The sequence below is a fragment of the Rhamphochromis longiceps genome, linkage group LG16, assembly GCF_057381845.1.
Source record: "Rhamphochromis longiceps isolate RC_006_pf linkage group LG16, R_longiceps_female_GT1.1, whole genome shotgun sequence".
Taxonomy (NCBI): Eukaryota; Metazoa; Chordata; class Actinopteri; order Cichliformes; family Cichlidae; genus Rhamphochromis; species Rhamphochromis longiceps.
Window position 1 is genome coordinate 17,788,827 of NC_140572.1, and position 288,358 is coordinate 18,077,184.

Genomic DNA, 288,358 nt, shown 5'->3' on the forward strand with positions numbered 1-288,358 from the left:
AATTTCTTATGGAATCTCTTGTCAGTTCTCAGTAGGTTCTCGTTGGCTCTGCTTTGAGAGTCACGACCATCTCTAAGCAGCGTTTCATATGATCTTTTTCTTAGTATTTAGGTATGAACACAAAGCTGACAGCACAAAGCAAAGATGAAACCCAGCTCAAAGAGACTTCAAAACGATCGCCACAGTGATCCTACTTTGGAAACATGAAAAGGTGGAAACTGTTTGCAGTCGTGGAAAGCTGCAGCCTGACTGCTGATCACTTCTTTTGTTACCTGTTAAAGTTCAGGGTCTCACCGTTGGGATGGGGTCGGCATTCACTCAGCTTTATCATTACGCTGGTTTCTTAGCTAGCTTAGCGTTAGCGCTGTAAAAATAAAAGTAAAATTTCCAAGTAGACTACGTCACTATTTCCTCCTCCAGCACACAAACTGAAATCAGCTGATTGTAGTACAAATGAAACTGGTGAGCAGGATCGATGGGCAGGCAGATTATTACTTGGATAAGCTGGCAGACAGAAACGAACACCAAGTATTGTTTATCATCTGATTTTTGTGTTCAGTTTTATACATGACGATAAACCCTGATGTAAGTCCAATTCCACTATTTTTTAAGTAATATCTAACACTTGTGTTAAAGTGTTATCGTACATGGGTAACAACCTTAAATTTCAGTCTTACAGTAGCAGTCTTCCTACACACAAAATGCACAGGGTGAAAGAAGTTGTAATTTGCTGGCGTCAAACAGGTACGGATGAGTGAATAAAATAATAATCATTAGGGTTACTGGATACTGCAATGTGCCAGCAACACATAGACGAACACTGTCCCGCCGAGGTGATGTGTCTCAGAAGCATCAGAGGTAAACAAGCCATTAAAGTGCTGCTTAGATTTACACAGCAGTTAAAGCCCAAATGCAGGTCAAAGCTGAGTGTACTAGCACAGAGATACACAGCAGCATACCTGTTTCAACATCCCTGCTTTACACAGACATGGACATGTTTTACAGGCAAGAAAAAGGTCAGCCTCAAACTGCGAAGGCACAATATAGATTGTTGATGGTGGAGAGCGAGGAGTAGACAGCAGGTTACCTCTTCATCTCCCTAGTCCTCACCCTGTCGTGTATTACCACGTGTACGCTGGTAAAAGAGACCGGGATGCTGATTCACGCTGGCAGAAATGGACCAAGCTGAAGAGAGAGAGAGACAGAGAGAGAAGAGACCCTAAAATGGCTCTGAATGTGTGAAAAAGTACTCTGCCAATACCGGCCATAAAACTTAAGCGACAGCAGGCACAAACCCATGAATCAGAGTGTGACATGATTGTACAGTTCAGCATGGCAGGGACAGGTTCCAATCAAACCAATCGCTAACTGTCAGTGTGGCTGGTGGCTGGGTAGCATGATGTATGTCGGAGGCAACGCTTTGAGGGAATTAATGACTGTTTGCTGATACAGTAGTTTTATCTTTTTCTTAAACCTGCTGCAGCGCTATTCTGAATCTAGAGTTGGATTAGGAAAACACTGACTCAGATGGATTTTGTCAAAAAGTGCTATCCTTGGAGTATAAAGTACAGATGGCTTTGTCTTACCAGTTGGCTGTCAAAGCCCACAAATAAATGTCTACAGCGAGGGATAACAGTCATCTTGCTTTATTCTTATTTTGTGGAGCCAAGGAAAGAAGCAGAAGCAGAAGCTACTCTGTTGCAGACTGTTCACAGGCTTGAGGCACTTGCGCATGAGATCTAAGAGCTATCGATTTCAGATCACAGTATCACAGCATTTTCATTCTTTCCGTGTCACATTGTCGAGCATATCTCCTATTAAAAGCATCACCTCAGGTAGTGTGACGATATAGTGAATATAGATTAATGTTGCTGGTGATGGGGCACCCAGTGGGAGTGCGATTGTGAGGTGTTTTCAACAGCTTGCCTTCTCATCTAAATCTTCTGAAACCTCCTACAACCCCATAGGGAGAGAGGAATATACAGCTTGCCAGAAGAAGACAATGGAGAATGGCCAGAGGACTATCATCTCATCAATCTTTGGCTCACTTTACAGTTTCTAATTGAAGCAGAAACATATTCTTTTCAGTCTCTAAATCACAAAGTTATCTCCACTGGCTTTTTATTAGGTTTAATTTTCAAGGAGCTGGAAGTTTTATTCACAACACACACACACATATTTTTTCTTCCTTCACTCTAAATATAAACCAAGGTATCAACAAAGATTGTAGCCCAGTAATAGAGGTATTAACTTTTGTGGTTTTTGTGGTATTATTATACCCCTAATATTCAGTGTTCAAGCCATTCAAGTATATTGTAAGTGCTAAACCAATATGTCAATGTTTTACAAATTAATACCGCCACAAATTAATGTCTGCTTAAAAAAGGCAAAGAGGAAAATAAAAGCAATCAAGTGCAGCAAAAAAAAATCCTATGCATATCCACTCGAGTTTTACCGACAATCAGTGTGGCATAGGCACTGCTCAGACAAGTGCATAGTGCACGTATATACACTCACAGAGACACACATGCATCATGCTGTTATCTCTGGGGTAAGCTCCAGGGAAAATTAGTCTCCTAGCTGCATCTCAAAAATCCCTGTTATGCAGCTGTGGAAAAACTTATTAGGGCAACAACAGGATGAGGTTTGTTGGACTGACAAGCTTTGGTTTGTTGCCAATGGCAAATCTTTAATTCTGAGACAGACACATTTGAAAAGCTTTACTGAGACGAACAGTTGCTAGTTGTCAAATGGTAATGGTAGCAGTAAATGGTTCAGTGATACCCCTGATTCACCCGTGTCTTTACCTGGAAAACACTAGAGAACGCATAATAGGCCTAAAGTTACAAAATTACAGGTAAAAGAAGTTAAACAGCTAGTATAACAACGTGCAGTTTCATGACCCAAACACAGTGGAAAGAAGAGCTGATAGTGATAGACAAATGATGCTGCTGCAGCTATATACCTTTTTTTTTTTTTATAAAGAATTGCTAATGTTACACTTTCCCTTGAAATAAAAACATCATCAAAATGTAGGTTACTTTTATTCAGACTGGCAGCTGTATTGCTGTGTGAAATATCTTAAGAAGTATTGGATGGTTTTCTAATAAAGACATTCACGCTTCCCCGCAGACAAATCCTAATACTTTGGTAACCGCCCGAATTTATTCAACTATGAGGCTCACATTTGTAGTTTTGGATTGGTGTAATGTTAGAAATTCTAAAGTCAAGCGCAAGCACTGTAAGCTTAACAATAGCTGCTCGTATTTGCATTATTATTATAGGAGCCCTTGCTGCATTTAATCACAGAGCCAATTTACTTTTTTCTACATATAATGGGATGTCAGGATCACTTGAAAAGATTTACCAGTTTACGGTCGTTCATCATTGTGTCACTCATTCCTTTCTCTCCCTTCTTTCCTTTTTCTCCTTTCTCTGCCTCGTGTCTCACTCTTTTTTTATTTCTTGGTGGTTCGTTGAGAGATAATTGCCAAGTCTAGACATTTTTGATCACTGTGTGACGTGTAGACAAACCCCCTGCTGCTTATGTGTCAGCATATACAGTGTGGCCTTAATGTCAAGGCTACTCAATCTTCTGCTTTCACAAAAATGAATCGTCTCCTGCATGGCCTCTTGTTCTTGCTGTGGCTTGCTGAGCATAGCGCTGATGCAGTTAATGAGAAAATGCACAGCAGGAGTAAGACAGCGAGAATTACAACTTGTTGGCCTAGACTAGAAATCTATAAACAATTCCTCAAGAAGCAGCGAGACTTCCTGTTTCCCTGACACCAAAGCCAGCTTTACCCTTGAAAAGTGAACAGAGAGGAGCAGCGGAGCAGTTTATTCACAAAGTTGTTCTTTGTTTTCCCCTCTCTCCTTCCTTACCCTGGCTCTGTTGACTTAGACATTACCTTGAATTGTAAACATTGTGTGTTAATATACCGTATAATTTGACACTAAATATGCAGATCTGTACAGCACAACACCTGATTTCACATCTGAGTGTCAAAGTGCCATCTGTGGGGTCACCTGGTGGCCCTGGTCTGGTGTCATGGCGAGTGCCGGAAAGAAACACGCAAAAGGAGGGAGAGGGAACAAGAACGAAAGAAACTATAAAAGAGAAAGAAGTGGCAGGGAGGTCAAAACACTCAGCATGTTTGGGTACAAAGAAGAGACTGAACTTCTCACAATGTTTTTTATAAAAGATGAGCAGAGGGTGCATATGCAAGAGAGGCTCATGGAAGAGATGGAAAAAGGAGCATCGGCATAGATTGAAGTTGCCTGCTTATATGTGTTCTGAACTGCTTAAGGTGGAGAGCATTGGGGCAAGAAGAAGTGCTCACTATAGTCGCAGAGACCACAGCTTAATGAATTATTAATATTACTTACAGGTTTCTTGTTCAGCTGCTGGTTAATGCAAATATCTATTAGCCAATAATATGGCAAAAACACAAACTGCATTTAGGAATCCAGACATGGTCATGATGACCTGCTGAACTTCAAGCCGAGCATCAGAATAAGGAAGAAAAGTGATTTGTATGAATGTTGCATTGTTGTTGGTGCCAGACAGGCTGGTCTGAGTGTTTCAGAAACTGCTGATCTACTGAGATTTTCCCATACAGCCATCGCAAGGGTTTACAGAGAAGGGTCAGAAAAAGAGAAAACGTTCAGGGAGTTGCATTTATCTGGACAAAAATGCACTTTTTCCTTTCTATTTAACGTTCACACACTCATACTCCAATGGCCGCATTGGAGAGCAACTTAACGTTCAGTAACTAACCCAAGGATCGAGCCACCAATCTTCAATTAGTAGATGAACTGCTCTATCTCTGACCTGCTCACTCCAACAGTGAATCAAATCACACTAAATCTTGAAGCAGATGGACTACAGCAGCAGAAGAGCACACCGGCTGTTACTTCTGTCTGCTAAGAGCAGGAAACTGATGCTACAGTTTCAAAAGGCTCGCCAAAATGTGCTTTCAATTTCTTCTGCAATATTTAAATGGTCGGGTCAGACTGTCATATGGAACTGGAAATTCCAATTGTGGATGTGCAGCTAACAAATCAACTGAAACACATTGCTAGCAGTGAGTGTATATATCTACAATATGTTACTCTACAACTATTCACTTAGTGAGTATTTCTGAACACCAGTTATGTTTATAGGTTGTTAGGCTTTGTGATAGGGCTCATAATAGTCAACACTTCTTTTTAAAACTTTTTAAAATGTATTAAAGCTTCTACTACTGTGTTTCCTTTATGTTTCACTGCACTACTGTCTATAATTATGTCAGAAATCAAGACAGAGTGATAGAACAGAATGGGAAGACTGAGAGGAAGAGAGCATCTGAGCAAATGTTTATGAGAGGGCACATCTGTGTGTGTCTAATGTGTGTGTGTGTGTGTGTGCCTTGTATTTGTTTGCGTGTGGGAAATTGGATGACAGCACGTTTGTCACTGCAGTCGCACTCCACCGCTTTGGAGTGGCACTGCAGATGGATGTCTCTCAAATGCTTCAGTGAGCATGCCAATTCAACAGCTCAAACAGATGCTAAATGCAGATATAAGCTGTAACTGCTATTTGCCTAACTTTGATGATCGTGCATTCTCACAGGAAACTCTCATAAGCAAAATACAGTCTGTTCGCCTTTAACGCCATGTTACTGAAAATCATCGGATGTCAGGTTTGGGTTGTCAGTCTTGCACTGGACCAGCTACCATAATAATCTGATGGCCTTTACATTTTGTACTTGTATTCATATTTAAAAGAAGATAAATGTGCCTCTATAATGTCTACCTCTGTAATCCACGAAATAACTAATTTCCCACTTCTGATTAGCTCCGTTTGAGATGAAAGCTTACCCAGTGTTAGATGCACCACAAGTAATGAGCTAAAAAAAAAATGTAATAATGTTTAGGTACTAAACATGTTAAAATGACAGATAATTGAGATCATGATCTCAAATTCACCATGGTTGAATACCTAGATATGACACTCTCTATGTATTCAGCCCCACTGAATTTAAATGAATGCACAATTTTCAGTTCAATTTTAAGCTAACTATGCTTGTTTCCAGTGATGTGCAGCAGAATCGAATGAAATGACGAAAAGCAGAGCTTAGCTCAGCAGACCGAGGAGTCTTAAAACAGGCAAATGACAGAAAATAAAATTAATTGAAATTGATATTAATGTTACATAATAACAGTTTCCTTTCCGTAGTTCATCCATTTAGCATTTTTTCATAATCATTTCTATAAAAATGGACATTCCAGCCTCACAGCCTCACTAGAGGCCTTTGTGCCAATTCAGTTCATAAGACAATATGCATGAAAATGTTTTTATTCTCAGCTGAGGTGACAAAGCATCCTATTATCTACTTTCTTTCTTTCTTTCTTTCTTTCTTTCTTTCTTTCTTTCTTTCTTTCTTTCTTTCTTTCTTTCTTTCTTTCTTTCTTTCTATGTATGTTGAAAAAATTGGTAGCATCAGAGGTAGCATTAGATCCCCTTTAATTTTTTGTGATTTGCCAGGGACTTTTTGATCTGGAGGCACCAACACTAACACCTGAAAAAAGGCCCTTCAGTCCTTCCAAATGTATTCACTGTCAAATGTCTTCTCATGACCAGCTGTTCTACATTTGCATGCTCCAAGCAGGCACGGCTCCCTTGCTAGCTGTGGCCGCCACACTGGAACAGATGTCACACCTGGTTTGTGTGATCTCTGTTGTGCGGATGACCTCTTGGTCTCTAAGCAACACACGTGTCCCAGCACTGATGGCCCCTGCAGATGCAAAAGCGTGTGTGTGTGTGTGTGTGTGTGTGCGTGTGTGTGTGTGTGCATAAAGGCTTCACTTCCCTGTGGATTTAATTGAGATTTTCAAACCTGTATGCCTGGGAGTTTCTTTTGTTCTCACACAGCATTTGATTTGCACAATTGGGTAGAAGCAGAACTAGGCTCATGGTAACAGAAAATGATGATATACTATATATGGGTAATATCACATGGTATGACAGAGTTGATATATAACGGGTGTGACACTATGGATATAAATAAAGTATCGCCCCCATCCCCCTCCAACCCTTTGGACAATAATGGTATTCCTGCTTGTCGTCTTACTGTTACCAAGAAAGCCTCGGAAATCCTTTCTCCCAGCCATCCACCCCAAAGGCACACTCATACACACACTGATACAACACTAATCTTCATCTCACAGTCTCTAATGCAAAGGATTCCGCTGAGTAGTTGGGGGGTGGGGGTTAGAATGCAAAGTGAGGTAGATCTGAGGGGAGCAGTAGACATTCAGTGACACACAAAGGAAATAACAGAAAAGCACATTTGTATGTCAATAATCACATACTGTCACATACTGTAGGCATGAGAGAGAAAATCCAAGGTAAGAGGGAGGGGAGAACATGGAAATCAAAAGGACACACACAAAGCGCGCCACCAGAAAGGGCTTAGCACTCTCATTTCATTCGACAGTTGGAGCTGAAGAGGAAAAAAAGAGCACTTTTCAAACGTAACTGCACCTACACAATCAGGGATTACTCTGCTATCCACACACAGTGTCAGTCCATGACAAGGTTTGCCAGGCTGACCCTAAAGTGATAACATACCTGTACAGCACAGAACATATCTGGTTGGACGTAGACATTCACCCTTTTCAAGTAATGCAGATGCTCTGGCTCATGCCATAAAACAAGACACTAGGCAAATGTATAGGAAAAGCATATGTTCACAATTTACGCTTTCCTGCGTGCAACAGTGTGTGCTGAAGTCTGTGCGCACATCTGAGTGAGACTTCAGCAACGCCCCTTCAATGCGTGGACAGCACTCTGGATTTAGGAATGCGTGGGTTTGCAGGGAGCAAGGAAGGTCACTGGGAAAATGTAAATGAGTTGCATGATTCAGCCAATCCAAATGTAGGCTGAGCATTGCGTTATATAAAGGCCATGCACCAACAAAAGATGATACACCGTGCTGTGGCTCGCTCTGCTTTACAGGTGACTGAGGGGGCTTGTTTTATTGTCCCAGAGACTAACAAAATGAACAGTAATGATCCTTAAATGGGAGACACCGCAGTGGAAAATGTGGTTCTTTCAGGGACTGAACAATTTGATATATTGAGGTATTTTGGTTTCAGAGCATCTTTTTTTCAGACTAATGGGGGAAAAAAAAAAGAGTCCATAAAAAGCCCAAAAATACACACAGGGTGTTTCGAGCTAATTAATACATATTAATGAGATAACAACGTATTTGCTTGTTTAAATTAGAAATTTCAGAGAATCTGAATTACAAAATAGAATTTTATTAATTTAAATTGTTACATTTTTAAAGTGATTTTTTTTCTTATATATACTGTAAGTATTCAATTTCAATATAAAAACATTTTAAAATAGCTTTAAAGGCTGTGAACATGACTGTTTTTTGTTTCATACTCTGAGCCAGAAACTTCCAGGTCAGTAGTGTTTTACTTTACAGTAGTGCCATTTGTACCTTTAAGCACAAAGACAAAAATGCCTTGTTCTTCTTATATTTAGTTGCAAATGCTTGATATGCAGATAATATTGAATGCTGTTAAAAAGCCATGAACAATAACAATGTTACCATTATATTTTCAACAGTAACTCTCTATTGAAATGTTCTGTCTGCTTCAGTTTATGCAGCAATAATAATGAGTTAGCTGTAAATAGATTTGAAAAAATACACTGCACAGTTTATTTTCATATTTTCTTTATTACTTTTTGTTACTTTGTTACTTGATTTCTTTTATTATTACTCTTCAGAAATGTATTTAAAAATCAAATACTTTGAATCTATGTACAGACCTCCCCTCTCACTGTCATATCTCATGCATTGTTTTATATACCTCACATTTGTGACCAATTTTGAATTTTTATCTCTGTGGCAATATTTTCAAAGCTGTGTTTACTATACATCAGCTGACACTGGTACTCCAGCGACATGTTTATTAGGTTAACTGGTGACTCCAAAATTAGCCATTGTCCTTTTAGTTTATTAATCACATTTGCTTTCAAAACCAAAAGTATAAATAAAGTGTTTTTAATCTATTTAAAGACATTTAAAATTACATACTCTGCAATTCTCTGGTTTTCTTTTTGTCTGCCCATGCAACTGCACTGTGTGTCTACCTACAGGTACAATATGTACACTTTTACTGCATGGTTCTACTTTGGTGTTTACGAGTGGGGGAGCACGTTAATGAGATCTTGCCCGAGGATTTGTCTTAATGTGTGCCTATACACCCATTTATTGTAATATAAGGCATATTGAGTAGCATGAGGACAGTGTAATGAACACAGGTTAATCACATGCCCCTGATAATCACTCGGGGTAAACAAAGTTTTTTATGAACACAGATGGAATTACTGTGTGTATGTGTGTGTATCTGTGTACCTTAGAGCATGTTTCTGTAACCGGTGCCTCATTATCTCTCTGTCAAACGCAGTCTGAGGAGGCTCGCCTCTCCACAGAATCATAGAATGACAGGAAGAGATGAAAATAATATGAGGTGATTTGAAATGAATACAGACCCAAGTCTGCATTACTGTGTGTATACCTGAACATTATTGCTTTTTTACTCCTTTTATATTGAGTTATCTTTGCATCAGTATAATTAGGATACAAGGGTTTCTGCTGCAAATAAAATAGGTGGAAAGATATATATGTTATATTATGTTATATTATGTATGTTATATATTTATTATATATAATAAATATATGAGTCATGTATGAAGAGTCAGACCGAGACAGAGGGCAAATCATTCATGTATTTTTCATTCGAAAATAAACACAAGTCACATAAATTCATCATTGATTAATACTTCAAAAATATATCAAATGACAATGACCTTAAAGACTGTGACATTTATGAACCAAAAAGAAATTTAGTGATATCAAACAATCTATACATGGATAATTTAGCAGCTGATCTGATTAATGGTACATAACAAATGGATCATGTTACTCAGTTTGACAGGAAAAGCTTAGGAGAGATATAAATAGCTGAATTAAGATGTTGTTTTATATTAAATACAAGTTTCAAAATGGATTACAATGAAATGGGGAGCTTTGTGAGTTTTTATTTTATTAGTGTGCGCTCAGGTTAGTGTGTTTACAGCACTGCAAATACAAAAGGAAAGGGTAAAGTTGAATGCAGATTAATAACTGCGATTAATATATATATTCGGGTGCAAACAGGTCATCATTGTCATGGAAGCTGAGCCGATCACACTTCAATAGGTTAAAAATAAAGGATAAGCTTTTTCAGCATTTCCTGTTTTCATGGTCTGGGTTTTTTTTTGTTGTGTCGTTTTGTGTGTTTTTGAGCTTTGAAGACTATATTTGTTATACTTTTACCTATTCTATTTTCTGATTTAATGTCCTTATTGTGTATATTGCTTAGGGACAGATTTCCTTTTATTTACTATTCTGCATGGTTTTTGGTTCCAGGTATTTTAATGTTTAAGTATTTTCTTGTCCTCAAAGGTATTCTATGTTTCCAGGTCCTATTACGTTTAAGTGTGGCTACTGAGTTTCTGTTATGATGGCCATCAGACCCTTCTATTCCACACTTGTGAGTCAATTTCCCTTTATTTACCATCTGATTTAATTATTTCCTGACCCGTTTTGTTGTGCTTTGTCTCTTGTGTCATGTCTTTAGTTTCACCTTCTGTCATTTTCCTTGATTATGTTCAGCTGTGTCTTGTTACCCTCCTGTGTCCCATTCACATGATTAGCCCTCAGTATCTGTGTGTGAGTATTAACTTTGTTAACTGTCAGATTGTCTGTTTGTCATCTTTGTGCGCTCCCAGCCTGTTAAGATTCTGTTTGTCTATCTCTTTGTTTATTATAGTTACCTTATGGATTTTGTGTGTTGGACCTTTCCCTGCCTAAAGCAAAGTATCGTGACACCTGTTGCTATCTAGATGGTGCAGAGTGTGAACAAATCAGAAGGTAAACAGTAACAAAAAAACCAAAACCAAAACAACAAAAGAAGACAAAAACAACTACCTGATTTGATTAAACCTCCTACATGTTTGCTCCCACCTCATTTTTCACAGTGCACACTTTATTGGTTTCCAGTTTGCTTTTACGTTTACCAACTTTGGTTTTCCATTTTACCCAGCACTCCTTCCCAATGTAACAATCACTCTTAATGACTAGAAAGCTGCACTAATCATCTGCTTCTGTTCACTTTCACTCTATATGAACACTCTATACGCTGCTGATTTCATTTTAAACATATACATTGTTTTTGTCCATTAAGCTACAATCAATAACCCTTGATGAATATGTGAAAACCAATATTTTACTCTCTAACGTACAAAAATATTAAATCCAATTGATAGAGAAATCAATCGATCTATCTATCATGTTAAAAAATACAAAAAGTAGTGAACTTTAATGTATTTTATATTCATTGCATGTTAGGTGAAATATTTTGTATATATTTTGTAAATTTGGATAATTATGGCTTATGTTCAAGCTTTGAAAAGTTTACCATGAATGACTGGATCAGTGTGGTGTTTTATGGAGGTGATCACCTTGTGGCATTACTAAGGTGTTATTGAAGTCCAGGCTGTAAACCATTTGGTAGTAGTCTTGGAACACTGGGATGATGCAGTCCAGCTCTTTTTCTCCTTATCACAGGTAAGATAATTCTGATATTGTCTCTGAGTCTCTGACTCAATGTTAGGAATGTAATTGTTGTAGCTGCTTTCCTGAAGATGAATGTGGTGGCTCTTGATGCTCTGACACCAGCCTCAGCCCACTCCTTGTGAAGCTTTCTTCACACACCTTTCCCTTATATTCAACTTTCCATTAGTTTGCTTCGATGGAGTACTCTGTAAACAGTCAGCCTTTCCAGCAATGACTTTCTGAGGCTTGCCCTCCTTGTTGAGGGTGCTGATGATTGTCATCGGAATAACTGTCAAGTCTGTAGTCCTCTCCTTGGCTGTGCTAGTGCGTACAGAATAAAACAAAGACGTGAAGAGTATTTGTACTGTTGAATTATTATTTTTAAAAGTGCTTAAGTTCACGAAGCATTCCTGTGTTGGGCTCCTTTGGTATCAAGACAGGCCCCTCCAGGTTAATAAAGGGAATTCTTTAGCACCTGGCTGATGTAATCGCTGCTTGTCAGTGTCAGAAAGATGAATAAAGCTAAATAAAAAACATAATGGAGGTCTTTGAGGAAAAAAAAACTGTTTCAGGACGTAAGACTTGGACACAAGCACACAAGGAAATAAATGCTTCAGGACCAGTCTCTGGCTGTCCTTGCATTACCCACCCAAAGGGCAGAATTGAACTCCATAGAACATCTGTTAGACCTGAACTTGTCAGTCAAGTTTGCTGCAAAGCCTGTAGAAATTAGAGAAAACTTAAACATATAATTGCTGCCAATAGGTCTTCTTCATACTATTTCATGAAAGATCTGAAAACTTAATGACTAATTTTTAACTTCATTTTTAATAAAATTACAAAAACTATTTCAGCTGTTTCACTTCACTTGATTTAATCTCAAATTTCTTTCGAAGTGAAAGCATCCAAATTCCCTCCGAAATAGCTGTAAATATGCTTGAATAAGTGTAAATGTCCAGTTTTGTTTATTGATCTAAGCCTGAACAGCTACGCGTAGTGTCCAGTAGAGGGCTCTGTTGTTTAGTTAGCGGCAAGCTGCACTTCCAGCTCAGACCGGTTTTTGTGGCGCACATGTCCCAGTAGGCAGCTCTCAATGAAGCGTGAAGCAGCGTGATACCGGACTCTAGCAAAATTAACAATTTGCAGCCCTTGGAATGCGGAGCGAGGTACATGTTTTAAGTTGTATTTGTTTGCTTAACTGATATTTTGTTGTATTTTCTGCATTATTTGAGTTCATATTTGTAATAAGCGTCTAAGAAAATGTATTTTGTGTTTCTGTTTAGTTTTCACGGTGCATTGGTGCACCTCAGCACTGTTAGATTCTGAATGAATCTCAAAGTAAAAATTACTGCACCCGTCGAGGCTCTCTCTATTTCTTCCTTGGTCCGAGGGACTGCTACAGTGAAAACTCGATCGCTGAGTGAAGGCTACTTGCTAGCTCCCATGCCAGATGAGTGCAGCCCGTGCCACGAGGTGGGTCCGTGTGTCAGCTGTGAGATATTTCTACACCAGTCAAGATCATCTTTGCTTCGTCGCCTACCTCCCCTTTGAACTCTGATGGTTACTTTACGAAGGTGCAGGTATTATGCCCATTAAGGACTTTGCTGATAACAAAGTTAAAATGTCTGCACACTAATTCAGAGTTACTTGCCTTAAATATTTTTGTGGTTACAGCCTTAAAGGTATACTGCATTGCACTGAGTAATTACAATCTTTAAATTGTATGGGTTTATTCTTCTTGAAAGTAACGTATATCAGCGGTATTTACAGTTACATTTTGTCTAATATGTGGGTGCTAATCTGTTTATTTATGTGATGTAAACGTCTGATGTGAGCATTGTTTCCAAAAGTAACACTCACGTAAGTTTAAGTCCAGACGTTATCGCATAGAGCAACATACACATTACAGTAACAAAATGTTGAACGCTGCTGAAGAAGCCGACGACTCAGAGCAACAAGGAGTAAGATCCAGCAATCGTGAAAGGCCTTTAACTGAAAAGGGTAAAGAAATGCAGGAATATGAGGCAAAGAAAAATGAGAAGGCATTTAACAAAGCTTATGACACTTGGAAGAAGGCAGCTAAAGAAATCAGAACAAAGCTGAAAACTTTCTGCTCACCTGAAGAGCTAAACAATGCCAGTCATGACATAAGAGACAAGCACGCTGTAGTACAACAGCATTATGAACCCATTCGCCGCAGCCAATCCATGACGCCCGACATTGTTAAGCGAATGGATGCTTGTGCAGTGCTTACAACTGACATTTGTGAAGTTGTTGCTAAACGACAGGAAAATATCGATCAGCTCTTTAACGATCGCCTTGAAAAGGAAAGAGTACGAGTGATGTTAAACAAAAGGGACTATGGTTCTGTGTTTGGTGATACAAAAACTGAAACGTCGTTCCCAGAGGGTTCAGTTGCACGCTCAAAGGCAGATTCTACTGGCAGTCGTGAGGTGGAAGCAGAAGCTGAACTTGCAGCCAAAGTGGAACAAGCAAAGGCCACACAAGAAATATTGGCACAGGAAACCAAGATCAGCCAAATGGAAAATGAGTGGAAAATAAAGGAAGTGGAAACAAAGGCAAAGTTGGAGGAGGAAAAGACTAAACTTCAACAGTTAAAGGCAGACAGCGAAGTGAAAGTAGCAGCTGCACGAGTAAGAGCCCTTAGCGCTCAAAATGACATTGAAAGCCATGATCAAGTGTCCTGCTACAACTTAGAAAATTCCGCAAATCTCCCCAACATCGCACCACGGCTCTCTTTAAATCCACAAGCACCAACATTTAGACCTCACAATACTACTCCAGAACGTGAAGAACTTAGCTTAGTTCAAGCCCTCGCCAGCTCTCTTACCCTAAACAGGCTTCCTGTACCTGAGCCCACCATCTTTAGTGGCGACCCCCTAAAGTTTATGGATTGGAAGGTATCCTTTATGGCACTAATTGGTGACAAACCTTTACCTGTGTGTGAGAAAATGTTGTATCTAAAGAGCTATCTTGCAGGTGAAGCACGAAAGGCAGTAGAGGGATATTTTTTCCGCAACAGTGAGCAGGCATACGCAGGCATTTGGAGCGTTTTAGAGGAAAGGTATGGCAGCCCATTTGTTATTCAAAGAGCCTTTAGGGCTAAACTCACAAAATGGCCTAGAATAGCTGCCAATGATCCTAAAGCACTGAGGGAGTTTGCAGATTTTCTCCAAAGCTGTGCAGAGGCTATCCCTCAAGTCAAAGGCCTAGAGATCCTTAATGATTGTGAGGAAAATCACAAGCTTCTAAGAAAACTGCCTGAGTGGATAGTGCAGAGATGGAGCCGCATTGTGGTGGAGGAGCTAGACAAAAGCCAAGACTACCCCAACTTCGCTCGCTTTACAAAGTTCATACAAAATGAAGCTAAAGTAGTTTGCAATCCTGTTGCCTCACCATTCCTAATAAACGAAAGGGCATCAGAAGAGCGGCACGTTAAAAGAGCGAAGGCACTCAGTACTACCATCCAACCAAAGTCTCCACCAATCCCAGTATCTACTTCTAGACCTAAACCCCCATGTTTGTTTTGCAAAGAAGAATCGCACGGCATAGCTAAGTGTCCTGCTTTTGCAGCGAAAACTAGTGATGACAAGAAAGTTTTCATTCAAGAAAATCGTCTCTGCTTCGGGTGTTTGAGAAGGGGTCATGTAACCAAAGAATGCAGAGGACGTCACTCCTGTAGTAAGTGTGGTCGGCGTCACCCCACCTGTCTACACACAGAAAGAGTGAATGAACCTAAAGAAAGGAAAACTGAGGATTCTAAATCCCCAGATGAAGGTGCAAACAAGGAAGTGCATAATGTTATGACTCATGTACTAACAAGGAAACCATCTTCCACATCCAGCATAGTACCAGTATTTGTGTCAGTTGCATCTGAGCCTGAGAAAGAAATACTTACATATGCCCTGCTTGACACCCAGAGTGACTCATCCTTTATTTTAGAGGATTTGGCCTCAGAACTAAATGTAGACGCCCAACCAGTGCAGTTAAAGCTTAGCACCATGACTTCCGTCGACACAGTCGTTGCAAGTAAACTTGCCAACAACTTACAGGTGCGTGGGTTTGATTCTGAGACTCGTGTCCAAATAGAACAAGCCTACTCTCGTGACTTTATCCCAGTTGACAAGTCTCATATCCCTACCAAGGAAACGGCACTTCAGTGGCCACACCTTGAAGGCTTAGCTAACAAGTTACAGCCATTACAGAACTGTGAAGTAGGTCTATTGATTGGTTATGACTGCCCATCAGCACTAGCCCCCCTAGAGATCGTCACAGGCAAAATAAACGAACCTTTCGCACAAAGAACCCTACTAGGATGGAGTATTATTGGTTCTGGTAATCCTCACCTAGACAGAGAAGGTAACCAGAGTTATGTGCACAGGATCACAGTCAAAGAAATGCCCATACCATCAGCCACAGAAGTACTCAAAGTCCTAGAGACTGACTTTAATGAGAGAAACTATGAGGATAAGTATGTATCACAGGATGATGTTCGCTTCATACAAATCCTCAGTGATACAATAAAACAAAGACCAGATGGGCACTATGAGATGCCGCTTCCCTTCAAGGGCAATGATCCACCAGCGCTTCCCAACAATAAGAAGCTAGCCACAGTCCGACTGCAACACCTGAAGAAAAAGCTAAAGGCTGATAAACAGTATCATGAACATTACTGTTCCTTTATGAGAGACATTATCAGCAGTGGTGATGCAGAATTAGCACCTCCTTTGTCTGAAGGCAAGACTGCATGGTACATCCCACACCATGGGGTATATCACCCGAAAAAACCAGCCAAGCTAAGAGTTGTCTTTGACTGTTCAGCAAAATTTCTCGGTGTCTCATTAAACGACACTCTCCTCACAGGTCCAGATATGATCAACTCATTGGTGGGGGTACTCTGTCGTTTCAGAAAGGAAAATGTAGCCATAATCTGTGATATCGAGAGAATGTTCCACCAGTTCTCTGTTTGTCCAGACATGCGCAACTATCTGAGATTTCTGTGGTGGCAGGATGGACAATTAGACAAAGAACCCAGAGAATACAGAATGGCTGTACATCTATTCGGTGCCAGTTCATCCCCTGGATGTGCTAATTTCGGCCTGAAATATTTGGCACAACAGTACAGAGCAGACTATCCTAAGGCCTCAGAGTTTGTTGAACAGAACTTTTATGTAGACGATGGTCTAACTAGTGTCCCATCAGTTAAAGAGGCACAAGAACTCATCACCGAAACACAAGCACTTTGTAGACTTGGCGGTCTACATCTGCACAAGTTCAACTCAAACCAAAGTGATGCGCTTTCCCAGCTGGAACCCTCAGACAGAGCAGACACCACAGAACCGCTCAATCTCAAACCTGACACAACAGCTGAAGGCCATGTGCTCGGCATCCAGTGGTCAATCAAAAATGACACTTTCAGTTTCAAAATAAACACTAAGGACCAACCTCCTACTCGCCGGAGCATACTGTCAGTGATCTCATCCCTGTACGACCCACTAGGGTTCGTAGCTCCCTTCACCTTAAGAGGCAAAGGTATCCTACAGGAACTGTGTCGCAGAGGCATTGAATGGGATGACCCCCTTCCTGACAACTTACGTTCACGGTGGGAGGACTGGAAAGATGGGTTGGAAAGACTAAAATCGGTTGCAGTGCCTAGATGTTACCACCCACCAGAACTAACAGACATTGTAAAGGTGGAACTGCACCACTTTTGTGATGCTAGTGATTTAGGATATGGTGCATGCTCCTATATTAGGTACCTCAGCAACGAGAAGGTCCACTGTAGTCTTGTTATGGCTAAGGCAAGAGTCGCACCTACCAAGGTCACAAGTATCCCGCGATTAGAACTCTCAGCCGCAGTCACATCAGCTAGAATGAGCAGCATGCTAAAAGCAGAGCTTCAGATGTGCATTAATGAAGAGTTCTTTTGGACTGACTCCCAAGTAGTCTTAGCTTATATTAACAACGAGGCACGACGGTTCCACGTCTTCGTTGCCAACCGTGTTCAGTTAATTAGGCAAACTACAGATCCCAAACAGTGGCACTACATTGACACAGCTCAGAATCCTGCAGATTACGCCTCTAGAGGGCTCAGTGCATCAGAAATCATGTCAACATGTTGGTTGTCTGGTCCAAAGTTTCTGTGGGAACATGACATTTCATATGCACCCAGCCCCTCAGCTGTGTTGTTAGTAGGGGATCCAGAAGTCAAAGCAGTCAAAGCTCTCACAACTCAAACAAATGAACAAGACAATATCCTCAGCCGTTTGTCAAGGTTTTCAAGCTGGTCAATGCTCCTTAAAGTGGTTGCAAGGATAAAAAGATTGAGATCCAGCAAAGCCCAGTATGGAAACTTTGTAACAGTAGATGAACGGAAAACAGCTGCTGACACAGTAATAAAGCTCCTTCAGCAGCAGGCCTTTTCTCAAGAGATGGAAGTGTTGAAGGTGGGAGATAACCTTCCGAGTTCAAGTCCCCTGTTTAGAGTAGATCCAGTACTAGATCAAGGACTTCTCCGTGTTGGAGGAAGACTGAAGAAGTCAACACTCTGTCAGGGACTTAAGCACCCCATCATCCTCCCGAAAGACCATCACATTACAAAGTTGATCATTGCTCATTTTCATGCACAGATTTGTCATCAAGGTAGAAGCCAAACTCTCATGGAAATCAGATCGAACGGATTTTGGGTGATTGGTGGGAGCAAGGAAGTTGCAAAACTAATAAGTAAATGTGTTCAATGTCGAAAACTAAGACGTTCACCAGAAGAACAACGCATGTCTGAACTCCCAAAGGAACGAGTTGAAATCTCAGATCCTTTCATGTATTGTGGAATGGACTGTTTCGGACCATTTGTCACAAAACAAGGTCGCAAAGAGCATAAAAGATACGGACTCCTCTTTACATGTCTTTCCTCACGTGCAGTCCACATTGAGATGCTTGAGGATCTTTCTACTGACTCTTTCATCAACGCTCTGAGATGTTTCATCAGCTTAAGAGGAGCTGTTTGTAAGTTGTACAGTGACCAGGGTACAAACTTTATTGGAGCCAAAAATGAGCTAAGAGAGTCTCTTAAACAATGTGACATGGATGCCTTAGAAGCATTCCTTGCCAATAAACAGTGTGAGTTCGTCTTCAATGCCCCATCTGTTAGCCATGCCGGAGGTGTGTGGGAACGACAGATTCGAACCATCCGCAATGTTCTCAATGCCACCATTGCTCAATGCCAAGGCAGGCTGGATGACAGCTCTCTAAGAACTCTATTCTATGAGGCGATGTTTATAGTTAATGGTCGACCACTGAGCGTCGATGGAATCAATGATCCTAAATCTCCTGAACCTCTAACTCCAAATCACCTCATATTGATGAAATCAAAGGTTGCACTGCCTCCACCAGGAAGGTTTGTGAAAGAGGACTTATATGCAAGGAAACGCTGGCGCAGAGTCCAGTATCTCACTGAGCAGTTTTGGAGTAGATGGAAAAGAGAGTACCTTCTGAACATATCTATGAGACAGAAATGGCACGTACCACGTCGAAATCTTAAAGTCAATGACATAGTCATTATCAAAGAAGACATGCTTCCCAGAAATCAGTGGCAACTGGCTCGAGTGGTTGAAGCACCAGAAGAAGATGACGGTTTGGTCCGCAGAGTCAAGCTTCAAGTTGGCGATCGAGGCTTAATAAAGAAGCAGAGAACAGCACACAAACCTCACGTAGTTGAGCGACCTGTTCAAAAGCTTGTAGTTCTATTAGAAAATAACTAATTGATGTTTCAATCAATACTTTCACATCAGGCGTATTTTGCGAAAGTTTATTGATGATGTATTTGAAATTGTGTTCGTTCTTGTCGTAATGTCCATATGTTAAAGCTGGAAATCATGTAAAGAATGTTGTTTGTTATACATGATTTGGTGGGAGTGTAAATGTCCAGTTTTGTTTATTGATCTAAGCCTGAACAGCTACGCGTAGTGTCCAGTAGAGGGCTCTGTTGTTTAGTTAGCGGCAAGCTGCACTTCCAGCTCAGACCGGTTTTTGTGGCGCACATGTCCCAGTAGGCAGCTCTCAATGAAGCGTGAAGCAGCGTGATACCGGACTCTAGCAAAATTAACAATTTGCAGCCCTTGGAATGCGGAGCGAGGTACATGTTTTAAGTTGTATTTGTTTGCTTAACTGATATTTTGTTGTATTTTCTGCATTATTTGAGTTCATATTTGTAATAAGCGTCTAAGAAAATGTATTTTGTGTTTCTGTTTAGTTTTCACGGTGCATTGGTGCACCTCAGCACTGTTAGATTCTGAATGAATCTCAAAGTAAAAATTACTGCACCCGTCGAGGCTCTCTCTATTTCTTCCTTGGTCTGCAATATGCCTCGTAAACCTTTGAGATCTGTCTTTATTGCTTCTCTGCTAGAATAGTAGTGCTGTGCGATACTCAAACTTTGGTATTAATTTCATACCAAGTAAATACAAGGCCAGTATTGCAGATATTGATACTTTAAACATATAATTGCAGCTTATGTAGGGAAGATACTGACTGCAGGTTTCCCCAATTCCCCCAGCTGAGACTGAAGAAGTCACTTGGATGAGTGACGAAACGTTTCTGCCACTGAAAACGCTACATCCACGTGAACAGAATCAACTTTTGGGGATTTACTTGCCTGGATGACTGAGCATGCATCAAGTTGAAGATAGAAAGAAAACATGTTTATATTGAAACAGAAAGCATTTAAGCTCCAACATTCAGTCAATCAGAGCATCATTTATTGACCCAACTGTTGTGGACACACGTAATATACACAAAATCACATATTTAAGTACACGCTCTCATGACTTGCCAGTGGTTTCTTAGGAAGCAGGTCTGTAGAGTTTTCCATAAGGATGCAGTATTCCTGTGAAATACCCTATGCAGATAGTGTGTGAATAGCATTACCAGTAAACAACACATAGTCTTACAAGTTATTACATCAGCTGCTCTCACACACATTCACTTCAGCTCAAGTTATGCGATAACAAGTCAGCTGTTTCACTGAACATTCAGAACATATCTCTAAGATCTTAAAAGCATTACTACACATGCATATACACGAACAACCACAGAGTATTATGGTAGTTTTTAACCTTTAACAGAGTCTTCACATAAGAGCTTGAGTTGTCATCAATGTATATATGTCACCTTTTTTCCTATCCTTTTGATCTTTACACCTTTTCAGCATCATGAGTTTATTTTGTCCCTTGATATTCTTGCATTTTTCACATTTCTGGCAGTCTTCCTTTCCTTTTTCGTTCTTCAAAGACTTGCTACTCTTGCATCTTACTCCATTCACCTTCTTGCACACATACACATGCAGGCACGCTACAATAGGGTAACCCCGGGGGGTCAGAACAAAGCGTGCACTGTTAATCGAACCTGTGGCGAGAAGAGAGGGAGAGACATATGGGGAGGGGCCTGGGGTGGATACCCTTCAGCAGGCTAAGACACAGTGTTGATGGAGGTTCAACAAAATTTCTGTTTATCTAACAGAAATGATTTTTTACACTTACATTTTTATCAGCCTTTGCAGAGTGGGCATTTTTTATTTATTTTGAATGTGCTCAACTCAACTGAGTACATTTCTGGGATTGTGTGGATTTAAAGTATTACGGCATTTAAAGTGGGATTAAATAAAGATGTGTTTAATTTAATATTGAAGATGAACACTCCAGCTTTTTCCTATAGTCCAAGAACAAAATTGAAATTTGAAATTGAACGTAGGTATGAATATGCCCCTACAACAGACTGGGACTAGTGTCCTGCCCAGGGTGTACAATGCATTTCTGGACAGCTGGGATAGGCACAAATGGAGTAAGTAGAAGAAGACTGATGGATGGATGAATGGCTTAAGGATGAACTTCAAATTGTGATCTACAGTTTACGGTGAGATATTTTCAGTGTATTTGTGTCAAAATAAAACAGAGCTCGTGCGAAGGTTTGTTAGGCTTAAAAATTCGAGATACATGCTTGAACCTGTACAACTAATATTTTAATGGATGCAAACATTCAGTCAGGCATTTCTGCATGTCTTATTCTGGACCACAGAAAACATTAAATCCTTTAAGTGCAACTTTGTAAATCTCATGGTTCAGAATAAATATGATCACAAATAGCACAAGCTATAGTTCAGGCTTACTCTTAGCATGGCCTTAGCTGGATATGAACTTTAACAATTGTTTTGTGTCCAGTAAACACAAACAAGAACCGAGTAACTGGCCCCATTATGTGACTATAGTGGCGAGTCTTTAAATCCTGTCTTTGGAACACCTCCCTCTATGCATTCCCAAAATGATCTGTATAGTTCAGTCAGAGCACTACTATAAAGGCATCCACTTTTAGAGAATAACCTTAGAGAAGTGATTATGATTGTAGACGGTTTGCAAGGGAAAATTTGGAGTGTTGCATGGCCCAGTGAATCATACCCAGCAGAAAAGTGACTAGACAGCTGACACTGACAACACACATTACCGGCTACGTGTTGTCATTTTTCAAATATGCCTCATTTAGCTTTCAAAACACATTAATCAATAAATTACAGCTTTTAAATCTGTGTAGTGAGCGAGCATAATTTTTGGGTCGCCAAATTGGCATCTCATTCCAGGTGCTGCAAGTGTAGTTTGTTAGCTGTTATGTTTGCTATTTCCACGGACTTCACAGGGAATAGAATAAGTAGCACAGTCACACATCCTGACTGGAAGTTGAGTTTAGGTTATTAAACAGCTTTTCAGTTCATTTTCTTGTAAAGCTGGACTTGACTTCCCTTTTCTTGACTCCTGTCATGTTAATTTGATGTTCATCCATCCATCCATTCGCTTCCGCTTATCCTTTTCAGGGTCGCGGGGGGCGCTGGAGCCTATCCCAGCTGTCATAGGGCGAAAGGCGGAGTACACCCTGGACAGTTCGCCAGTCAGTCGCAGGGCTAACACATATAGACAGACAACCATTCGCACTCACATTCACTCGGACATTCACACCTAGTGGCAATTTGGATTATCCAATTAACCTATCCCCACAAGCTGCATGTCTTTGGACGGTGGGAGGAAGCCGGAGTACCCGGAGAGAACCCAGGCAAACACGGGGAGAACATGCAAACTCCACACAGAAAGACCCCGGCCTGATGGTGGAATTGAACTCAGGACCTTCTTGCTGTGCGGCAACAGTGCTAACCACCGTGCCACTGTGCTGCCCTAATTTGATGTTAAAAATGCTTAATTAACCTCCTAAGACCTGAACTCCTCCACTTCATGCATTTTTAATTTCTCTTTGATATTTGGGCATATTGGGGCCAGATGAATGTAAAAACAAAGAATTACCAGATTTTTTTAACCTTATTTTTGTTTTGAAGAAAAATAAAAGCTACATATTAGGATATTTGTTTAAGATTTCGATGGAACAGTAGCAGTATAATGTCCTCGTAAGTGGAAATCAGGCCCATGTAGAGCAAAATTGAGTATTTTGGTCTAAATAACCCAAAATGGGATGTCCACATATGTGGACGCCAGGTCCTAGGAGGTTAAATTTAACTCATTACAATATAACTTGGATCTACATTGTAATGTTTAAGTTATATTTATTTAATTTATAAAATCTTTAAAAAAAAAAGATAACAATGTTAGCCTTTTCTGCAGCTATAGGGGATTTATGGTATCACTCTTGGCTGGAAGCAGTGCTTAATCAATGGAAAAAAAACCCCAACTTTGTCCAAAAACCTTTTTCTTTGGTCATTTTAGCCTTTTTTGGCCAGGGTGAAGAGAGTATCTGTCATCAAACGAGGAGACAGCCGCATGTGACTACGACGGTGTTTGCTAGTTCACCTTACATGCATTCATTTAATAACGTGGTTAGCCTACTCAATGTAAATTACACACGAACAACATTAAGCTACTCACGCAGAGAAGAACAGCTGCTGCTGCCATCATCATCCATCATCATTTCTGCTACACTGGCAGGGCTAGGGGCCAGGACTCTCCTCTTCGGGTTTTTGGGGGATGTTGCTGACTCCAGGTCCGATAACAGGCACCAGACCCGCAGTTGATGTGCTCGGTGTGAGGTCTCGCAGCAAACTATCAAATATGGTGCATTTCTCATTTCTGTGTCGCCAGGTGTTTCATCAGATTCGAGGTGTTGCCTCCTTTGCACAGTATCACCTTAAAGTACTTGTTGCAGGCTGCTGAGTTTGCATCTTTTGCTGTGAAGTACAGCCAGACTTTTGACCGCTTCGCCTTGGGCATTTTTAATCTGTAGCGCTGCTCTAAAAGAACGTACGTACCTGGGCCCACCTACTACACTTGCAAAGGTAAAATAATTGGCTGGAATCCAAAGTGTGTGACATCTCAGGAAAAAAAAGCACCGAAATGTGCTCTGCTTTTCGGTCTGGTTACTACCGTTTATGTCAGAACCGGTGCCATCATGGCACCGGATACCGGTACCCATCCCTAGTTCTATATAAGAAAACTAATTCCTCTGTATTTTAGCTTCTTGGCATCAAGCTGTGTTTGTTTATCAGGGAGTTGACAGTCAATGGCATCATGTTGCTCGGCAATCAATAGGAAAGGTTGAAAGGTTCAGATGATCTTTTCTCAGTGGCATTAAGCCGACCTCTCATCTCAGCTGCTTTCATCTGAAAACAAACAATGGCATTATCACCAATTAGAGCTTTAATTAGTATACAGACCTTATTTGTGCAAGACAAACACAAGCAAAAGAAAGGATCACATTTATAAATTACGACAAAGAGATAATTATTCTTTAAAAAGTTCATAAGAATCCTTCACATCACGGTCATGGCAGCTATCATTGCTGCCATGCAACACAATCCCAACGAAAAAGGGATTATCGTACAATGTTGCATATCTGAAGGTAAATTCAGCAACCTCCCGTACCATGGGTGAGGCATATGTGCAATGTATATCGGTCATTTCCCTATTTAAAATCTTAACATGTAATTATGTCTATAGAAACACTTTCAGTGTATGCATTTGTTTGTGTACTGCATGTCTGTAAAAGTGAGGTTAAGAAATGGAGATTTAATACAAAACAGTGTATTTTATGTAACAGTGCAAAGTAGATCAGAGAGCAGAGCATGACCTATTTTTAGGCCTCCACTGAGACAATGTTTCTGTTCCATACGCTAGAAACCCGACACATTCTCACTCAGCTCAATGCATACTGATCTCGGGTGTCACATTTTACTGCACTGTATACCTCAATGTGTTATTTTTTGGATATGCATGGTAGTGCTGTGTGATCTATAAAGCCTCTTGATAGATTATGATATATGAAAACAAACTAAAGCACACAGGAGTACTGGGATTTTTCTTCTTTTGTTTTTTCAGTTTTTATGTTAAGTGTAAACATCTTGGTCATGTTTCGGAAAAATAAAAATCATGGTTTGGGTTAAAATATTTCAAGATATTAACTGTCATTAGCTGTATATTTGTTAACTATTATAGTTAACTGTATTTTAACTGTCAAATGTCAGGACAGAGGATCGAGTTCCAGGACAAAAGGCAGACAAAGTGAACAAAATGCTGATGCAAAAGTAAAGAAATTGAGAGAGCGTAAAAGAAAACAAAAACTGAAACCCAAAATAATGAGTAGCAGAACATTGGAGGACATTATATGCATAGCTGAGTGACTGCTCACTGAGACAGGTGAGAACAGGTGAAAACAATGTGGGAAAATTTGAAAAAGACACATTAGAAAACCAAACAGGAAATAAACAAAATATAAAGAACATGGAGAGACTAACACTAAACAAGATGACAGAGACAGGGCAACACAAGAAGACAGCAGTATCCGGGAGACAAGACAGGTATACATCAAGGACACTATAAACTCAAGAAGAAAAAAATAAAAGCAAACTAAAACTCAATATCACAAAAGTGACTGGATAAACTAACATAATGAAAAATATAAGGACTGTTTTTAATACTTAATACATATCGGCTTCTCTTCATTGGCTCACTGTTAAATCCAGAACTGAACTTAAAATCTTTCTCCTCGCATACAAGGTCTTGAATAATCGAGACCTTTCCATCTTTCTGGCGCAAGTTAATCTTGGTTTTCTCTGCCCAAAGATTTTTTTTCCTGAACTGTGAAGGATCTTTCTGGCAAAGTTTAATCTGGCCTTGCTTAAGCGTAACCAGCGGTTTGTGCCACTGGAATCCTTCACTTGTATCAGCGTCTCTTTAGGCACCGTGTTAAGCAGTTCCATTAAAACAAAAGCTAGCAGCTAATAGCAGTTTAATGCTTAGAACTTAAAATCTTTAAAAGTGCTGCACTTAAACAAAGCCACATCCAGCACAGAAAAATACTTTTGCTTTATAATACAGGCTTGCTTTAGGGCCTCATATACAGCTTTATAATCTATAATTAAAACTCAAAGACGAATATTAGTTACAGCATCACCTGCATGCCTGGGAATACTGAAACAGAAGTCCTGAAGGGTAAGGGTAATGGAGACAAAACTAGAGCATCCTCGGAAAAACCAACCATATTCTAAAAAAATGTTAGAGCATTCCTTTTGACTTCCTGCACAGGCTTCAGCCTGGAAGAAGCTAGACACATACACCACCGGTACTCTGAGCAAAACCCAAATTATTCCCCTAACTACCATCTGTCCCACGCATACGCGCATGCATGCAAACACACACACACTCATAATCTCACTTCACCTGCAGCGGGATCATTAGGACTATTTGATGAGTAAGTGGAGAGACCATGAGCAGAAAATTTTATCTCCTCAGGCAGAGAACTGCCTGGCATTTAGTCCAGTCCCAGCACTCCTATCACCACTTAGGCAGTGCGAGTGTGAGTTGGCATGAGTGTGTATAACTTTGTGTGAGAGAGCTTTCCAAACACTGTGCTCTTACTCTGGAAATGACCACACACGCGACATTATTAATCTTTGGTTGATATCTTCAGGACATGTGTTTATGCTTTTATTATATTTAATATTATATAACATTTAACTCTAGAAATCTTTTCAGAAACAGATGAGACTGATCCCTTAGAAAAAAAAAGATGTAACTTATTTCTTATGGCCAACAAACACTTTGAAAAAAGAGTAACTTAGAAATACCACTAACGAGTATTACACGTGTAGCCAAAGCCTGATTTCTCTTTGTGCCATAGCCCATACAACATTAATGAGACATTACATTGCTTTTGTTTCATTACAATGACACTGTAGATATTTTTTTAATCAACCCATGCACACTGTCATTTTTATAGACACTGTAGTGCACCAAATATGGATTAATCCATTGCTGAAAGTAGTGCTCAACAAATGTGCTTTTTACTCCTTATTGAGTAATGTTTGCTAAACAGTGCACAGCTGTTGGAGGAAATTACTCACAAAGGAAGCAATGCATTTATGAGGCATTTAAGATTTGCAGCTTTGTTAGGAGTAATGAACAGAAAAAGATCAGGAAAGAGAGCCAGGCTAATGCATTACTGGTTTTGGTCTTATTGTGGGATTCAAAATATGTGTGTATACATATTTAGCCACATCCATTTTATGAACCAGTAATGTTATAATGCTATTTAGGTTTAAGGTTCATCTTATTCATTATTTTCTATATATACTTTTTTTCACTTGCCTCTGTGACTCCATCTTTTTTTTCTCTCTTCCTGCCTCTTTCTTTTGCCGCCTCTCTACATCTCTGCCTCTCTTGTTTTCTCTCTTCTTCTCCTTGCACGGTTACATAAAATGATGCGAAGGCCCGGCAGTGTGGGCTGCCGAGTGGAGGTGGGCCTCACCACTTTGTGAACTTTCATTCACCAAGGAGCTTCTAAGTTCAGCAGCCTGACGAACCTCCTCAGAGAGTCCACCGTGTCGGTGCTCAAGACTATTTATGAACCCACTTCCATTGCAAGTCACATTAATGTCCCAGCACACTCTGTTGTTTAAATATTATGGTCCCTCTGGAACATTTCGGGGTAATGGATGCCCTGCTGTTTTGTCTTCTGCCAGCATTGCTTAGTTTCTGCTTGTCTGTGTTTGTCATTGTCTGACTTTGGTTTAACCTCTTTTTTTTTTTTTAAATCATCACTTATTCAAATGATAATTTCCCAGGGTGAACTGAGCCCAAACCGACATTTTCAAAATTATAGCAGTTTTTTGGAACAGCTAAAATGCCAAATGTATTTAACTTTAACTTGCCATGAGCCAGAACTCATGCACAAAAAGGCACAAAAAGGCAAATACTACAGACTTAATCTTCACCCACAGTTTATACTGACACTCATGTTTGTTGACATTAATGGCTTTGTACAAACAAATGGTTAATCAGAGTTCATCAGAAAACGATATATCAGTATAGCTGCTTACTGTGTTCATGTTCATGCTTGAGTCTGTGATCTAGGATTAGGTAATCTAAGGCAAAGATTGTCTTTTGCTTTAGAGAAAAAAAAAGAGCCATTGAAAATGTCACAGTGAGCTGAACGTGTGAAAACCTGAACTGAGAAAACCAAATTTCCTGGTGCATTATGACATCTATAAAGAGAGATCTGACATTGTTGCAAAAGCATTAAAAATGCACCAACCTAATTTGCCACTGGTGACAGACAGATAACCCCTCCTGCGTCAGTGGCCTGTAATTTTATCAACTAATTCAATGAAAACCTGAGCAGCTCATAAGAGGTGTCAAAAGGTTTGCACACGGGATAGGTAATAGGCTTTAAATGACATCCCGATACTTAAAAAACTGCAATAATAGTTCTGATGATGCTTGTAGTTTGCAGGCAGCAGCATTTAAAAAGTGTCAGTAAATGAAGAGCATTTTCCATCCCTCTTTCCTAATGAGCTACTGTCCTTGATGACAGGCTACCTCATTTAAAGTGTTTGAAACAAATTACCAGCAGCTGAGCATTATAGTGCTATAGTAGAGACACAGTATTTTTTTTTCCAGTGATACAGTGTAAGTCAGATGTAAGCACAGACGTAGCCTAGGTACTGCTTTACCTGGAAATTTTACGTAAAACTATAAAATGCTTAACATGTTAGTTTCATAATAACAAACGCTGCACAATGCTGCCGCATAACAAAACTGAAAAATATTTTCGAACAGGGATTTTGTGCTTTAGATCGCACTTTTAAAACAACTGCTCAAATGAATCCGATAGTGTATTTTTTAATCAATAAAACTGTTTTTTTTTTTATATCTTGCTGTTTTTGTATAAGTTCATACTCAAGTTAAAAAACAAACACTAAAGCTATTCTGTTATACCTGTATGCAAAAAATACACAGCACCCAAATATTTCATAGTTCAGTAATACTGATCAATCTAATACACTTAAACCTACTCTATCCTCCCTATTCTGGTATTTTAAAGAATAAGCAACCTAATTAATAGGGTTCTAAAACTCCCAGCAAAAAAAAAAAAATAGATAGGGAACCACCCACCCTCCACCTCATGATACTTAATCAACATAAGTGTGAAAAAAAATGCACAGAAATCAATTATTTTTTCAAGAATAATTAAATAGATCCAACATCTTTCTTCAACAGAAGTGCAGACTGCACAGATGGTATCTTCCCAAACGAAAAAGTACTATAGCTTACTAGGGTATATTAGACTTAATAGTTACTATATACAGTAATGGACTTCTATACATTTTACATCTGATTAAAACTTTGGGTGAAAGATTCAGATAATTATTTATTAAAAGCTAGACATTTTAAATGAGAATAAGAAAGAAAAGTGTGTCTTTGTGCCACCCTTTTCCCCGTTCATGCCCTATCGGCCCCCCTGGCTAAACTTTGCTAGATCCGCCCCTGCAGTTACCAGCCGTCAGCTGCATAGAAAAGGATCCTGGTGTACAAAGTTATATTAAATAAATTCTAACAACAGCATATCAAGCTGTAATAAACAAACAAGAGAGACGTCGTGACAGAAAAGCCGATCAGCTGATCATTGATTAGTTTCATGATTGAAATAGCAGCAGGAGAGGGAGGGGGAGAGAGAGGCAGTCACTCCATATATCGGTTGTTAAACTTAACGCAGGAATTCTTTACAAACATTCAGAGATGAACTTACACATTTGCTTTTTGGTAGCGAGGCTACAAATACACACAGCCGCATCACGTGAGGCATACTGCTGCTACGTGCTACGGTTATGAGCCGAGTTATGCCATGTCGCAAGTTTTGTGAGGTGCTGGATCAGATTACATTTTTTATTTCTTACCGATATCCGATCCAGTAATTTACATCAGTATCGGACTGATATCTACACATTGTTACGATTCGGTGTTGTCAGTGTTTTGTTTTAGGCGTGACTGTTATGTGTTTCCTGCTTTACTTTGAAAGTCTGTCTTATCTCAGTGTGTTCAGTTTACGCTTCCTTGTCTCGTCAGTTCTGATTTGCCCCAGCTGTGTTTCCCTCCTGTGGTCCATTCCCTGATTGCTCCCTCTATGTATTTAAGCCCTGTGCTTCAGTTTGTCATGGTCGTGATCTTCCCCCCTGGTTGTAAATAGTTTGGTGTTTTGATGTAAATAAATGTCTTATTTTGCTTTGATGTAAATAGTTGTCGATACTTTCGTTTTGGGGTTTTTTTTGTGGAGACCCGTAGTAGTTTTTTGTTTTTTTTTTTTTTTGTTTTTTTCTCCCTTATTTTTATTTTTCCTGTGGTGCACACCGGTTGCCTAGGCCGGGGTGTAACATAATGGGGGCTCGTCCGGGATCTTCGTCTACCTTCGCTGGAGGGTCCGAGGGACCGCTCCAGCCTTCGTCTGCCGTCGCTGGAGGGTCCGAGGGACCGCTCCAGCCTTCGTTTGTCTTCGCTGGAGGGTCCGAGGGACCGCTCCAGCCTTCGTCTGCCTTCGCTGGAGGGTCCGAGGGACCGCTCCAGCCTTCCGTTTCCGCTGGAGGATCCAAGGGGCCCGTCCAGCCATCAGCGTCGCCGCAGAACAGCAGCCGGTGCCGTATGCGCTGGTCATGAATCAAACATTTTCTTTGGGGTTACATGTTTTAAATGTTTGATTTTTGGGTGGGGGGAACTGTTATGATTCGGTGTTGTCAGTGTTTTGTTGTAGGCGTGACTGTTATGTGTTTCCTGCTTTACTTTGAAAGTCTGTCTTATCTCAGTGTGTTCAGTTTACGCTTCCTTGTCTCGTCAGTTCTGATTTGCCCCAGCTGTGTTTCCCTCCTGTGGTCCATTCCCTGATTGCTCCCTCTATGTATTTAAGCCCTGTGTTTCAGTTTGTCATGGTCGCGATTCCCCCCCCCTGGTTGTAAATAGTTTGGTGTTTTGATGTAAATAAATGTCTTATTTTGCTTTGATGTAAATAGTTGTCGATACATTCGTTTTGGGATTTTTTTGTGGAGACCCGTAGTAGTTTTTTTGTTTTGTTTTGGGTTTTTTTTCCCTTATTTTTATTTTCCTGTGGTGCACGCCGGTTGCCTAGGCCGGGGTGTAACATAAGCTCGTCCGTAATATCAGATCGGTCCATCTCTAATATGAAGTGCAGCTAGCAAGTGAAACTAGTGAGTGCTCCATCAATGCTCAGAAAAATTATATGGTTTATATGCTATTATCTCATCTTTCATATACTGGTTGTATTCAAAAGCATGTTTTTTTTTTTGTTTGTTTTTTTGACTCAAGTGGCTTCCACCTTTTGCAGGAAAGGACTTCTTGCATATTTTGCAAAGTACTTATTCGAAGGCTGACAAGGCCCTTGTGGTTCTCTCAGGCATGTCTTAGCTTGTCTCGCTGGGGGATGTAAGTGCATGATATTGAAATAGCAATAATCGGGATATTCTTTTTTTTTTTTTTTTTACCCACAAAGAATATACCGGTATTATATGGCACAGCCATAATTTGTACAATATTTAGATGCCCATTGAATGTTTAAGGAACAAAGCAAGGCAATAAATGCAACTAAACACAAACACTTTTTGTGAATCTTGTTGAGAACTTATATGTTACCATAAAATGGTTAAAAAAATTCATTTTGATTAATAGTGCAGAATAGAATACATGATTTAACTGTGTACTTCAGATGTTAATGGTCTTTATATGTCAGTGTGACACAAAAATGTTGAAACACTTCAGTCTTTTGAATGTGTTTGATAAAATCCCTGATGGATCTATCATCTGTTTTGCACAGGAGTTGCTGTTATTGTGTTGGCCTTAATGCTTTAGTCCAGGTTAAGAGTTTAGATTAAAAACAGACTCTCCCCAGTGCACAGTTAACGTCGGAAGCTGCCTTTTTAAAAAAGAAAAAACCACATCCTAACATGTTTACATCAAGATAGATGGCATGCACAGTGCAGTCATAAAGTAATCAGGAAAGTCATTTACATTGTTCACTTTATATATGGTTGATGAAGACGTTTTAAAACATCCCTCTGAAACCAATCAATTCTGGCCTGACTGAGTTGTTTATATGGAACATTTCTATTTTGTGTGGGCTTTTAAACTAATTATACTCAGAACATTAGGCTTCATGTAAGCAGAGCCATGAAAAAAACCCCAAAATGTTCAGCAATCATTTTAAAAAGACAATTACATTTATCTAAAAGCTGCTAAAATTAGCAATGATAAGCTGCTATGCATTAGTTATATCTGAAGTAAAGCTGTACATAAAAATGGCTGAACTTATTGCAATAAGAGCTTTGTATTTACATTTAAAAAGTTGTATTGTCTCCCTTTGAAGCCTTGTGTGATGTGATTGTATCCATGTGCTTTGAAAAACACATCACTTCAGCTGTAGCAGAGTTCAAGCAGACATGAATAACTGTTGGCTGAATAAGGGAGGCAGGTTCTGGTTTTAATTTCCGCCAGTGTTGATCTTAGAGATGCTGTCCATGCTGCATAAAGACTGAGTGTCACTTCATAACCTGGACAGACAGGATTAGTATCAGCACTTAACAAATGAAGAACATCCTTCATACTAATCTTCCAGCTGTCAGACATGAGCGAGCCAGGGGATACTCCTGCTCCCTCACTCCAGATCAGCTTACTACTAATGACACACCCACTCCTGCTTTCTAACCCACCATACAAACACAGCAAACGCAGCACGACTGACCAGATGTGAGGCGGTTATGGCCGAATTGCTGTATGGTGACCGATGAATGGCATGTGTGTCATTGCCATAAATGCAGCCATGCTGATAATGTAGGATAATCCAAAATAACTTGAAAAGGAAGAGTGAAGCAAGCTTGAACTTTAAAAGAAAGTCATTCACATGGCTGCTTTTTATAGATATTTTTCCCACAAGATTTTTGTGGGTTGTTTTTTTTTCACTTTTAATACTAATTACAAACATTTTGCTGCAGAGCAAATCAATCACGGCATATCATGAATCATCACATAAATTCATGCAAAATCATTCAGAGCAGAATGATGAAGTGGCAAACATTTAACACTCCTCTTTTTGTCACTCCAGGCTAACAGTGCTCTTCTTCCGTCCTTTTCTCACTCAGTCTTTTTTGTGACCTTCAGTAACTTGCTGTTTTGTTTGCAATTGTCCTCTGTGTGTGTTTTTTATGGTTGGCTGATGGTTTTCTTTTCGCCATGCCACAATGCAGATGCTCTCATTTCCCTTCAGTGACACAGCCTCAGTGCCCTTCAATGTTTTTGCCTGTTTATATTAAAGAGAGATGAAAGATAAGCCTATTTCCACACTAATTAGACACAGGGCTGCCTTTTATTGATGGCAGGGAAAGGGCTATTTTAGATAAATTCCATGATTTGATGTTCTTAAAAAACAATAATGTTGAAATCTAATAATGGTGTGATGAAGAAATTTCTCACGATAAGAGTTGGAGCCTGATTGCCGTTTGTCTGGTTCAAATCTTGATTGGAGTGGTCATATACACGCTGAATAACCAAATATGGCTGTTTGGATGTCTCAGCCACATTCGTAACTTTTTTAATTTCAGTGAAACGAGGCAAGAACAACTCATGAAAAGAGATTACAAAGTTGCAGAGCAGTGACAAAAAGAGATTTCAGCAATCCCGTTCTGTTCTGTTATAGAAATTGTAGAAATCACATGTTTTCAGTGCATGGATAATGCAGTTTGGTTTATCTTTTTGACCCATGAACCCAAGATAAACTAAAGCTCTACATGTATGAATAAATTGCTTGTAAATGTTTTCCACATGATCATTTGTTTCACATGAATGAACACAGTCAAGATTCTGATTTTTTTTTTTCCCAGTATTGGGGTTTAAGAGTGAGAAATAAAGATTTTAATGAGTATGTTTAAACGTCTCAGTGTAACCACCGCATTCGTTGCTTTATGCACCGCCAGTAATGTCATCACACAGCCACTTCTATTTATGCTGCCCGGCCCGGGAGCCGTCGCCAGTCCCCTTCGAGGCCTTCCCCAAACTGCAGCGCCAGTTCACACTTCCTCATCCCTCATCGCCCATCGTTACCGAGAATGTGGTCCCAGCTAGTGAAACTGTAAAAAAAAAAAAGCTGACACACGTTCAACACGACATCCAGCTGATTTTAACAGATGTGAGCAGAGTGTACTGTAAATGAGTAATCTATAACTTGCTATGACAATAAGACAAGATTATCTCTAAACTGCATTCTTGCATTATCTTAGGAAGGCTCTAAATAAGTATCAGTATTGGTGTTGATATTATTGGTTGAGTGCTACTTCCTAGATACTATGTAACACCAACTGCCTAACTCAAAGTATACCATAGAAGTTGCACCAAGTAGGACCCAGAAAGTATGACAATAGCAATGTAGTAGCCAGTATCAATACCAGTAGAAATGCATGATTTTCAATAGTCAATTTAATACAAATAATATTCATAATCCCATATTCTTAAACATACTCCTTGATTAAAAAGTCATTTGAACTCAGTGACCTGTGGTGGCAGAGTGGTGGTAGTGAAGCCTAGTAACATTACAACAAAGTATAATGTTAGTTACATTACATCAGTATAAAACATGGTTGCTCTTACAATGCGAATACCAGCTCTTAAAAAAAACCCTGTAATGTGTATTTCACAATAAAAATGCCTGACTATTCCTTATTGTGTGAGTTGTGAGTTGCGCTGCAGCTTTGCTTGTCATCATCTTCAGTGTGTTGTTTTTGCTGTGCCATGTGTAGTTTTGTGCCTGTGGGTGTCCGTCTTCTTGTTCAGCATGTAAGGATAGACTGCCTCAGTCATCCAATAGAAGCCTTGGTACCAAGGGTTAAAAGGATTTTAATAAAAAGAAAAAAATCTGTCATGTTTTCTGAATTTTGGCATTGAAAGATATCTTAAGAATTGGTTCTGGTAACATTAACATCTGGGAAATTTTTTTTTTAAATGAAAATAAAATAAAAATAAATGATTTTATTAGAATAAGAAGAACATCATTGTGAAGCCTGAGAGTCAAAGATGGATTTTAATTTAGGATTACTGGGATAAAATACCTAAAATTAAATCCCAAATTCAAAAAAAATAAGTGGTAAAGGTTTAAACTTCCCCTCTTAAGAATGTGTGTAATTATAAACTGGTGTCATACACACAACTTGGTAACCTATTGGAGTAGGTGGATTTAGTACTCATGAACTGCTTCACTTGCCTTTTTTGTTTTGTTTGTAGAAGTACAACATAAATAGAAATGATACAAGTCTAAAATTATCAGGGAGGAAAAATGTGTTTGCTCTCTGCACGATTACCTTATTACAGCTAAATAATTCACTGTCTTCATGTTCCTTCTTTCTGTGCGCAGGGGTCAGAGTGGATTAAACTGGTAATAATAGCAGTCTTATTTCAACAGGAGAGCAAGCCAAGTTAGAGCCCCTGGCCCTGAAATCTAAATTAAGAAGAAGTATGGTAGGAAATTCTACGGCTGCGTGCTTAAGTACGGAAAGATACACAGAAAGACAAGAAGTGACTCTAGTTCTCCTGCCTACATCTCTGCCAGACAAATCAAGTGTGGCTCTAGTCAGCCTCTATCTAATGCAGTAGGGCTTCTGATATGATGGAACTAAAAACAATGAATAAATCATCTCTACTGCACTTAATAACACCCCTTTTATCTTTCAGACCATTCCAACACTTGCTTTTATTGCTGTTTAATGTGAGAAAGCAGTAGGAAGTGAGACCTAGCAGATCCAAAGTTACCAGAAGAATGTATCTTTTGTCTCTCTTTATCTTATTTGGCCTCAATTGGGCTTGAAATGATAGGTAATTGAGCAAATGTGGAGTGAGACTTTGTTCTGACTGGGTCTCAGGGTTGTAGATTAACTCGAGGAAATTTCAGCACCATTTACCAGACCCTTACTCTTATGATTGCTTTCTCTGGATGAAAACTTTTGAAAGACAGATTTAGACATTATATAATTTATAAAAGCACGCTTGGAGAAGTTGTGTCTCTCAAAAGACAGGTAAAAGGCAGTTAGAGGCAAGGAGACCATGTTCAACCCAGTATGCCCTACGTAATAGTCTGTAATTGTTTTGCATGCTGAGTGCTGACGTCCTGCGGGCGTCTCTTGGAATGAGATGGGTTATATTTCCATTTTCAGTTCTATATGGATGAGTCCAGGCCTGCACTACTAATAAGCAGATCCACCACACTTTAAGAACTTGCTTAATTACTGATTCTTGGCTGACCTTGCTGTCTGCACTTCACTTTAGAGCCTCAATTGTGGCTTGTCAATTTCTATGTTAATGAATACTAGAGGCGCAGGGAGGGACAGGGAGAGGACAATTGTTTTCAGAAAAACTTGATGTTCAGCAGAGGAGTTATGTGATTAAAATATTGTTAAGTAACCTTGTATTAAGAGAGTGAAAAATAAAAGACATTAGATTACAAATGCACTTAGCTGCTGTACTTAGTGTCACATAAGAAGTGCTACTTGTCAAACACCAGCTTTGAGAACATCACAAGTAAGTGGGGGCTTAAATCTTACATCTAAATAAGTCCTAAGATTTGGTTCTCATTTATATGTGGTGGCATCCTGTCACTACCCTCTTCAAAACCCCATTTGTAGAAGGAAGTGGTGCTTGTGTACCTTTGAGTTGACTTTTTCTAGTTTTGTGATATCAGTCCACCAACCAGCTGGCAAAAAATAACTTAGGCAGTCATTTAAACTTTGACCCACAGATGAGTTCATGTGACAGAAATAGTTATTGCCCCCCCTGAGTTTGAATTCTGTAGATCACATATAAGGGTAGCATTGTGTTTGTAGTCCACCATGTGAGCTTCATAACTGAGCTAGCTTGTGTCTTATGTTTGGAAATTCTCACCACCAGGTTCCTTGACAAAGTTCTGTTCAGGCCATGTGAGAATAAAGCAGGTAATTGTGCTGTGAATTCAAGTGGGCGAGTGGGTGTCATGTGCTATGCCTCCTGCTCTGTGGTAAAAGTGAGGAGAACGACTTTGCCCAGACTTGATTTTTCTAACACTGGAGTTCAGGAAAACTGCTAATGCAAACTGTCGACTGCAGTGACAGCTACACAGAGGCGTAACAGCAGAGGTGTAAGTGAAGCAGATGCTGATGCTGTATAAAATTACATGTCAAAAATGACAAAAATTACTAATAGCTGGATAAGATGAAACAAGGACAAAACACCGCTGTGCTCCAAATCACCGATGGGTGTGGGCAGGAGTGTTGCTTCATACCTGGTACAGCGTCACGGTATAATGGCAGTGAAACATAGCACTGAAATTGTTTAGGCTTTTAGGTTTTGAAAGTTTGATATGAATTCATCTACATTTTTGTGAAAAAAAGGCATACTTACATATATTTATACACAGTGTAAGCATGTTTTTTTCCCTTTGGAAGCATCTTTGCACAAATTCACAGCGCGTGGTTATTAAATGTAAATCTCTCCACTCCTGCACATCTGAGACTTCCCACTCTCCCGCCCTCTATTCTTTTCTTTCCATCTCTTACTATCTTTCTATTTTGCTGAACCTTACCATGTATTCCTTTTTAGATGGAAAACAGTGATCCTGCTCCAGTCTTCTGATTAAAAGGAAAAACCTCGACTGGGAATCATCAGGAATGCTCCCATGACGGCTCCAGATGCAAGCTCTTGATTGGCTGCTTGATGTATAATTCAGATTAGATGGGAGATCTTAATGAGACTGACTAATGATGTTGACATGTGTCTCAGCGTGGAAGAGGGGAAAAAGTAATGCCTGCACACTCACAAATTTATTTAAACAGATAACATCAAATGTTCGTCAAAGTCAGAGTATAACGTCGCGTTTATGACATTCATGTACTGTCAAATTCTTCATGCTCTAGATACAAACGGATCTGCACCAAGTCTGCAAAACATCTTGTATTTTAAGCTTCTTAGATATTAACTTCTAATAATTATGGACTTGTGTGTTTTTTTTTTCAAGTTTTCCCATCACACATGTTTTGATGTTTGTCTACACTGCAGCTGTTTTTCTATTGCTATGATTTTTTCCTTTTTTGTTTTGCTTTTTTAATTTCATACTTTATTTGTAGTATTTGCTTTCAGATGCTTATCATCTTAGGCATGGTCAATGGTTTACTCACACCTGTTACCGCACAGACTGCTTTTTGCGTCTGGGTTTAGATTATTTTCTTTTGACAACTGCAGCCTTATTTCTCTAAATGAATTTGTGGATGTACAGCGATTTTCAAATAGCTATACACCCACGGTACCAGTGACATACATAGGACCACCCCAAACATTCCCAAATGCATATTACTAGTAGAAGTTCAGAGTACCACTCACTAAGTTCTCCTTCTCCTCCTTTTCTCAGTGTTTTCAAGGGATTCAGCTTTAAACTTTTTTAAGTTTTTGTGATAATTTAGTCAATGGTTTGTTGGCAAGTTCCAAAAGGAGAAAATGTAGTTCCAAGTTGAAATATTCAGCACTACTCAAAATGCAAAAAAACCCCAAAACAACCTAAACTATGAATAATAAACTAGCCTTTTGCAAAAAGTTATTTAACACAGCAGTGGAAAAAACTCAGAGTGATGCAATGACAAGGTCATGTCACAAAACAAGGAGTTTTCTCTGTTTTAGAGGAGAAATTGTCAGTGTGTGACTGACGTCAAAAGGAATGGCTTGAATTTTGGATCAGAAGGTGAAATGTCCTTCTTTTTTTGTATATATATTTTAAAAAACAAATGAAAGCATCAAATATGTAGGTTGATGTCCAAGACTTTCTGTGACTGAAATAAAACTCTCCACAATGCAACAATAGCTGTTAGATGATGAGTGGTTTTAGATCATGATGATCCAGCAGTGGGTGGTACATTCTTATAAAAGCCCAGACAGAGAAGTTATTCTGAATCCACCACTTGTACTCTTCAACTTTGTTTTAACCCCCTCCTCTCCTGCTCTGCATTTTAAAATGAAACCCAGAATTTTACTTCTCTGGAAGTGCATCACTTGGTGAGGTTAATTAGATGTTGATGCCTTTTCACACGCTATGATCAAACACGTATGCCGGACCATCAAATTCAAAGGCAATGGCACTGTGATTCGGAAAGATGCCACTTTAATCAAAAAGGCTGTTCACAGCATTCAGCACATGAACTGGCCAAAACGATGACATAATCAAGGACAAGAAAAGGTGTCCAAAAGTTTTAGAACTATTAGATTTCTTGTACGTGTGAGCAATTGCTTTTCCCAAGGTTGCACATGAATCTGCTGGCAGCGTCAGTATCAGTTATAAAGAGGTTAAATCACTTCTAACTGAAGGATTTGAAAAAGGAAATGGCATTTTGAAAAGTAAACCTCTGAAGGACTGGTAACAATAAACCAACTCTCATTCTGATGTGTTGGTTTTAATTCAGTTGTGTGCTCTGGCTGTCAGTGGTTTTGTGCTGGCACAGATGTGCATACCAGATGAGCAGGGGAAATGGCATCATCTCTACAATTACAGGAAGGTCACGACCTGCTGTCACAGCAACCGTTTGGCATCCGTTTAGAAACTGCTTGGCACCCGCAACCTGCAGATTTCATAAACCTGCAATTAGGCAATGGGCATGTATCAGTCAGCACACTCTGTGAAACATCTGCTTGTCTGTGGGTGTGTGTTATTGCGTTTGTCAGAGTATGTGTGTTCGTCTGTCCATTTTCAGCATGTGTGCATATCACAGAAAGAATTAGAAATGATGGACGATGGACACAAGCTAACTAGCAAATTGTAAAAATCTCTCATTGAAGCCTTAGAAGTGGAAGGTGAAGGGACATCCAGTATAGTCTCTTGGAGATAAAGAAGCGTTATTTGTCTTTTATGACAGCAAATTCCCAAACAGTTGGAAAAAGAAATGGCTTCTTCCTGATGTCTTAGTCTTTTTGCATATTTGTCACACTGACATTTCAAATCATCCAGCAGACTGTAATATTAGATAAAGATAGTATGCATAAATACAAAATGCAGTTTTTAAATGAGTGATTGCATTTATTAAAGGAAAAAGTTATGTAAAGCTACTTGGCTGTGTGTGGGAAAGCAATTGCTCCCTAGACCTAATAACTGGTTGTGCCACCTTTGGCAGCAAGAACTGCAATCAAGTGCTTTTCACATCACTGTTGAGGAATTTTGGCCCGCTGTTCTTTAAAGAATTGTTTTAATTCAGACACACTGGAGTATGTTCAAGCATGAACAGCCTGTTTGAGTTCATGCCAAAGCACCTAGATCTGATTTAAGTCCAGATTTTGACTAGTCCACTAGTTTATTTTCTTTCTGGAGTCATGCAGAGGCAGATTTTCTGGTATGTTTTTTGACATAACATAAGTGTGGTTGAGCTTCAGAATTCACGATTTTATCAATAATGACAAGTCTTCCTGAAGTATCAAAGCAGCTCCAAACCATCATTCTACCTCCACCATGTTTGGCTGTTGGTATACCCTTTTTATGAAATGCTGTGTTTGTGTGACCTTAAATGATGCATGTGAGGCCTGCAGTTCTTTAGATGTTCTGGGTTCTTTTGGGAATAACCTGGATGAAACATCAAGGTGGAATAATTTTGTAGGCTGGCCCCTCCTGGGAAGGTTCACCACTGTTTCAGGTTTTGTGGATTATGGCTCTCACTGTAGTTCACGTGCCTCAGTTAAGGTCAGCGTTCATGATCCAATAAACCCTTGAAAATTGCTTTTCAGACTGATAGATGTCAATGACTTTGTTTCTCAGCTGTTCTTGAGTTTCTTTAGATCGAAGCATGATCTGCTGCTTTCTTAATAAAAAAAAATATGTTAAAATTGTTTCATGATCTAAAACATGTAAGTGACAAATATGCAAAAAAGCTCAAAATCAGGAAGGAAGCAAATACTGTTCCACAGCACTGTAGGTGGTGAAATTAAAGTATCTTTACTCTAAACCTATGCTTTACACAAAATCCTTCTAAGAGTTGGCAGAAAATATCCAACAGCAACAAGAGCAAGCCTAACTCAGAGAGGGAAACAAGAAATGGCGGAAGGCACAGAAACAGGAGGGAGATGAGATGACGACAACTGATGGACAACACACAGACCAGACAGTGACAGATATATAAACTAATGAGACAAATATTGCTCCCAGGAGATGATGAAAAGCAAAACGGAGCTAAAGGAAGTGTGAATATTAGACTGATACTGTGACATCACTCATTTGTTGGAGGCCAAGGTTACACCATGTTTGTGTGCTATCAAATCTATGACAGCGCTATGTGTAAGTGGACAGAAAAGAATTCAATATGGGGTTCATACACGCACTGCTACAAGCAAGATTCACTGGTGGATTTAAGCACTTTGAATCAAACCCACAGCAGGGGGGAAAAGGCTTCATCTTATTACGTTAAAACTTTGAGAAATGTTCAAGTAGAAACCAATGGAGAGAAGACAATTTGTCTGTGTGTGAACTCACATTGCAGGAGTACTGCTGTGTTTTAAAAGTCCACGGCTACATCTGTTCTTGTGTTTCCTGTGGCCCACTAGGACACACATTATTTTCTTCTTATTTTCAATTTGAACCAAAGAATTAATTGTTTCTTTATCTGGCTGCATTCATATGCATCGTCTATTTCTGTCCGCTCAGGAAAGTGGGACACGATGTTAATTCAAAATATCGCCTATTTAAAAGCAAAGTTGGTGATTATTTATTTTTTTTAAATTAGTGAAAGAGTCCATATGGAGCCGTTCCCATCCAGTCAAAGTAGCCTCCGTGCAGTGCCACTGAGCAGAGGGAGACTGGACAATGCAGCAGCAAGAAAAAAAAAGAAGTGTGGGAGTAAGCTGTGATGGAGTCCTGTGATCTCTAAGCAGTTTCTATGGCATCACTTATGCACCGTTTATCTACCGAATATGGAGGAACTAGCCATGAGTGAGTGAGTGCGTGAGTGAGTGAGTGAGTGAGTGAGTGAGTGAGTGAGCATATATATTTTTTTTTTTATGGAGAATGAAGAGGAGGGTTTATGTCATATCAGTCAGCCTCTATATTTTCTGCAGGCGGAATAATGGTCAGGTACCTACTCATACTCTGAAAGGAAAACTGCGGAGGCAGATACGTCTGTGACGAGTTTCCTGAGCCCTGGGCCAGTGCAGTTATACAAGACAGTCCTCTTCCTTCCCCTCGTTTACGGACACCACAGTTCCTTTTGGGATTTCACAATGAAAGGTGGACAAGACACAAACACATGCAGTGTAATTGTTGTGTGCATAAAAATGCCCACGTGCTGCTTTAGCATTCCTTTTATTCTGTAACCTCAGCTTCAGTGTTGCTCCTATTTTCTTGAGGGCAGTATACTATGAAGATTGCTGTGTAGTCCCTACAACTGAGATGACCACTTTTTAAACAGGGTTGCTATGTTAAGTGGTTGAGAAATATAAAAGACACACAAATGAAACACAAGTTTTTGTTTAGCAAACTGGACAGTATATCTTAGCTGGCATTTTAAATCTACAGAGCACTTGTACTCTTATAAGCTGCAATCGTGGATTACATCATATGATGCAACCATAATCAATACAGCAGTGAAAAAATGCTAAATGAAATGCATAACCAAATTTCACCAAAGAGTTAAGAGAATCCTTACAGGTGGGTGGATGGAGATGCAGTTTTATGACTTCCAACAGCTGTTACGGATCTGCACAAATGAATGTTTAAAGTGAGAAACTATGGTGATGGGTCTGACATGATGGATGATCGTGCTTTTTCTAAAACAATTACATCTGCCCATAGTAGATCCCATATCCCTGCTTCCCTAGCTGACACAAGTTGGTGAATGGTATATGGGATTTTGTTTGTGGGGCTTACAGAACTGTCGAAACTTGACCAAGAAGAGATGCTGTAGAGAGTTTTTCAAGAAAAGGAGTTTTTTTTGTGAGCTGCTTAGAGGTTTATTTATTTCACATTTTCCTGTGATGGATAAATTATTAAGTTGTAGTAAGGCATGCACTGGAGCTCCACCATACACCATATATAAGACAGCTGTTTGGGCAATGTTATTACATTTAAATGTTGAATCTCTTATTAAGAAAAACAATTTAAGGTTTCAAATGTTTCAATAAAAATCAGTAAATATGCCTCCAGTAACACGGCCTTTGAGTCAGATGCCTAATATTGATATTGAAGTGGTGCATTTAAGGCACTGATTTAAAAATACAGGTCTGAATTTAGCTTATTACTCCGCCCCTTCCTTACTCCCCATGCTGCTGCAATCCTTCTCCATAGTTGTATTACTTCCCGCATTGATTACTGCAATTCCCTCTTATTTGGGCTCCCTAAAAGGTCCCTTCATGAACTCCAACTTCTTCAAAATTCCACAGCTCGGGTCATAACTCGTACTCCGTCAAGAGCTCATATTACGCCAATTCTTCAGCAGCTTCACTGGTTGACCATAGAAGTCAGGATAAACTTTAAAATCTTACTTCTTACGTACAAGTGTATGCATAAATCTGCTCCTTCCTATTTGTGTGACCTGCTCGATATCACCACAGTTTCCCGCCCTCGCCGATCCTCATCTGCTATTCATCTTACTGTTCCGTTCGCACGTCTTACCACTATGGGGAACAGAGCCTTCAGTCACTCTGCTCCTCGGCTCTGGAGCTCTCTTCCTCCAGCCATAAGAAATATAGACTCTCTTCCCACATTTAAGTCACAGCTCAAAACACATCTGTTCAAACTGGCTTATTTGCTTTAGTGCTGATTTTACCTGTTGTCAAGTTCTGCTTTGCAATTTTAACTTATTTTATGTATTTTATGACTATTGCTTTGTTTATTAATGTTGTCCTTTTGTAAGCTGACCTTGGGTTTTTGAAAGGCGCCCTCAAATAAAATGTATTATTATTACTATTACTCATGGTGATAATTGGGCTACTCAATTTAGTATGTGTTGGTTTCATCCTGGCTTTGATCTGATCTGAACTCTCTGATTAATCATTTACCATAAAAACAAATACATAGAAAAAATATACCACGAGCATTTTTATCCAGCAAAAATGTCAAACCAGCTTAAAATAGAAGGCATTCGCACAGAATGGTGCGAGGGAGACAGCGGGTAAAGTGTTAAATATTGCACACAGAGCAAACAATTCAACAACAATTCACCACTGAGTGTGCATTTGGCTGTGAGATTTCAGCTGAGCTGAGACTTTTTTTTCTTTTTCAGACCGCTATTACATGAATTAGTAGGATGTGTCTCATCACCACTGATGGCTCATGCTAACCCAAAATTGGAGATGAGTACAAGAACTGAATCATTCTCTATTGGATTTGTACACCCACACAGGTGTTTTCATGTATTCTGCTGGATTACATGCTGGTGTTAAATGTGGGCAGACGTAGTGTGTGGCATAACTACAGTCCAGGTACCGATAAGATGCTGAAAAGGTGTAATTTGTCCTGACAAAATGGATGTAACAAACTAACAGATGAGTCAGAGAGTTGCCAATCAAGCAAAGTCTATATATCCAGACCTGAGAACAAGTTTAGTCCAACAAACTTAGAGAAATCTTGTTATTTGCTGGCAGTTTCTTGGTAGCATGGTTGCCAAAGAATGAACTAACTTCTAAGTGACTTTCACAGTGAAGCTTACACGATTCTGATTAATGTGTGGTGTTTGCTTAGTGGACTAATCTTCAAGCTAAAGTTCATTACTCAATTAGAAACATTCCCTCTGTTGTTGTGTATATTGTTGTCTAGCTGTTCACCAGTGTGTCTTTGCTTAGAACTGCATGACGCAATGACAACATTATTGCCTCATGTAGATTTCACAGGTTTCTGAAAACAAGTCCATCAGAAAAAACATGAATGTAAAAGCTGAAGATGGTACTTTACTGCAAAACCAACAAACTGTATTTCTTCAGCCTCCACCTACCTTTTGGTTTTTAACAGAAACCGGGGAGATAATAAAGATATAGAAAATAGAGCTGCTCACTAACATAAAGAGGTCAATATTTTCTAATTTCAGTCAGACTTCAAACTGTTGTAAATAAGGATGTTATAAAAGAAGGCAGCGTGTAGCCTAGAAGCTCCCTGATGTCTCTGAGATTGTGATGTCGGTGTTTCAAATTCGACAGGTGTCCGGATAACTCCTTTTAATCGCAGCCGCAAAACAAAGTAATAACAAGATTAAACAGTAGGCTGTTTATAATTCATATTTCCATTTGAACGGACAACATAATACTTTGAACTCGCACTTTATTTCAAGCTCCTCTCCAGCGTGAGGCTGAAGCATGCAGTTTTAAGTCCCTTCTCTCTTCCCTGTTGATCTCTCCTTTTCCGCACCTCCCACCCCCGTATTTCCCTTTCTTAACCCTGTCCACCTTTTCCTCTCTTCCAACAAGTGAAGAGCGGATTTTTTTGCACTTCTTCTTTGGCGCTTTGAATTGAGTTATCGATGTCTGCTGGAATTTCTCTCCCGCGCCATCCCCTCGTCTATTTTGCCGTTCAGTTGCGATGATGGTGCCAGAGTGCAGGTGCAGCATGTGTTGGAGACAGCAGGGACGGTGTGTGGTGCACTAGGACCAGGGAGCGATTCCTCTCGTCGTGTGCATTGCAACTACAGAGGAGCTGTGGAGGAAACCCCCCCATCGGATCTGGCCATTATATCCATACATTTCTTTTCCACATCTCCACCGCGCCGCGGCTGAGTGGGGATCGCACCAATCAGCGAGCCTAGGATGGTCAAGCACCCAGGAGAGGATTAGCAGGCTAACCGAACACTATTTGCGTAAAAGTCAGCTGTCAGATATTTTTTTCGGAGGGGTTAGTCGTTTGACAGCTTAGCCCCAACTCGTTTTGATGTTATGTTTTATTTGCTGTAGTAAAATCGTATTTTTTTCTTCTTCTTCTACCCATCATCCGTTTTATTTCAAGCGCGCAAAGTCACATCTGCGTAGGAGAGCACTTGGCGCACTTCTCCCCCAAAGGACAGAGACAAAAATCTCCATTCTTCTGTTTGGATTTAAACCGGACGATCGGCTGAATGGGTGACCTCGCCGAAACACAGACTATCACGAGCTTGCACACACTATATGGAAACCTGTTTTCTCCATTGACCTGGAGTTGTGATGTCCAAAGCCTTCCTCACTGACTGACAAACGGCATCGTACCATTTTTGGAATCGAGTTGAAGGTAGGCCAATTTTCTTTTTTCTTTTTTTTGGCTTTTCGACATAACACGGTTTTTCTGACCATCTGATAAAGTTCGCAGACCTCATTTTAACCGACTCTTCTAATATTACAACCACAGATTGATCGCCCCTGGTCTGTGGTTCTGTCGGACAGTTGCAGTAGTTAATCTAGAAAAAATACCCGGTGGAGAAAGGCTAATATAAATCAGTTTTATAAAGCTCTGAGTCAGTCAAAAGCTTTTAAGGGGAGAAGTTCAACACATGCTGTGGAAACGATGTAATTGACTTCGAATATAGATTACAAAGGGCTTCAAACATTCAGGAAGCCAAAAGATAATTAATTAAACTAAAGACATGCGTCGCATTGTGAGAGGCAACCTCAGTGCCTGCCTTTTTTGTTTAGTTTTTTCTTTTTTTGGGAATGAGTGTTCCTGTTTTGTGTATTTGGCTCACGATATGTTTGCTCATGAGCTCAATCATGGAGATTCCGGAGAAACCCTCTGCAGTGCAGTCTCATACATCGGGCCGCCGGGCTCACTGGAGCTCACAAAGGAGAGGATTTAGATAAAGGTGTAAACGAAGCAGCAGCTTTTCCTGAAGGCAGTCTACCAGTAAGCCTTATTATATGCACAATCCTGTCTTTATATGGAGGGATATGGGCTGCTGGTTGTACCGAGGCAATGATTTAGCCACAAAAGAGAGCCTCAAAAAAACACAAAACTTATTATGCGCTCTCTCTCTCTCTCTCTCTCTCTCTCTCTCTCTCTCTCGTGTGTGTCACGTGCACACCCACACACTCTCAGTGATAGTTTGAAATGACTGTGTATGTGTGAGAGAGAGTGCGTCACTGTACTTAGGCTGTAAAGCTTAAATTGGAGACATATTTGAATGCCAAAGCTCGCGCACATGCTGTCATTATTTTACTGCCCGAGCAAAGCTTATCCGCGTCATTACGCAAATGTAACCGTATTGAAATGACAGCTTAATCGGATTGGGTTCCTTGCCATTTTGACCTACTGTACGAGTTACCCATGAGGGACGAACAGCACGGCCCATTGGGTGGAAACGTACAAATACCGACGCATGACGCAGGGACATGAGTGATAGATGATGATCCTATTTCTGGAAGTGCGCCTGGATTATAAATGTCTGAACAATTTAAGCGCTAGTGGAAACATCAAGAATCGCCAGTCTTATTTATTGTTTGCCATGCTCTGTACGTGTGTGTGTGTGTTTTAAACCTCACTACAGGCAGATATGAGGAGAGACTGTGGGTGGTCAGTGGCTCTTGGACTCATTGCAACCGTGTTCTTCAATTGAATACGCACACGCTGGTATTAAGCCCCAAAGTCTTTGTCTAGCTGTCAAACAACCAGTGCTGCCTGGTTCGTCGCCAGGCTGCAGTTTGAGGTGACACCAAGCCGGAGTCATATATCGTTAATCAGAGCAGAATTTTTTGACTTTTGAAGTTTTTCAGATAACCTTTATCTATTGATGTTGGCCGGGACGATATCATCCGTGGGACTGAGGTGAGCCTCATCTCCAATTCACGCTGTTAACGAAAAAAGTCGTGAAACTGAACCGTCTCCGCGTCACGCTGAATTTTCAGTGTAGTTTGTGTGAGCACGGGGCCTTGCTAATAAATTCGTAAAGTCACTTCTGTCTGATGTTTCACGGTGCAGCAGATAAAAATGGCAGGCCGTCGCGCTTGCCAGCAGCACCTCGTCATAGGAGAGATGACAGGAACTGTCCGTGGTGCTGAAACAGACAGCTCCTTTGTTCAACTCTGGGCAGAAATGTTCGGTTGCTGCTGTAGGCTAACTCTCCTCGGCTTGTGTCACATTTTGTGTGCTAAATACTTGGACAGCTAGTGAGTCACACACACACATGTTGCATCTATCTATCTATCTATCTATCTATCTATCTATCTATCTATCTATCTATCTATCTATCTATCTATCTATCTATCTATCTATCTATCTATCTATCTATCTATCTATCTATCTATCTATCTATCTATCTATCTATCATAGATTGGGACAGGATCACAGCCTTTGCTTTAAATGGCATCATCATGTCTGTTGAGTGGTGTTAAAATCCATTAGCTGATCACCATAAAGTGGGGCTTCTCTTGGCCATGTGAACAATTGTTTTTCTTTCTTTTTTTAAATGAAAATAACAGCTATTGACACCAGAAATAAGCCCAACACTAAAAGCAGGCACAAAGAGCAATTATGCCTCACTATGGTGCTGTAACTGTAAAATGTCAGTTTCAAAGAAATAATCTCTTCTCAGTCTTTTCATGTTTGCAACACATACACACACAAAATATGCTTTCAAATAAAACTTTTATTTTTAAGCCAGTTTTATCAGTTTTTCCAAAAATGAAGTACTTTCTTTATAAGACAGATGATTGTGTTCTTGGTAAATAAATAAATGGCCTGTATTTATATAGCGCCTTACTAGTCCCTAAGGACCCCAAAGCGCTTTACATATCCAGTCATCCACCCATTCACACACACATTCACACACTGATGATTCTTGGGGGAAAAACAGCATTTCTCCTGCTTTATTTTCTTTTTGGATTCCACAGAGCTAAGCACACAAAGTCTCTTACGACACCTTTGGTGCTAAAATGTGTTATAAACACAGTTGTGGCGCTGATATACAGCCCAAGTGGAAATCCGATTATCTCTGGTGCGGATGGGGGTGTTGTGACATCTAGTGTGCACTGAATGATTGACTGTACTGTTTATCTGTGATTACTAATAATATTCACATCAGTGTATCAAAATGTCATTATGTGATAACAATCTTGATAACCCCTACCAAGTTCAAGAAAGACATGCTGATCAGTGCCCAGTGGGACCACGGCAAGCTAATTTGTTTGCGTGTTAATGGTCATCTGGTATGGAGGGAATCGCTAGTACAGACTTCCTGAAGTGGTCTTTCGTTGGTGATGAATGGCGTGTGTGCTTTCCCCTAACACTGATTGAATTAGGCCACCCTGCAGTTCCATTGCTTTCCCTAGGAGCAAAGGCGATCCTGCAGTGAAGTTTATCAATAAGCGGGTGGATGGAGTGTAAGTGGTAGTGTTGCCGGGGGCAGACAGCCGGTCATGAGGAGGGGGAACACGCTTAGGGAGAGTCCCACTGATCACACGGCAGATTGGGAGCCCTTGGTGCTAGCGTCTGTCGGTCCCTGCCGTAGGGGAAGAATGAGCAGTGGAGCCACACAGAGCTGACCTAGAACCACACACTGGGCCAACTTCAGGTCAGCATCCTGGGTGAAGGCAGCTCAGTTTAGCTCTTTTTCTTTTTCTTTGTGGTTTTCTTTTTTTGGAAGGTTTCTTTATCACAAAATATTCGGTCAATTTACCACAGTTGTGATCAGGTGATGAACATGGTTGATTCAGAACAAAGCGTCTAGCGAGCGCAGCATTTTGATGGCTTTGTTTTGAAGGCTGGTTGCTTTGATGTGGACCCCCATGAGGCCACTGGCAGCTGAGCTCCCACTGTGGCAGATTGATATTTGTAATTTAAGGGAAGCTGTCACACAGCATCCTCCAGATGGAGAGAGCCGCAGAGGCACGCAGTCGATTAAACACGGTTTGTTTAGGAATAATCATTTTGTTGTGGGAGCTGAGGATTCATTTGAGGCATATTGGCTCTAAGGTTCAAAATGCTCAATTATATCCTTACACACACAAAATCACAGCATAATAACACATAGATGTAGCGTACAGAGTGGTGTCAGGGAAGCTTTTAGCTTTTAGCCTGTCTGTTATCTGATGAAATCGTTCAGATCGCCACATCACAGCAGAAAGGACAGGTCAGTGATTTGTGTCCCTGCTGCAGAAAAGGTTGAGTAAAGGTTGCGAGCCAATTCATTAATTCACTCACTGGAGTGTGCGCACATGCACATGCACGCATGTACTTGCATGCTGTTTTAGTCACTGGACTATTGGAATTGATATCTGGGGGAAGGGTCATGTTTTAAAGAGCCATCTTCTTCCTGTCACATTGATTGACAATAAAGGAACAATAAACATCTCAGAGAGAATACTGCTTGATTAACTAGCCTTCAAAGGAACCATACATGGACAATAAATCACGTTTTCATCTCACAAATTAGGACAATGGCATTTAGATGCCGGTTTGAAGACCTTCCAGCTTGAACTCATGACATTCCTGCTCATAGGTCTAACTGGTAATGTCAAATCCCATGAGGAGTTTAAGAGCAGTAATTTATATATTTATGTGATATTATTATAAATGATCCACTGTTATTGTGTATGAAGTGTTTGAAAAAGGAGGGAGAAAATGAGGCTGGGGTTTGAAAATGCTATAAAACATAATGTGATACAATATCACAGATATTGACAGTATTTATGACACATTAGAATATACATTTTTGCCTCTGATATATTTTCATTGTAAAATGCACTCCCAGATCAAATATCAGTAAGATGACAATAGTCAAGATGGCATTAATTCATTTATCATTCATATCGACTTGGGCGTGGTGAAGGATGACGAGGCCAAACTGATGCATCTAGACAATACAGCATGGTATTCAAGTATCTTTAGTTCTATGGCCGAACTGGGCAACTGCAGTGTTGTACTCAGTTTTTAAGAATGCCAAATGTTTTTCTATCAGTCAGTCATTTACGCCCTTTCTTGTAATTATACCATTTTTTTCCAGTTGCTTCAGTTTCTCCCACCATAACAAATGCTGAGCTGGTGCTGCCTCTTTACCCAGGACAATCTTATAAAAGCAAAAAAGGGTAAAGGTTATTTAAAAATGAATAGATTTGATCCATGTTGCATTTTCATTGCCAGTTCATGAAGATTTTCAGTAGGCATGTATCAAATTTGAGGTTAAAATTGTTAAAAATGCTTTTTATTTACTCCATTTACTTGTTTTTTTTAAGAGGACCATAGCACATTTACCCTTCCTTATTATCATTGCAGTTTAAATATATGTGGTGCTTTTAGTTGGTACTAATCCTTAATGGTAGATAAACAAGAATGACGGTGCAGCAATTGAGGTATTTTACGAGAACAAAAGAAAAAAAAAAATTTTGTTGATTTTGTTTTTTATAAATAGGAAATGAAGAAAAGTCCTTATCACATTTTTATACAGGTGAATAGTAAAAGTCCTTAGTCGACAGCAAAACAATGATTATACAATCAGATTAGGAAGTTTAGCCACTCCAGCAGTCCTGAAAGTACGGTTGTGTAGGCTGGGAAATATTGTTTGCTTTTATGCAAAAACTCATTTGAACTGTTACCTCCTAATTCTACTACCAGTATGTATTTGCAAGTGAAGATAATCAAATAAAAAACTGAAATTTCATTTAATTGTAGGGGAATTACACCCTTAATCATGGACCTCATTATAAAGTTATTGTGTGTTTTTGAAATTAGTATTCTTTTTTCTTTACTTTCTCTGAAAAAGCAAAATTTAACATTCACATCAGAGAACAGAAAGACAGTAATACAGCTCACTGCAGGATCCTTGACAGTGGATGCTTAAACATCTGTACTGATACCACCTCTCTGATAACCTCTAACATTATCGCTCTCACAGCACTTGGCACAGATCCCACTTCACTGATTCCCTCATCTTTCCTTCATACTGTAACTTTGGTCTGTCTGCCTCAAGTTTCTTTCAGGAACACATTTTTAGAAAACTTAACTTCTTACTTTCACTGTACTTTGAAAGCTGTCAATGTAAACAAAGTTAGGCCTGTCAAGGTTGCTTTCAAGAGCTTGGCTCTTAAATTCAGTCACTTGGAAGCATAAGCTGCCAGCTCTTACAGTATTTAGATTAAAGTGGTGTCGATTTTGTACCTTCAAGTCACTTTGCTCACCAGATAAAAATGCCTTTATGTTTAGACATTTATTGAGAAGACTAATGGAAAATGGCCTGTACTTCTAAATCGACCAGAGAAGGAGATGAACACGGGGTAGAAAAAATGAGGAAGGCAGGTAGTTATTTAAGGAAACGGGGAAAAAATCTGCATTATCTGGAGGCTTGATGTGCAGAGAGCAGTCACTGAGGGGTGGCGATGTGGGGGTTTGGATATATAAAAGTTAAAGAGAGGTACACAGACTTGCTTTCAATTGCTAAAGAACCATACTCTTTAAGCTCGAAGGCTGGAATGCAAGTTTGAAAGCTGATTAAATATCTACATAAATCAGCCACAAAATTAAAACCACTGGCAGGTGAAGTGATCAGTGATCGTCTCATTACAATGTAGTGCTCTGGTGTTGCCCTTAGCACATGAGTAACACAAAAAAAGAGACCAAGTAGTTCATTTAGCTTACAAACTAAAATCCCGTAGAGCACCTACAAGATACACCTGAAAAAGCCTGATCCATGCAGGCCGCTCCCCGTAATCCACAGGGTCCAAAGGGTTGATCCAGTCCTGCCAATGTTCCAGTGCCAGACCCTACAGGACACCCAGAAAGGTCCAGTCTTCATGCCCTGATGGGTCAGCTGCGTTTTTGTGGCTTGAGACAGCCCTAACTTAGCACAGGTAGATGGTTTTAATTGTGCCTGAAGGTTGGATCTTTCAGGAGGGTTTAACACCAAAAATGAATTATTTAAGACTATTTTCATAAGAAGATTTACAGGGGAGTTTATTTTAGCTCTTAACCCCCAAACATATTATGACTACATCAGTGCACATTTGTTGCCAGATAGAAGTTTAAAGAGTTTTATTATTTCATTTAAAAAGTCTTTATTGTGTTTTGGATTAGGCTTTTTTCTCTCTTTTGATGGGAGCTGGACCATAATGGAGCCAATCAGGATTTCTAACATTTTAATTAAAATGCAATAATTGGAGTGAGATTGTGTTCCAGGACGCTGTCAATCAAATCTGATCAGCTGAATGAAGGCAGATTATCAGAATGTTTAAACTATTATTTAAATGTTAGCTTTAGCTTCAGTTTTTACTTTTATAATCATATATTTGATGGAAATGTTAGGATTTAAGGAAGAAGTCTAAGGGATTTAAGAAAACTGTAAAACTAGTTGTTTCTGTAAAAAGAAGAGGAAGAATTGGGGCTATGCAAATGTTTGAAGGATTTAGACTTTGTTATAGTGGTGCAAAACCTTTTAGGGAAGATGTTATATTGCAATCATTCACCCTTTATTTTTTCTTAACACTCTCTTTGAGCAAAACCAAGGTTTGATTTTAAACCATGAGCACAATCTGGTTTCAGACTTAACCAGCTGTTTGAGTTTCCCTAAACCTAAAAACACTTCATCTCAGAAGCCAAAATAAGACTCGATAGAAGAGATTAGACAACATTCATATGGATCATTTTGCAAAACGACAAATGATCTTTTTCATCATATGATCTAAAAGGACGTGTTGCCCTCTCAGTCTCCATCAATAAAAAAAGAAACTCGGTCTGGACATTGTTAATTATTTCCCTTATGATTATGTCTGTCACGAGAACATGCTTGAATAAATCCTATTCCTGACTTTAAACGTATTAGGTTTCTCTTTTACTGTTTGCACGCTGCCTTTGGCCCTGCCATAAAATACAGAGGGTTGACCACACCGCCTGTAATGGAATCAATCTCTCAGCTGTCACTTTGCATTGGTCCTGGGCAAATCTCACCAGTGTCCCATGGGTGAACATGTAAGATATGCAATGTGAACGCTTCCAACACGTGTGCTCATACAGGGCACATAAATGAAAGGAGTGCAGGGATGTAAAACAGAGAAATGCTCACACAGAGTGGCGCGCACAAGATTAAGCCTGGCAAATTGACTTGTCTTGATGTCTGATGAAATTGTATTTAAAGGTGTAATTTAATCATTTTGCTTTTGTAGAATTTGTGTGGAAAGTGAATCACAGTTGTAGCGCTCCTTAGAGACACGGATGTTGGAAGTCTCAGAGCTGGCAGGTACTTGTAAGAAAGTGGTTCGAATGTTCAAGATCAGATTTGCTCACAACAGTGTAATTGTAAGCTGCGATCTCTCGGTGGACTGGCCCACAAAAAATAGACAGTGGGGGGGGGGGAAGAGAAGGAGTGACTTTATGTCAATTTTCTGCTGCTTGGCTTGTCATCTTGCCTCTCAAATCCACTCTGATGGCCCTAGCTCTGAGCTATAAAGATGGGAAGACAAAAACAGACAAGGTCATGCAAGAATTGGCATGGGGGAGACAGAGAAAGACGCCGAGACAGGAAAAGAGAACTCGAGGTGTTTCTACTGTTTCCTAAAGCTGAAACGCTCTGCCCCGTTGTTTTGTCAGCTGCAATGGTCTGTTATGGTGCAATGAGACCCCAGGGAGTGGGGACTGCCATAAATATTGCACTGTTCTGAGCAGCCGTCTCTGATGTGGGCTCACATTGTGCACCGGATGCTGGCCATTAGTGCTGTTGGTCAGTAATGAGTGGGCACCAGGGTCTTTAAAACAGTCTTCCAGTTGAGTTTACACAGACGCACACACGGGGCAGCAACTTAGCGCAACAAACAGCTTCCTTGTCAGATGATGAGCAAAGATTTAAACTTTGGGATGTAGAGAACTCATAATAAACAAACACAAACAAAGGAAGCTGGGTTGTTTTAGTGAAGAGCCACTAGTGTTTGTTGGAGCTGACATTGCAGTGTGTTTTGTCGAAGGTCAATGACATCTATGTGTCTGTTCATCCTGGATATGCTTGTGTGTGTGTGTCTGCACACACATAGAGACACACACACACACAGGCCGAGTCAGTCCTGTTCTTGGCTCCAGCAGTGATCTGGCACTTCTCCTAGTTCTGCAGCCCCTGCCATGCATCCCTCTCTCCCTCCCTTTCTCCTGCTGCCTCTCCTCCTCCCATCCCTCTTTTCTCCCTCCATCCACACACCAGTGCAGATCAGCCTGCCCGGGCCTTGCAGGGTGTCAAAAAAAAAAAGGAAATAAAAGAAAGAGAGCTGACTGGACTTTCACCCCAGCTCCCCCGGTATGCTTTCTCATTTCTGGCTCAGTTTTTAATGCTTTGCTATCATGTGATGGTAATATGACAGCATTATGTACCCAAAATACAATATGCCACTCAAAAGATGTTGAACACATGGACTGTGAAGAGCTGTGACTAGTTACAGGCTGGAGCTGCAATCAACAAAGTCCATTCATTATTCCTTGGACAAAACCTAGATAACCCCACAGCAGGGATAGACACATGTACCAACACACATATAAGAATACCCTGTCTTAAATTTCTGTTTCAGTTCACATAAATCATGTAATAAGATTCCATCTGAGATAAGCGGAGTGCTCCCCACAGGGCCCTTTCCCCTCTTGGAGAGAGGCACAGCACTATAGAATGGATACAGCTGTGGTCAGAGAACAATCAATGCTACTAACTCTGTGTGTGTGTGTGTGTGTGTGTGTGTGTGTGTGTGTGTGTGTGTGTGTGTGTGTGTGTGTGTGTGTGTGTGTGTGTGTGTGTGTGTGTGTGTGGTTGTAACATGGATTTTAAATACTCTTCAGGAATCACTAGAGAGAGCACATACTAGATATTAAATTTTAACGGCAACCTTGAATTTCCAGTAGCCTGAACAGATTTTTTTTTTTAAAAGCCAGATCTAAACATTTCCATGCTTTATTAGATATGTGGATCACTATATCTGAAAACACTGCACCATTTGCATAAAATAATGGTAATTAATCTCTTATTTTCTTGAAAAAAGAAAAGGATGCCGGATGTGTGCATTCAGACAAAGAACAAAAAGTATACAGGAGTGCAATGTCCACTTTGGTTTAGCTGAATATTGTCTAGCATCCAAAACATTGATTTTAGAGTCCCATTGCATCATATAGTGCACTGTGGCCAGGTGGAGACAGTCAGGTGAGTATGTTGGGATTCTATAGACGAGAGAGTGAAGGTCACTGAGATGTGCTTATGGGGCATTGCTCACATAAAACAGCTGGGGTAATACAAGGTAGAGTGATGGTGTGTACAGCAAGAGATAACAATGGGAGCGCATGTTCAATTAAACATATACCATCCATTGATCCATCCCTAGTCAGTGTGATACCTCCTTTGTGTGTGTATTTAGGTCTGGTTGGCTGCAGGTATTTTACTGCAACACCCAGACGGCTGTCATTGGTTCACTTAATGCTGCTGCACATATATCTTTCTCTGTCAAAACTGACAGTACCTCAGGCTCTTTGTAGGCTGTAAAGTCAAGGAAACAAGACAAGTTCAACTGTGACATACTGCCAGTAGTTTTGGTAACTCACACCTTGGTAAGTTCCTTTTTTTGTTTTTGTGGTGTGCAATCTGGTTCCATTTAGACTGAGGAAAGTCAGTTATTTTCATTTTGATAGCTGATATTGTAATAATTGAAAGCGTGAATTCATTCACATCAGTGGAAACATTTCTTTAAAGGTTGTGTTGAGATGAGGAAGCAGCTTATCACTTGAAACCTTCTGAATGGGTGTTCTCCAGTAGACTTTCTTTATGTACAGGCAAGGATGAGCTGACCTGCTGCTCTTTGTGGATTTACACAATACAGATAGACAGTACATTGTTTATGCTGTCTTTATATTAGGCACTATAAAGTTAGTATGAAGGTGGAATTCAGTGAATGAAGCTAAGCAACATCAGCTTAACTTCAAATTCATCCCTGCTATACTTGATGTAATCTAACTCTGACCATGAAACCACAGCCACTGTCCACCGGTCACACACAGTCCTTTACTGTGAATAACCACAGTACTGCAAACTACCCTGTTTATCCTGCACTAACCTGCAGACTTTTTCATGCAATCTTTAAATAGCACAGTTAGTCTACAACAGGTTGTTTTGCAGCAAGTTTCACAACATGAAAAAAATGTCACATGTACAGACCCAATATCTGATTTTAAAGCAAGAGGAATTACATGTAAGCTTTTCCAGTTTATCAAATACCACTGAGCAGTCCTCACCTTTAAATATGACCTCCCTTCTTGGTCTTTGTTTCTCCATTGCGGAGTGAAGTTAAGTCTCGTTTTTTTCTCGTCCTGTGAAATATAGCAGCTGGACCTTTAAGCTAGCAACACACTGCCGTCTGATGTTTTTTGAGCTGATAGAAATGTTGCAAATGACTTACTTAAAAAATGTTACTCACTTTATGTTTGCTCCTCTTCAGTAGGGCTAGCTAAATGCTGAAGTACCGTAACCGTAACTTATGGACAGCTGCAGTCGGTCCGATGTTGTGAATAAAAATAATAATAAATAAGTTGAAACATCGGCCCACTTTAAACCCTGACTTTTAGACAGAGTTTTGTCTCTTTCATCTGTTGTTATGTGTCATCCCCTGGTGATTAATACATGAACAGGACTGCCTTTCAGGTGTTACTGTTTAGGCTCAAATTGGTTTGACGTTTGAAGGCTCGCAGTGAAGTGAAATAATAACCCTTCAAATGCCCTAAACCAAAAGTAATGAGCCTGTTTTGAAAATATAAGGAATAGAAAGTACAGATATTTTTTTTAAAGTGCAGTAAAAGCAAGTAAAAGTTGTCAGAAAAAAATACTCAAGTAAAGTACAGATATCAGTAATGAAGCATCTGTACTTTGTTACTTCCCACGTCAATAAATTGCTGGAACCATTCCTCTGAGATTTTGTGTGGAAAAAAACCTCAGTTGATCAACAGTTTCTATTATAATTTTGCTTTGAGTTCCTGCAATGTGACTGATTTTGCATTAATGAGCAGTGTATCTAAAAAAGTGGCCAGTAAGCATATAAATCAAGGCAAGATGCCATTCAGAGAACTATGGAAGCCACAAAAAAAAGGATCGTAACTCGAAATTTTGAGTTATTTTCTCGAAATTTAAACTTTTTTTCTCAAAATTTCGACTTATTAACTCCAAATTTCGACTTATTAACTCCAAATTTTGAGAAAAGTAACTCGAAATTTTGAGTTAGCGCTGCCATTTCAGTAATCTACGTGAATGACGTCATTTCCTTGTTACCTGGAAGCTGAAGCCCTCAGGTACAAATGCTACAGCCAAGCTACCGGTATTACATCCAGTCATGAATGCACAGATTGCTGAGTATTTTCAAAAATGATGAAATCCATGTGTTATTAGCTGAATCACATGGCGTTACTATCAGCAAACGTACTCGCGAAAGTGCCAATTTGTTGCGATCAGGTTTTGACTGCGCGTTACTCTGCGCCATATGCTTCCGGGTAACAAGAAAGTGACCTAATTCAGGTAGATTACTGATTGGCAGAGCTAACTCAAAATTTTGAGTTATTAACTTGAAATTTTGAGAAAAGTAACTCGAAATTTCAGGTTTTGTTTCTCGAAATTTCAAGAAAATAACTCAAAATTTTGAGTTATGGATACTTGTTTTCGATACTTTTTTGTGGCGGAAAAGGGCTTCCATAGAGAACGAACTGGAAACGTTTCAAAATACTTTGACAGATTTAAAACAAAATAAGGTTTCTAGACTAGATATGCACATTTTACTTCAGTTATACTTCAGTTAAAATACTGAACCGTGCACTGGACTATACGGAGATGAAGTGTATGTTTATGCAGCTGTGAAGACCTTGCATACGTACACATAAAAGATGTTCTTCTAATAAAAAGTGTTTGATATTACTTTTAAATAGCAGGATAAACACACGAGCATGCTGGAAAACAACCACGGCTAGATGTTTCTTGAAATGTTTTTCGCAACAGCATGCTTGTTATAATTTATGATGCTCTGATCCAAATACAATTGATTATGCAACTTACAGTTGGATTTTTCATTGGAGGTATCTTTCTTGTCTGTTGTAATTCTTCTCAACCCCCGCTTCCTTATTTCTTCCACTTTCCTCTCCATTTCTTTTAGTTCTCTCTATTCCCAGCCTGTCCTTAGTCAAGCAGAGAATCGATTTTTAAACAGGCAGGACTCTGGGGACCGAGCAGAGAACCATTATTGGCCTCGTTTAGGCTCCATTGCTACTACGATGGCTTCTCCAGACAATAGGACAGACTGTCATGGATACCAAATCGTAAATGCACATTCCAGGTGAAAACCGCTCAGGCCAGCATTTCCTTTCCTCAAGGAGCTTTGTTTTAAAGGGAAAAAAATAGACATATACAGTCTTTTTAAACGACTGCAATGCCTCTCTACACCCCATGTCACAATCAAAAGCAAGATAGGATGGGAATATAGCAAATGTATAGTCTTTTTTCCCGCGCTGCAAGCTACCTTTTTACCTTTCCAGCGCTGCCTTAGTTTTTGTGGAATTGCAACATATGGTGATGTGTTTCTACTGCAGTGGCTGCTGATTCCTCATCGGGCACGCTGCACGTACAGCAGCTGCATGTCTGTCAGGCAGCTGAAGCGTGCAGATCCAATCAAAGTCCTCATTTTCTGTCTCGGTTTGAAAGTTTCCCTGAAAGCTTCTGTGGCAAACCTTTTTCATGACAGACGTTTTATCTTGTCACAGTCAAGAGAGCACAGGTGGAATTAACAATCCCTCACTTCCATTAATTGTCCCCATAGTTCATGACAGTGAACCAGCATGCACAAAAGCAGCACCTCGCTTATTTGGAACTGAACCATCATTACTATACATGCCTGGATTGTGTAATAGAGTCCCAACTTGCATGTTTTCCTTCACACTTTTGTTTTTCACACTGAGAAACAGAGAAAAAAACCTGAATTTGAGAAAATTTTCTATGACTGTCTCTCTCTCATAATTCTCAAAGTCTTTTACCTAGAGGAGAAAGTGTTTTGTTTGAGTTGTCGCACTTTTAGGCAAGTGTGTTGACACTTTAAGATATACTTGGATGTCCTCTAACTTCAGATGTCAATATCAGACTGCAGTTTGGCAGATGAAGGATATTATGCTCCATGCCTAAAAAAATCAGAATCAATTTAAGCAAATCAATAACCATTTGGGGATATTTTTATTCACTTAAGTTGATGAGAGGATACAATTTAGCAGGTACTTGACTAGAATCTATTGCTGTTGCCTGGCTACATGACTCAGGTATCATGAGAAATTGATGTGTAAATTAAAATGTGTATATAATAACTGTATATTTTTGTGTTGATTATACAATAATAATAATAATAATAATAATATGAAGAACTTTATTAATTCCTTACATGCGGACTAGAGGGATCTTATTCCAGTTAAAAGTCCCTTTTAAGCCGGCCAGTTACCAGGTTAGTGTCCTATTGTGTTTTAGATCTTTTGCAACCTGGGAACATATCAGCTAATCTGCTGACTATGCCTCTGGGGTAGCCGGGCCAAGACCTTCTCCTCTGTGCCCCAGTCACTTTTTTTTTTATCAACGGAAAAAAATTCTTAAAAGCTAATTAAAATGAAAAAAAAGAAGAAAGAAAAACCTTAATTCTCTTTTGAGTACAGTTAATAGTTGCACTTTGGCAAATTCATTCTGCCCTTGGCTCTTCGCTAACCACATGCAGCTAACCATGCAGCAACTGGTTTGTAAAACTTGGACTATAAGAAGACTGTAAATAGAAACCAAACATGATATATCAAATATCTTGTCCCCTGGCTACAAATTCTCCATTGTTGTATACAGATATGCATTTATATAGATTAAACATGACATGCCTCATTGGCATTAAGTCACCATTTGTTGCTTTTTTTTAATTTGTAAAATAGATTTAACAGTGTACTGTTTTGAAAGAGTTACTGATAATTGCTTTACATTTCAGCATGCATATTTACTATTATAAACTAAAAAAAACCCATGTTTGCAATGAGGAAAGAATATGTTAAATATAACATAACGCCTACAGAGTTCACTGAACTGCGCTGAATCTTCACTGATGCCAGAACAAACTGTGCACATTTGAGCTTGTTCTTGCAATGTAGCAATTAGAGCAATAGCAAATCAGAATAATATAATAGCCACCCATCCATCCACAACCTGGACAGATTGCCAGTCTATGGTGCAGAGTAAAAAGTGCTTTAGATGAAACTTGTCAAATATCACATCAAAATATAAGGCACAACATTCATCCATATTTAAAATGTTCTATGTTTGTGTGCACACCCCAGTTTGTTTACCATTCTGTGGAAGTGGTGTGCTTGCATTTGCCAGTGTTTTTAGTCTACCTGCGTGTCAGTTGTGGTCCAGCAGCCCCAGTGGGGTGTGTACACTAAATGGGTGAGGAGAGCGTTGGCCCCTGCTCTCCATCAAAGGCAGCATTGACTAGAAGCATAAGGGCGTCTCTGTGGCCAGTCATCCTTGGACAGCTGACAATGGCCTGGGCATGGGAGACCTGGCTGAAAGCAATCAACAACTGCAGGAAAATGCTTCTCTGCTGGTGGAATGTGTGTGAAGTCAGACCTCAACAACCCACGGCCTTTACTCTTGACCGATCATGAGCAAACGGCTTTAGTTTGCCTTGAAGCTCTTCTAATTAATTATATACACAGCACTGCATTTTATGTGCTTGAATGTGCTTTTTACGTGCATGTGCAGTCTCCGTGTGTTTATGTTCGAAGTTCAGAGAACAGCAGGGGTGTGGATTGGCTCAGGATCGTGTGGTAATTAATCTCACTCAGTGAAGAGGTGCGTGTTGGGACTGAGGCAGGGCATAGCTCACAGCACCTTGCTCGTTAGCTCTAACCACCTATGGCCAGCCTCTGGAGATTAACGAGGGCTGGTCATGGTCAAAAGCGGTCAAATGTGTTTCAACGAAAGCTCACCCAGTGTACCACCGAGCTTATTTTTTATTCCGTGGCAGTGATTCACATTACAACTGCACAATGCCGCTCATGGGGCCTGACTCACACTGTGACACATCTGGCAAACAGCAGAGCAAACACACATGTGCGCGCAGATGCCACATTGAGCAACATGAGGAACAGGTAAACATACAGTAAGCATAGTTACAGTATGCTGTGCCATTTACTAGCTATCCCAGCATGAATCTCTTTGACACAGTGACACATAGAAACACCTATGACTCATTCAGTTGTGCTTGTCTTGTTCATCTTCATCTGGCTGCTCTGCTTGCTGGTGTCGCATTTGATGTTAGCGTAGCTAAATCTACAGATGAAGAGAAATAACGATGAAAGTTAGAGAGCTGCATTTGCACACAAATTCACGTTCATTTTTTAAATAATTTAGACTTTCTCTTTAATTTAATTGAATTCAGTGTTGAACCTGCTTCCTGTTATCAGTAATGTCAGTCAGTTTATTTATCTCTAAGAGGGTAGCTTCAAAGGTAATTTTACAGTCACTGGCTGGTGATGCTCATAAATAATGCAGAGTTTTATAGAATAGATGGTGGTATACAAATACCACATATATATATATATGTATGCACACATTTCCATACACAACATCAGGGTTATGATCTGTATACAGATAAGAAATCTCATTTAATATTACGCAGTTATTACTCATGTAATATTGATCAAAAAGCACTTGGCCTGTTTGTGTGTGTGTGTGTGTGTGTGTGTGTGTGTGTGTGTGTGTGTGTGTGTGTGTGTGTGTGTGTGTGTGTGTGTGTGTGTGAAGGATTAAACCCTTGTATTTGCAGCAGTGGGATACACTCATCATCTATTCCTGAGAATAAATTGTCCTACCTGGACTTAGCAGAGACCGCTAATGAGAGACCCCTGTGCTCTTTCTTGAAGAACTCGTCGTAATCAACGTCATACCTTGTTGGATAAATAGTCAGGGTTAAATTTGCCTCTTTAAATGTTCACTTTTACATATGTTATCTGTTTCACATTTTCACTTGGACCGTCTATTTTGTTATATTAGAAACAGTAGACGCCATAATGTAGAAGTTAGAGCTAAAGGGAAGCAGCGGGGATAACTCCATAACTCCACGGACGCAACAAGATTTGGTCAGAGTCACGTCTTATGATGTACTTTACCTAAGACCACAGCGTGCTCTGCCTTCAAATTAGATTAAATCTCTAAATCACATGATCAATCACCCATGGCTTTCTATGCCAAGATGGCGGCGTTTTCCTTCTCTCTCTTAAGATGGCATAACTTCATCCTATATCAGCAAGGTGTTTTTGGCCTGTAATTACGTGAATTTGTGTGCACTGCCTTGAGAGATAAGAAAAAATTGGAAATGAGAATAACATACTCAGGTCTGATGGAAGCACACACGCACACACACATAGACAACATGAACAGAACAATGGGGGTGTGTTAGCAACCAATAGCCTGAGGTGATAATTGAATTTGGGAGGAGATATTGCTATCCCGTAAGATACAGTCCCGTAACAATGGCAACAGACACTAAATTCCTCTGCTACTTTGTCAGGGGTGAGTCAGAAGGTGGTGGGCCATGCACCTCATTTTCTGGTAAAAAACAGCAGGCAAACGGCATGTGTGCTACTGTGGGTGATGATGTGTGCATGCTTCATGCATCGCTGAAGCGTGGATCTCACGCCATGCCTCTGTGTGTGCCTCCTCAAACACACCTGCTCCTGACGCCTCAGAGAAAAAGCTTGGCTCTTAACTATACAAGCAACAGAGCAGTGTCATATTAGAATAAACGGATAGTACATATTGTGATTCACTTACATGCTGTACTTTTATATATTTTTAATTTTTAAAACCATGAAACGTTTTTTATTGGGCACTTTGAAATTACCTTTCGAGCTTTTTTCTTGTCCTGGATGTTATATAGCTTAATACATTCAGAAGAAGTCGGTCAGGCTAAGAAATGTTTACATTGTATGTTTAAGTCAAACTCAAACTTTCTTTGTTTTGGGACACTAACCATAAAAGTGTTATGGTGTACGTTTCCACTGAGCATCATAAAATGATGAATGAAGCGTCGAGGATTGCAAAAACATTTAATAGAGTCTACACTAAGGTAGTCAAAGAGCTGCTTTACTGAGTTTACATGCGGATGTCTAATGTGTGTAGTTTCACTCAGTCCTCAGTCTGTCCTAAAAAGCACGCTGAGAATCTGTCCTGTGGACCGTTCTTGTTTTTAAGTTCCTTTTTTAGCTCTTTTGTGTTGGGTTAAACAGAGGTGACAGGAAATGAGGTGGGTTTTGGGTGTTTGTATGGTTTGTTAGGGGCTGCATGTGAAATGCACAATCCTTCTCTGTGTGTGAGGATAGCAGGCTGGTGATGTCATGGCTGGCAAGGCCCAAACTGAGATTGTGAAGGCGTAACGCGACCGGGATTCAGAGCAGGGTCACTAACATTGTTCTGTTGAATTAGGCTGTAACGGAGGGGCACCTCCCCATACTGCACAAACCCGCCTGCCAATCGTTTTGTTTAGTGAATCAACTTTTTACAACTAATTACGGTTTTGTTTTCTTTTTTGTGCCCGATGCCAACGATTGAGAGCTTAAAGCAAAAATATTAACAGGAATTATGGGTGGTTCTTTGTGTCTGGGGGTGGGCGTCCGGGTACACACCGGCTCACTCCTTGGCGGCTGCTTATCAGGGCCTGGAGCCTGGGGCTCGCTCGGGCCACTTCGGAGGTGGGGTGCCCCCGGCCTCTCAGCCTGGGGCTCGGTCACTCAGGCACAGCTGGCTGCCGGCGGAGCTCACGGGCGCGTCACTGCAACTCCCCCTGGCTTCTGCTCCGCGGCTGCTGAGTGAGCCCTCATCTGGGACTCTCCTCAGCTCTTACTGGAACAGTGGCGCAGCTGCCCCTCTGTTGGTCTTCCTTGGTCTCTTGTGTTCTGGGGGCCTCTGGATGTCTGGAGTTTTGATCTCCTCCATACCTGCTTCATACCCTGGGGGACGGGGCTGTGGCTCCCCACACTCCCTAGCAGATCGTTACATGGAGAAACCTTTGGAATGCAAGCATGCTGATCCACACAGGTATACACACAGGTGTACACACGGGTATTCACAGACGCGGACTACAGCTTTCTTGGCTGCTGCCTCAAAGCACATTGTGCACTGTCTATCTTGCGTGCTGCACAATATCGTTTATTACTTAGTATCTACTGATATTTACTGCTAGCTAGTTTATTGTGATGGTGCCGTTTTTTTTATTATGTTGCTCTTTGTTGTTTGCTTTCTCTTCTGTTTTTTTTCTCCATACAGGTGACCCAGGTGTTTTTTTTTTTTTTTTTGTTTTTTTTTTTCTTCCCCCCTTCTCACCGTCTCTTCTCCCCTTTGGTTTTCTTTCTCTCCCTCTCTTTCTTTCATTCTTTCTCCCTGTCCTATCCCCCAGTCATGTCTGTCCCGTTTGTAGGAACTGAAAATAAAATAAATTCATAATTATAATAAAGGTCAATCAAATGGACCAATATGGCAAGGCCATGATGATCCACTTGGTAAAATAAATCCGCTTGGCATCTTTCTTGGCCTTAAGACAACAATTCTGATGGCTAAAGATCCAAACGGGACACAAAAAAAAAAGAAAAAAAAAAGGAATTATGGGACGATAGAGACCAGAGTTAAACTGATCATTTTATGGTTACATGGTGCTCATTTTAGCCTCCATGACAGTTGATATAGCAGAATGCTTTAACACTGAATACCAAGCTGATCACATGACTGCAGACCGCAGAAATACAGTGAGGACACAAAACGAAAGAGAGACAGCAAGCTAACTATAGAGTAGAAAAAAGAAAGGTACAGTATGTAAATAAACTACCACGCCGTGACAGTATTGAAATCTTTCTCTGTGCATGTGGTCCCTTGACTTTTCAGTTTTTTACCTTTTTTGTTTATTTTTTAGCTTCGTCTCCCTTGCTGTTTTAAACTTAAACAGTACCGCTGCATTAGTTGTGGAATAAGTTTATCTTTAAAGAGGTATAAAGTCATTAAGACTACTATAGTCTGGGGATATATTTCGGATAGGTGATTACATAACCATAAACCATCATGGAGTTAGAGCTGAGGCTAAAAACACACATTCACAACTCTCCAGCTTATTGCTATTAAAGAAACAAAAAAAGGAGGAGCAAATCAGCTGTGGTGTTTCACAGGAATTTTATTGGCATAATGGTGTTTATTGACTGAGAGTTGTTTCCTAGCAGAATGTGATTGAGGAGCAGAGAAAGAGCTCTTTTTTAAAGTAGGAGCTGTGAGTGTCGTGTAAACACACGCTGAGAGAGGCCCCTTTCATTAGCTATGCTAATCTGCAGGGCACGTGACTAGCTGTGGATTCCAAGGTCCCTCCTGGCTCTGTCTCTCTTATTTTTTGTCTTCAAAGAGCCTATCTTTTCATTTCAGGTTCATTGGGTCAGTTCTGTGTGTGTTGTTTTCTTCATTTCTATGCAGTTTGATTGAAAGAAACATTATCGAGCTATTGCTCAATCTTCCCATCCTGTCCTAAAGAATTTTGGTTATCTGGTACTAAAGACATACTCCTACACAAGTAGATATAAGAGTTTCTTTGCACCACGGAGTTAACTCTCGCCCCTCCTTTGTTATCCGTGCTTCAAAAGAAACAACACGAGGGATTTCTGTCTACCTTTGGATAAAACATAGGAAAAAGGAACTAGCAAGGAATAAAAAAAATAAAAAATCTTAGACGTGAAAGAAATTGAGCATTTTGGGAATTAGATTTCACATTCTTGCCATGAGTCAGACATAGTAATAGGGAAGCAGAAGCCAGCAGCTGGCTAACTTAGCACTAGACTTAAAATAAGGCATAAGCTCCTTTATATTTCAGTAACATTTCATTAACGGTTCATCAATATGTTTTATCTTATGTCATGCCATTAAAAAGCCTAAAACGAATGGAAATAGGAGACACTTTAGAAGCTTTTGTTTCTGGTCTAAAACAATGTTGATCTTAAGGAAATTATAATTTCATTATAATTTAAACAAGGCTTTCTTGTCCAAAATGTCATCCTCCTAACAGCTATCAGGTCAGCAGCAGCTTGCTGGGGGTTTGAGTCAAATTATGTTTTAGCCAGAAGCTAAACAAACACATTTCGAGACCATGCAAATGCACTCTATTTTGCACCTTGCATGTTTACCACAGTTCTGTAAGCATTCATATTTAGGCATGCAAAAAGGGGGTCTTAAGATTATCCTAATCCTAAACATGTCAGTGGCAAATTGGGTGATGCTAACAGGTCAAATGGTAACTAATTTACTTCCCAATTGTGATTCTTGTTTGATGTCTCGAAAAATTTATTACATAGATGAATATTGGCATGAGTATAACCTTTAAGCTAATAAACAGTTTCTTTTTAAATTTATACAACAGCTGTAGCACTATTTCAGGACCTGGCTATTAAGGGGTAATTACTACATGTTAGATTATGTCATTTACTCAGAGAAGATGAGAGGTAGAGAGCGAGTCACCTCCATTAATTAATATAATAAGCGTCGATATAAGGGGTATAGGTGGGATATTTCCTACATCACTTTGAGTCAGAAGGTAATCATTTTAAATTGCCTTAAGCTCCCACCTCCTCCCAACCCTCTCGGTTTTTAATGAAAATGGCGATTAAACTGGTCGTTCTTACATATGTAATTATTTCTTTATTGATTTGTCAGCATCTTATGGAATGGTGTTTCATAAAATATATCCCTTTAATGATAACTCGTCTGAATTTCAACCACGAAAGAAAATCAAGAATGACCCCCCCCCAGGGGAATGTGGAAATTGGTACGTTGATTTAAGTGTGTGAGTATGTTTAAGTTGGTGTGCAAATATTTGCACAAAAGTGTGTGTGTGTGCACGCTCTCTTTAGTTTTTGCAGAACATCCCTCTGCACTGACACTTACTCTTGTCTAGTAGTACAAAGAGGTACTTGATCTCATGTAATGGCAGTGACTGATGGCTCTTTCTCTCTCTCCTGCCATCCCTATTCTCCCTCCTTCGCTCTTTTTAGGCTGTGAGGACGGGGGGAAGATGAGACCTCCCAGCCCTCTGATGATCCTGCTGTACATCACCCTGTCCAAGAGTGTAAAGGTGGTCTCTAAGAGAGGCTCAGGTATTTTACTCCTATTTCTTATGTGCATGCACAGCCTCTGTGTCGCTGTTTTCATGCATGTGTGTGAGTAGACTCCAATGTTTACAACTGCTAATATTAATGGTTGGCGCCACTGGCTGATTTAATTTGAAGACTTATAGTCAATTTTTATGATTAAATTGTTTTGTGTAGTTGTTTGTTAAGTTCTGTCGGTGCTAAATATCAATATTCGAGAATTTATGTTGCAGTTATTATGACTATTAGACTGTGTTCAGCCTGTGAAAATGTATTGTTTCTTGATAATAATTGAAAATAATCCACCACTTAATTCTGCAGTTGTCAAAAACTGGTAATAGATAGGTAATTGCTAAGAATCTAACAATGGAAAGCAGTTCCTGCTTTTATTTTTTTGTATTTGTCTCTAAGGTGAGGAGTAGGGCTGCCACAAACGATTATTTTGATAGTCGACTAGTCACCGATTATTTTTGCGATTAGTCGACTAATCAGATCATCATCCATTGGACGTAAAACTACAGCTTATTGCACCAGCAGCATCTGCTCTTATATAACTATCATTAGCTTACAGCTTTAAGTGTTTAAGGTCTGTGCTAACTAAAAATAAAGACAAGATGATAGTTTATTACATTTTAATGAAATTTGCAGTTTGTGTTGGTGAAGTTTAATAAACTCCTTGCTACACCGGAGTATATTCTCAAACATCTCACACTTCTGATAATCAGCTGTCTGCTTGATGTTTATTCAGCTGTGTAAAAACTATAACTTTAATCTCAGCCAAACCGATTTACTCAAGAACAAATAAAATACTAAAAAAGGCCAAACAATAACATTTTTAAGTTATCTAAGTGACTTATATATGTTTAACCTGAGTAGCGAAAGACGGCAGTGGGTTTGAAAACGATTTGCTGGGAGTCCGGTGTTCTCACCGGGTCTAGTAAGCCTTGCCCCCGGCTCGCTATCGAGCTAGTGGGTAACAGACGTCTCCGAAAACGTCGGAGCGCTTTTGAAAATATGTGGTGTCTTGATAAACTGAGCAGATATTTGAGGTTTCCACAGCTACATTCTCGCCTGAAAATATGTTAAACGTTTATTTTGTGACCCAGAAAGAATAATAAGAGTAACATTAAAACTAACTAGCTGCCGCCATTGTTGGAAACTGAGCTGGGCTGCGCTATGGATTCTGGGCAGTGTTGCCAACTCCTCAGTAAGGAAAATCGCTATTGGTTGTCCTAAAAGTCGCTAGAAGTCGCTAAATGACGTCATCGCCTAATTTGCATAATTGGTCATGCTAATCTAATTGTAACCTATGTTGTTGGAGAGAGAAATAACATCGTGGAAGAGACATAAAGTGAGTAAAAAACATCCTAAATGCATTTAGAGTTTATTTAGAACTACAAATTAAATTTCTTTTAGCAATTATTGTTTTTTTTTAATGTCACAATTCCAACCCTGCTCCTTTACCCGGGCTTGGACCGGCAAAAGTGACCCGAAATAGGCACTCTGGTGGAGTTACTTTGTGTGTGTGTTTATAAGTAGTTTTAAACCTTGTGATCCACAAAACAACATAAGAGTAAAAGAGTAAAAGAAGAACTGACTGCGTTACAGCACCCGCTGCTTGTTAAGAGTAAAAGTGACACGCGCTTTCACGTCTTTTTTGAAAACTCGCTAAATATAGCGACAAAGTCGCTAAGTTGGCAACACTGATTCTGGGACAGAGCTTCTTCTTCTTCGTGGTTTAACGGCAGCTGGCATCCTTGTACATGCAGTGCTGCCATCTTCTGTTTCAGTCCGTTATTACACTCTTAAATCCTACTACTTATCCCTGCGTCTTTTGTGATCTTACAAAGCTTCAAACGATTTTGATAGGAGTATGTGACTTGACGGGGCAGCATGGGCTACAGTAACAATCTAATAACTTGCATATATTTTATGCATAATTAGGCCGTTCTCAGAATTGAATCATTTCACTCAATAAAAATGTGTTAATTGAAAAACCACTCCACATAAGTACACTTGTTATAGTGTCAGCACAGGTATGCACAGTCTATTCAAAATAATGATTTTACCATTTTGATAGTGAGAATATTTTAACTTGACTGCTGTTGTGTCCTGGTGGATTGTTCACATTTTTTAAATTCTACAAGAAAAGTTAATCAAAATACATTTATGAAGGTCATGTAAGAAAATTGTGTCTGCTCGTTGGTTAAACGTGCCATTGTGTTAACTTGTATGAATTATGCATCTCATTGATTAATTGTCTATGGATCTCTGTTCCTTCAGACTGAGCATCTGGGTTCTCCCAAACTGGATTTGAATGTCATCAACCCTTTAAATGGCTCAATACCACATTAATATGGATAGCATAGGTGCTGTCCTTTACCTGCTCATTGACCAGAAGCTCTGTATTACACATTGTGATAATTTAGGTGTAAAACTGGTGTCGTAAAGCCAGTGTATCAACTATACCTACTTAACTAATCAACTATAGGGCACTGTGTCTCGTATATCATCTCATTTATGTGCTGCCACCATCAACATTATACAAGATTTCCACTATTAAATACCCCTGTCGCAACCTACCAGTAGAAAAGTACCTATTAGCAATATCTATGGGAGTGATAACAACTGATCATGACCGTTTAAATAGATGACACTAAACTACTACACTCCCACAATTAACAGGAGAGCATTACTTCAATGCAGACCCACACAATGGCTGTTGAACATCTCTGATGGAAATAGGCAGGGAAAATAAGATCAGCTTTCTAAACACCCCTTGAAAATATACGATGCATATTTTATGAGTATGCAGAATAAAAATGATAAAAATGGTACATTCTTTTACGGCAGTGTTGCATTAAAGGCATTGGTAAATGCGGCCATTAAACTACACTAAACTTTAGATCAATAACATGTAAAAGTGGTGCTTGGCCTCGTACAAGTGGTGACCTTCCTTACATGCAAATGAGTATGAAAATGATAATAAAATAGTCTATTCAAAATACAGCCAGTGTCTCAGACATTCAAAGTATACCTTGTAGGTCAAGGTGAGAGCACTTATGCATTGCTAGTGATATGTTCCACCATTCATCTTTGACTGGATAAACCACGCCCACAAAGCCATTGTTTAAATGTTGTTTAAAAAATGAATGTTAGACAGTAGGGTAAATGAATTTCAGTCGTTAATTTGATCCTTAAATCAGTTTTGTAAGTGCACAACAAATATTTTTTCTGTGTTATTATTATCAATCATTTTTCTGTCTTGTACATAATTACAAATAAGATTTGTAATTATGTTCTCTGTTCTGCTTAGAGTACAGTCAGTCAGTGAGTGACTAAGTTGAAATTGGTTGACTCCATGTTTTTGCTTGTGTGTCCGTTTTGTATGACCCTATCCACATACACTAGTACCTGTGTGTTTGTATGATTTGGTCTGTGGAGGATTTTGGCATAGATCAGAGTCAGGATAACACATCCGGTCAATCACGTATTCCTCTGGGTCCTTCGGTCAATTATTGATGGCGGTAAACTCAATATTACCTCTCAAGTGTGGGCTCAAAGACATCTGACTGACACAATGAAGGTAAGCTAGCCTTTTTGAAAGACTGCGCTCGCCTCTCTGCCAGCAGCTCAAAGGGAAGCCTGAAAGATTATAAAAAGATTATCAATTAGGTCATGGGGAAAATCAAGCTCACAAAACAGACACTGTCATTTTAGCTCCATTTTTTCTCTGTCTCACACAAACTAATGGAACATCCAGCAGTACTGAATTTGGACGGTAAATCCATCAATAAATAATGCCTTCTTTATTTGTGTTCAAAAAGAATAATGAAAAAGAGTAAATAACTCATTGCTGCAAGTTTGTAAGGATAATATTAGTGTAGTTGCTTGCATGAAATTAACATTCCATTCATTATTTACCCTGAGCAAAATTTTCTTGTTTATGCATCTGTTTCTCTAAATGGAAAATGGTGCTGAAAAATTAATCTTTTTACTTACCTATTTATTTATTGTTTTATTTTGAATAATTGATTTTGCCCGAAGACAATTAACTCAAAAATGGTTTAATTGAAAAATATATTTTCCTGCACCTTCAGCTTTGATCACTGGCTGCTGACAAGCTGAAGGGAATTGAGGTTAAAGATGAAATGTAGCGGTACAGAAGATTAATTTGCAGATAAAGCCACACGATAGGTGATTGTTTTCTGACTCAGAGGTTTGGGATATTTATCTTCTTGGCTGGAGATGAAGAGATTGAGCACACACTTCCATGGCTGCTCTCAAATTAACAAATCACCATCCCTGAACTGGGTTTTCCAAACCAGTCCAAAACAGAAATTTTGGAAGATAAAGTTTGAGACAAAGAAAGAAAAGCTTGGGCTACTCTTCTAATGAATTGTTTGTGGGGCATTCTCTTTCCGATGGGAAAACTCTATTGTTTTCATTGGGTTACAGAAAGAAGAATTTGACTCCACAACCTTGAATAGTTTCGGGTAAGAATCAGTTCTGAGGGCTTGATTAGCCCTCAAGAGATACTGTATGAAGCAACAATACAATTGATTTTTCCCCCCCAATGTCTGGGTGTCATTCCCAGCGTTCCCCAAAATCCTATAATTATTCAATGTGAAGCCTGCATTTCCCAGAATAATGAGTTTCCCAAAGGTCTGAAAGCTGTATTTGTCTCTTTTTCCCTCGCTCTTTATGGCACACTTGGTACTACTCATGCTTTTAATGACCCTTCAAGCTCAGAAGAATTATATATCAATTGGGGTAGACTATTGTTTTTGGTTTGTGTGGTGTGCACACCACACAAACCAAACTCCCCAACCAAAAACAATAGTCTACCCCAAAACAATAGTTAACATGTGGAAGCAAGTATGAGCTGTTTATACATAGATCTTATTTTTTTTTGACCCACACATGCTGTGCTCCTGCAAATGAGGGTTTGTTACTCCAGGCATTGTGCTCACCTAGGTGTTATTTTGCACTGGAATGACCAAAGTAATGCTGACTCTGCCTGAGAGTCAATACTGGTGACAGAAACAAGCTGTCCATCAAGCTCCAGTTGTCTCTGTCTTGGTCTGACCTAAACAGGCCCGCCTCAGTTTCCTGGCCACAGATCGGCCCATAAAGATCCAGACTTTAATCAGAGAAGACAGGGACTGTTTAACTGGGGTCTTAGTCTTCTTACAAACCCAATTATCAGTTTGCAGCTCGGTGAAAAAGACAATGAACGCTGCAGAATATGGATAACAAATTTATAGACAAAACAACAAACCTCTTAGTCTGCACACTGCAACACAATACATTGTTAAACTGTGTAAAAGTAAAGTAAGAGAATGGGGATAGTCAACATTACCCATGGTCTCTGAGTATTGCTGAAAGGATAGACGGATTAAGTCATTGGAAAAATAGAATTGTTACCTTGGTGATCAGTTTTCTATTAAAGCTGTCAACTGTATTCAACTATATATTTTTCCTTTAATCAGACTTCTCAAGCATGTAAAGTGGCTCTTTTTTAAAAGTTGTTGTCATGCAAAATAGTTCTTAATTTAACATTTTGGACCATGGAAGCGTCCCATAGGAATATGTAATTTATTCCTTGATTTATTACAAACACTGTACAGGCAAAATGGATCCAAAAATGTATCCATACGGTTGACATCAAGTAGACATCTTATATACATCTATTTTATAGGAAAATACCAAGTTACTGGTTTATTGGCCATATTGTAGGTATTTTTAGAGAAAGAAGATACTCTCTGTATTTGGTGAAAATGATCTAACCCACTGTTTTCTACTAGGAAACAATAAAGTGGGATGTTTAATTCCTTTTGATCTACAGTGTCACTTCAGATATTTCTAGTGGACTTCATGTTGTTATGTTGTTGGGCGGTTTTTACCATTTACACATCCTCGCTGGTGAAACAATATACTTTGTGTAGTGAGATGATCACTATCTAGCATTATCTATCCAGGGAGCATCCAAAGTAGTGTGCACTGTGTGAATTTTGGGCACGTCTGGACTGAAAACAAAATGCTAATTTAGACATTTCTCTGTTGATTCTCTCAAAGACCTTGTGGCACTGCACTGTCCACTGGACTGAATCAGAGTTGCAGCAGCGAAAAGTCAAGAAAATGACAACTGAGGAAACTGAGAGGCTGAGGATGAATGGGCAGCAGTTGAAGTTGGCCAAATAAACCAAATGAACCTCTTCAGCTTTGGGCCCTGGACACATAATGTTTCCTAAGTGTTTTCAAACATGCTTGCTCTCTTCCAAAGTAATATCCTTCCAAATATTCACTTTTCAGGATGACAATATAGTTATGAGGTATAGGTATGACATTATCAAGGATGACGTGACATTTCAAACAATGGGGACTCAGGAATTGGTTCAGTTGGTTCTGAAGAGTGGCTGCCTGAAAGTGTACATGCGCTTTGTGGGATAAAGAAGGACAGACAGGTCTTCCTGATTTGCAAATTATGTATATTAGCAATGCTAAATGCAAGAAAGGTTGCGCTTTGAATACGACCAACATCCAGTTCAAAATTAATGTTGAATTCATAATATTTTCACAAGCATTGCAGTCCATGTGGCTTTTCAGTGACTTTGTCCAATAATTTTAATACTACACATGAAAGCCAACATTCGAGGTCTTTGGTTATTGTCTATCAATATTTCTTAGTCAAAAACAGGCTGCTGTTGCTTTTTGGGATGGTTATATAAAATAACTTTGCAGTCATGACATATAGTTTAATACGCTTTGGTATGTTTGCTCTGGGTTGATTCAAAACAGGTAAATGAGAGGAAATTAATTGAGTCATAATTATAATTTTGACTTTAATCATAGATTTACTAAGAGAACTAGATGCCTTGTTAGATGTGAAATTCCAATTAACATGGTCTTCATTCCTGTATTTAATGCTAATTTTGCATTGGTCTGTATTGGCTCCAGGTCAGCATGGCCATCTACTTCACTGTGCCCAGTTTTACAAAATTATAACACAAAAGAAATTAATATTTTCTGACTCGATATGTCTGACAAGATTAGAAAATGTCAGAGTAAGATGCCTGAGCATATCGACATTTTTGGGATTTTGCCCTCCTGTGAACAGTCAATCTAATCAGCAATAACATAGCAAGCAGGAATGAGCCAGCAGACGTCTCAGAATCCACTCAACTCACTCTGGGTGCACTGTCCTGTGTTATTCTCTTCTTATTGTGGGCTAATTGTTTTTTGTGGCTTGCTTTGCATATTGCTCATTGATGTGACTGATCTACAGTGGAGGAAATAATTATTTGATCCTCTGCTGAATTTGAAGGTTTGTTCACTTATAAAGAAATGAACAGTCTGTAATTTTCATGGTAGTTTCATTGTTAATGCAGAGACATTACAGAAATATTATATAAATTGATTTGCATGTTATTGGATGAAATAGTAGTAATAATCATAATAAAGTGTGAATAAATATTTGATCGCCTTCAACCAAGCCACAGACTGGCTGTGTGCCACAATGATCATGAGAAAAGTGGTCGGTCAGCCCAAAACTACATGGAAGAAGCTTAGAAGGCAGTCGGGACCACAGTCCATAAGGGACCATAAGGACACCATTCCAAATATTCACTTTTCAAGGTGACAATATGTATGGCATTATCAAGGATGATGTGATATTTCAAACAATTAGGACTCAGGAATTGGTTCAGTTGGTTCTGAAGAGTGGTTCATGCATTTATTGCTTCTAGGCCTGACTATTGTGATTTGTTATTACCAGGATGTCCTAAAAACTCCCTGAAAACTCTTCAGTTGATCCAAAATGCTGCAACAAGAGTACTGACAGGGACTAGAAAAATGAGAGGATTTTTCCCCCATATTGGCTTCTCTTTATTGGCTCCCTGATAAATCTAGAATCAAATTTAGAACCCTTCACCTCACATACTAGCTCTTTAATAATCTTCTCTTAAAGACCTCATAGTACTGTATCATCCCAATACAGCACTTTGGTCTCAGATTGCTGGTTTACTTTAAAATATTCTAGGAACCAAAAGTAGAATGGGAGGCAGAGCCTTCAGCTTTCAGGCCCTTCTTATGTGGAACCAGCTTCCAGTTTGGATTTGGGAAACAGACACCCTCTCTACTTTTAAGATTAAGCTTAAAACTTTCCCTTTTGCTAAAAAATACTGTATTGGATCAGGTGACTCTGAATCCTCCCTTAGTTGTCCTGCAATATGTGTAGGCTGATGGGGGCTTTGCATGATGAGTGTTTCTTCTTCACAAACCTTTTTTCATTCACTATGTGTTTTACACATGTGAGGTTTCTTCCTATTAAAAGGGAGTTTTTCCTTCCCACTGTCGCCAAACTGCTTGCTCATAGGGGGTCATATGATTGTTGGGGTATTCTCTGTTTTCTTGTAGGTCTTTACCTTACAATATAAAACACCTTAGGGCAACTGTTGTTGTGATTTGGTGCTATGTGAATAAAATTCAATTAAATAAAATTGATTTATTCCCCACTGTGTTGCTAGTCGGTTTTTGATGAGACAACCAAAGTACCTTTAAAACTCAACAATTGAGATAGTTTCGATTTTGTAATCTGTAAATCTTTTCTTCCCAATGAGGCTAAAAAGGAAAATAATCCTGGCCTAAATAATTATTTCAGTCTGTCCCTGTTACTCACCCATATAAGAACACAAGGTAGTTGATTAGCTAAATTTCACCATATTCTTTTCATCACATTTTAAAACTTAAAACTGCCCAAATTGCTAAAGAAACACAAAAAAATATTGTGCTGAGAACTGTGCACTACATATGCATCAATCAGTGTCACCCAATCAAAGGAGGAACGTAATGTATCATCCTACAGGGCACAGTTTGTGTTATCTTTTGCCCCTGAGTCAGCCATAAACAGACAAAAGCTCTAATTAGGAATTGCTCACAGCTGCATCTCTGCATCATCACACCCTATGCTGCCTCTGCTGTCCCATACAGAGACACAAAATAATATGCTGTTTGAACACACTGTCCATTTATACACTCCAAATGTCATGAGAGAGACAGACAATACACATCTCTAAACACATCCAAGGCCTGCTGACCGGTCTGTTAGCCGGAATAATGGCTTTTAAATACAGCGGGCAGGGATGAATGAACATGCTGCAGTGAAAAACAACACTCTGCACTCGACTAAATACAGGAATGGTATCATCTCAGTTTCTTCCACTTAACTCGGCAAAAGCACCATCTTCCATTATATATGTGTGTGTGTGTTAGTGTGACTTAGTGCAGTATGTTAATGGGTACTTACTTCAAAGTATGCATGTGAATGGAAAGTCCTTTAATCAAAGTGTATGACTTGACATGTCCAAATCATGCATGATAGAGGTCACAATCACACAGATAGCATGCAAATTGTCTAAATATTATAAGATGCATATACACAAGTATGTAAATAGAAAGAGTTCTTTCAATATTTCCTTTCGATTTAAATACATTGATTACAGTGTGTTCACATTAAAAGCTGTTCAAACGCATTCAAAACGTTTTGCTACCAAACATTGGAAATATTGTTTGCTATCAGCACATTAAGAAAAGCTCTTATCATCCTGATTGTGTAGTATTGGTACTTTTTGTTTCAATCATGAAAGCATGTAATCCAAGTAAACAAAATACTTTTCAGTTTTAAGCGAGACAGAGAGGAGCTGCGAATGAAGCAAAACAAAGCCAAAAATAGATACTAAAAGACAGTATGAGCTTTTTAAAGGTTGATTATAGAGTGAAAATGGTATTTAATCTCTCTTGCATGCTCTCTTGCTATTGAAAAGCACATAATGATGATTGTTTTTATCATTAAATCAAACACTAAAGAAATGTAAAGAAATCTAAAATTGCTCTAAACAGTAAGGGAGAAAATGGTGGATTGTGACTTCACAGAATGAACATTATTGCATACCTGATGTCTTTGTCAGTACAAATAAGACTTTCATGGACCAGCCGAGAGTGCTGCGACTTGTGACTACAGCAGAAACCACTGCAATCGGCTCGCTGTCAACATACTCTGATATGTCGGGGTATTGCTATGGAGCAATCCCAGCAGGAGACATCAGGGATGTGCGTATGTGCATGTAGCACTGTGTGACTCTATCCACGTGACTTGTGATATCCCAACCTTGGCTTCTCGCTGTGTCTCGAAGCAGGGATGAAAAAAAAAAAAAAACAACAACACAAAAATGATACAGCCAATATTCTAGATGAGTCTGTAAAGTCCTGCTCCAAATCCCTGATAAGAGAACGTCATGGATAACTGTAAATCTGACATGGCCCCAAGGCAGTGTGAGGGATGAAGTCCGTGGAGTTGATGCCTGAATAAACCACTCGATAAGTGTGAGGGCAGGAATACACAATCCAGCCAGTCTGTCAGTCAGTTAATTTATTTGTCAAGGTGCTCTCCTTTCATTTCACAAATCATACTGCCGCAATTTCTTTGACACTTGAAAACTGAAATGTGCCTGTCTATACATTTCCTCTGTCAAGAAGATGAGCTAAATGACGTACACAAATAAGATGTAGTGAAACCTTGTCTCTACTTGTCATGCCTGTCTCATACCCCAGAGGCTTCCTGGATGCTTGTATTGAACATTCATTCCTCTCATTTCTAGGGCTGGAAGATCAGCTGTCCACTTTGACATCTGTACACAGTAATATATGTCTGCAGCCGAGTTTAGCAACTGAGCAGTCTAAACCTTTAATTTAAAGTGATGTTACCAACTCAAAACTAGTTTCAGGCTCCCTTTCTTTGCATCAGCGTGCTCAGCCAGTTGCACTTGATGCTCATTAACAATGCTGTGCTCGTTCTCGGTGCATTTCCCTGGTGTGAGCCACTAAGCAGGAATGTCGAACTAAGGATGTATTGATGATAAACAGAAAATACAGCCGACTGCATTAACCCACAAGACATTAATATAAAAGCAAGCCGACAAACTGGAAGATGTGTGAGCATTTGTAAATATATGGTTTTTGCTTCTTTGTCATACTCAAACATTCTCATTTCGTGAATATACATAATGCACATAATGTAGAAGAGAAAAACACATAATGTATACCGTGGAAATTTTTTTTTATTGTTTCCTGTTGGCTCACAACATGCAGATGCACTACGGAGGCTGTCTTGGCCTGGTCAATACCTCTCTAAATGATGAGGAATGGCCTGCGCTGCAGTAACACTGTGCTAGGAGATTGATCACATGCAGACTACTGAAGATTAAATGGCTTTCTTGTGGAAAGCCAGACTGCCCCTGGATGGTGCATTGTGCAGATAGGAAGCCTGTTTTCTTTGCTTAGTTTAGAAAAGCTGCATAGCCTTAGGATAGGACAACATGCTGGCACCCGAGCCATAATGCCATATTTTTATGGGGAGGAAAAAGATTGAATTTGACTACACAATTATTTTTACTTACTACACTAAAACAGAAAGAGCGGTTGATTGTATCATCAGTGAAATTGGAAATGCGTTTTAGGTTTTGCCTTTGATGTAAGCCATCAGTGCTCGGCTGTGTGGAGACAAGAGGCTTTCAGAAAACTAAGGACGACTTCTGAATGATTTTAGTCACACACAGTCGTGCACGGAAAAAGTGATTTCCTTGTCACCCATCACTTTCCGGTCTGACATTTGGTCGCAAGTGGACATCCATAGACAGCTGACTTGTTTATTTCCCATTGGTTCACATGTCAGTCAGTAGTATTCTTTGCTCCTGTTAGTGTGTGTCATGTGGCCCGTCGTAACCACAAGTTGACAAATTTCATTGTCACTCCATGAATTTTGGTTGCCCTTTTCTCTTCTTGTGTCTAAGTGTTTTGTCAAGAGCTAGGTATTTGGTTTCACTTCACTTAAGTACCTTTCATTCAGTAGGTCTTCAACCTGTAAGTAAGAAGAAAGTAGATTTATTTAGAAAGAGTGTTTCAAGATTCAAATCACAAGTCGCTTCACATCAGATAATACCAGCACAAAATAAACTTTAAAAAGTAACACTGAAGTTAAAAAAGGATTAAAGCCTGATTATGATGATGTAATTGTAAAAAGTACAATGGTGTCACCAGTTAATTCACTCAAACCTCACTATGTATTATCGTAGTTCTTTTTTTCTTGTATAATTGAAACAAATAAAGTTTGTTTTTGTAGGAAGTAGGAACAGAAACAGATTTTCTAAATAAATGTCATTTTTTTAGTATGATTTTTGTTTTATCTCCTTTTGTGTAAAAATCTTTTAAAAAACACAATTACTACATGAGAATATGTGTCAGAAATCTCTTGTAGAAAAGGGAAAACATATATGCTAAACACAAATGGTGCCAATAAATAAGAATGGCTGTATTAAACATAATGGGGTCATAAATAACTCCACTCAGTCGTTTTATTTGCTAAAACAGCTTTTGCTTTAGGGGTAAATTTCCTCTATATTCTATTCATTAAAAATGGGAAATTATTCCCTTTATTTGATGTCTGCTCAAGCACATTTCATGTATGTGTATGTGGGCGTGTTTGTGTGATGCCACATGTGATTTGTGTGTCTATTTTGGTGGCACTGCAATGCGTTTTGAAGGCAGTTTACTCCAATGTGAACACGTGATTAGAGATGCACAGAGTAATACGTGCACGCTGGCCTCCACTGACACTGAAGCAATTATGCTGGAGACTTTTTCATGTTAGTGACACAAGTAAATAATATAATATTCAACATATGCAGTGCTGTTACTGTGTGCGTATGTGTAAATGAGTGTGTTTAGATCTACTACAGTAATAATCTGCCAGGTAATCAAGGGTTGGCAAAGGATAAGTACCACTACACACTTTGATTGGCATCAGAGCAGTTAAGTTCGAATTAGATAGCTGTGATATAGCAGCACTTTGCTCTCTTTAAGTTGTGATATGTAATTTCTCAGTACCTTGAGTGGCTGTTGTACATGAGCAAATTAAAGGTTTTCATGGTGGGTTTGAAATTCCCTAAATTAGTTATGAGTGTATTAGTGCTTCTACAACATTGGACACAGCTATTAAGTTAGTAATTCACATTGTTTATTGAAGTACAAATGCCACAATTTAGAAAATCACAAATGTATATTTGCAAAAATTTGCCTAGTGAAGCATAATCTGTAGCAATTTATCCTATTGAAACTTCTCATTGCACAAATTACTAAGATAAAAACAGGGAATTGTGTTTTTAAACACCATATACTGTTGTATACCTGGTAGTTGCAAATTAATTCAAGAAAAAGCGCGCACCCCTATTTGCTACAGCTAACATTTTCGGTAACTGTCGCTCATTCATTAATATCACCTGGGGTCATTCATCTGTTCAGGACAGCTTCAATTCTCGTGTCCTTCCAAAACATTTTTAATGAAGCTGAGGATGTTCACTGGGCCATTCCACAGCATTAGCTTTATTTTCTGTCTAATCACTTATGTGTTGGTTCTTGTCTTGCTGCATGACCCACTTTTTTCTTTAGATTTAGTTCTCAAACAAATACCCCAACGTTTTGATTTATAAATCCCTGGTATAATGCAAAATTCATTACTCCATCAATAATGACAAACCACCCTGGCCCAGATGGAGCAAAACAGGGCCAAACTGTAACACTTCCACCATCGTGTTTCACAACTGGGATACGTTTATTCTGGTGGATTGCAATATTTTACTTCCTCCAAATGTAATGCTTCTACTTTAACTAAAAAAAAGAAAAAGATTTTGGTCTCTGCCCACAAAACATCTTTTCAACAGCCTGCTGATTTGTACATATAACCTCAGTAAACTGCAGAAAGGCAGCTACGTTCTTTTTGGATAGCAACCTGCCATGTCCAAAATTGCAGTTGACCTAATAGTCAAATTATGAGCATTAACATTAGCCAGTGTGAGGGAGACCCTGTTATTATCCACTTTCCTGTTGGAGTGAGCTTTGCTGGTTGTGCACTCAAGGTGGATAAAAAGGGCAACTGAGTTTCCTCCATTTGTTCACAATTTTTTTGCTTGCACAAAAACTTTATTTTTTTCAGAAGATCCTCATAATAGCACGGTTCACAATTGTGAAAATCACACTTTTTCTTGCAGCTGTTTCATTAAACTCTTGTTGTTACTGTCAGCAGGCGAGGATATAAGCTTTCTTAAGGTGCTTTGTGCTATACTGCTTTCACCTGCTCACTTATTTCCCAAGTGGTCACCACAGCGGATGGATCTGCATGTCTGATGCCCCTCCTGATGCAACCCTCCCATTTATCCAGGCTTGGGATCAACACTAGCAGTGCACTGGCTTGTGACTCCCTGCGGCTGGGTTTGTGTCTCTCCCATGTTAAAAACGATTACATTTCTTTCAAAATATGAAGTACCAACTACTAAATGCAGTTAACTGCGTTCACCAGTGGGCAAAACAGTTGTTGACATAATTGAAAATATTATTTGGCACATGCCACTGAGGTGTGTTTGATTATTATTTGACAGTGATTACATCAGATGCTTTGGAAAGCCCAGAGCTTACATTGCAGGCGGTAAAAGCTACAAAGACCACCGTTCTAGAAAACCCTTGAGGCCATTTAAATTACAATTACCCGCACTTCTATGTCCTTCCGCAAAGAAATTATACACACTCAGACTCTGTTATTAGACCTTTAGAAGAACAGAACTACAGCTGTCACACATAGAACTAAACATTTACATTCCCAGTGTTGGTATGCATCTTTCTACCATCCCTCATTAAGCAAAAACCTACAAAAAATTGATCTCCATGCTGGGAATGTGGGGGAGGAATCTGAGTATGTCTCCATATGCTAATGAAAGGAGCCTGCTTCAACAAACTGCTTTGTGCATATTCATCTGAGAATCTGAGAGTTTGTGTGTGCAAGTATGTTTTTTTTTTTTCAAAAGTAGGGTGATTTCTAAGCACAGTTATTTTTACATATCATTAGTAGCCCAGTGCAGCCCCATCACCCTGACAACTACATCCCTTCCTTTCCCTATCACCATAACAACTAATCTACCGTAAATAGTGCTGTCTCAATGTCGGCCTGTCTCTTTCTTTCTCTTTTTCTTTCCATCATTCTTTATTTCTTTCAGTGTTTTCCGCATTTCTCTCTTTTACTCAACTCCTCTTGTTGCCACGTCACCTCCCTCGATCTTTGCCGCTTTTTTTTTCTTCTCTTACTGTCTAGTTGTTGTGTTGGGAGTTCATTTTTCTGTGCCACTGCAGATGTGGGTGGTTCTGGTGACTGCACAATAACCTTTCTACTGCTTCACATTGTCAAGTGCCTGAGTTCACTTGGCGATCAATAAAAAAAGGCAGGCAGAACAAGTTATCCAACAAAACCCCCAATCCTTTATTGATTTTATACTTTTAACAGCATCCTTTTTTTGCACATATGTATACATATAAGCTATACTTGGACTGTTTGACATTTAACTGATTTGATGGAGGTATGTCTTTAGAAGCTCAGGCCTGCTCCACACCTTTTTTGTTTGACCTAAATGTGTTATTGACGGTGAGCCTGGCCTGACAACTTGATTGGCCTTCTACACTCCGGGATTAACTTGCCAGCCTGGCAGGCTTTTACAATCAAAGATCAAGCCAATGGTCTGTTTGGCTGAGTAGCTCTGGGATTGACTTAACAGCCTGATGTGCTAATGCAGAGTTATCCCAAGGTTGAGCGGGATAGCAAGGACGCACATGCTGTTTTGTGGTCTAAGTAGATCTACAATCTATAAAGAGGTGCAGGACATTTAGAAAGGTGACAGCCAAAAGGTACTTATGAAACAAAAGCAAAAGCCCTCTTTCAGTTGAGTCATCTCATATTTTGCATTCTTTTCTATGCCTCTATTGTTAAAAATGTTCCTCACTCTCTCATGTAATCACTCTTTGAAATAGCTAATTATTCTGGTTTATTCAGTCCCTCCTCTTTGTTTCCCTAACTTAATCTTTTCATCAGCAGCACGTGAGGTCAACTTTGTGCACCTCTGCCCAGCTTCTGGTGTTTTTCCTCTGTTCACATACAGCGCTCCTCTGCTTTGCTCTTTCTTTTCTCTCAATATATCTAAAGCTCAAGGGAAGCCCTCTTGTGTCCCTTCTTACATAACTGCCTCCCCCTCACTTGCGCATGTGTAAAAAGCAATGTGAGCGCTAAGGCAGAGGGAATATTGATATCATCAATTCTCACAAACTATTAGGTTTATCCCTCTTATAGATAGCTGTATCAGAGGGAGACAACACGAAAGCTTGATTAACGTCTCCTCAGATTACAGGCTGGGATTTTTCTCTAGAGGTCGACGGGCAACCGAAGGGAAAGCCTAAAGAAGCAGACATGAGAAAAAGGTTGAATGGTGTGTGGCGTATACCAGTAGAAAGGTTGAAAGGATACACTTTGAAAGGCTTTATGTGGTGGCAACTCTTACCACGTATCTTGAATTCCTATAGTGTCCCTTTTCTAGCTGGTTCCCATACACACGCCTCAGTGATTTGCTGCATGTGATGTTGTAGCCAGTGACGACAGGACTCTTTTGAAGCTAAAACTGTCTGCACTTTCTCTCTCAACGTCTCTTTCTTTTCTTCCTTCTTACTCTTGTGCTTTCTCTCTCTCTCTCTGCCTTCATTAAGAGGTTGTCTTAAGCTACCCAGCTTAACGCTATTTACATTTTCATTATTCTACCGTTACCAGGAAGAAATGGCATGAAATCCAGCAGTGTTCAGGACATTAGACAAGCTTCATTCTCACAGCAAATGGATTTACATGAATAAGGAGGCTGATACATGGAGGCAGAGAGTAAGATGAGACAACAGTAGATGAGGAAAAAAAGTGCAAAAGGAAGGAGGACCTCTAAAATGTATCGAGAGGACAAGATGGATGCAGAGGCAGGGAGGGGTGGGAAAGACAGATGTACATTGTAAATGAGATGAGATTGTGGTGGTTTGTCGGCTGCATAAAGTGGGCTCTGAGGGACTGGCAGAGGTCCTCTGATCCACTGCATGTGATCAATACACCTCTGGCTTACCTCATTACTGCAACAGATCTCATTGTATTTACCATACAATGGACTGGTGGCATAAAATTCAAACGTTAAAATGTGTTTCTTCATTTTTCTTCCCATTTTTTCCTTTCTCCTACAGCACTTTCTTTTCCCGTTTAAATCTCCGGTGATGCTCGTTTATAGCTTGGTGTCGTGTGGGTGAGCAGTTTTTTCAACTTCTGCACCCTTTGAACACATTTGTCTAGGTTTAGTGTATAAATGATCAACAAATTGTTTCAAATGACAAAGCTCAAGATGGCATCTTGAAGCAGTTACCATAAAAATTTTACCACATTTGAAAAGGTTAAAACACAGTTGAAATAATGTGATTTTAATAAGGAAAATTAGCAAGGCTTTTCCAGTCTTCATTTTAATAAATTGGCTAATGATAGATTTGAAAACTGTGGGGCATGAAATTTATTCTGCTTCTGAGGAGGGCCACAAAAAGTTTAAGAGCCCCGAGTTAGATAATGATGAAGGATTATGTGTGTTCACTTTCAAGTGCATTGTTTTGTTTTTCTTTTTTCTAAATATATACTTGTGTCAGTCAAGCAAATGTTGTTGTGTTTTGTGCGTTTGTCTCCAAGCCCCAGTAGTTCCTTTAGAATGCTAATGATAGATTAGCCTCGGGGGCTTCCTCAATCCTCATCTATTATCCTTTGCCAATCTCAGCCAATCACCCTTTTCTCTCTTTTAAACCACTGAGCGCACATTTTCAACCACTGCGACCTTGAGACCCTCTCTTCAAGCTAGAAATAAAGACTCAACAATAACAGGAAAGAACTCTATTTCCCCCCTTTTCTTCCTCAGTTCCTTTTTATTGAAATTTTCTCAGGAATAAATTTTCTATTTAAAATCTTTCGTTCTCACTTGTTAATGTTGTGTGTTGGGTGATCTGATCACCGGTGTGCTTAGGGCCCTCTCAGCGGTTCAGAGTGATCCTTGGATGAAAATGTTAACAAGGAAGAAAGTCTCAGTAAACACAACAGAAATAGCTTATTTCCTTAAAGGTACAATCACATTTTTTTTATTTAATAGAAAAAAAGCATGTTGTACTCATAAATATACATTTATTACTGTGTTAGTACATCTTTCAACAAACTGATGTATTCTCATAAACTTAAACTTGAAAAATATATAGGAACAGGTGCCAGTTTATGGAATCCACCATGTTGCCCTGCCATCTTAAATACAGTGGCCAAGATGTACATCTCTATTGAACCTAGTTTAGTTTTGTATATGTGATTAGAAACCAGCCACATATGTAGTACACCAGAAATGAAGGAGAAGTTTTAATTTGTATCTTCACCTTTAGGCTCAAGATATAAAGCATCATACCAATGTTTCATCATCTGTTTTATCATCTCATCCTTATCACCAAAGAAGCAAAATTGGAAAAGACAACGTGTCCGTCATCCACTTCTCTCTCACCTCAAGCCTCATCTCCTAAGCTGAAGCCAGGGCTCTAACACACATAAGCATAACTACCTGTTATGCTTATGTGCGTTATGTAACAACAACCTGTTGTCAGCAGATTAGTCATGGGACTCCAAAAAGCACACAACAAGTTGGCTAAACAGCAATACCAGCTGGTTATAAGCTAACATTATACCAGCTAATCTTAGGCTTCAGTATCATGAAAATCACACTTTTCCTCTGATAAACAGTGGGATTACATTCTCGTATCATATTGGTGTCAAGCAATGTCTGATTCTCTTCAAAGAAAGTTTCACTAACGTCAGCTAACAGCCGCTAACATTAGCAAGAACAGCAGCTCTTATAGATACTGCGGCAGTATCGCTGTCATTGGACAGAGCTGAGCTTCACTGAGTTGTTAATTCGTATCGGACTCCTTTCACAAAATTTTACAGCCTCCTCCAGAATAAACAGTTGTGGACATATGACATTTGGGATAAACAGTAGACTGATAGCCTACACCAGGGGTGGGGGAACTCCAGGCTTTGAGGGCCGGTGTCCTGCAGGTTTTAGATATAAACCTGGGTCAATACACCTGAATCAAATGATTAGTTCATTACCAGGCCTCTGGAGAACTTTAAGACATGCTGAGGAGGTTAATTTAGCCATTTAAATCAGCTGTGTTGGATCGAGGATACATCTAAAACCTGCAGTTCCCCACCCCTGGCCTACACTAACAACAGATGAATGGTGGCCAGAGTTGTTTGTCCTACAGCAGCCTCTATAGCTAGTGGTATGCACTTGAATTTGCTGGGGGTAAGAAAACTTATTCAATTTACTGCAGTCTGCAAACATCTGACATCTAGCTGTGATATTTCGCACACTCTAACTTTACAGAATGTTCATCTTTGTGCTACATACTGCTGTCTCCTTGTAATGTACACATATATACTGCTGTATAGTGTTGTAAATAAGAACTGTTATATTATGATGATAAATGTAAATGATTCAGTTGCTGCTTTTCTGTTCCTCTTTTAAAATGGGGACATTGTAGAGTCATATGGAAGCTTCACAGCACATATAGACTGTAGCCCTGAACTCTGGGCTACAGTCAAGTGAAGGGATGTGGTGGGTTTTCGCTAGAAAAAAGTGTTACTGCAAATCCATACAAAGTTGTTCTGAGTGGTAACCTTTATCGTATGAAAAAATATTTCTATGCCGACTGGAGAGGTCTCCCTCCAGGATGACAGTGCCCCAATCTAAAGGGCACGATGGGTCATTGAACGGCTTGATGAGTATGAAAAGAATTTGATGACATGCTATGGCCTTTGCTGTCACCACATCTCAAGCCATTTGAACACCTATGGGTGACTTTGGATCAGCATGTTGGGCTCATCTCTCCAACATCATCATCAAAGTCAAATGAGGGAGTAACTTTTGGTAGAATTACTTTTAACTCCTCTGATTGATTTCTAGGAATTTGTAGAATCAAAGCCAAAGCGCACCGAAGACGTGATGGCCCACTGCTTTACTGTTTCTTCAGCTGTATATTTTTCATTAATGTAAAAATAAATAAATAAATAAATAAACAAGAAACTATTATTCATTAGTTTGTGTAAGTTGGGACAACTGGTACCAGATATATGTCCGCCATAACTCAAAGGCATTCACTATAATACACACATATCCTAATCAAATTAAATGTAAACAGCATGAACACACAGAAAGCAGGGGATCATTGTATACAGAAGAGCTTAGTACACATGTTCTGAATCCTCTCTCCACTCTTTGCAGTGTTTGAGGGTCAAAGGTCTCCCTCTTTAAACACTGGAAGAGATGAGATGAAGCTGAGAAGAGCTGCTATCCATTCTCGCAGGCCCATCTTGAAATTAGAGATTGCAAGGCCCTGTATCCTGTTTTATTGCTAATCATTTCTAACAATTCTGTTTCAGTTTTACAATTTAATTTGTCCGTCCCTGTTTTAGATTTGCCTTTGCCCAAAAACACACCAATCAAATTAACAGAGCAGTTCAGCCTATATTGTAGCTCAATGTGATTCAGAGTTGATTTTGATGCAATATACTCATCTATTAACAGGACATTTGCCCTGAGGGAATAGGTGGGAAAGTGATTTGTGAAAATATTGGAAACGAGAGGGTGAAGGACAATACCTCTGCACAGGTACACGTCACCCTTTTCAAAAGAGCTCTCATGTCCCCGATCATTCCACTTGGTGTCCCACTCCAACCCCTGCTCCTGTGGGCTTCATTCACCAATAATTGAACCCAGAGGTTTCAGCCAAATTAGCAGAATTATTTTGAAGTAGCTGCATGCCTGCTTTTGACTAATGGGATGGTGCTTTTGGGCAGATGTTTTATTGAAAAGGAGGAGGTTTTAATTCACTTTAAATTTTTAAAGTAGTGTTATACTTAGATTATAGGCAAACCGATTTCCCCCCTCTAATGGATGGGAGAGCTGTTGGAACAACTTCACAACAAACAGCAAACGCTCTGGAGCTTAAGTACATTCCCTACTTCCCATAGAATGGCAAATTTCTTTTTTCTGAAAGACTGTAAGCGACAGTAATGACCATAATTGCCTGCCAAGGCTTATTCACATCCACAGCTCAATACATTTGTTGTATCAGCATCTCACTGGTGAATCCCGACTTTCAGTCACATTCACACTCTTCTTTGTTAAAATAACCGAATGTTGGTAGAGGGCATGACCACAGTTTTTCCAATATTGTATCCTAAGAGGACTTTCCAAAAGGCAGTGCTGTTTGTAGCCTGGGAGCTTGGACTCTGTTACTACTGGAAAGATACACATCCGCCTCTTGTCCAGCACACATCTTTGATTGTAGTCTCGAGGTCTCCTTTCCTTTCTTTTGAGGGTCATTTTAACATGCAGTCACCGCACTACCAGCCGGACCGCTGTGTCTGAGATCCCCAGCATATCACTGGCATGACTGAGCAAGGCACAGCTGTTGCAGAGCAGGGCAGAGCACAGTCGGGCACCGGTCCAGACTCGCCAGCAGCTGGATTAGCAGTGCAGCTATTAGCATCTGAACTCCTGTAATGTGACAATATGACATGGATTATTCCATCTGAGGGCGAGTGGCAGGAGCGGACAGCAAGAGAGGAGAAAGCTGTGAGGTGGGGTAAAATGCAAAACTAGGAGTCAGGAAGGTGGGGAGGTGTGAGTAAAGGATTATTGGATGCTGAATAGAGAGAAAAAGAGCTAAAAGAGTGAACAGCCTGAAGGTGCAGAATGGACAGAAAATGGGAGATTGGGTAGGAGACGAAACATGATTATGCAAAGAGCAGAATCCTGAATTAATGAAAGTAAACAATTGCATTTGTGCAGACGTAAGAAGAAAAGGTATTGTTGGGTTATAAACTTGTGCAGATTTTAATTTTAAATTCCTCCTAGACCATTGATCTATTGTGTACATTTTTCTTTCAAAGGCAAACACAAGAACGAAGGGGACTGACTATATTTTTTATTGGTCCCATCATCAATTCTAAGGACGTACAGTATAAATATTAATAAATGTGCACCGGTGGACACATTGATTCATCTGCTAAATCTTTTGTTAACTGTTTGATGAATAAAACATTCAATCACTGAAAATACCAGTTATAAAATGGTTTGTTGAGAATATATAGCCAAACACAATTAGTTTAGTATAAGAGAAGTGGAACATCTTTATTGAAGTTACTCGTTTTAATATGAGTACATTTCTTTCAACCAACCAACAATCAATCACCTTCATGCTCATTTAGTAAAATTGTGATACAGAAATCATCATTTTATTTCATTCATGTGATCCTCTGCCTTATGTTTACACATTTCTGCAAATGTTTGGTTGCACATTTCTGTGAAGCCTGTAGTGTATTTGAAATATCCTTTATTAATGAACAGGCCTAAAAGGTATCTGTTTGTGTATGTCTTCAGTCATTTGCCACAGGAGGTGGCTAAAAGTGTCTGTTTCTCTGTAATGAAGGTCTTTTTCCTCTCTGAAGAATTCTTCTGCTGGTATTTTCATTTACAGCTACACCGAGGCTCAACTCATCTCAGTGACCGCAACATATCAAAAGGATGCCACACTCAAGACGTTTATTTAAACAGAAAATATGAAAAAACAAAGAAACCCATAGAAAGTATAAATCATGGATGTTGCTTCAAGGTCAGGAACATAAAGCTAATACTCAATTGCCACCAGGAGACAGCAGCTGTGGTTGCAAAAGGGCTTCTGATCCGAGTCTGTGAAAAAGCAACTCTCTGACTTGACCTCTGTAAAAACTTTCCTGCTGAGTTCATGGTCTTAGTCAGTCCTTTTGGGTCATACTGAATAAAAAAAAGTCTATTTACCAAATCTTGGTCATACTATGTTGCAAACTGAAAGATTGAAAGTGAAACCACTTGTTTCGAAGCTTTAGCCCAGGACTACATCCATCTTTTATATTGTTTTTTTTTTTTTTTAAAAAGACACAGGACTACTTGGAGGTCAGTCCTAAAAGGAAAGGAGATAAATCCCTACAAAGAATCAGGGACCTTAGAACCTTATGCTGGAGAGCTGGGTAGTCTGGGAGAGAAAGAGAAACTCTTTTCCCAGCCTCCTTTAAATCAGGGCAGGGCAGGGCGATCATCAGTTACTCCACCTGGTGCACCTGAGAGAGAGAGAGAGGGTGAGGAGATGAGTGAGGGAGGGAAAAAAGAAGCAAACACAAGGGGAGGGAGCAGAACACTAACTCCCTATAGTCTGAATAAAGAACACCTACTAAGTATTTAGGCCTTGACATCTTTCCAAGTGAATATTGTGTGCTGCGGTGGTTTATGATCCTATTACGTATGCGACTGTTGCAGTGTAAGGAGAATCATTGGGTTGCTAGACAATAAGCACAACCTCTGTTTTTTTTTCCACCATAAGTTGATAAAAGTATTTGCCTTTCACATTATGATTTCTGTTTGTTTTTTGTATTGTGGTGCAGTCAGTTTTTATTCTTTTGGTCTTTGATCTTCCCTTGCTTTTCTTTTTTTTTAATGATTTTATTTTTCATGCACATGCATCAAGTTCACCAAGCAATGCCATACCTGCCATAACTCGGTGGCTATATGTGATCCTGGGAACAAGAATAGTTCAGCTGTTGGTTGGTTGTTTCGTGAGTTGGTTTAGTTAAAGTTCAAGAATCTTGCAAAACTGTCAAAAGAAAATCTATAGTGTAATTCATACTGCAACTTGTGATCTCTGAGACAGCTATATTGTATACTATATACTGTGTGTTTTTCATTTGAAGAAGTTTCTTAAGTTAGTGAGCGTCTAAAGAAGGGATTTTACTGTAGTAGACATTACTAAGCTCAACACTTCTTTTACTGCTGTCGAGCTGTTGAAGGTTTTTAACGATCCAACAAGTGATCATTAGAATACTAACTGCTTCTTCACATTTCATTTGTCTGTTTTTTAGTATATATAATGTTGCTACAGTGTTATTTTGATTTAGGTATGTGCCACTGTATATAATTTTAATATCTTATATCTTTTTAGTACTATTTTTGGTCACTGTTTTAAAAACTGAACAGAAGCAGCAGATGAAAATGAGCATATCTTACTAATTCATGTATGATTAAATAAAATCTACTAGTTTGTATCATGCAATGTCATAGAAAACGAAATACAAGTTTTAAGTTTCAGTATGATGTTTAAAAGAAATTATTTAATCTGCTGCTAATCATCAGCTAAATGCTGAAAAGCAAAACATCACCATGTCAGCTATTTGAGATTCGGAACAAAACAGTGTGCTGTCTGTTAAATTTAAACTGTTGCCACTTAATTTTATGAGTCATGTAATTATACATATTCTAAGCTTATAAAGGCTGACTGTTTCCTGTGACAGGCATAGATATATAAAGCAGATTGTATCATTGTATAAGAAACAAGTCGCGTTCAACAGAGGGAGAAACTGGTTAAGAGAGGCAGCTATGCTGTGGTTCATCCTGAGCCTCTGCTGCTTCTTCAACATTATCATTCTTAAAGGGAACTGATCACCACTGACCCCTCCACGAGAACCCAATTGTAGTTGCTGTGGTAACGAAATCTAATGCTGGTCTCTTTGTTTTTAGTTAAGTGGTTCATATGGACACTGGACTTCAAGTGGGCCACAAAGAGGATGTACTTTAACTAGTGTGCATCCAAAAACAGGGACAGGATTCAAGTCTGAGTTTCTAATAAATCTGAATTAGAGACAAAAGACAATTCTAGAGTGATACTGTTAATGTGGTGTCTGTTGGATGATAAAAGAAGCACATAAATTGCCATTGAGATGGAACATAGAGTTTTCATGCTCATATTTTCAGCTTTCAATTATGTCAACTGCATGGCTGCAACTACAATTCTTGGCATATTTCGCAAAGAGGACTCTTATCACTTCATGCTTGATCACTGTCTGGTGCAGCTAGTGGCATTATCCATGGACTGCCACAGATATCTATGTCAGTCCAAGTCCAAGGCCAAGATAACTACCTGCCCAATCATTCATCTGTCTTCTCTCTGACTTGCCCCTAAAGCAAACCCAGTAGGAGCACACCGCCTGCTTCCCTGATTCCCTCCAGGCTGAAGAGCTTGTCACAAGCAGGGCTGCATTTAGATACAATGCTCCATTACATCAATAATAGATAGGAGGATGAAGGAGGCAAGCCAAATAGGATGGGACAGCTCACTCAACAGGAGATGACGAGTTGCAATGATGGGGAAAAAGTGTGTGTTTGCATTTGCACATGTACAGTATGTTGGTGTGTGCATAGGACTGGACATGCTACACGAACAAGAGGTGCATGTGAGAGATGAGATGACAAGAGAGAGAGAAGGTCTGTGGGATACTGGGCGGTATCGACTTAGTGGATTTCTGCAACGATGGCACCATTTAGGATCAGACTGACCCAGTTTCCACAGAGCCCATACATTTTAGATAATCCCTAAGGAAACTGGGTTTGCACAGTCTGCCTCCCCTGCATGATTTCACATTGTAGCATACAGCAGGTAGAGTCAGGGACACAAAATGAAGCACTTAAACGTACATGCTGAATCATGCACGGTTGTGTTAAAGAGAGGATATTCATTTCCCTACCTCAGTTAAACCACCTTCCTTTGCTCAGTCCTCCTCCTCCATGTGCTCTTCCCCCTCTCCCTCCTTTTCCCCTTCTGCACCAGTTGAAGTGGTTATGTGGCTTTATGCGGCAGCCATTTAAATCATTACCTTCCCCACATTGATCCAGCCAGAAGGTAATTGGCTCAATCAAGAGAATTAAAAGCCCGGGTAAGATTGAATAATTCAGCACACAGATCAAAAGAGGAGGGGAAGAAGAGAAAAAAGAGGATGGGGGGAGGGAAATAAGAAGAATGCCGATATTAACGCAGTGAATGAGAAAGTGAGCACTGCAAGTAAAGGGGAGGGCAAAAAGAATTAAAATAAGAATATTAGCATGTGAATGAGGTAGAAGTATATGCAGAGTGAAAGACAAAATAGTGCAGCATTATGATGCAGAAACTGACAGACAGAGAGCACTACGACTGCACGATGAGAAAAAACAAATAAGGTAAATACTTAAGTGAAGCTGAACAGGAAGACCGGGTTCCCACAGATAACGCTCATAAAAAAAAACATCCAGTGTTTAAAACTATCCGTCCCTGTGTGTGGTGCTAATGCCATTTTTAGTCTTCCTCTCAGCATCCTTACAACCCATTGTTAGTAATGATTAATCCATTATTAGAGAATCAACAATAGTGATAGGAGCATAACAGTTATATACAGGAATTGGATATTTAAAAAAACATTACATTTTATTATGTATAGTTACGGAAATTCCCTATGAATTAGTTCCATTATTTGTGCTTCTTTAAAAAACATACTGTTAAGTAACCAGAGTAATCAGTGATGTCAATGTTACGGATGTGGTTTGTCGATGCATTTTGGAGGCAAGGTATTAGGTTAGGAGAAATTTATGAGACAAAGGTTCACGTGTATTAGTGTTTGTAAGTGTAGTGGGGTGCTGATGTTGGAAAATCAAGTGATGCTGAAAACAGTCCTTCCCTCAAAGCTGAAATATTCGCTGTTTGTCATTTTTAATAACGTGGGCAGTAAGGAAGGTCAAAACCAGCTGTTCAAATGCTCATGAATGTCAGAGCTGTTTTTTTAAAATTAGAGATAGAAGGTTAGGAGGACAATTACAGCCATCTCCTGCCTTGAAGCATTAACCGTCCCGTAGCTTTTTTAGGTCAGTATCTTATCTATCTAAGCTTAGCTGAGCTGTTCAATAACTCTTTGTCTTTGATTTCAGGTCATTTCAGTCCACCCAGTACAGGACTGCTTTTGCTGTGATCCGAGAAACAGATGCAGAAATTGGAATCAATTTTAACTGGGCAGATGCTCTCATTTAATGCAGTTCCTCCAACCATATCTGCAATGGCCTCGCAGGAGTCTTCCAGTCGACTTAACTGCAGTCCCAGTCGTGTATGCCAGCCTGTTAGTTTTCAGCCTCCTTCTCACCAGTAGTAGAGTCACATGAGCCCTGTTCCCCCCTGCTGCGTTCCCCTGGCTGCTGTGCACAGTGCTACAGAAAAACTAGAGGAAATGTCTGCGCTTTAAAAAAGCAACATCCAGCCGGGCTGAGAGAAGGAACACAACAGATAGATGAATATATGCCACACATAAACAGCAGCTAATCCACACATGGCTGTGCGAGTCTTGACGAGTGCCTAAGTGTGTGGGTATAAGCAGCTGATTTTAGTGTTAAATGTGGCATACAGAGGCCCTTTTTTCTTTATAGATGGGTTTTGGTGCTTGTAACCTCGTGAGCTAATGCATCATCTTAATCAGAATGCTTTTAATCGAATGTGTTTGTCTAGTGTTTAGAGATGAGAGCGCTCCCTGTGCTGGTAAGCAAACGCACAAACACACACGTACCGCAGTCTTGCGTCATTTCTATATAAAAAAAAAAACATTGTAATATCAAGGGACTATAAAAGGGGAAAGGTTTGGATATTTAAGAAGACAACCAACCAAGTTCAGAGAATTTTATCGCTACTTGTGCTAAATATTTCACACAGCATTCAGCATGCTCCTGCTCTTCTGTTTCTGAATGCACCAGGGGAATGTAGGAATAAGAAATATACGCACAGACTGACACAGATGCTCTGTATTCAAATGACAGCTTATTTTTAAAACCGTTTTTATTCTTCAACCCAGCGCTAACCTAATATCGGTATGAAGTTGTGTGCGGACGTAAGCGTGACTTGTCGCCGGTAATGAACCATGAATTATAGACATGGTTCATATATCACCCTCACGTTCACACTGTAACATGCACAAATTTGCATGTGAGATTAGTGAAAGCTGCTTGACCTCTAACCAAGGGCGTGATGGGTGGTAGACGGATATGATATGGGAGATGTAGCTCTAAAATACGAGTCAGTTTCCTGCGGGGCTTATCAGAGCTGCTTGACTGGCGTGTGAGCAGCGAGTGGCCGTCAGTTGTCAGGATTTAAACTTGGGGAGGAAATGAGATGCTGGGGTGTACTTTGAATATCCTTTAATGGTAGAAAAGAAATGAGAGAGAGAAGGGAAAGAAAACCCACACACTAAACACTTTATATCACTATGGAAAGGAATGCATGCTTCAGCGGTACGGTTAGTATTCACAAATTATCTAAATAGAAGCGGCATGCTAATCTGTCGTTCTTCTCAGCTGGAGCAGTATTAGAGCTATGTCTAGTGTGTTTTGAATAGATCCAGTACTTTACTTGCTGTGGTGGCTGCATCAGACTGTCTGGATGACAGACACATCTTCCTCCCTTCATTAATCTCCATTTAGTTCTGCACTGGAGGGAGTGAGGGAAGGAGCGGGGGGGGGAGAGGAAGAGGGAGGGAGCGAAGCCAGCAAGGGAGCATCGGACAAGGGGGAAAGAGGAGCAAGATTAAAGATATGACCGGCCATGAAATCGAAAAGGAGATGGCGGATGGGGGAGATGGAGAAAAGATGAAGAAAAAGAAGATGACGGGAATCTGAAATTTATATAGCGAGTTAAGGTGTAGTTGCTGAGAAGACGGGTGAGAAAAGTGAGCAAAGTGAGAGGGCACGGTGGAAGCATAGATGACCCGAGGAATATAGGTATAAATTGGAGAAAAATCAAGGCAAGAGAGAATGGCAGGAGGAGGGGAAAGGGAGCCTGCTGTTTGATCTTTAACAGGATTATTTTTTTCCCTGCTGTCCTTTTATTTATTTGATTTTCCCTCATATTTATTCATAAGTAAATTCTGGCTGTGTGCCAGCAGAAAACCACATCAGGCTTTCTGAGCTTCACCCTGTGAATGTGCATCACCAATACACACAGCCGCACTGGTTAATCCTAAAGAGATTCCTGTGAACCTCTGCAGCCCTGCAGTAGGCAGGGATGCAGGAGACTGCATTTTTTAAGTATTTTGAGTTCTTTTGTTTTAACAGCCAAGTTTTAGAACTACATGACCATCTGCTTGTTTGCTCTCTCTGTATAGAGAGGGATGCTGGTCCCGCATCCTCGTTGTATACTATCCATCAGCACAGACTAAAAGGATAGGAAACAAAGCAAAGGCTGGCCTGGACCCTCATGATTATGTTGATTCCCTTATTGGGATTTGTCTGGTAGTTGACCTAGTGGGCTTCTGTTTGAGTGCTAAACCCTCATCTGAGTGGTAGGTGCTGGATCCTGCACTGATATTGATTTGGTCTTCCTGTCAGATTATCGATGCTGATCTTCAATAAAGCCATCATTTGAGTACAACACTTAACTCTGTGGCCTGTAGCCCAATCGGTATTTAGATATATCTATATATTTTTTTTAATATTTTTGTGGCTTCTCAAGCTAAATGGTAGAGATTTCTGGGCTATAGAGATCTCTTACTAATGCACAAATACTGTAACCTCATTTTGTATGATGTTCAGAGCATATTGACGTTCATTATTGAATTTTTGTGCATGTTTGTGTGTTTTTATGTTCATACGCCTTACTCTTAAAAGCCCTTCATGTGGGATTTATTGGTCAATGGGCAGAAACAGAAAGGGTACACACAGTCCTCCGTGACATGACGGCATGCATCACAGATTTTGCCATAGATTTATGATATTCCCTCATCCTTTAATATTTTATAGAGTCCCACGTAGTTAGAATACATATTGTATCTTCTGTAGTTTCTAGTGTACATACGTTAAACACAGATGTGTGAGAGCTTCACAAAGTCCATAAACTAGATCATAAAAAGTGTGCATGTGTGTCAGTGGTCCCCCAGCAGACAGTACGGAAGATAGCCATTAGACCAGCGCTGCAGATTGTCTTGTAGGGTGCTCAAGGCCACAAAATGCAATTAGATTCCAGTGTAAAATATTTATTTCCACAACACCTACTGTGCACTAGAGGAGCCTTTACTCACAGCATGCTTAAATATGAAAATAGTCTATAAAGTACATGCCTGAGAGAACAGCAGATACTATTTCTCAGTGTGGGCTCCTGTGCTGTGGGCACAGATGAGTGCATGCAAATAATACTGAGGGCAGGGCAACATATGACTGCTTGGTTTGTTACTTTCTTATATACTTGAAGTTAACACAGTATAATACGTTAATCCAGCTGTGGCGGAATGACACAGGTCTACATATTGCTGTATGCATTTCTTTATTATGCAGTTGATTTCACTTTAGTGAAAGCAATGTTTGAGGTATTGTCTAACAGACTGACAGGTATAATGTGAGGTTAGGAAACTATGTGTTTACCTGTCTAACAGACCTCACGCAGTTGTTGTGTTTACTGCATTATATCAATGACTGAACTTTAACAGATTTTAAATGCACTTCTGAGAAAGTTCCATATGTGATAGCATTTTCATATTTACTGTAGCATAACAAACTTTAATAGTATAAGAACGGCTGCACAATTATATCCGCAATGCTAACATGCTATTTTGTTCAATAGTGAGATTGAGATTATTTGTAACATTATTCACTGATTTTACTAAAACATTTTTTATTGCATTGTTTAAATAAGAGTGAAATATTTGCTGCTTTCAATTTGTCACATCTGTGCAAATCTTTGCATTGAAAAATTATTCACTTAAAGCACATCTCTTAATGACAGTCCTGTTGACTTAATAAAATGAAGTCAAAGGGAAACTGCTCCCGCATTTCATTATTTTTGTAGGCCTTCATGCTTTAATTGCACTGCAGTTTATGGTGTGTTTTCATGTGGTTTAATGAGTTGTGTTGCTTTGCAGTTCAGAGGCACAGCACTTTTTACATATGAGTTGTCCTTGGCTAACATAACATGCGCTAAATCCAAAGTATTTCCAAGCAACTACCTGCTTTTAAGGACATTTTCTTTGCTTTTTGCTGTTCCAGACATTTGGATGTTATTGTAATTGTATCTTTTAACATAGTGTTACCCAATAAACCCTTCAAACTTCAAGCTACATGATGCAGGGAACAGCTGTGATTGGCACATGCAGGCACATGTTTAAATATCAATTTAACCTCCTAGGACCTGGCGTCCACATATGTGGACATCACATTTTGGGTTATTTAGACCAAAATACAAAATTTTGCTCCACAAGGGCCTGATATCCACTTACGAGGACATTAAACTGCTGCTGTATATCCTCATATGTGGATCTCATTTTTCTTAGAAACAAAAATCAGGTAAAAAAAAAATCTGGTAATTCTTTGTCTTTACATTCATCATGTCCCAATCAGCCTAAATAGCGAAGAGAAATTAAAATTGCATGCCATGACAGATTTCGGGTCTTGGGAGGTTAAGGGAGCGCCTGATTTGCTTTTAATTTGTGTTCCAATTGGTGGAGCTTGCATTTTAAACATTTCACGATCATGCTCCTTTAATTGTGGGAAGCCAGAATCATGATTGAGATTAAAACTCTAATAATCCTACAGCCCTAAGTGCAATCGGAAATGTCTGGAAACATCATGAAATGTGTAAGACCAAGACCAGAAGTCTCTGCAGCGAGTGATTGAAACTGACAGAACATATTCAGTGAGGTGTCTGATCAAAGCCCAAAGGATACCAAAAGTCAACCCTACTCATAGCCTGTTCACCCCGCTGCCATTTGGCAAGTGGTACTGGAATCCCCACTGCTTTACCACAATCTGAAAGAGTTCTTTCAATTTATCATAGATGCACATTGTTGCACAATAACTGTTTGCCTCTACCTGCTGCAACATCAAAATTGTAGTAATAACAATTTATTACTATATCAATATAATAGTTATAGTTATTTATAGCTGAGCATATATAAATGGTTTTATTAATGCTTCTTCCACTACTGATTGCATTATTTTTTATCTTATGGTGTCTATGTACATTCCTGTTTTCTATTTTGTAGAGCAATGGATTTCCTGTTAGAGTTGGCAACCCAAACCCGAATTTAAAATGACAAAATTCACTAGTGTCACGAGTCACTTCAGCATCACAAGGTTCCAACGTGATTTAAGGTGGTATACCTGAGGAATTTAGTAGTTAAACTTGGAATAATCATTGCATGTCCAAACCTCTAAGAATTAATTAAAAGGGTTTTTGTACCTCTTAAAGCGACATCTTCTTTGAACAAGGACCACACTCAGCTGCCTCTTCTAGCCTCTCCAGCTTAGTCTGAAATGCTTAATAGTCTTGACTAGGGTTATTTTGTGCGCGACCAAGTGAAGTTTGCAAAATGGTGCAAGATTTGAAAATATGTAAAGTGCAAGGACAGGTGAACCCTGACTGTGGGTAGGTTTCAAGAGCAAGAGTCAGCAAGCTGTGAGCTAGTTTTTGCACTCTCGCTGTGTCTTCCCAACCATGTGTCCGTGGGTCTGTGTGGGTGATTGAGTGGGCGGAGGACAAATGTTAGAGGAGTAAGCAGCTTGGGCAGTAGTTCGTATAAGGAACCAGTGTCTCGGCAACAAAGTTTTTTAAATCGTTCTCGGAAAATCTTGAGGGGGGATATGATTGTTTTCATTGACATTCCATCCTTAAAAGTACTGGGTTTGAGTGCCAGCAGATACTTTTTATGCATATATTGTTCTGCCAGTGAAAAATAAGCATGCATGTGCACACACGTTTATATGCATGTGTATATGTATAATATTTGTGTGTGTGTTTGTTTTTCTCCTCCACTAAGAGGATTACTGTAGATTTACAAGGCCTGGTAACAATGAGTAGACCCACCCCAGGGACCCATACTCAATCACTATCACAATGAAATGCTGCTAATTCCTATTTAAAGCTTGCGCAGAGCCACTGCCCTCCCTACTCTCCAGGCCGAGGGAGAGCAGGCAGCTCAGAGACAGAGCGAGGACGAATCCACGTTTTGTTAGTCAGTATCATTTCTGTTAATTTGTGTCAGTGATTTCATCTGTGAAGTCCTCATAAATCACTCTACAATTTTTTCTGGATATTAAGTTCATGAGACTAATATGTGAGTGTCACTAGGGAGCGATGCATGTTAGCATCTATGTCATTTGTCGTGGAAGTGAACACCCAAAAGCCCAATCCTCACAAGCACCACTCCTTATTGGCAAGCCACTGAATAATTCAGAAGTTTGAAACGTGAATGGGATTGCTTTCACTTCTGGCTAGCAGGTTAATGTTGGGAGTCTGCTGTTGCATTAAATGGATGCAGTAATTCGTAATGCCAGGGCAGTCAAGGCAAGAAGCAAAGAAAGGGGCATGATTTTGTTGTATTGGATTGCATTCCATTCATGAGCATTTATTCTTATTGTATATGCATTTACCGCATGGTGTTTCTCATAGACTTTCCTATCTAATTCCCATCCATTTGGAGGAAAAAACCCACTTAATTGGACACAGAATCAGGGACACAAATCTCCAGCTGCATAAATATTTTAGAGGAACGCATCAAGCAGTCGCTCCTATCTCTGTCGCTAGTCTCTGTCTTTGTCATTCCCTTTGTGCTGTGCATGCATACAGGTGCACCTGAAAGCACTCTCTGGATGTATATGCTTGCACGGGTTTTGTAAAAGTTATAGTTCTTTTCTTTTTTTCTTGTGGTCATTAAAAGGAACACATCTTTGGCTTTAGCTCACTTAAGAAATCCATTTTACTTACACACTAGACAAACTCTTGCGTGCAAAAAAAACGGGCAAGCAAACACACACGCACGTATACGGTGTCTTTAAACTGGGACGCTAAGATAATTGGGGTAATGATTTTTGCATTATTAATGAACCAAGCTTCATACTCATCTTAATTGAAAATGTTCTTTTATCTTCAGCATATGATGACTTTTTGCTGGCTTTGTATTGTGACTTGGAATTTTTGTTGTGTGCTCTTTTCAGCAAACATATTAATTGAAATGACTAACTACAACTCAGGAAAGGTGGGGGTTAACCAGGGAACTAGTAGTAATTGTGAAAAACTGAGAGAATATCATATGCCGGTATATTTCCAATGTTAAGCAGAGCCAAAACATTGATCAAAGGGGCTTGGTGATGGGTAAATCCAAGAGGTGTAATTTCAATATAGTTGGGGGAGAAAAACATGGTAGGAGGACAGGCTGCAGTGAGGCATCATATCTTAGCATGAGGAGTAGATCGAAAGTTGGGGGCAGAGAGGACAGAAGATTAAACAGGGGTAAATATTTAAGGGCATGTGCAGACAGAGCGCTGATCACACTTCAGCAGGAGTGATGATATCAATAACAGGTTTCTATTGACTTGTTCTACTTTGTGCCATCAGTCAACAACCAGCATCAGATGCTATTGGCTGATGGTGTATAGACCTTGCTCTTGTAGCATAACAGCACTAAATGGCAAGCTTCTTTCTTTTGGTGGTGAAATACACACGTTTACGTTAAAATAATTTCAGCTCTTGTGTTTGTATAAGTTTGTCAGAGGAACAGTGCCTGGATCTAGGCTTAAGGCAGTGTGTCATTAACTCCCGTGGCCCCGAGTGCCAGCTCTCACTGGAGATGTCTCTTTACGACTGGACAGACTTACAGATGGATGGATGGATGGATGGATCATTGCTTCCTTTCCTCTCCCACCTGCTCTGTCATTGTCAGTTCTTCTGCTGTCACCTTGATTTAACATCACATTTATTACTCCTCCATAATTATCATACTATTTAATGTTTTGATTTGTTATTTATGCCATGTTGTAGCCACAAGTGGCCCAAAATTTAATAAGCACACCTGAGTAATGCAACTTGACAACCGAGTAAGACTGGTACAGTGGCCACGAAGGCTGTACTCTGTGATCTGCTTTAGATTACCTCGTGCACATGACTGGAGTACAAATCTACACTGAAGAGCTTATCTTCAAGTATAGGCACAGTTAACATCTCTCAGTTAGTAGTGGGGATGTCTGTGGATTTTGTTGGCCTCCACCCCAGCTCCCTCCTTCCGGTAATAGAGGTCTCAGAAAATGCTGCTTCACAAAGCCTGAGGATACAAAGTCCAATGGTCCACAAAATGTCTAGAGACATGTCTAACCCAGATTCACAAAGTTTTTGGAAAGGGGAGGAAGGGGCTCTACAGTTCTGTTTGCAGATTTATTATCTAACCTAGACATCACTATACAATTGATGGGAGTTTAAGATCTAGAGCTGCAGTATATGTGCAGTCATTTCCCTAAAGGTAGCAGTAAGCTCAGAACATTTGTATCTTTGAAAGCCTGTCCTGTTGATAGAGACGTCAGATGATGCATTGCTCATATGGGGTGTTGGAATAACAACGTATTTTCTTGTTTTATTTCTAGGACTTGCTGTATGAGGCTTTTCACCTTGTTTTCTTTAATACTGAATTCCCATTGTGCAGCCCTTGTCAAAGCTAGCTTTGCTGTGGGCCTGAGGGTGTGGAAAGCCATGTGCTTTTCCCAGCGCACATATCCACCAGCTGCTTCTTTTTTACGAGACAGCCAAGAAACTTCTCCGTCAGGGCTTTCTGTCTAGTTTTTGCATTGTATAAATATAAACAGGCCTTAGGGAATGATGTGAAGTTTACACAGATCTGAAGCCGAGTAGCTGATGTAAATGACTGAAAATAACAATAATGCTCACCATTTTAGCTAAGGTTTTTGTATTAACTGATTACCAAGAGCACAGTTGTTTGTCTGTGAGTGGAATTTATTGCCTTGTTTTTCCTCCCTCCGTTCTTCCACCTCCTCTTTATTTTTGTGTCTCGGGCCGCAAGAGGGAAGAGGGAGAGGAGCATGGGTGATAATGACTTGTCAAATTAGAAGTGATGGAACCTGCAGCGAGTGTAAACACAATTCGGAATGTTCAGATGACATTTTCCAAGCTGTATTTCTACTGGGGAAGATTAGCAGAGTGACAGCTCAGCCTGAATCACATGGATCACAGCTGCACAATGGAGAGCGCCGGCACACACATACACACACACAGAGACAGAGAGCGAAGAAATAACTGGCATTTTAATACAACACTGCAGACTGACACCTGCATAGACAAACACAAAGACTGCCCCACAGAAGGAAAAAAGGCAAGTCTGCGCACAAGCTTTGCATTTGAGGATTGTGTTATTTGAAGTGCTTTTCTTCCTTGGCCTTTTTTCCTAGTTATGGTCCAAGGGACCTGGCTCAGTCAGTCAGGCTGTGTATGGATTCATGTCCATGTGGGCTGCCCACACCCTGTCAGCATGATGGATGGTGTTCACACACAGCCTTGACTTTATATCTTATAGGGACTTTATTTGCATGTGCTCTCATTGCCAGTAAAACTGCACATGATGTAGGAGAGCCACTGACTTTTTAGTTGTTAAGATATTAGGGCCTCCTGTTTCTTAGTGTTCTATTTTACGCATGGCCGTCCTCCCCCAGCAGAAACCGTGAACGGTGCTGCTCATTTCCCAAGTTCGCCTATGAAATAAAGAGCCATTTACGAGGAACAATGTCCCGGCCACCACATCTCCCTCTATCCTGCCCCCACTATTGGAGAGATACTATTGAGAGTCCCGGCCACATCAATTTGGGCCTCAAATGACTTTCTCCAGCTGGCCAAATCCTGACAAGCTTTCTGTTCTCCTTAAAAAGAGCCCCTTTATCATCAAGAGAAAGGAAGAAAGGATGAGAGAGGAAAGGCGAGAGCGGGAGAGAGCGAGAGAGAGAGAGAGGGAAGTCAAAAAGCTAATGTCTCAGTGACACCCTTTTGCACACAACAGGGGAAATTTCTGTTCTATAAAGGGTTCTGGTTAATTTGAAGTCAATTGGAGAGTTATTAAAAGGATCTGAGTGAGCTGTGCTGAACTTGGTCAAGGGCAACAAACCCACCCTGGTTTCTGTATGAACAATAGAAACAGGACTCACCTTCAGGCAAACTTGAAAGTTTCTGTGATTCACCCATAAAACACTTTTGATACATTAATGAATACTGTGGGTGTGTTTACTTTCAGATTCTAGCCTACTGTCATTATTTAATCAACAGATGTATTTGCGTGCCGTTTCTTTCGGAGCAGATCCTGTGGGGTAAATCTCATTTTTGAGGATCTTATTTTTTGTTTATCTCTCAAAAATCCATCTTGCCTTTGAAACATCTCTGGCAATATAAATGCAAATGCAAACATCTACTGTTATAAATTAGATTTACTTAATTTCACTATCTTCCCTGTATTCTTCCTGTGGTCCTCAGGTGAAGCTTCAGTAGTTTAATGCTGCACTGCTGTGTATTACATCATATTTTACAGAGCAAGCACTGCAAATATTATCACATGGAGAAAAAAACTACTGAAATAAGCTGCAGAAAAATGGTACAGCCAGTGTATTTCACATACAGTATTATATTTTTCTTAGGCTTATGTGAAGACACATGTGAAGTATAGGTGTGGTCACTTTTTAGCAGTCCATTAATGTGTGTAATTGTCTCAGTTTACTGGGGATGATCTGTTATGCTTGTGATAACGTGAATTCAATTTTCCACAGAACAGTAACCGTATAAAATAACACAGAAAAAATGTAATTCAATAACAAATAATGGATAATAGCTTTCAGATATTACAGCAGAGATTAAGGAAGGTCATTATCTCAGAGTCACATATAAGGTTACATAAGGTTGGTTTGCAATAATGGTGGCCATTTACAGTCTGAAGGTGGTTTTGAAAAGAGACTCCAATGTTCAGACTCCAATGTTTGTTAGAATAAAAGGCCCATTTTCTAAATCTAATGAGCTAAATAAGTTATAACATATAAATTTAAACTTTAAACACTGAAAACCATGAAATAAGAAAAAAATGTAAATGTGAACCATCCAAGGCAGTATTTGTAACATAATCAGGAATTGTAGTGAAATTTATTTGAAGAAACTGGACAGTTGTGATAGTGGTGATCGTTTTTTGTTTTTTTTTCTTAACTTTTTCAGTATCATTATCAGTTAAGTGCTGCACAGTTCAGTGGCCGCAAACATGTGAATCATGCAGTTCTCTTTGCGATTGGTTACAGAGTCGTCCACGAAAAGTGGAACCTAACGGTGCAGCCAGTTAGGAAGATGATAGCACGTTTTCTCTGGTACCCAGTAGCAACTTTATACAAGTTAAATGATGGAGTGTGGAAAAATCATAGAGTTGATGAAACATAAAGGAGATTAATGATAGAAGAAAACCTGGATGTGACATACGCTGAGAGTGATTAAAGGGGTTTAAAAACAACAACCAGTTGGTATAGATTGACTAACAGTGAAAACATTTTCTTCATCGTTTTATGGAATTTTAGTTCTAATTATTTATGGTCTATAATTCTGTGAAAAGCAAACAAGGTAAATTGTGTCTGAAACGGAATAGCTTACTTCCTGTTGTTTCTAGAAAACTGGCATGCATCTGTCGCTTTTACCCAACTCAGAGTATTTTCTGATGTCCTCCTCCTACCAGCTTCAGCAAAAACATTGAGACTTTAAAAGATCCTAATCTGAAGTAAATTACTTATTTAATACTTCATTCTAACTTTCTGCTCAAACATACAAATTTGGGCTAATATAACAGAGGCAATGGGGACCGTGAGTTTGGATCAGCTGGAAGTTTTGTGCAAACACAACCCATCACTTGTTGTTTATCCCTCTTCTTGTATCTTCTTCTACATAATCAGTCTTTCGATATAATAATATACTGCATATGTGCACAGTTTCACACAGTTAGAAGAATCTAAACAAAAGGAGGCATGAAAGCAATCAATGTTGCATATTTCTACAGCAGGTCAGCAGTTTGGGTATTCCTTTCCTTCGTGTGTAGTCGCATGATGATTTTCTTCACTCCCAATAGTTAAATGTAGTGATGTATTTATTTTGACATACAACTAGTGTATGTGTACATTACCCATAAAACTCCTGCTAATGATTAGCTACAGTCAGGGAGTAGATTACTCACATTTTGAAAGACTTTTGGAAGTCTGTAAATGAGTGTATAACAGGTTGACAATGCCTTATATGCAATTTAGAAGATTATTTATTTAAAATTAAATCTTTGTTGTTGCAACTGTTTTTTTGTTTTTTTGTTTTTTTTTATTCAGTTGCGACAGAAAGAGCACAGAGGCAGATTTATTCAAAGAAGAGTGATGTTCATCTAACTTTTTTCAGAGCAAATGCAGTTCGCCATCTTAGGAGAGAAATTATCAGTATTTCTTCACATTTGCATATAAATGAACAATGGTAAACTGTTAGTGAAAGAGAACGATTTAGAGACAGAGAAGTACAGAGTGGCACAGCACAAGGGGGAGAGATAAGCAAAAAAAAAAAAAAGCAGACATCACGTTATTTGTCCATGCTGGAGGTTTTTCTGGAGTTCTAGCAGGAGAGGGATAAGGAATTGGATGGATTTTCCTACAAATAATAGGAACCGTGTGTGTTTAGTGGTTGCACAACTGGATGTTTAAAAATGTTGACACTGGGGGTCTATAGGTACTGGCCTCAATTGCATAATTGCAAAGGTTTCAGTATAAATTATCTTTTTGTAATTGCAGGTTGCAAAATTAGCTCACGTTGGAATAGTTTCCGACAGACAAATTTATAAAACTTAGAATTTTGTATTATTCACAGAAATAGGAGAGGTGTGCACTGCAATATGTACTGCAAATGCCAACTGAGGCTGTGTGAGGTGCTGTTAGAAAGTAGCTTGTTTCACTGCAACAGTGAAGGATCAAAACAAAACCAAGCTGCATTATTTTCAGATGTTCTTGTTCTGTAAATACCAAATAATTAAGACAGATGGCAGAAGCTAATTTTGCTCATTGCTGAGTTTCTGAGTTGAATCAGCTGGCAGTTAACATATGCAGACCTGATTGATGTGGGTCCCCTACCTATAAGAGTTCTTAGAGTACATTTTTATTTCAAAGAATCAGAGCAAACATCACACATAACAACATTAAAAAAGACTGTGTTATTTTAAGCAGAGCACTGACTGCATTAGTGTACTGGCACCAGCTCCTGCATTCATACTTTACAAACACACTTACTCACAGCTCTCAGCTATTATCTGACTTATTACTTCCAATCATATTCATGCAGGTGTACATGAGGACATTAATAACTGCAAATATCTTGCTATTACTTGCTATTACTTAGGTTATACATTTATGTCACAGTATGTCCCTCATTATGGGCTTTTTATTTATGTGGAGATCCAATGTTAACCTACCTCTGATTCAAGGCTGGCAAGCCTGGAAGAAGCATTCAGATTCAGGGCACATTCAGGGACACGCAGAGGAACAGTTGGCTAAAAAGACAAAGTCAGTGATTTACAGAGACAGCTGGGATTCTATCACTACAGGTTAAGACTCGGGTAGTGGTTGACTATATTGTTCCTTGATTAAATAATCTGGAGCCTAGATGGGGAGATAGAGAATTAAGGCCCAGTAATGAGCCTAAAGGACACATTGTGATTGGTACCTAAGCCCATTTTAAAGACTAATGTGTGAATGGTTTCTCTATATTTACTGCTCTGTATATTTATTCATTCCATTAGCTGAATATAAAGGACTTATAGTACTAATGTGTGCAACACAGTAGATTTAAGTCATTTGAAGAAAGCTTATGGATGGTTTATAGAATAGTGGGTGTTTTATTATAGATTATGCACCATTACACCCCCCACCCCCCTCCACACACACAAACAGACACACACACAAACTTTTGTAGGGCCTGAAAGCCATCGAGAGATACTGTAGTTCATAATTATCCTTAGATATAGGCGAATTTAGGAGACTTTGTTGGTCATCTGTTTCCCTTTTCAGTCACCGGTTAAACAACAAAGCAATTATTTATTGTTATAAAGAAAAAAAAGTCCAAAATCACCAGTGGAGGAGGAAACACGAGCGGGCCAAGCTACAAGTCATAGGGGCATAGGGAGATAGGAAATAGAGTCATCCATGTGGCGTGGGTGTAAACTGAGAAAATGAGAAAGAGAAGAAAGAGACAGAAAGTTATTAAGTATCCTTATCCACATATGATCACTGAATGTCTTCCTGGCCTGCAAGAACCCTGCCGCCCACCTAACGTTTGATAATTACACTTCATTAAGAGAGCAGGTAGTGATGAGAGAAGCGAGTCTGATAACTGAGAGCAATGTGAGAGCGAGTGAGAGACATGGAAGCCCACTGGAGGCATATGATGTTGTGAAAGGATCACAGGAATTTGATTATGGGAGAAACAAAGCAGGAGTTGACTCGGGTTGGACGTAGCTCAATCTGTGATTTTATGTTAGGAGGTTGGGTTTGGTTTCCAAGTGTGCGTTTGCTTGTTTGTGTGGCTCCACGAGTGTGTATGCATGAGTGCCAGTAAATTTATTCTAGCTCAGGGGTCTGTATTTATTGCCTTGCTTTAGTGTCACATGAAGACGGACAGGTCTGGACCTCAACACAGAATGTAATAAGGTTTCTTTGAGACGCGCACACATACACGACACACATCCCACAGCTTGACATCCCTCCCCCTTGCTATTTTCTTGCACCAGCCATACCTATACCCTCTATATCATGTGCTGTAGTAGTGCTAGGGGAACAGCAGCACACTAGCACTAGCCAGTAAGGGAGTACTGCAGCTCATGGTACTGCAGTAAAGGAGGTGCAGAAGCCACCTTTCTTCAGACTGACAGTCATGTGGGAATGTGTCCATATGGAAAGACCCTTTACAGTATGGGCTTGTTTAAGAGTGGCCGAACAGAATCAGTACAAATGCGCGACGTCCCAGAGGAGCAGTGAAGAAAAGAGAGAGCTTCTGTATGTGCGTGTAGATATGTGTAGTGCTGTCAGTGTGAGAGAGTGAGAGGTGGGGACTGCAGTATTCCTCCAGCGGGAAGCATTGATTTTCCGGCCCAGCGTGGGGATGTGGGAAATGTCAGCCTCTAATTGAGTTGATAAAACCATTTTGAGTCTCAGACGTAAATATGGTTTCCCCCACAAAAGGCCACCGCATTAGACAACTCCCATTGGGATGTCTGTAAGGAATGAAAGGTCTCCTTGTGTGTGTGTGTGTTTGTGTGTGTGCGTGCGTGCGTGCGTGTGTGTGTGTGTTTACATATACATACTTTTATGCATGTGGAGTTTGTTTCTCAGACAGCTCAGGTCTGCACGGTGAAAGTAAAAGACAGGCATGGAGCTTCTGAAAAAAGTGTTTTCTTTCATTGCTTCATTCAGGCAAGCTTGTTAGAGTAAACAGTTTTTGTTGTGGCACAGGGGGCAGAAATGGATATTGTGAGCACAATGAAGAGGTCATATCCATTAGAGGTGTAGAAGGTGCATAAAAAAAGGATAAATGAAGCCTCTGTTGTCCCTGTTGATTAGTAGATTGATATTCAGAGAAGGGAGAAGATTTACTTTCTACTTCTGTGGAATGATATTTATGTCATAACAAATGTAGAGGAAATTCACCCTATTGTTTAGTTTTTCTCTGAGGTTTGTATTGCTTTTTTTTTTATTATTATAATGTCTTGTGGCTTTTTAGAATGATTAAAGTATCTAATAGTGTATCGAAATCTTCAACAAAAACATTTTGTGTAACCTTAACTGTGCTCATCATTAAGATGTTTGACAGTTAAAGTAATCAAGTCTGAAGTTCTGAGGTGTGTAGGTAAACACATGTGAAAGTACAGTTATGCCTGTTTGCATGCATTAGGGCATGTGGGCAGAGTGATAATTAGACAGGGCTTCACATTTTATTCCATGCACACACCTTCTAATTCTCTCACATTCAAATGTACGTAAGTGCACACACATTTGTAGCTAAGCACGCTGCTAATTACTGACATAATTAGGCAGACAACCATTCGTATAGGGAATGCACACTCATAAAAACACACACACACCTACACACACACACACGAGCGCGCCCACAGAAAGACACACATTACTTCCCTGGTAATTAAGAGTATTAATTACAAGCATAGCTGTCCCTGTGAGGCTCCGTATCACTCACAGACTGGCACGCAGCAGGGTTCTTATTACTTTATCTCACCACACCATCACTACTTCTCTCTGTCTCTTTCTCTCAGTCTCTGGTTACACATGCACACACATGCTTTCAAATATACACCTGCTGGATAAACAAATGTTACCTAATTAGTCAGAGACAGATAGCTGGCCATAGGTTAAAATCCAGTAGCTTGGGAACTAGGAGAGATGTGCTTGCCAGAAGTAGAACAGACCAGCGTGCCTGGTAGGCCCTGCCAGTTTCTTTGATTTTGTTGTGAGTTGAGTTGCCCTATATGTTTCATAGATAAGGCTTTAAGGTCCAGTTCTCATCTGTGCTGCACATGTTAGGTTTAATTTTAAAACTGTTTTCTTCTGAACTGCACTATATACAAAACCTTAGTCAGATAGCAGAGCTGTAGAACTGTAGGACAAGGCACAAAACCTGTTGAAGGGCTTATTCCCAACAACAAGCTAGCCTTGCACTGTGTTGCACTGGGGCTGTGGTGCACCCACAGCACTTGAAGGTGCATGACATCATTTATGAAGATATTTTATGGTTAATTCCAAATGTCACAGTGGTTATATAAGACAGTCAAAGCTTCCTTTGCAGAGGGCATCATAGCACATATGCCCTGGATGAGAAATGTCAACATATCAGGTAAGGAGGGAAGAGTTGTCTAGCACTGACGTAAGCACTGACGTAACAAATTTAATTGCAATCTTCAAAAAATACACACACTATGGAGCTAAAAGTCCTCTGCTATATGACTATCTATTCAGCATACACAATGAAATAACGGTATACTTGCATACTGTATACATAGCTTATTGTCTTATTACTAATAGAGCTATTTGAGGGAGTGTTTCAAAATACACACAGGACATTGTTGTTTATGACCCAGCAATCTTCCCTCCTGTCCTAAAGCAATGTGAGAATGCAAAATACCGATGTGTTGCTTTGTTGTTACATAATATATCTTTGAATATACTGCATACTGGAATTGCAGTACTAATGCTTATGCATGATTTATGATTTTATGACTCATTTTATAAATTCACTTTGGTAACGATGCATGTCTTGTTCCTTCTCTTTCTGCTTCTTTGTAGTGGATGGCTGTACAGACTGGTCAGTGGACTATCTGAAGTACCGGGTCCTTCAGGGTGAGCCGGTACGGATAAAATGTGCACTGTTCTATGGTTACATCCGAGCCAACTACAGCCAGGCACAGAGTGTGGGCCTTAGCCTCATGTGGTACCGCAGCTCTGGCCTTGGCCACAGTGACTTTGAGGAGCCCATCTCTTTTGATGGCGTGCGCATGAGCAAGGAGGAGGACGCAATTTGGTTCAGACCTGCTGACCTTCAAGATGTGGGCCTTTACTCTTGTGTCTTACGGTAAGTTTGAGTGATGTCTGTTCATATGGAACATGGAAATATGGAAGAACCTGTTCCTACAGTAAGGCAGATGAACTAAGCCTCTTACTTATAGCGAACTACCTTTGAAAGACATTATCTAGAAGCTACCAAGGTCACATACAGTAAGAGTGAGAAGCTGACAAGCTTCCTTTAATTATGTTTTTAAAAGTAGGGTAGGTCATTCTGTCAGTTAAAACTACAACTTCTAAATGTGATTAAGAAAAAGAAATGGGGTTCTTATTCTTTTTAGCAGGAAGTATCTACCAGAATGGACTTCTATCTCTATGACAGTGTCAAACAGGAAACATCTATCAAAATGAACTACTGTCTCTTTAAACGGGTTAAAAGTGCAGATTATCATTCATGTGGTTAGATTAATTGGCAACTTAACATTTCCATGAATCTCTACCATGGAGGTGAGATTGCATTATGCTTAGAATCATACGAACTATACTGATAGAAGTTGTTGTACTGTGATACCTATATGTGTTGTCAAGCGAAATAATAAGCATGTTATAGCCATTTCACGTCCCAGACATACTGTGCATGATGGTGCTCCTGGAGAGCGCACAGGACAAGCAGCACCGGGAAAATGCAGTGCTCTATAAATCTTAGTATCCAACAATAATAATATTATACTTAATAATCTAAATACAATATAGCTACTGCAGAAGAGGAGAGGACTTCAAGGGTTACATACCTAGATGCAAATCTGATATGCACATGCAGTGATAAAAGTAGTCAAAGCTAGAGAGTCTGTTTCTGTACTGTACCTGCCACGACCGTATGACTCGACAAGTCAGAAATGATGTACAGTACTGTGCAAAATTTAGCAACTCCTCGTTTTTTTAAAAAATATTTTGTTTCCGAAGAGCCAGACTTGTTTGTTTTTCAAGCGGTTTTGAGCAGGCCTTTTGAAAGTCTTTAAAAGTTTTTCTTTGGACATTTGCTGGAGTTTGACCCATTTTCAGTCCTTGTACCTCACCAATTTCAGAAGAATTTTTGTTTGTCTGTTTGCTTGGTGAATTGCTCAACAAGGAGTGTGTCAACCTCTAAATCACTGGAGCATAAAAAAGCACCTACAAAACATATTTCTAGAGACATACTTAGAAGTTGATTATTACTGACAGGGTTTATTTAGAATTTAAAAAACTCAAAACTCTGTGACTGCTAAATTCAAATGTACCTGAAATGATTTAGTTTATATACTAAGCTACGGTAATATTATCCAAATAGAACAGAAACGGTTTGTTCAGAAATATTAATATTTCAAATTAAATCAGCACATATTCAATTTCCCACTTGAGAATAAGTGGCAGGGCATATACTCAAAGGCGACATAATCTCACATTTTTCATATAAAGTGAAATTAAACTCTCTTTTCATGAGCAAATGTGTCTTAAATCCTAAAACATCTCAAAGATTACATGACATGACTCTTATAGAGCTGTCTTTGTATGAGTGTTGAGAGACAAGAAGTGCAGTGAACTATAAATCAGTGTGAAAACGCTCATCTTGAAAGGTTACATTTAGATAAGGTAGAGTGAATCTCTTTTAAAATCAAGTTCTGTAACCGTTAAATGTAAGTAAAAGTAAGTTTGTCATTGACCACATTATCAACTTTATCAACTTGAGACAGAAGCACAATGGAGTTGCATTTGTGTGTTTAGTAGAGGAGTTATACATACTTTGTTTTCAGTTAAGATTAAAATACCAAATTCTCCATTTGGTTTTGCATAGAAACATTTACAGACACAGAGATGCAGCCAAATATAGGCAAAAAATAAATTATTAAATAAATCCCACAGTCAGACTTCAGTGGGTTGTTACATAGAGACTTTTCATAATACAAGATGCATAATCATGTGGCAGTAACTTATTAACCTTTACAGTAGAGAACATCCCTCAATAAACGCCTCATTGCAGTTCTTCATTTCAGAGAGATTTTAATAAACCCCGTTAAAGGCCTCATAAAGACCCAAAGAGGCAGGATACATGGAGTGTGACCAGGGGGAGTGTTTTTGTGTGCAATGATACCCTGAGCTATACCTGCATTTCATTATTGCATGCTGTAGTTACAGTTTTGCACAGACACTTTCAAGTGCTGTTTTACTCTTAGTTAATATCGTCTTTTATTATTAACAATTTAGTACATGCTCTTGTTTATAGTTGCAATCAGAACTTTACATCTTATATATCTTTAATTATTTTAAAAAACAAGAATTTGATGCACAAGTTTGAATTTATTTTGTGTTTTCTCCAATCTACACGGGTTCAAAAGCATATATACAAGCTTAAGTAAATTTTTACAACCCCACTAATATTTGGTTACATGTACCTTAGAAAGTTGCACCTCAACTAGATGCTTGGTAGCCATTAACAAAATTCTAGCATGACTCCTGCTGGATATTTCCCCACTCTTCTTGGCCAACGTGATTTAAATTTGTTGGTTTCCTGGCTTTGACCCAGCATAGACCATGTTTTCAATATGGTTGAGTGGTTTGGGGAGACCATTCCTAAAGTTTAATGTTTGTCTGCTTTGACCAAAACCAATGTGTGTTTGAGCTGTTGAAGCATTGAGTTGTGCTGAAAGCCTGATTGTTTAGCTCTTGATGTGAGATGAAGTTGAAGAATTTGGAGGTAGTCCTCCTTCTTAATTATTCTGCTTTGTGCAATATTCCAGCACCACTGACAACGAAATAGCCCCAGGGTACGATGCTACCACCGCCATGCTAAACAGCTGGCAAAGTGTTATTATGTTTGAAAGCTCCATCTTTACTCCTCCAAATATACGTCTTGTTATTGTGGTCAAATAGCTCAGTCTTTATCTTGTCTAACCAAGAAACTTTTCCCCAGAATGTAATTTTTTGTCCATGTAGGTAACTGCAAATTTCAATTAAGTTTGAAGGTGTTGATTTTGGCAGCAAAGGCTACTTTCTTGCTTGGAACCTTCTTAGTTAACGGCGATTTAAAACTCACTTCACTGTGGACAGTCACGCTGGTGTTCCACTGGTTACCAGTTCCTGGCAAACTTGAGCACAGATGCTTACTGAGCATTCAAAATTATTTTCTTTGCCAATTTTTCCAGACTTTGTCAAAGTGGTGATTTATCTTGTAGAACTCGTACTTATGTACAGTTGTTTGAACTGATCATTTTGGAATCGTTAGTCATTCAGAAATGCCTCCAAGAGACTTTCCCAACTTGTGCTAATCTACATTTCTCTTTCTTAGATCTTCACTGATTCTTTCCCAACTTTCCCATTGTTCGGAGTATTATTCAATTCAGTGAGTGCTGTCAAACAACAAAGAGAAACTACCAGTTGTAGTCAATCGAGCTCACTAATGAGAAGTTAATGGGCCTTGGCCATGTGAAAACATTGTAAAACCTTCAGCACCACTTATTAAAAGATTAAAGTGAGTGTATCTATACATCTGAGCCGTGCTTTTTAAAGTGATTTAAGATTGATGCTGTATAATCATTGCACCTTCGATAAAGAACAGGTCAGAACAATCATATCCATGATGACTGTTGATAAACTTCTGGCCACAACTGTATACACTGTGTTGGAAATTCTGTGAATGCTATAATTCTGCAGAATAGTGCAATCGTAACAAAGTGCCCCCAGCTGTGTTTTCCTCTCTGCTTGTGTTGAGCTGACAGGATTTCGAACTTCTCAGATATCCTAATCAGAACACTGCAAGAGATTTGCCTCAGAGCTGAAATCAATTGTCTTTTTGTTAGAGTGTAAGCTTTTGAGTCACACACTGTAGCACATATGACCCAAACATTCTCCCCTAAAACTCCCTGCAGGCAAAGAGGAGTCTTTTCTTCACCCCCTTTAGATTACAAATAGGAGTTTCAGTATACCTTAATTTACCTGGAGACATCTCAAACAACCCTATAATAATAATAATAATAATAATAATTGGGATGAATAAAAAAATGACATAACCATGCTACTATATATTAAAAACAACATCTCTAACATTTTCAAAAATTGAATATATAAGGTTAGATTTATAGTTTGGCTTTCTATATATAATATGTAAAGTTAATAATCTGGCTAATAAACCATAATGATTTACTTGGTTTGTTGACTCTTATAATTAATGTATTCAATTAAAATCACAATATGTGCCACTGGTACAGTATTGTAGACAGAGCTTCACTTCTGTGTGTTTTATTTTCTCTTAGATTATTTGCTTTTCTCAAAATCTGTATTTAGCTATTAATTAATAGCAAATAATTAATTTTTAGTGTTTGCACAAAGTGCTTGCTCAAAGAGAATTTTTATTTTTTTCTACAACATGGAAAGTTTTCAACTTACACTGTGTCAGTGCTATATCAGTAACGTCCTTGATAGAAAATAGTTGTTAATGGAGACGTTAGTATCTACTGAACAGTTTGCACTTGTTATGTTATACAGGTACTTATATTCATGTACACTTGGGTTAACTATGATTTTTTTTTTAAATGTTATCAAAAATAGACAATTAGAGGGTGTTAAGGTGCCTGGGTCGTCGACCCAGTGTTTTGTGTTTTTTGGTTCCTTGATTCTGTTTATTTCATTATATTCTAGCTTTGCCTTATGGGTTATAGGATTATTCTTAGTTTAGGTTCTCTGTGTGGGTTTTGTTAGTTTTAGTGTTCTGGTTTTCTGTCTGTGATCCATAGTTGCTGTCTCCCCTGTCTGCTGTATCCCCGTGTCAAGTATGCGTCTCTGTGTAATGTTTCCTGTTTTACTTTGAAAGTCCACGTCTTATGTTAATGTATCTGGTTTTGCTTCCCCTGTCTCGTTAGGCCTGATTTGCCCCAGCTGTGTTTCCCTCCTGTTTCCCATTCCCTGATTGCTCCCTCTGTGTATTTAAGCTCTGTGTTTCTCTGTGTGTCATGATCTACCAGAGGTGGGACCAAGTCATTGTTTTGCAAGTCTCAAGTAAGTCTCAAGTCTCTATCCTCAAGTCTCAAGTCAAGTCTCAAGTAATGTCAGGCAAGTCAGAGTCGAGTCTCAAGTCACTGGTGTAAAAGTCCGAGTCAAGTCACAAGTCTGAAACTTTGAATTTCAAGTCCTTTCGAGTCTTTAAAAAAAAAACGAAAAAATAATGTTGCAGTTATGCTAAATGTAAATATTAGACCATGTAATTTTAAAATCTGTGTTTTTCTCAACACATGACAAAATAGTGAACTTAGAAAATATACACAAATTGTGAAATTGCACCTCTTTAAAATGCAGCTCAATTAAACCTAGCTCCAAGAATAATTTTCACCGACAGTTCTGAGATACGCTGCATGTTATTCTTGGATGCGGTTGTAGGACCGGCTTTAAAATCGCATGACAAAAATATCATACACATTAAAAAGAACTGCATCACCAACGTAGCCTGGACAACATTTGCTAGTTAGATGAAGTCAGCTATCTCATTGTAGCATATTTATATGCATATTTATAATCATACGGTTCTTGGAGTGAGTGCATACACTCGTGAAGTTTAGTAACTTCAGGTCACTGCAACAAGTCCAGGTACAGTTTACCGACGGATGGGTGCAGGACCTTGAAATGCACCGTGTAGAACGAAAGACCATCGTACGTATCATAAGTTTACCAGTCTCACAAATCGTCTTCATAAATACACATTCGTTAACCGTTTATTAATAGGACCTTTGAGCTCAAGGGTAATTAATTAGTAGTGGAAATCATTTCTGGTAGCATCACAGAAATGTAGCAGTGACAATAATACTGTATGCTGTAATCGTACTGGGCAATTAGTGATACAAAAAACCTGTTTTATCCTGTGAATAAAAGTATATGTTTTTGTTAATGTACCATAATAACAGAAGCGAAACGCAATATTGTGTCAGGACAATTCACTATTTATGCACAATAAATAAAGGAGCATAGCGCAACCATTTCTGTTCAGCGCCAGACTTGCTTGTAACCTATATCACTAATTATGTTATGAAAATGACATATTAACTACTAAAAAACACTGACCTTCGTGTAAATGCTTGGAGCAGACTAACCTGTGAGCTGGAGTGTTCTGGGACGTTATATTTGATCTTTGAATGGCTGCAATCCAGGCCATCCGTCGCGTCTTTGTTACTTCAGAAACATGGCTTGAACAATTTCTCTTCAACGACGTAATCCGATAACAACCGATCTCTTTACCCGTCGGCTTCCCGTGGCTGTCATGCGACCGGCTATTGCAGTTAATAATACAACGGCTTCTTGACATTTTTGTGTTTCTTTTTATCGCTGTGTGACTGATTTCAATTGAAAGCCTGCGTGCGCTACTACCGCTTGCCACGAGTTCCCAGAATCCTTTGCGGTTCTACCCGTGAATGACGTTACATTTTCAATCTCTATATAATATGCGTGTTAAATTTTATATTTGGGGTAAAATATCAAGTCTTTTCAAGTAAACCGGTTCAAGTCCAATTCAAGTCCCAAGTCATTGGTGTAAAAGTCCAAGTCAAGTCACAAGTCTTAGAACATTTTTTCAAGTCAAGTCTAAAGTCATAAAATTAATGACTCGAGTCTGACTCGAGTCCAAGTCATGTGACTCGAGTCCACACCTCTGTGATCTACTATCATATATGCTGTGTGTTCTGTCTGCCTGTGTGTTCTGTCTGCCTGTGTAAGTTATTTGGAGTCTTAGTTTTGTTCTGTTTGAGTTCACGTTTGTCTCCGGAGTTTGCACTTTGGGTCCTCCATTTTACCACTCCTGCCTGCACTCAGCCTACAAATGACAGAGCGTATATATTGTAATATACATATTTTGATCCATCATCCACTACTAACTGGAAAACTTCTGACTGAAAACTTCAATCACCGGCTTCATTTTTCAGCATGACAGTGTTCCCATCCTGTACACTGCCACACAATGACAAAGACATATCTTAACATAGCATCATGTTAAAAGAGAATGGAGCAAAGGCAACCAACATCCCAAGAACAGTTTTAAACGTCCTTCAAGAATCCTGGAAAACTATCCTGAAGAGTACTTAAAGAAATGTACAGAAAATCATAAGAATTTACAAAAAGTCATCCCTAAGAGAGTTCAGGCCGTGTTGAAGTATAAGATGGCCATATCAAATACTGACTTTGTAGTTTTGTAGTAGTTTACTTTAAGAAGTTTGTAGTGCAGTAAAAACATTTGCAAAGTAGAGACAAGTGTAATATGAGTTTAATTATTTTTAAGAACTTTTTATTTATGTGGTTTTAGTAGATGTGTAGAATTACACATCTGCTATAGAACTAAATATTTAGTAATACACATTTAGTATATGTTGCTTTCCAAACCCCCCCCCCCCCCCCCCCCCCCACATGTATACAAATTGTAACGTGTTTAACCAGTTATAACCTTTTACTGTAATGTAGATAATAAAATAAATTACAGTAGAATCTCCATCTGTATATCATTCCCTTTATGTTAAGGGTTTTGTCATTTTTCAACCAATAAATCATTACACGGGCCTTGAACTTGTTGGATATAAGCCAACACAATTCCTACACAATTTTATTAGAATTCATTCAAATCTTTTCGAGCTATTGTGTTTGCAGACAGAATGATGACATGCATGCGAATGCTACCAAAAACATAACCTCCTTGGCAGACGTAATGAGGGGTCTCTTAAGACTATTTGCATGGTATAACACATGCCCATGCTACAGGATTGATTAGTCTGAGAGTTAGTCCATTGTTAGGTATTTGCAGCATTTATACAAATTTATGTTATTTAGTATTAATTAATATGATACATGCTTTTATAAGGTGCATAAACGGTATAACTGGGTCATTTTAACCCATTTTGTTAGGTGGTTGCCAGGCAAAATAATGACACTATACCTCCTGTTGTGAGATATAGATGAGAACCTTTAGGGACCTTAGCTGTACCTGTATGCCAAATTTAAATATTAAGGATACATATATACCTATTTATACCAAAATGACTGTGGTCAGATTGGGTTGTTATAAGCAGTGGGGACAAGTTTTATAACATGAAAGAGTTAACTGGAATCAGCAATTTAGAAGCACCGATGATTATATATCCTATAATGACCACTCTCTTGTCAAAGCTGTTAGTCAGTACTTTTAAGTCCTTGTCATTGTAAAGTTCAAAGTCAGTGTTGTAATTTAACGGGCTAAAGCTGACACAACAAAAATGTGTCACTGTCCTAACATCCCCTGCCTGTACAGTATACATAATACATTATCCTATAGCTATGTGTATGTTGTGTAATGTCTATAATTGAAGGTAAATCGGTTCTAAGTCCAGCTTTTCGCTAAAGCCCTCCAGGTGTTTTTCTCAGAAAGAGATACTGAGGCACACCACACTATTTCTCTGTGGATAGATTGTGTGTACATTTATTGTGTGCATGTGTGTGTGTGTGTGTGTGTGTGTGTCTGCGTGTGTGAATGATTATTTGTCCTTCTCTGTCTGCAAATTTAAGTCCAATTGCCAGTTTTCATGTCAAGGTGACTTAATTTACATACCAATCTCCATGCTCTCCCTTTGACTCTCTCTCTTTTATTCCTTTGCTCTTTCCCCGCCTCTCTTTCCTCTGCATATCATCTCTCAGGTCTGTAACACTGAGTCAGAGTCACTGAGCCAACAGACTTTTTTTTCCACTCTTTCACTGCCACAGTCTATACTTTTGGTGGATAAATTATTTTATAATACTTCCAGTAATAATACCTGTATTCTAGAGTATGCGAAAAATGGTGCATTTACTTCCCATGATTACGCTGTCCAACATGTTAGATAATAATATGTGGAGAATTACAGCTACCACGAGCTGCAGACAAATATCTAAAGCTGCTATACTTAAATAGAATGTGACAGACGTGAACGACACCATAGGAGTGTGCATCGACCTCCGGCTGTCCATCAATCAAGCGTAAGCACCAACACCTTCCCACAATGCCACGGGGTGCCTGCTGTGAATATTTAACATGCAGAGTTGTCTTCTGCAGACTTCTTGGGCACTTCAGTGGTTGATACAGGTTCTGGCTTGACTTTATATATGTATAAATTTCCTTACATGCAAATGTGATGTACATGCCCGTGTTTGTGCCATTGAGTGTATGTTTGCATAGTTGTATTTGTACAGTAGACAAATACAGCGTATTGTTCACGTGTACTCTGTAAGCCTCGAGCAACACATCTTCCCACTCTGTTCCCTCCAGATAGGAGGTATTGAGTCAATAATGTTAGTTTTCTGCACCAAGAGGGCATAGCTCTGTGGGGCTATCTTGCATCTTGCTTTAGCTTCCTACAGCGTCTTCTAGATGCCCTTTTGGTCATTTTTATGTAGGAGAAATATTCTTTTTTTTTTTTCTCTGATTCCAAGTAGCTACAGTGTATTCTCATTTTGTCCCTCTTAGTACTATCTGTTGCTAGCCTTCCATAGTAGCACATAGCCACACGTCTTTTAAGCATACATAGATGCGTGGGTGCACACGTGCATGTCTGTGTCTGTTTTATGGCCCCAGGAGGTCAGAGGTGTTTATATGAGAGAGGGGACTCCCTTATTGCTTCCATAACCTGAATAGATCATATGAAACTCCGTCATTTACAGTGAATGGGAGCATCTGGCCAGCCATAAATGTAATGTAATGAAATGAAAGCCCATATGGCCTGTACAACCAGCCTTCCAACAAGGTGACTGACCAAGTGAGAGCTATCCCAGACAGACACACATTAAAAAGAATGTGGTCTTTTGGGGTGAGGCCATTTGTAATGGTTTGGATCAGGCTAGTCTCACAGACACGTGGATCCATGCCTTCGTTACCCCTAGACTCAATTACCGCAATGGTTCCTAACAAACTCTGGATGTGTTTACCGGTTTACTCACTCACTCGAACACTTTTTCTTGACCACAAGCACCTCTCCTGGCTTGCTGTTCCACATTAACTGAAGCTGCAGCCCTTTTGGTACATGCACGTAGCCTTTAACTTTCCATTAGCTAGAGAACCTAAATGTCTAAATCAGTCGGATTGGACATTTAGGAGTCTTTTACCAGCTTCCTAGTACAAAGTACTTGCGCCCTTATGAGAGTAGCTCAGGTAATTGTGTGGTGAATTCACACAGAGCAAGTGGACATCATGTGCCTCCTTCACACTCTGTCCAGATAAGAAGGTCACCTAAATCAAGTGGAGTAATGATAGTTTGTCTGACCCAGGCTACTTCCTGTTGTGTTCTACAGGTGAGAAAAGCACCTGCAGAAATATCCCAGTTTGATTTTCCCAACATTGTTTGCAACTTATGTGGAAAAGTGTCTTTCATTTTTTCAGGCACAGACCCATCCACAGCCGTCACCATACTCCCTCCTCCTTCCCCAGATACATTGAGGAGTGCATCACTGTCTTAAACTGTATTTAATTGATAGACAGTGTTTTGGAAATTGCATTTTATCAAATGATTTCCCCCCTTTTCTCTTTCTCTTTATTCCTCTGTTTATAAAGTACTCACAATGTAGTACTCAGACTACAAGCAAACTGCACCAAGCTACAAAGCTTCAGGGACAGGATTAAGGGATACGATTATCAGTCTTATCCCTTTCAAAGACTCTGCATATTCACAAACAGATATCTTTTTAGAGATGATTTCATGTAAGTATCTCTACAAAGTGCTTTCAAACTAGAAACATATTTTTTTTTACAACTTTTTACAACCTCACAGCCCTGCTAAAGTCTGAAAGAAACTGGAGCACTGAAGCTAAATGCCAGAAAATTCCTGCGATTGAGGTCCAAAATCTTGTGGAGAGACCTCCAAAAATAGTAGAAACTATTACAGCGGCAAGGGTGTCCACAGATTTTCGGCCATGTATCATAGGCTTACCAGGGAACACTTTGTTACAGTCAGTTCTTAGCTATGTGTCAGTGGTGATAGGGACTGTAATGAATGTGGCTTTGATGATCGTTTTTATAACATTAATTTAAAGACAGAGTCATCTTTCTTTCTCGAATATCAAAGCTCGGGTCGTAGCTCAGGTGGTTGCTGAGAAAAAGGGGGAGGGTTGAGTCCTCGAGAGGCCATGAATCTTTCACTGTCCTGTTGTGAGACCATTTTTGCATTTCTCGTTTTTTCAGATTAACAATTTCAGCTTCCCCCCCCCCCCCCCCCCCATCCATCCATCCATCCATTTTCATCCGCTTTGTCCGGGGCCGGGTCGCGGGGGCAGCAGCCTTCCCCCCCCCCCCCCCAAAAAAAAAAAAAATTTCAGAATGTAGTCATGAATGTTTTCCACTGATTTTCCATTATTGCTAGCACTACAAACACAAAAAGAGGGCGAGCGAGGCAGAGGGGGGTAAAAAGGAAAAGAATAATAACTGATAAGCTATCAAAGGAAAAAAAAACATGGTTCGTTTTTGGTTTGTGAAAAAGAAAAATCATATAAAAAGTTTCCTTTTTCTTTCTTATTCTTTGCAGATGTTTTTATTGAGCTGACAATAAAAGAAGACTAAATAAGAGCGTTATTCTAATCAAACTCATTCGTTAACTCCTTGCACTGTTCTTCTGTGCCGACAGGAACTCTACATACTGCATGAAGGTTTCCATGTCTCTGACTGTGGCGGAAAATGACACAAACCTGTGCTACAACTCTAAAATGAGACGAATGGAGAAGGCTGAGCTCAGCAAGAGTAAAGACATCCTCTGTCCTGACATAGATGACTATGTTGAACCTGGCAAAGAACCAGACATCACCTGGTCCAAGGTGAGCTTGCTGTTCGACTGAGCGTGCTCGTTAATATGTGATTATGTTTCTTCTGCCATATGATCTTTGCATCATTATTTTATCCTTGCCTGGAGGCTCAGTGATATTTTTGTTTCCTGAATCCTCTTATTTGTCAGAAAGAAGGGGGCGTCTGTCTTTCTGATTATACAACCGAGAAATATTCTTCAGTGCTTCATTGGTTTGTTTTCATCTAATTTCTTGCCTGTTTGTGTTTAAAGCCTTATTGGAATTGTGTTTCCAGATTACTTAGGCAGATTATATATAAAGGCAATGATGACAATGAAATCCTTAAGCCACATTCGCAGTGTGCCACACCATTTTGAGAGTCATCGAAAGAGAGTGAGGAGGGAGCAGAGGGCAGCCACAGAGATGGCTTTTATAATGAACACAAAACCTCTATGAGAAGAAAATTGTGCAATGTCATTCTGTGCCCTGTGGAAAGAGTGGATACCCTCCAAATGCTCCTGGTCCCTGATCTTTATTCAGCATGCACCTCCGCCCCCATCACCTGGGTTCTTGCCTTTCCTAGGTCAGGCATGGCCTGCGGACAACAGAGTGCATCCCGGAGAAAGGCTCATGCCAGACTAATCACAGGCAGATCAGCGGTAGATTAGCTGGCCGGGCTTGACCTCTAGGTTTTTCCAGAATTCAATTACGATCTTGGTAATGACTGGGAGTGCTGGAACCCGGAGTTATTTGGACCACTGCGGAGCCTCCGTGATTGAATTTGAAGGTTGCCGAGAGCAATGGTAGAATAGAATCCACCGAGCCACCGCTGTCCCTGGCTGAGCACCAAGGAGCTGAAGAAAGTATCATGTCACGAAGTCACTCACTTTGCCTGCTCACGTATACTCGCATTGATTGATTGATTGATTGATTGGTAATTTATTTCAACATGTGAACAATATACAAGTACATTTAGAAAAGAAATGAGAGAAAAAAAAATATACTATACAAATTACATACAAAAAAACATTCTGATTAATTTACATGTTGAAAGGGAGTGGGAAGAAGTATACACTTATTTAATCCCACCCCTGTCCCATAAATTATCAGTGAATATTTAGTCAGCTTCCTTACTGATATAATTTGTAATAAAAATAGTGAACAGATTTCTGATATACTATATACTATAATATCACATCATGAATTTTTTGTTTGTTTGTTTTTAAATAGAGACATTCACTTAATTTAAATATTTTCCTTTTCTTTATAGATCGAGAAGATCATATTTTTATAACTCTTTTTGAACAGTTTTATGTTTGGACATTGCTTTAATTCCATATTCAGTTTGTTCCATAGTTTCACTCCTTGAACAGAAACACAAAAGCCTTTTCTTGTAGTACATACCTTCATTGTTTTGAAGTTACAAAAACCCCTTAAATTATAACTTCCTTCTTTCAAAAAAAACATACTCTGAATATTACCTGGCAGTTCTTTATTTTTTGCTTTGAATAGAATTTGTGCTGTTTGGAATTTCACTATATCGTCAATTTTCAATATTTCAGACTGCAAAAATAGTGAGTTTGTTTGTTCCCTATAACCTGCATTGTGGATGATTCGAATTGCTTTCTTTTGAAGAGTAAAAAGTGAATGTAATGTGGTTTTATAGTTATTGCCCCAGACCTCTGCACAATAGCTTAAGTATGGTGAAACCAGTGAACAGTAGAGAATATGAAGTGATGTTCTGTCGAATACCTGTTTTGCCTTGTTTAGTACTGCAATGCTTCGTGATACTTTGGAATGAATATATCTTACGTGAGCTCTCCAGTTAAGTTTTTCATCTATTATTACCCCCAGAAATTTATTTTCACTGACTCTTTCAATATCAACACCATTTATTTGAATCTTTGCATTTGTATTTAAACTACTATTTCCAAATAACATAAGTTTAGATTTATTCAAATTTAATGATAATTTGTTTTTATCAAGCCAGAACTTCACTTTACTTATTTCATTAGTCATATCCTCCAATAAATTCTGCAGATCATCACCAGAGCAAAAAATGTTTGTATCGTCAGCAAAGAGAACCATTTTTAATACTTTGGACACTTTACAGATGTCGTTAATGTACAAGTTGAAGAATTTTGGACCCAAAACTGACCCTTGGGGTACACCACAAGCAATGTCCATATATAAGGAGCAACCACCATTTATTTTCACAAACTGCTTTCTGTCACTTAAATAACTCCGGACCCAATCTAAAACTACCCCTCTGACACCATAACGTTCCAGTTTTCTTATTAATATATCATGATCTATAGTGTCAAATGCCTTTGTCAAGTCTATGAATAACCCAGCCACATATTGCTTTTTGTCTATGGAATTTGTGATGTATTCTATTGAATCTAATAGTGCCGATGATGTTGATCTGCTTGATCTGAATCCGTACTGACTCTCAGTGAGTAGTTTATGTTTATCTACGGATGTAGCACAAACACACTTATTTTGTCTGCAGAGAGTAGTGTAAATAAAATTCTCTGTCTCTCTGTGGCCTTTGTAGAATATTGAATGGAGAATATTCCGTTCAGTGCAATAAATCTTGATCAGATAAGTAGGACAATAGCTTAGTTTTATCATTTTAGCTTATAAAATTATTATATCAGAGTGACGAGCTATGTGTTTTTACCACTTTATTCACTTTTTTTTACACTCAGCATTGTTAAAGTGTTTGAAATCTCATGGATGTATATTTGTAAAAAAGATTCTGCAGGTCTTAAATTTCTCAAGGCCTTGCTTTCCCAGAATATTCCATCTCTGGCCGCACAAAGTCCACAGCGTCTTTACACTTGTCACTTATATGACATCTGACACCTCCCGTGATATATCAGTAAATAGATATTTACAGTTCTGATCTGACTGTTCTTTGGTACACAGGAGTGCCGTCCAAAGCAGTGGCGTGCAAGCATCATCCAGAAGAGAGACATTCTGTCTATCCAAGAGGTAACAGAAGATGACATTGGGAATTACACCTGCGAAGTCCAGTTTGGTGGTTTTGTGGTCAGAAGGACGACTGAACTCACAGTAACTGGTAAGTTCTCAGGAAAACTGAAGATGTGTTTTCTGCGTGTAGAGGCGCCATTTATACAAATTCTCCACATAGTAGCACATGTTTTAAGAATGAGCAGAGTAGTAATTATAGTAGACAGTTGAATAAAAGGAGAGGATTGTAACAAAGATACACACGTAGCCACGCACACACACTCATACAAACACAGACACAAATACCACAGGGTATGGCAATGATGTCCTGCTGTTGTGTTAATTGTTGGAGGGAGGTGAATGCTGTGGCCTGGCATCTATCCCTCCTTCTAACTCAGCACTTTCCAGTCAGCTAAGCAGTGTTGAAATATTTAAGGCTATAGGCTAAACTCGTTCACACAGAGAGCTAAAGAGCCAGGACCAAGGTCAGTAGATTTACAGTGCACTTACTCTTTGTTTCTATACATCTCTCACTCCTTTTTTTTTTTTCTCTTTACCTTGCACAGCTGCAAGGTGAGCGTGTGACAAATAAACGCATTCATCTGTTGAAACCTGGGAATTGGATGCTCTGGCTTGTGTGTTCTGCCAGGTTAACTGCTCTGATGAGGATTGAGGGTGAATCTAGTTTTTCCTTTGCCCTTTTATACTCAATGTTGCCGCCTAAAGAATACTGATCTGTCTGATACTGACTGCTACAGTATATTGTATACTAACACTGCTATATTGAGTGGATTCTTTGTTTTCAGTTGTGATGTAGCAATTACAAGAAATTATTCAGCGCATCTTTTTGATGATGTTTAGGATAGTGGTATGATAAATGCAAATATTTAATATGATTTCATTATTAAATGTGTCCGCATAGATTGTTCATGGGCATGTTTGGTGTTTTCCCCACACTGAATATTTGTGAACACTTGATTGATATCCTTAGTGGCACTTTTTTGAGTAATTGGCCATTGTTGTTATGTAATATGAAGGCGTTTATGCATTTGAAGTGCACAGACTGCTGTCTGGCAGAGAGAGAGAAAGCTACATGTCTTAACCTGAGCAGAGTGTGCTGTTGGATAAGATTAAAAGTGATCCTGGAGGTGTGGTTTTGAGATTGGCTGTGGTTGTGACTGATGGGCTATCAGTTTATCCACGGCAGGGTTCAACAGGCAGACACATTAGAATTTGGCATTATTGCCATTACTATCGCTGGGAGAGCCTTCCCAGCTTGGTTGACTCATTACTCTAGTACGTGAGTACCCCTCAGTTGTGGGTCATGCAGTTTGTTAACCAGTTTGGGTTTTTGTTCCATAGCTCCAAAGTCACATCACCAGTGTTGAAAGTAACCTTTTTCCCTCCCTAGATATTGTGGTATCTACAGTTGATATGAGCAAAATTTGCAGGTTTGCTAAGCATTTAGATAATAAATTGAATACATTTAAATAATTTTGGAGCAATCCAAAAGAAAGTTCAAGGTATTCTGGCATGCTGAGAACTATTTATTTATTTAATCAACTTTTTGGAGAAAATGTAATAGCAAACTCTGAGGACTTTACCTTGCCAGTGTGCCCTAAAAGAAACTTTGTTGTTTCTGCATTTTTTAGTGAAAGGTGAATTAAATCCCTTCATCTTTTGGTACCACAACAATTCACCTTGGCTAAATTTACTTTTTAAATTGTTTTTGATAGATTTTGTTTTAAGTTGTTTTGAATTCATAGTGCACACCATAGCATACCTGTTCAACTGCTCGTTTAAAAGAAATCTCTAATTATCCAATCACATGGCAGCAACTCAGTGCACTAAAAATGACTGGACACCACAACCTACTTGAGTGTTGTTGCTGATCACATCCATCCCTTTATAACCACAGCCACCCATCATCTGAAAGGTGCTTCTAGTCGGGTACTGCACCATGTCCAAGAGTTCAGATTCACGCCACAGATGTGGTCAAATCTGCAGCAACTGTTTGAAGCTGCTATGTTAATATGGACCTAAATATCTGAGAAAAGTTTCCAACACCTTGTTTAGTCTATGCCACAAAGGACTAATGCATTTCCAAATACAAAAGGGGGTCAACACCAGTACTAGAAAGGTGTACCTAATAAACTGTCCTGTGAGTATATGGTCTAATAATACTGTTGGTGTGTTTAATTGAATGCTATAAAATGTGTAGGCTTCATGAGTGAATCCCATGCTGGCTGCAGAACATAAAGTGCCATCATTTGTCATGAAAACAGAGTTAGAAAGTTTACACTTGGGACACGATGCTTTTCAGCATTAATGCAGCAGAAAACTATCAACCATGACAACAGTTTAGCGAGATTCTTTTGACAGGGAAATGCAGTAATGTAAATGCCTGCGTTCTCTTCTGTATTTTCTACTCTGCTTTTTCTGTTGTAAAAGAAAAAAATATGGGGATCAGTGTTGGTCAAGTTACTTGAAAAAAGTAATCAGTAACTAATTACTGATTACTCCCCCCAAAAAGTAATCCCGTTACTTTACTGATTACTTATTTTCAAAAGTAATTAATTACTTAGTTACTTAGTTACTTTTTAAAAACACGATTTACAACCTGAAGAGGTGATAAAGTGATAGATCTTTCAGCCCAATTCTACTTTTTCTACATAATCCATCATACAAAATGTAATCAAATGGAAAAGTCTCTTTTTTTTTAACTTGTTTTAACTTTATGCATCAAGCAAAACATTTAATTATATGCAACATTCTCTGACTTGAATAAATTAGTTTAACATTTAAACCTATTTTCTACACATTCCAGCACATAAAATAAAATATTTTTTGTGTTTTCACTCACTCTTTCAAACAGATGCAAGTAAAACACAGCAGAAAATAAATAAAGTCAAAGACTCAGCGGTCCTTTTGCTCTATTTTCACCTGTAAAGCAGGAGCAGGGTAGGCGGAGGGTTACCCTGGTGTAGGTGTGCTGCGGTCAGTTGAAGAATCCGCGCGAGTGTCTCTGTGAGTTTCCCATCACGTCGTAGCTACTCGGTGTTTGCTCGGAAGTTTAGGGGTTTTTTTCGCTGTAAAAAGAAGTTTTCTTCCCACGCACGATGGACGCTAATGTTTTTGTCACTTTTTATGGAATCAAACTCAAAGTAAGGTCAGTACTTCCACACTTTAAACGCTGCACGCTCATACTCTCTCCCGCACTCGATATATTATCCATTGTTTATCTGCACACAGCTGCTGTCACCAACGTCGCACTTGCTTACGTCACTGTCATGAGACATTCTCGCAAAAAAAATCACGGTTTTAGTAACGCAGTAACGCAGCGTTCCTACGGGAAAGTAACGGTAATCTAATTACCGATTTTGCAATAGTAATCCCTTACTTTACTCGTTACTTGAAAAAAGTAATCAGATTACAGTAACGCGTTACAAGTAACGCGTTACTGCCCATCTCTGATGAGGATACTCTAAATACTATAGTACCACTTGATTTAGCCTTAGTGGGATACCTCCTCTTTTAAAGCTGTAGTCTCCTGTTAGAATCAGATTAGCTCCCTCTCACCATGGGCTCATTTCCTATAATAAACCTACACCATCATCCCCTCAAGTGGGTGTGCGATTATCCACATTTTATCACATCCTGTTAAAACCGACATTGCCTGGACAGCAAACATAAAAGGCCAAACTACATCCAAGGGCTAATGTTGTAGTTTATTTGATAGGCCAAGAGGACGAAGGAGGTCATTAAGTTTAACTGATCTTAAATATAGCGCAATAGATACTGGCCTTTGCTGAGACCCTGCCTAACTGCAGAGTGTGTGTGTGTGTGTGTGTGTGTGTGTGTGTGTGTGTGTGTGTGTGTGTGTGTGTGTTCTGACCCTACTCCACTATGTAATGACTTCCATTAGAAGCAGTAGAGGAGCTGCTATGTGGAATAAAGTAAGTCTTGTAATAGAGGTTAACTATGAGCATAAACACAGGCCCTCACAGATCAGGCTGATCCAGGAGCCCCTTAATCAAGCTCTGATGCTCTTCGGGTTAATCGGAATGTAAAACAAACAACAGCCCCTCGCCTCATTTTATGTTTATGTCACGGTGCATTGAAATTTTCTTATCTGATTCTGAGCGTGCAGACGCAGGGAGGTACAGCCCGTGCAGCAACCGAGTGCACTGAGAACAAATGCACCATTATCAACAGATGGAAAGATTTTCCTTTTCCCCGCCCCCCATGGGCCTTCACCTCCACCTCCCATCTTTAAAAGAGAGTGCCTTTTTGTGTACTGTTATAATTGATTCATAGCAGCAGCAGGTTGGCCATTCCGCGGTTCCTCTGGGGAATGCTGAGTGTGGTCAGATTTGTCTACAACTGTGTTTACCCCTTCCCACTTTCACAGACACACGGAGCAGTCTTCGAGCCGAAACTGCAACCCACCTATGATATGAACCGATACGAGCGCGGGCCGCTTTATCTGTGCGTGCCTGCGAGTTTGTCTTTTTAACGTTAAACATACATACTTGTGGGAATTTTGTGTGATGTTTCATTCTACGTCTGAATCGTTTCTGTTAAATTTTTATGGCTCTCTTAGGCCTCATTCCAGTACTGTGATGGTAATGCTACAACAGTAAAACACCAGATAAAGCTCGGTTCAGCTGATGTATGCAGCCTGCTCTGTGTTCTGCAGGAAGGAAAATATTATACAGGGAGAGCGGAAAAGGATAAAGAGAACAAGGGAGCGAAAGTGACTGATAACAGCAAAAAGAGGGAGAGGGAGAAGCGATAGAACAGAGTGAAAAAGATAGAGGTTGGTGCTCGTGTATCTTATCTGTATTCCTAGCCAGTGTTTCCCAGCAGAAACAGTGTGTCCAGGACTATAAACAGACTATTATCCTAGTGTTTATCACAGTGCACATTACCGTTTGCCTCTGTCGGACTTACTGTAATGGAGTCGTTTGGCTTGATGGATGCCTCGGGCGTGGGTTTCTATCTATTGCTCCCATTATACCACTGTCTGCATCCCTTCACTGTAGAAATGTGTGCCTGCACATTCAGCATAGCCTGCAAGCATGGTGACTGAGGTTATGGCCAATGTAAATGTACCATTTGGCACAGTGAATTGGAGGTGCACAGGGCAAGAGGAAATCGAGGGGAGGAGAGGAATCGTCTACCTTACATTACCGCTTGTAGAATGTCCACAGCGCAAAAGGGGCGATGCTTGGAAAACTCAATTTATGTACAGTGAATGAATATGTTTATTTGTGAGGATAAAATATGTGACTGTTTGTGTCCTCGCTGTATAGGCATGCATTGTCTGATTTTTATACACTCAGCAGGCAGTGTTACACCTAAGATTCCTCCATCAGAGTTTACAGAAACCGAGTGTATTTGTGTGTGTAATGAGGAGCTGATGTGGGGAGAGGTGAGCTGGGACATTGTCTCATTGCAGTAAAAGGTTTCTTACCGTTCTTCCTCCACAGGGTCACCTTCAGAAGTGCGTGCACTTCACAACCTTATAAAATGTAACCGGCGACATGCACATGTGTGAGCATGACTGTGTGATGTAGTTATATATTTATTTATCAAGGCGATGACTTGACTTTTACTTTGTCGGCTGGATGTAGCCTCCGTGGATGCAGCAAGGGGAAAAAAAGCAGAGGCAGAAGCAGTCAGCAGAGACGTGAAAGAGGAGTGTGGTATCCACACCCCCTCCGTCTGTTTTCTGTCCTCATCTATCAGGCCGAAGGAGGATAGATGGATGGAGAGGCAGCGATTAGCTATGATATTATCCCATAGAGTGGGAATATGAGGAATGAGAGGTGAGAGATAAGAAGTGTGGGGTGAGAAAAAGAGATGGGTTTAGCCTCAGCTGAAACCTTCTCCATCTCCGAGACTATGTGCTTGCGTGAATACGTTGTAACTCGGATGCCTGTCGTGTGCTGGCCTGCCATGATCGACTCTCAGCCTCGGTTACTGTACATGTCCTTGGAGACGAGATGATAAAATCACACCTGAGATAAGTGTTACGCCAGCAGTTGACTTTTCCCAACTTCACTTACACACCAGTGCACTTGTGTACACACACACTTACATCAATCACACCCATGAGAGGATGGCACACCCAATATAAAATTGCTTTATATTATCTGTCACAACCTGCTGATACTGATAAATCCGCATGCTTTTCAGAGCCTATAAATTTACAAAGCAGCTCAGTTACTGGTGAAACAATAGCACTGTATAGGATGGAAGAAAATGGCTCATTAGTTTAGGGTCAACTATCACTCTCATCATTAACTAATCTGTGCCCCTTGCCATATCTACCTCACCCCTCACCTCCCCGCCCTCTCCTGCTCCTGTCTCTCCAACTCACTTCATCACTATTCACCAGCTGTCCTCTTAGAGTCTGAGCAGGCCAGAGTTCACATTGTTTTAATTCAATTAAAATCGACATCAGTCTGCATGTGACGAATGAAATTTACATACTACACAATTAATCTTGCCTGACCTACCACACACTACCCACATACACACCCTCTGTCTGTGGTTATTATCATTATCTAGGCCTATAGCGTAAGTACAAGAGCATGAGTGAAATTAAAATTATTATTCTGTCTTTTGAAGCCTTTTGAAGTCTGGGTCAATAATTAAACAGTGTTATGTAGTGGCTGACGAAGTACGTCTAAAAAGACCTGTTACTGTTATATTTTTGAGTCCAGTGAAATGGTCTCCTTTCACTGAACGTGTCCTCTATGATAGGGATAAGTCATAACGTTCATAACACTGATATCACTTATCATAGCAATATGAATGACACTGAACTTATATAGCGTGGCCTTCCAATAACATGAGTACTTCAGACTATGATAGATAGATAGATAGATAGTAGGGGTGCAACGATACACAAAATTCACGGTTCGGTTCGATATTTTGGTGTCAGGTTCAAAAAACTGTTCATGCCTTTTTAATTTGTCATTTATTAAAATTATAAATATATATTTTAACTCAAAAGTACAGTTTTTAAATTTAATGTTGCTGAAACAACAAAGTAATGAAAAAAATAAATATATCTGATCGAGAAATCACTCATCTTTGGAAAAGAGAGTTTATTACAGAGAAATGTCTCTTTCCAAACTAAAAGCTATACTATACGCTTCTTCTGGGCTATATTCTCAGCAGCATATTAAACATATCAGGTCCCCATAAGGAGAATCATGTGCTAACAGCTGTCTAAATGACTCGGGTAAAGGTTGTAGCATGCGTGCTTGTTGTTTTTGTCTGCTTCCACTTGTCTTTGCACTAGGATGATGTCGGAGTAAATATGCAGGCATATTCATTTTGTTCCCACTAGTGCTGTCAGCGGTAATCTCGTTGAAATGACGTTAAAGCCACAACACGGCAAATCTCCGTTAACGAGCTACCGCAGATCGCCCCGTGCGTGGGGCTGGACGGCCAACACGTTAACGATCTAACTGTGCTAACACACTAGTTCCCACCAATGTAATTGAGCATTGTGTGGCACATCCAACATACTGTTTTACTTTTGTCCATGACGCGCTTACCTTCAGGGTCATACGTCACATGAAAACCAAAATACTTCCAAACGCCAGATCTGAATGAGGGTGGGGGAGGTTTAATTTGCCATGTTGCAAGGAGAACTTAACTTCTGTCTCGCTAGCTTGCCCTGCGCTCAGTGAATCTGCGTTCGACTACTCCGCCTAGGCTGCACTGTCGAGCGCAGATCGACTGAGCGCTCAACACAGACAGCATCGTCAGAAGGAAAGTTGATAAAATAAATTAAACATTTTGTATTGTTCGATACATATGCGTACCGAACCGAAAGCACTGTATCGAACGGTTCAATATCGATACGAGTATTGTTGCACCCCTAATAGATAGATAGATAGATCAAATACAACCCCAACTAGAGCAAATTCCCATCATATCAGATAAAGTCCAAACTATGATCATTTCTATCTGAGTTGTTGACTACAACAACAAAATTCTTCAATGGTCAGCTGACTTTGAGGTTGAGCTTCTTGTCTATAAGGCTTGAACTGATCACAAACTATGTGTTTGTACAACTTGTCTGCAGTTTATCAATTTGTCAGATGTCTGAGGTGAAGGACTTGCTGTCACCTTTAAGAAGTCATCAAACAACACAGAACATTAAATGTCTTTTGTGTAGCAGTTTGCCCTACAAATTAATGACAAGTCTAATGATAATGATCATCATTATTGAGTATAATGGCTTCTACTCTTACAGGGTCAAGCGATGGCCTGGCTATCCCACAGATAGTTACAGGTAGTCACATATATAAGTGGCAACAATCTTGTCATCAAACTCTTGTTAGGAGTTGGATGAGAAGTACTTATAAAGTGTATTTGGCCTTTTTGTGCTTTTTATCAGAACATTTCACGATTTATTTTTGCAATTTGTACACTTGGGTTTTAAGGGGTATTTATTATTTTCTTCTTTTTTTTGGGTTGTATGGAAGCCCCAAACGCAATTTCATTGTTCTTGACAATGACAATAAATAAATAAATACTAATACTAAAATACTAAATTTGGGTAGCCTGTTGGGTAGTTCACTTAACCCCTGGAGGGTCTTAGAAAAATGCATACACTATCGGTCTTAGAGCCACAAATCGAACCAAGACTCTCCAGGGGTTAAACCACAAAATCTTTTTGGTGAAAGGCAGAGCGCAAACATTTCAATCTCATCCAGAACCACCTATTGTTCATCAAGGATGAGAAAGAAGGACTTTTGGTTCTTAAAATGCATGAAACTCTTCAGGAATCTCCAGAAATGTTACCGCAGCTGGCTCTATTTTGAAGTTTACTTCTCAAGAATGAAATTGCCGTCCTTACAAGGCTGTTGCTAAGCCCGGCATTGTACGTGAACTGCTGGGGAATAGAAAAACATAGCTCTGCTGTCACGTACTCTCCTCCGGATGCAAATCACATGTTTGTTTGTTTAATCCTCGCTTTCTCGAGAAGACAGATCTAGGCTTTCTCTCGCTCTCTGACACTTTCTCTCTCTCTTTTTGTACCTTACAATGTGCATGTTCGTGCAGTCACTCCAAAGCTATGATTTTTCTTCCATTTGTGTCCTACCCTGCTATGAAAGACAATGTCCTTTTGAACTGAACACTGAGATAGCGTGCTCCTTTCTCAATTTTGAAGTCTACATGTGAGTTATTGTACAATTTCATACCTTGCAGCAAGGTTGGAGCTCCTGTAGTTTCATTTTTAAACCCAGCAGTAGCTGTAGCAGTGCAAATGGCCTCAGTGTGAGGTTTAATTTGAACAACTAGCAGGGAAGTTTTGTCAGTTAGCATCTTGCTTATAGTATAATGTTGTACTTAGATTAGTATCGTTTTTTGTTTTTTGGTTGTTTTTTTTTTTTAATTCTAATGACATTTCATTGCTATGTAGGCTACAGTATTTTGATTTGATGATGTTGTGACTTTTGACGTTGCAAACCTTTTAGTTTGCAGACATGTTCCTTTCCTTTCCTTTCCTTGTGAGAAAAAAGGAAAGTGCTCACAGTTCTTTTATATTCAAGAAGAGCCGCAGCACAGTTCTTATGACAGAGTATGTAATGGCTGAAGGTCAGAGGACTCTGAATAACCCTCTCATTATACGCTGTCCTCAAGAAAAGAAACTCAAGAAAGGCTTTGGTCCAATTAAATGATAGGGAGTATGACCATTAACAACCACAGGGAACGTTGACAATACAAAACAGAGAAATCACCAGACACTTGATCTAAACTTTGCAGTGACTGTGGACACCTTCGTGGAGACGCCCTGATGTGAGTAATAAAGGTGTTTTTGAGCATCTGTTGGCATATTTTAAAACACTTAATGTGATTAATATGCACATCTACTCAACTGCATTCAGATGCAGGACAAAGAGCAGTTAAAAAGTGAATGGAGAGACTGTCTGTGATTTTACAAGCCTGCAGGTAAATCTAATAATGCAACATTTCAGGGTGCCAAAAGACCTTGTAGGTTGCTCCAAGAAAAATCTGGAAGGTTAAAATTTTCTGTTATTCAGAGAGTTTGGCAGTATAACAATGTCATTTTGAGTGAAATGATAGAAACTGTTTTTCTTGTCAATACGGTACAAACCAAACTAAAAAATAGCAACAATACAAGGGTAAATAATAGCTTTTGTAACTACCATCACATTTTTCCCCCTCCCTGGAGTTAATGATCTTCATAAGATTTTTGTCACCCTTGACCTATACACCTTTGACACATACATAGTGCCCAATCAAAGCATCTCTGTCTCCATAGACACACACACAAAGAGCTATGTATCAGATGTGGAATTGCTAATCATTGTGTCTCTGCGGGTGTCTTGGGGTGTCTGGCGCTGGGATGTTGGCATCGAGTCCTTTGGGCCTCTGTGTATCAGGCTCGTTCCAGAGCATCTTTCAGATGATCGATCAGATTGGGATCAGTGGGGTTTGGACTCCACATCAAAGCCTTGCAAGGGTGGTAGGATGCATTTTCCCACTTGGCGTGAGCACTGCTGTTAAAGATTGTCTTTCCCATCGAGGGTGTTTGGTCTACACTAATGTTTAGGTGGGCAGTAGCTGTCAAAGTACCATCCATATGAATGCCATGACCCAAGGTTTCCCAGCTGAACATTGCATTGTAATGAAGAGATCAATTTTATTCACTCCATCTTGACAGGTGAAGGTATACGGATGCCCACTAATGAGGTCATAAGATTTTTAAGGATTGACGCTTCAAAGAATGTTATGTATGTCAAAATATGGGTGTGTGGGTTTTTCAGCACCTTCCAGTAAGTCCGTGACTAAACGCCTTAACTGTCATTACCGTTTTATGGTGCCACCACTTTCCCTGATACACAATGAAAATAATGTCTTTACAGCAGCATTGATGTTTTTCCTGCTCTCTCGCTCTCTCTCTCTCTCCTCCTCTTCTGGCATCGCTACACAGTTTGAGAGGCTGTCCAAGATGCCAGTGTCAGCATCTACAGTGTGTGTATGTGTGCATACTTTGCACACCAGTACAGCGTGTTTGTGCACATCACTGCATCCATGTAACTGCTGCACATCCCTATGTGTGAACTGCATATTCCCACTCATGAATACATGCCCGGCTGCAGTAACTGCAAATGAATGCGTTTCTGTTCCACCTGTTCCTTGCATAAACCAATTGCCACTTGGACACACAGTCCAAATCTCCTTGCTTGTATCAGCTAAAGAAGAGCTGATTTCTCTGAATCAGGTACCAATGAGACTGATTAGATGATGGTAGCGGGTGCCAGCAGCACCCAAATGGCAGTTTTCTTTGAAGGATGTTGCCAGGCTCCAGGTAGCCAGCAGATATGTGGGCTGTAGGTGCAGGTGAGATTATGCTGATTAACGCTTTTGATTGACCTTAGTGAGATTATAATCTGGCACTTCTGTCTAGCTCGTCAGATGCTCAACATCAATAGGAAGTGCCCTCCCTGACTCATCTGTTGTCTTTATGACCATCTCTGTTCCTCACTGTGTCAGGAACAGATATTTTTTTTGTACTTTAATCAAATGCGTGGAACAATGAAGTAAAATGTGCACTGCAGAAGGAGACTGAGTCAGCTTTTATTACTGACTTGCCAGTTTGCTGCAGAATGATGTGGGTGTGAGGAGTATCATAGCATTTTTTCTTGTCCTGTATATGGTCCTGCTCTCTGGTCTCCTTTATTCCTCTCTCCCTGAGTTGTGCATTTTCTCTCTCCTGCCGTTGTTGTTGCTCAGAAAGGTAGGATGCGAGTAGTTTTGTGGGCTTTTCCCCCACATTCTAAATTTTTTTTATATTCTCTCCCACAAATCCTTTAGCGTTCTCTCCCTCAGCTAGTAATTTTAAATTCTGACTAGAAAAACTGCTTAACAGATAATAAAGAAAGTAAGTAAGTGCAGTTTCTCTAAAAACTCGACAGTGCACAATACTGTTTATGAATTATCTCTATACTTCCCTGTCCCGGTGTGGTGCATTATGAAGGCTGGGTCCATTCCTACAGTCGTTGTTTAGCAGTGCATTGAAGCAGGCTTTATGCTGATTAACTGCATCACATCTGATGGATTCCAAGCGACCTCTCCACCCCTCAATATAGCTCTGGGAGCCTTTCAGGGGGAAAAGGCTTCCCTTATTAATTAGACAAGAATAGGAAATCTATTAGTGAATGCAGACAAGGCTGAGTGCTGAATGAGGGGCTGCTGAGTTCTGTTAGTGCTAAACTAACTACAGTCATCTCCCCTGCCATTATTGCATTGAAAAGGAAATGGGTGATGTGCTCTTTTTCTTTCTCAAAGATATCTGTTCCATATTTGGTGAAAATAAATCCACATTATCAGTTGGTTGTATTGTTGCAGATAAATAACTCGCAGCAAATTAACTAAGCTAATTGCAGCCATACCTTTTTTGGCAAGTTACCTTTTCTGACTTGTCATTTTAAAAGACTTGCACTTACTGGCCACTTCATTAGGTCCTCCCATTTAACTAGTGGTTTATGCAAACATCAGCCAGTCACATTGCTGCATCAAAATGCATTTAGATATGCAGACATCATCAAGGTAACCTGTTGAAGTGATTGTTGGAGCCAGATGGGCTTGTTTGAGCATTCCAGAAACTGCTTGTGCACTGGGATATCCCTATATGCCATGTCAAGGGTTTAAGAGGAATGCTTCAGAAGACCACATCGGGTGTCACTCCTGTCAGCTAAAAACAGGGAACTGAGGCTAAAATTCACACTGGCTCACCAAAATTGGACAATAGAAGATTGGCAAAAATGTTGCCTGGTTTGAGCCATGATTTTTGCTGCAACATTTAGATGTTAGGATCAGGATGTGGTGTAAACGGCACAAACACATGGATCCATCCTGCCTTGCATTAATACTTTAGGCTGGTTGTGGTGGTGTTATTCTCTTTGGGTCCTCTAGTACCAACTGAGGATCACTAAAACATGAAGAGCCAATATTGTTGCTAATCTTGTCCATCTCTTTATGACCTTAGCCATCAGGAGATGGGTACACTGCCTCCAGCAGGATAATGTGTCACAGAGCTCAAAGCATCTTAAGTTGGTTTCTTGAACATAATAATGAATTCACTGTACCCAAATGGCCACAAAAGCCTGCAGATCAGTATAGCCAACAAATCTGCAAAAACTGCTTGATGCTATGATGTCAGTATGTCCCAAAATCTCTGAGCAATATTTCCAGCACTGTCATGTAGACCCAAGCCATTTCTGGGGGCAACAGTGATCCACCCCAGTACTATTAAGGTGTAACTTGTCAAGGTGTAACTAAACTAATGGAAAACCCTGAAAACCATGGTGAAACGTGCAGAGTCGAACCAAGTATGTACTTATGGAAAAGGGGCTTTATGGGCAGTGAGTATACTCATGTTACTAATAGCAAAGTTGCGGTAAGCCATAACACTGAGTTAAGATGCATAGCATCATTAGTGGAGTTTAGTAATAGTGTATCTGGGCGAGTTCCATATGTGACTGCATCAATAGACTGTACAAAAAAACCGAAAAAGCCCACTAGAGGATAAATCCTTGTTCTTACTGCAAGAAAATCATTAATAAGAAACTGGGAATAGTTATAAAAAGTACAGTACATCTCTAGTTGACCTCAATTGATTTACCACAACATAGCTTAGTTTGAGTCAATTACACTAACAGTCCTCAAAATAGATTAAAAATTCAATACCATATTAAACATGTATTTTTCTTTTCCTAAATTAGTTTCCTGTAAATATAACAGTTAATGTTGTTCAAAGAATGTTTACAATAAACTAAATTGACTAGATCTAAAATTACCTCTCTTTAAGATTTAGTTCTGTAGAGATTTAGACAGTAGAGTGTAAGGCAGACTATTTTATAAGCACTGAGAAATGTATAGATGTTTTTGGTCTTTCCCCAGAGCTGGTTAAAATATGAGAGCATTATCCTTTGATCAAAGCAGCAGGCTCACAGTCAAGTGCATACCTTCACATTCTCATGTAATAAGCAAGCACTACACACATATTCCTAAATCATAACAGCCTCCATCGGCGCCCCTGCAGAATATTCAGTGGTATATGTTGCATGAAGCTCTCCAACTTTGATGAATAAAAGACCAGAGAGATCTTCTTCCTAATCATGTTATATTTACTGTATGCTGAAGAGCAAACAGAACAGAGGGAGAAAAGCGCAACCCCGGGCCCGACCACTCAAAAAAATAGCCCAGAATCAGTGTTTATTACTTTCATAGTGAAAGAAAAGAAAAAGTGTTTAAAGGTCCACATTTTCACAGGGAAATGTTTGTTGAATGATTTATTCAAACACTCGCTTGTAGAGAGAAGAATATTTGTTTAACAAGCAGCTGCAGTTCGTGTGAGGATGGCCTTTTTGAAGAGCACACTTTTCACTAGTGGATTGATTGAATGCTTCCTTATGTGGGATGTATGAGTGCGTGTATTTGTTTTCTTTTTTCCAGCATTGTGATTTACTGAGTTCACGAAGCAGATGCAGAACCGGCATCATATCGCGTCTCCCTAAATGCTTTGCTTTGCAGTTCTACACACTCTTCCACACGCCTTCGTCTCGTGGCATCTGGGGCGTCTCACTGGGATAACATGTTACATAATTAGCACCAAATTAACACTCAATTAGAGAACCCATGTTGAGAGGGTGGGGACAGACTATCTTCAGAGAGTTTCAAAATCACATCAGAGCCACCACCACCTGGCCTACTGAGAACGCACTATATGCCACATGAATATAAAACTACAATATCCTAAATATATCTTAACTATTTAAACAGCTATGCTGCAATATTCAGCGACATCAGGTGGTTAGAACGGCGGGGGTGGTGTAGTTTGCACACTTGAGCAAGTCTCTAGCTTGGGGACACTGGGATTAATATTCTGTTGTTGAATCTTTGTGTTTTACTTTGTTTTCACTCATTAATTTCTTGTGTGCACTAACTTTTTACTGCATAAAGAGAAGAAGATCATGGTTTGGGTTAGAATACATGAACCCTGCATGCTGAAATATATAATGCTTATCTCGTGCATTTAAGTGTGGCGCAAAGTGGTCCTTTACAAGCTGTGTGTGACAAAATGAGAATGACAGACCCGCTCTCAGTACTACTAAGCAAACCCTGTGCATATCAGAGTGGCTAACAGCTTTGACAAAACCGTAGTGTTTGATGGCCTGGAATGAAAATGGGCCGGTTTGAATAGGATATATTTTATGCTGTTTCAGCAAAAATCTTTGATTCATAAACTGAGCCACTTCAAACCAGGTACGTTATGATACTTTTGCTCCCCGGTGACAATCCTCCCACTGTCTGGAAGGCCATTCTAGCATATATTGTAGGGAAATTCACTGACATGTTAGCGCCCTAAGCTAAAGCAGCTCACCTCTGGCTCTTCCAGGCTATAAAAACTGCCATATGTGATCAGCCAGTGTCTTCCTTTCATCCACCTGTCATCACTTGTTTGTGTTTGCAACTTCAGCGCCTTCACATTGTTGCACACATCCACATTCAGTGCTTGCATCATGATATAAGATAAGATAAGATAACCTTTATTAGTCCCACACGTGGGAAATTTGTTTTGTCACAGCAGGAAGTGGACAGTGCAAAAGTTATGACGCAAAAATTAGAATACAATAAGAATAAATACAGTACACAGCTGTACAGAATAGAATAAAATAATATACTATATACAGTAGAATAAAATAGAATAAAAATATACAATAAGATAAAAATAGAATACGAATGCTATATACAACTGAGTAAAAATACAACGATGCCAGAAAAGATTATTGCACTTAGTGTTATTGCACATGTGTGGATGTGTGTGTTTGTTCAGTTAAAGTCTTTGTTGTGGAGTCTGACAGCAGTGGGGAGGAAAGACCTGCGAAATCTCTCCGTCCCACTGAAGGAGCTGCTCAGTGCTGTCACAGTCTGCTGCATGGGGTGGGAGACGTTGTCCAACAGGGATGACAGCTTAGCCGCCATTCTCCTGTCACTCACCACCTCCACTGGGTCCAGAGGGCATCCTAGAATATTGCTTCAGCACTATATTGTTTTATAATAGGTAGCCTCAAGAACATTCACAAACTTCACAAAGAGGGCCTGCCTGGGTTTTGAACCCAGGACCAGCTTGTTGTGAGGCAACACACCGCAGGCCCTGAGCCACAGTACTTGTACGTGAATGTTGATGCAGATTTTTTTCTTTACACAGCCCACACGAGTCCAACAACCTGCCCCTCTATGTTCTGTATAGTAGTAAACTTTGCTCATTCACTCTTCTACCTCCCTCTTCATCTTCTCCTCTGTAGTAAACTCACACAGCTCTCACCAGCCCTCAATTTTTACAAACATGAATAGAGTCTCAGGCACCCACACACACACATTCACGCCTCTGTTGGGGTGGGGTTCTTTATTTCATTAACAGCCGCTTGCACGCCAAAATTCATTATGCCAACCTTCTGTTCTCGTGCACCCAAGCATGCCAGCTAACGTGCGGAACAAATTTTTCTCTCCCCACCTCACCCTTCCTCCCTCACTCTTGCTAATAAGTATGTTTAGGATGTGATTCACCTGCATCAAAGGCTCCCTGTGAAGAGGCCCACTTTGTATCACTGGTCCATGATTAGTCATTACTGTCAAATCCTCAGTGTTCCCCTCTGTTGCTATGCTTTGAAGGTGGGCATATTCAAAATGCAAATAATGCAGCTATCGATATCTCATGTCGCCTCATTTTTAGGGAATGTGATGTCGACTGTGCTTCTCTAGGAGATGTCACTGTATGGAGTGGCTGCCAGATTATTCCCTTTTATCAAAGCTGAATAATTTGTTGTCTTTGACACAAGAGTTTTGTGAATTATATATACAAAAAAGGAGGGTAATTTGGCTTTTAATATTTTTCGATGAGGTAAGATGAAAAACCCTAAAAATGTGGTCTTAAAATCTGTATTTATGTACTATAATAATGCCTAAATAAACACTGATAAAAGTTCTGAAAGCCTCAGTATTAAAGACAATATTCAGTAAGTGTTCAGCTCAAAATCCCCACATGTGCTTCTGAATGACTGGTTGTGTTTCCCTCTTCCCTTCCCTCTTTGTATATATGTATATATAGTTGGTATAAAGTGTTGCATTCACCAATAGATTTTTCCTTTTTTGTATTTGAATGTCAGAGAATCATTTATCCTCTATAGTGACTGCCCGCCAACAAGCTGCCAACCGTCCTCCTTTTTAGACATTCGCCAACAGTGTTGCCTTTGTAAGTGATAAGGTGGCACCTTGGTTCCAGCTATGTTGTAACAAGTTATTCTGAGTGGACAAAAAAGGTCCTTTAATCTCGAAGTAAGGCCGTACGAGGCCATAGAATTAAACAGCTAAATGCAATTGCCACTCGTGTTTTAAGTCTTCAGAGCTTTTTCTTGCTAATAAATGCATTTGTTGAAGGACTGTAGAGATGAGTAGATCTTCAAACATGCTTGCAGTCTCCTTTGCTCACATGTCAAGCCCACGACTCCCATTTGCACACATATTTGTCTTTCTCTTGTTCTACTTTCTGCTTAACAGTATGCCTTGTTAAGCTTCTGTTAACGTTACCCTCTGGCTTTGCACAAATATATTGTCCCAGATTTTTAGCACTGTGGTGTTGGTAATGGTGTGTGCATGAGTTTTTGTTGGATTGTAATTGATGGTTGATTTGTGGTCAGAGAGCATCAGACATCCTGCAGGGAACATGTCAGGTCTTTAAAAGCAGAGAAAAAGACTCCAGTTTGCAACCGTTTAACCTCCACCAACTCCAGGGAGGTCAAAGCACTCAATCAGCACTTCTACCTTTATTAGCTTTGAATTCAGTGTAAAAATGCTGACAGGAGGGTGACTCTTGATGTAGTGCATGTATGCACTTGGTTGTTTGTATGCGTTTGGGAATGCATGTAGTGTTTGACATTTGCATTAGCAATTACTTACCTTTAGACTTACCTTTTATGAACAGCAACAACAGCAGCCTTAGCATGATAATCGCACACTGTGGAATTCAGTTGGGTTCCATGAAACAGTGTGGAAAGGAACATCAGTCATGCATGCAACAAAATAAAAAAATGCCTTATGCAAACCAGCATTATGATGTAGCCTAAGAGGCGAGCTGTAACACAACCTACTGTACTAACTTCCTTCAGTGGGGCAAAACCTTAAATGGGTATTTTAATGCTTTTTTTCTGACTCCATATATTTATTTGTGTACCCTGTACTAGCTTTGCATAATTCGAAGTCTAAAATAATCCCTATATATTTATACTGGGCCTTAGTGCAGGCCCATCATTTGTCTGAAACCAAGTGTTTTAGCTCCTCTAACTTTAAGTCTATTTTTTGGGAGGACCAGATTATGACAAAATAAAGAAAAGCATTTAGATCCATCATTTGGCTCATAACGACTTGTTGGAGATGTTTAATATGACAGTCCACCTTTGTGATATTTTATATATGACAGAAAATAAGGAAAGCCATAAAAGGTCAGGAAACTAACAGCATTATTTACAGTGTGTTTGCTGGTGTCTGTTATGGAGTTGTGTTCTCACTGGTTGTAAAATATAACTGAAGTCTTCTGATGACACACATCATGCTTTCTTTCAGCTGCTACATGCTGTTTTATCCAGCCAATTTTAGAAAACATACCAATAAACCTCACGATGAATGATGCATCCTTTTTATTTCTTGGAATAAAAATGTTGTTTTTGTGGAAAAAAATCACAACAGAATGTTACATAGTTTGGCTTTAATTGCAAAAGATCAAGAGCACAGCTTGCGAGATTTCATTAGAGATACAAAGGCTGGGAGTAGGGCTCAATATCACAAATTTTGATCCTAGCCTTCTAATTGGAATTTTCAGTGATGTTCACAGAACAGCCTCAGTCATTTTAGCTTCGTTTGTGTTCGGTTACTGAAGACTGCAAAGAGGACTAAATTAAAGACACCTTTTCCGAGTCTCATTAGGGTTACCACACCACTTTTTTAAACAGCTCTGCAGTAAAGTTCTGTAATTTTTCAGCTGTAGCTTAAATGTTTTGTTTTGGAATAACATATAGACTTGTTGCCTGACAAGTGACCTAATTCAACCCGGATTCAGATGGTGAAACATTATGTAGAGCACTGAGTGCAGAAGACTGCTCAGACGTTTTTATGAATGGAAGTTCAAGAACAGTGACCCTGTGCCATAATTCATCCAAATAGCACGCCAACATGACAGCGTGCAACAGATGTTCCTTCCCTGTCATTGTACCAATAATATTCTAAGGGCGAAACTATAAAGACAGTCATCAACTGCCGCAAAGCCACATGGCTTATTAAAACACATTAAATGATATTATTAAAAATATTGATACAATATTTCTTTAAAGTAACGTAACAGTGTACTTCATAAATACTGTACTTTTATGAGAAATAGTTTCCCTTATAAAAGATACTACATATCAACAAACATTAGATTAGGTTTTATAACTTTGTTTATTGCAAAGTATACTCTTTTCACATGGAAAAGAATGATATGCAATAACAAAATTAAGTATTTTATGTATAGGAGACAAAATCCTTTGGTACAGTTGCCTCTCCGATTCGTGGTCTCACAACCGCGGTGCCATAATGACAAATTAGGAGTCAGGGCCACAAAGGAAGTACAGAACGAAGTGATGGATTCTGTCCAGATGGTCACCAGTGCCGGCAGGACAGCAGGAGCTCTGTTAACACATTTCAACACTACTACAAACAGGCGCACAGCTAAAACTGTAACACTACCAACAATAAAGCTATAGATCCATTCTGGTGTTTACGCAGCCATATGCATCTCCTAATAATGCCATTAATGACAGAACTCCATTAACAAATTTTAGAGTCTGCATGCCTTTTGGCAGATTTTCTGATGGTAAATTAAAACTGTGGGCAGATGTTGATGCAGTCACAGCTGTTAAGTTTATCATTAACATTTGCTCCTTTAACAACTGCTCAAAACACTAAAAACACGTAAAGCGATGCCTGTAAAGAAATGCTGCATTCGATTATTGTCTAAACAGCCACTGCTGGCCATGCTTCCAATGTCAAGGAGCAGATGAATGCCGTGATGTAGGCCTTTCTGTTCACTCTAGGATCAGCAGAGTCTAATGGCTTCCCATCAATTCCTCCTGTCTAGGGAAGTGTGTGTCATGACTCCTGTAACTACTTCTGACAAGAGTGATGAAGCACTTGTTAAAGTTGTAAGATTGTGCTGGAGTTGAAAACCTATAGATATAAATCTATGTAGAGGGAGATGGTTAGAGACATTGAGTGAGTGGCAGACAGACGAGCGAATGAGTGAAAAGGAAAGGTATAAAAATCACCTGTGGATGTAGACATGACAAACAATAGAGTGGGTGGTGGGGGGCTAATGATCCCATATGTCTTAGAAGGCTAGGCGAGGAGACCTTTATTGGGCTTTTGGAATAAGAGGAAGCAAGCAAATACATGATTTGCACTGTATTATATGGGTGTTTTTATTTGTGTCAGCTGGTGAAACATAGCTCAGAAACAGTTTAGACCATCAGATGTGTCATGGTAATGATTGGCGCTCTCCAGTCGGAGTGTTTGTGTAACAGTATGTGTGTTTACTGTATAAATGCCAAGCCACTGTGAGTTTTCAGCTTTTGTCTGTGTGTCCATGTTAATATATGTTCAGCCGTATTGAAAGTGCATCTATGTGCACATCTTGTGCTTGTGAACACAGATGAAACTGATGAAGCTCTAATTAGAATCTGGCACAGCCACTCCACAGTGACTCAAACATCATGGAGAGGGAGTTTGTTCGGCATTAGACGAGCCCACACTCACACACTCACAGTGCCTTGTCTTTTGTAACCGAGGAGGGGTTTACGGTGGGAGGTGCTTGTGTTGTATTGTGTGAACTGTAACTGTCATGGGAATAAATAGCTACAAGGGGAGCTGCTCTTTGAAGGACTTGGACTAGAGACAGGTGAGGAGTATTAAGCTCCACCACCTGGTTCTGACCAAGCCTTTCCTCGTTAGCGAGTAAAAGACCGGTTGAAGATGTTCTGTCTTGTTTTCGTTCTTCATGAGGAATGAGTCTCTAAACTAGCGGGGCCTGTGGAAACACAGACTCAACACTTTCAATTGTGTGTCCTGCTAGTAAACACGTAGGTAAGTGTAGAAGACCTCTTTGCAGAAGCAAACAAAACTATATAGCCTCCACGTTACTTACATTAAGCACAGATGTCAGATGACATTAACATCAATGCTAAATTGGAAATACAAAGACTAAAAATGACCAGAAGTGCATGCATTTTTGCACATGCACAGAACATACTGTAGGTATGAAGTGCAGATCAGGCAGTGACATATGAGCACATTGGCAGTCTTGAATGTCCTATAAACAAACTTGCAGCACATGCATCATAGAAGTCAGTCAGTCACTCTAGCATATACCAAAGGTGCTATGTTGCAGTGGCACCTGGAGACTGTGGAGGTCATTTACGAACTCATTGTCATATTCAAGACGGCAGTTCGAATTAATTTGAGCTTTGTGAAATGGTGCATTATTGTGCTGGAAATAGCAAACAGAAGATGGGTACACTGTGGTCAATAAACGGATGGTCTAGATCAAAAACAATACTCAGGTAGGCTGTGGAGTCTAAATGATTCTTAATTGGTATAAATGAGCCCAAACTTTGCCAGGAAAACAACACCACTAGTCTATCAGCCCGCGCTGTTGATACCAGGCAGGATGGGTGTTTTCATGTTGTTTATGTCAAATTAAGACCCTACCATCCGAATGTCACCGCAGAAAATGGAACTCGTCAGACCGGGCAGCATTTTTTCCAGTCAGCAGGTCATCTTGACCATATCTACATGCCTAAATGCATTGAGCAGTGTTGGGAAGGTTACTTTTAAAATGTATTCCACTACAGATTACAGAATACATGCCCCAAAATGTATTTTGTAAAGTATTCCGTTATGTTACTCAATGAGAGTAACGTATTCTGAATACTTTGGATTACTTAATATATTATCATGCTTTTTACAACTACATGAATGTGATTTATTACTATTATTGAAGGTCCACGGCTCCGAACCGTAGTAAAGGGACCTCTGGTCAATACGTCGGGTTCCGTGTTGGGCTCGTAGCCGAAAAATAGCTTTACTTTGTTGTCTGGGTCAAGTTTGCTAGCGAGAGACAGAGAGAGGCGTTGAAAGGCTGCTCCAACGGAACTTATTGTTTCGGAGGAAAACACGAACACAGTGTACAGTCGAGTCTTAATAGCTCACTTACAACTGGGCTCTCAGGCACTCTTCTTGGCTGCAGTGGTTATTATTATATTTACATGCTTCCAGCTCCCGTTTCAGCTCGATGACAACTCGTAGTTTTCCACTCGACTTTTCTCCCTCCTCGTGCTCACAGACACATAACGGGTATGGCAGTCCATTCTCCCTGCAGCACGGACTACACTGCCCATTCTTTAGGGCTATGCCTGTAGCATTCTGCCTATTAGCTTAGCACAACAACAACAACAACAAAAAGGTGCTCTCTCACCCAGGAAACACAGCGTCACCCTGCAACCACGCTGCCGCCTGCAACAACAGAACATAGCTGTCAAACAAAACCCAAACAGTCCTGACCCGTGACAATATGAAACAGGAAAATACCGCCGTGTAATCCATTTATTTCAACAAAGTAACTGTATTCTGAATACCACCTTTTTAAACGGTAACTGTAACGGAATACAGTTACTCATATTTTGTATTTTAAATACGTAACGGCGGTACATGTATTCCGTTACACCCCCAACACTGGCATTGAGTTACTGCCATGTGATTAGCTGACAAACACTAGATAGTTGAGGAAGTACTGTATATGTAGTTGCTTTTGGAGGGGACTTATTGCAACAACCCATGCTATCATTCCTCTTAGGAGGACTGTTCCTTTAAATCAGTTTTACTTCAGCAAACATCTCTTGGCATGTAGGTGTTACATTTTGAAACCTCTCTGCAGTATAATAGAAAAAAGGAAGAAGACAGATGTGTGGTAAGAATCATCAGTTCTATCAACAAAGTATTCAGTATTCCATGGGAATAGTACCTTGGCATATTTTGGGATGTTGCTCTGCTGCTGTTCTGTGTGTCAAGCAATTTTTCAGAGACATAGTCCTTTTAAGTTGTGTGGTGTGCAGAGTCAAAAGAATCTGAGAGCCTGGCAAGTTGTCTCTCTCTCCCCTTCCAGCTGCTCAGCTTCTCTCCCCTTTGTCCGCATGTACTCATCAGCTAGTCTAACATCATCACCTGTTTCCACCTAAGCAGAATCCATTTTGCATGCCTGCCCTATCAAGAAAGAACAGGATGCTGATAAATAGTTGAGCACTCGGAGAGAGATGTAAAAATCACTTAGTCCTCTGAGACAATTGGTTCTGCTGACAAACACTTCTGTCAGGATGAATAACAATGTGGACTTTCATCAAAGGGACACTATCAAATAAACATATGGACAGGTTGGAATTAAATATTCATGTTTTTGATTTGAGTTTTTGCCTTCTACTCATCTCCACTTTTCTTATCACTTGAACAGTGTGTGAACAGCAAACATGCGACTTTAATATGCCAAGTCTATAGCGAACTACATCATCGGGTTGCTGCGTACACACTATTTTAAATTATATCTTGACAGTAACCCATGAATTTACGGCAGCTTTGACAATAGGAAATCAACTGGCATTAGTTAAGAAAAACGTTGCTTTTGGTTGGAAAGTAAATTGAAACTTGGTTCTAAAAAAATACGACCAGCTCACAAAAACCCGTGGAGACAAACCAGTCATGGCAATAGACAAGAGATTTGGAGTCAGATTTACAATGTGCAAATTTATAATCAAAGTCAGTTTGACTGAGACCAGTGCAAATCAGCAGGTGAAAAACAGGCAGAGTACTCTTGCTAACTAAAATAATACAATGTAAGCACAGGTTTCACACGTCTGTGAAACCTTTCTGTCTGGAAACAGTGTGGCAGTGTGAGGCAGCTGGAGAAGAATCAATATTTTTTGATATAAAGGCAAACTCTTCTGTTACAAATTGGACTGTGTGTGGTCTTGTAGGTGGAGACAGCCATGCTCTGGACAGTGAAGGTGGATCACAGCATCATTACAAACTGTTCCAACAGAGAAACCTGATTCTGTGTGTCAAATGACCAGAACAATGTGGACATTTTGTCAAAATACCAGTGTTTCTGAGGAGCAGCAATATGTCAAGGTAAACTCTAAACAGAAGAGTTATGGAACACACCCTTTTTGCCGTTCACCCACACTAATTAGGCATTCGTTCCAATAAACTCCAAATAAATTAACATTCATTCTTTCAAATATGCTTCTCTGAAACTTTTGCACTCTGAAGGGAAATTACAATAAGGCCAGCTGCTGAAATGTCCTGGCCTTTCATTTTTAAAACGGACACTGTGAAGAGAATAGTTTTTTGTTGATATAATAGGCTTTTGTCTTGGCACAGACTGCTAGTAAATTTGGCCTGGCTGTAGACATGTTCTTCTTTTGAATATAATGAAACCAGATGGCCAGATGACCAGCCTGCTGGTGTCCCAGTCAGAAATAGCAGCTATCTAGCGTTACAGCTAAGCTGATGAAGAGGCCCTTAATGTTTATATCTCATCATGTTGTCACCTGCATGGGCCGTTCATCACTAGCAGACAAAAGTTCCATTCCTGTGAGTAAGAGTGATAGATTTGATGAGTGTAGTTTCAAATAAAATAGTACCTACAAGAAACTGCCAACTAAAAGGCTTTTTTGTTAGTTTTGTTTCTTTTTTCGTTATGGGTATCATTTATTTGTATTACTTTAGTGCATTGAGCACTACAAGTTTCCATTATACTCAAAAGATGGCAACATCTCAGCAAATGTCTTTAAAACTGGGCAACTAGCACTAAAAAATTTAGATGGCTGAGTCCTCTTTTTCTTTCATCTGCTCTTTTTAGAGGTTTTCACCACAGTGGACTGTCTGCCTCCATCTGACCCTATTCCTAACATCCTTCTCTGTCACACCAACCCTTTGCATGTCCTTTACTACACCTCTCTAATCTTGTCTGTGGCCTTCTGCTTTTCCTCCTGCCTGGCAGCTCTGTGTTCAGCACCCTTTGTCCAGTACATCCACTTTAACTCTTCATCACATGTCCAAACCATCTCAGCCTTGCTTCTCTAACTGGCTCCAAAGTTCTCGACCTGAGCGTCAGTCTGACATTCCTGTTTCTAATTGTTTCTATTCTGGCCACTCCCAATGAAAATTTTAACATCTTCAGCTCTGCCTCCTGTCTTTTTATTTTTGCCACAAATTTAGATGACTAAATAATACTGCAAGAAGCTTCTTTCAGCACAGCTGATAGCTCTACATATTTGATTTGGCAGATTTTTACACCAGATGTCCTTCCTGACGCAACCCCAAAGGTGTTTGACTTTCCTCCTGGTCTCAAACAGGGCACCTTTCATATGTTAGGGAAATGTGTAAAGCACTATACTATGGAGCCAGCATAACTGATGTAACAGGCAAGAATAAAGTTCAACAAATAAAAACATGAGGGTCGTGTCCATTTAAGCAAAGTTTATTGAAAATACAGGACTGCTGAATGGTTCCAAGTAACCTCTTCACCTTAAATTAACTGACCACAAAACCACATGAATATTGTTATTACACAACATTTTCAGTGACTTATTTCACCCGTACCAACTGTAAAAATGTGTACTTTCTCAATTGAACAGTTTTTAGTTAAATATAAGATTTAAATGATTTGCAAAAATGAATTAAATTATGTCTATATTTATATGTAATGCGACCTCGCAATTTTTTTTGAAGCAGGGTGCTATGCAGTAACTGTGCACATTTGTGGCTGTGTTAAAATACACAGATTAGGGGCAACAGTAGATTGTGGGAGCTGCCGAGTATGCCGTGGAGATGGGTCAAAGGGAGTTGATGAAGCAGATGGCAGCGAGGTGACCCTGCAGGCTGCCTGTCTGTTCCTCTGTTACTTCATGTAAATCTCAGGTCTGTATGTGTCATCGCAGGTAGCCTGATGGCACCACCAATGTGTTTACACACCTGGACAGACCTGAGGTTGGTGTACTGCGTGGCAAAAACGCATCCTTCCATTGGGATTTTGCTCTGTGCATGCTGCTTGTAATGTGCCAGGACTGTGTTAATCCTGTCCCTCAGGTGTATATCCACCTGCACTGGCCCTCCCCTGCAGTTGACTGGGTTAGCCTTGTCCTTCTGCTCTAACAGAATAACAGAATGGATACCAGACCACTAGGGTTTCCCTCTGAATCACCCACAGAGATCGCCACTGATTAGAAGCTAATCCTCTGTCACTGCCTACCAGGAGAAGCTGCCGGATATTTTGATGGTCAGTATCTGTCTTGGCTGACAATGTTTCATCTCTCTCTCTTTGTGTTGTCACATGTCTCCCTTGTTGAATCCCTCCTCTGCCTATCTGCATAAGCTCCACACAGGTGTATTTTGTACATTTTGCTCTGTCATTTAATAAAAATGGCTCCTTTATCACAGGTCACCCACTGGGTTTTGTTATCTGAGGCTAGCAGGAAGGTGTATGTAGCATTTGAGGTACATAGGCAGTTGTGTGTGCATGTGCGTGTGTTTCTGTGTGTTAATTAGTGCGTGCTTAGGTTGCATACTGGCAGACGTACGCGCTGACTTGCAATATTGAATACATAAACACTGTCTGTGAGCCGCGCCCTAATAGAAGAACAGTACAGTGTACTCTTACCCATTGGGAAACGTTAAAGTTCACACTGATATCATCCAAGATACACTGCACAGGCACACAGGTCCTATACATGCTGCCGGGGAAAGGCAGAGGTACAGGCACAAGCTGAGTTGAGTGCAGAGGAGCTAAGAAAAGAACTGACAAGGCTTTCTGAAAGGGTAAAAAGAGTGGGGGTGGGGGCCAATTGTGGGACAGTGACAAATGGATGAAAAGATGACAGTGGGGGAAGAAAGGGCCACGCTCCTTAGTGAGGTGGAATAAAGGAAAATAACGGCGTGCTACAGCGACAGAGGTTAAGAGCGCAGAAGATCAGACAGAGATGAAAAGAGCAGGAATGTGAGCTGAGAGGGGGGCACAAAGCAGACTATGCTAAGCGACACCCACATAGATTTCTGGTGTGTTGATACTTCATCAGCAGTACTGCATGACTGAAACCAGCATCTTGGCAGTCTCTTCATCAAGTGTGTCTTCTTTCTACCCTCTTTATTTTCGCCATCTCCTACTTTTACCTCTTCCGCTCAATTCTCCTCGATCTTGGTGTTTTCATTATTTGTTTTTCTTTATCTTTGTCCCTTTCTACTTCATACCCGATCAAGGTTTCAACAACAGTTCAGCAGAAACGTATTAAGTAAGCACAGGCATGCACACGCACTTTTTATGTGCCCTCCATTTTACTCATACTCATTTAAACTTTTCACATCACAGAAGCACTTGCATAACTCTATACTAACTTTTTCTTGCCAGTAGTAGCTGCCTGTCCTCTTTACGAGTAAGTTCAAATAAACATGAGTGCGTTGAAGGGCACACTTGCATGGGTTTTACAGAAGGATGGATAAAGTTTGCACACAAACAAAATTCCCTCCTCCTGTATTCGATATAGTCATTTTATTAGGCTTTACCTAGTTGCCTTTGTTGTATAACTCAATGTTTCATTTAAAGATTATCAAAATGGATTGAGCTCTGCCTTGTTAGTCTTTGCTTCAAGTCCAAGTTAGTTTGACACAGAGCATCTGTGTAGCGCTGAAACAGTCATATCTCAAACTGTAACACAGCAGAGTTCGGCACACCATATGTGTCACACATCCCTAAGGAACGCGAGGAAAGTGGATTGGGCAGGCTGCACACGTGTGTGTGTGTGTGTGGTGGTATTTTATTTTTGTGCTCATGCAAGTGAGAGGTGGGAAAGAGTGACTACATTTGTTGCACTAGTTTTGCCCATACACTACCTGCTTTATCAGTGTAATTACTTCTGCTTAATTTAATTAGATCTACAAACGAAGTAAGTGTTGTCAGTTCAACAGTGAAGCAAGTCCCGTGTAAAATATTTATTTCTGTGTGGTTCAAGAATTTGCAGATGAATTATGTTTTTCTGTATCTGAGAACTTAATTTATAAACACAAGAATTTTATAGAGTGTTCTCATTTTTTTTCCTGCTCTGTCACACACAAGGGAGACGATTAAACATTGTGGTTACCTCTGACTCTCTTCTCCCCTCACCTTAGCATCTTCACTTTCTGTTCGTTCTGCAAACAATACACCAATAAAAATCCTCCTTGTTCATTTCAAGTACTCTTCATATTCCCTGAATGCTTAACTGTATCTCTTAGTGTGAAACACATTATTCAATCAGCCTCCATAAATCCTGTGCTGGGAGAATGAAAAGACAGTCTTAATTAGGGTGCTTTTTAAATAGTAAATAAAGTTTGAGGCAAAACAATATGATATTGTGTGGAGGTGGTGCTTTAGTTAAGGGATGTTAAGTAAAAAAAACCTGAAGTGTGTGAGTAGCTCCTCCTGCACGTGAGCATACATGTGTAACCCACTATGCATAAACACCTGCTGAGAGAGCAGACAGGAGGTGAAACTAGGAATCAGCAATGCATTTTTTTAAACAATGCTGTACCTAATAGGTAATAAATCGCTGAATGTAGTTTCTAATGGCTCGTATATTCTTCAAACAAGCAGGGAACTGACAGGCGGGCACTTTTAATTTCCTCTTTCTTCTTATTTAACAAAGATATGGGTTATTGAGGCCTCGCAGCTGGAGCCCTGCTTCGAACAGCTTGGTCACTGCCATGTTGCATCATCACATTGTCTCGCTTAGAGAGCTGCTTAGTCAGAAAAACTCGACTGGGGTCAGCGGGGGAGCTGGCCCCAGGGAGGGGTTACCTGCCCCTCCCTTCCTTCCCTCCCCATCTCCAGCTGCCTCCCTCTTCCCGCTCCTCCACAACCACCCACACATGCAGGGCCTTGGAGTGGGGGTATGTCACCAGGGTGCAGAGGAGGCTACCCCCCCCCCCCCCCCCCCCCCCCCGTCCCCTTCTGGCTGCCTCTGCCTCAATTTTATCCCACAACTTAGACATTCACATTATTCACACTCTCATTACACATACATATAGGATCTTGGGGGTGGGCACAATCACGGAGTCCAATTTACCATCAGGGTGTATACCTCACCCCTGACGTCGTTGCCCACCTCTCAATTTTAAATACACTTAGTCATTGAGGGCTAGCAGGAGGGACTATGCGCTTACCTGCTGCTCCTTGGCAGGTAGCTCCATGCCCTCCTGGGTTTTAATTGCACCTTAGAACACACATGCATCAACACTACAATGAGCGGGTGGAGGGAGGTTTGGAGTCTTCTCCCACCCCCATTCTCTGCGGCCTGCTGGAGCGGGAGGGCTAGTAGGAGGAGTTGGCCGTCCGACTGCGGTCTGGGGTGTGGGGCCTCCCTGCTGCTGCGGAGTCGGGGTGGTCTGCCTCTCCCCACCGCAGGGAAAAGGGTAACACCACCTGGGTCTGGGTGCAATTCCCCCCTCCAGGGGCAAGGGTACCTAGACCCGGTTTGTAGAGTACGCTTGGGGAGTGTGATTGTGTGTACAGCGTCTCTTTATGTCTGTCTCCACGTTGGTTGAGTGTGGAGTGAGTGCATATGAGAGCATGAGGGTGGGAATGGATGTTTGTGTCTGTGTGTGCCTGTATGTCTGTGTCTATATGTCAGGTTGGGTATCAGACGCCACCTCTCTGGGGACATCTCAGGCCCTCCAAGGTTTGGAGGCCTATCTCCACCCACCACCACTTCCCCTGCCGGTGGCGGACTCCCTCAGGTGTCGGTGTGTTGGTGGTTCTTTGTGTCTGGGGGTGGGCGTCCGGGTACACACCGGCTCACTCCTTGGCGGCCGCTTGTCGGGGCCTGGGGCCTGGGGCTCGCTCGGGCCCCTTTGGAGGTGGGGTGCCCCCGGCCTCTCGGCCTGGGGCTCGGTCACTCAGGCACAGCTGGGGGCCGGCGGAGCTCACGGGCGCGTCACTGCAACTCCCCCTGGCTTCTGCTCCGCGGCTGCTGGGCGAGCCCTCATCTGGGACTCTCCTCAGCTCTTACTGGAACAGTGGCGCGGCTGCCCCTCTGTTGGTCTTCCATGGTCTCTTGTGTTCTGGGGGCCTCTGGATGTCTGGAGTTTTGATCTCCTCCATACCCGCTTCACACCCTGGAGGACGGGGCTGTGGCCCCCCCACACTCCCTAGCAGATCATTACATGGAGAAACCTTTGGAATGCAAGCATGCTGATCCACACAGGTATGCACACATGGGTATTCACAGACGCGGACTAAAGCTTTCTTGGCTGCTGCCTCAAAGCACACTGTGCGCTGTCTATCTTGCGTGCTGCACAATATCGTTTATTATTTAGTAAATATTGATATCTATGACTAGCTAGTTTATTGTGATGGTGCTTTGTTTTCTCTATTATTCAGAATCAGAATCAGAATACTTTATTGATCCCTGGGGGAAATTATTTTTTGTTACAGTGCTCCATTTTAAACCAACATTAAGACAAGACAGACAATACGCTAACTAAGAATAGTACAATATATACATATATATACATACATACATACGTCACTTATAAATAAATATTTGGAAAAGAAACATGTGTAGCTGTAGCAGCAAACAGTGTGTTAAGTGGATGCGTTGTACAGGGAGATGGCCACAGGCAGGAATGATTTCCTGTGTCGTTCAGTGGTGCTTTTCGGTAATCTCAGTCTCTCACTGAACGTGCTCCTGTGACTGACCAACATGTCATGGAGTGGGTGGGAGGTGTTATCCAACATTGTCTTTATCTTGGACAGCATCCGCCTCTCCGACACCACCTTGAGGGAGTCCAGCTCCATCCCCACAACATTGCTGGCCTTACGGATCAGTTTATTAAGTCTGTTGGCATCTGCGACCCTCAGCCTGCTCCCCCAGCATGCAACAGCATAGAGGATCGCACTGGCCACAACAGACTCATAGAAAATCCTCAGCATTTTCTGGCAGATGTTGAAGGACCTCAGTCGCCTCAAAAAATAGAGACGACTCTGGCCCTTCCTGTAAAGTGCTGTGGTGTTTTTAGCCCAGTCCAGTTTATTGTCAATGTGTACTCCAAGGTATTTATAGTCCTCCACAATGTCAACACTGACCCCCTGGATTGAAACAGGGGTCAAGTGTTTCCTGGTCTTCCTGAAGTCCATGATCAGTTCCTTGGTCTTTGCCACGTTGAGCTGCAGATGATTCTGCTCACACCACGTGACAAAGGAGTCGACCACAGCCCGGTACTCTGTCTCATCATCCCTGCTGATGCATCCAACCACCGCAGAGTCATCAGAAAACTTCTGAAGATGGCAGGTCTCTGTGCAGTGGCTGAAGTCTGTGGTGTAGAGGGTGAAGAGGAAGGGGGAGAGGACAGTCCCCTGTGGTGCCCCTGTGTTGCTGATCACCTTGTCAGACACACACTGTGGGAGACGTACATATTGTGGTCTTCCTGTCAGGTAATCAACAATCCAGGACACCAGAGAAGCATCCACCTGCATCGCTGCTAACTTATCACCCAGGAGGGTCGGCCTGATGGTGTTGAAAGCACTGGAAAAGTCAAAAAACATGACCCTCACAGTGCTCGCCGGCTGGTCCAGATGGGTGTAGACACGATTGAGCAGGTAGATGATGGCGTCCTCTGTTCCGAGACGAGGCTGATAAGCGAACTGAAGGGGATCCAGATGTGGTCTTACTATGGGTCGCAGCTGGTCCAGGATGAGCCTTTCCAGGGTCTTCATGATGTGGGAGGTCAGTGCCACGGGCCTGTAATCCTGGGGGCCACTGGGACGAGGCGTCTTTGGTACAGGGACGAGGCATGATGTCTTCCACATCACCGGGACCCTCTGCAGACTCAGACTCAGCATAAACAGTTTATGAAAGACTCCACACAGCTGGGGGGCACAGGCCTTGAGGACAAGGGGACTCACTCCGTCTGGTCCAGCAGACTTGCCTGAGTGAAGTCTCCTCATTTGCATCTCAACCTGGTATTATTATGTTACTCTTTGTTGTTTGCTGTCTCCTCTGTTTGTTTTTTTTGTTTGTTTGTTTTTTTTCTCCATACAGGTGACCCAGGAGTTCTTTTTTTTTTTTTTCTCTCTCTTCCCCCCCCTTCTCACCGTCTCTTCTCCCCTTTGGTTTTCTTTCTTTCTCTCCCCCTCTTTCTCTCATTCATTCCCCCTGTCCTATTTATTTAAAAAAAAAAAAAAAAAAAAAAAAATGACAAAGGATGAACTGAAGCTCTGCCATCACGTAATGTCGCATACTGCTGTTTCTGATGTCATTTAAAAAAAAAAAAAAAAGAAAAACTCGACTTCCTATTTGGCCACAAGAGGCCAATTGTTTTCACTTTTTGCGATGATAGCCATTTGACTGTGCCAGTGACAATGATGTAGGAACCTGTCTGGCCTTATTTGCTGGACAGAATGCGCACTCCTGTTGCTTTGATGTTGAAGTATTTCAGCTTTGCCAGAGGCAGGGCTTTTAGAGAGCATAACACTGGTGCACAGCGGGGGAGCATGAAGTGGTTTTGGATGCTTTTATTAGCTTCCTCTGGATGACACAGACAAGCTCCCCATACAGCTTCTCTCATGTGGGAAATGGTCAGATCGGGAAGTGAATTCTGTATACTCTGAGGTGACTTTATAAGAGAATCATACACACTGGTTATTGCACAATTAGGAATGAAATGAAACTGGCTCTAAGGTGACCACGCTGCAGAGGAAGGTCAATGGTAATATATAGTGATCTCCTGCAGTACCATATAGGAGTCTGCCAGCTGTAGCGGAGAACTGAGACTTCTCTAGTGAAGCTTAGCAGTGTTGGGAGACTCACAGGGACTTCGTATTTTTCAAGTCTCTTTCCTTCTTTTTTTTTTTTTTTTGCTTTTCTTTTTCAGCGTGACTGCCTTTGTTGGTTAAAACAAAAACCTTTGGGAGCTAATTTTGTTAAACCAAGGGTTCGCAACGTAACGTGCACGAGAGCGCGTCCATGCACGGACACGCTCTAACAAAGTCTTTTCGTGTTCGTGAATGTCCCTGTAAAGCATATGGCAGTCATTTGTACATTGATTTCTTCTCATTTTCACCTTTGCTACTATTGTGCCAACAGCACATTTTTTCTTACAAATGGGACAGAACAGAAAAAGCCCAGTGATCCAAGAATCTCAGCTCCATCTGTAATTCGTTAATTTGCTGTTTGCCTACAGTCAGTCACCCAGAATAATCCATCTGGAAAGTCCAGTGAGCTTTTCTACCACCATGACCAAATGGGATTGTGGATGACTGATCACAAAGCTTACATCCACAAAGTCCTGTGCTACATTAATATATTTCATGTAGGCCACCACACACTGACACACAAAGGTTGATTCAGTCCTCTTCAGTAGAGCTTAATACTTGTTTGCAGGTATGCAGTCTGACTATCTAGTGTTAAAGGAACTAAAACACAAATCCAGCAATGTTTTTAATTACTTTGCATATTAAACACTACATTATACATTTTCACACAGTTAGTCATTTTTGTAATTCGCACGTTACAAGTTGTAAAGTATACACAAACTAAATGGACCACAATGCTAGTGTCGTGTTGTTGAAAAGTTTTATTACAGATGCTTTGTGTCTCCTCCGAAAATTAATTCCGCCTGATTTGCTACTGAGAACAGACAACCTTTCTGCCCTGGGACATCAATGTTTTATAGTGACTCATCGATTTCAGAGAGTAAAACTTGCACAGGCATACCGGGCAAGCCATTCAGGTCCCCTAAAGACACAAATTCACCCTGGAGACACTTGCTCTGCTCATACACAAACAGGCCATTTAACGTTTTATGTAAACTTAAAAGAAGTTCCTCTCAGAGTGTGATTCTGTGGGGCAGCTGTGGCTCTAAAGGTGAAGAGAGATGAGCAGTAGCTTTAGGATTGATAGTGTGGTCTCAAATTTCTCCTTCTTACACGTTTAAGGGTCTTTTAGTGAAAAGAAAAACATTTGTTCTCATTCGTTGGACGTGGCCATCCTGCTTTTTTGTGAAAGTTGACCTGAAAATTTTTCTTCTTAACAAAATTACGTTTCATTAAGTGTTCCTCATTCAAATGCAGTATGTCTGTCCACTATACAAGGATAAAAAAACATTTTACATGACATAACTTGTCACATTATATCACATGTATTACTGAAGGAATAGTATGGCTTATTAGATTTAAGTGTGTAGCATATAATTCATTTGCATGTGTGATACTTCATTGTTTTGTGAATGTGCCAAATCAAAAGAATCCTGCAAGCGCCACATGGTGATTTTGGGCTTCTACACTTAACAATCTGCAACCACCACAAAGCATTATAGTACAAATCTGACCAAAAGTTTGCCCATTTGTTCTTGGACCAGGAGTTATTTTTCATTTGGATTATTTTTCAAGTGGATTTTGAAGTAGCAGATGTGCATACTTAGGTTGAAATCCAAGCTTATTGTAACCTTGAAATTAACCAAAAAAAAATCATTTTTTTATATAACAAATACATAAATCATCTGAATCTTCCGTCATGATGCCCACACAATCTGTCATTGCATTAACAACCCATCACTTAATGTATTTGCATGTTTAATTACCTTTTATAGCTTTGATTGCTTGATTTCATACGTTTCCTTTTTATTGGCAAACAGAGACTCTTTCCTTTGTTTGCTCCCTCTCTTCCATATTTCCATAAATGGTGTCCCCCCCTCCCAACCCATGAATTGATGTATTTCCCATGAAGGAATGGTAATTAAGATAATGAGATTTTCAGAACCAAGTGTAGCATGCCAAAATGAAGCAGGAGGGGGGGCACGTTTCATATCTTCTTTTTATTTTAGCTTTCTAAATTTTCCCTCTTTTGTCTTACCAGCATTACCTCTCTGTCTATAGTCCTTACCACATCTGCTTTCCCTTTTGTCTCCCATACACAGCTCGTCCTCATTTGTTTGCCCAGTGTATAATTAGCTATAGGATCACCCATTGTGTAATTATGTATAGCAGTTTGATATGTAATTAAAACTGTATCAGTATCCAGTGTAATTTGTGCTGTGTGATTACCTATTAACAGTGCAAACAGTCGTGCCTAAAAGCCCGTGACCGCCCCTCTCACAGATGTCAATGTGCTTTTCTGTCAGTATTTATGTATCAGCAGGTGTTATAGGCGAGCCAAAAATAAATACGAAATCAGAACAAAATAGAGCTGATGTTTACATTTTGGTCTGTGTATCATCACATGAGTAGTTCTTTCAGTAACTGCCGAACATGTTAACACAAAGCTTTACTTCAGTACTTCAGTCTTGCCCAGCAATTTAGTCAAAGCAGCAACATTATGTCGCTCCCAAAAACAGAAAAGGCTTTTCAAACAGCTTGCTGGAAACCTCATCATAAGACGAAAAAAAGAAGTCAAGTGTGCACACTCTAAGGAAACATCTTAATGAATACACATCACTGCAGCTTTACAAATTCACAGCAAAATAATTGGGAATTCCAGAAAAGCTGCTGGTACTTGGAGGTATTATGTTGATTTTTTTTTCATCTGATTTAGAAAATGAGGAATTCTCTTTAGTTCATTTGATTGTACAAAATATGCTTGATTTGACTCTGCATCTGTGTGCAGAGTTGTTTAATATGTTCAAACATTGTGTTTTTATGTCCGACTTAACTGCAAAATGTAATACATGAATAAATACAATTAGATCACTACACATGGAGATTTACAATATAGACCAATCAGCCACAATATTAAAACAACATACCTATCAGTGAGGATGTCCTGTGGGACACAATCCATTTTAGCCCGGAGATGCTTAATCAAGTTGGCATCTCGAGGCTTTTGAGGTCAGGTCATCATCTTGGGCTCCTTGTCATGTTCCTTGCACAATTCCTAAGCAATTTCTTTTACTGTGGGCATGGTGTTTTGCCGTTTGAGTCCATTGCACTCAGAATATAACACTGTCCTTAAGTGTGCTTCGTCTGCGATGGCATATACTTAAGTGGTACATGTCAGAAAAATCTCCACATCAATATCAAGACCGAAGGTTTCCCAAAGAACATGGAGTTGCAATGAGGAGAACAATGTTATCAGTTTCACCTGTCAGTTTTAATGTTGTGGCCGATCATGTATATCAAACCTTTTTATTCCAGATAGCCACATTTTTATCATTAGCATCAGGAATAATATAAACCCAGTAGAGCTCTGCACTCATCTCACTACAGAAAAAGAAATGTTAGAGTCTGGGATGATATCAAACATGTCATGCTTGCTAGCAGAGAAACGTGGGTTATAAAGCGCTTGATATGCCACTGTTTTTTTCTCATGATGTAATGGCACAGCAACAACTAAATGTGTCAGAGTTGTGACTGATTACCAACCACACAGAACTTTCATTTGTCATAATTAGGATGGAAAGAATGTGTCCAAGACTTGAGAGTGTCCTTTTTCTACAAATATGGAAAAGAAATTGAAAAAACTTATAAAAGACTTGCATAAGATGTGGCCTTCTTCATATAGTAAATCATATAACGCTTATATGATTTACTCATGAAAGTGGCCACTTTCTCATTACTTTCATACCTTGTTTTAGTAAGTATCCAAAACATACAAGTTTCTTTTATATAATTTTTCAAGGGATCTTATATCTGTTTTCACTCTTGTATGCTTTTCATATAAGTTTCACACAAGACAGATACAAACTTTATAAGATTTATATATATCTTTCCATATGGGTATAAAGGGGAGCACAAACACACCTGCTAAAGAATTGTTATATGTAAGTTTAAAAGTGGCTGGTCACAGATTAGCATTTGCTGTGGCCTCAATGCAAGAATTTTTTGCACATTCCAAGTAAATTACATTTAACATAAGGTGTGACTCAATACATAATTTATGATTTGACTCACACTACATGCATTAAATAAAGCAGAATGGTGGCTTGGCATATTGTGTAAAATGGTAGAGTCCAAGTATCTCACCTCCAGGATTCACAAAAGGTGGAAACTCCAGGTTTAGGAATGTGACCATATTGAATTACAGTAAACTAGCAAGTCTTAAACACTGAAAAATATATTGTTATCTAATCCTAAATAGTAACACATACTGTGGAGATTTGTGAACTTCCTAACCTGTGTTCCTTCTCTCCCTGAGCCTGGTTCTGCTGGAGGTTTCTACCTGTTAAAAGGGAGTTTTTCCTTCCCGCTGTCACCAAAGTGCTGCTCATAGGGGTCATATGATTGTTGGGTTTTCTCTGTATGTATTATTGTAGGCTTTACCTTACCTTGAGGCACTGAGGTGATATATAAATAAAATTGAATTGACTTGAACTTTACAAAAAGGATAGTTGTAGCATAGAAGAATGCATAAGAAGGTAAATGTGTATTGTCTGGAGGAGTAAGCTTCAAAGTAACCATAACTATAATGAAAAATTCCCTTCATTGTGCAATTGCCAATGACTTTTAAAGTTGTGAATTTAAACATTTTTTTTAACCCAGTACAAAACATCAAACTGTGTTTACTGGGCATCTCTCAGCATAATGACAATGGACATTTATATTTATAGGCATTTCTTTATGAAAAAGCCGCTATAACGTGGAGCCAAGCTGTGAAGAACTCCAGTGTTGAATACAGCCTTTTCTATTTTATGTTCTTAAGAAAAATTGGTCATTCCTGCATTTTCCTTACAGATCTAGTCTTTTGAAACTAACAAGCTACACTGCTATGCCTGTGTGAAGTTGCGTATCAGAGTTTGTGATGCAGCTATTGATGCTAACTGGACTTTTTGACATTTGTGTTTACTTACTTTGCAGTGGATCTTAGGCAGGTTAGCACATAGCTGCTTTGGTAGAGGTCAAAGAGTAGCCGTTTACCTGTCAAATTAAATATTCATTTTAAGTCACACCAATGAACACATAATTCTGTGGAGGTGCTTAAGGTACCTATATAGCCCTTCTTGAGTTCCAGGGTTGTATTGAGGCACAAACATATATAGCTGAAAGATTGTAGTTTCTTCTTTTTAATAATATCTGGGCAGTTGATCAACCAACTGTCAGTTTATCCTGAACAATTTAATCATTGGATTGTGGTTTTTCTGATATCTATCAATCATGCATACAGATTAAATTGTGAAATGCTCTAGGCTACGTAGTCATTCCATTATGATTAGTTAAACCATATAAATGAAGCCCAAGGTCGATAGGCACTTAAAAACAATGTGGCCACAAAAAAGCAAAGAGTGAAGAAGAATGTGTATATAATATATATATATTATATAATGTTCTCCCCCCCCCCCCCCCCCCCCCCTTTGTTTTTGCACAAGTCAAAATGGGATGGGCGTGTATTTAATAGAAGTATATAATAAACAGATGATAAATCTTTGTAATGGCATGGCATACAACTAAATTTAAAAAAAGCTCATTCAGAAGTACCAAAAAGTGGATTCTGTTCATCTGGACGTAGCGTTTATAGTGTTTTTCCCACTGAAAACTACAGAAGTAGATCATTAAAAAGGTGTTTGTCTGTATTTCTGCTTTATCCAAAAATAAATAGTCCCTTTTTTTTCCTTTTCAGCTCCTTTGACGGACAAGCCGCCAAAGATCCTGTTCCCCTCGGAAAACAAGATTAGCAATATGGAGCTTCAGCTAGGTAAGACCTTTGTGGGATTTCTTTCCTCTGCACTCAGTGTTATCTGTGTCATTTTTAAATGAAAGCAAATGGATAACTGTACCAATCCTGCCCAGCACACCTACAGGCACTGATCGCAGATTGATGATGGTTCTTTTACTTGCTGAGAAAACAGCAAAACAGGAAAAAAAAAAACTGTAAAAGTGTTTGCCATATATGCTAATAGTCGCCACTAATGTCCCTTAGGCTGTTTTGTCAACAATGGAGAGCCCATATGCTGCCAGAGATCCATACACAGGCTTGCCGCATGGAGACGCAGCCACTTTCTGTTGCAGTTGTTTGTCTTCTTTGACGTGGGGTCACGATGGACCAAGCGTGTGCGCGTATGTGCATGAGCGAGTATGGTTTGGTTTCTTGTTTGTTTGTTTTTTTCTGCAGCAGCATATTGCTTGATTTCTGGGCACAGTCCGTTGTCCACATGGTGCTTGCCGCTCTATGAACGGCCAATGTGTCTGTCATGCTGAAGCCGGTCAGACAAGAGATTGGAAGAGTATTTGACAGAAAGACAGGGTGAGGACAAAGACAAAGAGTTGCAATGATTCATTGAGTGCTTGCCTTTTGTCTTCCATCTGATGCTACTGGAATGCAGGTAGTTAATTTAAAATGCCTCCACGGTTGGCTGATCAAGAGTGAAAAATTGCTGCTGTTGATAAACTGACAGGCACAGCCTCACATGTCAGCCTACTCACACCCATGCATGAACAGGTTGCACAATGTTGGCCCTTCAGCTATTTGTCTCATTTGTCTCTATCTTGATTCCAGTGAGATTGTGAGGAAAGACTTCACCCTCAAAAGTGACTCACTCATATTTATAGCCTCACGTCAGTTCCTTCTCGCATTTGCTGTGTGAGTACTGTACAGTAAGTGTGTGTGAGTGTGTGTGTGTGTGTGTGTGTGTGTGTGTGTGTGTGTGTGTGTGTGTGTGTGTGTGTGTGTGTGAGAGAGACTTTGAAAGAAAATTCTTTAAAAGAAGAATAGTGTAAATTATTGGATAACAGATTGAAATATCATGATTTTAAGCTCTGCTATGCCTTAAGCTAGAAAAGATCTGGTCCTTACTCCTATTTAATGATTCATCTCTTTGTTAATCCTCCCATGGCTGGTAAATACATGCACCCATGTCTGAAATGCAGTGCAACTTTAATGTCAGAGTCACACTTTTGTAATTGTTGCTTTGAAGACCAGGGTCACTGTAGTCTGCAACCACTAACAGTCAGTTACTGCCTTTTACAGCAACTTTGTTTATGGGAAGCACTTCAAGGCAACCTGTGTTGTGATTCTGCGCTATGTAAATAAAATTGAATTGAATTGAAATACTAAAAAGCCAATACGATGAAGACGGTCTGCTTTCAGTTTGCGAATGAATGGGCTCAAGTTAGTAATTGACCCCATTCAATTGTTAGTAATTACATACAATCTGCTTGCAATGATATTGCAATTAACTGTGATAAATTGTCAAATATTGCAAATCTGTTGCTATCCCTGATATTCAGGACTGTTGCCCCACAGCAAGAAGGTCCTGAGTTCTCTAATGTCTGCACGGGTTCTCTCCAGGTTCTCCTGGTCCAAACACATGCAATTATTTGGGTTAGCTTCATTGGTCATTTGAATTTGGCTCTAGCTGTAAGTGTAAACGTAAAACATCTCTGTGTAAACCCTGCAACAGTTTGGCCACCTGTCCAGAGTGTACCCTATGGCAGCTGGGATAGGCTGAAGCCCCCGGGTGACCCCTGAATTGGATAATTGGAAGAAATGGATGGACTTTTAGAGCACAGCCAGAATCTCATGAACTTGAAATAACAATTCAGAATTTCCTCCGCAAAGAGTGCAGTAATATAATTTAACTGCAAAGTAACAAAGGCACTCTGAAAGCTTGCTTTGATCTAGTTATTATAACTAGGCAAAAGCAAGGTTGCTCAACTAGTTATAAACTAACTCTAATCTATCTAGATGCACAAAATAAGGGGAAATTACTTTTAATAATATGGTAACCAAAGGTTTGGTACATCTACAAATAAATGAAAGAGTAAATAGGGAACACTGTGAGATATCTAAGCAAGACAGAGAAAAAAAACAATTAAGTCTAGTGTCTTGCGGTAAGACCTCACAGACTCCCAGAGGAGAATCTAAAACAGAGAGACATTGATGTAAATATTTTACAGTGGCTCCATTTTGTGTGCAGAATAGTTGTCTCTCCCTCTAGACGAGAGTTTCTCTTTTATTTAGTTTTATTTATTTATTCTCTTCTTCCTTAATATTTGTTGAGCCATGCCCTAAGCAGCTTTATGGGGCATTGTGGCAGATTTATGATAGCTAGAACGTGCACAGAAAGAGGCCGGTCTCTTATGGCAAGCGCGAAATAGAGAGGGAGAGGAAAAAAGACACAGGAGCCAGTGGAGGCCGGTGGATGGGCAGTAAAACCGGAGCTGTAAGCAGAGAGATAAATCTGCAACACTGCCGGGAAACACAGGCCAACTTTATCTCCTCTGCTGTTGCAACCAGTGCAGATCTTAGACATCCTACATCCCAGCTAGCTTTACGCAGCGCACACGCACACACTGGCAGGCATAAATAAAAGACATATGTTACATAAACTCTCACGGAAGACCTGCAGCAGAGATGTTCTGGAAAGTCTAAGAAGATGAATGTGAGAAACTCAGGCCTCAGAATCGTGATAGGCAAGCGGGGACTCAGAGACAAGACAGGATGGTTGAGAGGGAATACACACACGGGATTAGAAACTGTTTTCGTTCAAAGGGGGGTTTTGTCAGATCTTCTCTCTTCAGGTTCCCTCTTCCTGGATGTTTCTGCCACTACATCCCTTTCTGCTGATGGACCGAAATCCCACAGCTACAGATTCTGTCACTCAGGACTACATACATTAAGCCCCAATTCTACCACCAAATAGCTGTGTGTGTGTGTGTGTGTGTGTGTGTGTGTGTGTGTGTGTACGTGTGTACGTGTGTGTGTGTGCGTGCATGCGTGTGTGTGTGTGTGTGTTGCTCTCTTCACAAATCTCTTCTTTAGGGCATCAGGAATCCTCAGGGATATGTGACTGTGCGTCTGCTGAAAGCCGGCCTGCACTGCATCAGAAACATTACTTTTGGACATCTTGACATTTTCAGTCTGTGTATAATGTTGGATTTTTACCATTAGCCACTCAGCTATTCTTTTGCCAGATTTACTACTGTCCCCCAGTGGTGAGTTGGTGAAGTCCACTCCTATTTCTTCCAGAATTAGGAGGATGATTCATTATATTAATGGGTTTAAATCTGTGTGTAGGTGCTGGGGTTGGTGAGAGGGAAATGCACAAAATACATATACTCACAGTACAGTAATATGACACATTACACATAGCCTAGCAGAAACACACACACACAGACTCACATGCAGGATTGGTGTTGACTCCCTTGGAATGATTTGTCATGGAGTTCAGAGGGTGTGGGTTAAAGATTCAGCTCATGCTTACACAGCACTTCAGTGAGAGCATTTTTCTGTCTCCCCAGCTCTCCCTCTTCATCGCAACACATACAAACATGCACTTGCAAATATTCAAACAACCCGGCACTACTTGAGGTGGATAGGTCACACACACGCTTGCAGCGCAGACCTCTGCAACCGTGGGATAATTGTAACTGAGAGGATTTTACTATCCCCCAAAGCCAGCAGATGGGTGCACTCGTGTGGAAAGGAATTAGAATCCATTATTTCGGAGAGCAGGAACCAACAGCAGAGGATGGGCAGCAATAGGGAGAAGGCTCTTATACCTACTTCATTTAAACAGAGACGAGTCTACACACATGCACGCACATCCATGCACCTGTACGTGTGCACACATCTTCTCACACTGTACACCCTCAGGGGTGTTTAGAGCTGTAATAGACTGACACTCAAAACGCTGACGTTCCCAATTTAGCAAGTAATTCAGCAATGCAATTTTGAAAAGCTCAAAGGAAAAAGCCAGCGTGGATGTTCAGCTTCTTTCATGACCTTTTGGAAACAGCTGGTTATGTTTAGTTTGAATGCACTGACTGAAAGAGATACATCATGTTTTGTTATTGTGAGCCGAGAAAGAACTGAGGGTAAATGTTAATCTTGAAAACCCACGTTAGCTCGTGTACTGCTGTTGACGTGGCCATAAAACACATGATCAGGCATTTAGCTAGCCTGCATTTGTAATACTGAACTGTGATTATACAGGTTACCCTTCCAGATTCCACTAGTTCAACAAACAGCACCACTATTCATACATTTCATAGCTGCTTACCCAATTTAGGGTCATGGAGGGCTGGAGCGCATCCAAGCTGTCATGTGGCAAAGAGGTGGGTATGGTTTGCAGGTCCTGCATTTTAATTTATGTACCAAAAACCAAAGCACACCTGTCCACTTTAGCCCAGAGGGTGCAGTGTCTGCAAGTTTTTCCAATAATGTAAAATTTTGGTCAGGCCACAAGACAATTATCTTCAGTTCAGTCCATCTTTTAATGAGGTGAGCCCTAGCAGAAATAAAGTTGTGTTTTCTGGATCTCTCAAGCTTAAATGATTTGCTCATCATTCCATGTACACATTTTACACAGTATCCTTAATCTTTGGGAAGCAGGGTTGTAAAGCAGACAATGAAGTCATCAGAAATGTGACCAATTTCCAAAGGCAGTATATACTGCCAAAACCCCCCAAAGAAAATCACATATTGGGTCTTGATAGATTAAATATTCATGTTGAGATACACATTAGAGCAAAGGTATATAACAATGGATAGAGGGAAACAAAATTTATCAAACCTTTTAGGGCTAGATTGAACGCTAAAATGATGTTCCGAAAAAATGTTAGTTTTTTTCTTTAATGTCTTTATATATAAAACATGACATATAGCATCGTTTTCCTCCGAGTTCATGCCTTATTTCATCCATGTTCTTGCTCACCTCTCCCTTCCATCTATGTCTATTTCTACATCTTTTCATCCATTACATCTCTTCTGTTCTCACGGCGTCACCTGTTGACCGCTGCTTGCTTGGAGATTTGAGGATTGTACAGAACTCCAGATTAGTGAGGACATTCTTAAGCTTCGACACCTAGCCTTGACAACAAACATGCCGCTTTTCCTCGGAGAGGGTGAAATTGAAGTTGACATTGCTCTGGAGAGTTACTGGAGGTCAAAGGAGATTCACTTCATTAAATTACTTTCTGTCTCTGTCTGCTTCTTTTTTTGTCCGTGTCTTACAAACACACACATACACACACTTTAATTTCCGGACTTAAATGATACATCTTTGACAGTTTCCTCGCTCCCTTTTGCCTCTGTTCGTGCCACCTTTCTGATTTTCAGCTCCAGCATTCACGATCACCCAACATGTTGTTATGTGTTTCAATTGCATCGCTATAATAATGCAAAGAAGTATTGAAATCGTTTAACTAATTAAAAGTAAAAAACTGAATTAAATTCTTTAATTCTATTTTTTAAGTGTAAAATATTGTTATTAAAATACATTTACATTAAGAGTAGTCTTTATAATGAACCATTTCAGAATGATGTATGTTTTATTATAATTCCTGTACCATTTGTGGGTAGATTACTTTAACTTTTTCACCTGATGAAGTAATAATTTTTTGTATTTCCCTAGAGATCAATAAAGTTGTGTCCTAATCTCATCTTATTTAGAGAAAATAACATTACATTTGGTAAAAACTGCATTTATTGTATCTAGAGTAACTTTAGTTATCAAATAAATGTAGTGAAGAAAAAAAGGGGGTTGCAATCCTCCTGAAATGATGTGTGAGTAGACATACAGTAGCAGCAGAAAATCAAATGCTCGTGTAAATAGCATATCAAAACTCTTAAGTGCAGCTTTTGAGTAAAGAAAAGGACTATGCAGCACTTTCTAAAGATGTCCATTTGGTTATGTTAATGTTTTGTGATAAATGACGTATTTATATTACAGCACAGAGATAAAAATCACACACTGAGAACCCTTAAAGGTCACCCCGCAGATATGTCATTATATTTGGTTGTAGCCCCACAGTGACCCAGTGTTAAGTAACCCATGGTGACCGGTATGGTAAGTAGTGTGTCAGCGAAACAAAGCTGAATGTTTAAGTGTGTGAACGGTCGTCATTAATCACCAAGTCTGGGGCACAGAGCAGGGGACTGCAGTATGATAAATGAACTAACCGCTTCTCTCATGCCTAACCGTAAAGGGAGAGGGAGGGAGGAAAGCAGACAAACGCGAAACTGTACAGAGACGTAGCACAACACAACACCCTACTGTGCATCATACACAGGGGTTTGTTTGCTGCTGACTTTAAATTGCTCACCACGGCTGAAGTGAGGCCAAGAGATGCGAGAAAGGTGTGGACACTCTCTTGATTCATACTCGGCTGCTGAGGTACCAATCTCAGCAGCTAATTCAGCATGCTGAATTGGTGTGAGAAGAGGCTATCTGACCGCCTGCCTATTTAATTCAGTGTCCTCTTAATTTTGTATTCTCTTTCTATGATGGTAGAAGAGCATGAAACAGCTCTTTTAATCAATAGTTTTCTCAGGTCAGGTCCTACCTAGGCTGGCTGCACTGGAGTGTTTCATTATGTAACACCATATATACCCATCCAAAATGTGCAGACTTATCTATATTCTATGAACTCCATGTATTTTCTGAAAGCGTGACTGTATATAGGGGATAGGCATATGAAAGGTGCATGGATGTGTCTCGGCAAGTGTGATTGTCTGTGTGAAAGGGATCCTTCTGCTGTACTGATCTGTGACCTCAGCAGAGCATGGTAACCTTGTGATTCATAAATCACTTTTGTGTGAGCGAACACTGCCCCTCAGGTTCTCAGTCAGATCTCTACCTTGCTTGTCACAATCGGTTTCAAAACACCAGCATGATGATGGTTAAAACACTCACCTCAAGGCTTCAAGTCCAACTGTTATATATAGCTTACGAGACAAAATAAAAGCAAATACAAATATGACCTAGAGTCCATCTGTTATGCATTACTCAAAATATACGATATAGTAATGGTTGTGTGAACCTTAATAATAAGGCAAAATATGGCTGTGAAAAGAGTTTTGGCTCGATCGCTTAGGTGTGTTTGTCTGTGTTACCTTCTGGAGCAGAATACACAAACTAGCGTGTTATTTTCTGTTACTTTCACCATGTGCTTTCACGTCAGCTGACAGGTGACCCTCTGTTGTGGTCTTGTAAAGCGCTACTTAGAAGACGTGAGGCATTGTGACTTGACGCTTCAGTCAGCTTTACTTTCAACTCGGGGTGCCACAGATTGCCTTCACTGCCTGCTGTGAGCTCAACTTTCTGCTTACTGTCAGTGTGCGTATTCACTCAGGCAATCAGTCATGTGTTTGTGTTTGTGCATGTGTGCCTGCTAGGACTAAAGCACAGTCATTATCCAGGCAATCCCAAGCACTCGTGCTAAGTTAGTCACGGGTAAGAGTTTCTCCACATTTAAGCCCAAAGATGTCTTTAAAGAGAGACTATTTAGATAATGGTAGCTTTTACCTCATCGGGCTGCTGATGCTCAAGTTCAGTGACAGGTAATCAAAGGAAAGAAGCACCCCACTCATCCCAGCATCACTCTGTATTTGACACAACAAGGGTAGACAGGGTGAGGAGGCAGACATAATGAGACCTGTCTCCTTATTAGAGGGTCTCTTCTTTCAGAAATTGCCCTTTCATCCTCTTCCAGTCACTGCCTCCTCTATTTGGTCAAAGCACCAATGGCAAGGTCAGGGGGCACGATGTAAGAGAGGAACTTGAAATACAGACTACATCAACAAAATGTGACTAAAGAAGCATTAGCCAGAAAGAAACTGATGTAGGCTAACAGGAAAGGATGGAGCAAGGATGAAGTAGTGGAGAAAAAAAAATAATGACAAGGATGGGGAGAGATAGGCGGGGGGCAATGGGGAGGGAGCTGGCACTGGAATGACATGCATGAACAGCAAAGCGAGCAGGGGAAAAGGCGGCTTTGCCATTCACTTTGAAGCTTGCTCCACTTCTGTCTCTGTTATGTAACAGAAAAATGAAGAAAAACAAGTGCCAAAAAACTAGGCAGGGTGTTGAGAGAGGGAGGGAAAAAAAGACGAAGAAGGCAAGACAGAACTTCTAAACTTCAGCGCTCTGATGTTTCCGGCAGGCGAGTGGCTGTATTCGGACAATGGGGTTAGTCACCGTGCTGCACCAAGCCTTGGTGTTGAGTGAGGGGTAAAAGAGTTAGCAGAAAAAGAGGGAGATCAGTCGGTGGTGTGAAGAGAGACAAGAAAGGAGGCTTGAGAAGAGGCAGTCGGACAGAAAACGATAAGGAGGGAGAGGAGAGAAGGAGGAGGAGGTATAAACAGAAAGCAGAGGAGAAGGACCACACTGAGCGTTTCAACCTGAGAGATCTAGCTACAGTAACTCTCTTTCTTCTTCTTCTTCTTTGTTTCTGTGTTACATAAGCAGATCTCTTTGGAGACCATATGAGGCACTTCACGTATGTCTGTTCTCTGTTAACTAAAGAAGACCTCTGGCTGGAGGCCACAACTTCACCTGGCAATCAGGAGCAGTTTTGCACTTTAGCTAACACCTTTTTACCAGCTCCAGTTTTGCTTTTTTATGACAATCAATCTTCATGATGTCACCATCGCCCACGGCAGTGAATGTTGCTATGGAGATCAGTAGATCTGCACTGAACTACTGCCTTAGGGAGAGCGTATGCAGGCTTACATTAGTGCATGCGTTTGTGTGTGCGCGCGTCATGTGTTTGTGCGTGTGTGCATCTTTCTGTCTGTGCACACACGGTTCATCTTTAATTGCCATCTGCAATCTGTATCCTGAACACAGTCAGTAATTCAAGAGGCCCAGCATGTGGTAAATAGCTGAGACTCATTCACAAGTGTGTTAATGGACTTTCTCTGTCTCTGTCTTTCGGGTGTCCCTTTCTCTTTTTCTCTCCACAGTCACACATGCAGCTCAAAATATATTACAGAGCGTCAGAACGAATGCGTTATAAAAGTGTTTTGCATAATTTTATGAATAAACACATAGTCAGATAATTATCTTCGATTTTTTTCCATTACCATAAACACTGTCAGACTGATTGTAATTGGCTTGTTTTATTCTGTAAAATTGGCATTAACGGGTGCTAGCCGGTGCTAGTCTGAGGTGGGGGAAAATTAGGGCAGAGTACAGTCAGCTAAAATTTACTGAGGCTATTCTTGCTGCTGTTCAGGGAAGTGTCTAATATGAAATTGAAGTTTGTAAATTTTTAATAAAAAAACTGACAAATCTTTTTTTAACTGTAATTTATCCATTCATGGGATGAGACAGAGCCTCATTTCCTTTAACTATTTTAGCCTGCTCTTGCCTTCTTTTCTGCACTTTCCTCCTCCCTGATTCTCTTCTTCCTGCCTTAACTGCTCCCTTCAACCTCTGAAAAGTGTTATTAGTATTAAACAATGGAAGAATAGGCATGCTAAGTAGTAGCTTTACTTTCCCTAATAACCACCCTCTATGGTAATAATTGCCCCCTTTGAAACAAAAGGAAAAATTCTTCTTGCGTTACTAGGCAGTTAGCATGCAGCTGCAACTGTTTTATGTATTTGTGGGGGTGCCTGTTTACTGTTGCATACTGTATATAGCACATCATTAAAGATATCACACTTTTTTACTCACTCTCTTTTTTGTTGTTAGCATTGTTATCCTCTTCAGTGACAGCTAGCTTGATTTATTAGGCCAAAGAACAGACTGGAACAAAACGAAACAATCATTAGCATGTGTCTTTTGCAGTGTAACGCACTTCTGCACATGAGAAAAGTTGTCGAATTTTGTTATTGTGTTAAGCATATGAAAAAGAAAATTACAACATCGCAGGATGAATGGGACTTAATTTTTTAAACCCCCTTTTTAACAGCTGTAAAGCAGCTAGTGCTAACTTATTGAACAGAACAAGGCCAGTAACTAGCAATTGACTGAAAGCAACTCCTACAAAGATAAAGACAGGTGTCCAGGAGGAAAAACTAGGGACATTGTGTGCTCATTTCCAGGGGCAGTTTTAGGGTTTGTTGGAAACCTTGGCAAAAATTCTTCCAATTAGCATTTAGTATGTTATAAATCTGACAAAACACCAAGAACAACAGTGTACTAGTCTTAGTTGCGTAATAACAAGGCCTGACAATGAACATAATATAAGTTTCCTGATCTGCAATTTTTCATTATTTATTATAGCGTCAAGTTGTTTTATTTTGTTTTGTTTTACTTTAAACTTTTTTAATAGTCAAGACATGTGTTCTTTAATTTCTTATAGAGTTATTCTATCCCATGCTGCCAGCATTAGATCCTATTGTTTATTGTAGAAACAGCTTGTTTTAACACTATAACAGCTTGTTATAGTCCTACTAGATTTTTGTTGTCTGTCTGAACTGTGGATTCTGTTATTTATCCACCTATTTACTGTGTCATTACATAGCTTCAGCTTTTTTTTCTATATAATGTGTGGCTGGCAGTTATTGTAAAGCTAACAACTTTGCACTGCTGGTTTGCTACCTGCTAATAACCTTTTTGACCTCTTCTTACTTAATTTCTTCTCCACTCAGTGGCTTTTCTAATCGCTTGCGCTGCCCTATTAGAGATAACATGACCTTTTATGTGTTGGCAGTTTCCTGTGTGACCTTTAAGAATAAGGCAGACTGAGAACAGATGTGGATCGAGTGGAACGTAATGTGCAGCTAAAGTGGATTCCATCACTGATTCAGCCAAAATAGGCCATTACAACATTTTGTCCTCAACTGTAAAATGAGAAAATTAGTCACCTTTACGTACGTGCAAGTGTAGCCAAGCGTACAAGGACTTCTCTGGCCTCATCTCTTGTTCCCTTTAGTAGAACAGGCCCACCTGATCAGGCCATGTTTCCCAAGTAATCTGTCACTTTCACTGTTTTGCGGTGTTCCTCCTCATCACTTTCTTTACCCCTCATTGGTTTTGAACTCCTGTATCTGTTTTCTATCTCTGGTGCCATCACTCTTTAGTTTATCTTTTTCTTTTGTGAGTCCTGTTCTTAAAGGAAATTTGTGAATTGATTTTTCCCCCACACTGAAATCAATAGAATCGACTGTAATCTGAAACAAATGTTTGGAAATGCTCATTATTTGTAACTCATAGTTAGTCCTTTGTTTTTCACCCCTCTTTTTATATAATTTTCTCAAGGAGTGAGTAAATAATATTAAAAGTACTTTGGTAAGAAGCATAGGTTTTTGACTTTTGGCACACATCTTTTTGCGATTATAGTTAATATTCAGCAGCTGGTTAGAAATAGCAGCGAAAAAGCTGAATTTCAATATATATGAGCACTGCATCCACACAGTGCTATCAAATGGTGTCTTTACCTCAATCAGGCTCCCTGTTTCTTTGTGAATGTGGTTGCTCAAGCATGCACTAATGTTATTTCCAGCAGAACAACAGTATTCCCTTTTGGCTTTAACTCTGTTTGGGAAATATATAACTTTTCCATTACTTAAATTCCCCATGCTCTGCAGGTAGCTTGGCTTTTCACCTGTGTGAATGAGCAGCATGCACACGCACTGGTGAACAAACAAAACTGCCGTGCATGATTGCAGAATTGTATTGTAGATTTACATTCACCCTTTTCTATGTGTGGGAGGTCTTTTCTGAAGTTCATCCCACATATATTTTTTACCTGATAGTGAACAATTCAGGCTCTAAATGTATAGGTAAAACCATAATATATTTCCAATCCTACCAGGTAGATTTTTGGACAGTGACAGAATTTACAAAATTTGTGATTTTACCCCTGTACACCACCACCACAGTGGATCTTAAATCAAACAGTAAATGTGTGATTGAGGTACAGACTTTGAGCTTTAATTCAAGGGATTTAACAGAAGTACCGGATTAACTGTTGAAGAATTAAAGCCATTTTTCATACCCAGTCCCCCATTTTCAGAGACTGAGAAGTAATTGGAAGTTGACTGAAAAGTAGTTCCTGTTCCCTCATTAGTCCATGACAAATTAAGCTTATTGAAAGATGTGGAGCTGATTCCAACTACTAAACTTCCATTTGGAGCTCTCAATATGAGGTCCAAAGAGATGTCAGTGCAAATGATGAGTGCCATCATTAGGCAAAAAATACATCAATAAAATAGAAATAAACCAATCAAAGAGACTGCAGAAACTGTAGCAGTGACCAAATCTACAATCCAGTACATTTTTTAATGCACTCACCAGCTCAGTAACACCAAAGATACCTGAACAAGCAAAGAAGAAAGCTATATTACAGAATTCCTTCCTTGGTTAAGAAAAATCCATTCAAGTTAGGAACACTGTTGAGGAGGCTGCTGCATCACTGTCAAAGTCTAAAAGTCAAGACACAGCTTCATGGATTAAAACACAGTGTTTACAACATGGTGCAAACCACTGGTTACGCTCAAGAAGAGGAAGGCAAGATTAGACATTTCATGACAAGATGTTGTCTGTGATCTCAAATTACTTTTTACTTTTGTGTTTCTATGTCATTTGCCTTCTGGCCTGTGTGTGTCTTTCATATTCAGTGTTATTCTACAGCACTTTGGTCAGCCCTGTTGTTGTTTTTAAAAGTGCGTTATAAATAAACTAGAATGGTAGGGTCTCAGGTCCCCCTTACATCATCCTGATGCAGGTGAGGGCCAGTTCTTCTCAAATTGCATCTTGGCTTCTACTTTCTGGGCGTTTTTGCAGAAGAAGGAATCCAACTGGGACTGGCTGGACTAGCTGGCTTTGTTTTCCTCTTTAAAAAATATTCACATAAATAAGTGGTCGTGTCCCAGACTAATCAGATACAGTATTAAAAGAAAGCTTAAAATGATTCTTAAACTGGGACACAAAAGTTGTTTTACATACACTATGATAATGAATACACACAGATTTAAAAAGTAATCTTGCTGGGTGCAGCTCTACAACGTATAATTTTCCTTTTAATTGTTCCAGTTTTGCCAAAGTGATGTGTTTGTCTTTCTGGGAATGATAATGACATGACTGAAAAGTACCAAGTTGGTAATGATAGAGAAGTTCCAGTCGTGCAGTGATAATCACTTCTACAGGATTAAGTCCTGACCCACATCAGCTGAGCATATTAGCATTCTGAGAGAGCACTGCGGCAAGATTCCATACCAAGTAAATCCCTGCAGTTCATAGGATGGGAAAGAGGAAGGAAACATAGGACTGGTGGAGAGGAAAGCAGCAAAACAGACTGAATATGTGTGAAAGGCTGCTTCTTTCTTGTGTCAGGATTTCCACGTTTGCTGCATGCATGTTTTGTGGCGTGCGTTATAAGATCCTTCTCTCTGCAAGCCTGTGTTTGAAACCGCATGCTAGGAACTGATTTGCATCTTCTGCATTGAAAGAAATGTAAGTGACATTCCCTGCACCACAGCTACACTGGGCGGCTGATATTAAAGTTCCACTGAACTTTATGTAATTTTATTGATTTTCTTTCTTTTTAAAGCCACTGGCATTTCAATGCAGATGGCCCTGCACTGCCCGGAGCGCGAATCACAAAAACACAAACATAAGCAGAGGTTTTATGCTCTCCTTATTGCACACAAGAAGTGCCTCTAACCATTTCTCTTTTTTTTTTAAATCGAGTGAAGATCCTGCTTCATGGTACTTTTCACCTGTTTCTATTTTCAATGATGGTAGACTCTTTGATCTATGATATTGTCTGAAGTTTCAAACGCTAAAACACCTCCAGTTGTCATTTGCGTGATGGAGGATTTGAAAGTGCAGCGTCTTCTAATAATTACGAAGTTTAGTGAGCAGCTTTTTAGTGGGCCTCCGTCTTGAATCTTTCACTCAGATTTACATTTGCTGTGGGTGTGAGCAAGCAGCAGATGGTTTGTTGGAAATAATGACAACATTGAACGACTGGCCCACTCAAAACTATTAAGGGCAAATTGTTTTTTGTTTTTTTTTTTTGTTGTTGTTGTTTTTTCCATCGAGAGTTTAATCATTTTGACCATCGGTGCAGTCAGTTCTGATAATAAAACAAAAAACTTAATGAATTGTGAAAGCGACAGATATGGCATCAAACCTACACAGCCTTACAATTGTTTAGCCTCAGTTCTAACCTTTCCTAAAAATAGGAAACATGCCGCAGCATTTCATTGTCTTTTCTTCTTCTTTTGTTTTTTTTCCTTGTGCATGTTCTAGGCCTTCATGAATGTGCAGCACCCACAGATTTCTAACATTTTCCTAACAGGGGTAATGACATTGTTTGATGGAGTGATAAGAGCTCATGCATTGGACACAAGCCAGAAGTGGTTACAAACATTTGATCTAACTATGGTGCAAGCCATCTTTTAGGACTCACCTCCTGATTTGGACTGAATATAAAGGTTCATACATCCACATTAAGGATTACAATTAATTAAAGATGTATAGATCTTTAATCAGTGGACTTCAGCAGTCTTTATATTAACAGGAGAAGAAAAGACACATTAACCATATTTTCTGTAAAACACTGTTTCACTGAAACGACACTGCAGACTAGAGTGTCTGCTAAGAGTAGCATCCAGAAATTAACCTGTTCCCAGTGTCTTATTTATTATTCATATTATTTCATGTGAATAGCTGGGTCGACCATGCATTTTGCAGACCAGCATCATACACAAACTTTACGTCCTGTGCTTTCTTTTTAAACATCCTTTTGACTTTCGATGTCCCATTCCCAGCTCCGCCTTAATTCCTCTTACATTTTCTTTTACTTTTTTTCCCCACAGTACTACAAACAAAACTGTGTGCATTCATGAATAACGAAGGTACAACAGGTCATCCATCACGCAGATCTGCATTGCAGTGGTTGTTGCTAAACTTCTGGGGTGACTCATTTGGAATCAAAGAAACTTTGCCTTATAAATCAGCGAGTACTTACTTTATAAATGTAGGTAATTAAAGTTAAATAACTTAAAATTAAAAAAACTTCCTTTAGCAATTTGAAGCAAATCACACAGTGCAAATTCTCCAAAACTCTCATTCAGATTTCTATATTATAAATAGTGTTACACAAAAAAGTTAATTAATAATGTGCTTAATTATTCTTGCTCGGCTCTATATTATTATTTCTTAAAAATATGAAATACAAATTTCCATCTCAATAAAAAGGTTGAAGTATATGTCTACCTCTTAACAATATTTCCCTAACTGATAAAAATATATATATTATTCAGTTCTATTCTAGCTTACTTTACCACTATTAATTACTTCATATTATATAAATTATATTACATACACTTGTATTGTAAGTGTATTTACCTTATTACTAAATACTTTTCCAAGTTGTGACATTATTTGGTTTAGCAGCATTCAGAGACGACAGGTTATGACATTTGGGTTAATGTTGAAAAAAAACAACAACATGATATTGTTTGAATACTGGTAAACAGATTGTGTTTCCAATCACTCTGGACCTTTTCTGAATAAACCAAGCCATGAGTTTTTATTAACAGTAAAGCTCACGGCCTCATTTAAAATGCTCTATTCACAATTAAAAAAAACAAATATATTTGGGGAAAAGCTTAAAAAATATCCAGTAATTGAACAATGTATTGGATGTTTTAATCATATATGCTGTTTAAAATAGTTGTGTGTAAAGTTAATTTGTCAAATAAATGGTTAGCATTAGCCACCGATATCAGGACAAAGGTATCAAAAGCACCTGAGCTGCAAATTACACACACGCAGTAAGTAACAGTTGATTTGTTCGCCACATGATCCCAGAACAAAAACAACTCTGTTTGCTCGATTTGCTGTTTGGCAACAAAAATCGCCATTTTTTTTGATCTGCTGTTCATGTGTTTGTTTATGACTGGCTGCCTGTTTGGAGAAAAATGGATGCTGGTAGCAAAAACTTTGTGATATACAAACTATGTGTTGAATTTTTCTTTGGAAAAGCATTTATTTGGGTGTTGAATACAAAACAAATGACTTTTTTGTTTGACAGCATACAGTAAAAATGATGACAGCTTCCCAGCTTTAACGACTCCAATCCGTTAACTAGAGTCATTGCACATAAAAACAATTAAAAAGCTTAACTATATTATATTTAGTGTATTTCATTGGGCTGTGGCACTTCATTCTCATTATTGTTAGGTCGGCTGCTTGACCTTTGTGCTGAGCATCTTCATGACAACTAAAATCCATATGTAGTTAGCAAATATTTAGATCATATAACATGTCTGTTTTAGAGTTAAAACATCATATTCACATAGTCAGGAAACAGATGAGTATCACTATTAGATTAATAGAAAGAAAGGTACTTTTTAAATAAAGATTTTGTTGATGTGAGCATGAATTGCACTTGCTAACTGTGGTGTAATGTATTTAATGAAAATATAACCAGAACGTAGGTAATTTCTGATTAACAGCCCTACTTTAAGCCAGATTTTAGAAATATAGGACACGATGTTAATCTAATCTGTCTATTTTATGCATTGTAAATTTGTATCTTTATGAAATAAACAGTTGCTCCAAGCACATGCAGAGCATGAACACATGCAATATGCTGTTTAGTTTGCTTAACCAGTTGACCTAATTTACACACATTTATTTGCATGCGGATGAGCACTCATGCAAGCAAACAATGTTCATTTTTTGGTGATAATTGAAAGACTTTTTTCCCCCAGATTGTGGATAAGCAAAGTGCACTTTGCAGTTACTATAGAAACCAGATCCCAGTTGCATTCTTCAAAAGTATTGATCCCCAAGGACCTAAAAAGTGAAAATAGGATATCATGCAATGTGTTTAGTTGCCTTCCAAACAAAGTCCTGGCAAGGACTTGTAGTTTGGATCGTCGAGAGAATAATCTGTTAGATTTCTGACAGTTAAGAAGTGACATTGTTACAGTTAAAGGTTGTGGTCAAATTGACAGAAACTGAATAAGAATGACTGATGAGCCATCGAGATAAGGATTTATGCAGTGCAAGTCATTTAATCTCTTTTAGAGAAAAGGAGGCACTGATTGATGCTGTGCTCACCCCATCGCGTGATGGAGCATGTGTATTCTTGTAGGTAGACACACACACACACATGCAAATACACACACAAATCAAACCCATCCTGCCTCTCACAGGAACAGGAAATCATTGCAGTAATTAACGTCCTAGCACGCTCCCTCATTGCGATTCTGATTGGCTGAAAGTCATCCTAAGAAGCAGCTCGGCACAGATCCCTCAGGTATTTTGCAAGAGTGAAATTATCCCAGTGCTTGCCAAGTACCATGGGACACCATCAGCCTGTGTTAGTGTGTAAACATTTCTGTTTTCCCCAGTGCCCCTGTCCCAGTGTCTCCAGCCCACATGGCACAAGTCATTTGTCAGCCTTGATTTAGATTTCTCAACACATAGGCCTCCTGCGGCCGAAGCTCAATCTGCGCTCCTACTCAAAAGCCCAAAATTTACCGGACATGGTCTTGGCGAGGCAGGGGAGGGTTGGTGTGAAGAACTGGATGATGAGTCATAAATTGAAAAACAGAGAAAGAGTGGACAATCGAAAGAAGCGTGAGGTGGGGAAAAAACAAAGAAAGTGAGGAGGGGTAGTGAAGTCTGTGAGGTGGTTTTGACTCAAGTGGTATGTTGAGATTTCAGGGTTAGGCTACAAAATGAGAGGGTGAGAAAGAGTATGGAGTGCTAGAGGTGTGATAAGAGGCAGAGCTGTGGAAGTGACGAGAGGAGGGCACCGCTTTGTTATAGGAAGGAGTGTGTGTGTGCGTGAATGTATATTTCTGGATGTGTGTGGATGTGCTTTGACGGGTGCATAAAAAGAGGGAAGGTAGAGGAAAAATGGGATTTTGGTGATGCTGAGAAGATGAGTGAAAGCTTTAGAAGAAAACTCAGAGAAAGACTACAAAAGAATGACATACAGAAGGTTTATCTCTTCATGAAGTGGACATGTGGGATCTCTAGAAATGAAATAAAAGAAATAGTATTAACCTCTTTTTGTGTCAAGGCAACAAACCCTTTTTTTTCTATAGCAACATTACAAAGCTTTGATTTCCTAACTAGCTTCAGCTTATCTGATATAGCAGCAGATGTTCTTGGGGATCATTACATTATTCTGTTTTACTGTGTTCAGCTATAATTAAAACAAAAATTTAAAATGGAAATTTGGAGAATGCATAAATACCTCCGGGTCTTTCATCTGTTATTCTTGCTATGAATGTTGATTTCATGACATTTGTGTGAATAAAAAGTGACCAAAAATAAAGTGGGTATTTTCAGAGTGGATCAGTGAAAGTACTTTTATGTTTATGGCCTGTTTCAGGTTTTGGAAATGTGTTATATTTCTTTTTGCAGGTGTATAATCTGCATGCTTTTGTTTGAGTTCACAACGCTATACTGAAAATCATTTGCACCTGGTCATATGATTGCATCTGCAGAAAAGAGTGAACTCTCCTTACCATGGGGTCAGCACAAAGTTGCATATCTGCAACTGCTAAAAATAATTTGTCTTGGACTCTGAACAATGTTTCAGCCATTACAGTCACTTTCTTCTCTACCCTGCTTTTGTTTTAGGATGTGTGCGTCTTGAAAATATGCTATAACGGTGTACTTTCTTGGTTTACTGAATAGCCTGAGAGTCCTAATAGAGTTATTTCTAACTCAGTGACCTTTTCTGTATATGTCCTGCTACCCACTGAAAAATCCACTGCTGCATTACTGTGGACTTTGGTGAAGAGGCACTTAACATTGCATCTATTCCCCGACTTTGGTGTTCCTCTTGTCTCTTCAAAATCCCTAAAAGCAATCAGGACTCAGCACAGCAAACCTTAAATTTAAATTTAGGCCTCAATTTGTTTGATCATTTCTGTTAAAATAAAACTTTACACTGTTGCAGAATCGTTCTTTTTTCTGCAGTTTATCCATATTTAGTTTTTTCTTGTTTTAACTCATTAACACGTGCCTTTCCTGCCTCATTAATACCTCAGCAGGTTTACTACCCTTCCCACGCACACAGAGTTTTATCCCCCCGCCCCCTCCACACACACACACTTGTCTTAACTTTAAACTACTGTATGACACCTACTGTGTTACAGATTATTTCTTACAGCTCTCATTAATTCCAAACAGAGCTCTTATAGCTGGTTTGTATAAGAGTAGAATAATCATATTTTGCAATCATTTCACACGCCTTCAATGATTCTTATTGAGCTTTCTCAAAGCCCAGACAGCCTTTAACTTAAAACATATTTTAAAAAATGTGATCATATAAAAATTAAGCTTTCTTTAGTCTGTTTAAAATACATTTTTATACATTCTAAACTTTCTTGAGGCAGTGCTTTGTATTTTAGGCTGGATATATGGATGTCAGTAAGGGAATAGAGGGCTTTTCTGTTGACATAAGTTGGATGACACAAATGTTTGAATAGGATTTGATAAAGTCACTTGGGATACGGTTGGTTAACAGTGATGGTCTGTGCTGGTGTGACCTAACCTTAGATACTGAGCTCCGGTTTTAATTGAGTTAGTCAGACTCCGGTTGGTATTCCGGTCAGTGGGTCAGTGCCTGCAGCCAGGCCCCTGTTGGGCCATTCATTAAAGTGATGTTCTTCGTCAAGTGTTCAAATCTCACCATTTAATTGGCATCCAGTTCCCTGGATAGGAGCCAATTACAGATCCCTCTATATTTGACTTTGTATCTCTGTGCTTATCCATTAGCTGCAAAGTTCTTCTATCATTTTCCTCCCTGCTCCTTTCTTCCTTTTGTTTCTTTACATTATTGTCGTCCCAACACCTTCAATTTTTTTTTTTCAAAATAAACGGCAAAGTGGGAAAAAAAGCTTTCTCGAGGTTCCTAGAAGGCAGTTTATGACACCCACTGACACTGAATGAAAATTGCATTTATTTTTTGTCTCTTTTTGACTATAAAAGGAGATTTTACATGAACTCAGATTAGTAGGAAAAGTGATTCCAAAAACCCTCTGGTGTAAAATGGAAAGGGGAGATGTGGGGCCGTAAGAAATAATAAGACATGGGTAATGAAGGCACTTTGTGAGAAAGCAATTCAAAATCGAGTGTGCAGAAAGGTTAGAAGACCAAAGGTTTGAAACGTGGGTGAGTCGGCATGTTTTGTGAAATTTTATTTCTGTTCCCACGGTGGACAGTTTCATACTGGATGATCAGAACGTTCAAAAAGCTGATCTTTGAGTAAAAGTTGGGGAATGAGCACTTGTTGCCACACTGATAAAAGAACATTTATTAAGTTCGCTATCACATAATCATATAATCCCCCACAGTGCCTCTTGTGGTATAATGAGCCTCTGTGTTTCCCTTCCTCGGACAAAGCACCTATTATGTCATCAAAAAGGGACGCTTAGCAGACGAAAGGGGAGATGAAAGCGAGGGCACCAACTACCTGTTCACAAAGGCCGTAATTTTTACCGGTAATTAAAGGCTTACATTTCCCTGATGGATCGTCGGGGGCCACAGAACAAACGAGGAGAAGGAGCAACAGAGAGGGAAAGACGCAGGATTCTCCTCTGTTAAAAGCTCTCAGGCTTGTAATGGTAATTAAGGGCTTGTCTCTGGAGAGGGCACGATATTAGAGCTGCAGAGAAGCTGAGGTGGCGGAGGGGGTGGGCCCTAACTCTTTTATGTTCTCATTGCCCTTACTCATTCCTCCACTTATTCTGCCCCAAATCTTCCAATCCATCTTTTTACTGTACTTCTCACCCCTCGATATCCCCCGTCTCACACCGACTTCCGCAATGCAGAGCAAAAGTAATCAGTTCAGCCAACGTCATCGTTCCACATCAGCTCACCAGAGTGCTACGAACAAATAGCCACATCTTTACATACAGTGGAGCTTTTTTCACAGATTCCAAGATGTTCGAAACGCTGCACAAACAAGCGGAGGACTTTTCAGTTTGTCAGGAGTCAGAATTTTGTTTTGACCCTCCTCCAAGCAGAGCCAGCTTTGATTGCTGCTCACTGTCAATATATCCACCAGGATCCTGATGTCATTACAGTACGTATCTTTACTGTATTCTCTGTCCTGACGGAGCCTGCTGAGCTGCTGCTACCTCGCACGGTAGGTGTAGTCATGGTAACCTGCAGGCAGCTAAAGAATAGAAATGTTGACAGACAGATTTGGACTTTCCTGTGCTCCAACTCTCCACTCCTGAAACAGTAAACACACTTGCCTGCTTACGGTTCTCTAGAGATTTCACCTCCTGCATCAAGAGATGAGCACGAACAAGAAGCGGGATCAGGTATTTTTAGCAAAGGGGACTGGAATGAGAATTTCAAGGAGTCACCCGGGAATGCTGAATAGCTGTCATTCACCTTCTTTTCTCAATGCCGCCGTTGTCGTTACTTTCCGGCTCCCCTTACTCTTCCTCTGTCTCCCATCCTAGCCTTGAAAAAGGCACGTGTTTAAGGCATTCTACAATGTGAGTGTGGGGTGAATATGAGGCTGGATATAGTTTACAGAGTAGGCGCGCTCAGAAAATGTATGGCCTATCCATTTTTAACTACTCAAAGGGACGTTATTACATGTGCAACACGTGCACACACACACAATACACATCACAATGCACCAGCCAAAGAAGGTTTGACATGTATCATAGTTTTGTTGTTTTCCAACTTGTTCACTCTCTTATCCTCTCTCTGTGCAAAAAAGGATTACACAGTACTGTGTGCACTTTTTCATGCTTGTTTCACACCTTGTGGGGGAAGAATCATGACTGACAGGACTTGTATCAGATTCTCCTGCAGAGATATCCACAGGAAATCTTCACAAACCCTTATTTCTCTCTCTCTCTCTCTCTCTCTCTCTTTCTCCCGCTCCCTCTCTCGCTCTCTCTCCCCTTCCCTCCCTCCCCCTCATATATGCATATGCACACACTAACACTTTCTTCTTGGCCATTTTATTGAAAGCTTAAAATACCCAGACTCCGAAATTTAAGCCTGTGTCTAAAACTAGGCTGTGGGATATTGCTGTTTGCCATAAAAACCTTGTACAATAACTCAGCTTTTGGTGGTTTGTCCATTCGGATGGATTACAAGGACCTATATAACAGTGGGGAGCAGAACGATTCTATTAATATCTCAGGAGAAAAATATATTGCAACAATGATATTGTACAGCAAAAAGAAAAGAAGGGAAACACTGCATGGCTCAGAGGGCTTATCTGAAAGGTGCTTTTCAGTGCAGCAGGTGAAATCTTTAAAAAAAAAAAACGAGTTGTAGAAGCCCTCTTATTTCAGGTAAAATTATATAGTTCAAGTTTATTCTTTGAGGGAAAACAGACGAGTGTGTATGCGCTCTAAGTCTTCTTTGGGGGTCTGACAAGAATTAAATATCAGCCTGTGGTGGCAATCAATCAACACATGTGCTATGATATGTAACCCTGGAAGGTGCGCAGCTTATTAAGGCTGTATTTAGGTCGGGTGGGTTTGAATATTGCAGCAAATATTGCCAAAGTGTTGATGCGGCTTCTGCTTTTGGATGCTTGACTTTCACTGTACAAATTGATCGACATGTTGAGTTTGTAGAAAGCTGTTTTCACGTTCATCTGCTCCACATGCACATATGGGCCAGTGCTTGTGACATCACAACCGACGTGAAAGCCAGTGATGGCTACCCAAAAAAACAAATTACACAAGCACAAGTGTAAAATTGAAATCTTTCGTGCACAATACTGTGCGTAGGGCCCTTTATTTTTTTATGTGAGAGAATAAGCAGGTGTGTTTGAGAGTGCTCTTCTGTTTTTAAGTGAATAATATTTGTTGGGAACCTGTTATGGACAGCGTGCCCCTTTGGGGTTGCTTCAGGAAGGGCATCTGGTGTAAAAAGCTGCCAAATCAAATATGTGGAGCTACCCGCTGTGGACCCCTTGTGAATAACGGAGCAGCTGAGCTTTATAGCAGTTCTTGTATAACATTGTAATTAAAAGTCCTCCTTCCAGTGAACAAGATGTATGAAAGAAGATTATACATGTAGCTGATTCCCTTTTCTGAATGAGGACGCTAAGATGGCCGGAAACAAGAAGACTGACTGTCATATTAATACATTTTTATTCTGCTGTTTTTGTTTGATGTGTATGATTTTATCACAGTAACAGCAATTTTTCATTGTCAATTCCATGTTTTCTCTACACTTCAAATAGTCTATTTATTATTTTAGGGCCACCCCTTCCTAAAAATTGGCAAAGTGCATCTTCAGGGTGAGAAAAAACACTCACATGTGATGTGCAAGACTGTGCCTTACCTTGAAAACGAAGTACCGAGAAAACAATTGTGCTGAGGACTAGAGTGTGTTATGAAACATCAAACCCACTCTGAATATGACTTTTTCAAAAGGCTCTCCGGATTGTTTCTTATCCTACAAATAAAACATGATGGTGGCTGTCACACGCAGTAACAGCACACAACTCCGCTCTAAGCAGTGGCACGAGAACGACACGTGTATTCAAGGAGGATGAGTTGAGACGGAAAAGAAAGAACTGACACGATGTGTATGTGTGTGTCTGTTAGTTTCTAATCATGTTCATATATGCATAGTGTTATTGTTGGGGGGGGGGGGGTTCTGTCTGTCTGTCTGTTCATTCATCTGCCCCTCTGTCGGCGTATCTGTCAATCTCGCTGTGTGCTCTGTGCATCTGTGCTGAGTTTGGACAGCATCTGCAGAGTGTTTTCTGTGCAAGGTTTGTTTTCCTCTCCTCTGGCTTGGAAAGTATTCCTCTGTGTGAATCTGAGTGCCAGCTCTGTGAGGCCTAATTATCCCAAATACTGTGAAATCAGCTAAACATGCACCAAGAGTTGATGCAAATCAAATTTATGACCCTGTGCAGCACACATTATTTTATAGTCTTTAAAAATTTGATCAGCATTTCTGGTTTCACTCAATCATTTATTGCATTTCACAGTAAAGGCCTGCCCAGCATGAGGGTTGGCTTGTTTTTTGGCTGCTAGGTTTCATTCCACTATATTGTCTAATAAAGAGCTTCTTTTGTGATCCCTTTGAAAAGTAAAATGTGTACCTATCCTTATTTGACATGAATATATTTAGTGTGCTCTAAAAGCATTCAAAAAGCTCATTCATTCAAGTTGCTGTAGACATAAGTGTTTCCCAAATAAATGTAATGTAGTATAATGGGCATTATAAATTCTAGTGGCTGGTAAAAACTGAACAGCTTGTTACTTTACAGAGGTTTTGTCACAATGTGCCGATAAAGTAGATATTTAATCCACAGAAGACAGAAAACGAAAAATTTAAGCTGCTATTAATTCCCTCACCCCGAACCAGTCACAGTAGATGGCGGCCCCTCAATGACCCCGAAGTTTTCTTCCTGTTAAATAGGAGTTTTTCTTTCTCCCTGTTGCCAAGTGCTTGCTCGTAGGGGGTCACGTGATTGTTGGGGTTTTGATATTGTACGGTCTTTACTTTGTGATGTAAAGCACTGATGTTGTCACAAATTGGCACTATGCATCCATCCATCCACTTTCGCTTATACAGTTCAGGGTCGCAGAGGAACTGGAGCCTATGCCAGCTACCATATGAAATTAAACATTGAAATAAATTGAAAATTTATTTAATTTCCCCAGAAGAACAGTTTGTAATCTGAACCCAAACTGTTTAGTTGCAGTATATATGTATAGCATATATACTGGCCATTATTAGCTATTTGCCAATATATCAGTATCAGCATTGACAACACCCAATAAATCAACATTTATAAAGTAAAGATGAGTTGGTAGAAACACTCTTCAGCCGTGTCATGTGTTTTCATGTTGCATAGTTTGTCCACCAGAGAGCGCTCTGCAATTTCCCTGTCTGCAACACATGTTTGAAACACAACAAATACAACAACCAGCTAAACAGACCAGAGTCAGAGTGTGAAAGAGTCAAGCCACAACTAAAGATTATTTTTCCTAAATAACTAAACATACCAAATGTTAGGCAAATTTGTTTATGTTTTGTGTATTTGAAAGAAAAAAATATGAGTCGATATATCAGTATGAGTTTGACTCTGTTTGATAAATGCAGCCATTGTCTTGATAAAAGATTTGAATGAAACCCAAAGTTAAAAGAAACAACTGGTTTGTTATTTTAGTGGTAACTTCTTGCCAGTACCAATTTTACTGATGACATGACTACAAGAATTACCAACACCCAAACTAATGAAAAGTAGACATTGTGTATGCAAACTTAAAAGGTTTTGTACAACTGTTTCTCTATTTAAGCTGTTTGCTGGTGTGGCTACATTCTAGGACCTCTTAAAACATCATATTTTAAGTTTTTCAGACAGACAAATAAAAGATGCCATCTCTGAGAAAGGCATGTTCTGAAAGCTAGATTAATAAGGGCACTGGGTCCACTTTGTATAACTACATCCCATCGCCTCATGTATATACCCAGCTATAGTAATAATAGGGTCAAAATGTATTTTTATATTATACTGTTCCCTACCAAATATTTATTTGTTGCTATAGGAGGACCAAAGATGTAGTCTGTGTGGAAGACTCATAGAGACATTGGGCAGAAGTGGGAAAAAAGGGGTGGTTCTTAAGTCTAATTTCCATCAAGCGCCGTGACCAACTCTCAGCCGAGGGGAGGATGTCAATCACTCAGATTACATGGATTTGTTCCACACCCACGCATGTGTGAAGGCAGTAACAACACACAAAGACATGCACATAGAAACGCACACTCAGGCAAACACTTAATCACGCTCTTGTGCTGTACAAGACGCGCATCCACTCAGCGGGGGATATTTTTCACGCCTAATCTTGCCAAGTCTTGTAATGGCACACTTATTTATGAACTTCAATAAATTAAAAAGAGATTTGAATTTTTGAGTTTTCACCAAAAGCTAGAATGCTTATTATTCAGGAGACATGGATGGTGGTGGTTGGTGACAGGTATTAAACCAGTGATGCTGTTACATATTATATACGACCTGTTCCCTTGAAAGCTTTTCTGAAGCCAAATTTAACTTTGGAGGGTTTTCCTGAACTTATCTTTTGCCTAAAAATTCAGTAAAAATTCACTCTCAGAGTCAAAGTCAACACAGAGATCATTAATGGAAGTTTCCAAATGTTACAAACCTCTCTGAGACTAATAACAGATTATAATAATAATGATACTGCTATTGGGTTTGACAGCATGGGAGAGATTTTGAAAAGCTGTTCCTCCTTTGCAGCTAGTACAAATGATCAACCTCATTGTTCCAGTTCTGGTTAATAGTCCTCCTACCATCTGCTCCAAGTCTGGCTGGCTTAGCATCATAATAGTTATGGCAATCTTGCCTAGCTTAAACAGGACATACATACATATATATATATGCCTGGGTAATACTTATATGCATTTCTCTGCTGCCTTGCAAAGAGTCGTCCACCTTTCTCTTCACCTTGCCAATTAAAGCGCAGCTGGAGGTATGCATTGCACATGTAGCACCAGGGGAGCGCAAGTGTCATTTCAAATAACTTGGGTGTTATTTCAGCTGCACACTGAAGTGCTGAAAGAAAATAAGCCTCTAAAGGTATAAAAAAAAAAAAGCTGTTCAGTGTTCAATGCAGGCAGAGAACGTGGTGCATGTGACCCTGCAGACAGTACTGAACGCCATGTAATAATCAGTCGGGATGAAATTACATTCAAATATCCAACTTCAAACACACGTACAAATCAGATGTTTTAAATGGCGCAGACGATCTTTCGTTTATGATTTATTAACCAATCTTCTTTATTTTTAATAATAATATGAATAAAGATTTGTAAATCTTTATTCATATTAAAGGATAAACTTTCAGTCTTGACTTTTAAGCCAAAATAAACCAGAAGAACTGAATCAGCTAAAAAAAATCATATATCATCAAAAGCTCCAAAAAGCTGTGTAGTGCACCGCTGGTATTATTTGTTCAATCAGAGCCTCAGCAATGTTTTTATGTATTACTTGAATGTACAGGATGAGCTGATAATGCAAGAGAGCACACATGTGCCCTATGAGCACTTTATCAGACTAATTGGCCACCATCCTGTAACAAAATGTCCAGCTTTACACTGTATCGACTGTGACGATGATGTTGCAGGTGCAACACCACCCACCGGCATTCTGGAAGTAACAAAGGTGGCTGTGAGAGCGTTTCAGGGAGTGCTGCATTTGGACTAGAATAAGACAGCAGGAGGCCTTCAAGTGTTTCCTGTGATTCCCAGGCAGCTCAGTGGAGACTTCCTCTCCAGGCAGCGGCTGCTGGCAGCTTGACATTCCTAGTTTACAATTGATCTGAGGGATATACGAACAGCAGGGGGCAGATTTATAAACAGAGGAAAAGGTAGATACTGCATCTGGGTCACACACAGAGACACGGAGTTGCCTGTAATGTGTAATTTTGTGCCGTATGTGCATGTTAAAAAATTGGATCTGATTATATAGTAAAGTATTTTTGTACCAAGTTCTCTGTACATGTGCATGTGAGTGGTTGTGTTTGTATGTGTGTGTGTTGCACGCAGGAGGTTCCTATTTTGTAGGTAGAGCGTGTAGCCTTTGTAGAGCCCGGCTGTGCACAAATACCAAGCTGAGAGAGGCTGTTGAACTTTGGAAATGTCAGACACGGCTCCTCACAGACAGCGCTATCAGTTCATTCCTGGGTGTCCTCCCATCCTCCTTCCCTGCACGCCACAAAACTTTCCTTATGCTGAGAGAGAGAGACCCGCTGAAATCTTTTGTAGCTGTGTCTCGGTTGTTGACAGGAGGAGCACAGAGAAAACGAGCTCTTAGTTCAAACACAAACAATCTTCTAAAGAATAACCCTTGTCGGCACAGCTCTGAAGATGTGTGACCGGTGGCACAGCCGGGGCATCCCAGAAAAAGGTGGTGGGCTACACTGTGGTGTGCAGTGGGTTCAAAGATCACAGTGAGGGAACAAAGAAAAAATCCTTGTATAATATGTAATGCAAGAGAAGAGACTTGCAGTAAATCCTTAAATATTTAGTTTTGACTCTTACAAAAAAGATCTGACTTAGACGTAGTTGCTTTTGAAGTTGGTGTTAAGTAGCAGAGTTTCCCTTGGATTCCCAACACAAGTGCTGTAACATACTAATCGGGATTAACAAATGCAAACCTTGCACTGCGGCTTGTAAATCCTGCTGCGAAACAGGCAAAAAGCATCTGCGTCATCCCCCCAGCCTCTTCACGTCTTTCTCCCGGCGCTTCCCAAATCACAGATCCGACTCTCCTGAGAGGAGTCTCCACCCACTTTACAGTATGTGCTACGGGATCAAATCATATGTATATTGTTTACACGTCGCTTGTGGTTTGCCGAGATTACTGCGCTCTGGGCGTTTAGTGAATGCCACCTCGCTGGAACGAAAAATAAATGCATTCACAGTGTATGCCAGCCACGCTTTAGCTTTAGTTTAATACATGCAAAGTTCATGGACACTGAAGTTCTTGCATGATTGATGACGTGTTGCCAGCTTTAATCAGCTCACAGTTGTGCTGCTTGTAATATTTGATTCATTATGTATATATGTATATTTCTTTAATTTATTTATTTATTTATTGCTTTTTATCTCAGATTCATTTATGATTTATCTCTAGGCTTTCTCGAATTATAAAAACGCTGCCAGCAGCTTTAGTGCGGTAGATTTCAACTGAAACTTTTTTAATTGGTAGTGAAGTATCACCTTTTCTTCCATGCAAATACTTGTCCTCTGTGTTGAACCACAGAGATAATCCTTTCATTCACAGAACCAAGAATCCATCGGCTCCCCAGTGACAATTACTTCTTCCCTCCACATATCAACTCGCAGCAAACTGTAGTTGTTGACTCCTGACCTCCCTTCATACCCAGCAGCAGCTCTAAATAAAATGATGTGTCTGTCTCCGCTCACTTCCTTTTGCCTTATTTTTTCCAATGCACTGTCTCCAGGGGGATTCTGGAAAGCTCTTGAGTGCCCTCATGTGTTCATTACTTGCTTTATGATCAGTGTGCTTTGTGTGTGGCCAAATGGGCATTTAAAGCCGACGTTGAAAGGAAAGCCTGTCTCCTTAAATAGCAGACGCACATCCCCCAAACTAGTTGAGGATGGGCATATTTTCACTTTCCCTCATCAGACGGCATTTGTGTGCAGATTTGCAAAGTGTGTATTTGTGAGTCTATGAATGTGTGAAGTGTGTGTCACACCCTATGTGTGTATGACGCATAAAATAAAAAGAGTTGGTAGAATTGGAGTATCTGTGCGATATCACTGACTTTAAAGCCCTGCATAGCATTTGACACAATATTTTTTCAGGTTGTGCATGTGAGCTGTATGCCTTTAACACAACAGCAAGACCATCGAGCATGACAGCATGTCATCTCCTGTTTTGTTTTGTGGTTTTTTGCAGGAAGCGCCCTGAACCTTACCTGCCGGGCATTTTTTGGCTACAGCGGCGATGTCAGCCCCCTCATCTACTGGATGAAGGGGGAGAAGTTCATAGAGGACCTGGATGAAGAGAGAGTCCAGGAGAGCGACATCAAGTAAGGAACACAGGGCTACAAATCACCTCCCTGGACTTGGCAGTAATGAGGAATTAATAGCAGATGTAGATAAATTTACCCCATAATATTAAAGGACGATGCAAATGGTTTCGCATCTCTTAGCCCATTAACTCCAAATTGCATACACTAAACCAACCATTTTCCAGAGATGTATTCCCTGCCTTCTAAGCAGCTGCTCTTTTCAATTAATTACACTACAGCATGAACACGATGCAGAGGCTTGAAATTTGTTAGAAACTGTAATTTATTTGTTTTATTACCTCTGATATATTTTTTGTCAGTTAAAATACATTATTGTCCTGTGGACACAAACACTGCTGTACAAAAAAATGTAGATGAATGTAAAAAAAACAATGTGAGGACACCTTCAAAAGTTGGCCTATAAGTCAAGTAATTTCAGTCAAAGTGCTACAAAAAGAAAAAAGCAACCCTGATCTAATCGATATTTGGTATCTCATGCCTCTCATGCCTGGATGCAGCTTCATCTTCATCTCTCTTATTGTAATTAGGCTGTTATTTATGATCATTATGAAAACTAATAAAAATGTATGACTGAAACATTCAACATTTAAGCGTTCCTCATAATAGAAATGTGCACTCATAAACTCTTTCTGTTAGTTTAGAAAAAAAAGAAGAAGAAAAAAAAGTTTTGACTTGAAATCTGGAAAGAAATCGTGGGGTATTAAAGTGGTTGCCTGTGTCTTACTGGGAGCTGCTGTCTCTCCATGACCAGCGCTTTTCCCTCTCCTTATCTCTGACAGAGCAGGATGCAGCAGAAGCCCTGAGAATAGATTGAGATGATGCTGAACACATTTGTAAAAAGCAGTTTATATAACTTCACCTCGCTTAAGGTCTTTGTGCAACATTGCAAAGACTCCACTGACAAGCCTCGCTCTGGAGGCTGTGAGACATTTAAAACAAGCCCATCTTCGTGTCGCTCCCCTCCTAGTGGTGTAGCACATTTAAACAAGTCCATTCTCTGGTCCATGTGCATGTTTCCCATTAGAGCTGTTTGGAGAGGCTGCAGCTCCTGGGAGACAGCCCTGTCAGATGGTTAACAACTGCCATTTTTCACACTGCCACCACTATGCTATCTCCCCCGCTGCACCCACCTAGAGCAGCATGCAGATGGGCCATGGGGAGCTGAGGAGAAGTGCTAGAAGGGAAAGAGAGAAAGAGCGGGAGAAAACAGAGAGGAAGAAAACAGGAAAGACGAGTGAAACGAGTTGAGAAATATTCACAAATCAATGAAGAGTAAAGTGAAGAGGGATGTTATCATGAGTTGTTTAGCACACTGGTATGAGTATGCAGAAGAAACAGATTGCTGTTTAACCAACCCCTCTCTGCCCCTGCCTTTGTCACCAGGATTCCTCCACTCGCTGGCTGAGGGGTGATCATTTTAATAATTTAAATCATATTTCATGCAGGAGATCAATAATATATCCGATTATCCACTTTCTCCTACTGATGCTGCTCTTGAAGGATTCAGCAAACGACTTGATTTTACTTAAACGCACACAGCCAGACATGTATGAGGGTCAAAAAATGACAGGAAATTAAAAAAAAAAACAAGTATACAAGAAGCTAAACACAAACTAATCAGTGCTTCCCCTGCAGTCAAGCTCTTTCTCCCCTTTAAATGATACGCTGGGCATGTTTTCTCAGGGTTACCTCGCTTTGTCAGCCTGCCACCCACATACTTTTATTACTAATGCATCAGCAGCCAAACTTAAGTTTAGAGAAGAGCACTCATACCTTGAGAACAGACTTACTGCAGGCTTTTACAGTGGGGCAAAAAAGTATTTAGTCAGCCACCGATTGCGCAAGTTCCCCCACTTAAAATGATGACAGAGGTCAGTAATTTGCACCAGAGGTACACTTCAACTGTGAGAGACAGAATGTGAAAAAAAAAATCCATGAATTCACATGGTAGGATTTGTAAAGAATTTATTCGTAAATCAGGGTGGAAAATAAGTATTTGGTCACCTCAAACAAGGAAAATCTCTGGCTCTCACAGACCTGTAACGTCGTCTGTAAAAAGCTTTTCTGTCCCCCACTCGTTACCTGTATGAATGGCACCTGTTTGAACTCATCATCTGTATAAAAGACACCTGTCCACAGCCTCAAACAGTCAGACTCCAAACTCCGCCATGGCCAAGACCAAAGAGCTTTCGAAGGACACCAGGAAAAGTATTGTAGACCTGCACCAGACTGGGAAGAGGGAATCTACAATAGGCAAGCAGCTTGGTGTGAAAAAATCAACTGTGGGAGCAATCATCAGAAAATGGAAGACATACAAGACCACTGATAATCTCCCTCGATCTGGGGCTCCACGCAAGATCTCATCCCGTGGGGTCAAAATGATCATGAGAACGGTGAGCAAAGATCCCAGAACCACACGGGGGGACCTGGTGAATGACCTGCAGAGAGCTGGGACCAAAGTAACAAAGGTCACCATCAGTAACACACTACAACGGCAGGGAATCAAATCCCGCAGTGCCAGACGTGTTCCGCTGCTGAAGCCAGTGCATGTCCAGGCCCGTCTGAAGTTTGCCAGAGAGCACATGGATGATACAGCAGAGGATTGGGAGAATGTCATGTGGTCAGATGAAACCAAAGTAGAACTTTTTGGTATAAACTCAACTCGTCGTGTTTGGAAGAAGAAGAATACTGAGTTGCATCCCAAGAACACCATACCTACTGTGAAGCATGGGGGTGGAAACATCATGCTATGGGGCTGTTTTTCTGCCAAGGGGACAGGACGACTGATCCGTGTTAAGGACAGAATGAATGGGGCCATGTATCGTGAGATTTTGAGCCAAAACCTCCTTCCATCAGTGAGAACTTTGAAGATGAAACGAGGCTGGGTCTTCCAACATGACAATGATCCAAAACACACCGCCCGGGCAACAAAGGAGTGGCTCCGTAAGAAGCATTTGAAAGTCCTGGAGTGGCCTAGCCAGTCTCCAGACCTCAACCCCATAGAAAATCTGTGGCGGGAGTTGAAAGTCCGTGTTGCTCGGCGACAGCCCCAAAACATCACTGCTCTCGAGAAGATCTGCATGGAGGAATGGGCCAGAATACCAGCTACTGTGTGTGCAAACCTGGTAAAGACCTATAGTAAACGTTTGACCTCTGTTATTGCCAACAAAGGTTATGTTACAAAGTATTGAGTTGTATTTTTGTTATTGACCAAATACTTATTTCCCACCCTGATTCACGAATAAATTCTTTACAAATCCTACCATGTGGATTCATGGATTTTTTTTTCACATTCTGTCTCTCACAGTTGAAGTGTACCTCTGGTGCAAATTACTGACCTCTGTCATCATTTTAAGTGGGGGAACTTGCACAATCGGTGGCTGACTAAATACTTTTTTGCCCCACTGTATTTACCCAACTCTCAGCCTATTGATTTGGTGGAGTTCATTTCTGTGGCAACCCGAGCCCATAAATTCTCATTTGCGCCATTGGGACTGGGCTGTTGCTGTTATCATGGCATGGATGACTAGACATCAGCATTGTATGCAGAGATTAATAAATTAACAAAACAAATGCGTCTCAGCATAAAAAAAAATAGGTGATCAATACGTTATCGAGTGGCTTCAGTTGATGTTTTGCAGGTGTACGTGCACTTGAATATATGAAAGAATTGAATACGCTGGAAATTGATCACTAAATGAGCAAACACAGAGGTTTTATCAATGAGGAGGGGAGTGGATGTACAAGGGATAAAGAAGAAGCCATAGCTTGAGAAGAAGTTTGCAGTTTACTCCTTCTGCTGAGGCTATATCAATAAACTCGGTCACTCGTGAAAAAGCAGAGGGCATCCTGCAAATCTGACCCTGATGTACCAAAGTAGGAACAACTTCCTGTGTATCGGTATCCCAGCCGTTATGTGTCCTTCAGCTCACATTTGTGACTATGACCCTGTTTACACTTGGTTTTAAAATGTATGCTGGGTGACTGGGTCACAAGTAGAGAGCCAAGATGTGTCATCATTTCATTAGCCTCTAAGGTTTCCAGCTAACCACAAGTTCAGCCTTTGTTACTGTGCAAATTCCACTAGAAGGTGAAAGGACAGCATTATTTTGTCTGTCTGTTGCCATTCAAGCGTAAGATCAGCAAGAGCTAGCAAAGAGAACAAAATGTTTGTCCTTCAGTGTTGGCATATTTACTACTACATCCTGATACGTTGCTCATGTTAGGACACATTAGCATTTACAGTACAGTGATATGAGGCCAAGTGCATTTAAAATCACCTCAGCAAAGTGGCCTGAATGACCGGATCAAAGCAGCACCTTTCACGATGTTGTTTATTTATCATTGTCCACATTTTAAAACCAAGTGTGAACTCCATTCAAGGTTCACATAGTCATTATTCATCAGGTTCAATGGCTGTGTTGTGTCACATGGTGTAAAATGTGAAACAGAAGACACCACGCCACTCACACGCTACACTTAAAAATGAATAATACTATGCTGTGAAGCTGCTCTGTAAAACTGTAGTCCAAGAGTTAAAGCTAGAAGTACTGACTGGAGAAATATGCCCACAATTACTGTTTTCCCATGAACTCCAGACAGTGTTGGGGGTAAGCTGGGTTGAGATGCTGTCTGGAGTCTGAGTTTGCACTTTCCCACAAGGGGAACGCAGCAGGAGACGGTCGACTTCAGTCACATTCTCACTTCAGGAAATATTGGTGCTGCCCAGACGGAGCATGCACCTGACTATTATCTGAGCTATTCTCATGCACATGCTACCAAACATTAAGACTTTAATGGATACTTTATTGATCCCCATGGGGAAATTACTTGTTTTTCTCTGCATTTGACCCATTCACTCTGTGAAGCAGTGGGCAGCCCACTAAGCAGGCGCCCGGGGAGCAGTGTGTAGGGGTACCTCAGGGTAGCCGTTAAGTGGATTCGAACCGCCGACCTTCCGATCATGGGGCGACCACTTTACCTACTGAGCTATCCCTGCCCCTGACCAGGGAGTTGGCGTGTTAAGGAACATTTAATGTCCGATCCCATTTATTTCTTCACATGCACCCCTGGCAGTGACTTTAGTTATAGAGAAATGGACATGGCCAGTAAAAATACTCAGGTAGGCTGTGATGTCTAAGCAATGCTCAGCTGATATTAAGTGGCCTTAAGTGTGCAAGAAAATATGAACAAAACAGGATGGAGTTATGCTTTTATGTTGTTTACACCAAATTCTGACCTGAACATCTAAATGTCACAGCAGAAATCAAGACTATTTTCCAATTTTGGTGATCCCATGTAAAATATAGCCTCAATTTCCTTTTCTTAGCTAACAAGAGTGGAATCAGGTGTTCTCTTCTCCTGTTGTAGCCCATCTGCATCAAGGTTGGGCATGTTGTATATTCAGAGATGCTCTTCTTTGGTTGTAATGAGTCGTTACTTGAGTTACTGTTGCCTTCCTTTTCAGCTGGAACACAACACTGGTGATTTTATCTGACATCTGGCATGAAAAAGATGTTTTTGCCCAGAGAACTGCCCCCTAATGGATATTTTCTCTTTTTCAGACCAGTCTTTGTAAACCATGATTGTGTGGGAAAATCCCAGTACACCAACCACGCCAGATTCAGAGTCACTTTTCTTCACAATTATGAATTTCCTACTGAACTGATCAGATTATTTTTTCCATTAGTTGACTGGTTAATAAATATTTTTTAGAATAATGAGTAATGTTTCCACAAGTTCTCTGAACAATTATCAAAGTAGTTACCAATGTTTTTCTTAGATTTTTTTATGCAAAAGTTTTGACTTGCAAAGTAAATCGTAAAATGCATTCAGGAAACATGATTTTGGGACTTCAGCATCTTAACCGAGGACGGTTTGGCATGCAAAGTGGATGATCCACCTTAAGTGTTGAGCCACAGTCCCATAGTACACTGCTTGAGTAAGCAATACACAGTTATGGTTAGGGTCACCACTGCTTTCTGGATAGACCTGATTTATTCTCATGCCTCCTTCTCACTGCGCCTATCCTACAATAAAACAAACTCTGAATCATCAGTGCTGCCGCCGCCTCTTCACACACGGCCCATGATGCACTTTCATTTACAGATGCCAATTCTCCCAACAAGCTTTCCTATGTGCAGTTTATCAGTTTGAAGGTGAGGGAGAAGCGAGATGCTTGAGAGTCATTATCCCCCTCCCCCCCTACACATTTAAACACAAACTCACACATGCAAACACTCTCTCTCCTTTGTCCTCGTCCCACTCCTTCTCAGCACAGTAATGATAAACACACTCACATACAAACAGAAGGGATCTTTTTCTCATTTGCACTTTGTTTCCTCCAAAGAGTCATTTGTGTTGAGGGTGCTGTAAAAGTAGGCTAAGTAGTGTGTCCAAGGTATGAGGGAGCATTATCTCCCTATTCGCTCCTCCATCAGGCTCAACCAGCCCAGCGGGGGACACTCATTTACTTTATGGAATATTACTTTCTCTCCTTCTCGCCGTTACCATGGCAGCTGCTATAAAAAGATTTTCTCCTCATCGCTATTATTTGATTTCCTCCCGCACAAGCTGAGGAAGATCCCTTATTGATTTTCATTTCTCATATGTTTGAGTGCAAAGAAAGAAATTAACATACCATGAAGTACTTAATGTAACGCAAAAGGGCCTCGATCAAGATACATTTGTACCACAGGAAAACTATTTTGTATAGCTTAACCCTTGGGATTTGCAATAACACCGTATCTGGTTAACGCTGACTGATGTGCTTCGGGTCATGACTCCTGAAGACCCCATCACATGCTGAACATGAGAGTTTTTGATCTTTTTTTAATTCCATCAACTCCAAGTCACTCCCCATCCACCTATTGTGTTTGATGCTGAGAAGAATTGTTCAATACCGTTTAAATTGTTTGTCTTGCAGGGTCATCAAGGAGCATCTTGGAGAACAGGAAGTGGCCATTTCACTAACTATTGACTCTTTAGAGGAGGAAGACCTGGGAAATTATTCCTGTTACGTGGAAAATGGCAACGGCCGTCGCCAAGCTACCATCCAGCTTTTCAGGCGGGGTAAGTGCTTATTTACATTTCCTACTCCAAACTTAAAGGGACAGTTCAACCCCACCCCCCAAAATAAAAAAATAAAAATACTGATTTTTCCTCTGGCATGTAGTGTTGTTCATCCATGTACATCATTATGGTATGAGTTTCCTCATTTTCCACATATTGGCTGTAAAGATGTCTGCCTTCTCTTTAGTGTAATTGAAGTAAATAGGACTCGCCTTGTGGTCCAAAGAAAGAACACATTTCAAAGCAATATAGCTTTTCAAAAATGATGACTACAAATGTTGCTATGATCAGGTTATTGTTAAACTAGGTTTTTATTTACTTCAGAATGAAAAGAAGCATGTGTAGCTCAAAGTATCTGCTTTTATGTCTCCGGACAGGGTTCTTTGCCAATTTAGGGGGTTGCTGCAAGGAAAGGAACACACTTCAAATCCTTTATGAACAGCTATAGCTACAAGCAGACAGCAGGAGCAAGAATGCATTAAATAAAGATAATACCAGAATCAGAATTGATGAACAAATGGGTAATGATCAATGGGAGAATGTGGATTTAATTCTCCAGCTCTTGGAAAATTATGAGCCAGATGAAAGTTAATAGAATATCTGAATGATTAAACTAATTTTAATTCACACTAATTCAGATTAATTGAGACTACCAACAATATTAACTCTGAGGCAGTTGAACTTAGGCTTGATTTCCTATTGATTGTAGTTATAGGCTGGGTTCGTTCAGTTCACAAGCGGGACTTTTCAGGTCATCCAACAGCCTAATGATGGAGTAGATTCAGTAGGGTGCAGCCGTGAAATCTTGAGCATGTGATGCAAACAGACCTCAGCAGCTGATGTTGGCCCTCAGTCTTTTAGAGCTGATGTCAACTGGATTCTGAAATAGTACGTTTTATGGCTTTAACATTCATTTTAGAATAAGGAACAGCTTTCCATATGCAATTAGCAAAATAAAAATTACACCTGACTGCAAAAAAACTACTTGGTGAGCTAAATGAAACCGAATATTATAAAAGAGTTGAATATGGTGTGAGTCAGTCTTTTTATCATGCTGGTCTCATTGGGATGTCCTCTAAGGTGTGGCCAAGATTATTTGCGCCACTACGAATTCTGGGGCCACAATTGTTATTTAAATAATGAATTTTGTTCAACTTTTATTTGGACAGATCCAACCACGAAGAACAATCTTCCTTCCAACCACATAAATAAAGGCAATAGAGTTTGTTCAGAAATATGGACGTGTTCAGATGTATATGAAGAGAAAATGGGATTAAAACAGGAAGTGTATTTCAAAGGTTTATAGACTGCATCATCAGAGTATTATATGGATGACTAATCGTCATAACATCACTTCCAACATTTACAACAAGAAGTGAAAAACTGGTTTAATTATTAAATTTCATATTCCTCAATTAAATCAATTTTAAGTCAGGAGTTTCAGGCATTGTGATAATTAAAGTTTAACAAGCCTGAATGGATTATATAATATTAACGTCTAACAAGTTTCACAATGAAAAAGTAATCACTTTCAGTGAATAAGTCTATTAACACTTCATTTGAAAAGTTGTCTACTCCAGGTGTGCACTCATATTTGTGATTGAAACATGAGTGATATCTCCTGTGTGTGTGTGTGTGTGTGTGTGTGTGTGTGTGTGTGTGTGTGTGTGTGTGTGTGTGTGTGTGTGTGTGTGTGTGTGTGCTTTTAAGAGAGAAAGAAATGAGGTCCAGCAACAGAATATTAAGATATTGGTATTCGCTGTCTCTTCCTACTTAAAACGATGAGTCCTATAGAAGTTTTATTAATTCTTTTCAGATCTTGCAGTTATAGAAATGTTTCCTCTTGCTGAGCTGGGGTGTTTGCACAGTCTTCTCTAACATTACCCAAATACTAACATACCAGCCATTTAACTAACAGATTGAAATTCAATTTGTAGGTTAAATAGCTGTGTGATGGGAGAGAAGTTAGTGCATTTTATTTCTATAGCACATTTAAAACTAAAGTGCTTTACATGAAAATAAAATAGAATAGAAACAGGTTCCTATCGGCAACCAATCCAACAAAGTTCTAGAAATGAGCAGTTTTCAAGTTTAGATTGAAAAACAGTTACAGTTGATGCTTGTCGAGGGTCACTTTGGAACTAAGGTTCAACTGTGGGATAATCGGGAGTGAGAATCAGGCCATTATGATCTTGAGTACATGGACGCAATATATCTACCACATATGCAGGTGCAAGACCATTTAAAGCTTCAAACACGAACAGTGCAGCTTTGTACTAGATTATGCAATGCACAGGGAGCTTAGTGCAAGACTGCTAACACTGGACTAATTGTAAGTGGGCAAGAGATGAGTAACTCCACTATGCATTCCAGTAGTCTACTTTAGACATAACAAAGCCCTTTCTGGATCTTGTTTGGGGGTTTTGTTATGTTTTTAGTCTGGAGATTGTTCTGAGCTGGAAGAAACTGCTCTCGACCACTGCATTTATTTGTCTGTCAAATTTCAAATTTGTGTCAAACATTGTCCCAAAGTTCTTAACCTGTGTTCGTCCAGCTTGTCATTTGTATGGTAGGGAGATGGGAGGACAGTAAAAGGCATATGGTGGCATGCTGGTCTGTTAGATGGGTTTATTTCTTCCATCCATCCATTCGCTTCCGCTTATCCTTTTCAGGTTGTAGTTTTATTATAGTCAAGAATATGCAGATATTTGTACACTTAACCCAAAACTGGATATTAAAATAATCTTGATTGATTAAAATCCCTGTGGGCTGAAGGAAAATGTGTGTTAGATTTGGGGGGAAATCATCCTTTTTCTTTTTTCTTTATATTTAGTTGCTTTACATTAGAAAGCATGATATTATTTTTTCTGTTTGCCTGACAGTAAAGCCTCGTGACATATGAAATAATTGAAGCCTGGCTACATCATTTCATCAAACAGAAATATTCTAATTGATTTGCATGTTTGGTTTTTTTCATGTTTCCCATCGGCTGTGTAGCTATTTTGGTGCTCTAGTATGACTTGTCAGAAGCTCTTTTCACGCACTGGTTGTCATCCTAAAAGAGAGGTAATTTGATGGTTGTTTAAACAGCAAATTGGTCCTCAGCTTCTCCCAACAGGCCAATAAGTCCAGCATACAATTACATTTTATGCTGTTATATGTCTGTTTCCCCACTTTAATCTCTGTCTCTGCAATCATCTTTTGTAGACAGCCATTTTAGCAGTTTTCACAGACTGCAGACAACTTCATTTAGCTCTCTTTGTAAAAGCAGTTGCAAAAAAAAAGGATGCTACAAAAAGACTTCAAGGCAACACCCCCCCCCCCCCCTCCTTCTCTCTCTCTCTCTCTCTCCCTCTTGCTTCTCATCCACATCTGATGTTTATTTCATGTTCTATGCTCCAAGAATGCATCACTCACAAGCCCTGCAGCAGGTCTAATATCTCTGCAGGCTCCCTTTCCTTCCATCTCGAAAGAAAGAGAGACATGAAAACAGAGAAGGCAGAAAGGAAGTGGGGGTCAGTGAAACATAAACAACTTCAAGAGTGAAGATTATTGCTGATAATGAGTTAAAAGCATTACATTTGGTTACAGTTGGAAAAGGCTGGTAAATAGCCAATTAGAAGCCCGAGAAAACATAGCTGTTTTCCGCAACACACTGTCGACTGCTGCTGAAATGAAAAAAACATCAAATATAATGCACAAGCCAACATAAAAGATCTGTCTTTACAAGTTAAAGAGCTGTTTTGAGATTTGCCATATACACTTAATTCCCATGCCTCTAAGGTAAATACAAAGCTTAGCACAAAGACTGGAAACAGTGAGTTGAAAATTGTTGAAAATTAGCCAAATCATATCCACCCACATAGCTTCTTTTATAACTCTTACATTTTGTTTCTTGTATTTATTAGAAAACAAGACATGACTGGTAAATGAATGTTTAGATGTGCTTGAGGGCAGATTTTGTTACTCTCAGAAAGCAGCTTTTCCTGTTTTTAGCAGTTTAGCTAAGCTAAGCTAACTGGCTGCTGATCATGAGTGTTGGTCTTTTTCTTTTACTCTCACCAACACAGATTTAATTAGTTATCATTTTGTAATTTCTCATAACCTACTATGTCTTCGGTTAAACCTATTTTAGAATAATAATCATTAGATCCAGAAAGTGTAGCTATAGTTAAGTGACTTTTAATAAAAATAAGATTTTATAAATTCACAGTATTTCTGTTATTACTTTAATATGTACCTTTGCTGTGTCTGGGGTTATATATAGAGTAAATTGGCATGCAGCCTAGAGAACGTAGGGCCACTGTGCAGCATTACAGCCCATAGTGTGACAGAGAAATAAAGTGAACCTGCTCTAGCTGAGCCTACCAGGTAAATGCGGCTTTAATACACACCATAATTCATCCTTCCCCAAGCTAGGTCTCTGGGGAGATGAGAAGGAGATAATGGAGAGGAGAAATGAATGGAGAGACAGCAAGAAAAGTGGGCAAGGAGAAGTAAGAGAACTCTGAAGAGAGTGGGTTATGATGGCGAGGTGAGTGTCAGCGTGATGACTAAACTAAAGCCTCTTGTTTTGAAAAAGCCTCCATCCATGTCCAGAATTGTCCCAGTCCCGCTATGGATGACAGCCAAAGTGCAAAGCTGTGTCATTGCTGCACTGCTCCAAAGAAATGAACCCAGTTTCTCATTATCTCCTTTTTTTCCCTGTGTCTCTCTGCTATGTGCCCTCTCATTTTTCCCAAACTCATTATGAGACTCGTGTCTCTGAAGATTGATTCTGCTCCGCTCTGAGCCGAGCGCTGAAAATGCTGATGATCGTCCAGATTTCAGGCAAATGTAAACGTGTAAAAGTGCCTCATTCTGTGAGTTTACCTGAAATAATGAAACAAAGAGGCCAGTGTTTGAGGCCGGCCTGATGAATACTGTCATAAGAGTGTGGGTAAAAAGAAAGCAAACACTTTTTTTTCTAAAAGGACATAATAATCAGGACATAATAAAAATTATCTAGTCCTTAAAAATCTGGCCTTTAACGCAACACATACTCAGATTAGCAACAACACATGACATAGTACACTGTGTCATTATTTATTTAAGAAATAAATTAGCCAAGTTGCAGAATCGGTGTGTGAAAAACTGAGTACACCCTACTGCTTCCATAACAATTAAGAGGGTAAGAGGTGCTGCTAATCAAATGCAGCTAATTAACTGATAATCAGCAGGTCTGAGCACCTCTATAAAAGCATATGTTTTTGACTATTTGCAGGTATGGAGCATTTAGGTGTGTTTTAACACACTGACAAGGAGAAAATTTTCAGCAATGATCTTAGAGAAGCAATTGGGAAGAATTAGTAAGTTATTTACAAATACTTTGATTTTCATCATCCTACAGAAAGACTATTGGAAAACTGGGACGACAATTCCCATTCCTTCTTAGGAGTGAATATACCAGCAAATTTAAGTTCAGAATGTGTAATGTGCAAATAAACACCCAAAAGTGACAGTTTGGGCTCTACAGGCCAAGTTCAATACAATACAATTAGTGATAGACTGAATATCTATGGCTAGGTTAAAAAAAAATACCAGGATAATAATAATCTGGTAGCATGGTTGAGATTTGCAAATTTGCATTGGAATGAACCACTAGACTTCTAGAGCAATGTCCTTTGGAGTAGTGATGTTTGGCCATAATGCAATGTAGCTTAATTAAAAACAGAGCATATTAGCAAATACTTCATACCAACTTTCAGCCACGGTGGTGGAGGAGTGATGATTTGAGTTTCTTTTGCAGGCACAGGACCTGGACACCGTGCAGTCTTTGACTTGCCTATGAACTCCTCTGTATACAGTGGCTTGCAAAAGTATTCGGCCCCCTTGAACTTTCCCACATTTTGTCACATTACAGCAACAAACATGAATCAATTTCATTGGAATTCCACGTGAAAGACCAACACAAAGTGGTGTACACGTGAGAAGTGGAACGAAAATCATACATGATTCCAAACATTTTTACAAATAAATAACTGCAAAGTGGGGTGTGCGTAATTACTCAGCCCCCTTTGGTCTGAGTGCAGTCAGTTGCCCATAGACATTGCCTGATGAGTGCTAATGACTAAATAGAGTGCACCTGTGTGTAATCTAATGTCAGTACAAATACAGCTGCTCTGTGACGGCCTCAGAGGTTGTCTAAGCGAATGTTGGGAGCAACAACACCATGAAGTCCAAAGAACACACCAGACAGGTCAGGGATAAAGTTATTGAGAAATTTAAAGCAGGCTTAGGCTACAAAAAGATTTCCCAAGCCTTGAACATCCCACGGAGCACTGTTCAAGCGATCATTCAGAAATGGAAGGAGTATGGCACAACTGTAAACCAACCAAGACAAGGCCGTCCACCTAAACTCACAGGCCGAACAAGGAGAGCGCTGATCAGAAATGCAGTCAAGAGGTCCATGGTGACTCTGGACGAGCTGCAGAGATCTACAGCTCAAGTGGGGGAATCTGTCCACAGGACAACTATTAGTCGTGCACTGCACAAAGTTGGCCTTTATGGAAGAGTGGCAAGAAGAAAGCCATTGCTAACAGAAAACCATAAGAAGTCCCGTTTGCAGTTTGCCATGAGCCATTTGGGGGACACAGCAAACATGTGGAAGAAGGTGCTCTGGTCAGATGAGACCAGAATGGAACTTTTAGGAACACATGCAAAACACTATATGTGGCAGAAAACTAACACTGCACATCACTCTGAACACACCATCCCCACTGTCAAATATGGTGGTGGCAGCATCATGCTCTGGGGGTGCTTCTCTTCAGCAGGGACAGGGAAGCTGGTCAGAGTTGATGGGAAGATGGATGGAGCCAAATACAGGGCAATCTTGGAAGAAAACCTCTTGGAGTCTGCAAAAGACTTGAGACTGGGGCGGAGGTTCATCTTCCAATCTAATCCAATCGAGAATCTGTGGCAAGATCTGAAAACTGCTGTTCACAAACGCTGTCGATCTAATCTGACTGAGCTGGAGCTGTTTTGCAAAGAAGATTGGGCAAGGATTTCAGTCTCTAGATGTGCAAAGCTGGTAGAGACATACCCTAAAAGACTGGCAGCTGTAATTGCAGCAAAAGGTGGTTCTACAAAGTATTGACTCAGGGGGCTGAATAATTTCGCACACCCCACTTTGCAGTTATTTATTTGTAAAAAATGTTTGGAATCATGTATGATTTTTATTCCACTTCTCACGTGTACACCACTTTGTGTTCGTCTTTCACATGGAATTCCAATAAAATTGATTCATGTTTGTGGCTGTAATGTGACAAAATGTGGAAAAGTTCAAGGGGGCCGAATACTTTTGCAAGCCACTGTACCAAAGTATTCTAGAGTCGAATGTAAAGCAATGTGTCCGATAGCTAATGCTTGACCCAAACTGGGTTTTACATCAGAACAATGGCCCCAAGCACAGAAGCAAATCTACAACAGGATGGCTGAAAAAGAAAATAATCAAAGTGTTGGAATGGCTCAGTCAATGTCCAAACCTCAAACTGGCTGAATATGTTGTTGAGAAACCATTGGAGATCTGAACATCAACAAATGCCTGCAGACCTCAATAAACTAGAGCAATGTTGGAAAGAAGAAAGGGCCCAAATTCCTCTACAGTGATGTAAGAAATTGATGAAGTCATACAGAAAATGAGTACTTCAAGTTATTGCAGCTAAAGGTATTTCAACAAACTATTGAATTATGTGGTGTACTTACACACTCTTTCTGGGGTTTGTCTTAGTTTCTATTGAATAAAAAAATGACTCAGTGTAATATTTCATGTGGGTTTTTTTAGACCTTGTAGGGACTAGATAATTTTTTTATTTTGTCCCAATAAGTAAAACCTTAGAGGTGCGGGGATGTTTATCTATTTGCAGTGACTGTAAGTGGCCACACAAAACTGTAACTGGCGTTTTAACCATGACTGTCTCAGCAGTTTTGCTTATTTTCTTGTCTGTATGTGTTGTCTTCAGCAGAGCTCATGTACACTGTGGAGCTGGCAGGAGGGCTGGGAGCAATCCTGCTGCTACTCATCTTTCTCATCTCACTCTACAAATGCTACAAGATTGAGCTGATGCTTTTCTACAGGAGGCACTTTGGCAGTGAAGATGTAGACGGAGGTAAAGACAGAAGAATGCGTCTAAAAAAATGTCTTTTGGCCTTTTAACCATTATCTTATTCACACTTTTTTCACCAGGACTTTTTTTATCCAAAAACTCAATATCAAGCAAGCCGTGATGACTCCATATGTGCCTTTGCGGGCTTGTATTCATAGATCCAATGAATGTACTATTTTGTTTAAAAGTAACTACTCACTAGTAGTTACAGATGTTTACCCCAGTGCTATCTCAGTGACGGCATTTCCGCTGCTGTTGGTAAAGAGGTGCATGGTGCAGTGACTTTACCGGGAATTTATTCAATTTGTTGCCCATTTAAAAAGAGATCAATCTCAGTATGTCATGGAATGAAGCCCACCCTCTGCTGCCAGATAGTGATTCACAGCAACAAGGCAGGCTCGAAGCACCGTCTCTGAGCAACAAATAGGAGCGTAACAATCCTCAAATTGAAAAGCAACTTTCTGCTTTCTCTACAGAACATAGTTAACTTGTACTTCACTTAAGGATTTGTCTGTTTGTGTCCCAGTATGATTCCTCTGTGTTTTGCATTTTTGCTCTCTTTTCAAGAATTCTGGAAAGACAGAAGTCACCGGATTGTTTCTACAGTAGCATAAATTATCCATTACGCCCAAGACTGTAGACTCAAACTTCCACATGATTAAGTCATGCCGTCAGGGACCGCTGATACAAGCTGTTTTTGATTTTTCCAACTTTGCTAGGTGGTTAATTTGCGAGGTTGGTTGCTAATTTGAAAGCTTTGTTTGATGTTTGGATCCTATCGAGCACAGCCATGGCCCTTCCAGTAAGTTTCAAAGCTGCGCATGCTCCTCAAAAGAGTTTCTGAAGCAGTCCTTCCTCACTTTCTGACTGAACCACATTCCAGTTTCCACAGAGCATAATGACTAGGACTTAGCGAATATGGCACCAGCACTGTTCTTTTCCCTGTTATCTATTTTCTACCTTCTCAGTTCTTCCCACTGTCTTCTGGGAAATCATTTTGAGGTGGGAAGAGAGTATTGCTTCTGCATTGTTTTGGGTATTTTTGTATCTACCACAATTTATTTCTTGTATACACTACATGGCCAAATCAATTTGACACCACTAGAAAAGTGGTCTTCTCTTTTCCAAACAAGAATGATAAGCAAAAAATACATACAATAGACAATAAAAGAAATGGTTTTCTGAGTTTGGTGTGGAAGAATTTGACTGCGTACCGGAGACACTTATTGGGAACAGCATTTGCAAGAAAGGCCTTCTCCTTGATCATAAGTAGCTCACTTCATGAGCGATCTTGTGACTCACTGGAAGGAAATCCATGTCGGCAAATTATTAAATTTAACAGTTTTTTATAGAAAACAAAGTACCGAATAGAAAATGTAAACTGACACAGCAAAGCACAATCGTGTGTCCTGTAGAAAGTTACACTATAGTTTCATATTAGACTATAGACTGTATTACCCATGTTTACAGTTCTTTAACATACTTCAGTGCTTAACAAATTTATTAAAATACCATTAAGTGCAAGTTTTTTTCACACAGCTGCCCTAAGTTACCAGTATTGGTAATCATCAAAAAAGTTATGTTTCTATAATGTTAAATCCTCCAGCATGAACAAGCATTTTAATTAAAATTCTATTTTTCAGTTTTATAATTAATGTTACCTATGAATCTTCACATTCGCTGTTTTACAAAAAAAAATGTAAAAAATAATAAATCACATTATTATTATTTGATTAGTTAATGGCTCAGTTTCTGGAACAGAAAAGTTTCTAGCTTTCGCAAAGTTTTTGACAAATTTCTAAAATATTTGTGTTTTCCTGTTTTTATGGCAGGTGGTCTAATAATTGTGTTAAACACTGTATAAGAATTACACAAAAGATATAACTTCCGACTTTCGGCATTTTACTTTTGTGCCTTTTGTCTATAAATTTGCAGAAATTTCTGATGCATATTCTGTTTGGATGAAAATAACTGGTAACTATTTGAGGTGCCGTGCATAAGGGTTAAATGGCACTGTCATAACCATGGCATCACATGACACTGAATGTGAATGTTTATGGATAGAGCCAATAAGTGTAAGAAAAACCAACGTTATTTTATTATTTTGAAACTATAATAAGGAGTGTGTAATTCTGGTTTTAGAAGTAGCTTTAAAAGTTGTAAGTATTGTAGAAGTTGGCCAACGCAATTGCAAGAAATGTGTAAAGTCAGTTGTTTGGAATAAAATGCTCATCAGAGAATGAGCGTGCAGTGTTCAGTGAAAATGCCATGGCGTTTAGTCTGCATATTTCATGACTGACTCTCCACTCTTTCTTCCTGTTCCTCAGAAAATAAAGACTATGATGCATATTTGTCTTACACCAAAGTGGACCCTGACCAGTGGAGTCAGGAGACCCGGGAAGAGGAGCGCTTTGCCTTGGAGATCCTCCCTGATGTTCTGGAGAAACATTATGGCTACAAACTCTTCATCCCAGATCGAGACCTCATCCCATCAGGAAGTAAGACTGTGTTTGTATGTATGCATGCTTGCACACGTTTGAAATGTTTGTGCCATACTGTAAACAGTTGTATAGGTGTTTGTTTGTTTCTACTATAAATTCTATAATGGGGGAAATAATTATTTGATCCTCTACTGAATTTGTAAATTTGCTCACTTACAAAGAAATGTCCAGTCTCTAATTTTATGATAGTTTCATTTTAATGGAGAAAGACGTTAAAATATTGAGTGACAATGAGCGAAATAAGTATTTGATTCCAGACCAACACGCTAGAATTCTGGCTCCCACAGACTGGCTGTGTGCCCACATGGCACACAGATTACAATCAATCAATTACAGATACTTGTGATATCAAACGATTATGTGCATAAAGCACAGAATCAATTTCTTGGGAAGACCAAGAAATTAGGTAAGACCAAACAGCTGTTAAAGGATGCCAGGGAGCAGCCTACAGACCTGCACAAGGCCACAATGGACGACAAGACCATCAGCAAGAATCTTGGTGACAAGGTGACAGCTGCTGGCGTGATTCAGAAATGGAAGAAATACAAAACCTTGTGTCAACCTCAGTCTGTACAAGATCTTCCCTCATTGGGTGAGGATGATCATGAGAAAGGTGATAGATCAGGTCAAAAGTACACGGGAGGTGCAGTTGGGACCAAAGTCACCAAGAACATCATTGATGGCACACAACAAGAGTTCCCACTGTTTAACAAGGCACATCTACAGGCCCATCTTAAGTTTGCTAGTGAGCAACGAAATAATTCAGAGAAGGCATTCATGAAAGTGCTGTGGTCAAATGAAACCTAAATCAAGCTCTTTGGTATCAACTCAACCCGCCGTGTTTGGAGGAAGAGAAATACTGAGTATAACCAAAGGATCACCATCCTCCACTGAAGTGGAAATATTATACTTTTGGGCTGTTTCCCTGCTCAGTCAGAACACTGAAGGTGGGTCATGGATGGGTCTTCCAGCATGAGAATGACCCAAAACATGCCACCAAGGCAACAATGGATATAAAGAAGAAGCACATTAAGGTCACGAAGAGGCGTAGCCAATCTCCAGACCTATAAACAAACTGTGGAGGGAGCTGAAGTTTAGAGTTGCCAAGCAGCAGCCAAGAAATGTAAAGGATTTAAAGTCAAAGGAGCTTGCAAAGAAAAGCGTCTAGACTTCTTTGAGTTGCTTGAAGACGTTTCACCTCTCATCCGAGAAGCTTCTTCAGTTCTAAGGTCAAATGGTGGGGAGTCCCAGATATAAACCTAGTGGGAGTAACCCCCCACAGAGGGACAAAAGGACCCCTGATGATCCTCTAATCGCCTGAGCCAAGGTGTGAAACTGGGTGTGGGTCCCAATCAGCCAGAGTTTGAACTGAAGAAGCTTCTCGGATGAGAGGTGAAACGTCTTCAAGCAACTTAAAGAAGTCCAGATCCTTTTCTTTGCAAGCTCCTTTGGCTACGATGACCTGGATGACTGAGAACCTTCACAGACATAAAGGATTTAAAGTTTCTATAAAGAGGAGTGGGCCAATATCCATCCCACATCTCTCTGGTGCTTACCAATGAGGCTTTCTCTACAGAGTACCAAGTCATGTTTTGCTTGGGCATCAAATACTTCTTTCAATCTGTGACTTTTATATAATGTCTTTTTTCTGGAATTTGGTTGATGTTCTGTCTTTTCATTAAAACTAAATTACCATTATTGGAGATTGTTAATTTCTTTGGGAGCAGGGTACATGTATACATATACATATACATAGACTGTCACAGTCTGTTTTGTCTGTGTTGTTTGTTTTCACCATTGTTTTTCCACCGTCACTGTCTTGTGTTTCAATGTCCGGTGCTGTCAGGGCAGAATCAAGCAGAGGATGCTCACAAGTGATGAATAGATGAATATTTCAAAGTTAAAATAAGGGAAGAGGAGGGAAATGCAATATTCAATGCAATACTGTCAACAAGAACCCTTTTTTTCTTGTATCGTCTCAAACCTCTCTGGATTAAAGCACTAGATCATAGCATTTCTCACTAGCTCTTCCCTTACTGTGTACTACAGATATGGGAATACAGTATGCGGTGTGTACCGGGAGCCGATATATTGAACAAATTTATCATCCTCACTGGTTTTTATCCATGTATTAATAAATCCATGAAAATTCTGTCTGAACATATTCTCATGTGTGCTAACTCTGTTTAGCAGTCTGTCTTTGCCAGTGGTACACAGTGTGCTCTAGTTAGTAGCAATGCTGTGTGTTTCTACTGTAGGCTTCATGTGAGAAAGATAAAACGCAAACACGTCCTAGCTGGTCCAGACAGAATTAAACATCAGTGGGTAATGTGTGAAGGCTCTGAGCCCTGCTGACTGAGCCGCTTCTATCCTTTAATCAAAAGAAAATTGCCGCCAGCACCACTGCCAAGTAAAATCATTGCAGATGAATGTCCAATCAGAGAAACATGGTATGTGATTAATCGTATGTGAAATAAAAAGATGACTGAGAGGGGACGCAGCCACGCTTCTGACGGTGTTGAGCATGTTTCTGTGTCTGTAATGTGTTCTGCCTGTGACCTGAATGTTAAAATGTTTATGTTTAGGTCTCACCAATGAGCATTACCAGGATGACACGCGGCTCTTTAGAGGTACTCGCCTTCGGTCTTTTCCTCTTGCATCAGCTGCTTTCATGCTTAGAGTGGCACCATTGTGTGATCTGAAACATCAGGCCCGATTCAATAGCGAGCTCAGCCCTAATCCTATAGAGTGTGCAGCTTTATCAATCACTGGTTTGCAGTTAGAGCCATATGGATCTGCTCTATGTGCATAAAATGTTAATTTATATGCTGCACCTTTGTGCACACTTAAAGCTCCATATTAAACGGGTGTTAGTAGACCAGATACTGTCACTGTCTTGCGTTTTGTGTCTGATGCTGTCTGTGTGTTCATCCATCACTGTGTTGTGGCCCTGTTCTCATTAGGTGAAAACAATGCTCACTGCAATGTTTTGCCACACTTGTGTCACATAAATTTTTGCTCTTCTCTTTCCTTCCCGCTTCTTTCCCGCAGCCTACATAGAGGACGTGGCCCGCTGTGTAGACCAGAGCAAACGCCTCATCATAGTTATGACACCCAACTACGTAGTGCGGCGAGGCTGGAGCATCTTTGAGCTGGAGACGCGACTGCGCAACATGCTGGTGACGGGTGAGATCAAAGTCATCCTGATCGAATGTGCCGAGTTGCGCGGAATCATGAACTACCAGGAAGTGGAGGCGCTTAAACACACCATTAAGACCCTTACTGTCATCAAATGGCGTGGAACCAAGAGCAACAAGCTCAGCTCCAAGTTCTGGAAGCAGCTGCAGTATGAGATGCCCTTCAGACGCACGGAGCCCATGCTCACGCATGAGGCGGCACTAGACGTCAGCGAGCAGGGCCCATTCGGAGAGCTGCAGACTGTTTCTGCCATGTCCATGGCGGCGGCCACTTCCACGGCCATGGCCACTGCCCACCCAGAGCTGCGCTCCTCGTTCCACAGCACCTACCACACCACCATGAGGCAGAAACACTACTACCGCAGTTACGAGTACGACATGCCCCCAGGAGGGACCTTGCCACCTCTCTCATCCCTGGGAAACCAGCACACCTACTGCAACATCCCACTGACACTGCTGAACGGACAGAGGCCACCCGGGAAGAGCCGAGAGCACAGTCTGGAGGAGGGGCACGCCAACAACGCCATGCTCCCTCTGCTGCCCAGGGAAACCAGCATCTCCAGCGTCATCTGGTAATGGCAAGCAGACTCGGCGCCAGCTTTAGGAAGATCGCTCAACGTCAGACATGACGAGGTTACAGTCTGGCAGTTCTTAGGAACACAGTTCGAGGTTGTGATTACGGCAAAAAGCATTTGGATCCGTATGGCTCCGGCAGCTAGTCATGGAGGTAAAGCAGGTTCCTGGACGTGGTTTGTCTTGTTGTTCAGTCGGACTGCACCTCGTTTCCAGAGGATGTTTTCTATGTGGAACTACAGGGGATAATGCGAACACACTGTTTCATTAACTAGCGAGAAATGGACTCACAAGGACTCCATGGTGAAGAACCAACACACTATGGCAATTATTCACAGGAACGAATACACACACACACATACACACATACAAGAAATTGCATCCATACAAGCAAAAGGAAAACAGGGTCTGTACATATATTTCAATTTATTTGTAGCATCAGTGTTTTCCTGTTTTGTTCTTTTGTTTATTTTATTCAATCATGTTTGTTGCCTTCTCTAATGTAGGACTTTTGCTTTAACTTGTCATAAAGAGTTGTATATTTTTAATCTTTTTCTCTTTTTTTGTCTCTTTTTCTTTTTTTCTTTCTTATTTTGTAACACGCTCGATAGGAAAGCCAATATGACATGTGCGTGCGCTGTTGTTTGTTTGTTTAAAAATCTTTGTGTTGTTTAAAGAGAACTTTTTTTTTTTCGAACTTTGGGAAACGCCTGGACATTTCAGGAGCTTCAAGGAGCTAAAACTTGTTTTCGTTTACCTGTAAAAGGTGTATCTAGTTTAAAAGGAAACTCTCTCTTTTTAAAAAAAAAAATATAGAATATGCAAAAAGAAGGAGAAGCTGGCAAAAAATATATCGTCTCGTGGGACTGAAAAGGAGTGGTTGGGGAGCAGCGCTCGTCCTCTCCAAGCAGATAGACTGGCAGATCTCTCTCTAAAGCTTCATATTTTCTATTGAGACAAACAGCCTTGCTGTTTTAGAGTGATAGTGAAATGCCTCACCTTAAAAAGAAATCTGTAGATTATTTTAAAAAGAATTCTATTTTTATAACTGAAAAGAGTTTGCTTGAGATGTCATACTTATTTGCATTTCATCTTCCATAGAAAGAGGATTTGTGTATAAGTGTTATGCTGGTTTTGTGCCCTTCGGTGTGGCTCCTGGTTTGTTAAAGAGATTAAGGTGGCTTTTAAATCCCACATGACAAAAAAATGTCCTCTGCTCTTCTAGATTCAAAGGTAAAGCATTTTCAATGTTTTGGTTTAAAAAAAAATAACAGTATTATTCCCATCCTGATAATTCATTTGGTTCATATGGATAGTTCATGTTTAAGGAAAGAAAAGAATTCCTTTTGTGTTTTGAAAGACTTTTTACATATATTTGAAGGTGTGATTTTTGAGTATGCATAGCAAATAGATATGTATTCTATATATAATATAGATATTTATATAAATATATAAACACAATTTTCACTTGGAAAGAAATGTCTATCTTTATAGAAACACAATCATGATCAGTTGCCCTTACTTTCTCACTGCACATTAAAAACATTGATTTCCTTTCGATGTTTTCCTTTTGTGTCCAAGTTGAACCAGCAGCAATTCATAACACACCTGATTATGCTCTTAACCTTTTTTCTTTTTTTCTTTTTTTCATTACCACATGATTTTGTAATGGCTAGAGTCAGCTACATCCACCAGATGTGAAACAGGACATTTGAATCAGTGATCAGCCCTGGGAAATCTGGCACAGGGTAAATGAACAAGTGTTTTAGTACTGTTGAAATAAGTCTTTAAACAAACTGTGCCTTGAACATCCAGTTCATAGAAGTTATAAAGATCTTTCTATAAAGTCTATGATCCAGCTGCTCTTTCTGGTGGATAACACCGAAATGCTATCATACTAGCCTCATTGGAAGGTGATATCCATGTGTGTACAATCATTGCAACTACATTTGCCCTCTAAGAGAATAGACGGGCATGTTTCTTGACCCTATGGTATAGTTGTGTCCAGAAATATGCCAGATCTAATCATATTCCTCTGTCCTCTATTTCCTCATCCTGTCAAGAAACACGTTACGTAATTATACTGATAATTATTCTTTCTTGCAGCAAAATGTCAGTGCAGTGAAGAAAGGAGAAAGGCAGATAAGCAGACTGTTTAAAGGAGATGTTCTGGTATTAGATAGCATGAATGCAAATCATGGAATTTAACTAGAACTAAACAAAACTAAAAAATAGGTGTGCAAAAACATGTCAGCTCCTCAGTTCATGCAAAACAAAAACTTTTGCATATACTTATACACAAATACTTATCCGTACTAAAAAACAAAACAAAGAACCACTGAGACAATGAAAACACTGAAACTAATAAAAACTAAATTATTTTTTAAAAGAATAAAAATGAAACTGAAATGAGCAGCTCTTTTTCTTCTTCTTCTTTCAGCTGTGCCTCATAGGGTCGCCACATCGGATCATCTGCCTCCATGTTGCCCTCCCTAGCATTCGCCTCTGTCACACCAACCCTCCCGCATGTGCTCCTACACTACATCCATGAATCTCTCTCTGTGACCTTCTTCTTTTCACTCATTCCTGGCAGCTCCATCTTCAACATCCTTTGTCCAGTATAACCATTATCCCTCCTCTGTACATGTTCAGACCATCTCAGTTTTGCACCTTTGTCTCCAAAACACTCGACCTGAGCTTTCCCTCTGATGTACTCATTTCTAATCCTTTCCACTACTAAAGAAGCATCTGAGCATCTTCAACTCTTCAACCTCCAGCTCAGTCTCCTGTCTGTCAGCACCACCATCACCAAGCTATACGTCATAGCAGGCCTTGCTGCCATGTTGCAAACCTTCCCTTTTTAACCTTACTGCTATCGTTCTGTCACAAATCCCCCCTGGTGGCAAAGTAAAACAAAAACAAACAACTTCAATGACTTAGTTGGCCATTTGAGAGAAGTGTGACATACAAACATACAGGTAACGATGGAAATCAAACGGTGTCTAAAACAAGCACCATGAAATTCTCTGGTTTAAAGCTACCTGAATAAGTTTGCTGCATGCTCTCCCCCTTGCTCTCTCCTTATGTTCACTGCCTTTCAGATAGAGCCAGATATGCCAAGTGAAGATAAACCTTTAACAAAAAAAAGGTGCTGATATAAGAAACAGCTTGGCTTAAGGTCAAGCAGTTTCAGTTGACGCCTGACATTTGCCTGCACATTGGTGGGTGAGTGCTGACAAACAGTGCCATCTCCTGGGGATACACACTACCTACAACGGGTGTCTGAACACTGGTAAACACAGAGACAGAAAGCAGATTTACTGATGTCTGCCAACCCCAGGAGAAAACACAGAAACTGGGGCAGAGGAAGAAAAAAAAAGCAGGAAAAGACTGAGTAGAAGGCAGAATGATGAAGAAATGAAGCTAAAGACAGTGTTTATAAAATTCAGCCTGTGGACATTTTTGCTGGAGACAAGGGCGGTGGTGGTGGTGCTGGGGAGTGCTGCTTTCAGACTATGCAAACACCAAGAGAAACTGTAACACCGTACCAATTTAAAAAGAAAGAAAGACAGAAAGAAAAGGGTCTCAAATGGTGGAATCTGCTTTGGTTGTGTTCTTTTTGTAATAAGTGATGCTAACTCAGGCAAACACCCACAACATATTGTCAGCCACAAGAAAAGCAGCCTCCTGCCAAACCAGTGTGGTTTTATTAGCAGACACAGGATTAATAGAGTCTTTATTACCCAGAGCAATTACAGGCTTAATTGGAGAGAAAATAGGCCCCGATGAGAAAGAAAAAGGCAGAGGAGATAGACGGGACGGCTTCAAAGTCCACATGAGCACATGTGCAAGGCCGTGTGTGTGTGTGTGTGTGTGTGTGTGTGTGTGTGTGTGTGTGTGTGTAAATACACCTTCATGTGCATGGTTTTGTTTTGTTTTTTCTTGTTATTTTACTCTTTGCAATGCCTTATCTGTCCACCAGGAGGTATGTGAGCTATTTCATCAGTATCTCAAGTTTTCTGTGCCAGCCTTTATTATTGGCATCACCTCCTCCCTTTAGTGCTTTGCTGTTCTGCTTGCATGAAATTAATAGCAACAAATTAAGCACAGAGACACTGCTTTTTCTGCTTTAGGGCACCATTGAAAGGTCTACTGATCTCGAAAACATCTTTTCAGAGAGTTTTTGATGTGAAACCAGAGATGGAAAACAATTTGACTGAAAAGTCAATTTGATCAACTTTGATCAACAAACAGTGATTCGCTGTTTGCTTCCTTGTTCGAAAGAACAGTAAATATGTTGATTTAAACGCATGCGGTTATTATAAGATGGCGAGGATGGTGACTGGAGAGCTCCCGATACAGCATTATAGTCTAGAAGTTTCAGAAATGTGACTCATAACTTTTTGTTCTTTCCAAGAGCCGTAATTTAACAATGTTGCCTCTCGCCGAAAGCCCCCTGCTTTGTGGCTTTTTAATAAGGTAGCTCGTCCTGCACTTTCTCCTCTCTCTGCTCTCACCTCGGAGACAGCCACACACACACAGTCACCTCCCATGTTGTTGCGCCCCATTTTTTAAGGTGTACCCAGAAACAGGAGGTCCTTTCATACTTCGGTGACCGAGATGAGAAATCTTCTCCAATTTTACACCCAACAAAGAAGCTTTACGTCTGCTTTCATCTTTCTTTCCTTTCTCGTTTGGGAATCACGGTGGAAAGCAGCTAAGCACTTTTACACACGTACCTAAGTGCTTTATTTGAGTAGTTCAATTTTCTGCCAATTAATATCGTTGTGTTTTACTAATGAGTGTTCTAACCAATTCAAATTAAATAAATCTGACCACATTGTGATATATTATTGTAGGCTAATATCCCCGCAGTATGAAACGTAAAATCTGCTCCATGTCGATTGTGACACAAATGTAATCGTTTTTAATCCAATAATTATCCGATCATATGCCATTTTACTTCTGATGTGTGTATAGTGCAGGACCATTACTTGAAGTATTACTTTAATGTGTGCTACTTGTTCCTTAATTAAAGTGTGTGAGAACTTCTACCACAATTGTTTGGGTATAATATAAAATGCTAACAATCTGGCCGGGTTATTTTATTGGTGCTGCCACAAAGCGAGACCAAGTGCAGGCTCAGGCCATCTGACCTCTGAACAGTGATGAAGTATTATAGCTGCTAGATGAGATGTTCAGGGACTGAGCTTCGTAACATCGTGTGGCTATGGTGTAACAGCAGCAAGTCCTTGTGCCATTGTCTGAGATGAACATTCACTCAGTAGTGTCTCATTACAGAGGTCTGGTTTAAACCATAGGTGTATTTTATGCGGCGTCTCTAGGAGCTTTTGTTCTGTTGGTTACAGGGAGATTATTTTTTTTTCTCCAGCGAGCAAGTTGATACCTTACTGCACTGTGCCCACACTGTGATGGCCAGACTACGAGGAACAGGAACATTACCTAAGGTCCTTTTCCTCAACCACTTTTGCCCTTTTCTGTGTGCATGACAGGGGAAGTTGATCCATGTGACTTGCACAATCGCTACACGTTGTATACTGTTGCACTCTGGTGGCCTAACAGGGCATTTCACCTGAATTCAGAAGTCCTGCATCTGTGTTTATACTCCACAACTTACCTCCTTCACTGGACAGTGAATAGCTGCTACACCAAGCCCTGACCTTTTGAAGATAATCTGTAGTTGATGTGACTGAACTGTAGTTGACATCAATCAGTGTGACTCATATTTTTTCGAGGCGACGTGATCTCTTAAGTACTTTCTGCGTGTGTACTGAGACACATTATCTTCCTTCGTAAGAGTTTGTCCAGGGCTGATTTCACAGAGGAAAATGTGTCAGCAATGACGGAGCAATTATCACTCACATACATAGTTTGTTTTTAGGGGGGTTTTTTTTATTATCATTATTATTATAGAAAAATATTTTATATAAAAACAAATAAGTTATGAATTACATGAGCTGCTTTATATTTTCCTCTATTATGACATATTCCCTCAGCACATTCTCTCTTTCTTTCTCTGTGCCGCTCATTCTCACATGCACACTCACACTTGCTTGTGTTGGTCATTTCACAGTCACTGAAGATTTCCCAAATACATTTGTCTTTAATTAATTGAGTCCCACACGTCGTCCTCACCTGCCAACCAATTAAATCTTTGAGCAGTTCAGTCCATCTGACAGCTGAACCTGCTGAATTCATCTCAGTCCACTATGGACCCGTGACCTACTTCCCGTAGAACATCTCCATGAGGACCTCTTCGATGTTGACAGTCCCTATGACGGGTCTGAAGAAGAGCTGAGCGACCACTGGCGGGCTGATGGCCCTCAGCATGGACAGAGCTATGAGCAGCTTGGCGAACCGCGTCGTATCCTCGCGATGGATCAGCCTGACGTGCTCGTTTAGAGCCTGGTGCGCCTCTCGACGCAGCGACTGGATGTAGTGCAGACAGCGCAAACCCTCCAGATCTAGAGGTGGGGAAGGATGGGGGGAAGTGAAAAGTTGATAAAAATGTTACAACGCAGACAAGTAGTTAGGTAAAGTGTAAATATCAGAGCAGTCATGCTGAAATAAAACAAACTTTTACCCATCAATTAATAAATCAAACGGTTCCACTCGTGAGCGTGGCACCTGTGCTTAAAAACTGATGCTCTGCTATCAAAAGCCCTGACCCACCTGGGTTGAAGAGCACGGCTCCCTTCAGGTACGCATATTCCTTCGTGCTTATATCTACACTCCAGCACTTCTTTAGGAAGGCTTTGATCGCTTCGATGTCCACAACAGAGACGCCGGGTGCCCCCCTGTTCTGGCCGCCCACAGCCTCGCTCTGCCTGTCCGGACAGCCCGTGAGGATGCGCTGCAGCATGCTCGGCTCCACGGTCTCCGTGGTCTCAAAGTCCACCCGGTCTTGTGCGAGTCCCAGCACGAGCAGAGGCGCCCAGCCGCTCCGGATCAGCACGAGCTGGTCGTCCTCGGGCAGCTCGCGAAAACAGGGGACGTTTTTCACGAAGCGCAGCGTCTTCACCAGGACCGCGGACGCCACTTTGCAGGTCACCTGCGGGGAGCGGAGGACGCCCCGGCGCCGAGACGAGCCGCAAGAGCAAGCCTGCTGTCGGACCTCCTGCAAAGAGGCAGAAGCGGAAGAGGGGGGCTTCTGGAACAAGTGCTGCAGCGTGTGCTGTTGGGGATGCTGCTGTTGCTCCTCGGCGGTCACCAGGCGGTCATCACTCTTTAGAATGCTGTAGAGAATGCTGCTGCTGCTGCTGTTTTTTCGGCCGCTGGCACCCCGACAGCGGCAGCCCTCCAGCGTGGCCATGACCGCCGGCAGGAGCTCAGCGCGTCCCGCTGCTTCTTTGAAGCGCTTGAGGTCAGTGACAGAGGTAGCCCTGTTTTCTTAGCCCCTGATAGCCCCGAGTGAAGGGCAGAGCGTTTATATTAGCTCCCGTCTGTCCCCGCGCTTTGAGAGATTGTTCAGACCCCCTGAACACACACACACCCCTCCCTTCTCAAACACCGCCCCTCTCTCCACCCCTCTCCTATTTCCCACACTTACCTTTTCACAGCCCTCACATATTCAAGACACACCGGTGTAAATGATTTTTTATTATTATTTCTTATTTATTTTTATTGATTTATTTGCAGGTAAACACGTCGGACAGTAGCAGCTTTCATCTCTGTTGCTCACCTGTGAAAGGTTAACCATGGCTCAGATAAAACAGGAAATGTAACATTTCCGTCTGCTCGCTCGGTTTATCAAACTGTTCAGAAATCATGTTTGTTCGTTTTAAAAACCCGACAGCCGTGCTTAATCAAAGAGACTTCTTTATAAATTGTGTGAAAGAAACAAAAAAGCAGAGGAAGAGAGCAAGAGAGAAAGAAAAGTGGAGAAGGCGCCAGAGACCACACAGCAAAAATGCCAGTGTTGATTTTTCAGTGTTAGTAGATTTCAACAGAGTTCCGAGTTAGTTCAACACTTAATCGAGTTAAAATAACACATCGGGAGTTGATTCTTGAAAAGTGTAAGTGTGGATTTTAGTCATTACTGCATTTTAACACTGTGGGTGTTAAATTAGACCACGCCTTCATTTCCTGTGGAGCTTCGCATTTCAGAATCTTCGGTCGCCATTTTTTCTTGCTGCTGCGGTAAGTTTTATTCGGTCAAATATTAAGTTTTAGATTGATGTTAGAACAAGTAACATGATAACTAGTAAAAACAATAGTATTTGTATCAAAATACATTATCTTTAAGTGTCATATTTGAATTTTAACTGTTTTTTGTTAAGCTGGGCTACTGCTAGCTAAAACTGCAAAGTACCAGTTACTTTCCTAGCATTCATTTAGCATAATCTGGCTGTTGGCAGACTATAACGAATATTACTTGTTAATATATGTCACAGTTTTTACTAAACGCCTTTTATTTATTTTCAAATTAAACTTGCTAAATCCTTAGTTCAGGGGTCTCAAACCCGCGGCCCCGTGTGGGACTCCCCCCTCCCTCCCTCCCTCCCGGTTTGAGTGCGAGGGAGGGAGAGAGAAAGTATGAGTTGCTACCCGCGAGAAACGGAAGATGAAAGCATGTAGATATAATAACCACTGCAGCCAAAAAGACTGGCTGACGAGCCCAGTTGTAAGTAAGCTGTTTATACTCGAGTGTACACTGTGTTCGCTGACAGTAAAGCTAGTTAGCGGCCACGAGCCCGACGCGGGACCCGACGTATTAGCCAGGTTTTTTTTTTTTTTTTTTTAACCACGGTTCAGAGCCGCGGAGCTAGGCTTCGGTTAGTTTGGAGTGAGAAAAATGCGTTCAAGTTTGCGGTTTTGCCTTCTTATACAATATTTGGAATTTTAAAAACTAACGAGGAACTGCATTTTGGGAAATATTTGTGGGTGGTTTCTTTGTATTTTTTTTTTTGTACTACTTGAACACTAAAGTGGCCCTCCAATGAGATGGCAGTGGCCCATAGCTCATTGAAGTTTGAGACACTGGCTTAGGTGAACTAGGATGCTTAAGGCTACCCTGAGAGTATGTATAGATGGAAAGATTTTTACACTAGAGTATGCCCCCTACATCTTGTTAATTATGGTAATTTCATATGTTATGCATTTCTGTGACAATAAGGCATTTTTCTTTTTTTAGATTGTTTTTTTTTTCATGGTAAAATAAGCATTTTTCTGCCTCTTTATATTAGGGTTTGTTAGAGTGCAGGGAGAGTTTTTATGGCTTAAAGTATATAAAAATAATAAAAAAGAAATATGGTTTCTACTAACCCCCGCGATAATCAAGAGACTACTGTATTGCAGTGCAGTTATGCAGTTTTGTTCTACTCTTGGAAGGTGGCGATATGCTGGTTCCTGTCGAGTTTAAGGGAATGAGCAAATGGGTCAGGGTACCAAAGACAGACGATGCCTACAATTACTCCGAATTTTTGCAAGGAGGTAATTTGAGTGTAGTGATTAAAAGTAACTAAGTAAATTTATTCATATACTATTCATGTAAGTATTGTTTTGATTTACTTGTACTTTACTCAAAGCCTTCACTGCAGACCAAGGGCAAATACTGTAAGTTTACTTCACTACATTGATTGCTAATTTAAATGAATAATTCTTTTAGTAATTGAATGAATAAAGAATTTATAAATATTGTCAAAGTAAAACTGTGATTCACGGATTTATGAATTATAAATTCATATAGAACTTTATTGATTGTTTCTTTTTTAGTGCTGGTGAAATTCAGTTTGCCAGGTTCTACCAATTTGGTCCTGATGGATTCTGCGGGAGTGGAAGTGGATTCGGACATATTTGATGAACTTTTGAAGTCATCTCAGGTGTCTTTCAGTGTCTTCACTGAAGAATGCAGTGGTAAGAAGTTTAAGCCGTATGTTTCATTTAAAAATGCGTTGTTAAATTTACTAATTTATAGTTGGTGTAATCATGTTTAAATCTATGAGGCTGTCTGTATTGTTAGACAACAGTGTTGCAGGGTCTTCTTCAGATCACACATCTTCATTAGAGTTGTCACCGTCACCTGCATCAGGAGGATCATCATCAGGTTCAGACACAACAATAATACTCGAATCTACCAAAGCTCGGAAAAGACAGTTAATTGAAGGACCTCCTGACAGCAACACTGCAAGAAATGTAAGTAATCTTCAGGATATGATATGTTGTAACTTAAGATTGCCAATTACCTGTTCATTTGTACCAATACTCAATATCTTTAAAAATATTATTAAAAAAATTATAAAAACAAAACAATGGTCCCTCTCATGATTAAATAAGATGTAGTGATTAATGCAAAGGCTATAGCAGTTGATGCTGATAATTTTTATACCCACCTGGTAGGTGCTTTCTATGAATTTCTTGCAATTGTTATTTCAGATCATCAGAGCAGCCTTGTATTCAAAGCCAGATGGTGATCAAGTATTTAAGGAATATGAGAAAACAAACTGCCTCTCTGATACTACAAGAAGAAGGATGGTGAACATCCGTGTGGCAGACATGGTAGAGAGTCATGGGTAAGTGATGTAAACATTAAGAAAAATCTTTGTTTTGTTTGTTTTTTTTGTCTGCAATTTTAGTTGTTTACCATTATTGTACCACTTAAATAGATTCTTCTATATGTCATGAAGTCATTGTTAAGTTAAATCAAATCAATCATAGTTTTCATTAGTTGCTAACCCCATATTGATAATGTTTCAAAAGAAAGTCACAATTTGTTATGGAGTGATGTTATTTTCCATTGTCATTATTGTAGTTTCTGAATATAGTGCTTCTTAACAGGGATGGTTGATAACAGCAAAACATTAGGAAAATGTCTGCATCAAATTGTCATAGTCCATGTGGAGCATAATCCAAGTCTTCATTTTCATTATTCTTAAAGACCTGTCAGGTGTGTGATGTGGTCAGTCATGATTTACAGATGATAGGTAGTTTGGGTAGTTCAAATCATACACCTGGATACATGTTGTTCTTGTTGCTGACATTTTATAATTGAACTTGAATCTGTGTTGGGGTAAATAATTGATAGTTTTCGTGTTCTCTGTATCTGCCTTTTAGGAGGATCCCACCAGTAAGTGTCCGCATTATGTATGCACTTGGGATTACAACCTTGTTCCCAAACTTGAAGGACCCAGATTCAAAGAATGGTTATGTAAGTTATGATGTTATGATGCATACATGCTGTCAGTGTCATAGTCCTGGGTCTGTGACCCAGTTTTTATGCAATTAAGACTTTTTTGATTGTGGTTTACGTGATAAATGCCTACACCTGCAGATATGACAGTCAGTGGTCTGTGAAAGTATTTTGTTGTTGGCTTTTCTGATGGAGTGGTTAAAGAAATCATATGATAAGACTAATTCAGGTCAGTCTGTCAATCAGGCAGTTTATCAAGTTATTCCCTAATGGACCCAAAATAAATAAATGTAAAAAAATGTCATTGTGTAACAATTGATTTAAATAGACCTCTAATGCATGATGCCATATCTGGCTTTTTGACATGTAGCACTGAACAATCCCACCAGTCAGGAGTTTTCTTCACTTGCTACAAACAGAGTAGCAGGTAATCAATATTGAATAAATATCTCTCTTGCTCTTAATTCGGCAGGAACATTTCTATGGTCACCAGAGTGGTTCTGGTTACCTGGCATGGAGATTGAAAACTGTGCAGCGCAACTCTACTGAAGAGATGAAGAAATCAAAGTCAGCTTTTCAAGACAGCCCCAAGACTCTTCGCAACTTCGCAACAAATGCGAGACAGTTGTCGGGTGATGAATGCAAGGAAGCTGTGTCAGTGATGAGGCACTCGACTGATATGAAAGTTGTCAAAGAGAAAATGAAGGTGACATTTCAACATAGGCAAAAAGTGATTCAAGATCCAGCCACAGCTTCTTCTGTCCTGGACCTTTTCCCAAGATTTCTGGATACACCTGGCTTGGTAAGGCATAAACTGATTGACTGACAGCTGTGTGGTTCCTTTGTTTGTTTGCTCGTTAATGCGTTCTTTCTATTGTCACATTTTGTGTTTCAGATTGACCAAGACTTCACAATGCTGTTTGGGGAGGAAGTGTCTGGTAAATTCCTTGCAAAGTGGCCAACATTCTTCAAGCCAAGAATCATCAAAGATTGCAAAAATCTGTCTCAGAGTACAGAATTGGATGACCTGCTTGTCTCTGCACAGGGGGACTCTGATGAGGGTGGTAAGTTGGAGATGGTAGACTTCACATGTCTTTACAGCATTTTCACAATTCCCACAGCACAATATATTAGGTGGACCATACTATTAAATCAAAACATGTTTTGGCACCTTTACAACAAATTGGAATACAGCTGTCGATTTTATAAATTACGTTGAGTTTCTGTTCATTTCAGTATGGTATGAAAAGGAATTTACAAACAAACTTTAATGGCATTTAAAGTTTGACAAAAAAAAGTTACTTAATGTTAGTATTGTTATGACTCAATATTTACGTCACTTGGTGGCCAGAAGATTTTAAGTGTCTTGAAATGAATTTTCATACCATACTGAAGACATTGGAAAACTGCTTTATTTGAAAAATTATCAGTTATCCAAAACTGAATAACATTGACAAAATGACTGCTGTGGACCTTAAAATGACAGTAATTGCGATTATCCTAATTCCTATTCTGTAGTTTGGGACTGCGAGTTGGCTGCCATTCTTTTGCTGCTTCACTTGTTACCTCCAACATCTAAGGGAAGGAAGTCTTCAAAGATTAGCACATCAGATGCTGCTCACCACCTAATGAAATTCATGAAGGTATGATTTTTTAGAAATGTGTTAAAGTAGCTTTCTCTTTTGATGAGAAAAGATTATCAGATGTTTTAAGAGGGCAAGGAGTTCCACTGTGCAGCAGATATATCTATGGCAGATAGGCTTGGTGTTGCAACGCCGGCACATTATTGTTACCATTAAACCTAAAATTACACATTGGAACAAAAATAACTGTGGGCCCGAAGTAAAACATTTTAATATTTATATAATAATATAATTAATATATTTAATATTGTCTTAATTTTAGGCAGCACTGCCACTCAACATCCGATTACCAATTTTGTTTAATGTGAATCATTTGGTTTCTTTCACTCCCTCAGGTGGGAGGTAGCATGGAGACTTTTCTTAAGGCTGGCCCCACTCAGCCATTCCTCCTGTGTGTTGGAGAAAGAAAGAACATCATCCAGACTTTCTACATTGTCCTAGATCAAAAGGTCATTCCCTGTGTGACGCAGACGGGAGTTGCAGCTTTTGACGAGCTTTTCAAGGCACATTTTGTATTTGCCGTGTCCTATGACGAAGCATTGCACAACTTCTACACATTCATCCAGACCACCGTGTATGGCATTGATGTTGGCAGCGTGAAGGAGAGTCCTCGGGTCAGGGAAATCAGAGCAAGAATTCTTCACAGTACAGTCTAAAGACATCGACTATACAGTACTTTGACTGTTCTTGTGTTACTTTTGCAAGATACACCACACAAGTTGCTCAGTGTTATTTAGACATGTCAAGTTCCAGCAACGTTTTTACTTTTGAGCTTTGGACAGCCTAGATATTAATTTATCTTTTACAAGCAACACCTCTTCAAAGCACGTGGAGACTTTGTTGACTCAGAGGTCATCAGTAATTTTTATTTTGAGCCTGCACCTTATGATAGAACCTTTGTTTCACAGCCTGTAAATGTGGCTCATCTTGTGACAGGACATGTATAGGACTGTTATTTCTCAACTACAATCCTCAGGAGTTCTGAAAGTACTGTGCAGTGTTTAGTTGGTTCATTGGAGGAAAGTGTTAATGACATGCGTCATTGCACATGCAAAACAATCTGTTGTTGAATGTTTGTCATCAAGAGAAACCTCGGAAAAGTTGAATGTTTTGATCAGCTTGAAAACCCATTCTCATATCTTAACAGAATCTAAAAGGATGAGACATTTTGAGCAAAAATGGAAAATAGTTGAACCTGTAGAGCATGTTTTCCTGTGTGTGTTTTGATGTACTTAAAGCTGCTTGTGCATGCTCTAAGTAATATGGAGACCGAAGAAATGATCAATGGTCACTTAAATGCATTTGTTATTGAGGATAAACTGGATGCTGTTGCACTGATCTGTGTAGATAATGTGGTGTATTATAGACCTTACAATGGGCTATTTTCAAATGACACTAATGACAAAATGTAGATTGTCCAATATTCTAGTTTTGTATATATTTATGCGCTGTTTATTTGTGGTGTATCTGCTGTTTGAATACAGAGTATTTTGAACACTGTCCTGTTGTTTCTTTTAATGGGTAGAGTGTCTGTAGCTGTGAATACATTTTAATTAATTGTAGCAGTAGAGATATCAGAGATTAATGGGAGTTTATTGTAATCTGGCTAGTATTGATGATTTGCCTGACACTAGTGTTAGTGTTAGACAATCAACACTATTCAGTGTTAAATTTTTAAACACCAGGGCTAGTGTAAAGTACTACCAACACTATTTGGTGTTACTTTTTAACACTTAACACCAGTGTAGAATATTGTTGACACTGGTCAGTGTTAGTCAGTGTTAATCTTTAACTCTGTACAGTGTTAGAATAACACTAGGTCATTGTTAAAAATATAACACTTTGAAAAGTGTTAATTTAACACTCAAAAGAGTGGACACATATAGACACTTTTCTAGTGTTAAATTTAACACTCACGGTGTCAATTTAACACTGGCGATTTTGCTGTGCAGCTTTATTCTCAGCATTACCTTGACTCTCTGAGCAGTCATCGGACAGAAGCCAGTAAAAGAAAAAATAGTCCAGGGAGGGATCTGAAGGCTTAATTATTTTAGGGACAATTTATATGATTTTCTATGAGAAAGAAGTAGGAAGAGCTGAGGCGCGAAGGCCGGCCTCCAACCTTGACTCGGACACGCTGATATTGATTTAACCGTGAAAACTGGAGCTGGTGAATTATGTCATGACTCAGTGCTCTCCTTGCTTCTGTCACTGAAGGAGGTATTTGGGAGGTGGTGGGGAGAGGGGGCGGTGGAAGTCAGTGAATGAGAAACTAAGAAGGACAAGTTGGGATAAAGCAGATGAATTAGAGGTTTATCTTAATTGCTCCTGAGAGGGATCACAAGTTAGGGTTGGCTGCTACCTGAAAGGAAAATCCCTCTGGGGAAATCAGAGCTGATTACAGAGGAGTTTAACCAGACAGAAAGCAAGCAATAGAAGATGTCAGGATGAGCAGAACTGTGGGTGACTAATGCAAAAGTTTGGAGCAAAGGTTCTAATCTCAGTTTGTTTTGTAGACGGTCTGAGCATCTCTGCCCTGGCCACATCCCAAATACCCTCGCATGCTTAAAAAATGAGGGTCTTAACAAAAGGTTGTCTTTGGTTTGGTGAAAGGATGACATTGAGTACATGGTTACATTCGTGAAATTGCAGTAAGCAGGACCTCAGTGTCCCTTGCTCTGTTGCATTGAAGGACACAGTTATGAAAAGAGAGACAGGATGAAAACTTTTTTTTTTCTGTAGTGCTACAACATTGTTCAGAGGCCGAATGTCTTTGTATTGATTTAGCAGAAAGAAGAACCACAGAAATTTTTCACATGTTTATATCAAGGACACAGCGGGATAAACAGCCTTCACTCAGCCTGTCTCTTCTCCTGCTCAAGGCCCAGCCAGCGCAGGTTATAAAAATCCTCCCGTCTCAAGGAGAGATTACATTATGTCTTGTTGCAAAAGCACAGAGTTGAAAAGACAGCTGCAGCGCTCGGTCGCTCTTTTTCAGGCCTCCTTTTCGTCTATTGTTTGTTTATCAGATTTGGACAAGGTGTCTCTCCACTTAACCATCCTTCCCAGGGTAAATTTAGTCAATCTGAAATATTTCTTAAACATCTTTCACCTAACTGGCCTCCCACCACCACAACAAGTTGATGCTTTATTTAAAATTGGATGAAGATCTGAAAACTGATGCCAAACATGCCACCCTATCCCCTAAATAATGACTGATGCATGTCATCTCATAGACACGTATGTACCACCTTTGCATCTAAACACCAGATGAATTAATGCAAGATGTCAGTTTAGATGACAACAGTTGGGGTTTAATATGCAACAGTTGAAAACATTTATCTGCATTACAAGTCTGTTTCCTGTGAGCTAGGAAATCTGAAACAAATGGATCGGGCTGCACAACTAATCCGCAGAGACTGGCAAGTGTAAAACTTTAAATGGCTGTTGCTGAAAGGGTAGGGGGGGAAAAGGCAATAGTTCAGTTTAATGAAAACTTTCAGGTTCTTAACTTTAGGAGGAAACTCAAGGGTAACGCGTTGATAATGCATTAATGAAATGTGCAGAGACTTTTGGTTTCCCAGGCTGAAAGTTGTTAGTTTTTCTTTTTGATATGAGGCAGACTTGTTCTCTGGCACGGTGCCTGCTGGTTCCCAGCCCAGTCTGACTTAGCTCAGCATGGGGAGGCCCTCTCACGGTCGCATCACACTACTTAAAGGATGGGACTTCTTACAAAACATGCATTCTGTTTTGTGAGAGGGGGTTGCGTTGTTTGTGTCTTTAAGTCAAGACTCCTCTGAGTTCAAGTAACATTTATCAAAAACTGCAAGAGTGTCTTTTCGCACCTCGGCAAAGAAAACACCACCGTTCTCTTCTCTGAGTCGCTTCTGCCAGCGAATGGGCCGCTCTCAAATAAAAGCAGATCAGTAGTTTGTGTGTGCATGTGCATACAAAACGCGCAGTTGATCTGCACTTTTGGAAACTCGCCGCTGTGACACGCGGACAGCTCGAGTCAGGCAGCTTCAGCCACGGCACAGTTTTGTTTCTGGTGGTGAAATTTAGAGCGAGGTCAGAACCACAGAAGATATTTACTCAAACAGGGGCCATGGGAAAGTGAAATCCACTTGCAGGAATTACAGAGGGAGGGAGGACAAAAGGAAGTGCCATTAAACTAAGTGGCTAACTTTCATAAATCTCCTGATGGGATCATACCAGCTCGACTCCACTGAGCTCATGCACCACATCCATCTTCAATAATATTGCACGTTCGTACATCAGATAAAGATACTTAATATGGGAAGTAATATATTAAAAACTAAGAAGAATGCAGTGCAGAGGCATAAAGCAAAGAGGCCTGGAACCCTTTAGGCGTACTCGCAGCACTGATGATTTGTACTTGTAGGTCGAACCACACCCACTTTAAATTTTGTTCTCGACTGCATGTCATGAACTGGCTGTGTGGAGGCAGATGAGGACCCAAACGCAAAACTCACGGAGACAGGAACTGAACTCAAAATCACTGCTTTATTGCAGGCCTTTAAAACGAAACAGAACTAAACTGGGAATACTAACAGAAGACCGAGGGAACACAGAAAGACACACAGGTTCGGGGAGAAGACATTGACGACGCAACACTGACCTGAGGGAGACACGCACATAAATACACAGAGGGGAACACAGCTGACACAGATAATCATAACGAGACAGGGCAGGAGTGAACACAACATGACGCATACTGACGAGAGACTGTCAAAGTAAAACAGGAAGTACACAGAGGTTCAGACAGGAGGAGAGAGAGCACGGGGAGAACACAGTCATAACGGGCTGGGGAAAACATGGAATAAAACACAAGGAGAGACGAGGGCTCACAGATACACAGGGGCACACAGGAGGTAACCAAATAAGGAACATCTTAACTAAATAACCTAGGAACCAAGGCATAAATAGGGAACAAAATACAAAAACACACAAAAACTAAGAATACTGGGCCAACATGGCCCAGGACCATGATACTGCACAGCTATGACATTTCATCATTTCATGCACAGAGATGCTATCACACTGACAAAATCATATAACACCTGCCATAGAGCTCAAAACAGTGAATTATTTCACTGAAAACAATACCACCCACACTGCTGAGTCCGGTAGACAATTTCCCTAAAAAGACAATTGCAGTTTGTCTTAAACGTCAGCCTTGGATGCATCGCACTCACAAACAAAGAAGTTCTGCGTCCATCACAAAATACTAAATTTGAGCTTTGTTAGCGGGTCCAGATTACTTCAAAACACAAAATGCTTTTAATAAGTAAGTATTGTTTTGTTCTTTAGTGGCAGTAAGCACTTCCTGAAGGCTGATCACACAGATGAAATCCTGAGGTTGCCATGACCCAAGAAGACAGTTCTTTGGCACATTCAGCCAAGTTGGCCTTGAAGCACAAGTGCGGAGAAAAACACAAGGTTTTTACCAAGTACTTGGGGCTTAGATACCCACAGACACTCCAAGACAGGTTTCAGAAACTTAAGAGGACAACTTTGTATGATTCAAGGCTTCTCATTAAATGGCTCCCCTGGAAAAGTCTTGTACCGCATTGTTTGTTGATTTGTTGGGCACTCTTCTGGCGGTTGCTATAGTGACTGTTTCAATTTTCTCTCTGTGGCTGCTCACATAAAGGACCTCGTCCTTGTCTCCATAATAGTTACAAATTGAATACTGCACTTTCCAAGGACTCGTGTCACCAACTTACAGCAAAGTGAGTGTATGAGTGTGCATGTGCATCTGTGTGTGCATGTGTGTGTCTCAGAGCATGAAAGAAGACAAGCTGACTTTAGATTTGTTGCACAAATGGAAAATAAAATGTACATTTTTTTTCTAACTTGGTCCTTTTTATGAATCAGAAAAGAAAGGACTAACAATACAAGCACTAAGATGAATGTGGAAAGATGCAACGAAGTGCAAGGCAGATTAAAAGGACTAATCAGGGATAAAAATTAAAAATTAAAAAGAAAAGGGTCTAGATCTGAGAGCACGAGGTCAAGACTGTGTACACCAAAATCAGAACAATTGAGTTAAGAGGACAGTTCAAACCAAAACTGTTAGACACGACTCACGCTCCTGTCGCTGAAGTATGGCCTGGTGATGTGAAATGCTCAATCACTGCTCACACTGAGGAACGAAAGGATATATAATGGAACGGTGATTATTTTAGAGGTCTGTGGAAATGTTCTAAGCACGACTTTGTTGTTTTTTTTTAATGTTTTTAATGTACAAGCACACTGCTTCTTCCTAAGTCATTATTTTAAAAAGAGCAAAGAAAGTGGGTCCTGAGACATTTCACCATATTTTTAAGTTGGTTTTAATGCATGCACTGAAGCCCTGAACATTTCTAGACTTCGCCCAACAGAGGTGTGAAAATGCAAATGTCAGTTTCTTTTAGATGAGATTAGAACCTCTTTAACCTGCCGGCTCTCTAATAAAAAGTCAGCGTGGTTTCAACTGTGCCTTAACACCACCGTGTTCTGTGAATTCTGTACAGACAGCACTTTCACCCAAGCCAAACATAAGTCTGAAATGGACTATCTGTGTGTGACACAACAGTCCAGGCCTGTAAACAACTTAACTTAAAACTGAAGCTCCATCAGATCCATGTTCTCACGGTTCACTGAATCTCAAATCTGCCAATCTTTAGAACATTTTCTGCTCTCCAAAACTCTAATTTACATAAATAATTTAACATATGTAATGAGTTTTGTTTCCTTTTGCTCATTGAAATCTGAGGCAGTGTTTGAACATGAATATTTCAAGAAATATTAAAGATAAAAGCCTGACATTTTCACTGGTCTTTTTTTTTTTTTTTAGCATCAAAACAGAAAAAAAATCAGGCTGATCTGTAAAGTCTCATATTTGAGCGCAAACTACTCAAAAACTCCACAATGCAAAAGACAAACAGTGACTTCTGTATTTCACAATATTGCAAAAATAAAGAATGTAGAAAACTTTTTAACACAGAATTCTCTGAAGAAAATGTTATTTTCATGAATCTTTATGCTGGACTGGGCACATATCACAAGTTGTAGCACAAAAACAAAAGTATTAATAGATGGTATAATCTGAATGGATTGTACTCTAATTATAACTGTGAAGATAATAATTCATGTTTTTAAATATGTGCAGATTTTCCATTTTAGCCGTGTTCTACAAACCCAAAAAATATATGGTGAAGTGTTTGATGTATGAAGCTAAAAGCTTCACAGCAATACGTCTAAATTTTTGAACTTTGAACCTTTTTTTGTTTGCTTTGTTTGATTTTGAGCAAAAGGTGTTAATTTGAGATTTTAATTATCCAAAGTAAAAATAGATTTAAAAAAAAAAAGAATTGAGCTTTGAGAAAAATTAAAACTAACTGAAAATTATTTTGTGAACTTTTAAGACACCTTAGTTTGGCAAAATTTGCTATCACACCTTGCTCGAAGACGCTTTGTGTTTATTGATGCTTTGGATGTTTACAAGCCTGTGAGGCAAATTCTTTCCAAAATGTCTGTGTTTGTACTGTAATACACGGACTGGTTTTCCTAAATCTTGGATATTTCCTGCATACAATATTAATTAAAACAACTGAACTAATAAAAACTCAATTAAAACAAAACGTTTTAAAACAAGGAAAACTAAACTGAAACTGAAGTGAAATAAAAACAAAAAATGAAATAAAAAATATGAATTAATAAGAAAATTCAAAACTATAATGATTCTGCATCAGCCTGATTGTATCATGTATTATTCCCTGAGACAAATATGTGATTGTAGGCTAATAGCCTACACGCACACACCTACGGTCCTCCACAAGAAATAAATTTGCTTGGCATTCACAGAGCAGCCCCGTCTCCTACCAGCTGCTCGTACAGTTCCTTAGATCTACAGTTTTACAGTAAGTTGTGCGTCGTAACCCCGGCAGTTTTTAAAAACAGCTCAGTGATACACAAAGCCTCTCTCTGAACAAACACAGCTTTGCTCATTGTTTACCTCAGCTGCGAACCTCTCACTGAATGTGGGTAAACTGCAAACACGAGCAGCGTAACACGCTTGCGATAGGATGGTTCATAGTCTGTTTGTCTCTCCTTTAGTAACAGTGTTCAAGGTCGGTGTATAAACACAAGGCCATCCTGATTACAACAAACAAAGCAGCAGATATTCGAGCTTGTAGTCTCTTCTCTGCGCCCCCCTCGCTTGGGGTAAACGTGTCAGATGTTGACATTTAAATTTTACATTTTTCAGATTCTTTCATTTAAAGAAACTTTTAGAATGTTCTTGCTGTTAATCGAGGATTCTGGCATTCTGCGTCTCTGTCTGTACTTCACCTTAACCCCACTTTTCTTAAAACTTGGCAGGTTGGGGACACAAGTAATTTCTCGCTGTTGTTAGGCAACATCGCAACGGCCTCACTCAGGTCGTGACATTGTCTGCAACCTTATAATGACATCACAAGTCCAGATAACACAGTTTATAAATAAACCTTCACTGTCTGCAACATCAGATTACATTTTCTGATGCTTTAAAAAAAAAGCTGGAAAAGAATATTTAAAAAGAGAAACATGAACTTTCAACTACAAAATGCTTGTTTAAGCCACTGCAGCCAAGCAGGGGAGCCTTGAGTTTACCCAGACCACTTGACAAACAGATGCCAGGAAAAGTGACCCATGTGTTCTCACTGTACTTCAAAGCCTTGACAATATCAATTGCTGGCTGTCTCAAAACCTTTCAAAGCTTAATGATGATAACTTTGATGTTTTAGTTATTAAATCCACTACCCTGACCCACAGTACGCTAAGCCTTTTGTCCAAAAATGTCAAGCAATCTACTCATAACCAGTGATTTTCAACACTGAGCTGTGTTTCAATGCTCAAGTTGAAAAAAAAATGCCCACTACACTGACTCCAGATAATTCAGAATGTGGCTGGATTTTAACTGGCACCAGGATATGTCAGTATATTACTCCAGTATTAGGAAGTTTACACTGGTTGGCTGTTAAATTTCATGTCTATTCTAAAAGCTTACTAATGACTTGCATTAAATTACAATGCTCCAAATCATATGAAAGAATTGTTTGGCCTCTATATGCCTGGATGGCTATTTTTATTGTTGAATGGGGCTGGTTTGTCCAAGGTCTCACCTAGTAAACAAAGGTCAGCAGGCCTTTGTTGTTAGGGCTCCCAAACTGTGGAACAGCCTTCCCACCAATATCAGGATGCCACTTATTGTCTTATAAGTGGCAGAGATGAGCGTTCTCCAAAGGGTGGCTGGCCCCTCAAAGAGATAGGCGGAGGAGTTCGGCCATCTAGGAGGGGTTTAGACCAGAGCTGCTACTCCATCAAAAGGAGCCAGTTGAGGTGGTTCGGGATCTGACAAGGATGATTCCTGGGTGAGGAGTTCTGGGCATGTCCCACATGGATTGATTGTGGCATTCATTTAAACGCTGACACAGTAAGGCTGGCTGCTTATGATTGAAACACTCAAAGAAAAAATAAGTTTGAAGGACTTTTATATTTGTCAGCGTTGCTGAGTGCTTCAAGTTTCCAAGCAGTCTCTGCAAACTTTACAGACTGAATGCACAAACACACCTCCACACAGACACAAAACAATAATTCACTTCGTGTTGAAAGTCCCCTAAGCCACTCCTGACATTTCACAGGTCTTTCAATTAAAATGTTTTATACAAATTTATTCAGCACCCATTCCTTCCACTAAGCTCGTCTGTGTTCATCATCAGAGACACATTATAATTAAGGTCATAAGGACATTGGGTTGTACTCAGAAGTTTATATATGTGGATGTTGGGCATAAATGGCATAGTAATTTTGGGCTTTTAATGATTTCTTTGAACTCTTCTTTTTCCAGGGTGGACCGATTGTACAGTCTACATCTTTAATGACTTAACGAAACAAGAATTGTGGTGCATAAGTTTGATTTAATTTGGATTTTCTCTAATGCACACAGGGTCAAAAGTCTACAAACACTTGTAAATATATAGACTTATTTACATTCTTTAGTAAGTTGTACTGAAGTTGTGTGTCTTTTATCATGACAAAGCCAAGGCCCATTAACTTCTCATTAGTGATCATCACTGACTGCATCTGCTTGTTTCTCTTTGCCAGCATAAAAATAATTTGTTTAACAGCGCTCAGCTCTGGGGCCATTTTACTGCCAGTGGTTGTGGTACAATGCACAAAGTAGAATAACTATTTTTTCAGTTTCACCTCACATCAACAGTTAGACAGTTGAAACTGGGACACAACTGGATGTTCCAACAGGACAATGATCCCAAACATGCATCAAAACTGGTTTTGGAATGGATAAAATAGCATTAAGATTCTGGAATATTCTTCTCAAAGCCCCAACCTCAACCTTATGGAAAATTTGTGGACTATAGTTAAAAGTCAGGTCCATGCCAGAAAAGTAGCCAATTTAAATAAACACTACCAATTCTTCCTCGAAGAGTGATCAAATATCCAGCCAGAAGGTTGTTGACGACTATCAAAAACATCTGGTCATGGTGAAACTTGGGAGCAAATAAAACCAAATTTCAAACTTGTTCAACTAATTGTTGTTTTTTTAAGTCATTAAAGTTTTATGCTGTTCAATCACTTCATTCTGAAAAAAGAACAGTTCACAGAAATCACTAAAAGCCCAAAATTAACATGAAATTCAAAATGAGTGTAATGTAAGCTTCTGACCGAAGCCGAACGTTCTTGTGACCATGTAAGTCACTTTGTCGTTGCTATTGGCTTTTTGTGAGGAGAGACATGACCTCTAAAATCTAAAGCCCTTTTCCCAACCGCTTGTGCATTAATTATGAGCATGCATGGTCATACATGCTCATGGAGCAGTAATTAAATAATTAAATGGAGAAAAGCCCGTAAGTTGGTTCAAGCATGCAAATAAAGTTTCTCCTCTGAGGACTGCCTACTAGCGTGTTTGTGTTATTTGACACTGTGTAGTCAAATGTCATTCTAAATTGGTGCTGATGTGAGTGTGTGCGCTTATCTGTCTCAGCCCTGTGATTGACGAGCAAACTGACCGAGGGGTACCCTGCCTTTTTAAGCTTTCAACTTCCCTTCAATTGAAGTTGAATAAGTGGTGGAGAAAATTGGTGGATGGACTTGTAATTGAAAGGCAGCAGCAGTACAGTTAAAATGAGCTTCATATTTGTGCAAGGTCTTCTTTTCTGTATTGACTAAGATCAAATTAAAGGAGAGAAAAAGCCTGAAAAACTGTGTTTAATCACTGCAGTCTTTTCCCGCCCCTAAGAATGACAAAGGTTATTTTTCTTCCATTAAACTTATTAGAAAAACCCTAATTTATGCAAGTCTTTCCACTGCGTGATGGAAAAATTGCTTGCTATGGATTAAGCATCTTTAACATTTTTTTAAAAAATTCAAAAACAGCTGATAGCATAATGCTCTGCACTATTAGCGTAATCTTGTTCGACACCAGCACCTATCTCCTAAAATTGGCTCTTTACTGATATAATAGTGCTATGCAGTCCACTTATCAACTTTGTTACGGAAAACAAATGTATAAAATGCTGACTATACGAAACTAACATTCAATGTTCATGTTAAATAAATATCTACACATACGACTCTATGTGGAAAAGTAACTAACTCTGATTAAATCACTCTTTCACTATATATGGCCAGGCCTGGATATCGAAAATGTTAAAAAGCCATTTTTAAGGCTTTGGTATAGAGCAGGAGTGTCAAACTCAAATACACAGTGGGCCAAAATTCAAAACTGGAACAAAGTCGCGGGCTAACATTAATATTTACTGAAATAAAAATCTTCCTCCAGATATATGAATGATTCTTTTCTTATGGACTCAAACAAGTTTTGCTGAAAAACTGAATATGGAACAAGCAAAGCTTAATACTAAACAATATATATATATTAGCTGTATAATACCAGTAGGCCAGCTCTAATAATAATTTGGTATGGCTTCGCGGGCCAAATGTAATTAGGCTGTGGGCCAAATTTGGCCCACGGGCCAGAGTTTGACACCTATGGTATAGAGTGACCCACAGTGAGAGCCATTACCCACAATTACAGAAATCTTGAAACAGTAGTGAACCTGCTGAGGAGTGGAGTACTCTAATAGTTCATCAATGACTCATCCAGGATGTCACAGAAGAACCCAGAACAACATCAAAGAAATGCAGACCTCACTTGCCTCGTTTAAGGCCAGAGTTCAGGAGAGCTGACCAAACCACTACTGACCAAAAAAGCCCCAAAGGTTTGTTTCACATCTTCCAAAAAAAAAAGACTAAAAGTAAAATATTCTGTGGACTGACGAAACAAAAGCTGAACTTTTTGGGAGGTTTGAGTCTAATACAGCATTTCATATAAAGATAACCTTAACAACAGGTGGAGGTAGTGTGATGGTCTGGGTCTGCTTCAGGATGACTTGCTGTAATTATTAGAACCACTAACTCTCCTCTCCGCCAGGAAATCGTAAAGGAGAATGTCTGACCATCATTTTGTGCTCTAAAAGTCAAGCTCACTGGAGTCATGCAGCAGGAAGATGATCCAAAACACACCAGCAAGTCCAACTTTTAATGGCTAAAAAAAATAAATAAATAAACATCCATCCATCGGTGCACACAAGACACCCAAACACTATGGCACCTCCTGTAGGTGGTGGGCCTGCAGGAGGATGGGCTCATGTCCCTTTTCATGCTGCGCCCATCCGGGCCCCATGGAATAAGGCCTCAGGCACCCTACCTATGCCTGGCTCCAGGGCAGGGCCCCAGTCTTCTGAATCATTCTTTGTCTGGTCCCTCACCCAGGACCAGTTTGCCCCTGGGATCCCTGGGATATACAAACCCTTCTACCACAATAAGGCAGCAATTCGCAGAGGGGAAATAAATAGATAAATAACTACTACGGTTTTCCACAAAGATATACCAAAACGAAAGTATCGACAGCTATTTACATCAAAACACCAAACTATTTACAACCGGGGGGGAAGATCGCGACCATGACAAACTGAAACACAGGGCTTAAATACATAGAGGGAGCAATCAGGGAATGGACCACAGGAGGGAAACACAGCTGGGGCAAATCAGAACTGACGAGACAAGGAAGCATAAACTGAACACACTGAGATACAGACCTTCAAAGTAAAACAGGCAACATAACAGTCACGCCTAAAACAAAACACTGACAACACCGAATCGTAACAGTTCCCCCCACCCAAAAATCAAACATTTAAAACATGTAACCCCAAAGAAAATGTTTGATTCATGCCCAGCGCATACGGCACCGGCTGCTGTTCTGCAGGCGACGCTGATGGCTGGACAGGCCCCTTGGATCCTCCAGTGGAAACGGAAGGCTGGAGCGGTCCCTCGGACCCCCCAGCGAAGACGACGAAGGCTGGAGCGGTCCCTCGGACCCCCCAGCGAAGGCGGATGAAAGCTGGAGCGGTCCCTCGGACCCTCCAGCGAAGACAGACGGAAGGCTGAAGCGGTCCCTCCCTCTGACCCTCCAGCAAAGACAGACGGAAGGCTGAAGCGGTCCCTCGGACCCACCAGTGAAGACAGACGGAAGGCTGGAGCGGCCCCTCCCTCGGACCCTCCAGCGAAGGCAAACGATGAGAGAGAGCAAAATAAGACATTTATTTACATCAAAACACCAAACTATTTACAACCAGGGGGGAAGATCGCGACCATGACAAACTGAAACACAGGGCTTAAATACATAGAGGGAGCAATCGGGGAATGGACAACAGGAGGGAAACACAGCTGGGGCAAATCAGAACTGACGAGACAAGGAAGCGTGCTTAAAAATGTGTCTGAAATTAAAAAAAAAAAAATCTGCAGAGTAGGACAAAATTCCTCCACAGCCATGTGAAAGACTCACTGTACACTCAGTTATAAGGTTTGGGTTACTTTTTCACACAGTAACCCACATGTGGCCCTTTTCACACAGGGCCACATAGGTTTAAATAAATTAAATATCCTTTAAAAACTGCCGTTCGCATTTACTCAGGTTATCTCTGTCTAATAACAACATTTTTTTGATGACCTGAAACGAGTGACAAATATGCAAAAAAAAAAAAACTGGGGAGAAAGCTGTACTGTTTTTTTTACAGCACTGTGTTATAATACTTAAATAAAAACAGATAAGCAAGCTACAGTGTAGCGCCGGTAACATGAGAGAATAAACGAGAAACAGCACAGAGGCGGGACGCTGCAGTTGTTATGTCCTTGCTGTGGATAAATTGCGTGTTGAACATGTGCCACTGGGATGTGAGCTAATTAGCCAAGGTTGAGTGGGACCCTGGGGGTGGGTTAACGTGTAGGGAGGAGGGAGGAGAAGAGGGAGAGGCAGCCAAGGTCAAACCCATGAGTGCTACCAAATCCATACAGCACAATGGTCCCTCTGTGCCACTCTGAGGGGTTCATTTGATTCAGTCTCTTCATTACTTAAGACCATCTTCACTTCAGCAATACACGCCTTCATTCTAGTTATCTCTGCCTGCACTCCTGTAGTTGGTCTAAAAGGTAGCATCTTAAATTACCAGCGATACAAATGCATAAATGCCTCACATGACTCCTGTGTATCCCATTTACTCGCCTTCATGCCTGCACCGCACACCTGTCCTTGCTTTTCATCTCTGTCTGTCCTTTGATCTATTTATTTCATAACAATGTCACACTCCTTTGTCTCACATGTAGAGCCTATAAAGAAAACGCAGGTAAGGCATGCATGCATAAATGCATGTGCATATTGCAATACTAGGAAATGCAGCTGAGTGAAATATGAAATACCGTAGCAAAGAAGAAATAATTTATGTCCCTCCTATCTCATTCTTTATTGGTCTCACGGTGACTACAGTATGAATATTTTGCCGGCATATCGGGGACAGGGTCATGTTTGCATAAAGAGGTAAATTATGACACCAATAACAATGCCGGCGTGCCACAAAGAGACGTAGGAGTGGGTGAGGGTAGAGGGGCTGAGATGTTGGACGGATCAAGGCAAGTAAAATGTAGCTGATAGGTGAAATACATTTAGAAAGAAATTGGTTTCCTGTTTGAGAGATAAAACACATTATTTTTTATTCACATCCCTAAAAATTCTCATTAAATTTGGCAGCGAGGCATTCTTTTCTTCAACTTACTCACCTTGAACAACAAAGACGTTTTCAAATTTCTGTAAGTGAGTCGCCGGCAGGCAGTGAGTCATGCTGTCTGACTTTGCTTTGCTTCCTTGATAATTGTGCAGTTAAAGATCTGCAAGGCCTTGAAAATGCAACATTTTCAATCTTTCAATATTCCAAACTCAAAGCATTAAACTTTCTTTTTTTAAGTGCATCAAAATTAATCACCCTCCTTCTCTTTCTTTTATCAACGGCTGTAGTTACATTTGGCAGATAAAGACTTAGTGTTGCTGTTAATTAAACAAGGAAAAGGTGCAGGGATAGCTCAGTAGGTAGGGTGGTGGCCCCGTGATCGGAAGGTTGGGCGTTCAAATCCACTAAACGGCTACCATGAGGTACACCTGAGCAAAGTACCGTCCCTACACACGGCTCCCCGGGCGCCCAATGGCTGCCCGCTTCACTGAGTAAATGGGTTAAATTTCAATAAAATATATAAGAAAAAAAGTGTATCTGTACTTGGAAAGTGACCTGACTTCAAGCAGCTGACACCTTAGCTGTAGAATTTTCTTGTCTTTTGTTTTTTAAATACTTTTCTCTACCCTGCATGAGATCCTAAGCTCTATTGCTTATTGTGATTTCTTAACTTTTAGGGACTGTCTTTGATTAAGTTATATGGGGGTGGGTGCCGAGTTTGGCAGGTGATTGCTACCTGCCAAACTTGGCGCCCCGTTCTCTTTACAGGTAAGAGCAGGTTCAGACTTAAGAGTCTGATGAATGATGTGATGCCTGCAACATTATCTATGAAGTGAACAGGGTACCAGTGGGCAACCTGCCAGTTCTGGTGTTCTCTAGTTAATTTCAGTCGAGCTAAAGAGCGCGGGGCTGGGAGAACTGGCTCCACCGGAGGACCTCCCACCTTCATCTGATTATTTCAGTTTGGTCACAAACATACACATGAGCAGCCCGGTCATTTTGTAGGGTTCTGGCAATGCTCCTCATATTGTGCTGCCAGGTTAATGGTCTTCTGTGGCCCTCTCCACGTCTTCTCATGTAACACCTCATCTCCTGGCATCTCTTCTACGCACTTGAAAGTCATGGGAGACACAGCAGACCTTCTTATGATGTCACTTATGGGTGAGTTGGACTATTGGTGGAACACGAATGGGCTGGAAGTACTGCCCCGTGCTACCAACAATCACAAGGACTCAAGTAAAAAGTAAAACTAGCAAGAAATCAGTCAGGAAGGATAAGCAGAGAGCAATGATCCGTGGCCACCACCTGCAAAACCATTCCCCTTGCAGGGGTTGTCTTGTAGCCACTTTAGGGCCCCTGATTCACAAAGGTTTATTCAAGGCTATATCCGTTTGTATTAACCCCATCTGATAGCATGACAACATGCATGTAAACAAACATTCTTGGTTCTTCAATTACGACAGCTGGCTATAGTTTTAAAGCAAGCCACATTCCGCCTGTATTAATATAATTTTATATCTAGAAGTTCTTTCCAATTACCCTTTATTCTTTTCTGCCTTTTCAAGTTCATCTATTGGCTTTGCTTGGCACATCATTCTGCCTCCTCTCCACACTTTATTTGTATCAGTAATTTTTTTCCTCGCTCTTCAGGGTGTTGCTTTCTATACATGTTTTCTTTTGCCAAGGCCAAGGCCTCCTCTAAATGCCTGCTGAACTTGATGAACTTCCTGTTTATATGAGGCAATCTTTGCCAGGCTACCTTGGCATCTCTTACATTGGTCGCTACATGTTATATGTAGTAAACACCATATCTTATTTTAGCTTTTGACTCTGTATGTTATGGATTAGAAAAGACAGCTCATTCTCACTCCCAGCTTGGTGCATACTATGTCAAGATGTTATATATAAATGCAAGAGACAACAGCATTGTTTTCTGACACACGGGGATACCTTTTAAGCATACCCCTTTAGCATGTTTTTCATACTGCCAACTGTAAAATAAAGTTTTCTTCATCTTACAGTTCATCTATACTATTCCTGCAATGTGAAGCTGAATAATCGCTGCAACTTGTGTCTTTCCTTGTTCAAGTAAAGAATTTGTTTATTTGTATTATAACATATCTGAATATCTGCAATCACAGCATTTTAAGATGGTGAAAGGTGTACCCTTAGGCACCCTCCCTGATTCAGACCTTTCTTTCTCCACGTAAATGGCCTTCTTGACTCCCCGCTCAAACCAGCGTTCCTGTGTACATCCTCATCATTGAAAGAGTGTCCACTGGCCTCTAGGTGTAAATGTAGAGACCTAGCCTGACAAGGTGGCTCTTCTATGTTATGGCATCCACTTAAACAGAGGTTGTTTGGTTTCCCCGATGTATAAATCACAGCAATCCTCCTGACACTTACCAGCATACGCTACATTACTCTGTGTCGGGGAATCTGATCTTTTTTTTTGGCGCAGCGTGTTTTGGGGTTTGAAAGCCAAAGAGATGTAGTGTTTAGACAAAATGCATCTTAGCTGTTCCAATACTTCCAACACATAAGGCGTCACTCAGGATTTTCTTACTTAGGCAGCAGTTGTCCTTCTTCTCTGCTGGATCATCTGGCGCTTTCTTCAGGTGCCTTCCCAGCTTTGACAAATGTCCAGCTAGGATAATGATATTTACTCAGGGCCTTCTTGATATGATGTTCTTGTTTGTTTGATCAGTGGTTGTTGATCAATGGTCATAACAATTTGCATATTAATGACCAAGAGACCTCACAAACCATTGTTCATCAGTGGTGCTAGTTTCAGTCATCATGTAAATCTACTGTTTATAAGTTTGGGGAAACCTGCAGTCAGCTGAGACTGGGATTTTTGGGATTTCTTGTATGAATGTATGTGTGTGTGTGTGATTGGGTGACGAAGCTTGTAGTAGAAAAGCGCTATATAAGTACCAGGCCACTTACCATTTATACTCAACTATGGGCTTGTCTACCTGTCGCAGATTTCAGTAGCTTGATTACTGCCAACCTTGTCTTTCACACACTCACAACAGAGCGTCACTGACTTCACGCAACAAAGTAGCAACCTTCAGCGTTAAAAAATGAAGCTTGGCAGCGCTGAAACCAGCTGTTCCTGTACTTGAGGCTGGATCCAAGAACAAACAGACTCCCATCGTAACAGGAGAAAGAAGCCTGTTTATTCCATCATGGATGGTTTGGGAAGCAACTCTCTGTTTTCTCTCTTGGATCAAGTAAGGCCTGTCATTACTGCTTCTTAGTTGAGAGAATACATCTGACAGCCTTTGTTATGACTTGGGACCCACAGGAGAGGATCGGAATAGTGTTTTGAATATACCTTTGACCTTTGAGAGACACGATCTGTTTTCCATATCACGGTGATTAAAAAGCTTTTAGCAAGTCATCCTCAGCTCCTTAAAGGCCCAGCAGACACAATGAAACATCCCCTAGCAGTAGTGTCACTACTCGGCACTCAGAGTGTCTGGATGATCTGTCCAGGAGAAAAAAAAACAATGTTGTGTTGAAAATATATTGATAATATCCCATTTCACATGATTTGTACGAATCTATAAAACATCAAAATCAGACAAGATAGAAGACATCAAGATATTTGATGACTATACCCTAAGTTTTGAGTTAGAAAATCAGCTGTTCATCCAGCTGGAACATTGTAGGCTCAAGAAGAACACCATATCACCCAGAGGGAGATTGGTCAAAGGCTCCCCTGCTGATGGTGAACATTCTCCCAGAGATTGTGGAAACCTGTGTGTTGCTTAATAAGCCAGCCTGTGAAATGCAACTTCAGAAAATGTGAGCCAGTGAGTTTTTACTGCCTATTCCGGAGGGACCTACAACCTCTGATTCTGAATAACAAGAAAGTAGAACCCCATACATGAAAAAAGGGGGGGAAACTGAAAGCAAAAAGCCAATATAGTGCTAGAGACGTCTGCAGAGAGAGAGGAAAAAAGAGTTATGACAACAAAGTAAGGCATTCTGGGAAAAGAGGAAAGGCAACCACATCCTAATTAGAAACATCACGCCCTGGTGCACTACAGGCACGCTTGGTTGTCACTAGAAAAACTGAAAAGTTGTCTATCTGGTAAAGAGAAAGCTTCCAATTTATGAATTTGTGCATGCGCAGAATATTGCATCATTGCCTCCAGCTTTCATGTAACCATGAAAATACTTGTGCCTGATCAAAGGAAAAGTACAAAAGAAAAGATTTTTATGAAACACAAGTGCATCGGCGCAACCTGAAAGCAGCAGTGAATGAAGACGACTGTGGTGATACCTGCCAGTATACCGCTGGTAGCAAAGCAGATTCAAGCAGATGAAAGCACAATGTCAGCTGACACAAAGGATGCTTACAACTTCAAAAAATAAAATGTAAAAAATAATAAGAAATATGGCTGAGCAGAGACAAGAAGATTTGGAGGACACTGTGTCATCAGCCAGTCAAAGCAAGCATGGAAACATCTGTGTTTTTTAAACTCTCATCACACAACTTAGTACCAACACTTGCCATGCAGAATTAAACTTGAAGCACTATGTCTTTATCGTCAACCAGATACTGACCACAGAGCGCTCATTCCATCGTTTATGAGACAGTTTCCAGAACAGCAGTCACTGAATAACATTTCCCAGAACAGCTTTCACACATTTCATGGACTGTTTTGAAAATCAGATTGTATTCACATGAACTTGGACTGCATAGTATGATTTACCACAGGAGCTGCTGAGCCAGCTCTAAACTGCAATCAGGATCTTGTGCACATCCATCATACTCTGATGTGGCGCAGCCAGAAAGCAGTGCAGAAACTGACTACAGCAAACAGTGGAGAGCAAACAGAGCAGCAAGGACGAGGGGGGCTACATTCGATCACCTGTGATTAAGGTATTATGTAAGAACAAAAAAACTGCATCGTTACAGATATCCAACATCTTGTATGGGATTTTTTCACCTTCCCTCCAGCCAAGGTTGAAGAGCTGTTTACACCAAAACTACCAGATACAGCAGCTTCTATCCTTAAACTATCACGCTCATACATAACTGACCAGTATCAAGATTTATACATTGAAGGCTCACTTTCATTCATGACGTACACTATATGGTCACTGTATATAGTATAATTGCTGACCATGTGCATTCCTTTATGGTCACGGTGGTACCCATCTTCTGATGGCTGCATGTCTCAAAGCTCCAACCATGTCAAACTGGTTTCTTCCACATGTGAATGAGTTCACTGTACTTAAATGGCCTACACGGTCACCAGATCTTGAGATGAGGTGGAGAGATGTGACAGTTTCACATCATGGATGTTGTGAAACTGATAAATGAGCAGCTGTAACTGGAAGGTCGCCGGTTCGATCCCCGGGCTCTCTGTCCTGGTCGCTGTGTCCTTGGGTAAGACACTTTACCCTCCCGCCTACTGGTGTTGGCCAGAGGGGGCGATGGCACGATATGGCAGCCTCGCTTCTGTCAGTTTACCCCAGGGCAGCTGTGGCTACAACTGTAGCTTGCCTCCACCAGTGTGTGAATGAATGGTGGCATTGTAAAGCGCTTTGGGTGCCTTGAAAAGTGCTATATAAATCCAATCCATTATTATTATAAAGAATTAAGGTTGTTCTGAAGTAGTAGCAACATGTGCCTAAAAAAAGTGTCTGACAAGTTGTGTAGTGTTTGCTATGTGAGCCGCCACACACAGCTGCACTCTGTATTCATTATCTTATTCATTATTATCTGTATATTGCTTGTATATTGTGTATTGTCTGCCAACATGTGCATTAGCATAGTAAGACACAGGTGTGTGTATAGCAGCCGTTACACACATGATAGGGCATGAGATTTGTATGGTTTGTTTATGTGCGAATTTCAGTATTTATTTGCACATGATGTAGCCTGATGGGGTTTGCCCTCAGAAAGTAAATATTCAGCACAATGGCCAAACCTTTGGTTGTGTTTTGCTTCCGTTACTTTTTACATTAATCAATCAAAGAATACCGTCCATGAAAAATGTACAAGTTTCAAATAAAAAATGCACTTTGTATTTCTTTCCGTGTGTCTTATGCATTATTTTACATGCCAGTTTGAGAACCTATTGTTTGTAGCCTCTTTACAAACCAAAAAGTGAAATTATGTATACTTTTTTCCCCATTTCATTAAAGTCAAATGTTACTGGACTTGTGTGGAAGGATAGATAATAAAAAGACACTGTTGATTTTTTTGCTCTGTAAGCTAAACCATCTGACAAACAAGTACACAAAGGATGCACAAACTGATAACAACAGAGATGATATAAGAAGGGGTGAAAGAAAATGTTCATCAAAATCTCCAGATGGACAGGTCAGTGTGTGCGCGTGCTGTCACTGACAGTGATCAAAGTCGTAATCAAAGACAAACACATGAGAACACAGTAGTGCTTTGACGAGTGGAGAAGAAAAAAAGAACCTCCAAAAACACTTTGAAGCTACTCTATCTGTGAAATTGAGGAATCTAAAGATGAAAAACAAGGATCGGGTCCACAAATGAATGTTATGTCTCGGAAATCAGAAATACATAATAAGCTATCCAGTAAAGGACAGCGTGTGGGGGAAAATCTGTTTTCAGAGCCACATGCTGTCCACATTCTGAGTTCTGTGATATATACTCAAACATGAACGCATTATGTTTTCCAGCTCTTTGAGAGCCAGATCCTGCTGCACCGCTGTCTCTCAAGGTCGCTCTCTGTCTGCTCCAGCTTAACCAAGGTCACCCGCTTCACTGCGGGCTCTCTGCAGCCTTGAGCAGCTAACCGACCAGGAAATGTGTGTTCTCCCGTTCCACCACGTATATCTCCCAGTGTCAATCAGACAGTTACAGAGCAGGGCTGCCATTTAATGTTCCTGCATGCTGCCTCTTGTTCATTAGGTCAATCCACTGAATATAATCTAAGAAAAAAAAAAGGCAATCGCTCAAGCGAAGTTGAGCTTCTGAACAAATGTTAATCGAATTAAGTGCTTCAATACACCAGCTGTAGTCTGAAAAGCTTCCACTTGTGTGTGCGTTTACGAGTTTTCCTGCATGCGTGTGAGTCTGTGTGTAAATCTTTGAAGAACCCAAAAGATCTTGACTTTTAGTAGGCGCTAACAAATTATGAAAAGTCACAAAAAGAAATGTAAACATACGTGGCTGTTCCAATTAACAAGGCCGCATAGTAAAAGCTTTTTAAATAAAGGGAAGCCACAGAGTGCGAAAGGCATTAAAGCCACAATAGTGAGAGTGTATCCGGGACCTTGGTTTTGATATAAAATCCCATGGCCTTGCCTCCACTGCCCTCCATGTTAAAAGCTCTTTGTGACAAGGAAATTACTTTATGAACCTCTGAAAGACACTCCAACACTTCAACCTCCCCGTTAGTTTCATTGCTAGGCCATGAGAGAAGTGCATGTGCGTGCATGTGTTTTCACCACTCTCCGTCTGTCTTCTTTATTCATGTTTTCTCCAAAAACCATTCCTTCCCTTAAAGAAAAAAAAAAACTCCCCATAGCATTTTTTTTAACTCTTTGTCCTTCTACTTGTAAAGCATTTGAAACCAAACGAGTAAAATAAAATCTGTAAATTATAAATCTGCTGAGAAGAAAATGTAAATAGCGTGCATAATTTGTGTGAACGGTGAATTTGAGGGTCTCTAGGTAAACAGACTGTGAGATACTGCTTTATGTGGTGTTACCTTCAGCCCTTCAAACAATTCTTATAACCTCTGCTGGAACAACAGGTCTGTTTTTCTTCTTTTTTTTCCTCCAAGGTCTGTGGAAATTAGTTTATTTGAATGTGCTCACGCTGCCGGGCTTGGCATTGGGTGAATCATATTTATATGTGAGCGTTTGTGTTTAGGTCTGTAAGAACTTTGTTCCTTTAACATGTACCTGGAATGTTCAGTCCAGATAGAAGCAGAAATACCAAACATGTGTCTCTCTGGCCTTGAGACTTCACAGGGCTCCGACTGCGGCACTCAGCTCGGTAAACACATTTTCCTCCTGTGGCTTTCTGTTTGGAAAGGAAACAAGGAAGTTGATCAAACACTGGATCAGAAGGCCATGGCTACACTGGAGCCGCTGGTCTTTGAAAGTGGAGAAAAAAAGGGTGAAAAGAATGTGCAAAAACATTGTCCAGCCCTGCTAAAAATTATACATGTGCAATATTTTCCAAAAATAAATCTTGTGGTGTAGATATGCTTATCCTTATCTGAACAGATTTACACCCCAGTCCTGATGACATCATAGAGTCAGAGTAAAAGGGTGCACAAGATAGAGGACATTAACTGGCTGGATAGACACTGACTGTAAGGAGGAGGTGAAAAGGGGGAATAAAAGGTATAGAGGGGCAAAGCCATGAGGATTAAGTTAGGTGGCAATGCTTCCCCCTTGTGACTGATTATCAAACTGCAAGACTTACAAGAAAATCAGTGAAGCTCTTTTTTTGTAAGAGAATAAATAAAGATTTGAATGCCTGGAGCTATATCATGAAACCCAATTTGTTTAATTTCAGAATTTAAACAATTGTCCTGGGCTTTGAAATATACTGCTTAGATGCATGGGAAACACTCAATACTCCAAACATGCAGAAATTCACATTATATGAATAGTGCACAAGAAATTAATACTTGATAACATTTGGTTTTCAAACTAAATGTGATCATAAGCATTCCCATGTGTGGTTTCAAACATCATTTTAAGTTGAGCAAACAGATAAATGTCCAAAAAGCCTTCAAGTTCTTTCTGCAACATGACAACAACTCCAAAAAAAAATACAGTTACAGCCATATAAAAAAAACAACAACCCTCAGCTAAACCCTCACAGGCTCGAGTACCCCTCCAAAGAAGGATGTGCCCCTGACAGAAGAATATGCCCCTCATAGCGTCGTGATCATCACTTAGTCTGGGATTACATGAGGACAGATATCGACAAAAACTGTGTACAAGTACCCCAAGGTGAAGAGAACAACCTACCTGCCAGTTATCCAGTTCTTTCAATGTCCACCTCAAAGAACTGTTGCTTTTTAAGGGCAACAATTTCTTACACCAGATATCAATTTTTGATCGCTTACTGACTTTCACCCAGCAAAGTGTGAAAGTTAAAGGAATAACCTTGCTCTACCATTGATTCAGCCAGACAGTTAGATAAGATTATCAGCGCTTTATGACTCCCGTTCTTCTCAGATTTTCTCTCAAGGAGAGTTTCAGAAGTAAGTTTAGGGAAAAGTTATCCATTAATAAGACAGCAAACTATTCAACTCAAAGACTGAGAAGTGAACAAAAGAGTAGCAGTAACTCAAAAACAGCACAAATGGAGCCAAACCCGTGAGTTAATTCAAGTCAGCTCGAGCTGAACTGCATACATACGGCAACATGTGTCACTCTCCTCACATCATATTCCAGACAAACTCTCCCATTTTCCAATCTCTCCCTCCAACAAATCAAACCTACTGTTAACACCCCAGCTCCCACCTGTAGGCTCTCAGCGGACGATTACTTATGATTCCACCGTGCACTGGCAAGGAGTGATGAGCACGCAACAAGATGAGAAACTATAACTACATTCAGCTACAATAACAGCTCATTTAAAATAAAACATAATAAGCGAAAGACACTGAGGCGTGGAAACATGATAAAAGAGGAATGACCTAAAGGACTGAGCTATAAAAAAAATCCAAGTATGATTTCTCAGAGATGTAAACAACTTTTTCCTTAGAACACATATGCATCAACACTACAATGAGCGGGTGGAGGGAGGTTTGGAGTCTTCTCCCACCCCCGTTCTCTGCGGCCTGCTGGAGCGGGAGGGCTAGTAGGAGGAGTTGGCCGTCCGACTGCGGTCTGGGGTGTGGGGCCTCCCTGCTGCTGCGGAGTCGGGGTGGTCTGCCTCTCCCCACCGCAGGGAAAAGGGTAACACCACCTGGGTCTGGGTGCAATTCCCCCCTCCAGGGGCAAGGGTACCTAGACCCGGTTTGTAGAGTACGCTTGGGGAGTGTGATTGTGTGTACAGCGTCTCTTTATGTCTGTCTCCACGTTGGTTGAGTGTGGAGTGAGTGCATATGAGAGCATGAGGGTGGGAATGGATGTTTGTGTCTGTGTGTGCCTGTATGTCTGTGTCTATATGTCAGGTTGGGTATCAGACGCCACCTCTCTGGGGACACCTCAGGCCCTCCAAGGTTTGGAGGCCTATCTCCACCCACCACCACTTCCCCTGCCGGTGGCGGACTCCCTCAGATGTCGGTGTGTTGGTGGTTCTTTGTGTCTGGGGGTGGGCGTCCGGGTACACACCGGCTCACTCCTTGGCGGCCGCTTGTCGGGGCCTGGGGCCTGGGGCTCGCTCGGGCCCCTTTGGAGGTGGGGTGCCCCCGGCCTCTCGGCCTGGGGCTCGGTCACTCAGGCACAGCTGGGGGCCGGCGGAGCTCACGGGCGCGTCACTGCAACTCCCCCTGGCTTCTGCTCCGCGGCTGCTGGGCGAGCCCTCATCTGGGACTCTCCTCAGCTCTTACTGGGACAGTGGCGCGGCTGCCCCTCTGTTGGTCTTCCATGGTCTCTTGTGTTCTGGGGGCCTCTGGATGTCTGGAGTTTTGATCTCCTCCATACCCGCTTCACACCCTGGAGGACGGGGCTGTGGCCCCCCCACACTCCCTAGCAGATCATTACATGGAGAAACCTTTGGAATGCAAGCATGCTGATCCACACAGGTATGCACACATGGGTATTCACAGACGCGGACTAAAGCTTTCTTGGCTGCTGCCTCAAAGCACACTGTGCGCTGTCTATCTTGCGTGCTGCACAATATCGTTTATTATTTAGTAAATATTGATATCTATGACTAGCTAGTTTATTGTGATGGTGCTTTGTTTTCTCTATTATTATGTTACTCTTTGTTGTTTGCTGTCTCCTCTGTTTGTTTTTTTTTTTTTTTTTTTTTTTTTTCTCCATACAGGTGACCCAGGAGTTCTTTTTTTTTTTCTCTCTCTTCCCCCCCCTTCTCACCGTCTCTTCTCCCCTTTGGTTTTCTTTCTTTCTCTCCCCCTCTTTCTCTCATTCATTCCCCCTGTCCTATTTATTTAAAAAAAAAAAAAAAAAAAAAAAATGACAAAGGATGAACTGAAGCTCTGCCATCACGTAATGTCGCATACTGCTGTTTCTGATGTCATTTAAAAAAAAAAAAAAAAAAGAAAAAGAAAAGAAGGATGTGCCCCTGACAGAAGAATATGCCCCTCATAGCGTCGTGATCATCACTTAGTCTGGGATTACATGAGGACAGATATCGACAAAAACTGTGTACAAGTACCCCAAGGTGAAGAGAACAACCTACCTGCCAATTATCCAGTTCTTTCAATGTCCACCTCAAAGAACTGTTGCTTTTTAAGGGCAACAATTTCTTACACCAGATATCAATTTTTGATCGCTTACTGACTTTCACCCAGCAAAGTGTGAAAGTTAAAGGAATAACCTTGCTCTACCATTGATTCAGCCAGACAGTTAGATAAGATTATCAGCGCTTTATGACTCCCGTTCTTCTCAGATTTTCTCTCAAGGAGAGTTTCAGAAGTAAGTTTAGGGAAAAGTTATCCATTAATAAGACAGCAAACTATTCAACTCAAAGACTGAGAAGTGAACAAAAGAGTAGCAGTAACTCAAAAACAGCACAAATGGAGCCAAACCCGTGAGTTAATTCAAGTCAGCTCGAGCTGAACTGCATACATACGGCAACATGTGTCACTCTCCTCACATCATATTCCAGACAAACTCTCCCATTTTCCAATCTCTCCCTCCAACAAATCAAACCTACTGTTAACACCCCAGCTCCCACCTGTAGGCTCTCAGCGGACGATTACTTATGATTCCACCGTGCACTGGCAAGGAGTGATGAGCACGCAACAAGATGAGAAACTATAACTACATTCAGCTACAATAACAGCTCATTTAAAATAAAACATAATAAGCGAAAGACACTGAGGCGTGGAAACATGATAAAAGAGGAATGACCTAAAGGACTGAGCTATAAAAAAAATCCAAGTATGATTTCTCAGAGATGTAAACAACTTTTTCCTGAAAGAAGCCAGTAACCGAGGATACTGGATAACATCTATTTGAGCAGGTGAAGAGAAGTCCGAGGTTAAACAACAGGTTATCAGTAAACGGCAGTGCGGCGGGGATGGAGGATGAAGCGCTGGGTCTGGCTGTGAATGGGTTTGCAGAAGATCAGAAAGGTTTGTGGGAGTAGGTCAGAACAGCGGGCAGTTAGACGGTCAGAGCCTTTTTCTACAGCTCACAGAGGAACTCCGAATCGTGCTTCAGGTGACTGATTTTTAGAGGGATCCTCTCTCTAATTACTTAAGGAGGCAAGAATCCGACCCCCCCTAAAGTCATCATTTAAATGGATTTCAGAGTAGCCTCCAAAACCATGATCTATAGTATTTCATGCTAACATCAGAGAGTCAGACGATCAAAAGGACAATTATATAAACTAATTAGAGTCCTTAGGGGTTATTAAATGTCTCTAATTGGCTACATAACACATAAAATGACACATAGAGATAGAGGGAGCATTCATAAGTCACATTATAATATAAGTAATTTCATCAAGGGTGGGATATTAATCTGTGGATGAGTCAGTAAGGGTGATCTGCAAGACAAGAGAATAAATGACATGAGATGTACAAAAGTGCCTTTGTTTTCTTTCAATGATTTTCAGCAGTCTTGATTCATCTTTGTCCTCATCATACAGCTGAGTTCAAGGAAGAGTGGAGGAGGGGGAAATAGTCAGCTCGTGGAGTTTTCTTTTCATTCTTAAGGAGCAATTACACTCCTGGATGATGACTTTTGAATTAATAGAAAATCTGTTTCGTTAAAGCATGTATTCTCTTTTCATGTGCTGCTCAGACATCATGAAATCAAATTCTTTACATCTGCAGTCCTGATGGGGAGACTGGGGTAACAAACGACTCATGCAGCACTTGGTTACAGCTACATTTTTAGGTAACAGAGCCGATGAAGTTGCTGTGTGAAGCCTAGAATGACAGCGTGTTGATCGAAGGGCATTTCAAGGCTGCACTTTTGGATATTTGTTGCAAATTCAGTGTCTTCCCTCCTAGTTTCATCATAAACAGCCTTGTTTCCTTCGTGAAAAAAAAAAGTCAAATCTAATTAATCAGTGATCATTAAGCATGCAAAATGATCTTAGATGTGGCTGCACATAATACATAATGAGGCAGCATGCTGTTTTTGATTTCATGTTGTTCTGCTAGACCATCGATGTTCTTTTGAAAAACGGGAAGCAGCGGTTTCAGTTTTCAGTTCCTGTTTTTATTTTCTTTAGAAAGTTAAAGCTGCACTAAAGACAGGTAAACACAGATCCCAGTGTCATCACTGCAAATTCAATTTAGGATGCATAAATACGGCACATTTTCCAGGTAATTACTGCATAATCCCACGTAGAACTCTCATTTAACATCTTCTCAAGAGCTAATAAAATAAAAATGTGGTTTTCAGTCCAATCCTGGGTTTTTTCAGTGTTGTACTGAAATGAAAGGCAGTATTGAATGAAGGAGTTCCTTGACAGTGGGGTCACTCATTACTCTCTGTGAGTTGCTCCCTGGATGCCTCATTAGAAATCTGCAGAAAGGGAGTACTGATCTCACTTGACTGCATATCACCAGCGACTCGCAGGAAGCAGCTCAGGACCATGTCCTTGGCCAAGCCGGCCTCCATGTTGCCCTCCCGGCTGAGCTGCAAAGTGATTTGGTCCAGGCTGGTGAGGACCAGCTCTGAGCCCAGTAAAGGGCAAATGGCACTTGCGTCAGAGTCTGAACCAGGGGCTCCTTCTCTTGCCATATTCTCCATCATGTATTGCTGATACAGATCCAGGAGTTTTTGCTCCAGGTAGTGATTCAGAAGGGAGTTGGAAAATGGACCTTCATGCTCCTGGAGCAAAAAGCTCCGATCACGGCCGCTCCCCAGTCTCCACCGATTCGAACCTCCCCTCAGTGGAAACAGCATCCCATCCCGAGCTTCGTGTCCTTGGAGGGAATCTTCCACAGCTGGGGGCACATCACAAGACTGGATAAAGGGACCGACATCCGGTACATTGGCACACACCCTCAGCTCGCAATTATTAGCTGAGAGAGGCAGCACTTGGTCACCTGCAATATGAAGGTCACTGTAGTTTTTGCAAAAGCTCTGACAGAACGAGGGAACCAAGAAAGGGGTATCGCCACCTGAGTGAGCTTGGGCCGGGATCTCTATCTCTCGAGAGATCTGCCTGCCTAGATGAGCTCTCTGAAGATTTAAGGACTGCAAAGGAGAAATGTACAACTCAGCTGAAGCCCTTCGGTTGTCTGTAGTTATCTGCTCCGGGGAATTGTGATGAACAAGCGGAGCATGTCTGGTGGAACCTGGTATGAGGGCAGCAGCTGCTTTCTGTGACCCATAATAATTCTGGAAAGCTGGCTTAGAAGGAAGGGAGTCCAGCTCTTCAAATTCACAGTAGGTCATGATCAGCAATCTGCCTTCACAAAGCATGGCTGCGAGAAAGAGCACATATTCAGAAGATGTATGCAGTGAGAGTAAAGGGAATTTAACATGTGATACGGATATATATATATATATATATATACACATCCCTGTAGGGATGTGTGCTGCAAATATATATATATATATACATATATATATATATATATATATATATATATATATATATATATATATATATATATATATATATATTTGCAGCACACATCCCTACAGGGATGTGTATATATATATATATCTATATATATATATATATATATATATATATATATATATATATATATATATATATATATATATATATATATATATATATATATATATATATTTGCAGCACACATCCCTACAGGCTTTTATTTAAGTGCATACAAACAGTATGCGTTTGAATAAAGGCACCAAAACGGGACATAAGCAACACTGAGAGAACATTTTGCATAAGCATTATAAGAAGCATCAAACTATTTCTGCTGCACAATTGATCCCTGTTGAAAAGTCTTTGCAAACTATTTCAAAATTTAATTGGAGTTTAAGAAGTTACATGTAACAGAAGAATATGTTGGTTTAACACTTCCAAAGACTGTTCATCTATTAAAAAGAATGATCTTCCTACCTCAGATCTGAGTCACAGAAAAGCTTAAAACCTGTATTTTGGCACTAAACGTCCTAAAGCGGTTCTCTCAAAAGTCTGTTTTGGAGTCTGAACCTGGCTGTTGTTTTATACAACCCAAAAAGGAAGTGGGACTATCCCTTTTCACCTTGATCCCAAGTCTGCAAACTTCTGCTCTCATCATTAATGCATTTCAGCTTGTAATCTTTACAACTAATATGTTGTTTTCACTGGATTTAGCTGGTATTTTCCCTGATTATTTAAACCCTTTATACCTGGCAAACCTAAATAAGACGTGCCTACCTCCACATCAGATTTCCTTCTTGCACTATGAGGTAAAATGGTAGATGCTGGATGACAGCAAGGCGAGATGTGCGCTGTAAAAAGAAACCATTGATGTTTCATTTCCTCACAAAGCAGGTGTGCAACTGAGCTTTGCATAAAAGCAGAAAAGAAAGTCGTGTTTAATATGATAAAAATACAAGGAAACAGAAAGTTCCAGATAACTGATTCCTGTTTTCGTTTTATGGCAGATCACACCACAAATGTTTGAAGTACCTCAAAAATTTCACAGCGTTTCTTTATTAATTGTTGATTGTTTTTAGCTTAAACAGTTTTTTCCCATCCTCTGAGTTCACAGCAAAGCAGAATTGGTAACTTCACACTCAGTTATGTGACCACAAATAATCATTTCCTCCTTGATGCTTTGCCTATTCTTCAGGCACTGAACTGTCAAAGTCACTTGAGCCCAGAGGCTTTGGTGGTCGTGAAATAGTTTCTTTTTCCTCACTTGACTCAAGCTTTGCTGTAGTGCAGCTATACACTGAAGTCTAAATCAGATATGTGGTGAAAGTGTTGAGAGGTTTCAGGTGTTATTTATGGCCTGGATTTTTTCGAGATGAAAGCCCCTTGTCGGCTTGAAGGACTCCTTTCTGTCCAGACTTCCTCTGCTTGTGATAGGGAACTCCAACAATAGCAGTGCATGAAACATGAGAGAAAGTTATTTCTTATTAATGAGGAAAGGAAACCTAATATATAACAGCGTAAACTCATGAGGCTGTTAGGTTGTTCATGCAGCTGAATTATAAGTCTCGAAAGCACAAAATACCACCAAAGTCTAAACGAGTAAACCCATGTGTAACTGCAGCTTTCTGCTTCTGATTATCTTTCGTTTTCTCTAGTATCAGGTGTGTAAACAGGTGGCTTCACAGCTATAGTCGCTAAAACTAAAAGGTCCAGAGTTTCATTGGTGGCTGTAGTTATTTTGTCCACTTAATCTCCTGTGGGTTAAGATATCTGACACAGGTCTGCTGCTCAGTAATGGGAGCGCAAAGTGTAGAGTTACCAACCCGTTGCTACAGCAATGTTGCTGAGCAACATCCGATAACATTAAGGACATGCTGAGATCAGGTTAGACACCTGTCTCACGTCTGCTCTTGTAGCACAACAAGGTAGCAGTTTGGCAATTTCAGCACCCTGGACAGCTTCTGGTCCCGTTGAACAGCTCCAGCAAAGATGTGATAAGGACTCCCATAAAGGACAACAACTGTTTTTTGTTGGTTTGTACTTTTTTTGTATATGGATAAATGGTGTGCAAAGGGGAACTGGAGAGCAGGTCTGTCAACATGACATACTGTCCTTAGAGGAATGTTCAGAAAGATCAATAATGTGTTCCGTCCCAACCATCATGGACAGAGAGGTCGGGATGGTGGTGGTGGTAGTGGGTGTCGGGAAGAGCAGGACTACCACAACGCTTGCACTGTCAGGCTGGTGCGCAGCACCTCCATGCTCGTTGTAGGAGAGAAAACTCAGGCAGCTGCGGGCTCGACTTTAAAACGGAGCAAAAGCACAGTGAGCATCGAGTCGACCTTGTACTATTATCAGAGACAAGAGGACAGGATATGGCTGTACTCACAGAATCAGAACTGCCTTGAATACCTGGAAGCGCTTGTGGCTCTGAGGAGGCAGTACATGAAGAGTGTGAGCGACTTGAAGGGTACAGACGCAAAGGCCACAGTTTCTTCCAAGAAGAAGCCTGCGCCCTCGCCGCCTAAAAAGGAGGGACCGGTAAGCTTAAACCAAGCAGCCAATATCACATGGAAGGAAATATCAAAAATGTTTTCTTTTTTCTTCTATCATTTTACACCACAGATATCAAGAGCCAAACCCTCAGCACCCCCAGTTCCAACTGAGGACGACACTTTGCAGTTCTTTGATGCGGTCATTGCCAGCTGTGACAGCGAACCTCTGCGCAAGCCATACAAGGATGATGGGCACGCAGACGTGGATTTTATTGGTGAGTTTGAAATTCCAGCATTTAATTTGAGTAATGCTGGAAGTGAGAGAGGATCATTGAACCTTAAGACAACCTGGAAACCTACGAGCAGTGAAGTCACCTACGTGATAAAGCCACCAACAGCTTGTTTGGATATTCTGTTTTGGATGTGATGTGAGACTTAAACTGCAAAAGCAATGATTAAATTGGTTCGGTCAAAATCAGAATATTTACTGTGATTTGCTAAACGTGATATAGGCTTTCTGTTTCACAGCAAACTGCCCTGCTTACATTCATGCATTCATAAGCCACTGATGCAGCTGACTAAGTTAAACATGTAAAAAGGGCTTTTATGCCATTTTTGAATGCACGCACCACATGGTCAAAGGTGCTTGATCTTTAAGTAGGCTACCCTAACGTCTTCTTGTTGTGGCTTCACCACAGCAGATCATCTGCCTCCATCTTCCCTATTTCCCTAACATCCTCCTCTGTCACACCAACCCTCTGCATGTCTTCCTTCACTACATCCATGAATCTCTCTGGGTTTTTCCTGGTTTCTTCCTGCCTGGCAGCTCCATGTTCAACATCCACTATCCCTCCTCAACTACACAAGGTTAATTCAACAGTCGACGTCGTGTATTTTGCAGATTTAGATACAAAACATGATAAACTATTAGGTTCACTCCTCCACCAAGGCCTCACCAATCTCTTATTTTCAAATTAAATGATACGGATCCAATTTTAAATGCGGTCTGCCTTTACCCATGATCACTTTTTTTCTTTTTTTTCCGCATTATGTTGCTGAACGACTGATGGCACTAAAAAAAGGCCCATCTCTGCCCACTCCAGACATGTAAAAACAATGTAATCAGAAAAGGTGTGTATTGGTATCAGTATTAAGCTTATTGCTTGTAGCAGTAAAGAAAAATGCTTCTAAAGATTTATCTTTGTTTATCTTTATCTGATGAGTTTAAACACAAGAGCAGTGGTGCCACACTGAATTAAATGCAGCAATTGTTATTAAACTATGTTAATTAGACCGGTAGACATAATTTGGGAGATATAAATATACACTGACTGAGCTGTTTGAGGCCAGATCCATAATTTCAGTTCAGCTGCTGCTAAGGATTAGATTCATTCATCCTGGAGAGGTTTACAAAACAAATATATCAAATATCAGGCTTTCGTGAATCCTTTCACGGAGGCTGTTTAAACCCGGTAAACATGGGTGACCCAGTAGCTCCACAGTGTATTGGTTTACACATTTATTTAACAAGGGAAAAATCCCCAGCTCATTCCCAGGAGGACACACCCCTGTGTGGTTGTGTCATGAATGGCACCTGGAGTACAGATCTGCCAAATCAAATATGCAGAGCTACCTATTGTGGCAGGTCCTTGTGAAGGGAGCAGCTAAAAGCAGCTCTTTAAACACCTACAACCCAGTGAAAATATTCTCATTAATAAAAGCCATGAGTACAAGTCAAGAAAACAGTAAAACAAAGTAGTTGAAACACTGAGAATTCCAGCTTGAGCTCACCCCATTGCCAACTCAACCTCACAGGGAAAGTATGAAATAATGAAAATAATGATTATTTTACGTTAGGCTTTGAAAGCTCCTTTCAGACAGCGCATCGATGCTAACAGCAAAGCTTTTCTTTCAACTAGCTTTAATTATGGCTGCCACTTGCACATATACTAAATGCTTCCTCGGGTTCTTGTCATTTCCTCCCACAGTGGCCTCCAGCTCGGCCGAACATGACCTCCACTCTAACTGGGTCTTGCGAGTTCCTCGAGTCTCAGATGCTTCGGACCAGACAGCAGTTCCTGACTGTGCCAACGAAAGGATCCCCACGAAGAAGAAACAGAGCGGGTCTACGAGCAGCAGGCTGCGACTTCAGAGAAACCCGATCCACCTGCCCAAAGTGGTGGAGAGCGCATTCCAGACACTGCGCTTCAAGCCCAAATTAAAGAAGCAATGAAGCTTAGTGGACATTGAAATCAGTAGCACTGCCACACTGATCATTTGACACCAGTAAAATAAATAAATAAAGCTGTGCAGACAATTACTTAGTTTTTAATAAAGAAAATAATTTTATTAAAGCAAAAGCAGCCAGCTGTTGAAATATATTTTAACCCTTGTGTTCTAAAATTTCGCTTTTCCTTGGCAGAGACTTGAACATGTCACAGTAAGAAATGCACAAGTGATAATATTTCATATTAATAAGGATTTCACTCTGTTAAAGTGTCCTTTTGGTGCACCTCTGCATTACAGTGTCAACCCCAAATAACTTCATATTGAAAAACACAGCAATCATGACACCAGGGCCATTACATATTTATATTTCAACATTGGATGTGCTAAAGCAGCAGAAGACCACAACAGGTGTCACTCCGGTCAGTTAAGAACAGGAAACTGAGGCAGCAGTTCACACAGGCTCATCAAAACATGTTTAGAAAGATGTTGCCTGGTCTTGATTTCCACTACCACATCTAAATTTTTGGGTCAGAATTTTGTGCAAACAATCTGAAAGCATGGATCTATCTTGCCTTGTATTAACAGCTGCTGGTAGTGTAATTGTGTGGGGGATATTTTTTCCTGCTGCTTTAAACACCACAATTTAACAGGACTATTGCTATTGACCATCACTTTGTGACCTCAGTTACCCATCCTCTGAAAGCAATTATGTTAAAAAGACTAAAAATGAAGGTACCAGACGGCCTACAGTCACCACATCCCAGTCCTTTCGAGCACCTTTGGGATGTGGTGGAACGAGAAATTCAAATAACAGATATTCAGCAAGCAAATCTGCAGCAACTGTGTGACAAAATCACATCAACACGGACCAAAATCTCTGAGGAATCTTTTCAGCACCTTGTTGAATTGATGCCACTGAGAATTTAGGAACTTCGGAGGGCAAAATGGGCTTCGATCTAGTACCAGCAAAATGCATGTAATAGTGTCCAAGTGAGTACTGATTTCAGATACATATCAATTTGATGACACTTGATGACACTAAAGATCCAACTTGGATCATTTTTGTATACTCTAAAATAAAAGATCAGGAAATTCTTTTGATATCGTGAAGAATTTTTTTTTAAACCTATCTTTTAATGTCTATTTTAAACTGAACAAAGTGAGGGTTAAGTATTGTGTTTGATACAGAATTTTGTACAGTAGTGTACAGGTAAGACCCAAGGAAAGGTTGGAGTCCTCTGAGGTATCAAAACCAACTGAAAAATGTAACAATGGCTCCTTTCAAAGTCAGAGCGCTTCATGTGAGAGAGAAGTTCAGCAAGTCCAAGGACTGGGCTGTGTGAATAGCTCAAAACCAGCCAAAGTTATTGTATTTATCATTGCTAAAGTTAAAATAGTTGTAAACATGAAAAGTCAATAAAACACAATCTACCTGACCTAACTTTTATGGTATACAGCGAGTGTTGCATTATTGGTTTTATTTTCCCAGGGTTACAAATACCTGTCACTCAATTTCAGGATACAGAGGATCTGAATGAATGTTTAGGTACTAAAGTAGGATTAAAGAAAGTCTTTGTGTAGTTTGTGGTTGTTGCAAAAGAAGTATGCAGAAACTTAAATGAACCCATATCATCTGAAATGTTTTTTTAAATATTATATATTTATCCGTTTAAAAGGAATGCTAAATTACGTGCCACGATCCCTTTACCTTCAAAGTATTTAAAAAGAAAGTACTTTCAAATACTTTTTTTTCTTTATTAGAAATGTCACAAATCAAACACAAACAGCATTCATTTCTTTTCTGCTTTGACCTTGGGGCTGAAAAAGGACGACATGGGCTTCATGCCTGTCTTGTCCACCTTAGCTAGACTTTTCTGAGCTGCCGTCATCTTCTTGGGCGGCTGAAATGCAAAAAAGAAAAATCAATATAACACAACACCCTTGTGTGGAGACAGCAGGAAATTAATTACATAACATCAACTTCAATTAAATCTACAAGGTAAGGGCCACAGCCTTGTGAATACACGATGTACACCAGGCTTGAAGAAAGCGATCGCCAAACAAAAACTGCACGAACAATCAGCGTCTTAAAAAAAAAAACACAAAGAAAGAAAAAGAAATAGAAAAAGCTAAAATAACAGCAAGCTTTGGTCATTATCATGTAATTACAACGAAGATAAAACCACCAGACGCTCCACATGCTTTAGTCTATTCCAGCAGACATACACTCACTTTGCGCGCAAAATCTGCACTGTTGAATTTGGTGTAGTCTTCTCCAGCCTCCACCGGCTTGTCTGAAAGTTTCCGCTTCTGCCAAACGAGGAAGTAAGACAGGCTTTTCATGACTAAAACCACCAAGCTATTTTTCCACAGAACCACCACTACAAGCTCTAATGTCCTCACACTATAAGCAAAGTTAACCCCACACAAGCGCAGGCAGAGGATTTCCCCTGTGAAACATGCAACACTTTACAGTAAGGTGGATGAGTGCATGAAGAGTGCACGGCATCTACGACAGCAAGCAGAACTGAAAACATGCAACACCACATATATTTGCACCTAAGAGGGAAGAGCTCATACCTTAGAAGGAGGCTCGGTCTCCTTTGGGCTTGTGAGCTCTGGTAACCTATGAAGCACAATAAGAGATGTGCTTGATCTGCAGTGGCGTTAATACCATTACTCATTAAGATGTTCATCATTCATCAACTTACCCCAAGTGTGTGAGGAGGGCTTTGCTCAGGTCTTCAGTGATATACTCTGATATCAGGCCGTGGGAATACCGTATGAAGTCCTCTGTATCGTTAAATAAGAGATACAAATAACCAAAATCGCCCTGTTTGATTATTTCTGTATTTCTTTATGACCGAGAGATTTAAAAACTTAAGGTCAGGGAATTGTTTAAGTGATCTGTGAGTCAACATAATCTATAAACAAAAACTTTGCAGCGCTACTGCCATCTGCTGGTCAACAGTCTTCCTAGGAAGAAACTATTTAAGCCCAAATATGTCTTCTCGGGTTAAGAATGAGGCAGAAAATTCAGATGGTTGAGAAATGGGAATCATCTTAAAAGCGTTAAGTGGTCTTAAGTTACCCTCTTGGTTGTCTGTCTCTGACTTTACTCTGACATATGTTGAGGACTTCACTCCTTCTCCCACAGAGACATTTTTTTTCTTTAAGGCAATAACTGTCCTCTCCACCTATTAAAAATACATACATAAAGAAAATGTGCAGCATGTGCAAAAAATAAGCATGCATTTTCAGTGTTGTATTGCATTGAGCAAAAATAGATTTTCAATAAATACCTTTTTCTTTAACCAGTTCATGGTTTTCTCTTGACTGTATCGATGATACATCTGGCTTTCCACCTCTGGAACACAACATTTGGACAAAGCATCCAGCTTGACCTTGTAGCTTCATGAATCATAGTATCTTTAAAAGTAAAATTCACCTTTTTCCTCAGCGATGTGGTGCAAGGAGGCCAGGGTACGAGCGCAGCTAAGCAGCCTCGAGCAAGCTGGGAATTCTTCATCTTTAACAACTTGATCCACACGCTGGAACTTTTCCTGAGCAACACATTAAGGGATGAAACAGTCAGGTCCACACGTTTTTTTGACAATGACATAATTTTTGTAATTTTGCCTCTGTACACAAAAACTTATAATGTATTCAATATAGTTAAATCCATGCAAGTTTTTCTGAACTTCCTCTACTGTTCTGTGCCTTATGAAACAATATCTAATGTCTCTGTAATGCTATGCTGAAATTGAAAAATGTTTCACTTAATTGTATGTAAGCCTCTTCTTACCTCTTTGCCAGATTTGATCAAATATGGCAAAATTAGAAAGAGAGGATCCAAAGGTGTTACAAAGATCAGTCTCCCATCTGATTAAAAAAAGAGAGAAAGACAACTGGTAAAGCAAAGACACGTAATTAGCATCTGATTAAATTTTGCTATAGGACAGCAAACTAAATAACTGCGAGACATCAGCTGAAAATTCATAAATTTTTCTATGACTTAATCAATAAATTGTTGATTAAATAAAAAGAAAACTATTACAAATACAGTTAAACTGCATCGCAGTATGCAAACCTGTGAATCACAGACCTGAGCTGTCAGCTTGGTGTATGATGTCATGTTATAGGTAAGCTGTATGTTGAATCCATTTGTCAGTATTTATGTCCAATGTAAAAGGAGCTTCTGAATAGATCATTTGGCTTCTATGGACTTCAACCAAGCTGGAATAAGCCCTGATTGCAAAACTCTTCCCATCAGACAAATATAGCTGATGCAGATTCAAGATAAAATGAACCGACATCATAGCTGTGTGTGTAATTATGATCAGACTGATTCAGTTTACTCTGGAATGAGACCCACCTCTCTGCACAGCCTGGCCAACAAACCAAGAGTGGAAATCATCCTCAAATGCTTTGACCTCATACAGCATCACATCCCCACAACCCAACATGTACAGAGATGCTGCATCTGCAGGATTTTTAAAAAAAAAATGAAAAAAGGAGGAAATGTGTTATTTCAGTTCTGTTACTGCAGTTTACAAAACACAGAATTAGCCCAGTTTAACACCTGATGGGAAACGTGAAAAAAAAATCTATTTTTGAGGTTCTGTTTTAATCCAATCCAACTTTATTTATATAGCACTTTTAAAAACAACAAAGTTGACCAAAGTGCTTTCCAATAATAAAACAGAGATAACAGTTAAAAACCATATATTAAGCATACAATGAAATCAATAAACAAAATAAATATATAATTGAAAAAGAAGATAAAAATAAATCAATGTGAGTTTTAAATGTGAGTATGGATGCTTGTGTCCGCCATTTTAAAAAAAAGTATTCATAACTCGAAATTTCGACTTATTTTCTCATAATTTCGACAGTAGTAACTCGAAATTTCGAGTTAGCTCTGCCAATCAGTAATCTACGCACTCAAAACTGGATTGCAACAAATTGGCGCTTTCAAGAGTACGTTTGCTGATAGTAACGCATGTGATTCAGCTAATAACACCAGGATTTCATAATTTGTGAAGCCACACTGAAAATAATCAGCAATTTGTGCATTCATGACTGGCTGTAATACTGGTAGCTTAACTGTAGCATTTGGAGCTGAGGGCTTCAGCTTCCGGATAACAAGGAAATGACGTCATTCACGTAGATAACTGATTGGCAGCACTAACTCAAAAGATAACTCGAAATTTCAAGTTATGGATACTTTTTTTTTAGTGGTGGAAATGGGTTTCCATATGTGAGACAGTTTTACACCCCAATTTCCCACTCCACTGATTAGCCCTTAATAACACAAAGGAAAGTGGGAAACATCTCAAGGATTAGAAAAGTTTTAGATGACCAAAAATTGAAAAAAAAAATGTTAATTGTACAGAAAGCAGTTTTTCTACACCACTGTTTTTAATTCTTAAAAAAGTTAATACAATCAATCCCTACATGTACACCACCTAACTTCCAACCCTTCTGCCTGTTGAAGGGACAGTAACTATTTTGTCCACTATTTGGACAATACTGTATTCCAAGAGGTACTGCTGGAATACATTATTGCTACCAGAATCCTGCTTGGTCTGGAGTTCAGTCTATAGCTAGCTAATGACCCAAAAGATTAGAAGACAGAATGATGAGTTTCAAAGCAGAAAAACTGGCCCAGATTCAAGATTTCAGCCTGACTGACCTGCTTTGGGTTCATCTGGACAAAAGCAACACAAATTAGCAAGTGCAACACACCTGCAGAAGCACTGAAACAAAAATTCAAACATTATTGTGTGTTTGCTTGGAGAATTAGTGAAAATTTTGTAATTTAATTTTCTATCATTCTTTTTATAAGATATATACTTGTTTTTAATTTCACAGTATATTGAGACATGACACTACATGCTAATCAAGATCAAGTGGCTTTATTGTCATTCGAACCATGTGTAGTGGTACAGTACACAGTGAAACAAGACATCATTCCTCCAAGACCATGGTGCTACATATGACATATAACAGACAATCAACACAGGACTGCATGAAGTGCAATGTACAAAGATTGCAACAAAAACAAAGACAGTGCAACACCAGAGAGAACAGAACGACACAGACACAACAGTGCAATAGAAATCTGCAAAAGACTCAGTATTGTGCAAAAATTCACTTGGTGTATGAAGGAGTGCGTGCGTGTGTGTGTGTGTGTGTGTGTGTGTGTGTGTGTGTGTGTGTGTGTGTGTGTGTGTGTGTGTGTGTGTGTGTCCAGCCTCAGCAATTTTGATTATCAATTAAAAATCAATGAACTGCAACTGAATTAAAAAAATAAATAAATCACACATTAGAAAACAAAAAGGCATAATCCATAAGTCCAAACCAACAAGTAACAAAACAAGTGTGTGAATATAGACATTACCCTGCTAAGTGTTCTGGGTTGGCACAGGTTATGATTTAGTGACATCTTGTTGAATTTTAAGTTAATATTTAATTAAAACAAAGCATCGCGAAGGCCCACGGTGGGTGTTGACGCGATGTGATTTCTGCCCAGTTCTCTGAATGTCAAAGTGAAGAAATTCAATGAAGCGCGGGTAAACGGCGGGAGTAACTATGACTCTCTTAAATCAAAAGAAGCAAACAGTGGTCAGATTTTCTTTTACAAAGCTGCTCAGAGCTGATGTTAAAGTTTTCTCCTTTGTTAGTTTAACTGCTCTCAAATCTCTTGCAGCAGCTACGTGTTGATCTCAGAAGTCGGGAAAGAGCATGCAGTGAGGCTGGACGTTATGGTTGCACACTATGTTCTGTGATGGTAACACACAGTAAGAACAGAAAGAGTTTAAACTAAACCAAACATAGCAGGATGTCAACCCAGAGCCACCCACACAAAACTTTAATCTACTGATATACGTTCAGTGATCAGCATTACTTTAGAAACACAGGCTTGTAAAGCCCGTAATCTGCTGTTATCGATAAGTTACAGCCTTCTTCTTCTTCTTAGCATTTGCACAGTATCTTGACAATTTAAAACATCCTGTCTCAGAGTGATGCTGAAAGATTTATTTATGCATTTACTGGTTCTAGCCTAGACTCCTGTAATTCATTATCAGGTTTATCTCATAGCTCCCTGAAAAGCCTTCATTTGATCCAAAGCAAGAGTATTGACAGGGACTAAAAAGAGAGACTTTTATCTCTCCCACATTGGCTTCTCTTTATTGGCTCCTTGTTTAATTAAGAATCAAACTTTAAATCCTTTTCCTCTCATACAGGGTCTTAAATAATCAGGTCCCATCTTATCCTAAAGGCCACGTAGTACTATATAAACCAAATTGAGCACATCACTTTCAGACTGATGATTTACTTGTGGTTCCTAGGATATTTAAAAGTAGAATGGGAAGCAGAGCCTTCAGCATTCTGGTCCCTCTTCTGTGGAACTAGCTTCCAGTTTGGATTTAGGAGACAGACACCCTCTCTACTTCTAAGATCAGGCTCAAAACTTGATAAAGCATACAGTCCAGGGTGCCTAGACTAATGGCACATAGTTTCTCGGTGTGCCAGTTTCTCTTATTTCCATTGCATTTTATATGATAGAAGTTTAATTTCATCTAAAGGTTTACTCACTTAATGATAATGACATGAACACCAAGTTTCAGAGCTAGACCAAAGTATATAAAGACACAATCAGACCTGTTGATGGATTCCTTAGTCTCACAAAAACTGGATCACCGACGTGCTTGTGTGTGTCGATGGCAGAGTCTGCAGACATCAAAACAGACACCACATGATAATTCACCACTATTTCTCCTTCTTATTCTTCTTATAACAAATATGCCAAGCTTTAATTTATTATTATAGCATGTAGTTTAAGACAAGAGCATGGCAGCCTCCATAAAAGCTCACAACACCACCAGCAGTTACATCAGTTATTACACCTATCAACGCTTAATAACTGCTTGCAAAGTGCGCAGCAAGCTAGCTCAGTTAGCTCATACTACACTCTCTAACCCACCTGGAGCGATGACAACCCAGCTGTCATTATCTACGTTTGACGTTCGCTTCTTTTTAGTAGCCATGTCGTATAGTTGTGTTAAGCGCGTAAGTTTACTTTTTTTTTTACTTAAAAACAGTGCTGGCCTACTCAAGAGCGTGCTCAGAAAGCTCAGAAAAGGCGCCTCTCTGCGTTCACTTCCGGTTTGTGTCACACGGGACAAAACATTGCATTGTTTATCCGCAGTTGGCTTATTTTCTGTCCCTTTTGGAGGGAAAGTCTGGTCGTTAAAAAAAATAAATGGATGCCGGGGTGTCAAGAGCTCAAAACAGTGAAACGTAGACTTTTAACTTTAACCTTTTACACACTTGCTGTTGTAGTAGTGGTACGTTCCGCGGTGACGTCAACCAGCGTGTAAATTCGCGGTAGAGCCGCTAGAGGTCGCCCAACAACTTTTATTAGAATTCCTGTAATAAGACGATATTTGTCTTCCACAGTTTACCTACCAGATCCTTACCTGATGGGCTGTTTCTGAAATTCTCCAGTTTTGAGCCTCTGCTCTCAGGTGCAAGATGTTTGGTGGCCGGTTTGTCCTTTGGCACACTGGCACGTAACAGATTGGGCGATCCATCTGTCCTTCAATAAGAGGAAGGCATCTCTCACGCTCTCTCAGGATATGACAGTGTGTGTCCCAGTTGGTTTTCAGTGAGTCACTTGTTTTGTTTTGATTCTCTGTTTTTTTACACTATTTGCGAGCATCCTCAGATGGGGATGTGTAGGATGCTAGTGTGTGTTTTCAACCCTCTTATTAGATAACAATAGCTGCGTCATCGATTTGTTTAACTGTTCAGGGGTCCCTGTGATATGTTTATGTAGGGGTTTTTTTTAGCTGTTGATTTCCCTGTCTTCTAAAGACACCCACAGCACAGCCCATTAACAGGTTTTTAATTAGCTTGTTTTGGTAATGAGGAAGGGAGGGATTTGTGTGCTGGGTGACTGAGCTTTTAAAACATCACCGCTCAGCGTCCCTGTGGGAGCAGCATGATGTAGGGGAAAACTTGAGTCTCCACATGGTAACCTATGGGTTTATGTTTTTCCCTGCTTGTGCATTTTCGTGCCACCTCTTTGGGCATTCTCTGCTCTTTTGTGTCGTTTTCCTTTTTTGGTCCATTTAAAAATAATGTTGCCTCACAGGCCCATTTGCCCAGATTTGAGCAACACATGCTCTAAAACCCAGTCTCAGCTCCTCCTTGAAATCAGTGAGATTTATGTTGCTGTAGTCTGTGGCAAAGAGAGCGTGGGTGAGATATTGTCTGTGAATTACTTGTTTTATGGGCCTCGGGAGTATCATACACAACAGTCTGTGCAGCTAAACAGAATATTCCATGAAAGCTTTCTTTCATTTTGGGCTGCTTGAGGGAATGTCTGTGTTTCTGACAGCCAGGCAGAACAACAGCGGCCTTTCTGATACTCTGGACCATAGACGACCCCAGAGAGCCGAGTCCTCTGTCACCAGCATGCAGACGAGAACAAAGCGGGGTCTAAATTTAGGCCTCTATATGGCTTTAGACCCAAAGTACGAGACCCCACTATCCTCTCCCAAACCCAGCTCCACAATCCTTATCAATCATGCATCCAACAAAGAGAATTTCAACACACCAAAAGCCGTGTCTGTTCTTTATGTCTCCCCACCTCAAGCTCTACTTCCTCCTCCTCTGTGTAATTCACTTTCAAGCTTGCTATGTCTTTAAAAATAATATGATTCCAATAAACTTTGCAGTAGAGGTAGGAGTTTATTGGAGCTAGCAGGCTGTAGATAGTTGGTCACACTCTGCTGAGCACATTGAACAGCCCATGGTCCTAGCTATCGCCGTGGCCTCATTTGGTGGTCCAATGCATGGCGGCTGGTTACAGCTTACATCGACTCACCCTCCAGCTTTCATCTCAGCGCCATGTCGCCATGTGCTGCACATCACAGAGAGCTTTTTTTTCTTTTCTTTTTTTTACTCTTTTCATCATCTGTCTGAAGCAGTTATAGAGAGAAAAGAGCCCATTTTAAGAATGTACATATTCACTACAGTGCATTTTTGTCTGTCATGGCTGCCAAGTGAGGTAAGTTATAAATAGCAAAGGAGCGTCACTTAGGGTGTCACTTTTTCTGTACGTAGGCTGTGCCGTTATTTCATGCAGCTGTAACCACTTTGAATCCCCCACCCCTCGATCCTGCTGATCAACACTCAATTTTCAGCTCAGAGATGTAATGTGCACATTGACACATTTTTAACAGACATGCCATGCACACACATGGAAACAGATGTGGGGAGAATTCCCTCTGCAGCACAAGCCTTTGAGTCATCATCTGGGATTCCCTTCCTCTCACTTCCAAATATGGGTGGGATTGTGAGAGAGCGCGAGGAAGAATGTGGAAGGCAGTGGAACCCCCTCGTGATGTCAGAGCTGTGGAACAGTGAGCCTCACGCTGCCTGGAAATTCACCGGAAGGAATGTCGGGAATGTAAGAATCACCGAAATGCTATTCTCTGCTACATCTTGGTAAAACCTGACTTGTAGTGGACATGTCTCGTTTTTACTCCCACACAAACACACACACACTCCCATAATGTTGTTGGCCAGTCCACTCTCCGGAGAGACGTTCTTTCCCGTAAAGTCTTATTCCTCTTCCCCCTACTTGTTTCACAAGATGTGACTCCTTATTCCCAGCATCATTTGCTCTGTGTGAGGCCTCTGGATGAAAGTGGGTTTTTCCTTCTCCCTGTGTGAGAACAAAGTGCTTGAACATTGACTGCTGAGTGCTGTGTGATCTGGAAAGACACTCAAATAATAATCACATCCTATGTCATTCATTTGGCATGCAGCTTTTGAACATTTGGTTGTCTCTGAAACTGAGAAAAACTGGGGGAAAAGGCACTAAATTAGAATGAATCAAAGATTGTTTTCATGATTTAAATAAAGAAATTAGGCACCTGGATAAATCACACTCCTACATATACTGCACCTTCAAATCTGTGAAATTCAGATTTTCAGAAATTCTGATTAAGTGCAGGAACATCCATTGAGAGTGACATGTGGACCAGCTCTTATCAAAACGTCTGACATTCTGACAAGAACAAATGAGCAGGGGTTTTTTTTTTAAGTGATAACAGCACAATCAGCCAAGGAGTAGTTTTTTTGATGCTCAAAAGATGTCTTCAAGAAGCCCAACATTTCACCAAGGGATCTGCAACTGAGTAAAGTCAAAGTAAACGAGTCTACAGTCGGCAAGAGCCTGTATCAATTTGACCTGCATGGAAGGAGTGCCGAAACAGGAACAGACCAGGCACTTTGGAAAAGCATGGTCTGTATGGACAAATCAAAGATAGAGCTATGTAGCCAGAGTAACAGTAGACATGTGTGGGACAGCTATTCGTGCATGGTGGTAATGTTATGGTTTGGGGTTGCTTTACTGCCTCCGGGACTGGGCATCTTGCCTCACGTTCCTTCTCTGGTTGCTGCAATATTTTACACCTACGCTGTAATTTCTTAAGTTGATGGAGAGCTAAATTAGGTAGTAAGACTTGATGTGACATGATTTTGCTCAGACTGGTTATAGGCAGACTCCAGTGAGACTGAAGTCTGACTTAGCGAGACAAGAATTTACCGTAGAAATTAAAACAAATATAATAATAATAATAATAATAATAATAATAATAGCAGTTATTTTTGAAATGATATGGCAATGATTTAAAATGGGCTTAATGGGTGTAATAACTTGTTATAAAAAGCTTATTTTTCATTGTGGTGTTTATTGCATCGGTGAGGATCAAATATTTGAGCATGTGTTTGGCTAAATAAACTCACTGTCTACTTCATTAGGTATACCTGTTCAATTGCTTGTTAAATATCTAATAAGCAAATGACGTTTAGGCATGTAGACATGTCCAAGACAACCTGTTGAAGTTAAAACTGAGCATCAAGATGAGGAAGAAAGGTGATTGAAGTGACGTTAGAATGGCTTTTGGTGCCAGATGGGTTCTTCTTAGTCTTTCCGAAATGGATGATCTACTGGGATTTTCCAACACAACTATCTCTAGGGTTTAGGGAGAATGGTTTGAAAAGGCAAAAAATAGCAGCAGTTCTCTCTGAGAAAATGTATTATTGATTCCAGAGGTCAGAATTGCTTCAAGCTCATAGGGAGGCAACAGTAAGTCAAATGATCAAACCTTGAAGTAGATGGGCTAGACCAGCAGAAGAACCATATTGAGTTTCACTCCTATCAGCTAAGATCAGGAAACTGAGGCTGTAATTTGCACGGGCTCTGCTTAATTTCTTAATTTGGCACAGACAGTATAACAGCATGGGTCCATCCAGCCTTGTATCAACAGTCCAAGCTGCTGGTGCTGTAATGGTGCATGAATATCTTCTTGGCACACTTTGTGAGCCTCAATACTAACTGAGCATCATTTGAACACAAAGGTCTACCTGAATATTATTGCTGACGTTGTCCATCCCTCTGTGACCACAGCATGCCTGTCATATTGATTGGTGTTTTCAGCAAGATGAGGCTCCATGTCACAAAGATCAAATATTCTCAAACTGGTTTCTTGAACATGACAATGAGTTTCCTGTACTCAAATGGCCTCCACATTCAGTTCAAAGAGCACCTTAGGGATGTACTGGAACAGGACATTCACATCATGGATGTGCCACTGATAAATCTGCACCAACTGTGGGATGCTATCATGTCTGTATGAACTAAAATCTCAGGAATGTTTCCAACATCTTATTCAATCCATGCCATAAAGAATTAAGGTAGTTCTGAGGCCAATCACAGTATCCAGAGTGAGTATTTCAACAAAATTCACACTTTGATTGTAATCTGATGAATCAGGCCTCATCACAAATAATTCAAACAATGTAAACCAGGGCTACTAAAGTCTCTGGCCCCTAGGCATTTGAGAAAAGTTAGCCAAACAGCTTTGAATCATTAGCCCACAAAGTTGAATTTTTTTGAATCACTAGCTCTCTTCAACCAAAAAGTTCCAGGAAACATTGAATCACGAAAGCTAGTTTCAAGAACTGAGGTGGGAGCAGTAAAGATTGTGCAATAAAATCAGGCCGTCATGAAAAATGAACTAGATAAGTGATTACTCTATTTACTTTTGCGTAGCGCTGATGTTTGAGAATCAAATGTGTGAATGAATGCAGCACTGTGAAGCCCCGGTTTGAGGAGTGTTTTCTGTTTGTGTCTCTTGCACTTCACCGAGGACAAGGAATCGCACGATACACGTTCCTGCCAATGGTTTCACACTAGTCTGCTGATTGCGGGTGATGACAATACGCCAAGAAAAGTAGGACTGAGCCAGTAAATTGCAGGGAAGAAGACGACTGCAAGCTGGCAAATGTGGACATAGGCATGATCATTTAAAGCACAGTAAATGTATACACTGGGTTTTTGGATAACTGGTTATCCAGATTAAGTGACTTTCATCAAGAAATATTTACAACGTCTGTACAACGTGTGTACAACGTCTCTTTATGTCTGTCTCCACGTTGGTTGAGTGTGGAGTAAGTGCATATGAGAGCATGAAGGTGGGAATGGATGTTTGTATATGTGTGTGCCTGTATGTCTGTGTCTATATGTCAGGTTGGGTGTCAGGCGCCACCTCTCTGGGGACATCTCAGGCTCTCCAAGGTTTGGAGGCCTATCTCCCCCTACCACCACTTCCCCTGCCAGTGGCGGACCCCCTCAGACATCGGTGCGTTGGTGGTTCTTTGTGTCCGGGGATGGGCGTCCAGGTACACACCGGCTCACTCCTTGGCGGCCGCTTATCGGGGCCTGGAGCCTGGGGCTCGCTCGGGCCACTTCGGAGGTGGGGTGCCCCCGGCCTCTCGGCCTGGGGCTCGGTCACTCAGGCGCAGCTGGCTGCCGGCGGAGCTCACGGGCGCGTCACTGCAACTCCCCCTGGCTTCTGCTCCGCGGCTGCTGAGTGAGCCCTCATCTGGGACTCTCCTCAGCTCTTTCCGGGACAGTGGCGCAGCTGCCCCTCTGTTGGTCTTCCTTGGTCTCTTGTGTTCTGGGGGCCTCTGGATGTCTGGAGTTTTGATCTCCTCCACACCTGCTTCAAGCCCTGGAGGACGGGGCTGTGGCCCCCCCACACCCTCTAGCAGATTATTACATGAAGGAACCTTTTAAAAAAACAAAAAACAAGCGCGTCCATGCTCACAGGTGTACACACGGGTGATCACACCCACAAACTACACCCTTTTTGGCTCCTACCTCAAAGCACACTGTGTTCTGTTGATCTTATGTGCTGCACAATAATGTTTAACATTTAGTATTTACTGTCATATTCCCATATATCATTGTGATGTTGTTTATTCTATTACTCTTGTTCTCTTCTGCTTGCTTTCTTTTTTCTTTCTCAGCAGGTGATCCAGGTGATTGATATATGCATTTTTTTTTCTCTGCCCGTTCTGTTGGTTTTTGTCTTTTGCCCTTCTCCCCCGTCCCTCTTCTCAGCTGTTTCTCTTTCCCTCTTTCTTTCTCCCCTTCTTTCCCCCAGTCAAGTCTGTCCCGTATTCAGTAAGTGAAAATAAAATAAACAATAAAAGGTGAATCAAATGGACCATTACGGCAAGGCTGGGATGGTCAGTTTGGTAAAGTAAATCTGTTGGGCATCTTTCTTTGCCTTTAGACAACAATTCTGAGGGCAAAAGAGCCAAACGGGACAGGCCAAAAAAAAAAAAAAAAAAAAAAAAGAAATATTTACTTGATAATTTGGATAGTGGATGATTTAATACTGAAGAGAAATACGTGAAATAGTGTTCTGCGGGGTTTGATAATAATTTGAACTATCTGTCTTTTCCCATCTGTCCCAGAGACTGATCCTGTCTACTCGCTCCCATTTCTTTACCTCTTTACTCTGTCCCGCCTAGTAGACGTCCCACAATACACCATCCCCAACCCTAATTATTGTTTACCAAGATCAATCTCTTTCTCCCTATCCGTCCCTCATCTCCCTCTCGCTCTTTCTCTCTCTCAGCGTACAAGGGACCAGAGATGATGTGGTAATTACATCTGCCGACTGCTGGTCTGCCGCAGACGGCTCCGCAAGTCTCTGTGCTCAGAGAAAAAATTAGAGACTGCTCAGCACAAGTCCAGGGCTGTAATTAGAATAAGTACTCTACGAATGAAATGTGTTTATTTGTTTATTTATGAGACCCCAAAATTCCAGGGCCCTGCACTTCTGCTCTCGAAGGTTATGTCATGTCAGGCGCATGTGCACCAGAACCCCTGTTGAGGAGTTGCGAGAAGAAAACTGTAATCGTAGTTCATTTTCTGCAGCACCAGAGAATGGCACTCACCGTTTCAGCGTGTGTCTCGCTTTCATACTTTCATATTGTTCTTATGAGATCTGAAAAGTGCTTTTAATTTTCTCAATGAAATCAAAATAAACCAAAAGAAAAGAAAAACTGCTGTGCTGTTTAGTTTAACCCTTTTTTACTGCAAAGAGTAATGATTCTGAGCTTAAATCTTAGCTAGCCCTTGAACCCAGAGGCTGTACTCTGTGCAGTCCTGTGAAATGCTAAGTACACCCCAGGACTGAGTAGTTTGTAGAGTCAGCTTTAGCAGAAATAACTTGAAGTAATGGTTTTCTGTATGACTTTATTAATCTCTCACATTGTTGTGGTGGAATTGGGGCCCACTCTTCTTACAACATTGTTACAGCACCAACCATGGGATCATTGTCCTGTTGGATGATCCAGTTTCAACAGGTTTTATGGATTGTTGAAACTATTAAAACAGCAACAGGGGTTGGGTGGGGGAGGGGGGGGGGGGGCACTTAGTCTTTGAAAACTTTCTTTTTTTTATATGGCTGATGAACTGCGCAGGGGTAGAATGGCATGTGAACATTTTTGGGACTCTCTTCAGAAACTTAACATATGCTATTTCCCCTGATGACCGGTCCACCAGCAGTGTAATTCTTCCATCTTAGCAGTTCTTATTCCATTATACTTTGAAGGGATCCAGTTTCAGACACAGTCTGGGCAAGGGGACCCGGAGCTGCCGAGGGGCGCTTTCTCCACTCCCAGATTTATGAACTGCCCAATGAGGCAGTTGAAAACTCAGGCCATTAAAAGATTATCTGGATTTTTCACAGGCATACTGGGATAATTTGAGAGCAAAGTCATTGTATTCATTCCATATAAATCTGCAAAGTGAAAGATGTCAGACCCGTGTAGTACACTATGTGTCTGTGTGCATACTCAACGAACACATTACAGAATGCAGCCATGGGGTTTTTTAATGTGTCTTTAACTATGTGAAATCAGTATATGTGTATGAGGCGTGAACATATTTAGGGTGACTTTACTTTACTTTACTTTACTTTACTTTACTTTACTTTACTTTACTCAAACAGGGCATGTGAAGGTCTTGTAGCAGGCAGAGAGACTTTGCAGCAGTGACAGGTACTTGATGGCTGAAAGCCCGACCCTTTAACTTACCTCAGAAGACAGATTGACCCTGCTGCTTCATAAAATAACCAGCCAGTCTTTTAGTGAAATTGTTCTCATGATGGATCTATGCTTTTATGTCAGAACTGCCATTTTCCACAAAACTAAAACAAGTTGTCATGATTTCATATTCTCTAAAGGACTTTACATTGAAGCGAAGCAAGATTTTTGAAACCCACACCATCAATAAACACATTGGCATCAGTTTTAAGTAATGCATGAAATTGTCTGCTTCAGCAAATATTTATATTGGGACACGCATGGACAGACAGTTTGTGTGTGTCATCGTTTATGACCAGAAAGACCAAAACATTACTCATGTGACGCACAAATTCTGGCAAATTTCCACACTATAGGTAATGACTGCTTTATTAGCCAACATCGTTATCTTAGAGCGTGAACAAGAAAATTTAATCCCACCATTAAGCTTCTGTCACAGGACAACAATGGCTTAACCAGATGCTTTCACCTCAATAGTAAAAATGGTCATTATTCTCCAGACTGGACTCAGTCGCATAGTCTGCATTTTGTCCTTGGCTTTTCAGGAGTAGGGGTCTGGGCATGAACTAGCCAAATGTAATGTAATCGAAAAAGGCAAGACCGTGAATGTGGTGGCGTGATGTCATCACTCTGAGACACTTGTGTGATATCATAATTATGAGGTAATGGCAGGAGGGTGTAGGTGTAGGTTTATGACTTTGGCACACGCTCAGTTTACCGTCAGCCGACTGCAACAGGGCACTAATGAGAATGGATGGTCTGCCTCGAGCTATCCGTGTGTGTATGTGTGTGTGTGCGTCTGTGTGTTTCTGTGTGTTTCTGTGTGTGTGAGGAGTTCATGCTATGATAAATTGATGTGTTGAAGAAAAGGGGGATGCAAATGATCTAGAAGAACAATACATACAAGAGAAAGACACACCGGGAAGCCCTGTGTGTGAGTTTCTATGTCTTCGAGGTTTAGACGACTCTGATTCATCTTCCGTTGACACATTTTGTTTAAGAGAACACAAAACTATTCACCAGATGAGTATCGCTGTGAACTAAGTCAGTTTGAATGAGCAACGGCTGAGTCCGTTTCCAAATTTAAGCTTTATGGCCTGAACAATCACCACAGCCTCTTACACACTGCCACAATAGTCTCGTAAAGTTAATGGTTAAGCGTTAGTGTATTTGCTGTTCTGACTTCTGGTAGTTAGTTGGTAAAATCAAAGGATCTCCTAGTTTTGAAATCTTTGCATTCTCAATTTGAGAATGAGGTATAAGAATTAAATGTAGATGTGAAGGGTTTGGCTATAAGCACGGTCAGCATTTTGTTCACCATATATGGTTGCACTCGATCTGTGGGGAAACTTCCTGTTTCATGCGTGAAATGTGTCTCTCTCTATATTCAGTACATGCAACATCTAATGCATGTATGTCTATCCTGCTAGAGGGTTCATTCCTATATCTTTCTCCTCTTAAAGACGTTGCTGATCTAAGAGCAGAAGGCGATATGCCAAAAATTGCCTTCTGCGAAGTCACCAAGCGTTGGATTGTTCACCCACTAATAGGGAACTTGAGCTGGGTTTAGACCGTCGTGAGACAGGTTAGTTTTACTCACCCCGATCAGAAGAATCGGGGTGATGTGAATAAAACTGATCTAACTCTTTTTTTTTACGAACAACTTTACAGTGGAAAACGTGTCAATCAAAAAAAAGTATACATGTTTGTTTTGTTTTTTTAGTCTGTAGAAATGCACAAGTTAAAGAAGTTAAAATGAACATTGGACCAAAAAATTAGACCATCGCATACAGACAAAGGCCTAACTGGCTATCTGCACATTTTCCCCTTTTAGTTTCGCTTCTTCTTCTTTTACTGCACATACAGTATGTAAATTACAAATTCTTTCAGCTCAAAGATTGTTACCATTCTAATAAACCCATAGTAATAATTGGCTGGTGTCAGAAAGCACGTGGAGAAACCGCCCACTGTCATACAGTAACTGCGCACAAGCAGCAGGCTGCACAAAGCACAAAAACACACATCATAAATTCTCATATTAACACAACATTTATGTCGAAATCAAAACTGAGTAAATATTAAATCCAGATCTCGATCCAAAATTTTTCCATGTGCTGGTCAATTAAAGGAAAATGACAGAAATGTCTGTAACGGCAAATTAAACAAAAAGCTTGATAGCACCTTTTAAAACTTTAACTTCTGACTACCTAATTGACATGGCTCAATCTGCAGAAGTGACCCGCTGTTTCATTGTCAATTACAGAGAGTTAGACGAGAAAGTGTGACCTCACCCAGGCAATCACATGTGCCAAAGTCACCCTGCAGAAATGACATCATGGATAATGATGTCATCCCAGGATTCCAGACCCTCTCCCATTCCTGCTTAAATGCTTTTAGGCTTGGCTACACACACACATCACACACACACACTCACGTATACACACGCACACAATGAGGCGTGTGCTTGTGCACATGCTTTTGCACACACACACACACACACACACACATACACACACACACACACACACACACACACACAAACTGGCATGTGCACACATAAAACCATTTGAGGAGCCTCACCCAAGACTGAGTCGTGATACAAACAAGACAAACACACAACAGATGCGATAAGGATGTCATTTGGCCGCAGAACTAATAAAACAAGTCTCCAGGACTAAAAATGCCTAATAATAAGCTTGCAAGCCTTCAGGTTTCTGACAAAAGCCATGCCGCAGAATCTCATATTCATTTGTGCCACACACACACAAAAAAACCCCCAAATAACAAAAAACTTTAAAACCCACTTTAAAATAACTCTAAATACAATTTCAAGCCATTGTGTTAATCTTTTGTGGCTTATGTATATTTCTTTTTCTTGGTAAGTACAAAAAAATACTTGTTGTAATTAACCGGAAAAGCAAGATGTTTCCTTTCAGCGTCAAGAGCACGAGCCATGTGCATTCAGGAAGATGCTTTCATCAGAGCCTGGTGTCTTCACTTAGCAGGATGTGTGGATGTGGCTGTGGGATCTGAATAATAAAATGATTTCATTTTCTGGACCTGTGTTGAACCTCTGCACTCACAAGAGAACAATTTGTTGATACAGTTATGCTTCTGTGCATTTGTTTGTGCTAAATAAGTAAATAAGACCACGGTGGGGCATGTCAGTCAAACTAACTTGGTTCTGGCTCCCACTTTCTCTCTTTTTCCCTCTCAAACCTCCACACATGCTCCCCAATGGGCTCTGCGCCCAGTGCCTGACCTTAGTAAATACGTGGCTAATTTGAAGCATGTGGCGGCAAATTGGAAACACTGAGCTTTTAAAACTGTGGACTTTTCTTTTGCACATGCTAATTTCTCCCAGGAGATCCCATCAGATGAAATGACCCAAAACATGTCAATGATAGGGTGACATTAAGGCCCAGAGGGTGAAGGCTGGTGGGTGGGGGTTTTGAAGGGTGGACAAAGAGTGGCTGAGGACTGTGTTAAAGAGGGTGTGTTTAAAAGGGGAAAATTGACTCAAGTTATCCCGTCATCCAACCTCTTTTATTGTCTCCCTCTTTATCTGTCACTTATTTTAATGCACACACACACATAGTCAGAAGCAATCGTACTCAACCTCCCACGCACAGGTGGAAATTCTCAGTGCTCCACCTCCTGTTCAAGGGAGAGCTGCATGAGCCATATAGGACAACAGGTGCATTCAAGGCAGGAGTGCGCATGAGCATGTGCATGTGTGTCTGCATGGACGTGTGCGTGCCTGTGCACGTGTTCACACTACAACTCTTTATTTTGAGAAGTGCAGCGAAACAGAGAGAGTGTGAGCTTTTGGCTCGGACACACATCTCACTCTGGGTGGACTCCGTGCCCAGCCTCCTCAACACTGAAAAAAATGTCCACCCTGTTTAGTCTTCTTCTCACAATCCTTTCTCACCAATAAATGAATTCCCTTCGTAAAATGTGCAAAAAAAAAATGGGTGTGGGGGGCAGAAGTGTCAGTATTTACCAAAACAGGTCAGCACATTGTTTGCTTGTTTTTCAAGACAGGAAGTAAAGGTTTCAAGGATGCTGCCATGGTACGCTCTTTTTCACATTAATGAGCTTTCATATAATATAAATGACAGAAACACAAAACAGCATTGCTTGTTGGCACTGCATTTATAGGGCATTATGCGCTACCAATTTTTGCAGACTTCACATGCTTCATTGTTTGTTGCATGAGAGACTGTAGAAGCGTGCAAAATGAGTAATAAAAAGTAGATAAACAATAAATAAATAAAAATTTAAAACACACAAGATTTTATTATTAAATATTTTAAAGTTGCTCTGATAATTAGACCACAGTAATGCTAGCATCTCTGATTATTTAATTATGAGTTATTATTTATCACTGACTCTCTTTCAAAATGCCTTTTGTGCCCAGTTGTCTCCTTGTCCCCAACCAGGCCGGCCCTCCCTGAGCCTGGTTCGGCTGGAGGTTTCTTCCTGTTAAAAGGGAGTTTTTCCATCCCACTGTCGCCAAAGTGAATGCTCATAGGGGTTCGTCTGAATTTTGGAGTTTTCTCTGTATATTATTGTAAGGTCCTTACTGACTTACTGCTGAATTTGGCTGTCCATGTATAGAGAAGTTATTTACCATGGCAATGCTAAATAATAAGATATCTAATCCGAGTTTTTATAATCTGTATTAAGGGTCACAGAAGTGACAACCAAGTTAGGCTTTAGTCACGCTTTCTATTAAAAAAAGAAAAAGTGAAGCCAGTGCAGACATGCTTTAAGACCTACCATAGAACCAAGTCCACCAGAGCTTATATTATATTTTTACATGCTGTAGTACCATTTTTTGGAGCATTTCAAGTTGCTATACATCAATACAACCATTATAGCCCAAATTTTAATAATATGCATTAAGTGCATAGCATAGTAATTACATAAATTGCAAAAACGTGCAATAAACTACAAAAAAATTTAAAATCGTTTTGGTTTTTTTAACATATATTTCTAGTTAGAGAAATTTAAGAGGCTTATCCCGCAAAACTGTAAATACAAAAAAGTTACACAAAATAGTTTCCCACCACAGGAAATTTATTTCGAGTGTCTTCATAGTTTTATTTTTGAAATACACCAATTTTTATATACTGCAGGAAAAACGAAAATAAGCATCCCAGAAACGACACAGAAAGTCATAAAGTCAAACATAACTTTTAAAAACACCAGTATAGGCTTATAAGGACCTGAAGGTAAAAAAAAAAACAAAAAACTACATTTCCTCGAAAACAACATCACTTCCGGTTTCAGGCAGGTAATGGCGGACATGCGATAGTTCGCGCTGACGTCTATTCCAACGTAGGAGGTGTTATGAGCAGCTGATCGGATTGGCAAAGCGTGTTTCTGGAATATTATGTTTTTGTTGCTGCAAGTGCTTTTTATGCAGTTTTTGCAAAGCTATACGTGGAAGGAAACCGTGACCTAGGACAAGCTGATGGCATAAGATGTAAGTACAACTCCTCCGGTTTCATATGCAAAAACATTATTGCGCTAGCTTACATGGTTGCAGTTTTACCGGGATTTAAAAATAGTTACAAAACAGAGCCTGCTCCAACCGGCTTTAAAGGGTTAATCTGACATTATTTCTAATAGCCAGCAGTTTTGAGGAAAACCTGCCTATTTCTTATTTGTTCTGTGACCACACTTTTTCTGATGATTTTACGGTTTCAGTTGTTTCAAGGCAAATTTAATACGGGACAACATTCATGTTGCAAATACTGGTCCAATAAAGAAAACCGGGCTTTGTGATTAACAAGGTGCTAGGATGTGTGGGTTCTCAGTCAGAGACACCCCTTAACTGGTCAAAACACCAAGTTAGCCAAAATCCTCAAAATTAATGGCTTCATGTGAGTGAGGCCATGACATCAAAGTGGTTACATCTTTTCTATACAGTCTGTGATTAAAGTCATGTCACATTAATATTAAAAAATATTGCTTTTGACACTGCAGGTCTTGAAGAGGAATATTTTTTGCAGTAAATACCCTCCCTCTATGTTTGGCACAAAAATGAAGGCCCTAGTTTTCCAACAATCTGGAGGATCTCTTTCCTGCCTCGCGTCCACAAACGAGCTTCCTTGTTGGACTAAATTTAGCCTTGGTCCCCTCTGGAGGATGGAGCAGGTGGAGGTGACGGGGGCCTTGGCCTATTCTCACAGGACAGACGGGTGAACGCCATGACCAAATCCCCGGACCTCACAACCTAGTTATAGGTTATGGGGCTGATAATGAAATCCCCCACCTCAGCACATATACAAACCTCTAAAAATGAGACTGTTATTGCTTCAAACTGATGGTTACAATCTGTGCCACGCTATGTAACAATCCCCAGCTGAAAACAACAGATTTCACTGCCAGACTGTAAAACCACTTATCAAAACTCTTCCGCACCACCACATGAAAACCTCTAACCATGCCTCAATATTTTGAGACTTGCAATATGTAATTTGAGACCAGCCATTGTGGACAGAAAGTCTACAAAGTTCCTTATTGTCCTCTATAGAAGACAGGAAAACACAAAAGAAGCAGCGACTTCACCTTTCTGTCCCGATAGTTTGAATATCTACTACTAAACATGATGTCTATCCCCATTGTGTCTTATTTCAGAAACTTGCTGATCCCCATATTGCTGCCCTATTCGCCAGGATGACATCATTGGCTCAGAGTGCCAACTGTGCTCAATAAAGAGCAGGCGTGTTTCAGTGTGGGAGTGCCTCTGCTGCTCTGAGACTCATATGAAAGACGTGAGTGAGAAGATCTTTGTACTAAATTAGTCGAGGCAAAAATTTGAGAGCGTTCTTGTCACCCTGTAATTGTAAAATTAAATTAGAAAAGGTCAACTGCTGCATGGCGATAGTATTTATTGTAAAACAGCTCGCAATGTTGATATGCTGTTTGTAATGTATGCATTCATAATTTGTGGGTGTTAAAGATAACAGTAGCTCACGTAGTTCTTCTGTGAAAACTTTAATCATCAGTCAAATCTGAAACCAATATAGTTTATATTTTCAAATAACAGGCTTTTCACAGCGATAGGCAGTTGTAGACTGTATATAGAAGATGAACTTATCCACTGACATCATCTATTGGCTAATGAATGCTTTGTGAAAATTTTGAAGCTCGTGTTAATGGGTAAGTTATCCGCTAACACTATCGTGCTTGGTTAGCACCCAGCTTTACTGGTGCATCCCACAGACACACTAAAGACAAAAGAGTCAGATTTCACTGAGCAAAACTGGTGCACAGACTTCTTGGACAGGCTGTAAGTAGAATTAACTACACAACAAGGCACCAAGACGACAAAGGCAAGAGATCAGTTTGAAATAGCTGAGGTGAAGCCTAGCAGACAGTTAGCAAGGCATCCAGCTGACACCCAAAGCAGCCACGCTTCTAATGATTTTAAGCCTGAATGCAAAATAAAAAGGCGAGTTTAAAAAAAAAAACATACTGCTGCCATGAAGGGGTAAATTAGCTGAAGAGATATGTCTGTGAAGCTCCTTTGACTAGCTGAAGAGACCAAATCAAGGGTTTTGTAACATGCTGCAAAGATTTTGGGG

The 288,358-nt window shown here is 40.1% G+C and overlaps 6 protein-coding genes across 13 annotated transcripts; 3 read left to right on the forward strand and 3 right to left on the reverse strand.

The window, feature by feature from the left end:
• The first annotated feature begins 45,449 nt into the window (after positions 1-45,449).
• il1rapl1a (interleukin 1 receptor accessory protein-like 1a) lies at positions 45,450-218,803 on the forward strand. 3 transcript variants are annotated; one of them, XM_085385190.1, is made up of 11 exons: positions 45,450-46,223; positions 67,998-68,099; positions 112,094-112,379; positions 123,934-124,120; positions 127,019-127,172; positions 165,838-165,912; positions 195,321-195,453; positions 202,382-202,527; positions 210,528-210,674; positions 212,999-213,169; positions 216,224-218,802. In XM_085385190.1, the coding sequence occupies exons 2-11, from the start codon at positions 68,018-68,020 to the stop codon at positions 216,943-216,945; spliced, it is 2,103 nt and encodes a 700-aa protein (XP_085241316.1). In that variant the 5' UTR covers positions 45,450-46,223; positions 67,998-68,017; the 3' UTR covers positions 216,946-218,802. The 3 variants fall into 3 exon arrangements, with proteins under 3 accessions (XP_085241316.1, XP_085241314.1, XP_085241315.1); XM_085385188.1 differs by lacking the exon at positions 45,450-46,223 and adding an exon at positions 64,823-65,016 and having other exon boundaries at positions 216,224-218,803; XM_085385189.1 differs by lacking the exon at positions 45,450-46,223 and adding an exon at positions 64,823-65,016 and having other exon boundaries at positions 210,531-210,674; positions 216,224-218,803.
• A 4,052-nt stretch (positions 218,804-222,855) lies between these two features.
• Positions 222,856-224,437, reverse strand: nr0b1 (nuclear receptor subfamily 0, group B, member 1). The gene is made up of 2 exons (XM_085385017.1): positions 223,636-224,437; positions 222,856-223,427 (listed from the first exon to the last, which is right to left on the reverse strand). Exons 1-2 carry the CDS (start codon positions 224,273-224,275, stop codon positions 223,186-223,188), a joined length of 882 nt encoding a protein of 293 aa, XP_085241143.1. The 5' UTR covers positions 224,276-224,437; the 3' UTR covers positions 222,856-223,185.
• Positions 224,438-225,018: 581 nt separating this feature from the next.
• Positions 225,019-231,315, forward strand: LOC146650893 (uncharacterized). Of its 5 annotated transcripts, XM_085385011.1 has the most exons (10): positions 225,019-225,102; positions 226,294-226,395; positions 226,678-226,818; positions 226,925-227,097; positions 227,338-227,474; positions 228,016-228,028; positions 228,564-228,893; positions 228,987-229,155; positions 229,610-229,734; positions 230,070-231,315. In XM_085385011.1, the coding sequence occupies exons 2-10, from the start codon at positions 226,302-226,304 to the stop codon at positions 230,388-230,390; spliced, it is 1,503 nt and encodes a 500-aa protein (XP_085241137.1). In that variant the 5' UTR covers positions 225,019-225,102; positions 226,294-226,301; the 3' UTR covers positions 230,391-231,315. The 5 variants fall into 5 exon arrangements, with proteins under 5 accessions (XP_085241137.1, XP_085241139.1, XP_085241138.1 ...); XM_085385013.1 differs by lacking the exon at positions 226,294-226,395 and having other exon boundaries at positions 225,046-225,102; XM_085385012.1 differs by lacking the exon at positions 225,019-225,102 and having other exon boundaries at positions 225,717-226,395.
• Positions 231,316-258,195: 26,880 nt separating this feature from the next.
• On the reverse strand, positions 258,196-259,428 carry LOC146650894 (TLR adapter interacting with SLC15A4 on the lysosome). Its single transcript, XM_085385039.1, has one exon. It carries the CDS (start codon positions 259,404-259,406, stop codon positions 258,453-258,455), a length of 954 nt encoding a protein of 317 aa, XP_085241165.1. The 5' UTR covers positions 259,407-259,428; the 3' UTR covers positions 258,196-258,452.
• Positions 259,429-259,840: 412 nt separating this feature from the next.
• c9h13orf42 (chromosome 9 C13orf42 homolog) lies at positions 259,841-264,809 on the forward strand. 2 transcript variants are annotated; one of them, XM_085384850.1, is made up of 3 exons: positions 259,841-262,089; positions 262,174-262,318; positions 264,032-264,809. In XM_085384850.1, exons 1-3 carry the CDS (start codon positions 261,670-261,672, stop codon positions 264,274-264,276), a joined length of 810 nt encoding a protein of 269 aa, XP_085240976.1. In that variant the 5' UTR covers positions 259,841-261,669; the 3' UTR covers positions 264,277-264,809. The 2 variants fall into 2 exon arrangements, with proteins under 2 accessions (XP_085240976.1, XP_085240975.1); XM_085384849.1 differs by having other exon boundaries at positions 259,841-262,318.
• Positions 264,810-266,013: 1,204 nt separating this feature from the next.
• Positions 266,014-272,457, reverse strand: rnaseh2b (ribonuclease H2, subunit B). The gene is made up of 11 exons (XM_085384848.1): positions 272,263-272,457; positions 271,941-272,009; positions 268,648-268,755; positions 268,078-268,154; positions 267,721-267,835; positions 267,575-267,639; positions 267,364-267,469; positions 266,984-267,065; positions 266,853-266,898; positions 266,505-266,582; positions 266,014-266,173 (listed from the first exon to the last, which is right to left on the reverse strand). Exons 1-11 carry the CDS (start codon positions 272,324-272,326, stop codon positions 266,063-266,065), a joined length of 921 nt encoding a protein of 306 aa, XP_085240974.1. The 5' UTR covers positions 272,327-272,457; the 3' UTR covers positions 266,014-266,062.
• Positions 272,458-288,358: the final 15,901 nt, after the last annotated feature.

Bases quoted from the DNA above. Each gene is read 5' to 3' on its own strand.
- il1rapl1a (XM_085385188.1), top strand. The intron at 112,380-123,933 runs GTAAGTTTGAGT...CTGTGCCGACAG, and splicing joins CTTTACTCTTGTGTCTTACG to GAACTCTACATACTGCATGA. The intron at 213,170-216,223 runs GTAAGACTGTGT...TCTTTCCCGCAG, and splicing joins AGACCTCATCCCATCAGGAA to CCTACATAGAGGACGTGGCC.
- nr0b1 (XM_085385017.1), bottom strand. From the start codon at position 224,275: ATGGCCACGCTGGAGGGCTGCCGCTGTCGGGGTGCCAGCGGCCGAAAA. The intron at 223,428-223,635 runs GTGGGTCAGGGC...CCCCACCTCTAG, and splicing joins AGCCGTGCTCTTCAACCCAG to ATCTGGAGGGTTTGCGCTGT.
- LOC146650893 (XM_085385011.1), top strand. From the start codon at position 226,302: ATGCTGGTTCCTGTCGAGTTTAAGGGAATGAGCAAATGGGTCAGGGTA. The intron at 226,396-226,677 runs GTAATTTGAGTG...TTTCTTTTTTAG, and splicing joins CTCCGAATTTTTGCAAGGAG to TGCTGGTGAAATTCAGTTTG. The intron at 229,156-229,609 runs GTAAGTTGGAGA...CCTATTCTGTAG, and splicing joins GGGGGACTCTGATGAGGGTG to TTTGGGACTGCGAGTTGGCT.
- LOC146650894 (XM_085385039.1), bottom strand. From the start codon at position 259,406: ATGCTTTGTGAAGGCAGATTGCTGATCATGACCTACTGTGAATTTGAA.
- c9h13orf42 (XM_085384849.1), top strand. From the start codon at position 261,670: ATGTTCAGAAAGATCAATAATGTGTTCCGTCCCAACCATCATGGACAG. The intron at 262,319-264,031 runs GTGAGTTTGAAA...TTCCTCCCACAG, and splicing joins CGCAGACGTGGATTTTATTG to TGGCCTCCAGCTCGGCCGAA.
- rnaseh2b (XM_085384848.1), bottom strand. From the start codon at position 272,326: ATGGCTACTAAAAAGAAGCGAACGTCAAACGTAGATAATGACAGCTGG. The intron at 267,640-267,720 runs GTGAATTTTACT...GTTGTGTTCCAG, and splicing joins CCACATCGCTGAGGAAAAAG to AGGTGGAAAGCCAGATGTAT. The intron at 267,066-267,363 runs GTAACTTAAGAC...TTAACGATACAG, and splicing joins AGAGACAGACAACCAAGAGG to AGGACTTCATACGGTATTCC.